The sequence below is a fragment of the Dendrobates tinctorius genome, unplaced genomic scaffold (assembly GCF_039654945.1).
Source record: "Dendrobates tinctorius isolate UK_male_01 unplaced genomic scaffold, ASM3965494v1 ptg000043l, whole genome shotgun sequence".
Lineage (NCBI taxonomy): Eukaryota > Metazoa > Chordata > Amphibia > Anura > Dendrobatidae > Dendrobates > Dendrobates tinctorius.
This window is the reverse complement of record NW_027361711.1, coordinates 65,179-299,338: the sequence shown is the minus strand read 5'-3', so window position 1 is coordinate 299,338 and position 234,160 is coordinate 65,179. Positions and strand designations below refer to the sequence as shown.

Sequence of the window (234,160 nt, the reverse complement as noted above, 5' to 3'; positions counted from 1 at the left end):
GTTGGTGAACACGGGCCGGAAGAGTTCCAGGGTGGCCATCAACTGCAACGGCTGGGACACGGTGAGCGAACCACTTATCTCCATGTCCTCAATGGACCCATTGGCCTTGGCCTGGGCCAGCATGTCCAGGAGGGGATCTTCCTCCCCATCCTCTGGCAGATTGCAGACCGGTAGGACGCAAGCTTCACGTTCGTAGTGCGCCTTCAGCATGTTGACGTGAAAGGCCTTGCGCCTACCCCGAGCATGGTCAAGCGTGACCACGTAGGTGACCGGGTTGAGCGGTTGGTGGACGACGTACGGGCCTTCCCAGGCTGCCTGAAGCTTATCCGTTGGCATGGGGACCAGCACCCACACCTTTTGACCCACCTGGTAGGTCCGCTCCCGGGCGTTCTGGTCGTACCAGCGCTTCTGGTCAGCCTGAGCCTGCGTCATGTTGTCATGCACCAACTGCATCAAGGTCTGCATCTTGTCACGGAACCGCATGACATAATCCACGATGGACACTTCTGTGGGGTTTGGCTCATCTTCCCAGGATTCTCTTATCAACCCAAGGGGTCCCCGGACTCGCCTGCCATACAGGAGCTCGAAGGGGGAGAACCCGGTCGAGGCCTGTGGAACTTCTCTGTAAGCGAACAGCAGGTGTGGGAGGTACCGCTCCCAGTCGCGCCCTTGGGTCTCAACCAGTATGCGGAGCATCTGTTTGAGGGTACCGTTGAAGCGTTCACACAAACCATTAGTCTGTGGGTGATACGGACTCGATACCAGGTACGTCACCTGCATTTTCTCACAGAGAGCCTCCATTAGGCGAGACATGAATTGGGGCCCTTGATCGGTAAGCATCTCCCTGGGAAATCCTACCCTTGAAAGATGGTCACCAGTGCGTCAGCCACCTTATCTGCCCTGGTTGAAGACAGAGCTACTGCCTCTGGGTACCGGGTAGCGTAGTCTACCACGGTGAGAATGTATCGCTTTCCGGAGCTGCTGGGGACGGACAGCGGTCCTACAATGTCTACCGCGATTCTCTGGAAAGGCTCCTCTATCACCGGCAAAGGAATAAGGGGAGCCTTAAGAGCAGGCCCCGCCTTACCCACTTTTTGACAGGTGGCGCAGGAGCGGCAGTAGTGTGTTACATCTGTCCCCATCTTGGGCCAATAGAAGTGTTGAGACAGCCGTGCCTTTGTTTTGCTGATCCCCAAGTGTCCAGCGAGTGGAATCTCATGGGCAATCTGCAACAACTCAGTTCTGAACTGATAGGGGATGACCAGCTGTCTTTCCCTCAACCACTCCTTTTTAGGATCTCCGGGTACTGTCTCCCGGTACAACCTTCCTCGTTCCCAGAACACCTTCTCCTTATCAGACTCGGAGGTGGGCGTCTTGGCGAGACCTCTCAATTTCTCCAGGCTGGCATCTGAGTGCAGAGCAGCCTGGAACTCCATGCTGGAGGCTGCCAGAAGTGACGTCAGGGTCCCCTCTTTACTGGGACCCTCTGGAACCGGCTCTGGGTTCACCTCTGGTTCAGTCTCTCCTGTAGCAGCAGAGGGTCCAGAAGACAGTGCGTTACCTGCGATCTGGGCATTCTGACTGCGTGTGACAGCTGCTATGTATGCTGCCTCCCTGGGGATTTCTACAGACCCACCAGCCGATGCTGCCCTGGGCTCTACCTCCCCATCCACCCCCAACACTTCAGGAGCAGTGCTACTTATAGGCCAGTTACCTTCCTCGGTGGCACTGGTCAGCTGCATGGCATTACCTTCCTCATGGTCCCCATGCGCCTCCCCATTTCCTTGAGCACCGTTGCTTGCTCCTGCCAGGGGTTCCTCAGCCGTCTCACTCCGCAGAGTGACGGGGCTGAGCACCTCAGTACCTGTGGACACATCTACCGTTTCAAAGAAAGGGTTAACGGGTTCAGTCGGCACAGATACATCAACATCATCATCATCATCATCCTTTCTAGGAAAAGAATGGTTATCAGTTTGCTTTGGTACATTCACATCAGCATCATACCTGGGGAAAGAATGGTTGTTAGTTGCATCATTACTCATCAAGGCATTAGCAGGTAACACATTCAGTTTCCCATCATCATCATCATCATCATCATCAGGGTTAACGTTACCCTTATTATCAGTTTGGGGAAGGGTGTCAGGGACGTAGTATGCAACCATCCGCCCCAAGTCAGTCCCCAATAAAACATCAGTGGGCAAATTTTCAGACACTCCCACCTCCCTCAACCCGCTCCCAGCACCCCAGTCAAGAAAAACCCGGGCCACTGGCAAGGGACAACGGGTGCCTCCAATCCCGGTGACAGTCAGGGTTTTCCCCTCAACAAACTCTTCAGGGGCCGCCAGTCCAGGACGGATGAGGGTTTGTTCAGCCCCGGTGTCCTTGAGGCCTGTAGCAAGCCCCACCTGAACAGGTTGAACGTTGTCGTCAGCCCTCTCAACCACACCTCCCACCAAAAGAACAGAGGCGTTGGGCCCGGGGGCCTTGGCTGGGGGGTTCTTCGGCCTTTTCGGACAGGCGTAAAAGAAGTGACCAGGCCGCTGGCAGTGGTGACACAGGCGACTGTCAGTAGCCGGCCTGTTGTTGGCAACAGGGACAGGGCCTCCGGAGGGACGGCTAGCTGGGGCACTGGGGTTGGTTGCAGGCTTACCCCCTTTCCAGCTGGTGGCGACTGGCCTCCGCGTCTCGGGCTTCCGGTTGGCCTCGTAGTTGTCGGCGATCTGCGCCGCTTTGTCCGCGTTCGTTGGTTCGCGGTCCAGGATGAACTGTCGGACCTCAGCTGGGCAGAGATGCAGGAACTGGTCTTTGATCATCAGGTCCCGTAGCTGCTCAAAGGATTCAGCGGACAGTCCATGGATCCACTGGTCAAAGTGGGTCCTGAGTCCTTGCACCACATCACTGTAGCTATCATGTGGGCCACATTGGAGGTGTCGGAACTTCTTTCGGTATACCTCAGGTGTCAGCCGATATTTGGCGATCAGCGCCTCCTTTATGGCACGATAGTCATCATCATGCGCTTGCGGAAGAGAAGCAAACGCCTCCAGAGCTTTGCCTTTTAGCCCTGGGGTCAAGTACCTGGCCCATTGGTCTTCGGGCAGTCGGTACTGTCTGCAGGCTTTCTCAAAGGCTCGCAGAAACGTGTCCAAGTCCCCGTCCTTTTCCATCACGGGAAAATGCTCTGTCCGGGGTTTAGGAGTCTGGACGCTGCTGGGCTCACTGGTTCGGGCTGTGGGGGCATTCCACCCCCGCTGGAGCATCTCCAGCTCATGGGCCCTCTGAGCTTCTGCATGGCGCTCAGCTCTCTCAGCCTGGGCTTGACGCTCACGTTCGGCTCTCTCAGCCTGGGCTTGACGCTCGGCCTGGGCCTCCTGCCGATATTGCCGGATCAGTGTCAGACAACCCTCACTGTCTTCGGCAGGGAATTCGTCCAAGGCCATTTGCAGATAGGGGTCCACCCCGTATGGTTGAATGTGGGGCCAGCGCTCATGAGTGGAGCCTCTGCTGCAGCCCCATTGTTACTTGAGCCCGCTTCTGCGTTCGCTGGGCTCTGGTCGTTTTCCCGTTGCACCAGAGCCGCGATCATTTGGGCTTTGTTTTTGTTCGTGGTGTCGATCCGCCACACCCCGCAGAGGGCAATAAGAGATGCCTTGTTATGCTGCTTATACCACTCTGCTCCCATCGTAGCCATGGTTGCCAAATAAAAGACAGAAAAGAAAAACGGAGAAAAAGGGAGGGAATACTTGCAAGTACACACTAATGTCTCAGGACTAGTAACCACTGAGTCTGTTCTCCAAAACCTATGATGCAGGATTCCCGCAGGAACCGTGCAGGTCTTTAGTGAGAGGAATGATTGCTCAAACCAAATCACTAATGCTCTAGGATTATCCCACCGCTGCCACCAATATGTGACGAACGGCCCGAGCCGCCGTTCGTCCAAATACGGAGGCGACTAACGGGGGTCCCGCTGCCACCAAAACGCGACGGACAGCGGACCCTGTGTCACCACTATGTCACAGTCCCACCACTGACACGGGTGTATCAGCGGACGGAGGGACGAGACACAATGCCGGCACACGGCTATCACAGGCACAGTTGGGGCTTATCTTAGTTATCCCACCACTGGCACCATGTGACAAAAATATCCAGCAAGCTACTCTCGCTCTACAATTTGCCGCAGGGGGAGTTTAATTTGGATGCCCCGCCACTGCTATCAATCTTCCAAGTACTGCGGGGATTTATGTATATCCCACTTTCTCAGTTCCACTTTGGAACTCGCAGCTCTCCGGCGCCCCCCTTACCCTCAGGTCAGTCAGGGAACTGCACCTAGGATAATTAGTCGCCAGACGGACTGCCTGTTGTGAACCGGCAATTGGGCTTCTGGAGTAAGGGAATTATCAATGCTGTGGCCGCAGCCCCTTATTCAGCAATATAAGACCCTTCTGTACTGCCAGCAAGCCGCAATAGCCGTGCACAACGTGCTGCCACCAGTCACGGTTACTTAATTCACAGTGTTAAATTAAGAGGGTCCGTGGCAAACCCCTTGAATTAGTAGCGATTATCTATCAAAGGCGTATAGTTCGATTCTTAGAGCATAGAGACAGAACTAAATAATTTTATCATTTATTCCCCGAAAAAGTAGGGCAGTGGTTACAGATAAAAGTTGCTATAAAATTGAGACATTAATTATGTACAGTACAGATATAAAATAAAGGGATTAAAAACAGAGGTACACTCACGGTTGTTCATGACTCGTTAGGCAAACCCATGCGGCGGAGAAAGAAGGCGGAGCCACACATCTCCACTCATCTGGAGTTCTTGTCAGCACGAGGATTGGAGCTCTTCTGAGCTGGTTTTGCCAAGGGAAGGCCTTATAGGCTTTGCTTTGTGACATCACGGAGAGATGCATTCTGGGTTGGTCCCACCTCTCTCATAGCTAATCTAAGTTTTGTAGCCAAAACATAACTTGGATAACTTTATGGGAGAAGCTGGTATGGACTCATCAGTGGTATCATGTTTCCCAGCGTAATGAGCCCATCAAGAAAACATCAAACATCTATGCGATATGACCGTCCATTTGGGCGCAAATCATATCTCAGGTTCTCGACATGTTAGGACTTCGGAAGTGACACTGTAGCGGAGCTGGGACCGCTCGGATCACAGAGATATGGTTATTATATCTCTATGTTATAGGGCTTTCGCAGGGCAGGCTCTTAAATGTTTACTTCTAACTCCTGATTTCAAACAAAGAGTTTTTTTTCCCGCACTTTTTTTCTCTTTCAGCTGAGAGAAGAGGAGCCAAATGGTGTGACAGGAAGTGTCCTGCTAATTAACATTCCTGCTCTGCCAGAGGAAGTGGCAGGGTTGAAAAAACCTGGGGGGAAGGAATTCCTACTATTGACAGTTTACAACAATGTCCTAGGATGGAGGATTTCTAGCACAGTCCAACAGAAAACATTTTTCAGACATTGTATATCACAGCGCTGCCTAGGGGGTGCTATCAAGGGGCGAGTGAATGAGCGCAGGGAGTGCAGGCAGAAGGCACGCAGTGTACAAGGACCTGAGACTAATGTAGTGAGCACAGGACCTGGCACTAAGCAATCACGAGACCAGGGGGTGGAGTCACCGAAAGTGAGTGCAGGGAAGGACACTGAGCAGGCACAGCACATTGCAAAGACAGTAAAAGTGGTCAAGGAGAGCCGAAAGTCAAAAGCCAGACGAACGCGCAGTACTTAGGGACAAGGCAAAAAGTAAACGGGGACCAGCCAAGAGGGTTGGATAACCAGGAGAGACAGGGGAGTACAAAAGCAGGATACAGAGGCAGAAGTCAGGGGACAAACCGAACCATATACAGCAAGGCACACAAGCACAGAGGCACACGTTTAAGGACGAGTCACCAACCACTAACCGAGTATACGGAAGTATCACCCACACTAAATGCAGGTACTGCCAACATTAAATAGTTGCCCCAAAACCAAAGAGAGGCGGACAGAATTAATCCTGACCTGACCAGGATGGAGGCGGAACCATCCTGTCCAGAGTTATTACAATAGCACTCCATCACCTGGGCTTTCTCGCGCCACAGCATCTGCAGGCTCCGTCTCCCATTCTCCCTCACCCAGGGCTTGCAGTGGCCAGGACTCTGTGTCTGATTTTGAGATGCCCCTTGACCTAGACTCATAGGATTATCAGGCAACGGTGGACAGTCTCATTGATGGCGTCAACAAGACTTTAACCCCTTTACTCCCAAGGGTGGTTTGCATGGTAATGCCCGGGCCAATTTTTACAATTCTGACCACTGTCCCTTTATGAGGTAATAACTCTGGAACGCTTCCATGGATCCCGGTGATTCTGACATTGTTTTCTCGTGACACATTGTACTTCATGTTAGTGGTAAAATTTAATTCATATAACTTGCGTTTATTTGTGAAAAAAATGGAAATTTGGCAAAAATTTTGAAAATTTCGCAATTTTTCAACTTTGAATTTTTATGCCCTTAAATCACAGAGATATGGCACACAAAAAAGTTAATAAGTAACATTTCCCACATGTTTACTTTACATCAGCACAATTTGGGAACCAAATTTTTTTTTGGTTAGGAAGTTATAAGGGTTAAAAAGTTGACCAGCGATTTCTCATTTTTACAATACCATTTTATTTTTAGGGACCACATCACATTTGAAGTCACTTTGAGGGGTCTATATGATAGAAAATACCCAAAAGTGACACCATGCTAAAAACTGCACCCCTCAAGGTGCTCAAAACCACATTCAAGAAGTTTATTAACCCTTCAGGTGCTTCACCGGAATTTTTTGAATGCTTTAAAAAAATGAACATTTAACTTTGTTTCACAAAAAATATTACTTCAGGTCCAATTTTTTTATTTTACCAAAAGTAGCAGGAGATATTGGACTGCAAAAGTTATTGTGCAATTTGCCCTGAGTATGCTGATATCTGATATGTGGGGAGGGACCACTGTTTCGGCGCATGGCAGAGCTCGGAAGGGAACGAGCGCCGTTTGACTTTTTCAACGCAAAATTGACTGGAATTGAGATCGGACGCCATGTCACGTTTGGAGAGCCCCTGATGTGCCTAAACAGTGGAAACGCCCCACAAGTGACCCCATTTTGGAAACTAGACCCCCCAAGGAACTTATCTAGATATGTGGTGAGAACTTTGAAACCCCAAGGGCTTCACAGAAGTTTATAACGTAGAGCCGTACAATTAAAAAATCATATTTTTTCCAAAAAAATGATCTTTTCACCCCCAATTTTTATTTTCCCAAGGGAAATGGGACACCAAAAGTTATTGTGCAATTTGTCCTGAGTACACTGATACTCCATATGTGGGGGTAAACCACTATTTGGGTGCATGGCAGAGCTTGGAAGGAAAGCAGCGCCATTTGACTTTTTTGGCTGGAGTTGAGATCAGACGCCATGTTGCGTTTGGAGAGCACCTGATGTGCCCAAACAGTGGAAACCCGACAATTCTTACTCCAACCCTAACCCCAAACACATCCCTAACCCTAATCTCAGCCCTAGACCTAACCCTTACCCTATCCCTAACCCTAATGGAAAACTGGAAATAAATACATTTTTTTTAATTTTATTATTTTTCCCTAACTAAGGGGGTGATAAAGGGTGGTTTGATTTACTATTAATGCCGGGTTTTTATGTTTGGCAGCTGTCATACGCTAAAAGACGCTTTTTATTGTAAAAATAGTTTTTGCATCACCACATTTTGAGAGCTATAATTTTTCCATATTTTGGTCCACAGAGTCATGTGAGGTCTTATTTTTTGCGGGACGAGTTGACGTTTTTATTGGTACTATTTTCGGGCACGTGACATTTTTTGATCGCTTTTTATTCTGATTTTGGGACGCAGAATGAACAAAAATCAGCATTTCATGAATTTCTTTTGGGGGGGGGGCATTTACACCATTCTGCGTGTGGTAAAATTGATAAAGCGGTTTTATTCTTCGGGTCAGTACGATTACAGCGATACCTCATTTATGTCGTTTTTTATGTTTTGGCGCTTTTATACAATAAAACCAATTTTATACAAAAATAATTATTTTTGCATCACTTTATTCTGCGAGCTATAACTTTTTTGCTGATGATGCTGTGTGGCGGCTCGTTTTTTGCGGGACAAGATGATGTTTTCAGCGGTACCATGCTTATTCGTATCCGTCTTTTTGATCGCGCGTTATTACACTTTTTGTTCGGTGGTATGATAAAGCAATGTTTTTTGCTTTGTTTTGTTTTTTTGAAGGGGTTCACTAAAGGGGTTACCTAGTGGGACAGTTATATAGGGCGGGTCATTATGGATGCGCAATACTAAATGTGTGTACTTTTATTGTTTTTTTTATTTAGAAAAAAAAGAATTTATTAGGGAATTTTTTTTTTAATTTATTTTGGGATTTTTTAAAAATTATTTTTACAAGTGTTTTTTTTTTCTTTATTTTATTGACCCGGTGGGACATCACTGTCTTGTGTCAGTGAGGAAGAATATTTGTTGCACGCATCCCTAGACTCCGCTAATTGTGCTGTTTGCAGCCTCAAACGCCATCACCATCCAACGGGCACTGTCTTCTTGACTAGGGGGCTGTCTTCCGTCATCACACTGCCCAGGGGTGCTTGTCGCCTCGGGAGTCACTTCTTCCAATCAATGTCCTGGAAATACGGGTGATACGGTTGACCCTGTGGCGGTTCCATCACCTTCTGGCAGGTCGTCCCATCCGAATACAGTTGGACAGTGCCATGGCTGTGGCGTATATCAACCATCAGAGGGGCACCCGCAGCAGGGCGGGAATGCGGGATGTGGAACACATACACGACTGGGCCGAGATGACCTACTCAGTCATCTCAGCAGTTCACATTCCGGGCGTGGAAATCTGGGCGGCAGACTTCCTCAGCCATCAGGGTCTCGCCTCGGGAAAGTGGTCACTTCATCCGGATGTCTTCTAACAGATTTGTCATCGCTGTGGGACTCCGGACGCGGACCTAATGACATCAAGGCTAAATGCCCGGGATCCAGAGGCCATTGGGGCGGATGCACTGGTCCTTCCATGGCGTGATTTTCGTCTGCCTTACGTGTTGCCCCCACTTGTTACTTCCAAGGGTAATCAGGAAGATCAAGATGGAAGGGATCCCGGTTATTCTAGTTGCTCCGGACTGGCCTCGCCGGGCATGGTACGTGGAGTTGGTGTAGCTTGTCATCGACGTTCCCTGGCGACTACCAGATCGACCAGATTTACTCTCTCAGGGCCCGATTTGCCACCAGAAGTCAGGGGCCCTGTGTTTAACGGCCTGGCTGTTAAATCCCGGGTCCTAACCCAAGCTGGCTTCTCCCAAGAAGTGGTTTCCACTATGATTAGTGCTCGGAAACCTACATCGGTGCACATTTTTCACCACATCTGGAAAGCGTTTTTCGCATGGTGCAGGGAACACGGTCGTTCTCCTCTTGTCTTCGTCATCCCAACTATTTTGGAATTCCTTCAGACTGGTCTGGACTCAGGCCTAGCGCTTAGTTCCCTCAAAGGTCAGATCTCTGCCTTATCAGTTTTGTTCTAGCACCGGATTGCTTCTAAGCCACAGGTGAAGACTTTCATGCAGGGGTCTCCCACGTGGTACCCCCCTATAGAAGGCTATTGGATGCCTGGGGCCTTAACTTAGTCCAGGGTATTCTACAGAAGGCTCCGTTAGAGCCACTGCAGGACGTCTCTCTGTCTCACTTTTCATGGAAGGTCGCCTTTCTGGTTGCGGTGACATCAATCAGGCGGGTATTGGAGCTAGCCGCTCTTTCCTGTCGAGCTCATTTTCTAATTTTTCAGCAGGACAAGGTGGTACTCTCGCCGTCCCCATCCTTCTTGCCCAAGGTGGAATGAGGACATTGTCCTGCCCTCGTTTTGCCCGGCACCAATACACCGTTTTGAGAGGGCTCTCCACACTATGGATCTATAGAGGGCTCTTAGAAGGTATATCTCCCGGACTACTTCCTTCCTCAACACAAATGCCTTATTCATTCTTTCTGAAGGTCACAGGAAGGGATTGGCCGCTTCAAAGTCCACAATAGCCAGGTGGATACACTCAGCTATTCAGGAGTCTTACTGTGTCAGAGGCAAGCAGTGGGTATAAAGGCACACTCCACTTGGTCGGTGGGTACCTCCTGGGCCATCCGGCACCAGGTGTCGGCGGAAGGTTTGCAAGGCTGCGACCTGGTCCAGTCTGCACACCTTCTTGAAGCACTACAACATTCACACTCAGGCCTCTGCAGATGCAGGCCTGGGAACAAGGATCTTGCAGGCGGCAGTAGCGCATCGCTAGGCAACTGGCGCATGAGGTTTGTTCTGTTATGTTTTTTCCCCACCCAGGGACTGCTTTAGGAACGTCCCATGGTCCTGTGTCCCCCAATGAGGTGAAGGAGAAACAGGGATTTTTGTGTACTCACCGTCAAATCCTTTTCTCCGAGCCACTCATTGGGGGACCTGTTGGCCTGACGGCTTGAGTATGTTCTTTGGTTTGACATTGCATACCCTCATATGATGTTCATGATCTCCTACTGCTTTGTCACTGAACTGGTTCATCTGGAGCCAGTGTGTGGATGTACACTGCAGAGGAGGAGCTAATCTTTTTGAATCTACTTAGTGTCAGCCCCTAGTGGCAACAGCATAACACCCCATCGTCCTGTGTCCCCCAATGAGTGGCTTGGAGAAAAGGATTTTACGGTGAGTACACAAAAATCCCTGTTTGTGGACCTCTCGGTTCACACAAAAACGTCAACAGCCCCATAGATTGTAATGTTTTTATGCTCTATTCATGGTTAGAACACGTACTTGACTTATGGACGTGTGAATAAGGCCTTATTCTGAAATTTATTGCTGGTTCTCAAAGTTCTATTTTAATCCACTGGGCAGCACGGTGACTCAGTGGTTAGCGCTGCGGCCTTGCAACGCTGGAGTCCTGGGTTCGAATCCCACCAAGGACAACATCTGCAAGGAGTTTGTATGTTCTCCCCGTGTTTGCGTGGGTTTCCTCCGGGCACTCCGGTTTCCTCCCACACTCCAAAGACATAGTGATAGGGAATTTAGATTGTGAGCCCCATCAGGGACAGTGACGAAAATATGTGCAAACTGTAAAGCGCTGCGGAATATGTTAGCGCTATATAAAAATAAAGATTATTATTAATCCACATTTAGGCATCAGTTTATAAACAAGCAGAAAAGTTCTAACCAGATGGGATTAATTCTCGGATTTATGTGTTGGAACCAATCATTTTGTTTTGCTTAAAGGGGTGATGCAGAATTAGAAAAACATTACCTATCCATTGGATGACTTATATCGTAGCTTTGCTCATCTGCAGTAACCTATGCAGAGGAGTGTAGATGTTTGTTCATGTAACAAATGTAGCATTTTTGCTTCAGACAACTGATGGTTATTACTTGTTAACAGTTCAAAATTAATGTAGTTTCACCCAAAACAATTCCTAAAAGAAAGACTTCAGATGTAGGAAAGCACTTATTTATTCTTTGTTCAGTGCCCATACAATGTAATGCTGGTTTCAGTTGATGCTTGTGGATTATAGCTGTGCTTTCAGGAAGTTTGCTTCCTCTTTGTAAACCTTGGAGTGAACATTTGCATTATTCTCGCTCTTCTCCCTGCAGAAGATCTGCTTCTACTTTCACAAAGATTGCCAGAAAGCAGATGCCAACAAGTATGTAGTATCTGCCGTCAGAGAGGCAACGTGCTGACCACAAGACCATGCACTGGGAGGGAAAAGGGGCCAGAAAACGGAGTCCAGAGGGCACACAACTATCCTTGGCCACCTGTTCAACATCTGGCCAACTAATATAAAAGGTAGGAAAACTAAAGATATGTCAAGTGGCGACTATCAAATGTTGATGAGATGTCAGTCCAGTTTAATGACCAGACTGAATAAACATTGTGGTATCAAGATATGGCATGACCTTAGATATTTGCTACAAGTGGCAGCGGCACTAGGAGTGCTACGCCGCTGGGTAAGTGGTCAGCCGGTTATAGTCCATGGCCGTTCTTGCAGCAATTCAGAAAATTCAAGCACGAGATGAAATAGCGTCGAACTTTTTTTTCCACCATTGGCACTTCTTTCTAGCAATATGCGGGGTCAGATCGGTTGGACTTTTGTAAATTGCACATCAATTGGTATATTCTAGGATTAAGCCATCAAATTGTTCCCCCAGCTGGAACAAAAACTTAATAAATTCATGGGAATTACCGTACCTTGAAAAGCATTCAGTGTTTTATAACAGATCAATAGTCATACATTTTCTGTTCCTTCATACATGTTAAAATTAGTTGCTGTCCCTTCCTCCACTGTGGGGCCAAATTTAAATTCAATATGGTTTCCATTTAGGTCATCCATCGGGAACCGTATTGTAGTAATGGACGCATTGACAGTAAATTTAAGTGTAACATGACAGCAGGTTTTTGACATGGAATCTGACAGCAGCATAATATAGGGTCAGAGAGCCTGATTCCAGCAGTCACTTACTGGACTTCTTGGTGTAATTTGGATAAAATCCCCGTTTTCACTTTTGTAGATGTAGCAGTGGTCAAAATGCTGAGCTGTGTTTAACCGTGCCCTAATCACTGATTGGCACCTTGCTGACCATGTACAATCAGTGAGTTGGTGAGGTTACACAGATTAGCTGGGCTGACTTGCACGTGAGACCTAGTACGGCACTGATAATCCCCTGCTGATAAAACACTGATTGTAATAAAAGTGCAGCACAAAGCCTAATAAGTGACACGTCCCTGGAATCAGGATATCTGCCTTTACATTATGCTACTCTCCGATTACATAGCAAAAACCAGCTGTCAGATTCCTTTTAATGATTTTGTAGCAAATGGATGACCCTCTTGCATATGTCTACAGATTAGCAAGTCCTTTATGAGACATGAAAAACAGCTGATCCATCTTTTGGTATGTATAAGAAATTTGGCAGGTAAATCTACAAATTGTAGGAACCTGCTCGCACAATGATGTAAGCCATGTAAATCCAGCAAGTGAAGTGTAAAATCCCTTAAAGCATAGGATCTACTGAGTAGGCTTGGAGTGTAACTCCTGACTCCTATTCCTGTTGTAACCTGTAGGACACATTGCGGCACATAGACCGCAACATGTTTGTCTAATATGGCACGATCGAAATGTCTGTAAAGAAACCCTACTACTGAATTAGCAGCCATTCACTTCCCCTCTATGACTGAAGGATTGCATATATCGTGTTTATGTGAAAAGTCTTGGCGCCGCATGAAGTGACGGTATAGGCACATGGTTTCCATTGTTCTCCCGTTTCAAATATACAGTTCTTGATATGGTGAAGATGGAAAATAAGTCCGGGATGATTTTACTGTGGCCTTACAAAATCTGTTAATACTCCACGGTGACGGCTTTTGTTCTGAGGTATTCATGAAGAGCTTCCTCCCCTGCAGTAAAGAAGTACAGGTTTTGATCAGCCATTGTGATTTTTTATCAAACTGCTGAAAATCTGAACTTTTACAAGTTTAAAAAGAGCTTCCAGAAAGGCTTGAAAATCCACAATGAACAACACTTAAAATTCATGTATTTACCATTTCAATCCCAGAGCAACCTTTTAACTTTAAAGAGGTATTCTTAGCTAAACCGCAATCCCATTTTTTGAGAAAGGAGCACAGACCCGCAAAGTTGTAAGTTTGTAAGTGGAAAGTTTGTTAGTATTTCCATTGACTGGTAAGAGAATGTTAGCCACCTATCCAGTGACATCAGGACCACACATTCTGACAATAGATGCAGGGCACATTGGTGGGACCTACCTCTACTATACCAAATCCTGTGGATATACTATAAACGTACGAGATAGGAGCACCCTTTCAAGGATATCTGTGACCAGATTTCACAGTACAAACCAAATACATTAATAAACAGATCTTTTAGACCTCACGAGACTTGTGTACTCGCTGTGAAAATCCTAGTCAGACTGACCATGTAATTCTTTTTCAGTCTTCACAGCTTAATGTGAAACTACAACCCCAATTCCAAAAAAGTTGGGACGCTGTATAAAATGCAAAGAATACGGTGATTTGGAAATCTCCTTATAGATATATAATAGATATATTTTATTAAGTCCAGAACATAGATCAAAGATCAGAAGGTGAGAAATAGACATTTGTACGTTTCAGTTGAAAAAATGAATTAATTTGAAAATTGAAGGCAGCAACACATTTGAAAAAAAGTCAAGTCTACCAATGTGTATTATCCCCTCTTCTTTTTCCAACATTTGAGAAGTTAGGCTACTTTTACACTTGCCGTGTTTTTGCGGCCCCAATAGATTTCTATGGGGTTGCAAAAACGGGCTGCAAAAAATCGTAGGAGCGCCGTATGGCCGTGAGGGCCGTATTTACGGCCGTGAAAAAATATCAAGCTTGCTCGATATTTTTCACGCCTTACGGACACGGGGCCGCAAAAACAACGGAAGCTTGCCCAGTATGTTGATTTTGCGGTACACCGTGAAGACCATTTTATACCAACTTCCTTTTACTTTTTTTCCTACGACTTTTCATAAGCTATTCCAAACCAGAAAAACGGTGATCTGAGAAGATTTTTGCGGCCCGTTTTTGCGGAATACCGTGAAAATTACGGCAATACGGCCCGCAAAAAAGACCCGCAAAAACAGGCCGCAAAAAACACGGCAAGTGTAAAAGTAGCCTAAGGGGACCAATTTTTGGACTTTTCGGAGAGGAATGTTGACCCATTCTTATCTGATATAGGATTCTAGCTGCTCACAGTCCTAGGTCTTAGACAAATTTTTAATTTCATAACTCGCCAAATGTTTTCTATTGGTGAAAGGTCTGGACTGCAGGCGGCCAGTTCATCACCTCTTCTTCTGTGAAGCCATGCTGATGTAATGGATGCAGTATGTGGTTTACCATTGTCTTGCTGAAATATGCAAGAATTTAATGAAACTGACGTTGTCTGGATGGGAACATATGTTCTAAAACCTGCTCACCATTAATAGTGCCTTTCAAAATGTGTAAGCTGCCTATGCCATAGGCACGAATGCAACCCCGTACTGTCAGCAATGCAGGCTTTGGAACTGGGCGCTCACAACAAGCTAGGTGGTCCTTATTCCCTGAAGTTCACTGGACACGGCATCTATGGTTTCCAGAGAAGATGGCAGCGTTTCTGGATTGCGTTCATATGTGACCTCCTCTTTACAATATAGAGCTTTTAACTTGCATTTGTGGATTGCACTGCAAACTGTGTTCACCGACCATGATTTCTGGAAGTATTCTTGAGCCCATACAGTGCTTTGCATGATCGAATCATGACTGTTTTATTGCACCAAGCATCCAATATTGATCGTTGGCTTTCTTCCTTGCGCACATAGACTTCTCCAGAATCTCTAAAGCGTTTGATGATATGTGCTGCAGATGATGGGATATTCCGAGTCGTAATTTTATGTTGAGGAACATTGTTCTGAAATTGATCCACAATTTTTAGAGGCAGTTCACCGATTGGTGAAGCTCTGACCATCTTTTGCTTCTGAGAGCCTCTGCCTCTGTAATATCCTCTTTTTATACACAGCCATGTGAGTTTATCAGTACCGCTTACTGTTCAAGCCTTTTGTTATCCCTATGCCAAGTTTGTTTTTGATGTGTTGCTGCCATCAATTTCTAAACGAGTTCATATTTTTTCAAATGAAATGGAAAAATGTCTCATTTTCAATTTCTGATCTGAATTTAAGTTCTGTTGTGAAGAAAATGTCTGCAAGAGATTTCCCAATCACTGTATTTTTATTTTCTTTACATTTTACATAGCGTCCCAACTTTTTTAGAATTGTGTCTCATGACATGCTCATTTAAATATAAGGTTTATACAAGAACATTTAGAATTGAGAGTCCTCAGTGGTTGATACCTTTTAATAGCTACATGAAAAGATGGTAACACATTGCAAGCTTTCGAGAAAGGAAGTACACTGGCCTCATCAGGTCTAAACGATTTATTTAGTCATATTTGCAGTCTGTATTGTGAAATTGGGAGATTCTAGCTCCATTCTATGTTATAATATAGACTAGTGTAAATCCCTGCCGACATCACTGTATGGCTTCCCATCTCCCACCAGGCTGATACACCGACTTACTCACCACTGCTTGCCATGCAGTGAGTTCTGCTCTCTGCTTGCTTCATGCTGTAAACCACGTGTCCTCTGCATGCTATGTGCATACTTTCTGGCTGTATGCTTAGTGCGGTGGCACCTGCACTTCCTGATTCTTAAAGAGACAGTGTGCGCATTCTTAATGTGTCTCCAGCCTATTGCCAAAAGAGGCCCCCAGGCAAGCTTGAGCAACATTCTCACTCAGTATGTGGTCATTGGCTGAGTTGCCAGGTCTTGTCCTATTTTTGTTCTTGTCTCTGCCACCCTGGGGGCTATATCTGAACTAGTACCTGTGTTTCACCTTGTCTGAACCTATTCCTATTCCTGAACCTGTTTGCATTCTAGTCTGGAGTCTTCCCTACTCTGCTGTGTCTTTGTTCCTACTCCATAAACTCGCATTATCTGAACCAGCACCTAACTCCATCCTGTTGTCTTGGCAAAACGTTAGTGCCCTTGGTGTACACTTGTTACTTTATTGTAAGTACTTGTGTGAATCTGGTCCTGTCAGCTCCCATTCCGCATTTGCAGCTCTGCTCAGCTCCCGTTTCACATCTGTGGATCTGCTCCCGTTCCACATGTGTGGCTCTGCTCCCGTTCTCCTGATTTGCATGTGCGTCCCTGCTTCTGTTCTTTCTCCCATTCCGCATCTGCGGCTCTGCTACCATTCTCCCGTTCTACATCTGCGGCTCCTTGTTTGTCCAGTCTAAACTGAGTCCTCTCTGTTCCTGTGTTCATCTCATACATGCCTGTGTCCCATCTGTTCCTGTGTTCGTCTCATACCTGCCTGTGTCCCATCTGTTTCTGTGTTCGTCTCATACCTGCCTGTGTCCCATCTGTTTCTGTGTTCGTCTCATACCTACCTGTGTCCCATCTGTTTCTGTGTTCGTCTCATACCTGCCTGTGTCCCATCTGTTTCTGTGTTCGTCTCATACCTGCCTGTGTCCCATCTGTTTCTGTGTTCGTCTCATACCTGCCTGTGTCCCATCTGTTTCTGCGTTCGTCTCATACCTGCCTGTGTCCCATCTGTTTCTGTGTTCGTCTCATACCTGCCTGTGTCCCATCTGTTTCTGTGTTCGTCTCATACCTGCCTGTGTCCCATCTGTTTCTGTGTTCATCTCATACCTGCCTGTGTCCCATCTGTTTCTGTGTTCGTCTCATACCTGCCTGTGTCCCATCTGTTTCTGTGTTCGTCTCATACCTGCCTGTGTCCCATCTGTTTCTGTGTTCGTCTCATACCTGCCTGTGTCCCATCTGTTTCTGTGTTCGTCTCATACCTGTCTGTGTCCCATCTGTTCCTGTGTTCATCTCATACCTGCCTGTGTCCCATCTGTTTCTGTGTTCGTCTCATACCTGCCTTTGTCCCAGTCCTTCCTGAATCTGTCTCCAGTCTAAACTGGATCCTATCTGTCCCCACATCCCACTCGTACCTGCCTGTGTCCCAGTCCTTCCTGAAACTGTTCCTGCTCGTCCAGTCTGAACTGGTTCCTGCCTGTTCCCATATCCGACTCTTACCTGTCTCTCCAGTCTGAACTGTGCCCGCCCGCCTGCCTGCCAGAGTGTCAGCCATGCCCGCCCGTTCATCACCCGCCAGTACTTGCCAGGTTATATATCAGCTATCTACAGTACTCGCCTGCACCTGTCTTAAGTGTTTAGTCCCCCTGTGGGATCAGCTGCTACTGCTAGACGCCGCCCTGGAGTGGTACCTAAGTAGCTACCTGCCGCACAAGCCTGACCTCACCACTAGAGGCTCCAGTGAACACCAAGGTAGCAGCTTAGTCACGTCCCTTCCAGCATAAGTCTGGTTTGTGGCACAGTGGGGCCGCAATCCTCGCTCGTGCCATCCAGTCTGGACACAAGCGTTACAACTGATATGTAAAGTGAGTAATGCAATACAATTACAAGATACTTATCTGATAGATTTCTATATATAAACAAGCAAAGATTTGAGTAACGTATATGACTAATAAGGAATTTCATATGTTACTGCCATGGAGCAATCATTATAGTTACAACCAATTGCAGGGGTTCTGTATATCATGGTGATCATCATAGTGCTGTCTTAAATATTAATAATAGTCTGAGAGGGGCCATTCAACAATTGAAATAACATTATGACCCTAGGATACAGGCAGCTGGGGACATAAAAAGAATTTCAATGGTAGATGTATTAGGAAGCCTTGTCTTGCAAAACTTCAAGCTCCAGACAACCCCCATGTTATATGGAGGAGTTGTCACTTCTGTTATCAGATTTGCTAAATGCCACAAGCCAACACATGGTGCCACATTAAAATCAGCCCACGTGCAGAAAACATCACTGTACATATATCCATATTGCTGTCGCAATATCAAATGATCTTTTAGTTCATTAAATATTTACCCAAGTCCTTGCCAAATCCAGACTGCTTAAATCCTCCGAATGGTGCCGCAACGTCAGTTTTGTTGTACGTGTTGATAAAAACAGTTCCTGCTTCCAGCTTCTCACTCACATACATGGCCTTACTAATGTCTCTTGTGAAAACTCCGGATGCTAGCCCATATTCCGTGTTATTGGCTCGTGCCAGTACTCCGTCAATGTCACTGTATGAGACAAAAATAAAACCGGCCAAATCAAAGCTGTCTGCATCTAAGGCCCGTTTAGCAGTCAGAGCTAGATTAAAGGATGTGGATAGCAATTTTTTTTTTTTACTTAGTTGCATTTATACATTTACTTAATCGCATTTAAAAATAATTCTTGCAATTGGGTTTTAGAATAAAAATTTGCGTCATCTATAGTCTCAGGACTGCACTGCCTATTGGTGACTGCAGAAGGAGTTATCTATGCATCTGGTCCATCCATAGACTTGTTCTGGCTGAGAGTTTGTAACTGTTTTATCTGTCTTTTCTGAAGTGCTTTCAGCTAATTCAAGGTCACACCAAGGGTCTGTGATCATAAATCAACACAAAAGCTCTTCAGTACAAGACAGATGAAAAAGTTGCAAATGCCAAGTCAGAAGAAGTTCATTGATGGAGTTTTTGGTTAACACATTCTGCAGCCAGTAATAGAGAGTTCAAACAGAAACTATAGAGGGCAATTTTTTGAATGAAATTTAATTGGAAAAAATTATTTTCAACCCAACACAAAAAATAAACAAATGTCGCCAAAGTTATCCATATCTATTAAGGGTAAGTATGTAACAGTCTCGATGCTGCAAAAAATGTGCCAGCATGTGGTTGACAGCTGATTTTGTGTAAGTGCTCCAGAAATATAGACCATGCAAGAGTAAAGTTTATGGTGAGGTCGGGTAGATAACATTTATGTGTTTGGCCAGCTCTAACTAGCTTTGTGCAATTTCCTTTTTAAGGTGATCATTAACTCTGTATCCCACAATAATACTTTCCAATATATTTGGAAAATGATTTTATGTCAACCAAAAAGAGGACATACCCATCTTTAAATTTGGAGATGACCATTACTGGTCCAAAGGATTCTTCTTCTGCTATGTACATATAGTCTTCCACATTTGTGAATACAGTGGGTTCCATGAAGAAACCTAAAATGTTTGAGAATCAAGGCGTTTATGATCCAGTTAAAACCAGTATCCCATTTTCGTATGCTCTATTTTCTAAATGATTCAGTCACCAATTGAAATTACGCACCGTAATTACAATTTTCCCAATTCAACCGTTCATCAAACACAATAAGAGAGTTGATTTGCTCATTTTTTTTTTCCAAATTGAAAACTAAACATACCAATTCCCTAATGTATCCTAGAAACCATGTTTTTCACCTGGCTGAGGCACTTGTCTGGCTCCATAAACCAAAGTTGCTCCTTCCTTGACTCCAGTTTTGCAGTATTCCAGCAGTTTGTCTAAGTGTGCTTTGTGGTTCTGAGGTCCATGGTCGGTAGACCTGTCCAGAGGGTCTCCTATCTTCATCTTCTTAATTTCTTCCACCTGCAGGATGGACAAAATGTTTTGTAATACATTTTATTCAATATTGAAAAGCAAGCACCGGGAAACTGGAGAAGACCTCGCCACAAGGGAATGTAGTCTATTTTAATATCTACCCAGAATAATGTTTTTCTACTTTACCAAATGAAAAACTCAAACCCAAGAATCTGCTGAGTTGTAATAGCTTTACTTAAAATAGGTTAGGTATTTGCACACACAGTACTGTAAGACTGTTTTCTTGGTGCTGACAACTTTTGCAAAGTAAGAATGCTTTGAAAAATAAAAGTATTCATAGTTTATTTTTATAAAGATGTCACAATGCAAAGCGAATAATAATGAACAAAAGAAAATGATTGTAAATTATTCACAGATCTTCTATGGATGTAGGCCTGTACAAATCCTTCTGTGTCTTCATGTAATTCGAGACAGGCTCTATGATGTTGAGATCAGAGCTCTGTGGGACCATATCATCACTTCCAGGACTCCTTGTTTATTCTATGATAGGACAAAAACCAAAACACACAGGGAATGCCATGAAGGCTATATGCACACCTGCGAAATATCCGCGGCAATTCCGCAACTTCCTGCTGTGGGAAATACGCTACAATTCCGTATGCGTAATTCCCATGAAAAACTAGCGTTTTGCAAGCATAATTAGCTTGCAGAATACTAGTGTTGGAAAACTGATTGACAGGTTGATCACACTTGTCAAACAGTGTTTGACAATTGTGACCAACTTTTTATTATTGAGGCTGCCTATGCAGCGTCAGTAGTAAAAAGATATAATGTTAAAAATAATTTTTTAAAAAATCGTGATATTCTCACCTTCCGGCGTCCCATGCAGCATCACCAGGCCTCAGCGATGCTCCCGGCAAGTCCCGTTCCCAGCGATGCCTTGCGACAATGACCCCAGATGACGTACCATCACACGAGACCGCTACGTCATCAGAGGTCATTGTCACAAGGCATCACTGGGAACGGGACTTGCCGGGAGCATCGCTGAGGCCTGGGGACACTGCGTGGGACGCCGGAAGGTGAGAATATCACGATTTTTTATTTTAATTCTCTTTTTTACAGGGATATGGTACCCAGGGCCTGGAGGACAGTCTCCTCTCCTCCAGACCCTGGGTACCATCTGCACATTTTCTGCTTACTTTGCGCATGGTGGGCATAGCCACATGCGGAAAGTAAGAGGAACAATGCATTCCTATGTGTGCGGAATTCCCATGATTCCGCAAAAAGAATGAGCATGCTGCGTATTTTTCCGCAATGCGACTTTACCGCGGAAAAATATGCAACATTAGCACAGCATGTGCGGAATGCCATTGAATTCAATGGGTTACTTATTTTAGGCGTTTTCGCAGCAAAAACGCATACAATCCGCGGGAATTCCGCACGTGTGCACATAGCCTAAGGATTATCTTCAGCGTAAAGGAAAAAAAAGGAGTCCAGAAAGTGATGATATGGCCCCACAGAACCCTGATCTCAACATCATTGAGTCTGTGTCGGTTTACATTATGGGTGGAGAACCTTTTTTCTACCAAGGACCATTTGGATATTTCTACCATCCTTCAGGGGCTGTACAAAATTATCATCTTAAAAATTACCCTGTTATATTTGGTCAAACATTTAATTAACTCAACCCTAACCTGATGGCTGGGGCTACTTCTTTGGTTCAGCTGTAATGTTATGTGGTATGGACGATGTTGCTACTCATAACTGCTTTTCCAGGTTTCCGTCAGTGTGAAGCACAGGAGACTCTTCCTATGATAAGTTTTGTAAAGAATTTGCAGCAGCGAGTCATACCGAACACAGATGTATGTTACACTGTATGTCTAGTTACAGTGGGAAATCCATCACTGCTCACATTATATTTATAGAACTCAAACAGTGAGAGCTTTGCAGCATACATCACACAGGAGACACAGACTGCTGTAAATAAATCACATATGGATGTAGCCAGGCCCTGTGCCTTTGATAGTCTAACATCCCCTGGTGTGCTAGGCAATTGGTAATTTATCCCAAATCAGTTCCCACAATCCCTCTCACCTGATCCCCTACTCAGTCCTATATATTCAGATGCCTTCTAGGGGGGCACTAGTGTGCCACACTATCTACCTGTCTCTTTTGGGTATGTCTGCTGAGTAAGCCATTCTTATTACTTGGACCTAGCTTTTCTTAACCTATCTTATTTCTTCACCATGTTTGCATATGCCCTCACAGTGTTTGCTCCTTTAATCCTCACTCTCCTTCGCTATCCCCAAACCCCAGCAGCCTCTAACCAAATACCGTAATCATCTCCCCTTCCCTCTTTCCTCCCAACCTGACCTCCTCTGCTGAACTGCTCCTCAACCTCAAATCTGTCCGAATGAAACATAAAACAAGCTGCTCACTCTCCTTCTCCCATCTGCTCTCCCTTTCTCTGCTTCTCCTCACTGCTGGCGACATATCTCCCAATCCTGGACCCCCACAACTCTCACCCCCCACTACTTCCCCTTGCTACCGATCCCTATCTAATAAGAACTACCATAATCTTTCCAACTTAAAACCTGTGCCATTGACACCCGCCCCCTGCTCCCTCTCTCGGAGGCACTTCGGAATGCCTGCTCCATATGCAATAAGATCCATGTGATTCATGACCTCTTTCTCTCTCACAATTTTGCCTTCCTCGGCCTCACAGAAACATGGCTGACACCCTCTGACACCGCCTCCCCTGCTGCGCTGTGTTACGGCGGCCTCCACTTTACCCACACTCCTCGCCCTGGCAACAGACACGGTGGAGGAGTGGGTCTTCTCCTTTCTTCCAACTGCACCTTCAACCCAATCCCACCTCTTCCCTCCCTAATCCTCCCCTCTTTTGAAATCCACTCTGTCCACATCTACTCTCCCTCCAACCTCCAAGTGGCCGTCATATACCGACCTCCAGGCCCGACCACTGCCTTCATTGACCAATTCTCTACCTGGCATCTTCATTTTCTTTCAACTCCCCACTATCATCATGGGTGACTTCAACATCCCCACTGATACCCTACAGTCAGCAGCCTCCAAACTCCTGTCCCTTACTTCATCCTTTGGACTTACTCAGTGGTCCTCCTCAGCCACCCACACAGATGGACACACATTAGACCTGGTCTTCACCCGTCTCTGCTCTCTTTCTAACTTCACAAACTCCCCTCCAGGGCTGTGGAGTCGGTAAGCCACAGTTGCGACTCCGACTCCTGGATTTTATAAGGCTCCGACTCCGGCTCCGACTCCGGCTCCTTCAGAAATGGCCAATTCATAACAACAAATTTACTGTTGTAAAATATTAAACATCGTGCTTATTCAGTTTCTCACCATCATATAAGTAATCAGACCACTTAGAGCAAAAACTACATTTATTAGAATACAATTAGAATATAGCAAATAACTTTTATAAACTTTTCTAAACTGTAAGTAAATATGCAATAAACACTTTTATGCAGTTAATAAGAAGAAATCTATAAATTTGTCCTCAGAAAAAGTATTGCCTCTGTCAGATCCTCCTTCATGGATGCCCTCAAATCTGATCTAATTATTTTGAGAGCAGAGAAAAACCTCTCTACACTAACTTGTGTTGGTGGCAAAGCAGTAACCACTCGGGCAACATCTCTGACAATGTCAGGATACAGAGGAATCGCTTGTTGCACTGTTATTTTTGATCAACGGTCAAATTTCTCAATTTCTTTTAGTGCACATGAAAAATTCTGCTGAAATGTACTGGCTGTGTTCCTTGATGGGGATGACTCTTCTTCTATGCGGGAACGCTTTGCACGGTCCTTGTGATCCAAATATTTTTCGAAATTAAATCAGTTGATGATGAGGGTGAAGATGTGGCAGGACGACCAAATTCTTCTTGTTCCTCCTGACTGTTCTGCAACCCTTTCATCCTTACTACTATTTCAAACAGAGCTTCTTTTCCTTTACTTAGCTGTTGATCATCTAGAAGAATCCGATGCATTGGGTCTACATAAACAGCTGCCAAAAGAATGTTATTTTGTAATAGTAGCTCCTCTCTCCGTTTCATTGATGTAGCAATGCCACTTGCAATTAACCCGCCTTTTTGGGACAGGCAAAACATCAGGTTCTTCCACTCCTTTAAGAAAATACCTAGAGTTAAGTCCTCTGCTTGTAATTTTTTAGTCACTGTAAATGGGTGCTCTAGCAATTTTTCCAGCTCAGTCACCTGATTCCACTGACTTTCATTTAGCGTCAGTTGAGGGTTAGCCATGTCTACAAGAAAGGTTTTCAGTTCAACCAAGCGCTGAATCATTAAGTAAGTACTGCCCCATCGTGTGGCTTGATCAATAATTGCCCCTTTTCCAGCACGTCTCTTCAAAATCGAGTCAACTTTAGGGGTTCTGGCAACAGTAGCCAATTTTCTCACCTTGCCAATCAGTGCAGCAGCATGTCCTTCTTGCAGACTGTCTCTTATAGCCAGCTGTAGCGTATGCACAACACAGCGCATGTGATGAATGAAAGAACATATTGACACAGTTTCAACAAGATCATCTAAACTATCATGTTGCTGTTCATCTGAAGCAACTGCTCCTCAGTTACAATACGGTGTTCCTCTATTTCAAACATTTCTGTGTCTGTGGACCCAGAATGTTCTTCTAGCTGCTGGTCACCATCATTACTCTCATTCATTAGCTTAATAATACTTATCATATTTGAAGCATTGTCAGTTACGACAGAAAGAACTTGCTCTTTTTTAAGTTCATAGTCTTGCAGAACCTTTTCCACCAAGACCTGGAGAAACTCACTGGTGTGATGAGCTTTGGTGTCTTTTACTGCCAATGTCTTGGTAACTATTTCATTTTTGTCACAAACAAATCGGACATTGATGGCAAAATAGTTCACTCTGTGACGTGTGCAGGCATCCATTTTAAGAAACAGAAAGCGTCCCTTGAGAGTTTTTTTAAGTTCTTCCTTTTGTTTAAAAGCTTCTTCGATTACTAATTTTCTAATACTCTCTCTCTCCAGAGAAACACCAAGCTTGCGGGCCATTTCCCCATTCAGACACATAAAAGCTGGTCGTGAAAATAATGAAATAGGCACACTATCCTTTACAACAAGCTCTATGATCTGTTTTTTAAATGTATCTACTGTCATTGTCACAGTAACTTTGTCACTGACAAAATATCTTGCAACTGATGGCTGCAAAGTTCTCTGCTCCTTTGTTTGGCTGGAAGAGCTGGGCACTGGTTCATTGGTTTGGATGCAGTCTTTCTCATCCACTGCTTTCAGTAATTCTGGATGAAAGCGCTGTAAATGTCTCTTTAGATTAGAAGCTCTGGTAGGAGCATTTTTATCTTTGCCTGAATATGCACTCATCTTGGCTTCACAGCATTTGTTTTCGTCTGGATCATTTGTCATACACTGACAGACATAATGTTTTCTATCTTGAGTGATGGTGAAATGTTCAAATACAGCTGATTTAATGTGATGCTTCTTTGACATTCTCAGGTTTTTAATTCTGCATTCACAATCCAAATGACAATTGTTTTTCCTAAAAACAATTGTACAAAATTATTGCCAGGTCGTACAACTGATATAGTGGTCAGGAATACTGTTATTATTCCTCATGTACTCACAGTTAACTGATGCAAAGTTTGTTGAAAGGATAATACTTCTTACAGTCTTCCTCTTCTGAGTAGCAGGCAGCTGTGAGATGCTTGGAAGACGCACACCTAGTATGATCTAGTCTAGAGGAGGAGCTTTACTACTAAGAATTTGCAACACATTTTCACTTTCAGTTTCATACATTGTAAGTAGGGGGGTTGGGGCAGCATGAGGTTAACCAAGTATAAGATTAGATAAGGGCAGTGGAGAACAGTGACACACAAGAAGTAAGAAATGTCTCTATCTCCAGCAGAACTGCTTATCACTGTTGTTCATAGTTTGATAGAACATATATATTTGAGTAACATTTATAAAATTCATATGAAAGTTCAATTATGAAATATTAATACATTTTTTTTAAAGCTGGAGTCGGTACATTTCTACCGACTCCAACCAAAGCTAACTCCGACTCCGACTCCAACTCCGACTCCACAGCCCTGCTCCCCTCTCCCTCTATCTGACCATCATCTACTCACTTTCTCATCCCTGTCCTCCTCACCTGGCACCCATGTCCAGCAACACGCACAACCCCGCAGAAACCTTGCACACCTGGATACCCACGCGCTCTCTGACTCTATTCTACCACTGGCATCCATATTCTCACTCCATGACACAGACGGTGCGACTGCTTTCTACAATGCCACTCTCGCATCAGCTATTGACACGGTTGCCCCTCTCGTTCATGGCAGAATGCGACGTATCAACAGACAACCCTGGCACAATAACACCACTAAAAAGCTCCGGCAAGTGTCCAGGATTGCAGAGCGGCGCTGGAAGAAAACAAATTCGCAAGATGACTTCACCACATTCAAACAGGCAACACTTGATTTCAAATCTGTCCTCATCTCTGCTAAACAGGCCTACTTCACAACCCTTGTATCTTCCCTAACTTACAACCCAAAAGAGTTATTCAAAACTTTTAACTCCCTCCTCCGCCCACTACTGCCTCCTCCTACCTCCCTCATCTCTGCTGAGGACTTTGCCACACACTTCAAAAACAAGATTGACCAAACAAGGCAAGTCTTCATCACTCAACCACCACAACCCCTTTGTATACCAGACCAATGCCCAAACCCCATAACCTCACTCTCCAACATTACTGAAGGGGAGCCTAATCGCCTCTTCTCCAAGTCGCACCTCACAACCTGTGCACTTGACCCCATCCCATCCCACCTGCTCCCCAACCTCACCACCATACTTATCCCATCCCTAACCCTCCTCTTCAACCTATCAGTAACTTCCGGTACCTTCCCTTCTGCTTTCAATTATGCCACAATCACGCCTATTCTTAAAAAGCCAACCCTCGACCCAGCCGCTATGTCCAGCTATCGCCCAATATCATTGCTTCCATTCGCTTCCAAACTCCTGGAACAGCACGTCCACGCTGAACTTTCCTCCCACCTATCATCTAACTTGCTCTTTGACAATCTACAATCTGGTTTCCGCCTCCATCACTCCACTGACACAGCCCTGACCAAAATTACTAATGACCTACTTACAGCCAAATCAAATGGACAATGCTCTATACTCCTGCTTCTAGACCTGTCCTCTGCATTTGTCACAGTTGACCACTGCCTCCTACTACAGATCCTCTCCTCCTTCGGCATCAAAGGCCTTGCCCTATCCTGGATCTCCTCATACCTTTCCAACCGCACATTCAGCGTCTCCCACTCCCACATCACCTCCTCATCCCACCATCTCTCTCTTGGAGTCCCCCAAGGCTCTGTTTTAGGACCCCTACTCTTCTCAATCTATACACTTGGGCTGGGGCAACTCATAAAGTCCCACGGATTCCACTACCACCTTTATGCTGATGACACTCAGATCTACCTCTCTGGCCCAGACGCCACCTCTCTGCTGTCCAGAATCCCAGAGTGTCTATCAGCCATATCCTTCTTCTCCTCTCGCTTCCTCAAACTCAATGTAGATATATCTGAACTCATCATCTTTCCTCCATCTCACAGATCTTCCTTACCCGACCTACAGTAGCTATAACAATTAATGACATCACACTTTCCCCAGTACCAGAAGTCCGCTGCCTCGGAGTAACCTTTGACTCTGCTCGCACATCCTTCAAACCGCACATCCAAGCTCTTTCTACCTCCTGTCGCCTCCAGCTCAAAAATATTTCCAGAATCCGTCCTTTCCTCAACCCTCAATCTACTAAAATGCTTGTGCATGCCCTCATCATCTCCCGCCTCGACTACTGCAACATCCTTTTCTGTGGGCTCCCTGCTAACACCCTCGCACCTCTCCAGTCCATCCTTAACTCTGCCGCCTGACTAATTCATCTCTCTCCTCGCTACTCCTCTGCTTCTCCCCTCTGCATATCTCTTCACTGGCTCCCATTCCCTCAGCGTATCCAGTTCAAATTACTAATACTGACCTACAAGGCCATCTATAACCTGTCTCCCCCATATGTCTCTGAACTAATCTCCCGATACCTTCTCTCACGTAATCTCCGGTCCTCCCAAGACCTCCTTCTCTCCTCCACACTTATTCGCTCCTCACCCAACCGCCTCCAAGACTTCTCCCAAATAGTCCCTATTCTCTGGAATTCTTTGCCCCAACAAGTCCGACTATCAACCTCACTTGGATCCTTCAGACGGAACCTGAAAACCCACCTCTTCAAGAAAGCCTACAGCCTGCAATGACCCCGCTACCTCCTCACCACTAACGGAGATATCATCTCAACCAACACCAGAACTGCTGCAACCCACCAACCTACTGTCTCCTTCCCCACCATCCTGTAGCATGTAAGCCCGAAAGGGCAGGGTCCTCTCTCCCCTCTGTATCAGTCTGTCATTGTTAGTTTGTTTACTGTAAGTGATATCTGTAATTTGTATGTAACCCCTTCTCATGTACAGCACCATGGAATCAATGGTCCTATATAAATAAATAATAATAATAATAATAATAGTAATAATAACATAGTATATACACTGAGAATGCTGTATATAGAACATATAAGAGACAGCGAGGCTGCCATATAGACATTACATAGGATACACAGAGACTTCTGTATGTACATCACATAGGAGACACCAATGCTGCTGTTGCTGCATATACATCACACATGAGACGCTGGGGCATACACATGACAGGAGACACCAGGCGTTTATGGCCCGCGGACCGGTTCTTTACTCCTGGTTTACATGAAGAGATAGAAGGATTTGCACAAGTCTACATCCACAGAAGATCAGCGTTTTCCCCTCTATGTACTAGGTATACTACCTTGGGTGCCATTATCTTGGACACGATTCCTGTTGATAGTTGGTATTGCATAGATTCTGTATATTCCCATATCTGCACCTCCACATTATGTGTATAACATAGGGTTTCTTTATTTTGATATGTGGTTTCCTATTACATGTTCTTTTTCCATTTAACCTACCTCATCACCTAATCTTTAGATATTGTAGTGACATTGTTATATGATGTTTATCATTTTTTGAACATTGGTTAAAGAATTTATCATTGGAAATTTGGTCTCTGTATCTTATTGATGTCAGTTTGTTTCCCTTGCAGAGCTGCAGTGATATCTGTATATAACTAATACTGCCATTATGTGTGGTTCACATTACATATAAGGTACATTGATTTGGCTGTATTTGTGGATACTCAATCCAAATCATATTTCTATTATGACAGTCTGCAGACTCTTGCCTATGTCCATACATGCTTATTATTTATTTTTTGATTGGTCTCTTCTTTTCCAGGGTCATAGTGTTGCTATTATATCCAGATCTATTCCATTAGGGGCATACGAACATTGTGGGATTTACTGTTGTTATTATGTCATCCATGAGGAGGTCGTTTTGAAGGCAGTTGTTGATTTTACAGGTTTTTAAAAATTGTCCACATTACCCAATAAACTTTTGCATAATTGTTGATAATCTATGTGTGCTCATCAACATGTGGTGTCTTTTTCTTGTTGCACATGGCTTAGTGTTTTCCACAGGATGTAGCACCCTTTATATAGATATTAGGGTTTTCTCATTACTGGTGCAGCCCTCCTCTTTCTCTTTGGAGCTTTGCAGTATACATAACATGAGACAGAGACTGCTCTATATACATCATATAGGACACACAGAGACAGCTGTATATACATCATATAGGAGCCACCAATGCTGCTGTTGCTGTATATACATCACACAGGAAAAACAGGCGCTGCAGTCCAGACATCACATAGGATACACAGAGACTGCTATATATACACATCACACAGGAGACACCGGGGCTGGGGCATACACATGACAGGAGACAATGGGCATCTGCGAACGGGAAGTTTTCCATCCCTGGTTTAAATGAAGAGATAGAAGGATTTGCACAAATCTACATCCACAGAAGATCAGTGGTTAGTTCCCCAAGATGTTTGGAACAACATGCCTGCCCAGTTACTTTTAAAACTGTATGCTTGCAACTTTTAAGGCAATGAGTGGTCACACCAAATATTGATTTTATTTAGATTTCTCTTTAGTTCACTCACCTTGTCATTTGTTAAATAATAAAATATTAATTACTTTCCCTTCTAGTTGTTAAAGCATTCTTATTTTCCAGCATTTCTTCTATATCATGTTTCCCACACACTCTTGTATAGTACCTCGTGCATATGCACAAATAGTACGGATCTGATAATAAAGACGGTAATGAAACTGGATCTGCAATTTTATATACAGATTATAGGCTACCAGTATCCTCTTTTTAGGATACCTAATAAAGAATCTTTACATGCATATTACAATATTCATGTGCAATTTTAGTTTGTTACAGTTTATTAATTTAGAAGTTTAGGCAAGTCTGTTATCTAGTTTGATTTCTTTTGTGTAGTTTCCAAATTCGAGGTTGTTTTAATATTATTTGGTGCTATTCAAAATGTTTCCAGTGAATGTCAATTGTTGCTGCTCATGTTCATTCAAGTGTTCTGTATACTGACTGCTAACTACTTATGTCATCCACTTAGAAGTACGCGCACCACCTAAATACCATTCAAAATCACATCTAAACTTTATAATAGGCATTTTAAAAATGATGATCAAGGGAAGATGCACACGAACTGCTCAGATACCATTATAGTGTACACTTACCACTCTTCTAACAAATTCATCATGTATTGATTCTTCAACAAAAAGCCTACCGGCTGCAATGCAGTTTTCACCTTTGTTGAAGTATACCGCTCCCATACCCTGTAAAAAAAAGAGAATATAATCAATGGGTATTGTGGACCTATGGATACTAAAACAGTCAATCTCTTCTTCTGTCTTTTCCATAAAATGTTCTACAGAAAAAAAAATATACATTAAAGGGGTATTCCCATTGCATACATTTAAGGCACATCTGCAGGATGTTTAATAGCACTGGGACTCGTCAAAAGGACCTGCATCTGTCTCAAAAAGAGGGCCCTGTTGGGCATTGTCAGTAAAGCGGCGGTTGGAATTTCTCATAGAAATGCCCCTTAAAAGTTTACATTATTCAGATAACTTTTCACAAAAGGAAGCATTGTGTTTACATGACTTGTATTATTCCTCACAAATAATGCCCACTTTAGTGCTGACCGCCAATAGGAGGATGATGCGCCATGAAACAACAGAATCACCTTGTGGTAACCTTAACTTCTAACAAAGACCAGGTGCCACACAATGGTACATCTCAAAAATACAAATTTTATTAAATATACACAATTTATACACAGATTAAAAGAAGGTGCCAGACCAATCCCAAGAAAACCCATAAATTATGGAAGTATAACACTGAAATATTTCGCAAAAGGCATTCCTATATAGCACATTATGGGAAAAGTAGATTGTGTATACAGGGGGAGCATTAACCATTGTTAAATCGTAAACTGCCTTCAGGCATATGTGATTAAAGGGCTATCAACACGTTACCCCAGCGGCAATCCCTCTCATCCAACACTGATAATCCTATATAGTGCGATACATATTATTCCATCAAGCAGGAATGTAAACGGGGAAGGCAGCCACTAGTGAAATAAGGGACCGCCCACAGGCATGTCAATAAGGACTGTACACCCACTACCCCAGTGCACACTCACTAACACTGCCCCTAGCTTCACAATGTAACGCTAGGATACATGGATGTTTGCCATAATAACATACCGCAAAATAGGTGGTGCTCCCCAGGCATCTCCTATGCCCCGACGCACGTTTCGCACTGCTTCATCATGAAGCAGTGCGAAACACGCGTCGGGGCATAAGAGACGCCTGGGGAGCACCTCCTATTTTGCGGTATGTTATTATGGCAAACATCCATGTATCCTAGTGTTACATTGTGAAGCTAGGGGCACTGTTAGGGAGTGTGCACTGGGGTAGTGGGTTTACAGTCTTTATTGACATGCCTATGGGCGGTTCTTTATTTCACTAGTGGCTGCCTTCCCCGTTTACATTCCTGCTTGATGGGATAATGTGTATTACACTATATAGAATTAGCAGTGTTGGGTGAGAGGGAGTGCCGCTGGGGTAACGTGTTGTTAGCCCTTTAATCACATATGCCTGAAGGCAGTTTACGATTTAGCAGTGGTTAATGCTCCCCCTGTATACACAGTCTACTTTTTCCCATAATGTGCTATATAGGAATGCCTTTTGCAAAATATTTCAGTGTTGTACTTCCATAATTTATGGGTCTTCTTGGGATTGGTCTGGCACCTTCTTTTAATCTGTGTATAAATTGTGTATATTTAATAAAATTTGTATTTTTGAGATGTACCATTGTGTGGCACCTGGTCTTTGTTAGAAGTTAAGGTTACCATAAGGTGATTCTCATGACTTGTATTATACATTTTTCACCATTTTTCCTTTCATGTTTCATCGCTAGTTTTCATTTGTTTTTGAGCTACATGATGGAGACATTGGCCCCAAATCATCAAGACAAATCTTAAGTCAGAGTCTGCAATATGATTTCTGGTGAAGGAATGCCACAGCTCATCATCAATTAGATAAGCTGCAGCATCATCCTCCAGCTTTGCCCGTTTTGGTGGAGCTGGGCAAACCTAGCAAGAAAATGGTAAGTCATACAATTTTAACGCAACTCCTCGTTTCGCAAAATTTTTTCACATTTTCAATGCTCTTTTTTCTTTTAAACTAACTTTATTTGTTGAGATAAAATAGACAAAGTATAATCATCCAATCTCCTTGACATGCACCAATGCAACCAGCACAATAGTCCATATCATCATAACTGTCAATTCCATCCCATCATTTTCTTTTTTTTTGTTGTTGTCACAACAATTATTTTAACATATTCAACTTTTAACTCAACATGCAAAAAAAAAAAAAAAACACAACTACAAAACACTGTGCATAACTCCATACATGAATAGATGTAAATGTGTGAATCCAATAGACTTTAAGTAATCCTGTTGTCCCCTTATGTTGCTCCATATTACACCAGGAAGTATATCAAAATACTTTCATCATAGAATGCTACAGTTGGAAGGGACCTCCAGGATCATCTTGTCCAATTCCCTGCTTAACCCCTTCACTACCAAGGGTGGTTTGCACGTTAACTACCGGGCCAATTTTTACAATTCTGACCACTGTCCCTTTATGAGGTCATAACTCTGAAACGCTTCCGTGGATCCCGGTGATTCTGACATTGTTTTCTCGTGACATATTGTACTTCATATTAGTGGTAAAATTTCATTCATATAACTTGCGTTTATTTATGAGAAAAACGGAAATTTGGCGAAAATTTTGAAAATTCCGCAATTTTCCAACTTTGAATTTTTATGCCCTTAAATCACAGAGATATGGCACACAAAAAAGTTAATAAGTAACATTTGCCACATGTTTACTTTACATCAGCACAATTTTGGAACCAAAATTTTTATTTGTTAGCAAGATATAAGGGTTAAAAGTTGACCAGCGATCTCTCATTTTTGCAACACCATTTTATTTTTACGGACCAAATCACATTTGAAGCCACTTTGAGGGGTCTATATGATAGAAAATACCCAAAAGTGACACCATTCTAAAAACTGCACCCCTTAAGGTGCTTAAAACCACAATCAAGGAGTTTATTAACCCTTCAGGTGCGTCACAGGAATTTTTTGAATATTTAAAAAAAATAAACATTTAACTTTTTTTCACAAAAAAAATTACTTCAGGTTCAATTTTTTTTATTTTACCAAGTGTAACAGGAGAAATTGGACTGCAAAAATTATTGTGCAATTTGTCCTGAGCACGCTGATACCTGATATGTGGGGGGGAACCACTGTTTCGGCGCATGGCAGAGCTCAGAAGGGAAGGAGCGCCGTTTGACTTTTTCAATGCAAAATTGGCTGGAATTCTGATCGGACGCCATGTCGCGTTTGGAGAGCCCCTGATGTACCTAAACAGTGGAAACCCCCCACAAGTGACCCCATTTTTGAAACTAGACCCCCTAAGGAACTTATCTAGATATGTGGTGAGAACTTTGAACCCACAATGGCTTCACAGAAGTTTATAATGCACAGCGGTACAATTAAAAAAAATCATATTTTTTCCACAAAATGATCTTTTCACCCCCAATTTTTATTTTCCCAAGGGTAACAGGACCCTAAAAGTTATTGTGCAATTTGTCCTGAGTACACTGATACCCCATATGTGGGTGTAAATGACTATTTGGGCACATGGCAGAGCTCGGAAGGCAAGCAGCGCCATTTTACTTTTTTGGCTGGAATTGAGATCAGACACCATGTCGCGTTTGGAAAGCCCCTGATGTACCAAAACAGTGGAAACCCCCCACAAATGACCCCATTTTGGAAACTAGACCCCCCAAGGAACTTATCTAGATGTGTGGTGAGAACTTTGAACCCCCAAGTGCTTCACAGAAGTTTATAACGCCCAGGCGTGAAAATAACAAAAAAATTTTTTTCCACAAAAATGATATTTTTGCCCCAAAATTTTTATTTTCCTAAGGGCAACAGGAGAAATAGGACCCCAAAAGTTGTTTTGCAAATTGTCCTGATTAGGCTGATACCCCATATGAGGGGGTAAAACACTGTTTGGGTGCATGGCAGGGCTTGGAAGGGAAGGAGCACCATTTGACTTTTTCAACGCAGAATTGGCTGGAATTGAGATCAGATGCCATGTTGCGTTTGGAGAGCACCTGATGTGCACAAATAGTGGAAACCCCCAATTCTAGCCCTAGCCCTAACCCTAGCCCTAGCCCTAACCCTAGCCCTAGCCCTAACCCTAGCCCTAACCCTAACCCTAGCCCTAACCCTAACCCTAGCCCTAACCCTAATGGGAAAATGGAAATAAATACATTTTTTTAATTTTATTATTTTTCCCTAACTAAGGGGGTGATAACGGGGGGTTTGATTTACTATTTATGGCGGTTTTTATGTTTGACAGCTGTCGAACGCTAAAAGACGCTTTTTATTGTAAAAATAGTTTTTGCATCACCACATATTGAGAGCTATAATTTTTCCATATTTTGACCCACCGAGTCATGTGAGATCTTATTTTTTGCGGGACGAGTTGACGCTTTTATTGGTATCATGTTCGGGCATGTGACATTTTTTGATCGCTTTTTATTTCGTTTTTTTGGGACGCAGAATTTACAAAAAACAGCGTTTCATGAATTTCTTTTGGGTGGTGCGTTTACGCCGTTCCGGGTGCGGTAAAATTTATAAGGCGTTTTTATTCTTCGGGTCAGTACGGTTACAGCGATACCTCATTTAGGTCGTTTTTTTATGTTTTGGCGCTTTTATGCAATGAAAACAATTTTATATAAAAAATAATTATTTTTGCATGCTGTATGGTGGCTCATTTTTTGCGGGACAAGATGACGTTTTCAGCGGTACCATGGATATTTATATGCGTCTTTTTGATCGCGCGTTATTGCACTTTTTGTTCGGCGGTATGATAATAAATCATTATTTTTTGCTTTGTTTTTTATTTTTATTTTTTAAGGGGTTCGCTTAAGGGGTTAACTATTGGGACAGTTTTATAGGGCAGGTCGTTACGGACGCGGCGATACCAAATATGTGTACTTTTATTGTTTTTTTTTATTTCCAAAAAATGGATTTATTGGGGAATATTTTTTTTTTTTTTTTTTAATTTATTTGGCGATTTTTTTTAAATTATTTTTACACTTTTTTTTATTTTTTTTTTTACTTTATTACAATGTCCCATGGGGGACATCACTGTCCGGTGACAGATCGCTGATCTGTCACATCACAGATCACTGTGACAGATCAGCGATCTGTCACAGGCACTGCACAGGCTTCCTCATGCCTGCGCTTTGCAGGCACTGAGGAAGCCAGCTTCCTGCAGGCCCCCGGAGGTCCCCGTCGCCATATTGGATCCGGGGACCTGCAGGAAAGGAGTCCCCCGCAGCAGCGCTGCACATTGCGCTGCCGTGGGGGGCTCAGGGAAGCACGGAGGGAGCCCCCTCCCTGCCGATGCTTCCCTTTAACCCCCGGTACACCGCGATCGTGTTTGATCGCGGTGTGCAAGGGGTTAACGTGTCAGGGGCGGTCCGTGACCGCCCCTGACACATTGTGCTGGGTGTCAGCTATGATAATTAGCTGACACTCGGCCGCGATCAGCGGCGCTCACCACGTGGGCGCCGCTGATCGCGATGACGTAATATTCCGTCCATGGTAATTAGGTCCATGGTCACATGGACGGAATATTACGTCAATTGTAGGTAAGGGGTTAATGAAGGATTCACTACACCATCCGAGACAGATGTCTGTCCAGCCTTTGTTTGAAGACTTCTATTGAAGGAGAACTCACCACTTTTCGTGGCAGCCTGTTCCACTCACTCATTGATCATCTTTACAGTCAAAAAATTTTTTTCTAATATATCATCTATATCTTCCCCTTTTCAGTTTCATTCCATTGCTTCTCGTGTTTCTATGTGCATATGATAATAAGGATGATCCCTCTACACTGTGGCATCCCTTCAGATATTTTTAGACAGCTATTAAGTCTCTTTTTAGCCTTCTTTTTTGAAAGCTAAAGATTCCTAGACCCTTTAACCGTTCCTCATAGTGCATACTTTGCAGTCCACTAACCATCCTGGTAGCTCGTCTCTGAACTTGCTCCAGTTTTTCAATGTCTTTTTTTAATATGTGGTGCCCAGAACTGGACACAGTATTGTAGATGAAGTCTGACCAAGAAAAAGTAGGGGGTAGAATTACTTCACGTGATCCAGACTCTATTCTTCTCTTAATACATCCCAGACATTTTTTGCTGCTACATCACACTGTTGACTCGTGACATTTGTGATTTTTTCATATACCCAAATCTTTTTCACACATGCCGTTGCTTATTTCTATTCCTCCCATTGTGTAGATATCATTTTCCTTTTTCCTGTCCAGATATAGAATTTTGCATTTCTCCCAGTTAAATACCATGTTATTGGTCGCTACCCATTGTTCAAGCTTATCTAGATCCTTCTGAATCCTTCTCTGTCTTCCCTAGTGTTAGCTATCCCTCCTAGCTTTGCATCATCTGGAAATTTGATTAGTTTGCCTTCAGTTCCCTTATCTAGATCATTTAAAAAATGTTGAACAACACTGGTGCCAGGAAAGAGCCTTGTGGGACCCCACTTGAAACACTCTTCCAATTGGATGTGCAACTGTAACGCATGTGGTTTGTTGAAAGGCTTACCCTGAAGGTGCGCAACTAAGCAGCAATGTGGTATTCACTGGAGCCTCTCATGGTGAGGTGAAGCTTGTGCGGCAGGTAGCTGCCAAGTGCCACTCTAGGGCAGTGTCCAGAGCAGCTGACCCCAAGGATCAGAGACGCTGGTTCAGATTGTGTGTTTTAGACAGAATAGGACGGCCACTGGGACAGATTCAGACTGTGCAGTTTCAGGATAGCAGACAGATCAGCCACTGGTACAGGTTTAGACTGTGCAGCTTCTGGGTAGCAGACAGGTCAGCAACGCAAGAGAGATACAGGTTAAACAAAGCAGGGACATTTTTTGATCGCTTTTTATTTCGTTTTTTGGGACGCAGAATTTACAAAAACCAGCGTTTCATGAATTTCTTTTGGGTGGTGCGTTTACGCCGTTCCGGGTGCGGTAAAATTTATAAGGCGGTTTTATTCTTCGGGTCAGTACGGTTACAGCGATACCTCATTTAGGTCGTTTTTTTATGTTTTGGCGCTTTTATGCAATGAAAACAATTTTATATAAAAAATAATTATTTTTGCATCACTTTATTCTGCGAGCTATAACTTTTTTATTTTTTCGTTGATGATGCTGTATGGACAGAATAAATAATAATAGACAGAATAGGACGGCCACTGGGACAGATTCAGACTGTGCAGTTTCAGGATAGCAGACAGATCAGCCACTGGTACAGGTTTAGACTGTGCAGCTTCTGGGTAGCAGACAGGTCAGCAACGCAAGAGAGATACAGGTTAAACAAAGCAGGGACAGCTTAGGCAAAGCAGACAAGGGGACCTAACAGCAGTCAGGCAAGTTTAAACTAACTTTTCACAAATGTTTCTCAGGTACCTCCCAGCAGGTGGAGGTGCCTTAAGTAGTAAGTGTCTCCCAGCTATTGCCTAGGGACGCTTTATGAGAATGCAAACTGTCTTTTTAAAAGACAAGAAGCACACACGAGCGCGCACACCCTAAGCGTGCTGCCAGGAGACTTGCCAGACATGCACAGACCCTGGGGAGCGTGAGTGCAGGCAGGAGAGCAATAAGTAAGTCGGCATCCTTGCAGCGGGGAGGGGACAACCATTTATTACCACTCATTGAGCACAATCGCTGAGCCAGCCATGAATCCACCTAACGTAGCCTTGTCAATCCCATACTTTGCAATTTTTTCAATAAGGATAGTATGAAATACTTCAGATAATTGAGGTGTCTCTTTCTTCTTTCAAAATGTTGCCATAATTTTAGCCTAAAAGCTTTGATGAATCGAGACCTGAGAGTTACAATGTCTCCTATACAATGCACACAGAGACATGAGTGATTCCTCCATTGCTCTTTGCAGCACATGTTCAGAAGCAGCAGCAGAGACAACTGTCATGAAGTGACTGGCCCAGTCCGGAAGTCTTGGGCATAGACCGCGCTGGAAAATACCGGCGCGTGCGCAGTAGCGATTATATGCTTCACCCACAGTTGGGCAAAGTATACTGCGCAGGCGCGGGCCGTTACAATGCGCAAGCGCGGAAGCCAACGTTATCTGTGCTATTCACAGATGAAGATTGCGCGCAGCAAACCGAGGAGGGGGGGAGCACGACTGAGCCACGCCCATCCGACCGGACCGCGGCGATTTGCATACCTCCCCAACAACATAAAAAAGGTATTTATGCCTCAAAGGTGCGGGGTCGGGGGAGTCAAAAGCCCTAATAGAATCCTTATGGGATGCGCAATTGGGTGATAACTTTACATGTTATCACGAAATATGGGTGACAGATTCCCTTTAATAACCCAGCCATTTTTTGCAATTCTGACCAGTGTCCCTTTATAACTCTGGAACGCTTCAACGGATCCTAGCGATTCTGAGACTGTTTTTTCGTGACATATTGGGCTTCATGTTAGTGGTAAATTTAGGTCGAAATTTTGCAATTTTCAAATTTTGAATTTCTATTCTGTTAAGTTATGTGACACAAATTCATCAATAAATAACATTTCCCACATGTCTACTTTACATCAGCACAATTTTGGAAACAAAATTTTTTTTGTTAGGAAGTTATCAGGGTTAAAAGTTGACCAGCGATTTCTCATTTTTACAACAAAATTTACAAAACCATTTTTTTTTAGGGACCACATCACATTTGAAGTCACTTTGAGGGGTCTATATGGCAGAAAATACCCAAAAGTGACACCATTCTAAAAACTGTACCCCTCAAGGTGCTCAAAACCATATTCAAGAAGATTACTAACCCTTCAGGTGCTTCACAGGAACTAAAGAAACGTGGAAGGAAAAAATGGACATTTTAATTTTTCCAACAAAAATTATCTTTTAGCATCAATTTTTTCATTTTCACATGGGCAACAGGATAAAATGGATCCCAAAATTTGTTGGGCAATTTCTCCTAAGTACACTGATACCTCATATTTGGTCATAAACCACTGTTTGGGCGCACGGCAGGGCTCAGAAGGGAAGGATCGCCATTTGACTTTTTGAATGGAAAATATGCTGGAATATTTAGCGGTTGCCATGTCGCGTTTGGAGAGCCCCTGTGTGCCTAAACATTGGAGCTCCCCCACAAGTGACCCCATTTTCGAAACTAGACCCCCCCCAAGGAACTTATCTAGATGCATAGTGAGCATTTTGAACCCCCAGGTGCTTCACAAATTGATCCTTAAAAAAAAAGTACTTTTTTTTCAGAAAAATTTTCTTTTAGCCTCAGTTTTTCATTTTCACATGGGCAACAGGATAAAATGGATACTAAAATTTGTTGGGCAATTTCTCCTGAGTACAACGATACCTCATATGTGGTCATAAACCACTGTTTGGATGCACGGCAGGACCCGGAAGGGAAGGAGCACCATTTGACTTTAATGGAAAATTAGCTCCAATCGTTAGCGGACACCATGTCGCGTTTGGAGAGCCCCTATGTGCCTAAACAGTGAAAACCCCTCACAAGTGACCCCATTTTGGAAACTAGACCCCTTAAGGAACTTATCTTGATGTGTGATGAGCACTTTGAACCCCCAAGTGCTTCACAGAAGTTTATAACGCAGAGCAGTGAAAATAAAAAATTGTTTTTTTTCCTCAAGAATGATTTTTTAGCCCGCTATTTTTTATTTTCACAAGATTAACAGGAGAAATTGGACGACAAAAGTTGTTGTGCAATTTGTCTTGAGTACACTGATTTGGAGGGAACCACTGTTTGGGCACATGGGAGAGCTCGGAAGAGAAGGAGCGCTATTTTGGGATGCAGACTTTGATGGAATGTTCTGCGGGCGTCATGTTGCGTTTGCAGAGCCCCTGATGTGCCCCTGATGTGCCTAAACAGGAGAAACCCCACAGGTGACCCCATTTTGGATACTACACCCCCCAAGGAGCTTATTTAGAGGTGTAGTGAGCACTTTGAACCCCGAAGTGCTTCACAGAAGCTTATAAATGCAGAGTGAAAATAAAAAATTATTTTTTAGCCTGCTATTTTTTATTTTCCCAAGGGTAGCAGGAGAAATAGGACCCCAAAAGTTGTTGTCCAGTTTGTCCTTAGTACGCTGGTACCCCATATGTGGGGGGGGGAAACCACTGTTTGGGCGCATGGCAGGGCTCAGAAGGGAAGGAGCGCCATTTGACTTTTTGAATGGAGAATTAGCTCCAATCGTTAGCAGACACCATGTCGTGTTTGGAGAGCACCTGTGTGCCTAAACTTTGGAGCTCCCCCACAAATGACCCCATTTTGGAAACTAGACCCCCCAAGGAACTTATCTAGATGTGTGATGAGCACTTTGAACCCCCAAGTGCTTCACATAAGTTTATAACGCAGAGCCGTGAAATAAAAAAATCATTTTTTTCCTCAAAAAAATTATTTTAGCTCTCAATTTTTTATTTTCACAAGGGTAACAGGATAAATTGGACCCCAAAAGTTGTTGTCCAGTTTGTCCTGAGTACGCTTGTACTGCACATGTGGGGGGGACCACTGTTTGGGCACATGTTGGGGCTCGGAACGGAAGTAGTGACGTTTTGAAATGCCGACTTTGATGGAATGGTCTGAGGGCGTCATGTTACGTATGGAAGGGAGGGAGCACCATTTGACTTTTTGAACGCAAAATTGGCTGGAATCAATGGTGGTCGCGTTTGGAGACCCCCTGATGTGCCTAAACAGTGAAAACCCCTCAATTCTAACTCCAACCCTAACCCCAACACACCTTAACCACAACCCTAACCCCAACACATCCCTAACCCTAATCTCAACCCTAACTATAACCCTAACCCCAACACACCCCCTAACCCTAACCACAAGCCTAACCCTAATCCCATCCCTAACCCCAACACACCCCTAACCCTAATCTAACCCTATTTCCAACCCTAACCCTATTTCCAACCCTAACCCTAATTCTAACCCTAATTCTAACCTTAACCCTAATTCTAACCCTAACAGAAAAATAAAAAAAATTTTTTCGTTATTTTATTATTTGTCCCTACCTATGGGGGTGATAAGGGGGGATGAGTTGCTATATTGCTATATTTTTTTTTTTTATTTTGATCGCTGTCAGAATTTATCACAGTGATCAAAATGAATGAATGGAATCTGTCGCTTGGCAGATTCGACGGGCGCACTTCGCATGCACCCGCCATTTTGGAAGATGGCGGCGCCCATGAAACGGAACGGCGAAACACTGGGAGCCACAACGGGACTCAGAAGATACCAGGGGGGGAGGGGGGGAATCGGAAGGTGGGGGGAGCGGAGGGAAGGGGAGGGGGAGCAGATGATGACGGTGGCGGCAGATAGCCGCCGTCAGTCGGTGGCAGGGGCCAATCGCCCCCGTCAGTCGATGGGGGGAGTTGGATTGGTGTCTCCAGCCATGCCTATTTCAGCATCAGCCATGGCTGGATTGTAATGTTTCATCAAATTTCATTGATGAAATATTACTATCACTCTGATTGGCTGTTTCACTGTCAATAGCGAATCAGAGAGATCATAGCCACGGGAGGGGGGGGGGCGAAGCCAACCCCCGGGGTAAAGCACAAAGAGTCTTGTGTCTGCGGGTCAGGTGACCTTTCAGTGACCCTGTTCACCTGACCTACATGAGGGCGATTTATGCCTTGACGCCTTCGTAGGCATCATGAGTCGTATTGGCACGAGTTTTCATGACGCCTACGTAGGCGTCATGAGTCGGGAAGGGGTTAAATGCTTAGTATCAGTGGAAAAGGATTGGGGCTAAGCAGGAGTACCAGGCACAGGCATTTGTACAGAACAGCAGCTATGACTATAGGATTTCAGGGATCATGACCTCCCCCAAGAAACCTCACTTTATCGCACAGTGTGATTTGGTACCATTACTGTATCTAGCATAGATAATGTTTCATGTACGTCTGTTTGTGAATAATTTACTACTGTGAGGGTCACACCGCTATGTGAAGATGCATTGGCACAACTGTGCATAAGCTGTCTTTGTATAACTGACCCAAAGCTATATCTTAACATTTAACTCTATGGTCCTCTAATTTATTTTAGCTGCTTAAATATTAAATTAATGGGTGAATATGCTCACCATTCTCACAGCTTTGTCAAGATCACAGTCATTGAAGATGATCAGAGGAGATTTACCACCAAGTTCCAGAGACACCTTTTTCAGATTGCTGAGAGCACAACTATAAAACAGAGAAGAACAAACGTACAGCAATACAGAAAGGGATAATGGTAAAAATACAGTTCATATATATGAAAGAAAGCTTCCTATAAACTATAGAAGGCTGAATATAAACATACCTTTTCATGATCTGCTTTCCTATTGGGGTGGATCCAGTAAAACCCAGCTTACGTACATCTGGATGTTCAGATAACCTCTGTCCCACTAGACCACCTACAGAAGCCAATAAAAATGACGGAGAATACCATGGTAAAGGCTTCACAGTTTACATGCACTTATTCCAGTAATATGGTAGAAGTAAAGCATTCACTCTATGGCTGGATCGCACTTATGTGTTAGCGGCTGTATGGTGGCACAAGTACTTGTCACTGGGACGCCATTGTATGATGTTACACAGTAGTGAGCACAGACAGAAGAGGGTCCCTGTGCAAGAACAATATATAGTGTATTTGTGGTCCAACAGCTCGTTATTATGCACAACTGCACCTTCTTTAGAGGTAGAAGTGGGCCACATTACCTCTTGGGACCTTTGCGGCTGCCTAGGCTGTACCACTGGCATGTCTACCCCTGATCATGTGCAGCACCATATTTCACAGATTAATTATTATTTGTTTATATTATTATTTTTTCATTGAGAATGGTATCTCTATAGGTAAAAAAAAACACCCTATAAAGCAAAATAGATAATTAGACCCCGTTGTTCACGCTGGTCTTGATGAGTGGGAGTGTTGGAATCAGACGCTCCTGATTCATTAAGAGGCACACACATATTAATGAATCAGAGGCGTTTGACAAGTGATGTGCACTGTGCCTTAACTATTACTCCAGTCTGAGACTGGAATAAGATTTCTGGAGTTGAGAACACCACAGCTGGTGATGATTGAGATGAGCTGCACATCACGTCCCTGAAGCACCCTCATTCTCTTCCAGCTCTAACCATTTTGCTGGAGCTGAGAGAAACTGGCGTGAAAACTCCAACATTTGCTAAATTTTTACACAATTCCACAGTGCACAAAAAATGTTTTGACTTTTCAAATCAATTTATAGCAGAATGCTAGCAAAATCACTTTGATGAATTGGGGCCAAAGTATTTTATGCATGTGGGTTTATATACAAAGCGTCTACTGAAATTGTGTTGTCACGTAAAATAAAAAAATAAAATATAAAATCAAATTGAAGATTTTACAGATTAAGATTCACTAACTATCCCAGTAGAGTCATGATGTTTGTAAATCATTACAACTAATTTAGTATAAATTACCTGATCCAGGCAGGATATTGATGACACCCTTGGGTATACCGGCTTTGACTGCAAGTTCTGCAAATTTTAATGCCGTTAGTGGAGTCACCTGAAATAAGTAAGAATTATTATAATATCCCAGCAATATCAAACAGCACACACATACAGACTAGTAATGGTGTCAGACTCCTATAATATATTGATAAAGTACCTGTGCAGGTTTCAAAACTAGAGTATTCCCTGCAGCCAGACATGCTGCACTTTTCCAGGCAAGCATCATCAATGGATAATTCCATGGGATAACTATGGCACAGACACTGTGGGCAGAACAAACAGTTCACATAAAGTCAGGTAATTCAATTGCTGGATATATTATGGGTATTGGGTTAAATTTGAGAAAAATATAAGTTTCTAATGAAGCATAGACAATTTGATCATTTTCTTCAAACTGACAATCAATGCCACTAGTGAGGTTAAAAGGGAACTGTACTTTCAACAAAGGTTACATAAATCTATAATACATGCAAATATCAAAGTACGTAAGATATCTTATCATGGAAATATGCTTTTTTCCCACTTATGAGCCACATCATCCCATGCCTCTGCCTCCTGGACTTATCATCTACTCTGAAAAATGGCTCAACTTCTGGTCAAAGAAAGACGGCCTGACAGCACAGTGAGGTGTCAGGTTATACCTCCTATTATAATCTATGGAGAGGGAAGAGAGGCACAGTTTGGAGCGTAATGAGAAAACAAGCAAAGGTAATGCTAATCTGCAAAAGATTAAAAACGCAACTTTCGGCGACCGCTCATCAGCCCAGCACTCGCGCTGCCCTCGTGAGAACTGGCCGCTGTGAACTGAAGGTAACCTTCCTGAAATCATCTCAGTTCACAGTGGCCGGGTCTCACGCTGCATTCCACGAAACCTGGTAGAGGCTGCTGCTCCAGTCTATGAAGCTGCATTCTCTGAATGGACTGGATGAAGCAGACTAGGATCATCGTGGGACCTCCATTTGTATTACGGCGGACATTGTGGATTATTATATATTTTTTTTAATAAATGGGGGAAAGAGGGAAATTGTTGGAGAGTTTTTTCCAATAAAGATTTATTTCATGTGTTTACTTCTCTTTTTAATTACTGGGTTAGTAATGGGAGTGTCTGATAGATGCCTCTACATTACTAACCTGTGGGTTTTATGTAAGCAGACATTACACAGCTGACATCAATCCCACAATGCCATTACCCTGATTGCCACCACACCAGGGCAATCGGGAAGAGCCAAGGCTAAGTACCAGAATTGGCGAATCTAATGTATGTGCCATTTCTGGGGCAGCTGAGGGCTTGTCTTATTAGGCTGGGACAAGGCCAATATCCATGGCCCTTCTCGGCCTATTAATATCAGTCAACAACTGTCTGCTTTGCCTTAGCTGGTTATTAAAAAATAGGAGAGACCCCACTTCATTTTTTTAGGGTTCCCCTGTTTTTAATAATCAGCTATGGCAAAGCAGACACTGGGGGACTGATATTAATAGACTGAGAAGGTCCATGGATATTGGACTCTCCCAGCATAATTAGACCAGCACACAGTTGTCCGCTTTCCCTTAGCTGATTCTCAGGCTGGGAAGATCCATGGGTATTTGGCCCTCCCCAGCCTAAAAATAGCAGCCTGCAGCCACCCAAGAAAATGTGCATTCATTAGATGCACCAATTCTGGCACTTTGCCGGGGTCCTGCCCGTTGCCCTGGTGCATTATCAAATGGGGTAATAATTTGGTGTTCATGTCAGTTATGAAATGTTCGCTGACATCAAGCCCAGAGGTTAGTAATGGGGCGGCGTCTATCAAACACCCCAAATAATAACCTGGCAAGTGAATAGTTAAAAAAAGACACAGGAAAAAAAAGATTTATTTGAAGAAAGACTCTCCCACACTCCCTTGTTTACCCATTTATTAATTAAAAATAAATCCAGGAAGTTCCAATGGTAATCAAAGAGTGTACCTAATTCTATGGCACCTTGCTCTGAGAATGTTTATAGTTCTCCCCTGTTCAGCGGCAGGCATGGAAATTCTCATGCCTGCCTCTGACTGCGATTAAGCCTCTTGAGCCTCATTCTGAAAATGTTATTGCCCCATTTGCTAACGCACTAGGCCAAGATGGAAGAGCCAGGCAAAGTTCCAGAATGGATGTGCCTTTTCTGCGGCAGCTGCGGGCTGCCATTTTTAGCCTGGGGAGGGTCATTCCCAGCCTGAAAATACCAGCCCCAGCGGTCAACTTTACATTGGCTGGTTATCAAAAATAGGGGGGGATCACACACAGGTTTTTTTCAATTATTTATTTCAATCATTTAAAAAACAGAATTGGGTCGCCTCTATTTTTGATAACCAGCCAAGGTAAAGCAGACAGATGAGGGCTGCAGCTCGCAGCTGACTGCTTTACCTGTGTTTCCTATCAAAAATAGGAGGGAAGAGACATCTTTTAATATTTTATATTCTGTTTTTCACATGCTGCGTCGGTCAATCATAGCCATGCTAATACTTGGCATGGCTGTGGTTGGGCCTGAAGTGCCCACACTGGAAAGATTGTTGATTGGCTGCACTGAAGTCTTTCAACCAGTTTTTTACGGGCTGCCAAACCCGAACCGTAACATGGACTTCCGTGAGAAGTCCATGTTGCGAGTCTGTCAACGGCAGTAGGTGTCCGGTACGGATCCAGAACTTTGGCATTTGGCTTTGACAATCACTATTAGTGATTTCTTCCAAAGTCAAGGCATAATTACCCAGAAAAGCTACCACAGCAATCAATAACACGTCATCCCATCTGGACTGCTCTTAGTGAGACCATCATTTGTATTGGAACAATACTATGATTCAAAACACATCCAGGCTATGTGACGGCTATGTAACCAAGAAGGGGGGGCGAGTACTGTGTCAGATGATATGGCCTCCACAATTACCCAAGCTCAACCTGATGGGGATGGTTTCAGATGAGTTGGACAACACAAATATTCAGCACCTCTGGGAACTTATGCAAGACTGTTAGAAAGCCATTCCGTGCGATGATCTGACGAAACTGCTATAGAGCCAAGAGTATTTAAGGCTATAATGAGAGTTAAAGGGGAGAACTTTGATGAAAGTAAGGTTTTACACATAATCTGGTTTGTTTCACACATTTTCTTTACTACTTGTTTCCACGTGTGTTCCTTTGTGGTTTTACTGTTTTCAGTCTGAATGTATAATGTGCACATTCCAATAAAAACAAGGAAAAGCACTGCATGAACAGGTGTGTCCAACCTTCTCACTGCTACTGTATGTCTTACATAACAAAAATAGATTAAGGAAATTCAGCTACACAACAAACGCAGGAGGATGCAATGGTTTAGGAAGAGAAGCAAAGACAAAATATTACTTGGCCCTTATCATAATCCTGCTGCACTGACTTGGGGACAACCTGCATGTCCATCAATCTGGATGCAGCCATCAACAGCCCTTTCTCCTTTTTGACTGGTCTCTTTTGGATGTACAATAAATATCTTGGGAGCAGAAGACTTTTTAATTTTCTTATTCTTTATAGTAACTCATGTACTTACCCTAATGGCTCTTTCTTGGTAAATGTTAAGTTACGATTTGGACGAGCTTGATTTATTGGAATAGTAGAGCCCTACAAAATAAATGTTATGGCGTTTAATACACACAAAAATATTGTGGCTGTGTTCACACGTCGCGGTTTTTTTTGCGTTTTTTAACACGCAATTTTGCTGCAAAAACACAAAGAAAAACAGCATCCCATGCAATCCTACGGGATTCTGCAATGCTGTGCTAATGCTGCGGATTTTCCCGCGGCGGAAACGCATCACGGAAAAATATGCAGCATGCTCATTTTGCGGAATCGCGGGGATCCCGCACCATAGGATTGCATTGTTCCGCTTACTTCCCGCATGTGGCTGTGCCCACCATGCGAAAAGTAAGCAGAAAATTTTCGGATGGTACCCACGGTCCGGAGGAGAGGAGACTGTCCTCCAGGCTGTGGGTACTATATCCCTGTAAAAAATAGAATAAAAAATAAAAAATGGTGTTATATTCACCTTCCGGCGTCCCACGCAGCCTTCCCAGGCCTAAGCGATGCTTCCGTTCCCAGTAATGCCTTGCGAGACCTTTGATGACGTGAGGTTTTGCGATAAAGTAGCGGTCCCTATTCCTCGCGAGACCGCGACGTCATCAAAGGTCTCGCAAGGCATTACTGGGAACGGAAGCATCTGAGGCCCGGGAAGGCTGCGCGGGACGCCGGAAGGTGAATATAACCCGATTTTTTATTTTTTTAATTATTTTTAACATTAGATCTTTTTACTACTGATGCCGCATAGGCAGCCTCAATAGTAAAAAGTTGGTCACACTCGTCAAACACTACGCTTGACGAGTGTGACCAACCTGTCAATCAGTTCTCCAAGCGATGCTACAGATCTCTTGGAGAACGCTAGCATTCTGCAAGCTAATTACGCTTGCAAATCGCTAGTTTTTCCCCGGGAAAATCGCGGGAATTTAAAATGCGATTTTCCCGCGGAATGGAATTCCGGAATTCTAGCGGTAACTTCCGCAAGAGTTCCGCTACGTGTGCACATAGCCTAAATGTAACTTTAGCAACCATTGCTAGGCAGCCACTGTGAATGCACATCAAACTTTGGAGTATTCGGTTTGAAACAAAGATGGCTTAAGGGCAATGTAACTACCATTTACTGTAAATGGTTAGATCTGTTTAAAAGCCCACCACATTAGATGGTTGGACGGTCATGCCAAATTATTGGGTCCAGACAAATTTGATCTACTATTTATAAAGGCTTCACAAATCTCCCTTGACAGATGATGTTGGGGAGGGAGATTGGGCAGTTTGATATCAAACACATAATACATTTATCATTCAGGTATACAGGTCACCACCAGAGATGTCTGCCGGCTCACTCTGCTCTCCCCTGAAAGAGCACAAGAATACTTCCCCAAGCGATGTATACCAAATGTATTTTGGAGGTCTGGAATGTTAGCTGTTGTTCAAATGACAGCTGTCTGTGGAGTATAGGATTTATTTTTGCCTAGGTCAGTAACCAGAAAGGTGTGTTCACACGTTGCTTTTTTGCAGCTTTTTTTTCCTGCACCCAAAATCTGATCTCTTGGCAGTAAAAAAAAAAAAGTACAGGCAAACGTAGGTTTTGCTGTAATTTTCTTTTTCTGCGTTTTTTAGTATACCAAAGTTCAGCTTTGCTTCCACCTTGCAACAATGAACAATACAAGGTGTTAGGCCACCATTGCAAGACATATGTGAAACCATAAAACATTTTTTATGTAAAAACAGCAGGGAGAAGTTGAATTGGTAGGGCATTCTTTACTTAACACAGGGGTAGGGATTCAGTTGGTAAGGCATTGTTCACTTTCACACATTAGTAGGGCATCGTTTGCTTTCTCGCTTTGGTAGGTTATTGAGTTGGTAGGTCATAGTTTACTTTTAGAATTAAATGCCTGGAAAGGAAGTTATTCTGTGCTCTCTGTAGTCTTGACAAAGCAGAAGTAGAGTAAAAATGTGGGTTTATTGTCTACACGTTTCAGAGTTCATCAACGACTTCCTCAGGAAAATCATACATAAAACGAGATAAACACAGATACATGGTATAAATTATTTAAAATAATCCGGAGAGCGCAGAATAACTTCCAATCTCAGCGTCTAATTCTGACATATCCACAGGAAGCTACAGCATCTGTATTCCGAGCTTTTTAGGTGCTGTGTCACTCACAACCCTATTAGGTGAGCATTTCTGTTACTTCTTTACTAATCACTTATGTTGGATAAGAACCTATTACACGCTTACATTTCTTTATAGTATACTTTTACACATTGGTAGGGCCAGTAGCGTAGATACCGGGGACAAAGGAGGCTGTCTCCCCGGGTGAGGTCACATTAAGGGGCCCACCACAAGCCCCGGCCGCTTCTGTCATGAGGCAGCAAAATGCCTGCTCCCTATCTGACAGAGGCTGCACACTGGTAGGAAAATAGCACCGTAGCAAAGTCTCAGTGCAGTGTACTGTGCAGAGGAGCTGACCTGATAAGTTTCTGACATGCTCAGCTGTCAGTGCTACATGTAGTCAGCTTCACTCCATGCTGCTCTAGTTCACGCATGCTGGACCTCCCCTGGTTCCTAGTGCCCACCCTAGATTTCTTTGTTAGAGGAAGCGTGGTGGTACTCTAACATACCTCTTTGGAGTAGATATATAGACAATATGTTTCTACTATGGACTGGTTCTATTGATGAATTTTAATTATTTATAGCATGTCTTAATGACAATGAAATTGGGATGAAGTTCACATCTGAGATACATAGGGAGGAGATCTCCTGCCTAGACCTCACAATAAGAAGTAATGGGTACCTTACCACCAAAACATACCAAAAACAGTCTCTTCAGTTGGGACAGTCATCACTCAGGTCATCTCAAAAATGGAATCCCTAAAGGTCAGTTCCTGCGACTTAAGAGGAACTGCTCTAACACTAGGGACTTTTTTGCACAAGCCTGCGATCTTAGAAATAGATTCAGTAAGAGGGGCTACCCTGATGTTGTTCTGGATGAAGCTTGGCAAAACGCTGCCAGCCAAAACAGATAGGAACTGCTCCACCCAAGAATGGACAAAGAGGTGACACACACCTAAAATCATTGGCACCTTTGACAATTGAGCTAATGAGGTATACAGCATCATAGGAGACATTGGGGAGTTTTGAAAACAGACTCAGAACTCAGGGAGTACATACCATTTAACCCGAAAATTACTTACAGAAGGGGTCGGTTGATCCGCGATCATCTAGTCCACAGTCTGTATTAGAAACCGACCCAGTCTGGTACTTGGCTAGATTTTAAATTCTGTGCGACATACAGATGTGGAGACTGCAAATTTTGCACATGGGTGAGACCAAGTAAAACCTTTTCTGATACATCTGACGGTAGATCATATTTTATCAGGGATTTTGCGAACTGCAAAAGCAAGGGGGTTATTTATATGGCCACCTGCCAATTCCCATGTAACTACGTCAGGAAGACTAAGAGGGAACTTAGGAGACATATAGGTGAACACCTGGGGGATGTTAGACACAACAGACATACTACCTCGTTAGGGAACATCACCATAACAACCCCAGGTGTCTATCATTCTGTGTGGTGGAAGTTGTCCGTAAGCATACATGTAGTCGGGACTGGAACAGGCTACTGTTACAAAAAGAGTGTCAGAGGATACACAGATTGCATACCCTTGTACTGCATGGCCTTAATGAGCAGCAAAATTATTGTTGCTTTATTTGACTCCTTTGACCACTACCAGAAGCCGTAGTCAATAAGCTGTGATAAAGAACGCAAGTGAGCGTTCAAAACGTGTCTTGATCCCCTGCCTTGTCTATGCAACCATGTTTATTTTAGGTCCATTAAAAACTTACAAAAATTAAGAAATAACTATTTTACCAGACGCTGGAACAACATGCCTTTAGTTTTTCCATTTAGTACATTATCTGGTGTGGATCCACCTGGTTCCGTGCAAGCTGGACTTCAAGTACTAGGTGAGCTGGCTTTCTCTTTACTATATCAGGTTAATAACACCTGGACATTAACTGCTAGCTGCACTGTATGGATTTGTCCCTATCATACATGACTATATATGGTTATTTACACCGATAGATTAGAAACCTATATAATATGTTAATAATATTCTATGTATTGGGTACAACTTTTACTTACAACACCCATACATTGTTTCAGCTTCTATTGTTTCAGCATTACTAAGCAGTATATGTCTCACCTATTAAAAGTATGTTTCTCTCTGAAATGCCGCAGCTTTACAGAGACAAACATACCTGGCTGAGATCGTACAGCCGGGGTCTGATACATGCTGGACATGGTTGGGGCAGCATTTATCACCTGTCAGGCTCCCTTTAAAGGGGTTGTCCAGGCTTGGGATAAAAGTCTGAAGTCAATCTATGTGACTGCCGACTGCCAAATCATGACAGCATGTAGTGGCCTGCTGTCATGAGCCTGATCCCATGTGCCGCATAGCCATTCACTATTATATCCCACATCATCGTGTCAGCCAGCGCTACTGGACTACTACCCCTAATATCCCATACCGTCTCGTCAGCCAAAGTCACCGGACTACTAATATCCCACATCATCCCGTCAGCCATAGCCACCGGACTACTACCCCTAATATCCCACATCATCCCGTCACAGCCGCCAGACTACTACCCCTAATATCCCACATCATCCCATCAGCCATAGCCACCGGACAACTACCCCTAATATCCCACATCATCCCGTCACAGCCGCTGGACTACTACCCCTAATATCTATCATGATCTCAGTGCGGGTTTGACTTGCACAGGTGGGGTTAATGTCTGGAACCAGTGCTGATGACTGGCATTTCTGGGGTTAAAGGTTTGATCCCAGTGCAGGCTTACCTGCACACCTGGGGCTGTGATTGTGGCCTCTCCCTGGTTCTGGGAGAGGCTTCTTATAGCCTCAGGACGCTCCCATCCCCGTCAGTTATACTTTCGCCCTTGGCATTGTGTGGTGACCCCTGAGTGTGTTAGTGCTGCGTTCTGGTTGCATGATTCTCTGTGTACGACTCGGTCTGTTCTCTGGATATTGCTTTGGATTCTGCTTGGTACCTTCTATGTCTGTTTGGTTTTGACTTCTGCTTGGCCCTGACTATCCGTCCCGTCTCATCCCTGGTACTTTACTGATATCTCTGTGTATGACCTCCGTTTTGCCTGACTCTGAGTATTTCTGTATAGTGTCCTGCCATCTCTGAAAGCAGGACGCTAAGCCCCGCCCCCTTGCAGTCACATGACCGAAGGTCCTGTGACTGCTTGCTAAACTTCAGCGTCCACAGGTCCTGTGTATCTGTACTTTCCGGCTGTACCTGACCCCGGGCCCCCCTACAGTGCGGGTGAGCACTTGCTCAACGGAGGCTGCACGCCGGCACTGACAGAATCCTGACAATATCCCACATCATCCCGTCAGCCAGAGCCACGGGACTACTACCCCTAATATCCCACATCGTTATATATATAAAGCTGAGTGTAGCGCCCCGCCCACTCCGCATAGCCACATTCACTATAATATCCCACATTATCCCGTCAGCCAGAGCTACCGGACTACTATCCCTAATATCCCACATCATCCCGTCAAAGCCAGTAAAAGTAGAATAGTGAAATTTCAAAGAAACATGGTTCACTAAGATCCCAGGTCAACTTGTAATTTGTCCAGCTGAGTTGCTCATGAATGTACAGCACCTGTATGCAGTATAATATCATATTTAATGGGTTGTTATGGGAAAAGCATTACATGTTGTATGGGTATATTCAGGTGAATTATGGGGAAAGTAGCACTTTAAAAAACTCACAGCATCAGAGCACAGTAACACATCAATAATGCATAAAAGTGTCTGTGAGAAAATATTAAATCCACATGACATTTAATATGTGCACTTTCCTACATTCATGTGTGTCACTTAATGATACCACATGGGGGGATTAATTTCTGTCAAGTACTCACTGCTCCTTTCTGGGGGACAGACGATGGCTGGAGCTTATGTTCCTGGGGATGCTAGATTTTTCCCACCATGTCAGTGTCTGCTGAGGTGTTGTCAAGTGGGAAAACTTGCGCATAGCAACCAATCACAGCTCAGCTACTGTTAACCAGCTCTGGTGAAATGAGAGATGCTTAGTGATTGGTTGCAAGGAAAACTGTTGGTCATAGCCTTCAATCACTGCTTAGCTTCTTTTGAACAGCTCTGGTGAAATAAAAGATGCTTCGTGATTGGTTGATGATATACAAACACACACACATTGATTTTTATATATAGAGATAATAGATTGGAAACCTACTCTGGAGCACTGTATACTAATTATTAAATGTTAAGCGAACACTTGAGGAGCATTACTGTTTACAGGAGCACCAGAAGCATAGCTAACAGATGACAGAGGGTACAGTGTATAGTGGAGCTGTGGGTCCCTCATACTGTATAGGGGAGCAATATACTGTGTATAGGGGAGCTGTGGGTCCCTCATACTGTATATGGAAGCTGTGGGAGCAATATACTGTACATAGTGGAGTTGTGGGAGCAATATAATTTGTATAGTGGAGCTGTGGGTCCCTTATACTGTATAGGGGAGTAATATACTGTGTATAGTGGAGCTGTGGGTTCCTTATACTGTATAGGGAAGCTGTGGAAGCAATATACTGTGCATAGTGGAGCTGTGGAAGCAATATACTGTGTATAGTGGAGCTGTGGGTCCCTTATACTGTATAGGAAAGCTGTGGGGGCAATATACTGTGTGCAGTGGAGCTGTGGGTTCCTCATACTGTATAGGGAAGCTGTGGGAGCAACATATTGTGCATAGTGGAATTGTGGGTCCCTCATACTGTATAGGGGAGCTGTACATTCAGAACTCAGGGGACTTTATTAATGTTAAATGGGCACTTAAGAAGCATTATTGTTATAGAGGAACGCAGAGTACAGTGGCCGTCAAAGATGCACATGAGACATTATCACTCTCTAGCGGCAAAATGTGGACACTGTTTTCTAGGGCACATGAACAGGACATTAATATTTTCTAGGTGTAATTTTACCATCTAGAGGGCACAAAGAAGGCAATATTACTTTGCAAGGGGCAAAATAGTGGCTTTACTATGTGGGACAGTAAGAGGAGTACCGTTGTGTTTTTGTGTTAAACAGCAGGTGCAGTAATAGGGACACCTACAGCAACAGCGGCTCAGCATTGGGATATCAGCAGGATTGTGAGATTGTGCAGGTTGGGAATTAATGGGGCCGAGTTCTGGCTGGAAGAAGTCGTCATGGAGGTCTTTGCCAGATGGAAAAGATGGGAAAAGTGAATGACTCCACCAGAAAGAACGTCAGCTGTAGATCACTATCTATAACTGTACTGTGATCTCTTATATGTTTTGCAGCACTAGTATCTACCACTATATCGGCACCATATGGTGCTGTTTTTTTTATAGAAGTTTATTTTCAGTAATACCATGGTCATTGGCTGAGGTACCCCTATACCTACAATTAGGGTGCTCTAGTATATTTTGTAACCAGGGTAACCTGACTAGGGGGCCCACTCAGATGTTTCTTTCCCCACCCCTGAGCTAAACCCCTAACTATACCTCTGGTATGGTTTAAACTTGGGAAAATCACAAAAATAACTGGGTTTCTCATCCTGCTGTACCTGTGTATTTTTCATCAAAAACACTGCAAAAATTGATTAGCAGCCATTTTGCACTTTCTCTTTGCTTTCTATGGGTGAAAATATGCAGCAAAAACGCTGAAAGAAGCAACATGCTGCATTTTTTTAAAAAAGTAACATTTTTCCAATTCAATCAGAAGAAAAAAACAATTGTGTGCATGAGTTTTTTTTTAAATCTCATAGCTTTTGCTGGTACTGCAAAAATCAGCTTTTAATATGCATAAAAAAGCACCAAAAATGCAACGTGTGAACATAGCCTAAGAAAAGGCATTCATTTTGTTTCAAAATCATCACAGAAGGGGATTCTTTACTCTTAGAGCAGAACGACTTACAAACTCTCTTTTACACAATATTAAGATGGCTGATTCATTGGACGAGATAAAGAATGACCTGAATGCCTTTTGTGAAAAAGAATAATTTAACACATATATAGATAATGGATCTTCACGTTGTACAATAAATCAACTATTAAACCTACAAAAGTAAGTAATAAGCAAACTCTTGACGATAGGCTTGACTAAAGGGGCCTTTACACATAGCGATATTGCTAGCGATATCGCTAAAGCGTCACCGATTTTGTGACGCAGCAGCGATATCGCTATGTGTGATACTTACCTCCGACCGGCTCCCCCGCTGTCTGCCGCTGATCGCGCAAGATCGTGCAGCTTCATTTCTCGTCGGGCGCTTCCTGCTGGGCTTCCTGCTGGCGCCGACGAGCGACGCGTGGATGCGGGCGGGAGGACGTCAGGATCGCCGCATCTGAAAGGTAAGTAATGACCGCTGCTGCGTCGCTACATCGCTGTGAGATCTGCCTGTGTGACAGCTTACTAGTGACCATTTAGCGATGCACCAGCGATCCTGACCCGGTCGTATCATTGTCGGGATCACTGGTGCATCGCAAAATGTAAAGGGGCCTTTACAGTGCCCACATAAGAGATATGCAACTTTCATATTGTGTTACATGGATAGCGGATTAAAAAGCTTATCTACTACGAGGACAACCCTTTCTCACTTTGAATGTTTGCCCCTATTAAAATAAAAACACCTATACTCACCTCTGGTTCTGGCGCCATTCCAGCAGTGTCAGCACTCGCGTTCCTGGTCTCACATGCGGCTGATTTGTCATATGAGCTCTGCGCCCAATCTCCTCCTTGAGCCCCATCTCCCACTTCCTCTTATAATAATAATAATACATTTTATTTCTATAGCGCCGACATATTCCGCAGCATTTTACATTTCAGAGGGGACTTGTACAGACAATAGCATAACAGCATAACAATAATCACATAGATCATAACAGATACCAAGAGGAATGAGGGCCCTGCTCGCAAGCTTACAATCTATGAGGAAAAAGTAGACATGAAAGGTATGTTTCTCTTATGTATATGTCTGAAGGCAGAAGCAATGATGGCAGCGCTAATTGGGCACAGGGCTGACGAGACAAAACAATCTCTCGTGAGCATCAGGAACGCGAGTGCCAACACTGCTGGAATGGCACCAAAACCGAAGGGGAGTATAGGCAATTTTAATTTAATGGGGGGGGCAAACTTTCAGAGTGAGAAATCGCTGCCCTAGTTGTGGACAACTCCTTTAAGTATTTCTATGTTCCTTTTTGATGTATATGGTTTGGAAAATAGAAAATCTAATGATGTGGTTTCTCAATAAAAATTGTCTGATTTAAAAAAAATAAGCAAACTCTTACCTGAATTTTGTCGCACCATCCAGCAAAGTACCTGAAGGTCTGCACAGACATCCCGACATGGGTCTTCAGAGCCAGTGTGTACACTGCTCCCGAATCTAAAGCTTCAATGGTGGCTAATTCTTCTTGATGCTCTTCCATAAGATCTGCAAGTCTAATATTCCAATAAAATGTGCAGTTACTAAGAACCGTAGTCAGAAAATGACATATGCATCTGGAACGTAGGCGTTTCTAACATAAGCACATCTTCTGCACATCTGGACTGAGACCAGTGTGGGCAGATCATGAGACAAAAAAAAAAAGATTTTTATTTATACAATTTTCTCTATCTGATTACCAAAAAAATGTGGAGACTAATGTGTCTGCAAATTAAATGGGTAGGGAAGACTGCTGTGGCTTCTGGAAAAGACAGGAGAGTGCGGGACAAAATTTTGACGTGTAGAGACAGTGGATACTAACTCCTTTAGAGGACAAAAACCTCAAGCAATATATAAGGCCTGGCTCGCATCTCTAGTTGAGCTACAGACCAATCTTTACACTGTGTTACACTCACATCCTGACTGGTGGGCATGAGCCAGGGGGTTGTGGCCCCACTGTGCATCAAACCAGACCACCCTGGAAGGGGCGTGACTAGGACAGCTACCTTAGTCTTCACTGAAGCCTCCGATGGTGAGGTCAGGCTTGAGCGGCAAGTAGCTGCAAGGTGTCACTCCAGGGTGGTGTCTGTCTGTGGCTGCTGATTCCACTTGGGGAGACGGAACACTAGGACAGGTATGGGTGGTAGGCATGACAGGCAGATGAGCACGGCTGAGACACAGGCAGGCGGGCACGGCTGAGACACTGGCAGGCGGGCACGGCTGAGACACGGGCAGGGACTAACTCGAAAGGCACAGGGACACAGGCAGGAAGGAGTGGTGTATGGAATAGGTAGAGACTTGTTCACACAGGAGGTGCAGGAACTGGTACGGGAAGGATGGAAATATAGATGGGTATGAAGGAACAGGTTTTGACCTGTTCACACTGGAGAAGAACCGCAAGGCTGCGGAGAGGAGCTACCGTTAGCAGCAAGAGATTCTGCAGTAGCAGAAGCAGAACAAAGCAGAACCGCAGGAGTGCGGAGCACAGACAGAGCCGCAAGAGTGTGGAGCACAGGCAGAGCCGCAAGAGTGCGGAGCACAGGCAGAGCCGCAAGAGTGCGGAGCACAGGCAGAGCCACAAGAGTGTGGAGCACAGGCAGAGCAGCAAGAATATGGAGCACAGGCAGAGCCGCAAGAGTACGGAGCAAGCAGAGCCGCAAGAGTGCGGAGCACAGGCAGACGAAGAGGACACAAGGATAGACACAGCAGGGAAAGGAGCCTCAGACAAGGAGACTGACAGACAGAGGTAGGACAGAGTTCAGACAAGGAAATGGTGCGAGACAAGGTACTGGAACAAAGACACAGATCCGGATAAACTGCCTCCTGGAGGGCAGAGCAGACAGGTGCGAGACAAAGCAAGGAACAAGGACACAGAGGCCAGGATATTCTGCCTCCTGGAGGGCGGCAAGACAGGCACATACACAGGACTTGGAATCAAGCCTCCAGAGAAGGCGAAACACAGGACAGGACCTGGCAACTCAGCAGCAAGACACTAACTGAGTTAAGACATTGCACAGGCAGCTTCCACCGGGTGCAGCTGCCCTAAATACTAGAGGCCTCTTGGTGATTGGCCGGGAGCACATTAGGCAGGCACACACTGATTCCATAAGAACCAGAGAGTGCCGGCGCCGCCCCCCCTATGCTCACAGCCAGGAAGCATGCAGAGAGCAGGCAGGAAGCAAGAGGCACACAGCATGGAGCAGGCAGAAGACAGAACCCACAGCATGGCCTGGAGTAGTGGGTAAATTGGTGTGTAAGGCAGGTGGGGGATGGGAGGTCATGCAGTGATGCCAGCAGGGTTGTTACACACTGTGCATTTTGGAGCTGCTCCTAGACTATGATTTGTCCATCCATGTACTAATAAATAGCGATATACAGAACCAAAGGTTGTGCCGCAAACACTCACCTGTACAGTAATCTCCCCCTATCTCGAGCATTCATCTTCCCCCATTCCCCATTCTCAAAGGCTTCTTTTGCTGCTGCTACAGCCTTGTCTACATCTGCCACAGAGCAATAAGAGACTTTACATAACACCTAGAATCAAAGAGAAATGTACATAGATTCATAAATCAAGTGTACCCACATCTGCACACAGTGTGGATTTAGCTTTATTTTTTTTTAATAATATATGAATTCTATAAATAAGAACACAAGCATACTTACTGATCCATCTGTCGGATTAATAGTGTCATATGTTTTCCCACTGTCAGAATCCGCAAACTGCCCATTAATAAAACACTGGTATGGCATTTTCACAGTCATATTGTTCACATTTAATGTAGACTGTAGATAAACAGGAACAAACAGACAAGACAAGGCAATTTATTAATTGTCATGATCAGGGAGGTGTGACCTTTGACCGCCCACGGCTATCACAGGGGGGCTTATCTAAGTTATCCCACCACTGGCACCATGTGATAAAACAGCAAGCTAGTCATGCCCTAACACTTTACCGCAGGGGGGTTATTTTAGTTATCCCACCACTGCCACAATATATTACAAGCTGTCAGGATTTATGGATATCCCACTTTGGAACTTGCAGATCTCCGGCTCCCCCCTTATCCTCAGGTCTGTCAGGGAACTACACTTAGGATAATTAGTCGCCGGACGGGCCGCTTGTTGTGCAATGGCTGTTAGGCCCGCTTGCAGTGAGGGAGTTATAAATACTTTGGCCGCAGCCACCCAATCAGCTTATAAAACCCCCTCAGTCACTGCCAGCGCTACCCACCTAGCCAGAACACACTTTGCTGCCACCAGCTTCAGATTTCTCTGATTAATATTTAAAATTAATAGAGGGGTTCGAAGCAAACCCAATTCAGTAGTGTAATTAGCTTATAGGCACGTGAATTCGTATAGTTTATTCCCAAAAGATGGGCAGTGTTTACAGAAGATAAAAAGGTTTTACGAAATGAGACAATAATAGGGGCTGGCTTGTGACGGTCCTCCCCTCTGCTCTTACAGTTACAATCTGGCTGAAAAACTTATAACCATAACTCACAGAGGGTACCTCGTATAGAAACGCACATAGTATCATCTTTTCCAGCCTGTCGCTGGCATTCATCCAAAACCAAACTCGAACTAGCTATTCCACACCGTTCAGGAGAAATCCATTTCTCTGGTTCTGTTGGTGCTGGGTCCGTAAAAAACATGGGCTAGGAAGCCGAGTCAGCGCCCGTTGCAGAAATGTACTTTTTATATTTATGTCACTGATTGGGTCCGAGATACAGCCTTGTTAATATTTCCCACACTTATATCCACGCACATGGGCTCAAACAAAGGAAAAATTCTCTCCTGGCTTAATTAACATTCCTGGCAGTGGGGGGGACAGGAAAGAGCTGCTGTAGTGTTACAGTGAGCATGTGTGAAGCTGCAGTGAGGAGAGAACAGAAGGCTGCAATGTGTGACAAGGGGGGAAGAGGGGGGTCGCTTGGCTTTGTGCTGCTGTGAATCATTCCAGAGAGTGTAGAGAATGGAAGATTCTGGAATGTTCCGGAAAAGTCATACATGATATTTTTACATTACCGCTACATTAATATACACCTAGGTGTTAAAGAGATAGATTTACTTGTGTAGTAGAGCAAAATGATTTTATTTAATTTAAAGGTATTCTTATCGCCAAGATCCTATCCCAATATGTAGTAGGTGTAATAATATTAGTATATACCTCCAATTAGAAATGTGGTATAGTTCTTCTGATTCACTATGTGGCTTACCCCATGTACAGGGCATTGAGGTATCCATGGGTACGACCACTAACAACTAACTGTCACTATATGAGTGATCGTAACCATGGATACCTAAGCTAGCCCGTCATTTGGGTTTTTATATATTAAATTATTACGACTGCATTGTGTGAAAAAGCGATCAAGCGAAACAACACCCGTCAGGTGTAAGGGGAACACTTCAAATCCCTATAGTGGACTGCATTGCAATACTTGGTTCACACATTCACCTTGTATAAACACACAGCCTAACTGCTAGGATCCTCTCACCTTACCCCTTTTTTTTTACCTCCCCTCCATTATCAGCAGGTTTTAAATTGGTTTTGCAGCAGCCTTCCCTTCCTCTTTTGTAGGTCATATCCCCTGTCTTTTTTAATGGTTTAACTTTGTGAATCAATAAAAATATTGTGCATACCACCGGACTTTGTAGTTCAGCTGTTTTTAGAAGTGCCTAACCTCAATGTAGGTTATTTGGACTCACGATTAAGATGTTAGGGACGCCTGGTTACATCTAATATAGAAACCATTCATATGTCCTGTAAACACTCATATGGCCCTTTTTACATTTCCATTCTACAGTTGAATTACTTACATAATCTATAACAATTTCTTCTTTATCTTCTCCCCGGAATTTCCTTACTACCATCTGTATAAAGTCTTGGAATGTGGTGGCCATGTAGACATCTTCATTCTGTATCTCTAAGCCAGAACATTTCTGTTTGATCTCTTCCACTAATCTACATAAAAGAAAATGCATCACTTTAATATTACAATGATCGATATATTGCCACTCATCTGTCCCTCCCACTCTCTGGCAGCCATTATGGAATCATTGTTTTATTGCTATGTTTTGTAAACAATTACTGCCGTATGTTTGTTACATTGTAGTTTATTGATTTTAAGAGAATCTCCAAAAATAAAGGCAACATAGAAGTTGACAGACTGATAGCTTACAAGCAGATATAAAACATATCCCAAATTAGCAATCTTAAAGGGGTATTCTAAGGAGAAAAATCCCCATTTTGTCAAAAACTGCAATTCATGAGCTTTTACTACTACTGACAGCATGGATGCTGCTCCCAAGTGCTCTCTCTCACTTTTGGGACACTTAGTCACACATAATGGGGGCATGGCTTACTCCTTTTACCTTAGGAGGTTGGCCTGGGGTCTGGCTTCTATATTTGTATATTTGATATCCCTCATTCCTCTCTCTATGTTTTTGTGACTCATATGTCACATAAAAGCTGTAAGAAGCACAGAACAAGTATGTGTATTGTTATGACTAATTTTACACTCTCATCCAGACCTTGTGTGGCACCTCATGGCTCCCTCCCTGCTTACCCTGTGCGTCCTACATGCTCTTTGACATGTCACATACAATCTATGAGTGAGCGTTGGAGATTTACCAGGGTAAGCAGAGAGGGAGCCATGAGGTGCCTCATAAGATCAATAAAGAAGCAGGGAAAGAGCATAGAAAGAGTCTTAACCGCACACACTCTCGATTTGTGCTTCTTTGTAGCTCTATTTTGATATATGAGGCACAATGCAAGACACCAGAGAAAGGGAGAAGAAACATCATACAGTATATGCACAGAGATCATGCATGGTCAGGAGGGGAGCAATTTTTGGTGTGATCACACATATCTTTCAGAACAGCATCAATTCTTCTATGAGCTCTTGCACACAGTCAGTGATTTTGTAGTCTCATAATCTGATGTATGAGAAACCAATTCTACTAATCAGGTGATAATGATCATCAGTTTCATACGTAGGTTGAAACATTGTCATTAATTTAATCAGTAACAGCTGTGTAGGAGGCTTAAATCTGGGAGAAGAACAGCCAAACTCTGCTACAAAGAAGTGGTTTGGAATAGTTTCACGTCACAGATCATACACCGTGGCAAGACTGAGCAAAACAGTAAGGCTGAGTTCACACGTGGCGTTTTTTTCGCGTTTCCGCGGCGGTTTTAACCGCGCGATTTTGCCACGAAAACGCGAAAAATAAGCATCCCATGCATTCCTATGGGATTCCGCAATGCTGTGCTAATGCTGCAGTTTTTACCGCGGCGGAATCGCTTCGCGGTAAAAAACGCAGCATGCTCATTAATTTGCGGAATCGCGGCGATCTCGCACCCATAGGAATGCATTGTTCCGCTTACTTCCCGCATGTGGCTGTGCACACCATGCGGAAAGTAAGCAGAACATCTGCAGATGGTACCCACGGTCCGGAGGAGAGGAGACTGTCCTCCGGGCTTTGGGTACCATATCCCTGTAAAAAATAGAATTTAAAAATAAAAAATATTGTTATTCTCACCTTCCGACGTCCCGCGCAGTCTTCCCGCTTCTCTTCACGCTCCCGTTCCCAGTAATCCTTTGCGAAAATGCCCGCGATGGCATCCGTTCTCGCGGGATCGTGAAGTCTCGCGGTCATTCGCGCGACGTCATCGCAAATTACCGCGAGACATCGCGATCCCGCGAGAACTGGCGTCATCGCGGGCATTTTCGCAAAGGATTACTGGGAACGGCTGCGCGGGACGTCGGAGGGTAAGAATAACACCATTTTTTATTTTTTTTTTTACATTCTATCTTTTACTACTGATGCTGCATAGGCAGCCTCAATAGTAAAAAGTTGGTCACACTTGTCAAACACTATGTTTGACGAGTGTGACCAACCTGTCAATCAGTTCTCCAAGCGATGCTACAGATCGCTTGGAAAACGCTAGCATTCTGCAAGCTAATTACACTTGCAAAATGCTAGTTTTTCCGCGGGAAAATCGCGGGAATTTAAAATGTGATTTTCCCGCGGACTGGAATTCCGGAATTCTCGCGGTAATTTCCGCAAGAGTTCCGGTACGTGTGCACTTAGCCTAAGACACAAGGTAGTTATAAGGCAACATCATGGCCGCTCCTAGGCACAGATTTTAAAGCAGACTGGGGATTCAAAATGTGCAGTTTAAGCTCTTTTGAAGAAGGACCAAGAATTGGCAAAGTTGATGACTGAAGGTGCGGTGGTCGGGCAGGAACACCATTCAGCAGATGAAAGACACATCATGCTTACTTTCATTTGAAATGGGAAGATGTTCAGCAGTGCCATCAGCTCAGAACTGACAGCAATCATTGAAGACAAACTAAATCCATCTACTGTTTGGATTAATCTGGCCAGAAGTCATCTTGATATAAGAATTTTAGCTGATAAATAATACCTTTGACATGGAAAAAAGCCACCCAACTCAACTATGCACAAAACATGAGAACTGGGGATGCAGAAAAATGGACTGATGAGCCAAAATATAAAATATTTGGCTTTAACATAAGGCAGTTTATTTTCTGAAGGACCTAAGTACAATATTGACTGTCTGCAGGAAATAGTGAAAAATAGAGGTTCTTTGTAAGGTTGGGTCTACATTTCAGTAAATGGAATTGGGGATATAGTCAGGATTAATGGTGTCTTCAATACTGAGAAATACAGGCAGGTACTTATCCGTGATGCAATACCATTAGGGAGGCATCTGGCCAAAAAAGGCTCCATATTTATTCTGCAGCAGGACAAAGACCCAAAACATACAGAGAATGTCAAGAAGAAATATTTTCAGCATAAAGAAAAACAAGGAGTCCAAGAAGTGATGTTATGACCCCTACAGAGCCTTGATCTCAGAATTAATGAGCATGTGTGGGATTACATGAAGAAAAAGAAGGATTTGTTCAGGTCTACATCCACAGAAGATCCAGAACTACCACAAAAGACATCAAGCTGTCATTGATGTTAGAGGGGGCAATACACGGTATTAAGAAATGGGGTATGTGAACTTTTGATCAGGGTCATTTGGATGTTTTGGGTTGTCATTATGATTTATCATTCATATTCTCTGAAAAAAGGCCAAGAAAGCAAAAATTCTTGAGCACAACTGTACACGTGATAACTTGTCCATATATATATAGTTGGTATTGATTTCCCTGATGATAGATCATAAAGTACAGATTTCAGATATTTTACATACTTGTGCAAGGATGTAGTTGTGGTTAATATATTGCATAAAACCCCTTTGTAGAGTTTGGGAAGCAACAAAGTATTTTGACAGACAACTACCGTAAATTGAGATTAGTTATAACTGGTACCAGCAGTCGTATCAGTAGTTTTCAGTAGTCAATGTAGTAGTGTATTAGAATATGGGTAGAATATGGGTATGCACATGTAGATTAGATACCATCCTTCCTACACGTAAACTTTGCATGTACCCTGTTAGTTTTAATATAACATCAGAATATTTTTTCATTTATTAAATAATACTATCCTTATTTCAAGCACAATCAATTACATACAATATTTTCTTCTTAATTTCTAGAAGAATCTTGATTGTGATATAGGGAACAGGATAAGAGCCAGTCAGGCATCATTTATCTCCTTGTTTCCTCGACAGCAAATAATTAAGGAGCGTTAAGCTATCCGGATGGTGGGCTAAATCAATGATATCTGCTGACAGTTAATCATTTTCTATGTAATGCCTAAAATATCAAAGTAAGACATCTGACGTACTGTATTTTTTACATCACTAACCTGACTACATCCATCGAGGCAGCTCCAGATTTAAAAAAGTCTGTGGTATCTTCAATTGTAGCAGTATTGCTTAGAATCCCCTTCCAAATATCCTAAGTAAATAAATGATACATCTTAGGTGTTAATAATGGATACAGCACTCAATAAGAGATGTAGATTCACAAGCTCAGACCTTCTTTCATCATTTATTTCAAGATGAATTCCTTTATCAATCATTTACAGATTCAATTTATATTCCTGCATTAAAAGTTCCATTATTGCTTACCCTGATATGGGACTCCATGACCTTTTCCTCATCTGTTAATTCCAAAATGGAAACATCGCCCATTGAAAAGTAATTAGATGCAGGAATCATTTTTCCATCTTCAAATTGAAGATTTCTCACTATTAACTGTGACACATAAAATAAATTGAAATGATTATACAGTGATCACCTAAAAGAGATCAATAACCACCTTTAGCACATAGGACCACACCAGTCTCCGCAAGATTATAAAGATCCTTGTGGTGACCTCTAGCAGGCTCAGCCCGTATGTTGCTCATTGGAGAGAATGAAAGAGAATCTGTTGTCTCTTATTTTAGCAAATACTTGTATTCTTCATAAAGTAACAATTCTGGAACATCTTTTCTTAGAACTCTATATTGTGTTGTTTCTTTGCTATTCCCTCCGGAAACTTATGCATACATTAATGACAAGGCGTATCTAGTTGGGGTATGTGTGCTCATAAGCTCTTCCACCATGCAGTCAGTACTGACAGTATGGACTCTGCAGGACTTCTCCTTTAACAAAGAAAATGGTAACATCTAGTTGCCATTTTATTCATTTTTTTCTAAGGGGAATAACAGAGGAACACCACAACATGGAGAAAAATAGCAGCATATGAAACAAGATGCTACAGAATTGTAATTTCTTGGTGTATGCAAGTCTTTTCTTTAAAAAAAAAAGAAAGTCAGGAGACGTGACAGATTCTCTTTAAGGGTGTGCTCTCAATTTTGAAAATTATCTCCTAACCAAAGTATAGTGAATAACTTTCCGATCGTTGGAAAGTTGCCTGATCGCCATTGCCCTCACCGATCCCAAACCCCTGCTGAAAGGATTGGAGGTCGATCATGTGCGTTACCATTCCATTCATTCTCAAAGAAACACTGAAGATTAGCCAAGCGCTGCGTATGGCAATCTCCGTTGCTCCCATTAAGAATGAAAGGAGTGTCAGTATGCATGATCATCCTCCAATCCATTTGTCAATGCTCTTCAGAACCCCAGTTTTCGGGATCGATGGGGGGTCTTAGGGATGGACCACCAGTGAGGAGAAAATTATCACCTATCCTGTGGATAGGGGATAACTTTTAAACTTGCAAACAGCTGTTAAAAGGGAATCGGTCACCAGGTTTTTCCCATGTAATGTAGGGTAGTACCTGTATGCCCTCCTATACAGTATTGTAGAATGCTGTATACATGTCCCCAATGTGCTCTGCATAACACAAAAAGAGATTTATTATACTCCCCTACGGCGCAGTCCTAAGGTCGTCGATGGTCCTGATCCAATTCCTCCTCTCTCATTCACTGTCCTCCTTCATGCTTTGTTTGGATGGCGTGTTCTACATCATCCACACAGCATCCTCCCTCCAGTACAAAATACTGTAATGCACATGTGTAGAGAAAAATCAAAGAGCACCAGCGCTTGCGCACAAGAGCACTTGTTTCTGCCAGGGAGAAGTACACATGTGCAGGAGCGCGATGAAGGACACTGTGGATGACATAGGATGCGTCATCCACATGACGCAGGAAGGAAGACTGAGATCACAAGAAGAGAGGAGGTTCAAAAACAGAGACCCATAGGTTGGACCGCCCCATAGGTGAGTACAATAAAAGCCCTTCTTGTGTTATGTAGAGCGCATTGGAGACATATATACAACATACTAGAATGCTATACTGTATATGCGGGCTTACAGGAGCTAGCCCTACTTTATATTGGAAAAACCTGGTGACAAGTTCCCATTACGTCTCCTAATGTAATACAATTTAGTGCAGTAACATGAAACAGTAGACAATTTTGTAACTTACTGTCCATATTAATTATTCATTATTATCATCAATATCCCCACTTGCAATCAGTGGATATAAAAATCTACATAAAACCTAACCAGAGGACCAAATGAATAAGGATAAAGGGTAACTTTTTTTTTCTGGATGTTCCTTTTAATTTCCACGCCTCATATAAATTTACCTACTTTTATCTTACTGTATATTACTCATATCTGAATGGACCACTCTCATAGGGGCACTGTGACTTGTACCCAGACCAGAATACACTTGACAGCCAGAGTTTGGAGACCACTGCTCTACCATAGAATATACATTTTATCATGACTATTCCAATTTCACAATAAACATTTTTAAGTATATTATAATTTAACCCCTCACCTGCAGCCGGCTATAATAACTCACCATTTTCCCATCTTTGCCAAATAGAACTAGCCCATTTTTTGTTACAAACCCTGGCTTTGAAGCTCCTTCAATATGCAGCGGTTCACCGGTGGGCACTGCACCCTCCAGTAAAGAAGATCCATATAGTGTTACTATCTGGTGAAACATTTTGAAAAACAATTGCAATTTAGGTGAATTTGATACTAAATAATAATATAATAATGGCAGAGACTTTTTTTTACATTACATACATGATCATCAATGACTGTCCACGCTCCAGGTACTTTATCATGTCCTCGGATCCAATTATGGATTGCCTCAGCAGAGTTGTCCCAACAGATCTAGCCAATTTAGTGAATTAGAAAGTATTACAAATACAAAAGTCTTTATAAATGGTTATTTTAGTAGTTGAATGTATTAAGATGCTTGGTGTCCAATGGTAAGCCCCAAAGTGTCTGAGTTGTCAAATTAAATGGTTCTTAAAAGGAGCAAGGGCAAATGTGTTCTCAAATGGACGCTGTTGGGATTTTATGGGCATTTTTGAGTTGAGTGTCGGTGAGATTTAAATGTCGCTTTAAAGGAGATTTAAATATTGGATGGTTAGTCTAAAGGTCATACGTTGGTGTTTACGAGCAACTATGTACATTGAATAGGCATTAGATCAGGAGGGGGTCTCTTCTTCAATGGACTGTTCAATTCCAGTGGACGACCTTTGGTTGGATATAAACCATATTACGTCTGTAATAGTCATATCTATTAGACTAAACTCAGATGTCATCTGACTCCAAAACTAGCATGCCATAGACAATATAGCACCGCTGGTTACCTTAGCATTTTCCTTCTTTTGAATGCCTTCATAAGTAGCTCCATCTTCCGGCTGATCTATACGAGGTGCTCTCCCATCAGCAATTAATTGTACAGCTTCCACCTAACCAGCCAAAAGAAACATTTTTCACATCTCAGATGCCTTAGTTGAAGTCTTATTAAAGTTAGTCTGTTTCTTACATATCTGGTAGCACTCTCTAATGCACGGCTAATGGAGTTATTCTTCCTGGCAGTGTGGATAATTTGCAATAAACATAATGTGCATAACAATAGTAAGTAGCATATTTTGCATACATTAAGATGCCAAGGGCAAGGGTTAAAGGGGGCATTGTGCAGTGCCCCTGTTGTCTAGGGCATATGACAAGCCAAATACATTGATGGACAGGTGTACTCACTCAGGAGACAGAATGCCATCTCTTAGTGGTAACCCAACTTCTTGTCGTTTTACTCATGCTAGAGATTAAGGGCTTGCTCACACTTAGCATTTTTGCTGCGTTTTTTTGTTTTGTTTTTCATGAAGAACAAATGCAGCGTTTTATAGTATCAGCAACCAAAGTTAGATTTCTAAAATCTCATTCACACAGTGCTTTTTTCCCCATGCGTTTTTGAGCTGCTGTGAGTTTTTTTTTGAACAGCAGCATGTTAATTATTTCAGTGTTTGTTTTTTTTTGCTTTTTTTATTCATTCAACTGAATGCATAAAAAACACATGTAAAATGTTGAATGTTTTTACTCCCAACACTCGGTTCTGCTCTGCCCTCAACAAGGCCGATAAAGTACACCTGCGCAGGAGCCGAGGGAGAAGCAAGGAGGAGGACATCATCATATGAAGATGGGAGGCGCCGGACCGGACCGCGACACCCACCGCACCCAACTCCGCTCCCCGGTGAGTATAATCTAACGTGTTTTTCTTATCTTTCAGGTTTCATCGGGGGCTTATCTACAGCATTACAGAATGCTGTAGATAAGCCCCTGATGGCGGTGGCTGCAGCTTATAGGGCTAAAATAGGGTGACAGATTCACTTTAAGAAAAGCAACAAAGTTTGAGTCAATAAATAATGCAGCATAAATAATAGCGATTAGAACTTTTGGAACTTACCATGGATTTTACTCCTTCTGGAAATAGGAAACGGTTATATAGAGAATCGACAGTATCACTGGGCTCTACATCACAAACCCTCTGGAGCAGAATTGGTCCTGTATCCAGACCATCATCAGCCCAGAAAATAGAAAAGCCCGCCTTTTCATCTCCATGAATCAGGGTCCTGTGAATTATATTACAATAGAGTGAAATATTATCTCCTGTGGAAAGATTGCTAAACTATCCTCTATGGTGATTTTCTCCTGCTTTTGACGAAAAAAACATGCAGGCGCACAGATGAAAAATATTGGTAAGTGAATCCACATTAGTTATAAGTAAAGGGACATAAAATAAAAGCATAGCATGTCAAAGATATAATTACTGGAATTAGATAAATCTGATTTATTAGAAGATTGCTTGTTTGGTATAGTTTGTAGGTTTTTCACTTTGTTTTTCAGAGTTTTTGACTATTCTAAAGTTTATCAAAAGGGGACTCACCAGTTAATAGCTGAGGCTCCTCTGTGACGAGGTAAGATTGAAGGGTGATAGATGATGGATCCATGTTTGGGATTATCAATGACATCCATAGGTATAAATTGGGAGCAGAAAGGTAGAACATTGAGCTCAGCTCCAACAGATTTATAGGCCTCTACTACTTCAGGAATCGATTTCCCCTTTAACCTCCATCGCGGGAACTTAAATACTGGTGTGCCATCCATTTCTGCCGCCACAGCTAGAACAGAGATGACATACTTAACAGTCAATCATTACGGCCAAGTGTCAGGTACAAACAAGAACAATTACTGAATTAGAATACACATGGGCATAAAACACGGTAAAATTACTTGTCATATTAAAAAAGTTATAGCAGATGTCATAAAAGATTAGCATTGTAGTTTTTCACTTTCTCTGGTAGGCGTTAGGCATTAGGTAGCATTCACACAATGCAGTTTTTGCATGCGCAGTTTTTATTGCTTTGCACAGGTTGCACAGCACCAAAACAAACTCATAACTTATAACCATAAATCCTTGGCCTTCTCCAGGCGCTAACTAAACAGAACAGACCCTGGCTACTTAAACACGGCTGAGATAGCCCCAGCTCGGTCAAACTAAACAGCTATTGTCCATAGCAACAACTGATACTTGCGGTTCTCTGCACATGTTCTGTACAGATGCTTCTCAGAGAGGGATTCTGGCCCCTCTTTAGCTCCGAGACACATCCAATCTGGTGCCCATGATTTGTGCATTCACAAGCTAACATATTTGCATCTGCCACATCCAGCAGACTGACTGACTCCTCAGTCACTCCATTCAGAAGGAGAACCCAACACATCTCTCTCTCAGCTACAGCTCACATCTTGGCTGGTCAGCCTTCTTGAACCTACTTCATTATTCTTAGAAAAACCTTGTAGGTGAATCTACTCAAGACCTTGCAGAGCTGGGATTTAACCCTGTCCTTCCCAGCTATGCTATATACCCCCCTTCCACCTCTGCCCAAAGCTGAGGGCTAGGCAACACCTGCCAACTCACAGTGCCAACAGGGGGTCACTCTACCAAAACTGACTATTGTATCGCAGCTTCTGGGAAACACCATTCACACAAGGCTCTGCTATCTACAGCTTACAGAGCCCTGCTATCTACAGACTACATGCAATGCTCTGCCACCTACACATTACATCACGCACACAGGCATTGCCATTTGCACATTACCAAACTCATTTCACACAGTCTTACACACTACACACAGTTCTACGCACTGCACAGACGCCGGTCTGCACTTAGTACACTACATTCTCCTATCGCCCCTGTACAGCGAGAGAAAATTCACCCTTCACATCAAGCATGCATCACCACACATCTTATGACCTTGTCACCTCACATCATGTGTACTTCATCTCACATCATGTGACCTTGTCACCACAGCCAACTCCTGGGGGAATACCAGGTTACTGAGGCACTACCACTTCAGCCCGATGGCCCATAGCATTTAACAAGTTTTTGACCATTCCAACTTCGTGGGGCACGGAACCCAAATCTGTGTATACGTTTACCTAGGCCGTGGGATAGTTTTTGGCAACACTACCGATATACCTTACTCCCACCTGAGGAACTAGCACACATGGAATTTTGACCCTTTCCAGGTTCACCAAACACCCTGAGTCCAGAAGTCCCATCACTTGGCCACCGTTCAGTCACCTGGCACACCAGAGGTCCCTCTCCAGGCAGGGTAGGCAAAGTATTAGTTGTGCCGGCCAATCATGCAGTCCACCAGCTGCTGGCATTGCGGACCCCAGTTCTCCCAGCTCTCAGTGCTCCCCTGAACTGCACTATCAATTCCATGACACCGCAGCAATTTCACCTTCTAGCCAGACAGCAATGCGTTGCTTTTAGACCACATCCGCAAAGTTACAGCCACCTTTATCCAGGACATACAATTCTTACACTGCAATCACCAATGCTCTCTGAGATTTCATGCCCACAATCTCCACTAACTGTAGGGGTTCACTCTCTGTTAGGTAGTTAGGTAGCTTTCACACAGGCAATGCAGTTTTGGTCTGAACAAGTGCAGTTTTTAATGGCTTCTCTTCAGCTCCAAGACACATCCAGTCTGGTGCGCCCATTGTCTGTGCATTTGTAAAGGGATGGACTGGACCACGGGTACCTGCATGCCGGGTCAGGAACTGAAGAGGCTGCATCCCCTGTTCCCAGGGGACAGGTTTGAGGAGGCGGACCTTCCCCTGCAGCCTGAGGGAAGACACCTTCCTGTTGACAGAGAGGTGGGAGGAGACTGAGGAAAAGGGCGCGCAGCAGCCGGCAGATAAGAGAGCAAATTGCGCGAAACAGGAGAGTTTGGCGCCAGAGCAGAGCAGTGTGCAGGAGCGCGGTGAGCGGCGCGCTCGGCTGCCCCTTCCCCCACCGGGTACCGGCATTGCGGCAGGGTCTGACCGTTTAGAGCAGGACCGCTGCCAGGAGAGAAGCCAGAACCCGGGTGCAGAACAGTGCAGAGATGCAGGACAGACCGGTGCCGGTCATGCTGCAGCTGGAGAGAGAGAAGTGCTTTGTCTGGGAGGTATCAGTGCCCCGCAGACCAGTGACTGTCATTTCCCGCCGCCAGCAGCCAGGGACAGAGAGCGAGAGGGACGAACAGCGTGTGTCGGTGACTTCCAGTAGGCGAGACGCAGGTGTCATGATCCAGGTTGGATTATGACAGGTTTTTGTATAAGTAACCTTTTTTTTCTTTGAGCTGTTTTGCTCAGGGTTGGTTTTGCCCCCGGTGGTCATTAGAGTTATTTCACTATGGTGTCTTTTTTCTACTTTAATTTTGCCCCCGGTGGCCGTTAGGGTCATTGCACACTGGTTCCTTTAGTTTAGTTGCACATGATTATAGCAGGTGTGATTGCTCTGGCTCTGATATAAAAGAGTGCCAGGTGTTGCAATCAGTGTTGGTGATAGTATTCATTTCCAACCATCCCTGGTGGAGAAAGGAGCTGGAGTGAGTTCCTTGCAGCACAGTCAGAGCCCTGGTCTGGAAGGAGTCAGAGGGGATTTCCTTGCAACTCTGACAGAGCTTGGTGGCAGATATTTAGGAGGAAAGCTGCATTCTGGTGGTGGACTCTGTTGCTGGGAGCAAGAGCAATCGGAGCAAAGCTAAGTGGTGTTTCCCTGTGTGTGCCTTTCCTTTATGTGTGTTTCAGTGCAGTGGTGGGATTAGTTTCTGCACCGGCCATTTCACTAGAAAGGGGTAGGTGCAGGGCAAGCTAGGGTTTAAAGGTATCCTGAGCAGCGCCCGGTGCGGAACCGGCCTAGGGATCGGTAGGAGTGTAGAGACACTGACTCAGGGGAGTGCAGGAGGTCTCCATTTTCCTGTTCCCTATCGCAGGGCCCACCATTGTTATTGTGTCCCTGGTGTTTCCCCTTATTATTTAAATTCGCCCTGCTGGATGTGGTGTATCCGGTTTTACGTGTATTTCTGAAATTCGCTTGCTGGAGGCGGTGTATCTGGCTACACGTTTTATTATTTAAATTCGCCCTGCTGGAGGCGGTGTATCCAGGGTCGCGTGTGTTATAAATTCACCCTGCTGGAGGCGGTGTGTCCAATCACACGTCGATCGTGAAATTATCACCAACCATAACATTTTTTCTGCTGAGACATGGACCCAATACAGGCCTTTGCCCAAATGCTGCAGATCCTTACTGATGAGATAAGGGGGCTGCGCGGTGAGTTGGTGCAGCAGCTGCAGCTGTTGGTGGGCTTTGGGGGTCTGGTTCAGGCACAGGCTCAGCCAGAACCCAAGATATGCCTCCCTGACAGGTTTTCTGGAGGGAGAGATGAATTCTTGGTATTTCAGCAAGCCTGCAAATTATATTTCAGGCTGCATCCTCGTTCATCAGGGAATGAAGAGCAACGGGTGGGAATCATTATGTCCCTTCTTAAGGGGGATCCCCAATCCTGGGCCTTCTCTCTGCCGGACGATTCGCCATCATTAGAGTCCGTGGACGAGTTTTTTATGGCTTTGGCGCTAGTGTATGGGGATCCTGATGGTGTCGCCCTGGCGGAATCTCTACTCTGTAGTTGTAAGCAGGGAGCCCGGGTTGCTGAGGAGTACTGCTCAGAGTTTAGGAGGTGGGCCACTGACACTCACTGGAATGACCCTGCCCTTAGGAGTCAATTTGTGCAGGGTCTGTCTCCAAAGTTGCAGGATACTCTGGTGCAGTACGCCGCCCCCAGGTCGCTGGAGGCCGCCATGTCCCTTGCCATCCGGGTGGATAGACGCCTCAGGGAGAGACATACACAAAATGTGCCCCCCGTTGTCCTCGCCAGGGAGGAGGACCCACCAGTGCGGACGGAGGAACCCAGACAGCCCGGTAGTGTTGGTACAAAAAAGGGGGTGTCTGCGGCTCATCGTGGTGGGGGGTATGCTTTTCCTGTGGGAAGCTGGGCCATTTCATGAAAGCCTGCCCAGTGCGTGCCAAGTCTCCAGACGATCTTATGCAAGTAGGAGGAGCTAGTTTGTGTTTAGGCCTGCCTACGGTTCAGGGAGTGGTGTTGGCATGTTTTTACTGTGGGCAGACTGGTCATGTCCTTAAGGCTTGGCCTGAGGTGTAGGATGCAAGCCCAACCTATAAGCGTCCAGGCCATAAACTCTGTTCCACTGAGCCAGGGGAGCTTGACCCAAGTCGTAGAAAATATCCATCTACGTATAGGACATCATGAGGAGTCCTTGTCATGCTACGTCTTGGAGGGAATGCCAGTACCTATTGTTTTAGGCCTCCCTTGCCTGAAAAAACACAACCCGGTAATAGATTGGCGGGCGAGGGAAGTGGTCTGCTGGGGGCAGTCATGTGAGGGCTGCTGCCTAGGGACTACTGTCTCTACCGTCTCTCTTCAACAGACCCCTTGCTCTCCAGTGAGAGCAGCAGATGTGCTGCAGGAGAGTAGGGGCAAGTCTCAACCCTTGCCATTAGCCAACCCTGGGAGGCGCAGACCTCGTGGTGGAAGGGGTTGGAGGGTGGTGTACCCCATGGGGAATTGCGGGGGTGTGAGTGTGGTGACACAGGGGGATGCCTCTGTTGTCAATCCCTGAGTTTACCAATTTGTGACAAACAAATGAGTGGCAAGAAACGCTCAGGTCCGGACCTGTGTGTGAACGAGCATGTATGGGTGGCCACCAAAAAACATCCAGTGGAAATGTGTTGGAGTCTTTCCAACTCGAGTACCCCCAAACATACACATACACAATTCGTTCCTCAGGTCGGCACTTCGGAGATGTGTGGTGCCTCCAGAACATACATTGCCAATATCAGCGGTGCTCATCAACCTGACGTGCAGGGGTGAACTCTAGATCTGGGCGTCCCCTCTGTAGGTAGTTCCCTGATAAAGAGTGGTCTTGAGGGTCCAGAGGCCCCTCATTAAGGGAGGGTACTGTCATGATCCAGGTTGGATTATGACAGGTTTTTATATAAGTAAACTTTTTTTTTCTTTGAGCTGTTTTGCTCAGGGTTGTTTAGCCCCGGGTTGCCATTAGAGTTATTTCACTGTGGTGTCTTTTTTCTAGTTTTGCCCCTGGTGGCCATTCGGGTCATTGCACACTGGTTCCTTTAGTTTAGTTGCACATGATTATAGCAGGTGTGATTGCTCTGGCTCTGATATAAAAGAGTGCCAGGTGTTGCAATCAGTGTTGGTGATAGTATTCATTTCCAACCATCCCTGGTGGAGAAAGGAGCTGGAGTGAGATCCTTGCAGCACAGTCAGAGCCCTGGTCTGGAAGGAGTCAGAGGGGATTTCCTTGCAACTCTGACAGAGCTTGGTGGCAGATATTTAGGAGGAAAGCTGCATTCTGGTGGTGGACTCTGTTGCTGGGAGCAAGAGAAATCAGAGCAAAGCTAAGTGGTGTTTCCCTGTGTGTGCCTTTCCTTTGTGTGTGTTTCAGTGCAGTGGTGGGATTAGTTTCTGCACCGGCCATTTCACTAGAAAGGGGTAGGTGCAGGGCGAGCTAGGGTTTAAAGATATCCTGAGCGGCGCCCGGTGCGCAACCGGCCAAGAGATCGGTAGGACTGTAGAGACACTGACTCAGGGGAGTGCAGGAGGTCTCCATTTCCCCGTTCCCTATCGCAGGGCCCACCATTGTTATTGTGTCCCTGGTGTTTCCCCTTATTATTTAAATTCGCCCTGCTGGAGACTGTATCCGGTTTTACATGTATTTCTGAAATTCGCCTGCTGGAGGCGGTGTATCCGGCTGCACGTTTTATTATTTAAATTCGCCCTGCTGGAGGGGGTGTATCCAGGGTCGCGTGTTATAAATTCGCCCTGCTGGAGACGGTGTGTCCAGTCACACGTCGATCGTGACAGCAGGGCAATCCGTGTCCGTGAGTACTACACACGTGCCCCATACTAGTGACCAAATACAGGACAGAGGCTTGCATCCTGACTGTGCCGTTAAACAACTCCTGAGCCACGTGGGGCCCGTATCAGATCATGACCCCTTTCACAGTCATCCACTTTGGGCTCGCTTGACCGAGATTGTGAGGAGCGTTGTGCAGGAGTCCCGTTGAGCGTAGAGAAAGTGCTGTAGCCCTTACTGTTGCTTTGCCACTACAGAATATGAACTAGAGGCAGTGGAAGGTATCGTAGACCAACCGCTGTCACCAGAAGACGGGGTATTATTATTTGGCAGGCCCCTTTAATTAAGGACACCGCGTCGGCCGTTGCCATTGAGTTCGCAGCAGGAGCTGCAGCTATAAGACTTCCTAATATGTTTGCACCAAACTGTCGTTATCTGAACCATTGTACTTCACTTTGCCAGTTATATCTTTTAACTCTTTACCTCCCTGCGTGGAGTATTTCCCCTGTAAATAAACCTGTTAACCCTCTGTTGCCTGCGTACCGTCACTGCATCCCGCGTTCCTGCTTGTTACCCTTTAGACATTCACAAGCTAACATATTTGCCTATGCTACATCCAGCAGACTGACTGACTCCTCAGTCTCTCCATTCACAGAGAACCTGGCATGTCTCTCCCTCAGCTACAGTGGCATGCAAAAGTTTGGCCACCCCTGGTCAAAGTTACTGTTATTGTGAACAGTTAAGCAAGTTAAAGATTAAATGATCTCTAATAGGCCTAAAGTTAAAGATAACATATTTCCTTTGAAGAAAGAAAAATAACAAAAAGGAAAAGGGGCAGATGCTAATGTTTGGGCCCCCTTGGAGATTTTTGCGCTCAGATAAACCTTGACAAAGTTTTCAGGGCTTAATTAGCCTGTTATGGTTATGGCTTGTTCATTATCATCATTAGGAAAGGTCAGGTGATACAAATTTCCAAGCTTTGTAAAAACCCAGCCTCCTCTAACTGTGTGCCAAAAAAACAGCAGCCATTGGGTTCTTCTAAGCAGCTGCTTAGCACTCTGAAAATAAAAATGGTGGAGGCTCACAAAGCAGGAGAAGGCTATAACAAGATAGCAAAGAGTTTTAATTTTGTCCTTTTCTCAGTTGGAAATGTAATTAAGAAATGGCAGTTAACAGGAACAGTGGCGGTCAAGATAAGGTCCGGGAGACCAAGCAAAACTTCAGTGAGAACTGCTGGTAGGATTGCTAAAGAGGCAAATCAGAACCCCCGCTTGACTGCAAAAGATCTTCAGAATGATTTAGCAGATTCTGGAGTTGTGCTACCTTGTTTTACAGTTCAGAGACACCTGCACAAATTTGGTCTTCGTGGAGGAGTCGTGAGAAGTAAACCTCTCCTGCATCCTCATCATAAAATTCAGAGTCAGAAGTATGCAAAATAACATCTAAACAAGAATGATGCATTTTGGAAACAACTCCTGTGGATCAATGAAGTTAAAATAAAACTCTTTGGCCACAATGATCACAGGTATTTGTGGAGAAAAAAGGGCACATAAGTTCAGGAAAAGAACATCTCAGCAACCATTAAGCAAGGAGGTGGATCAATCATGCTTTGCGGTTGTGTTGGAAACATTTCAAGGGTAGAAGGAAGAATGAATTCAATGAAATTTCAATAATTTCTTGATGCAAACATAACACCATCTGTAAAAAAGCTGAAGTTGAAAAGAGGATGGCTTCTACAAATGGATAATGATCCTAAACACAAGCTAAAATCCACAATAGTCTACCTCAAAAGGTGCAAGCTGAAAGTTTTACAGTGGCCCTCACAGTCTCCAGATCGGAACATCATTGAAAATCTGTAGCTAAACCTCAAAATATCAGTGCATGCAAGACGGCCCAGGTATCTCACAGAACTGAAAGAATTCTCCAAGGAAGAATTGATGAAAATACCTCAAACAAGAATAGGAAGACTCTTGGCTGGCTACAAAAAGTGTTTACAAGCTGTGATATTTGCAAAATGGGGGCTACTAGGTACTAGGCATGTACGGTGCCCAAACTTTTGCATTGGCCCATTTTCCTTTTTGAAAATGAAAGATGAAAATATACATATTTGTTGCACTAAAATACAAGAGAAATGTGGAAATGTGTCATTTTTAGCCCTATTAGAGATCATTTCATCAACTGGCTTAACTGTTCACAATAATAGTAATTTTGACCAGGCTGCCCAAACTTTTACATGCCACTCTACAGCTCACAACTTGGTTGGTCAGTTTCCTTGACTCTACTTCCGTTTCTTAGAGAAACCATGCAGATGTATGCAGTCAAGACGATGCAGAGCTGGGATTTAACCCTGTCCTTCTCAGCTATGCTACAACAGAAATTATTCAAGTAAGCCACAGATGAATGATTTGGCACAAATGAACCAGTTTTCCCACTTTTTTTGTCAGATTAAAAGGGGTATTCCAATCACATTACTTAATTGCGTCTTAGCAATATAAAAAGTAATTTAATGCTACTTAGTAAGAGGCAATGATCCTTTAATACATCCAAGACCCATGACAGATAGGGGTTTCTGACACCTGACTACTGAGGATGGAAGATTTTTTTTCTCACAGAATAACGAATGTGTCTCTGTAGAAAACATACACAGCACAGCGTCAGCACACTGTGATTAATGAATCCAATATTCCTGTAAACATTGAAAATGTAACGTGCTTAGAGTTTTTTTATTAAAGAATGTAAAAGCCATGAGGCCACGTCAAGATATTAATTGCGATTATGTCTGGTATTCTTTTCCCTCCCCGTTCACATGAGGCTGTTTTGGCACATATAGAGGTAGAACATTTAATGATAAGGACCATCCACATTTAGGAGCACTCTGACACGGTTGAATGGCTTTTGCGTTGTTTAATCAAAAAACGCTAATAAGTAACTTACGTTTTTAACAGTTACAGGAATATTGGAGTTCATGCATTTATTAGTCACAGTGTGCTGAGATATCAAGTATGTTAGGTGGATTCATAACTGGCTTAGTGATCGGACCCAAAGAGTGGTCGTAAATGGCTGCACATCCAGTTGGAAGAATGTCTCAAGTGGGGTACCACAGGGCTCTGTCCTGGGCCCTGTATTGTTCAATATCTTTATCAACGATTTAGATGAAGGAATTGAGGGTAAACTGATTAAATTTGCTGATGACACAAAGCTAGGAGGGATAGCTAATACTAGAGAAGAGAGAGAGAGGATTCAAAAAGATATAAATAAACTGGAGCAGTGGGCAGCAACTAACAGAATGGTTTTTAACAGGGAAAAATGCAAAGTACTACATCTGGGCAATAAAAATGAAAAAAGCATATACAGAATGAGAGGGATAGGCCTAAGCAACAGCACATGTGAAAAAGACTTGGGTATACTAATAGATCACAGACTGAATATGAGTCAACAGTGTGATGCAGCAGCAAAAAATGCAAATGCAATTCTAGGATGTATTAACAGAAGCATACAGTCTAGATCACGTGAAGTCATTATTTCCCTCTACTCCTCTTTGGTCAGACCTCATCTGGAATACTGTGTCCAGTTTTGGGCGCCACATTTTAAAAAAGACATCAACAAACTGGAGCAAGTTCAGAAAAGAGCGACCAGAATGGTGACCGGTCTGCAAACCCTGTCTTATGAGGAAAGGTTGCAGGATTTGGGAATGTCTAGCTTGCAGAAGAGAAGACTGAGAGGAGACTTAATAGCTGTCTACAAATATCTCAACGGCTGTCACATTGTAGAAGGATCATCTTTATTCTCATTTGCACAAGGAAAGACTAGAAGCAATGGGATGAAACTGAATGGGAGGAGACACAGATTAGATATTAGAAAAAACTTTTTGACAGTTAGAGTGATCAATGAGTGGAACAAGCTGCCACGAGAAGTGGTGAGTTCTCCTTCAATGGAAGTCTTCAAACAGAGGCTGGACAGACATCTGACTGGGATGATTTAGCGAATCCTGCTTTGAGCAGGGGGTTGGACCAGATGGCCCAGGAGGTCCCTTCCTACTCTACGATTCTATGATTCTATGTACAGTGGGGGAAAAAAGTATTTAGTCAGCCACCAATTGTGCAAGTTCTCCCACTTAAAAAGATGAGAGAGGCCTGTAATTGACATCATAGGTAGACCACAACTATGAGAGTCAAAATGAGAAAACAAATCCAGAAAATCACCTTCTCTGATTTGTCAAGATTTATTTAGCAAATTATGGTAGAAAATAAGTATTTGGTCACCTAAAAACATGCAAGATTTCTGGCTCGCACAGACATGTAACTTCTTTAAGAGTCTCCTCTGTCCTCCACTCATTAACTGTAGTAATGGCACCTGTTTGAACTTGTTATCAGTATAAAAGACACCTGTCCACAACCTCAGTCACACTCCAAACTCCACTATGGTGAAGACCAAAGAGCTGTCGAAGGATACCAGAAACAAAATTGAAAAATCCGCAGTTGATGCGGTTTTGATGTGGATTTTCATGCGGCTTTCTCTGCAGATTTTTCTGCAGATTTGCAAGCTAAATAAAGATATATTATTTAACAAAAAAAAAAGAATTGTGATGTAATTTCCTTGTCCAACCTCTTCTTTTACATTATCCATTGACGACCATAATATCATTACATACCATGTTCAAATATAATGTTTACACACACAAAACAAATATAAGTGAATATAATATATATACCGTATTTTTCGCTTTATAAGACGCTCCGGATTATAAGACGCACCCCAAATTTTGAGGAGAAAAATAGGAAAAAAACTTTATTTTTAATAAAATGGTGGTGCATCTTATAATCCATGCGTCTTATTGCTTTCCAGGGGTGGTGATGGAGGAGGCCGGAGTGGAACATTGCTGCTGGGATGAGGGGGTGTTTTGATGTGCAGCGTGCCGCTGCCGGTGTCTGTTACTGCCGCCGCCCTCTGTCCCCTGATGCTTGCCACCACCGCCACGCTCTGTCCCCCGGTGCCTGCTTGCCACCACCGCCGCACTCTGTCCCCCAGTGCTTGCCACCACCGCCACGCTGTCCCCCGGTGCCTGCTTGCCACCACCGCCGCGCTCTCCCCCGGTTCTTACCGCCACCACCGCGCTCTGTCCCCCCGGTGTTTGCCGCCATCGCCGCGCTCTGTCCCGTTCTGAGGGTACTTGCCGCGGCACTCTGTGCCCTGATGCTGCCGCTGCGCTGTCCGCCACCGCCGCGCTCCTGTCCGCCACCGCCGCGCTCCTGTCCCCCGGTGGTTTCTTCCGCCCCACCGCCGCCGCCGCGCTCTGTCCCGTTCAGCGTGGGGGGGTCTCTGTCGCTCCATGCCTGCTTTCTTCCTGGAAAACGGCCGCCGCGCATGCGCAGACGGACATCTCGGCACTGAAATCTCGGGAGATGAGATTTCAGCGCTGAAATCTCATCTCCCGAGATTTCAGTGCCGAGATGTCCGTCTGCGCATGCGCGGCGGCCATTTTCCAGGAAGAAAGCAGGCATGGAGCGACAGAGACCCCCCCCACGCTGAACGGGACAGAGCGCGGCGGCGGCGGCGGTGGGGCGGAAGAAACCACCGGGGGACAGGAGCGCGGCGGTGGCGGACAGCGCAGCGGCAGCATCAGGGCACAGAGTGCCGCGGCAAGTACCCTCAGTGGCAGCGCAAATGTATATCCTCTTTGTAGGACGCACCCCCTTTTTCCCCTCAATTTTGGGGGAAAAAAAGTGCGTCTTACAAAGCGGAAAATACGGTACATATATATACTGTATATACACACATACATAAAATAATGTGACAAAAGGGTCATGCTAAATCAAGGTGTTTCCACTAATTAGCATCACAGGTGTCTACAATCTTGGAATCAGTGATTAGGCCTGTATAGAGGGCTACAGATACTCACTGTGCTGTTTGGTGACATGGTGTGTATCACACTCAACATGGACAAGAGGAAGCGAAGGAAAGAGTTGTCTCAGGAGATTAGAAAGAAAATTATAGACAAACATGTTAAAGGTAAAAGTTATAAGACCATCTCCAAGCAGCTCGATGTTTCTGTGACTACAGTTGCACATATTATTCAGAAATTTAAGCTCCATGGGACCGTAGCCAACCTCTCTGGATGTGGCCGCGGGAGGAAAATGGATGGCAAATCCAAAAGACGGATAATACGAATGGTAACAAAAGAGCCCAGAAAAACTTCTAAACAGATTAAAGGTGAACTTCAAGCTCAAGGAACATCAGTGTCAGATTGCATCATCCGTTGTTGTATGAGCCAAAATGGACTTCATGGGAGACGACCAAGGAAGACACCATTGTTGAAAAAAAATCACAAAAAAGCCAGAATGAAATTTGCCAAACTACATGTTGACAAGCCACAAAGCTTCTGGGAGAAAGTCCTATGGACAGGTGAGACAAAGATGGAACATCAGCTCTACGTTCACAGATATAAAAATGAAGCATATCAAGAAAGGAACACTGTCTCTACTGTGAAACATGGAGGAGGCTCTGTTATGTTCTGGGGCTGCTTTGCTGCATCTGGCACAGGGCGTCTAGAATCTGTGCAGGGTACAATGAAATCTCAAGACTATCAAGGGATTCTAGAGAAAAATGTGCTGCCCAGTGTCAGAAAGCTTGGTCTCAGTCGCAGGTCATGGGTCTGGCAACAGGATAATGACCCAAAACACACATCTAAAAACACCCAAGAATGGCTAAGAGGAAAACATTGGACTATACTGAAGTGGCCTTCTGTGAGCCCTGACCTAAATCCTATTGAGCATCTTTGGAAAGAGCTGAAACATGCCTTCTGGAAAAGGCAGCCTTCAAACACAAGACAACTGGAGCAGTTTGCTCTTGAGAAGTGGGTCAAAATAAGGTGCAGAAGTCTTATTGACAGTTACAGGAATCGTTTGATTGCAGTGATTGCCTCAAAAGGTTTTGCAACAAAATATTAAGTTAAGGGTACCATCATTTCTGTCCAGGCCTATTTCTTGAGTTTTATTTTTTTTTTTAATTCTGTGGAAGCATGGTTGAAAAGCAATGTCTGACTTCCATTTGTTCATTTCCATAGATTTTTGATTTATTATTACTTTTGTCAGATTCAAGTTATTTCTGTCACCATTTTGGGTTTTTCTGTCACTAAACGAGGGGTACCAACAATTTTGACCACGTGTGTATCTTCTTTGCTTGGGGTTAAATTTCAACTTTTCTTCAGGCCTTTACTTCTGAAGATTCCAAAGTCATAAATACTTGCTTAAATCATCACTAAATTGAATAGATACAGTATATAGGTAAATACTGTGCTGTGCAAATTAATTGGGACAAAGCATTTTTTTAAGTAAAATCATAAGTTGGTTACCAGTCAGTGATTCAAACCAGTTTTAACTGCTTTGAACAGGTGTGAGTGCCTGTTCAAAGCAGTTAAAACTGGTTTGAATCACTGACTAACTGCTTTGAACAGGCACTCACACCTGTTCAAAGCAGTTAAAACTGGTTTGAATCACTGACTAGTAACCAACTTACGATTTTACTTAAAAAAAATGCTTTGTCCCAATTAATTTGCACAGCACTTCATGTGAGTGATAGATAGAGCTTCCTTTAACAAAGAATGTGGTTGGTGGAGGCTCCCAAGGTACCGGTGGCCCCAGGTTACTTGACTCTTATTCCCTACCTAAATTTCTGCTTTGGCAACAAATTAGGTAACTGACAGCTAAGAACAGCTATCTGATACTGATAATACTGACCACTAAATTTTATAATAGCTTTTTACTCTTTTCTCGTATGAGTTTTTACATTTTTATGACTTAGGAAGGGTTTACTAAAAGAAAAGCTTGTGGTCATTGATAAATAGGTCAGAAATTGAATTCTATAGAGTGATTCCACAATGTGATTACACAAGTGCCCAAGCATCTCTAAAAACAAGACTTACCAAGAGGATCTGCCTTCCCATCCTTGTCTGGGACAGTGAAGACTCCCACTACTTTATGCCCTTCTTTACGTAGATTACTGTACACTTCCTGGCCAAAGACGCTCTGACCAATAAGAGCTAATCGTAGTTTGTTCTGGTAGTATACCTGTAACACACAATAGCAATTGCAAGCAATTGTTTCTATAATAAACAACAATTAATATACAAGAGACAAAGAAGAATGATTCAAGACTATATGAAAATAAATGCATATACTCTACATTGGAGTAAGCCTGAGGAAGACCTAGCACCAAGGTTGAAACAAATTGCTCTGTGCTAAATAAACCATTCTCATTATTACCACTATATATTACACCACTTTGATGATATGAAGCATAGTGTCAGCCACAGTGATCTTCTTAGCTCCCCCTACAGACAAGACTAAGGGCTCCGTCACACATAGCGACTCACCAGCGATCCCGACAACTATATGAACGTGTCAGGATTGCTGGTGTGTCACTACATGATCACTGGTGAGCTGCCAAACAGGCAGATCACAGCAACGATCAGGACAGCGACACGCGGGTAACAAGTGACGCACGTCGCTTAGTTACCCGCAGTGTACGTTAAGATACCAGCGCGCTGGTGCAGGGAGCTGGTAACCAAGGTACACTTTGGGTTTCTAGCGCCGGGCGGCGCTTAGAAACCCAATGTGTACCTTAGTTACCAGCTCCCTGCACCAGTGCGCTGGTAACTAAGGTACACATCGGGTTTCTAAGCGCCGCACAGCGCTTAGAAACCTGATGTTTACCTTGGTAACCAGCTCCAGCTCGCTGATCGCTGGTCTCCCGCCTGCCACACGCAGCGATGCGCGATGGCCAGCGGGAGACCAGCGATCAAAAAAATGTCCAGGCCATTCGAGGACGATCAGCGATACCCGGCAGGGGGGGCCGGTCGCTGATAAGTGTCACACACAGCGATCTTGCTGGTGAGATCGCTGTTGCGTCATAAAACTTGTGACTCAGCAGTCGCTATGTGTGACGGGGGCTTTAGTGTTCTTATCCTTCTGGATCTATTGTCTATATTTCAACTCTACTGTGGATGTCCCAGTATTTTGGAAGAGGCAACAGTTTATGGAGAAGCTATATCCATAAACAGAAGAAAAAGAAAACAATGTAATGACCCAAAAAAGTAGAACATGTAACACAGTGATGGACAAACTACTGTAGTTGCATCCAGAATAACCAGAAGCAACCTTAGTCTTTATAGGTGGGCACGCACTGCAGTCAAAGGTGAAGGATATGATCAGTACTAACACTGCTGTAGGAAAGGGACTCAGAAGATTCTGATTTATGGATTTAGGCATGGATATTTTTTCCTATAGTGCACTAATGACTTATTGCTTTGTCTCAAGCGTTGACACACACTCTTCCACAAACCTTGAAGGAGAAATCTGCTTTATTGTACAGAGGTACAATGCATAGAAATGCACAATTATATATCATCAATGGAAAACTGCATGACACCCACAGTATATGATACTTATAAAGATACAGTGCCTTGCAAAAGTATTCGGCCTCCTGGAACTTTTCAACCCTTTTCCCACATATCATGGTTTATACATAAAGGTACCAAATGTACATTTTTGGTAAAGAATCAATAACAAGTGGAACACAATTGTTAAGTTGAACGAAATTTATTGGTTATTTTACATGTTTGAGGAAATTCAAAAACTGAAAAGTGGGGCGTGCAATATTATTCGGCCCCTTTAACTTAATACTTTGTTGCGCCACCTTTTGCTGCGATTACAGCTGCAAGTCGTGTGGGGTATGTCTCTATCAGTTTTGTACCTCGAGAGACTGAAATTCTTGCCCATTCTTCCTTGGCAAACAGCTCGAGCTCAGTGAGAGTTGATGGAGATCATTTGTTTTTTTTTGTTTTTTTGAATCAGATCTTTTTTATTAAACATTCAGGAATCATTACAGAAAGAATGACATCTTATATAGCTAGTAAGAATTACATTGAAAGCAGATATTATTTAAAGGGTAAAATTCTTCCTGTGTAAGAATAAATAAAAAGAAGAAAATCTCAAAACACAGTTATTTGTATAAATTGAGCCTGCAAACAACATGGCTCCACAAATAAACAAAAATCAAAATTATACAGTAGTGCCTCAGATCAGTGGGAAAACCATCCCCGCCAGCCGCGCCACTCCACATCATATTTCGCCCCCCGCGGATATCAGGTCCGACCCCTCCAGCTCCCTCCCACCGCGCCACTCAAAATCCGCCTCGTCACAAAGGATACTACACTTTATTTTTTGCTCCCCAAGCACCCCATCACCGCAAGCACAACAGCAACTGGTCCAACATCGCATCCCGTACCAGTGCGCCCGAGGGGAGACCCGGTGACTCCATCCATGGCTGCCAAATTTTGTAAAACTTTCTCAATGCTTTTCTTTTTAAATAAGCCCCCCTTTCCAATCTAATGACATTATTTAGTTTATTTTTAAGTTCTGACAATGTTGGTGGCATAGGATCCAACCAATGATATGCCAGTATTTTTCTTGCCTGATACAGGATACGTGCTACTCCCAGGGCCACTGCAGAGTCCGGGTCAACCCCCTCCTCCCACAAATTCAACAAACATAAACGGGGTGATGGTTGAATTGTAATATGGTATACCTGGGCTATGAGTCCCAGGGTCTGCCTCCAGAAATCTCCAATGTGCCCGCACTCCCACATAACATGCATCAAGTGAGCATCATCCTGCCCACACCTAACACATTGTGTATTGGGCCTAAGTCCCATTTTAAATAATAAGCTGGGTGTTTTATATACCCTGTGAATGAGATATATTTGCGAAAGCCTTTGGCATTCAGAAACCGCCATTTTAGGGACCTGTTCTAGAATGTCGGACCATTGGTCCTCCGTCAGGGGGCCAACGTCCCGTTCCCATTTATTCTTAACAGCAGTCAGTGGATATGTCTCCAGATGGGCAGGCAATAATCTTTTGTATAATTCAGAGATAAGTCCCCTAGAAGACTCAGATGTAAGTAGCATATGTAGTGTTTGATTATGTGTCACTATCACCGGATTTGTCCTTCTGTTTTTCCAATGCATGTCTTAGCTGTAAGTACTGATAAAAGAAGGCATGTGGGAGGTGAAATTCTGTTCTCAATTGTTCAAAACTCTTAAGAGTATTATTTTGCAATATTTGTGACACCAGATAAATCCCTTTATCTTCCGAACCCCACTAGTTTTTTAATCTCTTGCAAATCCGGATTCCGCCACAATGGCCAGAACTCCGTAGGTCCATTTATCTTCAAAAGAGATTTACCTCTATCCCACACCTTGAAAATCATAGCCAACGTGGGGTATCGTGCCCCATTTATCTGCCGTCGTCCCACCTCCAACCGGCACCCTGGATATTTCCATACCGATCCTTCTCTCACAATATCACCACCATTATCATACGCTCCATCTCTACCCCAACCCCTAAGATGTTGCATCTGGGAGGCTATATAGTATATGTATGGGTTTGGCACCACCAATCCTCCCTCCTCCTTCCCTCGCTGCAGCATCTCCAAGCGAATCCTAGCCTGTTTTTTCTTCCAAATTAGTTCCCGGAATAATGTATGTATTTTTGCAAAAAATTCCCTACAGATCCACAACGGAGAATTATGTATCAAATATAATAATTGTGGCATCATTACCATTTTGATTAGGTTAGATCTACCAATATTCGACAACGGCAGGCGACACCAAGTATGTACTTTTGCTCTAAATCGCTGCAACAGGGGTTCCAGATTTAGAGCCTGAAAATCCTTCGGGGCTGGACTAACAATTACACCCAGATACTTAAACTTCCGAACTATAGGGACCGGTATCTGCAAATCTGAGAAATCCGCCGGGAGAGGGTCTATCGGCATTAAAGCCGATTTGGACCAGTTAATCCGAAGGCCAGACCTCAGCCCAAATTCTCGAATGACCTCCATTGCCGGCAAAATCGAGGAATGTACCCTGTCTAAATATAAAAGTAAATCATCCGCGTACAATGATATCCTCAACTCCACAGTTCCACACCTGAATCCCATTATTTCTCTGGACTTCCGAATTGCAACTGCCAATGGCTCCACTGCAGTAGCAAATAGCAAGGGCGAGAGCGGGCACCCCTGTCTAGTACCTCTCCCAAGAGGAAAAGACTCAGAGACCCTGCCATTAGCCCTAACCTTCGCCACCGGCGAGCCATACAGCAGCCTCACCCAATTTATAAATCTGTGTCCAAAATCCATTTTCCGAAGGACCGCCCACAAAAAACCCCACTCCAGACTATCGAACGCCTTAGCGGCGTCTAAGGACAAAATTGCTCTCCCCCCCCCCCCCAGCTCCCCCGAACCATGTTGAATCCCCAAGTATAGTTTCCTAAGGTTCATAGATGTGGCCCTGCCTGGGATAAATCCCGTTTGATCATTCTGTATAATAGACGAGATAACTCGGGACATCCTATTGGCGAGTACCTTGGCCAATAATTTAACATCTGTTGGTAGTAGGGAGATCGGGCGATATGAATCCGGAATCTCTGGATCTTTTCCGGGCTTTAATATTAAAACTATCAAAGCTTCCCTCATAGACGGCGGGAGGACCCTCTGCCTTTCAGCCTCTTCAAATACCTTAAGTAGTTTAGGTAACAGTAAGGGTGCATAGGTTTTGTAAAACTCGCCAGGCAGGCCATCCATTCCTGGAGCCTTTTCATTTTGCATCTGCCCGAGCGCCTCCTCCAACTCCTCCAACAGGATGTCCCGATCCAACAAATCCCTATCGTTATCAGCCAGTGCAGGGAGAGAGAGAGCATCCAAATACTGCTCAATCTCAGTCTCCGTGAGACCGCAATCTGATGTGTATAGTCGCATATAATACCTCCTTATCTCACTCACTATGTCCACACTGTCCATTACAGGATCACCCGAGTCCGTTTTAAGCCTATTGATATATGAAGATCCGTCCTGTGCTCTAATGACCGTGGCTAATAAGTGTCCTACTCCCTCCCCTTCTATAAAATATTTTTGTTTAAGGAAATAACGTTTATTTGCTGCCGCCGACATGAGGTTTTCCTTGAGTGACTTTTGTGCCTTCTCTAGAGTTTTTTTAGTTTCCTCTGTCGGGTTGAGCACCACCGCAGCCTCCGCAACAGATACCTCCTGGATCAGGCCCCGGGTGTAGCGTCTATTTTGGCTTTTCCGTGTGCATATTTCTCTAATATATAAGCCCCTGACATAGGCCTTCATGGAATCCCAGACTATGTGTGATGTTGCAGAGTACTCATTAAGTTGAAAATATTCTAGAATGGTATCATGCAGAGATCCCCCTATAAGCTGGATCCAGAAGGGATTAAGTTTCCAGATAGGCCTAGACAGGGTGAGGGGGTGTCCCCATGAAAGTGTGACATGCAGCGGCGAGTGATCAGATACACTTCTAGGCAGGTAGGCCACCTTTTGTACATATGGGGTCATGAGTGTATTCCCAATGGCCAGGTCTATCCGCGACATAGTGTGGTGGGAGCTAGAGTAGCAGGAAAACTGTCTGGCTGTGGGGTTCTGGGCACGCCAAAGGTCCACCATACCCAGCTCCATCAACGTTTTAGCAAATGAGGTTGAGGCTGCATCTTCTGATATGTTTCCCGAATGCAACTTATCCAAATAGGGATGCAAATATGTATTAAAATCCCCTATTAGAAGAGTCGGCGCAGGGGGAAAGGAGTCTAAAATAGACAAGATTCTTTTTACTGGTTCGACTAGGGCGGGGGGATGTATATTGCAACCAAAATAAATTGTATACCGTATAACGTGCAAAGCAAACATACAAATCTGCCCCCAGGGTCAACCACTGATTTAGTACATGAGAAGGGGATAGACCTGTGCACCAGCACACTGACGCCCCGTGCATGGGTCGAATACGTGGAATGATATTCATGTGCAACCCATCCCTTCCTCAGCCAATGAATATTATCTTTCACCATGTGGGTCTCAGACATACACAGGATAGCCGGGAGAAACTTCTGTATATTAGTAAATATAGCACATCTCTTATTTGCATCCCCGAGCCCCGTACCATTCCACGCTACAATATTAAGTGATATCGCCATAAGAGCAGACTAAAAAATGAGAAATCGGAGCATACTCCACTCCCGAGGGAAAGAGGCAATCTCCACCATCCCCCAATGCAATGAATTGGGTGACACGGCCGACGCACGCCACATCCCACAGATCAATTATGAAATACAACAATAAACGAAAAAAACAAAGGAGGGAGAGGAAGCACTGCACACCAGTGTACAGCGCCCCTGCCCTCAAAAACAAGTGTAACTTGCACATTTCTCTCAAATAGAGAGAATCAGGGCTAGAAAACTCGCCCAGAGTCCATGCAGGGAGAAGGGTCCACAGCTTGTCACTGTAACGAATGTCCACAGCCATCCGGTCAGCTCCCGCCCTGGATCCGAAATGGAATGAACAGTAGTAATTATACCAGCATAGCGTCCCAGACAAAAAGAAATAACAACACCTGGCGGCAAAAAAAAAAAAAAGGGGGGAACTTCAAGTATTCTTCCTCCTCATGGACCTCTCATTAATATCCAGCCAGGACAGCGCCGCCCCAGCCGTATCAAAAAAGTGCGTTTCTCCATTCACATCAATCCGCAGTCTAGCAGGGTACATCATGGAATATGTCACCTGTAAGTCACGTAGGCGTTTTTTAATCTCAATAAATTGCGCCCTTTTATGCTGCACCTCCAGGGAAAAATCAGGGAAAATGGAGACTTTCCTCCCATTAATAGCAAGTTCCTCAATATCTCTGGATCTGTGCAGGATAGCATCTCTATCTTTAAAGTGTAGGAGCTTGAGCAAGATGGGACGTGGGGATGCTCCCGGCGGGGGGGCACGCATAGGGACCCTATGTGCTCTCTCAATAGTAAAGAATGGGGACAAAACATCTTTGCCAAAGGTGTCCATTAGCCATTTTTCAAAAAAGCTCAGTGAGTCAGTCCCCTCCGCCCTCTCCGGAACCCCCACCAGTCGCAGATTACTTCTACGGGAGCGGTTCTCTAAATCATCCACCTTGTTCAGCAGTATTGTAATATTTTGCGTGGCTTTTCCCAGCTCCCGTGTTATTGGTGGCAATTTATCCTCCGTCGCACCAACACGTTCCTCCAGTTCCCCCACCCTGGCAGTCACTCCCCGCAGCTCTTGTTTAATACAGGCCATGTCCTTGGTGACAGTCTCCATTTGATTACTTAGAATGGCCAGTGTGGTATTGCAGGAGTTAATTGCTGCAAGGATTTCTCCCAGTGTGGGCTCAGCAGGTACAGACTCTGGCTGCTCCCCATCCCCCCCTCCTTCCCCCTCCAGCACAAGCCCCGACATCTGCATGTGCCGGGTTGAAGAGGGGCCCAGTCTACTCACTGCTCCCTCCCTGGAGATACGATCCTCCAGCTCCATGCTGCAGCCAGCGCCCGCCTCAGTCTGTGCACCGGGTGATCGAGCAGCAGCAGGAGGCACCCTTGCATATCGCTCCAGCCTGCCAGCCGCCCCCACCGCTCCACTACCGGTCGTCTTGTTTGCCGGCACCATCTTGGATGCAGCAGAGACGCGCCCCGGCGTCTCCTTATCTTTTTTACCGACGCGGTTCGTCATGACACGAGGATCCTCCGCTTTCCAGACGCCCAGGGAGATATTGCAGCCCTCCAGGTCAGTGGGACTCGCCAGCAGTGCCGGTATTCAGGATATATCGTCGGATCCAGGCAGGAGCTCTCTTACTCCACGTCCTCCCTACATGAGGTCCAGGCCACGCCCCCGATGGAGATCATTTGTGAACAGCAGTTTTCAGCGCTTTCCACAGATTCTCAATTGGATTCGGGTCTGGACATTGACTTGGCCATTCTAACACATGGATACGTTTATTTGTGAACCATTCCATTGTAGATTTTGGTTTGTCTGGGATCATTGTTTTGTTGGAAGACAAATCTCCGTCCCAGTCTCAGGTCGTTTGCAGACTCCAACAGGTTTTCTTCAAGAATGGTCCTGTATTTGGCTCCATCCATCTTCCCATCAATTTTAACCATCTTTCCTGTTCCTGCTGAAGAAAAGCAGCCCCAAACCATGATGCTGCCTGTTAGGCGTCTGGTTTCTACGTCTGCTCTGCAGGAATCCAGAGCCTCACATTCTGCGGTCTCCTGCTGTCTATCTACTGCAGAGAAGATTACTTTGCAGCAGACAGCTCCAGAGACTAAGTTCCTCTGTGCTTCTACTGGGCATGCTCATGAGGCGATCTCCCATTGGAGATCGGGAGACATGTGCCCATGTCCTGCTCTAGATCTCATTGGTCCATCTCGGAGATCTGGAAGGTCCCGCATGGCTATAAAAAGCGCGCTTGACCGTTCGGCCATGCTCTAGTATAGACTTTTCAAGCTACATGTGTGAATGGTGACGGATGTATGACTCTGGTGACTGACTCATTTGAAACCCCTTCCCTCTGATATTACGCATGTGGATAGGGAATTAGTGCAGCAGTCAGCGCCAGTCAGTGGCAAGCCTTAGGCCACTGTGCACACCGCACATCTACTCTAGCGCCCGACATTGCGCCTGCTTCCTAGCTTTGTCGACTAGCGGCCGAGCCCTACGCCACGCTGCAGTTGCAGCCCTCCATGGCGTCCGCAGTAGCGACGCCACACACACGGTAGGTCTAGACGGACGCAGCTCCTCTGCCTTGGGTCTTGCTCCTGTGACCAGATACCATGTGTGCATTTCCCTGTGGTCTGTGACACTAACAGGCTCAGCGTTTTCGTATGTTTATGTTGCGGCGCCTGTGTGTGTGAACAGAGCCCACTTTGCGCACTTTGGGTGAAGTCTAACCCGTGCGCATTATATCGCCATATTGCTCGTCTGTCATTACCTAGCAGCGGTGTAACACCTACTGCACGGTGGACCTCGAGCGGCGAACGCACTTTATTCTTTATTTTTATTTAGTGCGTTCTGCCATTCCTAACACTGCCACCACCATGTTTGACAGTGGGGATGGCGTTTTCAGGGTGATGAGCTGCGTTGCCTTTACGCTAAACATATCGTTTGACATTGTTGCCAAAAAGTTCGATTTTGGCTTCATCTGACCAGAGCACCTTCTTCCACATGTTTGGTGTGTCTCCCAGGTGGCTTGTTGCAAACTTTAAACAACAGTTTTTATCGATATCTTTGAGAAATGGCTTACTTCTTGCCACTCTTCCATAAAGGCCAAATATGTGCAGTGTACGACTGATTGTTGTCCTATGGACAGACTGTCCCACCTCAGCTGTAGATCCCTGCAGTTCATCCAGAGTGATCATGGGCCTCTTGGCTGCATCTCTGATCAGTCTTCTCCTTGTTTGAGATGAAAGTTTAGAGGGACGGCCGGGTCTTGGTAGATTTGCAGTGGTATGATACTCCTTCCATTTCAGTGCTCCTTGGAATGTTTAAAGTTTTGGAAATCATTTTGTATCCAAATATGGCTTTAAACTTTTCCAACAGTATCACACACCTGCCTGTTGTGTTCCTTGGTCTTCATGATGCTCTCTGTGCTTCATACAGATCCCTGAGAGTATCACAGAGCAGGTGCATTTATACGGAGACTTGATTACACACAGGTGGATTATATTTATCATCATTAGTCATAGGATCATTCAGAGATCCACAATGAACTTCTGGAGTGAGTTTGCTGCACTGAAAGTAAAGGGGCCAAATAATATTGCACGCCCCACTTTTCAGCTTTTGAATTTCTTCAGCAGGAACAGGAAAGATGGTTAAAATTGATGGGAAGATGGATGGAGCCAAATACAGGACCATTCTTGAAGAAAACCTGTTGGAGGCTGCAAAAGACCTGAGACTGGGATGGAGATTTGTCTTCCAACAAGACAATGATCCCAAACGTAAACCAAAATCTACAATGGAATGGTTCACAAATAAATGTATCCAGGTGTTAGAATGGCCAAGTCAATGTCCAGACCCGAATCCAATTGAGAATCTGTGGAAAGGGCTGAAAACTGCTGTTCACAAACGATCTCCATCAACTCTCACTGAGCGCGAGCTGTTTGCCAAGGAAGAATGGGCAAGAATTTCAGTCTCTCGAGGTACAAAACTGATAGAGACATACCCCAAGCGACTTGCAGCTGTAATCGCAGCAAAAGGTGGCGCAACAAAGTATTAAGTTAAAGGGGCCGAATAATATTGCACGCCACACTTTTCAGTTTTTGAATTTCCTCAAACGTGTAAAATAACCAATAAATTTTGTTCAGCTTCACAATTGTGTTCCACTTGTTATTGATTCTTCACCAAAAATGTACATTTGGTATCTTTTATGTTTGAAGCATGATATGTGGGAAAAGGTTGAAAAGTTCCAGGGGGCCGAATACTTTCGCAATGCACTGTAAATAGATCATTTTTAAACTTAGGGCACATGCGTGTATTACAATACAGCAAGAATATAGTGTTTATTCAGAGGCGAAAAAAAGTGGTTTAATACCGTGTTAGCCAGTTGAAAAAATAATGCTCTCAAAGTAAAAAACAAGATAATCTGGTAATTATACCTTTTAATGGTAAACAAAATAAATGATGTTACAAAGCAAGATTTCGGGACTTCTTAGGTCCCTTGCTACCATGCCTGAGGAAGGGACCTAAGAAGTCTCGAAAGCTTGCTTTGCAACATCATTTTTTTTATTTTTGTTAGTCATTAAAAGGTATCAGAATTACCAGATTATCTTGTTTTTTTACTTTGAGAGCATCCAGATGCGAAACATACATCAACTGAGATCTGTATTGCTCTATATTTTCAGTTCTGATTTGCTCCACAAGCATTCTGAAGGATGCTTTTACAGTTGTGAGGCAGTGACTGGAGTCATATGTGAGGGTCGCTGTGTGTCCCCCAGGATGCACTCAGAAGCGTATTAGATCCGCTGGAGTGCCTTGTGGTCACAGCAGTGTGCCTGTGACTCACAGGGCGGGTTAAAAGTAAGTTTGAACCTGGTCTAGTTATTTTGACCAAGGAGATTGTTCAGGAAAACCTGATATGGGCTTCTATGTTTGAAACGGACTGCAGGAAGGTAGTGGTGTCCAGTCCGTTTCCTCCAGCCCAGATCTTATACGTGGCCTATGGCCACAGATTGGAGGAAGGAAAAAAAAAAACCTGCAGGAAGAGTTTTGGGTGTGTCAGTTTTGGTCTTGATAGCAGATAGAGCAGGTGATCTGCAGAGCACTCCCTGTGTGAGGCAACACATGCCAAGCGGAGCCAAAAGGTTTGGCACTCCCTGCATACATGGCAGAGCGGTCGCTCACGGCAACTAGCCCGGACTGTCTTTTTGCTTCCCGGCTGTGATCTTTGTGAGTTTTGTTGGACATTAAAACATGTTTTGTTTTGAACTTGCTTGGGTCACTGCCTCATCACTGCACAGCGTGGACACCGCTACACTACACAGTATAAAATACTGTACATTGGTATGTATGGATCACAGTGATCCAATATTATTTTGCAGGTATTCATTTCTGATTTTTGGAAATGCTAGTATTTTTTCCAATCTTTCTGCAATATGATTACATACCTATGTAACAAAGTCATATCAACATTTTACTATGTCACAAAATGTTATCACATCTTATACCAACTTGAAATGCCAAGTTTCAAAAACCAGTCTTCTGCTATGCCAACATCCAGCACAAAGAGCAAACCCCAGCTGTATCGAGCACCAGTTTTCTGCTATGCGAACCTCCAGCACAAAGAGAAATCCTAGCTCTATAGATCTCCAGTCTTCTGCTGTGCCAACTCCAGCTCTATACAGCACCAGCCTTCTGCTATGCCAACCTCCAGCTCTGTAGAGCACCAGTCTTCTGCTATTCCACCCTCCAGCACAAAGAGCAACCTCCAGCTCTATAGAGCACCAGTCTTCTGCTATGCCAACCTCCAGCTCTATAGAGCACCAGTCTTCTGCTATGCCAACCTCCAGCACAAAGCGCAACATCCATCTCTATAGAGCTAGTCTTCTGCTATGCCAACCTCCAGCTCCAATAGAGCACCGGTCTTCTGCCATGCCAACCTCCAGCACAAAGAGCAACCTCCATCTCTATAGAGCAACAGTCTTCTGCCATGCCAACCTCTAGCACAAAGAGCAACCTACAGCTCTATAGAGCACTAGTCTTCTCATATGCCAACCTTCAGCACAAAGAGCAACCTCCAGCTCTATAAAGCACCAGTCTTCTTCTATACCATCCTCCAGCACAAAGAGCAACCTCTAGCTCTATGGAGCACCAGTCTTCTGCTATGCCAACTCCAGGACAAAGACCAACCTCCAGCTCTATAGAGGACTAGCCTTCTGATATGCCAACTTCCAGTACAAAGAGCAACCTCCAGCTCTATAGAGCACCAGTCTTCCTCTATACCAACCTCCAGCACAAAGAGCAACCTTCAGCTCTATAGAGCACCAGTCTTCTGCTATGCCAATTCCAGCACAAAAAGCAACCTCCTGCTCTATAGAGCAAGCAGTCACTATGTGCTAGATAGATAAAAACCTGCCTATCATAACAATATACAGCATACAGTCTCCATCCCAGTCTAGAAAAACCTTTTAGAAAGAAAGCTGCAGGTAGTCACAAGGTTGCTCTTATTTACATTAGTTACTGGGAGTGGCTGTTTTACTAGCACGATATGATAGGGTACACCTGGACATCAGGATATACCAGCAGTTTTAATTCCCATTGGCAGCAAATGTTATAAAGCATAGTTACACCTAAAAATAACAGGAAATAGAGGTTGCTGTGTCATTAAATTGTACAAATCACCCATTTCAGGAAGCACCAAAGTGATAACAACAAGCAAAGTATAATAAACAGAGCATTAAACTGTCATGGGACACAATAGAGGAAATACAAATAAACATACAGTATTTTGCATCCATTGTGTATATTACATATCTGTATATACATATGTATGTAAATGTATTCTATATATATATATAATATATAGTGGTGTAATGACCACTGTGTCCACTAGGGGGCACTGTGCGGATGTCCTACGTGAAAGGATGAATGGCAGAACCATGAAGGACCGTTATGTATCTCAAGGTGGGTGGCCTTGAGATGGAGACTGATGCATGTATTGACCAGCAGTGATACTGCTGAGTGTTATGATTGAGTCACCGTAGGAGGCAGACACAAAAATAGAAGCTACGTCCAGAAAACCAGAGAAGTTGGCAACTATCAGATTGCAGACCCCTGAACCTATCAACACAACTAGCAGTAGCCGTGGGGGGTTCCTACGATGCCCTAGACCCCTCGATCACAGCCGGAGCGCTAAATAGCCTAAAGACAGAAAAGGAAATCTAAACTGCCCCAGAGCAGACCCCAAAGTAAAAGGCAGCCCCCAACATATAATGACGGTGAAGCAAGATGAAAAAACACTCACACAGATAGAAAGATAGGCTGAGCAAACGATGGGGCCCAAGCTAACTAAACAGAAAAGGAAAGGAAGGTTGCTGTCTGCAATCTGCCAAAACCCTATCAAAGACATAAGCCAACAGCTGATATAGAAAAAGACCCTGAAGCAGCTAGGCTTCAAAAACTAAATCAGCACTCAGGTATTTTCAGAAGACAGAGCTAAAGGAATTCAGCTCACCCCAGCAGGGAATGGCAGAAATCCAGAAAAACAAAGCAAAACAAAGTCAAGGCACCAATGCAAAAAGCCGAGCAGAAAACTTAGCTTTAGAACAGCAGGAATTCAGACTGGTCTCCAAGGATCCCACAGAGAAATCACCCGCAGGGCAGAAGGGCGTCGGCAGCCTTATATCCAGTCAGTAACTCCACTCAGCCAGTCATCATCATCAAACTCAGGTGTTTGATAATCAGGCTCACTACCTTTCTCTACCAGAAGAGGGAGTTCCTCGGGCCTCAGTAGTGAAGGGGAAAATGAACTCACAACAGTACCTCCCCCTTGAGGAGGGGTCACCGAACCCTCAACCACGCCACCAGGGCGATCAAGGTGAGCCCGATGAAAGGCACGCAGCAATCTTTTGGCATGAATATCAGAGGCAGAGACCCAGGAATTATCCTCCTGACCATAACCCTTCCACTTAACCAAATACTGGAGTCTCCGTCTAGCCAGACGGGAATCCAGTACTTTCTCTACCTCATATTCCATGTTACCTTCAACCAATACGGGGTCTGGAGATGGCACCCCTGGAACAATAGGTTCAACAAACCTCTTCAACAAAGATTTATGGAACACATTATGGATTTTAAATGTGACAGGAAGAGCCAAAAGAAAAGAGACCGGATTAATAATCTCCAAAATCTTGTAAGGTCCAATGAATCTAGGCTTAAACTTAGGAGAAGCCACCTTCATAGCAATATTTTTTGATGATAACCACACCATATCACCAACCTTAAACTGGGGACCAATGGTCCTATGTCGGTTGGAAAACCGCTGGGCCTTTTCCTGGGAGAGAGAGAACTTATCCACCACTTGGTCCCAGATCTGGTGCATTCTCTCCACCACAGTGTCAACACCTGGGCAGGCAGAGGGCTCCACCTGCCCTGAAGAAAATCGAGGATGAAACCCAAAGTTACAAAAAAAGGTGACATCAAGGTGGCAGAACTAGCTCTATTATTTAAAGCAGATTCGGCCAAGGGCAAAAATGAAACCCAATCATCCTGATCAGCAGAAATAAAACATCTCAAATATGACTCCAAGGTCTGGTTTGTTCTCTCTGTCTGCCCATTGGTCTGAGGGTGAAAAGCAGAGGAGAAGGACAACTGAATTCCCAGCTTGGAACAGAAAGTTCTCCAAAATCTAGACACAAACTGGACTCCTCTGTCAGATACAATGTTCTCAGGAATCCCGTGCAAGCGAACCACCTGTTGTTAAAACAGGGGCACCAACTCAGAGGAAGACGGCAACTTAGGGAGTGGTACAAGATGAACCATCTTAGAGAACCTATCACAAATCACCCAAATAACAGTCATCCTTTGAGAGACAGGCATATCAGAGATGAAATTCATTGAAATATGGGTCCATGGCCTCTTGGGGACAGGCAAAGGCATCAACAACCCACTAGAGCGAGAACACGATTTAGACCGGGAGCACGTCCCACAGGACTGCACAAAATTCCTGACATCACGAGACAAGGAGGGCCACCAAAAAGACCGACTCGCCAGATCTCTAGTACCAAAAATACCTGGATGACCAGCCAAAGCAGAGCAATGAACTTCAGACATCACTCTCTTCTTCCACTGGTCAAGAACATACAACTTTCCACTGGGACAACGCTCAGGTTTGTCCTCCTGGAACTCTTCCAGAGCACGTCTCAAATCGGGCGAGATGGCAGAACCACCCCTTCGCCTAAGATGGTAGCAGGCTTGGTCACCACAGGAGAATCAGCAAAGAAGCTCCTAGAGAGGGCGTCTGCCATGACATTCTTAGTTCCAGGAAGAAAAGAAACCACAAAATCAAAATGTGCAAAAAAACAAGGCCCACCTAGCCTGTCTAGGGTTCAAGCGCTTAGCCGACTCTAGGTAAATCAAATTCTTGTGGTCAGTGAGGACCACGACTTGATGCTTACCTCCCTCCAACCAATGTCTCCACTCCTCAAATGCCCATTTCATGGCCAACAGTTCCCGATTCCCCACATCTTAGTTACGTTCAGATGGAGAGAACTTTCGGGAAAAGAAAGCACAGGGATTCATTTTAGATGTTACAGGATCCTTTTGGGACAAAACAGCTCCTGCCCCAATCTCAGAAGCATCCACCTCTACCTGGAATGGAAGTGAGACATCAGGTTGCCGCAAAACCGGGGCGGAGGTGAAACTTCGCTTCAGCTCCTGAAAGGAAGAAACAGCCTCCGGAGACCAATTTAACACATCAGCACCCTTCTTAGTCAAATCAGTCAATCGCTTGGCAATACTAGAAAATTTTGCTATAAATTTCCGATAAAAATTAGCAAAACCCAAAAACTTCTGGAGGGCCTTCAAAGAAGTGGGCTGAACCCAATCGTAAATGGCCTGTACCTTGGCCGGGTCCATTTCAATAGTTGATGGGGACAAAATAAATCCCAAAAAAGAAATCCTCTGTACTCCAAAAAGGCATTTAGATCCTTTGACATACAGGGAATTCTCCCTCAAGATCCGGAACACAGTCCGAATATGTTCCACATGAGAATCCCAATCCTTGGAGAAGATCAAAATATCATCCAGATAGATAATCAAAAATTTATCGACAAAATCTCGGAAAATATCGTTCATGAAGCACTGGAAGACAGAAGGGGCATTAGTGAGCCCAAAAGGCATCACAAGGTACTCAAAATGTCCCTCCGGAGTATTAAACGCCGTCTTCCATTCATCCCCATGCTTAATGCGAATAAGATTATACGCCCCCCTGAGGTCAAGCTTGGTAAACCAGCAAGCACCTTTAACTCTGGAGAATAGATCAGAAATCAGGGGTAACGGATACTGATATTTAACAGTAATTTTGTTGAGGACACGATAATCAATACAAGGTCTTAATGATCCATCCTTTTTGGCTACAAAAAAAAAAACGGCACCTAAGGGTGACGAGGATGGTCTAATATGACCCTTCTCCAACGCCTCCTTAATATAGGATCGCATAGCCTCGTGCTCGGGTACAGATAAATTGAAGAGCCGACCCTTGGGAAATTTACACCCCGGGCTCAGTTCAATTGCACAGTCATAACTCCTATGAGGAGGCAGAGACGCAGACTCATTCTCACTAAATACATCATAAAAGTCCGCCAAATAATCAGGAACATCATGCGACTGAGGAGAGGTGGAAAACACCGAAGCCTCACTAAAGGCACACCGACAACCCCAACTCACCACAGACACAGATTTCCAATCCAAAACTGGATTATGAATTTGTAACCAGGGAAACCCCAGAACAATAGTATCATGCAGATTATGCAACACCAAAAATCTGCAATTTTCTTGATGGTCTGGGGCGACCCGCATTACCACCTGGGTCCAAAACTGAGGTTTATTTTTAGCCAAAGGAGTAGCATCAATCCCCCTCAAAGGGATAGGCGTCTGCAGAGGTGTCATCGGAAATCCACAACGTTTAGCAAAATCCAAGTCCATTAGGTTTAGGGCTGCTCCCGAATCCACAAAAGCCTTGGCGGAAAATGTGGACAGGGAGCAGATCAGAGTAATAGCCAGAAGAAACTTGGGTTGAACACCACCAACAGAAAACGTGTGTAAAGCGTTTCTCTCGTTTAGGACAGACAGAAATAATATGCGAGGCATCTCCACAGAAAAAACACAACTTATTACGCCTTCTGAACTCCTGACGCTGCTCTCTGGGAAAAAACGCTATCACATTGCATAGGTTCAGACATTTGTTCAACAGGTGGCAACACCTCTCGTGCAGCTTTGCGTTCGCGCAAACGCCGATCAACCTGAATGGCTAATGACATAGAATCGTCAAGACCAGAGGGAACAGGAAATCCCACCATAGTATCTTTTACGGCTTCTGACAACCCCTTCCGAAAGAGAGCAGCCAAGGCATTATCATTCCAGGTAGTAAGTACTGCCCACTTTCGGAATTTTTGACAGTACAATTCTGCAGAATCACGATCCTGGTTCAATGCCAGCAGGGTCTTTTCAGCCTGATCAATGGCATTAGGTTCGTCATACAACAACCCCAAGGCCTGAAAAAATGCGTTCACATTAGTCAGAATAGGATCATCTGGTTTAAAAGAAAACGCCCAATCCTGGGGATCGCCACGCAGCAAAGAGATGACAATTTTAACCTGCTGCGCGGAGCTCCCTGACGAGTTAGGCTTCAAGGCAAAAAATAATTTATAGAAGGAAAGTTCTGCTCCAGCTGCTATTAAAATCTTCTTTAATGAAAAACCATTAAAACATACAATGGTGAAGACTCTCCATATAACCTCACCACAACAGAGATGACAGGCTATGCGTTTTGACCAGACGGTCTTTGTCAAAGCCATGTTTGAAATTTGCCTTAGATTAGACATATATATGTAGCTTAACGAATAAAACATCATATAAAAATCACATGATCACATGAGCCAATCCAATTGGACACATGTAATTAAATACAAAAGCGACATAAAAAAAAAAAAAACAAAGTTTTTTTTCCTCTTTTGAGAAAAAAAAAAAAAAAAAAGGGGAAATTCAACAATAGTGCAACAATAGATCATGTCTTTTATTGAGACCGTTTGGATGTCTAGTATTTAAATGGTATATCCAAAATGCTTCCCGAGTAAGGAGGCATCGCCTGATGTCTCCCCCACGGGATGACAGGTTTACTTTTTCTATTCCCTGAACTTTAAGGTGAGATGTATTGCGGGCGTGGCAATCAATAAAATGTTTGGAAACTGCTGAGACATTCCGTATAAAATTATTTGTATTGCTAATATCATTTAAATGTTCCCTTATTCTTATTTTTAGCTGCCTCGAGGTGCAACCAACATAGGATAAATCACATTGTTCACAATTAATTTTATACACTATGTTGCTAGAATTGCAATTGATATAATTTTTTATTTTAAAACATGAAGTATGATCATTATTAGTGAATTCTTGAGAAATTTGGGCATATTTGCATATTTTACAAATGTTAGCACCACATTTGTAAAAGCCCTTCACCGTTAACCAGTTTTCTTTAGGCTTGTGATGTGTTAGTGAAAACATGCTGGGGGATAGTATACTCCCTAAAGACGGTGCTTTTCTTGACACCACATTAATTCCTGATGATAAAATTTTAACCAGTTCATTATCCTGGTGCAGAATGGGTAGAAACTTGTGAACAATATTTTTTATAGATGTGAATTGCGGGCTATACTGGAAACATATATAGGGTTTTTTTCCCATAGTTATTGCCTTTTTTTTCCCTTCTGTACTTGATGCCAGCAAGTCATTTCGATCTTTGGTTTGCACTATTTTTTGTGCTCTAGTTAGGGTCCATTTTGGATAATTGCGATTTGTCAATTTATTGGTAACATGTGCAAATTCCTCTTGCAAGGATTCCTCTGAGCTGCAATTACGTTTAACTCTGGTGTATTCACCAACAGGGACTGACCTGATTGTATGTTTTGAATGACTGCTCCTTGCATGTAGCACCGTGTTCCCACTGTATGGTTTATGGTGCGTTTTGGTATGAATGACCGCACCATCTGTGCCACTCAAACACAAATCCAGAAATGCAATATTGTTAGAACTGTAGTTATACGTGAATTTGATATTATAGTTATTAGAATTAATATATTTTATGAAATCTGGTATGGCAGAAATATCTCCACCCCAAATGATGAGGGTATCATCGATATATCTACCATACCAGATTAATTGCTTTGAAAAAGGATTGGCAGTGGAATATATATATTCCATTTCCCAGAATGACATTACAAGATTTGCAAGGGAGGGTGAGAATTTGGCTCCCATTGCAACTACTCTAAGTTGCAAAAAAAATTCTCCATTGAACTTGAAGAAATTATGTAACATAAGAAATGCAACTACTTGTAGAATGTAATTTTGCAGCTCAGATGAAAAATTGCTGTATTTGACAAAATGGAATTGTAATGCTCGTATGGCTATATCATGGAAAATGCACGTGTATAATGAAATAACATCACAAGTTAGCCAACTATATTTGGATGACCAAGTTTTTTTGGAGAATGCCCCCAAAACCTGTTTGGAGTCCCTGATGTATCCCGGGGTGCGCTGCACTAAAGGTTGTAACAGCGAATCTACCCACTGACATAAATGCTCATTATTTGAGCCAATGCCCGATACTATTGGGCGCAAAGGTGGAATACCCTCAGATTTATGGATTTTGGGGACCCCATGTATTATTGGCAAAATGGGATTTTTTACCTCCAAGTATTCTGCTTGACTAGCTGTTAAAATCCCCAAACTGGAACCTTCCTTTATTAGAGCACTACTTATTTCCTTAAATCTTATTGACGGGTTATGCGGTAGTTTTTTATAGATGGTACTGTCTGATAATAATTCCATCATTTTTTGATAATAATCAGTGGCATTCAATACCACTACCACTCCTCCCTTGTCTGACATTTTAATGACTAAATCAGCATTATTTTTCAAATCCTGCAGGATTTTGTGCTGATAATTTGAAAAAAATTTTTTTGTTGTTTGATTTATCTTTGGATTTCATTTGATCATATAAATGGAGCAAATCCCTCTCTACCATATCCTGAAATTGTTCCATGCAACTAGATCTCGTTTGCACTGGGTAAAAATACGGATTTTTTGTCTCAAAAGCATGTGTCTGTTCACATTGATCATTGCTGGAAAGGGAATGTTCATCTAGATCCTGCAGAGTAACCAGTGCTAACTGTTCCTCAAAATTCATGTCCACAAACTCATTGTTAGCATCTGAGGGGTAACTAGATAGAGGGACACAATCTGAATTATCAATGTCAAAAAAATGTCTTTTAACTGTCAAATTGCGAATAAATTTATTAACGTCCATAATGGTGGAAAACAGATCAAAATCTCGATCAGGGACAAAATTGAGACCCAATGATAATATTTGGGTTTGTTCTTTGGTTAGAATAATTGAAGATAAATTGAGGACATTATTGCAGCTTTTAATTGGTGCCAATATTTTTTTCTCCGAGTTGTAATTCCTTGTGTTCCTCCGGTGTTTTCTGCCTCCACGCCTCTGACGTTTTTTGAATAATGAAGATTACGTCTGGACGCACCTGGAGTGATCTCATTAGATGAAACATCAGATATGCTTGAAAAATTGTCAGAAGAATCCAACTCTGATGAAGACATGATCTATTGTTGCACTATTGTTGAATTTCCCCTTTTTTTTTTTTTTTTCTTCTCAAAAGAGGAAAAAAAACTTTGTTTTTTTTTATGTCGCTTTTGTATTTAATTACATGTGTCCAATTGGATTGGCTCATGTGATCATGTGATTTTTATATGATGTTTTATTCGTTAAGCTACATATATATGTCTAATCTAAGGCACATTTCAAACATGGCTTTGACAAAGACCGTCTGGTCGAAACGCGTAGCCTGTCATCTCTGTTGTGGTGAGGTTATATGGAGAGTCTTCACCATTGTATGTTTTAATGGTTTTTCATTAAAGAAGATTTTAATAGCAGCTGGAGCAGAACTTTCCTTCTATGGTCTATGACGTTGGTCCGCACGGAGCTCCGAGTTTCTGCGCTTGATCTCTGGTGAGCTGGCTATTTCTTTCTATTTCTATTTAAAAAATAATTTACAATTATTTTTGAAATTCAAAAATTTAGACCGATCCCCAAAAAATACATCAGGTGTAGGAATCTTTGGTTCAGCAGCACGTGAATGAGCAAGGCAGGCGGAAATTCCCCGCACTTCCGCAGCGAGCTGCTCCACACGATCAGACAATTGCTTTATCTCCATTGAGAGAAAAAAAAATTCCCCCTACGGCCTCAGAGATATAGAGGAAAAAATATACACACTTTTTTTTTTTTTTTTTTTTTTTACAATTCTTTCCTGCTATTGAGTACCCTAGGATCTGCGGTATGGCGGGTGATTCAGTTATGATTGAGTCACTGTAGGAGGCAGACACAAAAATAGAAGCTACGTCCAGAAAACCAGAGAAGTTGGCAACTATCAGATTGCAGACCCCTGAACCTATCAACACAACTAGCAGTAGCCGTGGGGGGTTCCTACGATGCCCTAGACCCCTCGATCACAGCCGGAGCGCTAAATAGCCTAAAGACAGAAAAGGAAATCTAAACTGCCCCAGAGCAGACCCCAAAGAAAAAGGCAGCCCCCAACATATAATGATGGTGAAGCAAGATGAAAAAACACTCACACAGATAGAAAGATAGGCTGAGCAAACGATGGGGCCCAAGCTAACTAAACAGAAAAGGAAAGGAAGGCTGCTGTCTGCAATCTGCCAAAACCCTATCAAAGACATAAGCCAACAGCTGATATGGAAAAAGACCCTGAAGCAGCTAGGCTTCAAAAACTAAATCAGCACTCAGGTATTTTCAGAAGACAGAGCTAAAGGAATTCAGCTCACCCCAGCAGGGAATGGCAGAAATCCAGAAAAACAAAGCAAAACAAAGTCAAGGCACCAATGCAAAAAGCCGAGCAGAAAACTTAGCTTTAGAACAGCAGGAATTCAGACTGGTCTCCAAGGATCCCACAGAGAAATCACCCGCAGGGCAGAAGGGCGTCGGCAGCCTTATATCCAGTCAGTAACTCCACTCAGCCAGTCATCATCATCAAACTCAGGTGTTTGATAATCAGGCTCACTACCTTTCTCTACCAGAAGAGGGAGTTCCTCGGGCCTCAGTAGTGAAGGGGAAAATGAACTCACAACAGCTGAGGTGTCGTTTCTACGTGTAATGGAGAAGTCTCCAGGTAACTAGAGAGATGGGCGGGCCTGGTTGCCTACAAACCCACCCAGGGGGTGTGTTTAAAGCACTGTTGTAAAGAGTATGAAAATGCCTGAAGGACCTGTGATGAGGTCAGAGTCATGTGACCCAGTGGGCGTGGCTATGAACGATATAATGTGGCCAGGGTGAGTCACAAGGGGTGAATGCTTGGACCCGGTTGGTCCAGTGTGGAAGGTCCCGCTGAGATGGAGCTTCCTGCCTGACAGCACGTGTGAAGTGGCTGTGAGTAATGGCGACGTGTGCCTGTTAGTTCCCTGGAGGGAATGGATGCATTCAGCATGGAGGAACAGCCGTGAGAGAACCCTGACGGGTGAGATAACTTTGAGGCTGAAGAGCCTGAGTACTGGACATTGAGTAACCTGTGTGACCACAGGCTTAATAGAGGGAAGCTCTGTAATGGATGCTATGCTGGTGATATGAACTTTACGTTATTGGTCACGGTTTATGCTGCACAATAAACCGCATGGAGTTATGGTTTTATGGAAAACCCATGCCGGATCTGCTTTTTTGTGGCTGCTGAGCGAGTATCCCCTACTTAGATGACAGCGCTACCTCACTATATATATATATATATATATATATATATATATATAATTTTCTTGTTTATTGTTATGATTTGGAAGAATATCCAGTTTTACTATTTCACTTATGGCATCATAAGACTTCATGTCACTTCTAGTTATATCTGTGGACAATAACTTTAGTTTAAAAACATATTCTTTACTGCTCACACCCAAACCAGAAATTGTTGCAATGGTAATGACACAACAATGAGGAAGATTTAAGGTAATTGTGCCAGAACACTGGTTCACTTGTTGCCAAAAATTGTCATATATGCCTTACACCATAGTAATTAAATGGATAAAAAAAAAATTCTGCCTCACTCGGACAAGAGGGGTGGGTGTTATGAATGAGTTACCGTAGGAGGCAAAAGCAGAAATACAAGCTAAGTCCAGAAAACCAGAGAAGTTGGCAACTATCAGATTGCAGACCCCTGAACCTATCAACACAACTAGCAGTAGCCGTGGGGGGTTCCTACGATGCCTTAGACCCCTCGATCACAGCCGGAGAAATACCGTATTTTTCGCTTTATAAGACGCACCTGATTATAAGACGCACCCCCAAATGTGGTGAAGGAATAGAGAATTTTTTAATAAATGGGGTCCGTCTTATAATGCCAGTGTCCGTCTTGCAAATCATATAGGGTATATGTCCCTCATAGCCCCCCCATCCTAAAATTAGCCCCCTTAATCTGGATATGGCCACCTTATATTGAATATAGCCCCCTTGTGCTGGCACACGGCCCCCCTGTGGCTGACACACGGCCCCCTGTGGCTGGCACACTGGCCCCCTGTGGCTGGCACACTGGCCCCCTGTGGCTGACACACTGGCCCCCTGTGGCTGACACACTGGCCCCCTGTGGCTGACACACTGGCCCCCTGTGGCTGACACACGGCCCCTTGTGGCTGACACACGGCCCCCTGTGTTAGATATCGCCTCCATGCTGCTGCTTTTAGTAAAATAAACTCTTTCCTTACCTTCTCAGCGCTGTCCCTCCTCGTGTCTCCCTCAGTGTGGTTGAGCTCCTCCTCCACTTCCTGGTTCTCAGTGCCGGTCATGTGATCAGCACAGCAGAGTGATATCTTCTCTGCGTGCCTGATGACAGCGGCAGCCGAGACACTGGGAGATCAGCGCTGGAGGAGGTAAGGAAAGAGTTTTTTATTTTACTATGGGCAGCAGCATGGGGGAGATATCTAACACAGGGGATCATGTGCGATCAAAGGAGGGCGCAGGCAGCTATAATATGCGCCGCTCCCCCAGCCAGTCACCGTGGTGCGGTTTCAGCACCATGGTGATGGACAGCGGCAGTGCATATTATATGAGCGGGAGCAGGAGATCAAAGGCTCCCTCCGGCAGCTTTTACCAGCTCACAGCACCGCTCCAAAGCTGCCCCCACCTCCCCTGGACCCTGCAGTATATATATATATATACACCCCCCCCCGTATATTCGGATTATAAGACGCACCCCCTACTTTCCCCCAAAATTTGGGGGAACAAAAGTGCGTCTTATAAAGCGAAAAATACGGTACATAGGCCTAAAGAAAGAAAGGGGAAATCTAAACTGCCCCAGAGCAGACCCCAAAGCAATAGGCAGCCCCCAACATATAATGACGGTGAAGCAAGATGAAAATACTAACACAGACAGACTGAGCAAAGACGGGGCCCCAAAACTACCTAGATAGGAAAGGACAGGAAGGCTGCTGTCTGCAATCTGCCAAAACCCTATCAAAGACATAAGCCAACCAGCTGATATGAAAAAGGCCCTGAAGCAGCTAGGCTTCAAAAACTGAATCAGCACTCAGGTATTTTCAGAAGACAGAGCTAAAAGAATTCAGCACACCCCAGCAGGGAATGGCAGAAATCCAGAAAAACAAAGCAAAAACAAAGTCAAAGCACAAAAGCAAAAGGCCGAGCAGCAAACTTAGCTTTGGAGGAGCAGGAATTCAGACTGGTCTCCAAGGATCCCACAGAGAAATCACCCGCAGGGCAGAAGGGCGTCGGCAGCATTATATCCAGTCCGTAACTCCACTCAGCCAGTCACAATCATCAGCCTCAGGTGTTTGACAATCAGGCTCACTACCTTTCTTTACCAGAAGAGGGAGTTCCTCGGGCCTCAGTAATGAAGGGGAAAATGAACTCACAACAGGTGGGGGTTTAGGTGCCAAATTTTGGTGCAAGTTAGGCAATTATATACTGTAGTAAAAAATGTAAGACAAGTGTCTTGGAGTGCATCAAATGTAATTATCCAGTATGAGTTATAAATTTGTCAATTTTTCGGATTGCGCAGTCTAGGTTTACACTGTCCATATATTACAAGGGATAAGCACATCTGTCTAATGTGCAGTGGCCTAGTATAGAGGGAAACAAAATTCAGTCCCCCACTGTCAATTGGTCCAAGAGGGCCAGTGCTGGGGAATCTCTGAACTAAGCAGATTCGGCAAGTTGTTTGGAGCAGTGCATGGCTCAGGGAATGCCTGGCCTGGAAGCAGAATGAGTAACGCTGCTTTATCATCTTAGTCGCAGCCCACAGTTTCGATGTAGAGCTCAGTAGTCGAGATGAGTTTGTCACCGGCTGCTGCACTCTGCACAGGCAGTCACTGAGATGGCAAAGCTCTCAGTATAATGAGATGAGCCGGTCTCTTCCTGAGTGACAGGTTCCTCCCTATTTGCAAAAACAACTCTCAATTAATCCAGGTATGGTAGGGAGAAAATGAAAGGCGTCCTCCTAGAGATTCTTCTCCACTTGCAAAAAGTGAAAGTGGTAATTCATGTATTGAATATTCACATATACCGTAGCACACAGAATGTGGTTGAGCGTGGTCTCCCCTTGCTCACCTTATTTTTTAGACTATGGGCCTGATTCATTAAGGCTGGTATTTTGCAAGCCAGTCTTAAAGGCGTTTTCCCACGAAGAAAGTTAATTTTAATCAACATTTCAATCAATAGATCTTTGAAAAATATTACATTCCACAATTGAATGTGTTAATGTGCCACCAACCATTCTCTCCGGTGTCTAAGGGTATGGGCATATGTTGCGGATTGCTGTGCGGATTTTTCCACGCAGAATCTGCTATTTTTGGCAGAATCCGCAGGTTAAAATCCGCACGTTTTTCCTGCGGATTTATTGTGGATTTGGGATGCATTTTTACACCTGCGGATTCCTATAATGGAATGGGTGTAAAAACGGTGCGGAATCCGCACAAAGAATTGACATGCTGCGGAAAATAAACCTCTGTGTTTCTGAGCTGATTTTTCCGCAGCATGTGCTCAGCGTTTTTTTTTTCCATAAGATAACATTGTACTGTATTCTCTTGCGGATCTGCAGAGCCAAATCTGCTGCAGATCCGCACAGCAATCCGCAACGTGTGCACATACCCTAACGCTGGTCTCCTCCTACGAGTGGTGCCATCCCAATTACAACTAGCTGGCTCACTCTATGCTATGTGCGTGAGCCTGAAGTCTCTTCTTCAGTGTAAACCTATAGATCCTCATTCTGAGGTCCCATTGTAAATGTCACTTCTGGGTCACACAGAGCGCAGCGTGTCCTTGAGTCTGTGTGCCCACGTAGCGTTTTTTAAGCGTTTCCGCGGCAATTTTAAATGCGCGATTCTGCCGCGGAAACGCTTAAAAAAGGCATTCCATACATTCCTAATGGAAAACGCACATGTAGGGCCAATGGTGCGATTTTTACCGCTGCGGAATCGCTAAGGCCTCTTTCACACTTCCGTTTTTGACAATCAGTCACGATCCGCCAATTTTTAAAAAAAACGGATCCGCCATTTTTCTTTGCGGATCCGTTTTTTTCCCCATTGACTTTCATTATTGGCGGATCGTGACTGATTGCCGTCCGTTTCATCCGTTTTTTTGAGGATCCGCCACGATGTTAGTGTCCGTCAACATCCTCAAAGATTTCCAAATGGAGCTTGCAACGTTTTTTTGGCCGGCGGATCCTCCAGACACTGAATTAACCCCAAAGGAAGTGACATCAGGCCATCCCATGAGCATCCCATAATCCAGGAAGACGAGAAAAAAAATCCCATAATTCCTGTCTTCCTGGATCATGGCTGCCAGCATGGAATGATACCGCAGGACGGACCTGGAAGTGGGCCTCCTCATCAGTGTGGTGTCGGTGTGTGTGTCTCGGTGTGTGTGTCGGGGTGTGTGGTGTATATGTGGTGTGTGTGCGGCATCTGTGTGCTGTGTGGCATAGGCCGATAGGACTACTACTCCCATCGGCCTATGTCTGTTCTCCCCTATTGTAGTGGCAGCAGGCTCAGCATGATGGGAGCAGTATTTCCCATCGAGCTGTTCCTGCTGTTAAAAAAAAACAACACTTTTTTTTTTGGTCCCCCTCCCGTTCGTCCATAAAATAACCCCCCCTATATTTCTAAATAAATTAATAATATTAATTAGGGCCCCTTAATTCAATTTTTTTTTTTTCAAACATTTCATTTTTTTTCAAAAATTATAAAATTTGTCCAATAATTTTTTACATTGGTGGCCAGTGGTTACCTGTGGAAAAAAAAAAAATTATAATTACCTGTCCCCGACGTCGCCACCTAAAAAAAAAAAATAAAATAAAAAACCTACTCACCTACACAGCTAATTCCCCGAAGACCATGTTCCACCTAAAAAAAAATAAAATAACAAACCACAAAAATACCTACCCTCCGCAGAATCCCCCAAAAAACGAGTGTCCCACGAAGATCTGCAGTTTAGAGCAGCCACATAACATGTGGCCGCTTTAAACCACCAACGCGGCTACAATGAACTATGCTGTAAAGCGCCCCGGTTCATTGCATATCGACTTCACCCGAAGGCAGCTCGCGCTGCTCTGGTGAACTCGGGCGGTGCGGTCTGCGCATGCGCGGACTCCCAGGCTGACCTGAGGTGAACTCAGGAGCGTGGGAATTTTTCCCACGCCAATTAGTTCATCTCAGCCAGGGCGCCTGCGCAGAGCAGAATTACGTCTTTTTTTTGGGGATTGTCTAAAAAAATAAAAATTTGTTCAAAAACTTGTTGCCATTATTTCTTTAAAAATTTATTTAATTAAGGTGTTTTTTTTTTAACTCCCCACCCCCCCAAAAAAAAAAAAAAAAAAAAAATATATATATATATATATATGTGTGTGTATGTATATTTTTTTGTGAGGGTGGGTTTAAAATTGGGGTATATATATACCCCATTTTTAACCCCCCCCAAAAAATATACATATATATATATATATATATATATACCCCAGTTTTAACTCCCCCTCCCCCCAAAAAAAATACATAAATATATATATATATATGTATATATTTTTTTGTGAAGGGGGAGTTAACACTGGGGTATATACACTCACTGGCCACTTTATTAGGTACACCATGCTAGTAACGGGTTGGACCCCCTTTTGCCTTCAGAACTGCCTCAATTCTTCGTGGCAGAGATTCAACAAGGTGCTGGAAGCATTCCTCAGAGATTTTGGACCATATTGACATGATGGCATCACACAGTTGGCGCAGATTTGTCGGCTGCACATCCCTGATGCGAATCTCCCGTTCCACCACATCCCAAAGACGCTCTATTGGATTGAGATCTGGTGACTGAGGAGGCCATTTGAGTACAGTAAACTCATTGTCATGTTCAAGAAACCAATCTGAGATGATTCGAGCTTTATGACATGGCGCATTATCCTGCTGAAAGTAGCCATCAGATGTTGGGTACATTGTGGTCATAAAGGGATGGACATGGTCAGCAACAATACTCAGGTAGGCTGTGGCGTTGCAACGATGCTCAATTGGTACCAAGGGGCCCAAAGAGTGCCCAGAAAAAATTCCCCACACCATGACACCACCACCACCAGCCTGAACCGTTGATACAAGGCAGGATGGATCCATGCTTTCATGTTGTTTACGCCAAATTCTGACCCTACCATCCGAATGTCGCAGCAGAAATCGAGACTCATCAGACCAGGCAACGTTTTTCCAATCTTCTACTGTCCAATTTCGATGAGCTTGTGCAAATTGTAGCCTCAGTTTCCTGTTCTTAGCTGAGAGGAGTGGTACCCAGTGTGGTCTTCTGCTGCTGTAGCCCATCTGCCTCAAAGTTCGACGCACTGTGCGTTCAGAGATGCTCTTCTGCCTACCTTGGTTGTAACGGGTGGCAATTTGAGTCACTGTTGCCTTTCTATCAGCTCGAACCAGTCTGCCCATTCTCCTCTGACCTCTGGCATCAACATGGCATTTCCGGCCACAGAACTGCCGCTCACTGGATTTTTTTTCTTTTTCGGACCATTCTCTGTAAACCCTAGAGATGGTTGTGCGTGAAAATCCCAGTAGATCAGCAGTTTCTGAAATACTCAGACCAGCCCTTCTGGCACCAACAATCATGCCACGTTCAAAGGCACTCAAATCACCTTTCTTCCCCATACTGATGCTCGGTTTGAACTGCAGGAGATTGTCTTGACCATGTCTACATGCCTAAATGCACTGAGTTGCCGCCATGTGATTGGCTGATTAGAAATTAAGTCTTAACACACAGTTGGACAGGTGTACCTAATAAAGTGGCCAGTGAGTGTATATATATAAAAACGACCCATTTGCGTTTATTTCTGCCATGTACTCTGGTTCCTGATCCTTGTGGGTCGTTTTTTAACCTTATTGAAGAAATAAAGAAAAGCATCATTTTACTCCAATCCTGGTTTGCTGAGTTCTTGCTGGATTTCCTTTTTGTTCTCCTATTGAAGGAATTACTCCTAATCCAGTCCATGCAGGAACTTGATTACCAGGTGGGAAAGAACCATGAGTCTCATTGCTGCAGCTGGACACTGACATACATACTCTCATATATATATATATATATATATATATATATATATATATATACCACAGTTTTAACCCCCTCCCCCAAAAAATATATTTATATATATATAAATATATATATATATATATACCCCAGTTTTAGCCCCCCCACATATATACGTTATATATATATTTATACACATACGTATATACACCATTTTTAACCCCCCCTCCCAAAATTAAAAAAAAATTATATATATTTGTTTTTGGGAGGGGGGAATGGGGTATATGTGTGTGTGTATATATATATATATATATATATATATATATATATATAATTTTTTATTTTTTTTTATTTTGGGGAGGGGGTGTTACAAATGGGGGGTATATATATATACCCCATTTTAACCCCCCTACCAAAAAAAAAATTACCCTACACCAAATCCCAACTCTATGCAAATCATTAACCGTAATCCCATCCCGAATCCTAATTTGAATTAACGATAATAATTTAAAATTATGGTTTGGTTTGGGATTAGTGTTGGAGTTGGGATTAGGGTTAGGGTTGGGATTAGGGATGGGATTAGGGTTTGGATTAGGTTTAGGGTTGGGATTAAGGTTATGGTTGGGATTAGGGTTAGGGATGGGATTAGGGTTGGGTTTAGGGTTATGGTTGGTATTAGGGTTAGGGATGGGGTTAGGGTTAGGTATGGGATTAGGGGTAGGGTAATCGTAACGGAGAGTAGGCTGAATGAGCCGTGTTGGGGTGGTTGTGTGTGTGTGCACATGTGTACATGGATTCATACATATCTGTATTGGTTTTGAAAGTGTGTTTCCATGTGGATATATATGAATTTATGGATGCAAAATTTGATATTGATATAATATTCATATTGTTGACCTACACAATTATTTCACAAAAATGTCTTAACTTTATTGTATATTGAGAAATATCCAGCCGCTTGGGACCGCTCCTGTGAACAGTACAAGGGCTCTAAGCGGGATGTCTGGCTGGCTATCGTGAAAGAACTTTATCCACAGTGGCCTAATCTGCATTCAGCTGGCCAAAAAATGATTAGTATGTATTTCATAAATTGAATTTGTCCAGGTTTTGTAATGATTTAATTTTAAAAACTCTTTTTTTATTGTTTCATTTCAGTGGAAGATGTAAAGAAACGCTGGAGGTCTGTCACAGACCGCTTCATGAAATCCATGAAACCTCCAAGCGGAAGCTCGCCTCCGAGGAGTAGAGTCCAAGATGCTGACCAGCTACAATTTATTTTAACAAGCAGGAACTTGCAGAGATAAATTTTATATATAAAATTTTTTTTTCATTTTGTTAACATATTAGTCTTAAATTAATATGGTTTTTGTCTTCCTTCTACACAACTGACGGCAACATCAGGGCCGAAACACCACCGGCCCATCAAAACAGCCCGGAGCAGGGTCTGGGAGAGGAGGTGGAGGAACATATCTTCTCATCACCGGATGGTTCGGAGGACAGGCCATCAGCCTCGGCGCCCACAGATATCGTATCTGAAACACCAACAAGTTATGCAGCGGGCACTTCGGTCTCTGGGGTGGAGGTGGCGTCAGAGTCCTGTGTTGCTGCTCCTGCCGCGGGCGCTGCCTGTAGCTCTGCTGGTGGCGTGTCAAGGCCCACTAGGATGGGGGCTACTTCTGCCTGTGCCGTGGCATCGAGAAGGGCGGCACACAAAAAGGCCCCAAATACTGAGACTTCGACTAGTGCATTAGAAAACCTCACTAGTCGAACCCTCAGTATGCTCGACACTTCGTCGAAGCAAGATGAGCTGGACAAATTCGGCTCATTTTTAGCCGGCCACCTAAAATCCATGTCACGGGACTGGCAGAATCTTTTCATATCAGCAGTCAATTTACTGTTAATGACTGTTGACGTCCCATCCGCAATTCCCCCATAATATTTCCCCCAACTCCTCAATGTCTTCCCAAGACTTATATCCCAACTATGGATATGATCCAGACTATCATAGTTTCTGATAAATTTTCTTGTCTCACCACCAACCAGTCTGGACGTCCCACCCCCCCACCCCCCACTCTGTCCTGTTCACAGGGTGCTATTTGTTTGTAATTTCATGGGGGGGGGTTTATACAACATTAATTAATGTTTAGTAAAACAAATTTTCTAAAGAAACTCTGTGTGTATTTTAATTTCTTTAAAAAAAAAAAGGCATACATTAAACACCCATGACTAGGGAGGATGATGTAAAAGGAACTGACCCAGGATGGGAGGGGGGCATTATTACAGGAAGAAGACATTGAATGGGGATATTTTAACAAAAAGGGTTCAGAAGATGTGACATTTTATCACAATGGGGGTCATTAGACCAGGAAGGTGCCCAAGATGGGGGACATTATAACTGGAAGGGGCTTAGGATGAGAGACATTGTTACATAAAGGGGCCAGGATGGTGGACATTATTACATTAGGGTGTCATGATGTTGACACTACCTACTGTATGCGTTAATAGGATCTAGAGTGCTACTAGGGCCCCAACATGGAGTTTTACCAAATAATGGAGGCCAGATTTTATTTTGAAAACAAAGTTAATTTTTATTAACTTTTTTTGGTTTTTCACATTTTTATAGAACAACGGACCTTGCTTGCTTGTAGTTAGTCTTCAGATCTTCTCTGCTGTCCTGGCTGCTCTACACCGGCACAGGAGTATTGCCAGTGCACGGCACCTTCAGGACTCATGAAGTAGTCAGTGAAGGTCTCTCGCACACGCACACCCGAGTAGGATACCCTTCCTTGACCAAAATTTTCAACAGCATTTAATTCCAACTGCTGTGACTCCTCATCTACGTCAGTGCCATATTCTCGAGCGTAGTTGTGGAGTACCCAGCATACCTTAATTACTGTGTCAGCGGTCTGCGTATCCAACTGGATGGCTGTGTGAAAGATCCGCCACTGGCTACACATATCTGCGTGCACGACTCGGCCGATAATTAAAAACCCTCCACCGGTCATACAGTGCCCTTCGTGGGTATGGGCGCAGCAGGTTGGTCTTTAAGGGAAACGCCTCATCCAATACCATCACAAAGGGCACTGGATGTGTGGAACCCGGCAAAGGTCTTGGGGCTGGGAACGTTCTGCCATCTCGAAGAATTGGCTGGCAGTAGTATGGGGGCACTCGCTGGCAGCATTATGGGGGCACTAGCTTGCAGCAGTATGGCGGCACTGGCTGGCAGCAGTATGGGGGCACTAGCTTGCAGCAGTATGGGGGCAGTGGCTGGCAGCAGTATGGGCGCACGAGCTTCCAGCAGTATGGCGGCAGTGGCTGGCATCAGTTTGGGGGTAGTGGCTGGCAGCAGTATGGGGGCACTAGCTTGCAGCAGTATGGCGGCACTGGCTGGCAGCAGTATGGCGTCACTGGCTGGCAGCAGTATGGGCGCACTAGCTTGCAGCAGTATGGCGGCAGTGGCTGGTATCAGTATGGGGGCAGTGGCTGGCAGCAGTATAGGGGCAGTAGCTTGCAGCAGTATGGCGGCACTGGCTGGCAGCAGTATGGGGGCACTAGCTTGCAGAAGTATGGGGGCAGTGGCTGGGAGCAGTATGGGTGCACTACCTGGCAGCAGTATGGCGGCAGTGGCTGGCATCAGTATGGGGGGAGTGGCTGGCAGCAGTATGGGGCACTAACTTGCATCAGTATGGGGGGAGTGGCTGGCAGCAGTATGGGGGCAGTGGCTGGCAGCAGTATGGGGGCACTAGCTTGCAGCAGTATAGCGGCACTGGCTGGCAGCAGTATGGGGGCACTGGCTGGCAGCAGTATGGGGGCACTAGCTTGCAGCAGTATAGCGGCACTGGCTGGCAGCAGTATGGGGGCACTGGCTGGCAGCAGTATGGGGGCACTGGCTGTCAGCAGTATGGGGCAGTGGCTGGCAGCAGTATGGCAGCACTGGCTGGCAGCAGTATGGGCGCACTAGCTTGCAGCAGTATGGTGGCAGTGGCTGGCATCAGTATGGGGGCAGTGGCTGGCATCAGTATGGGGGCAGTGACTTGTAGCAGTATGGGGGCACTGGCTGGCAGCAGTATGGGGGCACTAGCTTGCAGCAGTATAGCGGCACTGGCTGGCAGCAGTATGGGGGCACTGGCTGGCAGCAGTATGGGGGCAATAGCTTGCAGCAGTATAGCAGCACTGGCTGGCAGCAGTATGGGGGCACTGGCTGGCAGCAGTATGGGGGCACTGGCTGGCAGCAGTATGGGGGCAATAGCTTGCAGCAGTATAGCGGCACTGGCTGGCAGCAGTATGGGGGTACTGGCTGGCAGCAGTATGGGGGCACTAGCTTGCAGCAGTATGGGGCAGTGGCTGGCAGCAGTATGGCAGCAAGGGCTGGCAGCAGTATGGGTGCACTACCTGGCAGCAGTATGGCGGCAGTGGCTGGCATCAGTATGGGGGGAGTGGCTGGCAGCAGTATGGGGCACTAACTTGCATCAGTATGGGGGGAGTGGCTGGCAGCAGTATGGGGGCAGTGGCTGGCAGCAGTATGGGGGCACTAGCTTGCAGCAGTATAGCGGCACTGGCTGGCAGCAGTATGGGGGCACTGGCTGGCAGCAGTATGGGGGCACTAGCTTGCAGCAGTATAGCGGCACTGGCTGGCAGCAGTATGGGGGCACTGGCTGTCAGCAGTATGGGGCAGTGGCTGGCAGCAGTATGGCAGCAGTATGGCAGCACTGGCTGGCAGCAGTATGGGCGCACTAGCTTGCAGCAGTATGGTGGCAGTGGCTGGCATCAGTATGGGGGCAGTGGCTGGCATCAGTATGGGGGCAGTGACTTGCAGCAGTATGGGGGCACTGGCTGGCAGCAGTATGGGGGCACTAGCTTGCAGCAGTATAGCGGCACTGGCTGGCAGCAGTATGGGGGCAATGGCTGGCAGCAGTATGGGGGCAATAGCTTGCAGCAGTATAGCAGCACTGGCTGGCAGCAGTATGGGGGCACTGGCTGGCAGCAGTATGGGGGCACTGGCTGGCAGCAGTATGGGGGCAATAGCTTGCAGCAGTATAGCGGCACTGGCTGGCAGCAGTATGGGGGTACTGGCTGGCAGCAGTATGGGGGCACTAGCTTGCAGCAGTATGGGGCAGTGGCTGGCAGCAGTATGGCAGCAAGGGCTGGCAGCAGTATGGGCGCACTAGCTTGCAGCAGTATGGCGGCAGTGGCTGGCATCAGTATGGGGGCAGTGGCTGGCATCAGTATGGGGGCAGTGACTTGCAGCAGTATGGCAGCACTGGCTGGCAGCAGTATGGGCGCACTAGCTTGCAGCAGTATGGGGCAGTGGCTGGCAGCAGTATGGCAGCACTGGCTGGCAGCAGTATGGGCGCACTAGTTGCAGCAGTATGGCGGCAGTGGCTGGCATCAGTATGGGGGCAGTGGCTGGCAGCAGTATGGCAGCACTGGCTGGCAGCAGTATGGGCGCACTAGCTTGCAGCAGTATGGCGGCAGTGGCTGGCATCAGTATGGGGGCAGTGGCTGGCATCAGTATGGGGGCAGTGGCTGGCAGCAGTATGGCGGCAGTGGCTGGCATCAGTATGGGGGCAGTAGCAGATTCAGTAATAAAGTCAGCAGCAAAATCTGCAAGTTTTCTTCGCTGCTTCTGCACATGAGGCATTTTGAAAACAGCCAGAAAACAAAATGGAGAAAAGGGGATGGAAAAGGAAATGATTTCATAATAGCCTTTTTTTTATTTATTTTTTTTAAAAACAACTTTATTTGGGCTTAAAAAAACACATGCAAAAACGCATGAAAAATGCGTCAAAATCGCGTCAAAAACCGCATGCGTTTTTCCTGGCAAAGGTATGCGTTTCTGCTCAGGAAAAAACTGCTTGAAAAACGCAACGTGGGCACATAGCCTGAGAGTCTGCTGAGCAGTGATGTCACTTTGAAGAGAAGAACAGCGCTGGATCCTGGAGAGAGCGGTGGTGGGTGAGTATAGCAATACACTCACACTACATTACATGCATGTATACACATTTAACGTTACACTACAATTGTTGAATTGGTCGTGTGAGCTTTGCCCGCATATTCAGGGTTGGATAGCCTCACCAGAGTACCAGGGGATCCCTCTGTAGGATCAGGCACGCATGACGTCACACCTATCAATTAATTATTCACCTATTAAACAGGAGAAGCAATGGGGATACCAAAAGGTAGGCGAAAGTTCGCTTTGGCTTTAGTCCGGTGGCCATGGACTAATGATGATTTAGCGAATCCTGCTTTGAGCAGGGGGTTGGACGAGATCGCCCAGGAGGTCCCTTCCAACTCTACCATTCTATGATTCTATGACTACTAGAGTTGAGCGATACAGTCCGATACTTCAAAGTATCGTATCGGATGGTATCGGCCGATCTTTAAAAAAAGTATCGGTATCGCCGATTCCGATACCGGAAGTCCCATTCAAGTCTATGGGACTTCCGGTATCGGAATAAGAAAAACCCTTTCCTGCCCTTGTACAGCCTCTCTGGGGTCTGTACGGGCCTTTCGGGGGGCTGTGCCGGCCTGCCAGGGGGTCTGTGCAGGCTCCGGTGGTCTGTGCCGGCCTGCCGGGGGGCTGTGCCGGCCTGCCGGTGGTCTGTGCAGGCTCCGGTGGGCTGTGCCGGCCTGCCGGGGGGGCTGTGCCGGCCTGCCGGGGGGCTGTGCAGGCTCCGGTGGTCTGTGCCGGCCTGCCGGTGGTCTGTGCAGACTCCGGTGGGCTGTGCCGGCCTGCCGGGGGGCTGTGCAGGCTCCGGGGGGCTGTGCCGGCCTGCCGGGGGGCTGTGCCGGCCTGCCGGGGGGCTGTGCAGGCTCCGGGGGTCTGTGCAGGCATCGTCCGATGGGACTACAAGTCCCATCGGGCGATGCCTGCTACCATGACAGTGATTGACACATTAGCCAATGATGGGACAGTAGTAGTCCCATCATCCGGCTAATGTGTTAAATGTAAAAAAAAAAAAAAAAAAAATTACATGCTACATACATACAACATGCATACTACATACTACATACATGCTACATTCATACTACATAAATACTACATGCAACATACATACTACATGTATACTACATGCATGCTACATACATACTGCATGCTACATACATACCACATATATACTACATACATACTACATGCATGCTACATACATACAACATGCATACTACATACTACATACATGCTACATTCATACTACATAAATACTACATGCAACATACATACTACATGTATACTACATGCATGCTACATACATACTGCATGCTACATACATACCACATATATACTACATACATACTACATGCATGCTACATACATACAACATGCATACTACATACATGCTACATTCATACTACATAAATACTACATGCAACATACATACTACATATATACTACATGCATGCTACATACATACTACATGCTACATACATACTACATATATACTACATACATACTACATACATACTACATGCATGCTACATGCATGCTACATACATACCACATACATAACACATATATACTACATGCATGCTACATACATACTACATGCTACATACATACCATATACATACTACATGCATGCTACATACATACTACATGCATGCTACATACATACTACATGCTACATACATACTACATACATACTACATGCATGCTACATACATACTACATGCATGCTACATACTACATGCTACATACATACTACATATATACTATGTACTATGTAATTTCCCACGCAGCAATGGCATAAAGTGAGACTAGGGACTTTTTTTTTTTTAAGTGGCGGAGGAATACAGTGCGGAAGGATACCTACCTTCCGTCATTGGATTCCTGCAGCCCGTAGAGAACGGCAGCAACAGCTGATGCTGCAGTTCTCTACCCAAGATCGTCGTGGGACACACTCGTGGACTGCTTCGGATCGTGGGTGAGTATTTTTGTGGTTTGTTATGTTAATATTTATTCCGTAGACGACAATGGCTTCGGGGAACAATGTGACAAGTATTGGTAAGTATGTTACTCTATGTTATATGTACTGTATGTCTATGTATGTATTGTATGAATGTATTGTATGTAGTATGTATGTAGTATATATGTGGTATGTATGTAGCATGTAGTATGTATGTAGTATGTATGTAGCATGCATGTAGCATGCAGTATGTATGTAGCATGCATGTAGTATATATGTAGTATGTATGTAGCATGTAGTATGTACACTCACTAGCCACTTTATTAGGTACACCATGCTAGTAACGGGTTGGACCCCCTTTTGCCTTCAGAACTGCCTCAATTCTTCGTGGCAGAGATTCAACAAGGTGCTGGAAGCATTCCTCAGAGATTTTGGACCATATTGACATGATGGCATCACACAGTTGGCGCAGATTTGTCGGCTGCACATCCCTGATGCGAATCTCCCGTTCCACCACATCCCAAAGATGCTCTATTGGATTGAGATCTGGTGACTGAGGAGGCCATTTGAGTACAGTGAACTCATTGTCATGTTCAAGAAACCAATCTGAGATGATTCGAGCTTTATGACATGGCGCATTATCCTGCTGAAAGTAGCCATCAGATGTTGGGTACATTGTGGTCATAAAGGGATGGACATGGTCAGCAACAATACTCAGGTAGGCTGTGGCATTGCAACGATGCTCAATTGGTACCAAGGGGCCCAAAGAGTGCCAAGAAAAAATTCCCCACACCATGACACCACCACCACCAGCCTGAACCGTTGATACAAGGCAGGATGGATCCATGCTTTCATGTTGTTTACGCCAAATTCTGACCCTACCATCCGAATGTCGCAGCAGAAATCGAGACTCATCAGACCAGGCAACGTTTTTCCAATCTTCTACTGTCCAATTTCGATGAGCTTGTGCAAATTGTAGCCTCAGTTTCCTGTTCTTAGCTGAGAGGAGTGGTACCCGGTGTGGTCTTCTGCTGCTGTAGCCCATCTGCCTCAAAGTTCGACGCACTGTGCGTTCAGAGATGCTCTTCTGCCTACCTTGGTTGTAACGGGTGGCAATTTGAGTCACTGTTGCCTTTCTATCATCTCGAACCAGTCTGCCCATTCTCCTCTGACCTCTGGCATCAACAAGGCATTTCCGGCCACAGAACTGCCGCTCACTGGATTTTTTTTCTTTTTCGGACCATTCTCTGTAAACCCTAGAGATGGTTGTGCGTGAAAATCCCAGTAGATCAGCAGTTTCTGAAATACTCAGACCAGCCCTTCTGGCACCAACAATCATGCCACGTTCAAAGGCACTCAAATCACCTTTCTTCCCCATACTGATGCTCGGTTTGAACTGCAGGAGATTGTCTTGACCATGTCTACATGCCTAAATGCACTGAGTTGCCGCCATGTGATTGGCTGATTAGAAATTAAGTCTTAACACACAGTTGGACAGGTGTACCTAATAAAGTGGCCAGTGAGTGTATGTAGCATGTATGTAGTATGTATGTGGTATGTATGTAGCATGTAGTATGTATGTAGCATGCATGTAGTATATATGTAGTATGTATGTAGCATGTAGTATGTATGTAGTATGTATGTGGCATGTAGTATGTATGTAGCATGCATGTAGTATGTATGTAGCATGCATGTAGTATGTATGTAGCATGCATGTAGTATGTAGCATGTATGTAGTATGTATGTGGTATGTATGTAGCATGTAGTATGTATGTAGCATGCATGTAGTATATATGTAGTATGTAGTATGTATGTAGTATGTATGTGGTATGTATGTAGCATGCATGTAGCATGCATGTAGTATGTATGTAGCATGCATGTAGTATGTATGTAGCATGCATGTAGTATGTATGTAGTATGTATGTAGTATGTATGTAGCATGCAGTATGTATGTAGCATGTATGTAGTATGTATGTAGTATATATGTAGTATGTATGTAGTATATATGTAGTATGTATGTAGCATGTAGTATGTATGTAGCATGTAGTATGTATGTAGCATGTAGTATGTATGTAGCATGCATGTAGTATGTATGTAGCATGTATGTAGTATGTATGTAGTATGTATGTAGTATGTATGTAGCATGTAGTATGTATGTAGTATTTTTTTTTTTTTTTTTTTTTAACATTTAACACATTAGCCGGATGATGGGACTACTACTGTCCCATCATTGGCTAATGTGTCAATCACTGTCATGGTAGCAGGCATCGCCCGATGGGACTTGTAGTCCCATCGGACGATGCTTGCACAGACCCCCGGACATCAGCACAGCCCCCCGGCAGGCCGGCACAGCCCCCCGGCAGGCCGGTACAGACCCCCACAGGGTGCACAGCCCCCCGGCAGGCCGGCACAGCCCCCCGGCAGGCCGGTACAGACCCCCACAGGGTGCACAGACCACCGGCAGGCCGGCACAGCCCCCCGGCAGGCCGGTACAGACCCCCACAGGGTGCACAGACCACCGGCAGGCCGGCACAGCCCCCCGGCAGGCCGGTACAGACCCCGGGCAGTCCACACAGCCCCCCGGCAGGCCGGCACAGCCCCCCGGCAGGTCGGCAGAGACCCCCGGAAGGCCCGAAATGACGGTGCATCATGATGCGCACACACCGCGCATCATGATGACGTCAGGCCGTCAATCAACTTTGAACTTCCGATTCCGATGCCGAATTCCGATATTGAAAAAATATCGGAAGTCGGTATCGGAATTCCGATACAGCAAGTATCGGCCGATACCCGATACTTGCGGTATCGGAATGCTCAACACTAATGACTACCAATGAGGCCGATGGCCAGGGTCTTGCAAATATTTTTTAAATTCTTCTATTTCACCTTATTTATGATTTTTACAATAGTAATGGGATGGACCAGAATATTAGATATATCAGGCAATGAGCTAAATAAAAAAAAAAGAACTTATACTTACCTGGTAAATCCTTTTACTCAGATTTTTGTTTGCTGACCTGCAATGATAACTGGGCAACAAAGTATACATGAATGCTGCAGCCAATCACTGCACTTATACCATACATGCAGGCATCACAGCGGAGGTCAGTGATTGGCTACTTACCATATGATAACTACAATGTCAGAAAATAAACCCAAGCTCATTTTCCTTTCTATTCAGCATATAGTTTAGCTAGATCTGACATTATAGAGAGCCAAAGAAACATTTCCTCATGTGCCTTACACTTCTTTATGTCCCCACATAACATTTGACATTAGTAAAATTCTATGGACATCAGTGAGGCGGATAACTCAATTTTTTAACTACCTTTTCGATGAAAACATAACAGAGTAACACTGCTGTAAATGGAGCAGCCAGCTCTTTGAGCTTGTGAATGAGAAACATTGTACTGTATATTTCTAGATTGCATTCATATGCGGCGCCCCTGAGGCTCAGATCGTCTGCAGCGTCGGCTTAACACCTCCCTTGCCGAACACCACAGGTGGCGTCACGAACTATTCACCATTAACTACATATGCCGTCATTGACTTGGGCGCCCAGGGCCACGGTCAGGGTCACCGCTGCTGTGACACATCCCCCTGACACCGGCCCGGTACTGAGTACCCCGCTGCCCTGGGAGGGCGACCCAAATACATACAACAACATGCATTGCTGTCTGCAAACAACATATGCAGCAGTCACATCAGAGAGGCGGGCCCCTCCAATGCCGGGGGCTGGTCATTGTATTATGTGGGCCATGCTAGTATATATGTATGTATGTGCCGATAGGTGAATAGATAGATAGATAGATAGATAGATAGATAGATAGATAGATAGATATGGGATAATTAGATAGATGATTGATAGACAGATACAGGACAGATCTATATCCATGTTTGTTTGTCCATATACTAAATGGATCTCTTTCTATATGTCTATGTGCATGTATGTGAAGCTAGATAGAAGCAGGACAGATCTATCTATATATGTATAGACATATCTCCATGTATGTATTTGTCCCTAGAAATGGATGATCTATATGTCTGTGCATATCTAGCTATATGACTAGCTGTATGTCATGGCATGTAGTCCTAGCTTAGATCCATTCTAGTAGACCCTCAGAGTGTTTCAATCATTGCCACATGGCAGATGGGATTCCATACACTCCAGTGAGTGCCAGCTGGAGAATCATGCCAGTTCAGTGCCAGGTTACTCACTGTTGCGGTGGAGAACTTCCTGAAGAACTGATTGGCAGTCCACAGCATTTTTAGAAGTGGTCACCCAATGCCACCTAGACAGCAGCAGCTGAGAAGAAGCAGTCACCAAGCACAGCCCTGAGCCCTGGCTGACTGGAGACCTTGCAGACAACAAGAGCCAAATCCAGCAATGAAGCACCGCCCTCTTTCCTGTCCATCATAACAGCTGACGTGGAACCCAGCTTACCGCAGCTATGCTTCTGCTTGTCGTCAGGCCACGCCCCTCTGTCATTCAGGGCACGCCTACCTGTCATGCAGGTCACGCCCACAGCCGAGAGCTCGAGCTGCTTGGCCGATGCTGTGGAGTTTCTGATGCAACCTCTATGGAGGCGTGTACGGTGCTTGCTATGGGCAGACTCGGTATCACGTACCGGCCCGGGGGTCGCTGCAGCTCGCACTACAGTGTACATTTACACTGCTTGATGTGCCGTGTGCTGCCAGTTATTACCGGACTTAAAGGGTTGTAGGTTATGCAGGTCCTGGGTGCAAAATGTGCAGTACAGTCCCAGAAGTGGGAGGATATTAGCAATGTATGACTAGTGCCCTGATATAAGACTGAGTTCACACTTGCGATGTGAATTATTTTCTAGTTCAGCAGAAAAATAAAAAACTGGTTGTTCTGTTGTAAGGCGCTGAGATGTAGTACGCAGGGATTGCAGAGCAGTATGGTATACCTATACTAGTTATTCTTTTAACAGTAAAGGGTTAAAGTAATCTCGCAGGGAGTTAAGTGGCAAAGAGTTATTGGAACAACAAGAGTTAAATGAAATAAGCAAAATGAGGGCGACAGTCTGAGTTTCAAGCAAAACTTATTGTAGCTCCTGGTGAGGTCTGAAGTTCATAGTCCGACCAGGGTAGTAGACTACTAGTGTTTGGCGCAGGGGATGTAGCAGTGCCAGGCGGACGGACGCAGGAAGGAATGGAGGACACCAGGGCATGTAGTTCCAAAGCTTTACTCACAGTCTGTAGTGCCCGCTTCTGTGCCGTGTCCTCCGGGTCAGGGACTCAGTCAACCTCCAGGCAAGATGGAAAGCTCCCTTCCACACTCCGCCAACTTATGTGCCTTTTCTGAACGTCTCCTCTATAGCGCCTTTAAGTGTGAAGATCTCCTAGTACTGAGTTACACTGGAGTTCCTCCTGACAGATGTTCCCAAGAACTCTACTTGCATGGCACACAGCTGTAGCCTGCTTCGGGGACTCTCTACTCCTAAGTCCCGGCTCGCTATCCGTTTTGCTGTTGTGCCCTCAAGTCTTAGATCTTAGATGGGAGTAGTGCATTTACAGCCCACTACTCCACTGGTGTCTGCGGCAGAACCATTAGTGTCCATACAACCTCGGGGACCGGGCCCCGGCCTTGCGCTTAGAACTTCTAGGCAGGGTTCTTCCTCTAACCCACGTCCTCTGTGTTCCCTTTCACTCCTACGTTCCGTACTTGTCGTTCTCTCCTATGGAAGCTCAGGCTTCAGTTCAATGTCTTTCTCCTTTCCTGTGCCAGCTGGCTCAGATCACTGAGGCAGCTGCAGCACTCCTTCCTCCATCCCTCTTCCTGGGATCCCCACTCCTCTCCGAGTGGCTTTCTCTCTCCATGACTGACCTACTGACTGACCTGTAATCCTAAACCATCCTGCTCTTTTATGTGTTCTCAACTCCACCCACCTCCCAGCACGTTTAGTGTTCCAAGCAGGGAACCACCAAAGGTGCTCTGCCTCTCTCTAGGCAAGGAACCGCAATGTGGTTTTGCTGAACTACTCTATTGTGTGGGGTGCGAGTGTTGGAGCGTGGTCAGGAGCCTCCAACTTACCTGGATGGTGGGGCACAATACCTTAGGAGAAGGTGCAGTACCTCTGTGGCGACTGAGCCTCAGGGGCGCCACATACCCCCCCGTTAAACACAGCACGTCCGCGGGCTGCAAGGTAAACAAAGTTGACAACACAGGAACATACAAATTTTTGCAATGCTGAATAAACATTTCTTATACTAAACTTCCCAATGTGAGAGGCACTCATTCTTGAACGTTGCAAACAATTCTTAATTACTATCTAAAATCCTAAGTCAAAAGTGCAATTTTCCATACAATACTCAATTCAAAGTGCTATTATCTGTTACTCACTACCACTTCAGTATTCTTCATCAACGCATTTCTCTTTTTTTCTTTAGTGCACATTTTCTACCTTCTCTTAACTCTGAATGACAACAGTGGTGCATCATCTACATTTTCAATTCTTTATTCAAATCTCTCTATCCAAATCTCTTATCTCTTTATCAAAATATTCTTAATTCTATATAAAAGCCATTTACTCTCATAAGACACATCATTATCAAATACTTCACATTAAAACTTTTCAACAATTCTTGAAAGTGCTGGACACCATTCCCAGCCTTCATCTCTTGCAGTGTCCTTTGATTGGAGTCATGCTCCAAATGAGGTAGACATTATCTTCGCAAAGTGTCCTATGTAAAACCAAGAGAGGGCACCTAAACAGGTGCAATCTATTTACAAACACAGTTCTGGACCATTCAGCGTTCATGATCGCCTTAGTTCAGTGGGAAGGCTGCCAACAAAACAGGGCAACACTGGAAAAACCCTCCTAGGTAACGAGAGTTAGTTGTAGGTTACTAGTGATGGTCCCCTCCTGGGGTTCTGGAAGCTGGTGATTGGGAACTGCTACCAGATGTGATACTTTGGTTGTCTTCATCCTGTTGCTGGTTGCTTGCTAGCTCCGGTGTTCTGGTGCGTGGCCTAGCACCGAGGGATGCTGCAGCTTGTTGGTGCTGATAGGCGACTACATGGGGACTCGGCAGCCAAGGGATCCCGAGGTCACTATCCCACAGCGACCTAGACTCCTCCAATCCCTGAAGATGCCGAATCGTGCGCGCCTGTTCCAGCCGTACCCTTCTCAGTAGGGACCTCTTCCACCTCCCCATTTCTGACAGTCTAGTGCCCCCAGCTGACTCTTCCAATTTCCCCATTTCATGTTCCCGCAAGCCAGCCTCTGACAACGTGAATTCGGGGGGCAACCCATTAGGAGGGCCGTGTTATATACCTGGTGCCTCCCGGCGGTGCGGTCTCTGCTCCGGTGCCGGTAGAAGCGGGCCGGTGGCAGCGGGTGGTGGCTCCGGGTCCGCGGGGGCCTCTGGTGGGACCTGCGCAGCCACGTCAGGTCCAGGCGGGAGCTCTTCTTCCTCTGCTCCGGCTTCCGGGGCCTCATACAGGTCTTCCTGTGGCGGCAGCAAGGGGGCTTCGGATGCTGCCGGTGTGATGGCGCGGCAGGCTCCACGGATTCTGCCTGGGGAAGCTCCAGTGCAGCAGCGGCGGTTACCGCCGGTGTAGGCCCCTCCCGGGCGTGCTGCCAGCTCAGCCTCCACAAGGCCTCCTGCTGCAGTTGCAAGCTGCGCGTCAGCTGGGCAATTTCGTCCTCCAGCTGCTGGCGGTTCACGTCAGCTACTGGGTCGGAGCCTTCAGCCATGGCGCCAGGGAGATCCCCTTCCCCGTGCTCCGCAGGCCTCCTCCCGTCTCTCTCCAAGATGGAGTTCTGACGTTCTTCTCCCTCCTCTCTCGGCCCCTTTCCCGCCACTGGCTTCTGCCCCTCCTTCTTGGGGCAGCGTCTTCTTCCAGCGCCTCCATACCAAGCCAGTATACGAACCCCTCGGGGGGTGGGCCATGTTGCTGTCACATAGTATATCAGGCAGGGGAGGCCCAAGACTGATCGCGGTCTTTTCCTAGGACCTCCCATCTCATCACGCCCTTCTTCTCCACGCCAACGGCCATTTTTAATGTTCATTTCACAGTCTATTAAATTGGGTCTTCTGCACATTCTCAAAAGTTTTAAGTCCAACAAATCCTAGGCACACATAACCCGATGGCATCGGGTCTCGTCATCCTGTTCGTGACGCCAAGTTGGGTCGCCCTCCCAGGGCGGTGGGGTACTCGGTACCGGGCCGGTATCAGTGGGACGTGTCACAGCAGTGGTGACCCGGACCGTGGCCCTGGGCGCCCAATTAATGGGGGATGTTGTGAATGGTGGAATGTAGTTAGATGAATAGTTCGTGACGCCACCTGTGGTGTTCGGCAAGGGAGGTGTTAAGCCGACGCTGCAGACAGATCCTCTGGGACAGATGGTATGGTGCAGCAACGATGTTATACCCCTCCCAGGGCAGTGTAGATGTGGAGATACTTAGATGGTGTAGTGTTTGGCGCAGGGGATGTAGCAGTGCCAGGCGCACGGACGCAGGAAGGAATGGAGGACACCAGGGCATGTAGTTCCAAAGCTTTACTCACAGTCTGTAGTGCCCGCTTCTGTGCCATCTCCTCCGGGTCAGGGACTCAGTCAACCTCCAGGCAAGATGGAATGCTTCCTTCCACACTCCGCCAACTTATGTGCCTTTTCTGAACGTCTCCTCTATAGCGCCATTAAGTGTGAAGATCTCCTAGTACTGAGTTACACTGGAGTTCCTCCTGACAGATGTTCCCAAGAACTCTACTTACACGGCAGACAGCTGTAGCCTGCTTTGGGGACTCTCTACTCCTAAGTCCCGGCTCTCTATCTGTATTGCTGTTGTGCCCTCAAGTCTTAGATGGGAGTAGTGCATTTACAGCCCACTACTCCAACGATGTCTGCTGCAGAACCAATAGTGTCCATACAACCTCGGGGACCGGGCCCCGGCCTTGCGCTTAGAACTTCTAGGCAGGGTTCTTCCTCTAACCCACGTCCTCTATGTTCCCTTTCACTCCTATGTTCCGTACTTGTCTTTCTCTCCTATGGAAGCTCAGGCTTCAGTTCAATGTCTTTCTCCTTCTTTCCTTTCCCGTGCCAGCTGGCTCAGATCACTGAGGCAGCTGCAGCACTCCTTCCTCCATCCCTCTTCCTGGGATCCCCACTCCTCTCCGAGTGGCTTCCTCTCTCCATGACTGACCTACTGACTGACCTGTAATCCTAAACCATCCCGCTCTTTTATGTGTTCTCAACTCCACCCACCTCCCAGCACGTTTAGTGTTCCAAGCAGGGAACCACCAAAGGTCCTTAGCCTCTCTCTAGGCGAGGAACCGCAATGTGGTTTTGCTGAACTACTCTATTGTGTGGGGTGCGAGTGTTGGAGCGTGGTCAGGAGCCTCCAACTTACCTGGATGGTGGGGCACCACACCTTAGGAGAAGGTGCAGTACCTCTGTGGCAACTGAGCCTCAGGGGTGCCACACTAGCCAGCAATGGAAACCGCACTTAGAATCATAGAATCATAGAATGGTAGCGTTGGAAGGGACCTCCTGGGCAATCTGGTCCAACTCCCTGCTCAAAGCAGGATTCGCTAAATTGTCCCAGACAGATGTCTGTCCAGCCTCTGCTTGAAGACTTCCATGGAAGTAGAACTCACCACCTCTCGTGGCAGCCTGTTCCACTCATTGATCACTCTGTCAAAAAGTTTTTTCTAATATCTAATCTGTGTCTCCTCCCATTCAGTTTCATCCCATTGCTTCTAGTCTTTCCTTGTGCAAATGAGAATAAAGATGATTCTTCTACAATGTGACAGCCCTTGAGATATTTGTAGACAGCTTTTAAGTCTCCTCTCAGTCTTCTCTTCTGCAAGCTAAACATTCCCAAATCCTGCAACCACTTCAATGTCCTGTAGCCGGCCCACACTTCCCTGCACGCGCGCGATCTTATGCTTAGCCGGGCGCATGGTGCTTCCCACTCTCACTGTCCCGCTGCAGCGCCCAGGAGATCTCGGCCACAGTACATCGCAGTGCTGCTGCTCAGAGCGGAGAACATGTTTCTCCCTGCCCTGCACTCTCCCTGACGGCGGGAAACTGCCGGCTGCTTTGCGCGCTTTCTGCTCTCTCCTCCCTCTTAACACACCCCCTCCTTCCCGGTCATGGGGTTTGTCCAGTCCCCTATTCCTTCCCCTTGGACAACATGGGACGCAACCTTGACAGTTCCTCCTTACACTGTCACACTGTGAGAATGGCTGACTTACGAGGGGCGTTCATTAAAAATTTCGCCTGACCCACTTCCTGTGGACTGAGAGCAATGAAACTTGGCTCAGATATTAGTCCTTCTCTACATAGGTGCCACCTAGAGACAGACATTTCTCCCATCTCTTTAAGTAACTGTAAACACCTTGATTGTAGAAGTCGAGAGGTTGCTCCAAAAGCCATGTTGTGACTTTGGAAATCAGAGTCTCATCATCTGGAAAATGCTTGGTCTTCAAAAACAACTTAATTGTTGGAAAGAGGTGGAAGTCCAATGGTGCGAGGTCAGGTGAATAAGGGGGATGCGGTAGAATTTCAAAGCTACAGGAGCATGCTTCCATTTGGGCAACATGTGAGTTTTGAACTGGTGCATTGTCTTGCAGAAGGTGGACATCTTTGGTGAGCATGCCACATCTCTTGGTTTTGATGGCCTCCCACAATTGCTGCAGCAATGAAGCAAAGTTTGCTCCAGTGAACATGGTACCCTTTTCTAGGAAATCCATCAATACTACTCCGTGCTTGTCCCAAAATACTGTGAGCATGACCTTACCTGCCGAGGGTTGAGCACATGACGACTTTGGAAGCAGTGAGTCATGATACTTCCATTGCATCGACTGTACTTTAGTCTTAGGGCTCATCCTCACTTGAAAGAGACTTGTACGATTCTCATGCGAGCCTCTCGCATGAAAACCTGGCACTGCTGCCGGCACTCGGACTGGAGTGTGCGGCTACATGCATTTCTATGTAGCCGCACCCTCCAGTCGCAGTGCCGGCGGCAGTGCCATGTTTTCATGCGAGAGACTCGCATGAGAATCGTGCGAGTCTCTCGCAAGTGAGTATGAGCCCTTAAGATCATAGTAATGGACCCAACTTTCATCCTGTGTGATCAGTCTGTTGAAAAAGTCCTCCTGGTTTCCATGGCATATCGTCAATTGAGCCTGAGAGCATTCAACTCGTTCCTGCTTCTGGAACGGTGTGAGCAGCCGGCGAGCCCAGCGAGTGGATACCTTATGCGTGTGAAGATGGTCTTGGATGATTTTTTCCATGGACCCCAAACTAATCTTGACATTTTGGGCTAGGTGGTCGAATGGTTACGCAGCGATTTTCCAAAATGGTGACCTTCACTTGCTGGATGGTGTGTTCTTCAATTGCAGCGTGGGGTCACCCTGGAATTGGAGCTGTTTGCACCAAAGTCCGACCACATTTGAATTGACAATGCCAGTTCTTGACTACATCATATGATGGGGAATCATCACAATAAACCTCTTTTATCTCATCGAGTGTATTCTTTGGTGTGCGACATTTCAAGTAAAGGAACTTGATGACTGCTCAGTATTCCACTGGGTCCATTATCAAACCTCACACCACTTCAGCACTTGTAAAATTAAGACCGTCATCATCAGTTCTGAGTTGCAAATTGGCACGTAACCTGTAGAGACTTGTATCATTACACAAGTGCAGTTTTAGCGTCCTGTGATAAATAGAAGTGGGTCATTGGAAATCTTTAATAAACTTCCCTCGTATGTTAGGCTCCAGGCTCCGACTGGCTAGTGGGCCCTCAGCTCTCTAGATGAGCAGTAGATTCACTTCTTACAAAGCTTTGTTGCAGTCATTGTACAGACTACCAATTGTATTTTTATAGCTTTGAAGTATAGGCAAATTTGCAACTGAGGGTAATACACCATATTTTCATGTCACTAAACATTGGCCCCCCCAGAGTCAAAGATACTGGTGGGCCCATGGCATCTTAGTCCAATTCTGGAAGGTTTCTATGTTCAGGAAAAAAACTGATAAGAAAATGTGAGAAAATAAGAAAAGAAGGAGTTTTAGGGCATCAGGCATGGCCACGTGTTACAAAGGTTCCCACAGCTAAATTCCTAGCCGTTCAGCCTTAAATGAATAAAGGGGAGGGATGCCAGCCTTCCATCCCCCAATGTACCTGGATAGCCAAAATGAAAGGCAGCCCCAGACCTCCAGTGCATCGGCTTGCACAAATCTGTGATAAAGCATTACTTGACGGCCATCTTGCGGCCTACATGATTGCAAAAGTCTGCCTAAGGGCTCGCTCACACTGGCATGTAATATAGAGGAGTGTAATGCGAGAAAACATTGCATTGCACCCTGACCAATGTTATTATATGATTCAGTGCTGATCTGCGAGTTTTTCTTCAACTATAATTGGACTGAGTAAAAAATAGCACCATGCTGCGATTGCGAGAATCCGATCAAGCTCACCAATCCAAGTAAATGGGTGCGAGAAAAAACGGATGACATATGGACCATGCTTGTGCTGCCTGGTTTTAACGAACGCATTTCAAAGGAAAAGCGACATTTCATCTGCTGTGTACAGTAAATTCACAGCCAAAACCCTCAGACTAGAGAGATAGAATAGATATATAGAACAGATATATACAGTAGATATAGTTATATAAAATAGAACACCGTATTTTTCAGATTATGAAACACACTTTTTTTCCTCCAAATACGGGGTTGCATCTTATAATTCGAAGTGAGCTTACCGGGGTAGGGCGTCAGCGGACCCGGGTCACAGGAGGTAAGGTTGCTGCTTAAGGAAGCCGATGGCGGCAGGAGTGTGGTGATGCTGAGGTGCCTGGGGGCGCTCATTAGATGACGGTGCTGGTGAGAGAGTCCCCTTTCCCCTTCAGTGCCTTGAGGTGGGTTTTTGGAAAATGGTCGCTGGAGGCTGTGCATGCGCAGATTGAGATCTCGGGAGACTTTACTTTGATGGTTCTATGTTAGGGTGTACAGCAGATAATATGATTTATTTTATTGCTGTTATTGATGGTATGTTCTGTCACCCCCCTTTTCAGGGTAGAATCTGGTAACAGCCCTTTAATTGGCAAATCAGTAAGTATTGAGAGTCAGAAGATGGATATAAACCCGACATTCCTGTCATTGATATGTAAAGCAGATGACCAGATGCAGAGCACAGATGGGCACAAGTCGAGAAGAGGCAATGAACTACCGTATTTATTTCCTCCAATATGGCGGAAACGTACAAAAGTTAGGGAAACAGTTAAGCAATACGAAACAGTGTAAAGTAAAGTAAAAGTAAATTATACAACACGGATTATACAGTATAATAAATTCTTTTAATTTCCTATTTTGCATCTGTGTTCTCTAAAAAAACAATTGTAAAAACAACTGATCTCCACGGTGCCATAGAAGGAGTAAAAGAATCCACACTATCTATAAACAGAGACATGGTGACGGAACACTTAGATAATTTAAATTAATTTAAATCTCCTGGTACAGATGAATTACATCCTAGGGTATCTTTGAAAAAATCCTGGAAAACAGGAGAAGGGCAAATGTTGTCCCTGTCTTCAAAAAAGGAAAGAAGAGTTACTTCTATACCAGGAAAGATATCTGAACAAATTATTAAACAACATGTATGTAAGTACTTGGATAAAAATACAGTAATTAACCAAAGCCAGTATGGGTTTTTTTCAAACAAGTTATGCCAGACTAATCTAATTTCTGTCACGCCACCTCTGCATACTCACCCGGCCTCCGCTCCCTCGCCGCAGCCCCCCGCCGCCTGACAGCCATGGCGGTTCCTTCTGACAGGCTCGCGGCCGACGGGGTCTCTGCATGCAATGCGCATGCGCCATAGGCCGCGCCTCCCTCCTGTTACTTGTGCTCCGGCAATGCTCTGACCCGGAAACACCTACGGACCAATGGCAGACCTGGCAGGGCCATATCAGGCCGTTCCCCCCTGAGGGAGGCGCCTGATCAGTGTGTTTGCTAGCACACTGGGCCCTGCTCCTCGTGTGCTCTCTGCAGTCTCGCAGTCCGGTCATCAGTGATTCCTGCAGTAGCCTCGCAGTCCTGCCTTCCATGGTCCCTGCAGTAGCCCCGCAGTCCGGTGCTCCATGGGTCCAGCTATCTATACTCCAGTCCTGCCTCCGGTGTTCCTGCTCCATCCTGCTATCCACACTCCAATCTTTCAGTCCTACTCCAGTCCTGCCTCCGGTGTTCCTGCTCCATCCTGCTATCCACACTCCAGTCCTACAGTCCTACTCCAGTCCTGCCTCCCGTGTTCCTGCTCCGTCCTGTTGTCTATGCTCCAGTCCAGCAGTTCTACTCCAATCCAGTCTCCAGTGATCCCGCTCTGTTGTCTACGCTTCAGTCCCACACTCCTACTCCAGTCCGTCCTGAGCCGCCCCTCTCGGTACCGGCTATCGTGGTACCCGAACCCCTGGGCCTGCTCCTAACGATCCCTGTATAGGGGTCGGCTCCACCTGGAAGCTCGCCCAGGGCCCCTCGGTGCCACGGTCCAGAGGGTCCACTCCTGGAGATTTGTCTCCTGACCAGCCGTGGTAACAATTTCCTTCTATGATCGTATCTCTGACTGGGTGGATCAGGGAAATGTGGTAGATTTAGGATATCTCGACTTCAGCAAAGCATTTGATAAAGTATTTCATACTATCCTTATTGAAAAAATGATGAAGTATGGGATATACAAGGCTACGGTTAGGTGGATTCATAACGGGCTCAGTGATTGTACTCAAAGAGTGGTAATAAAGGTTGCACATCCAATTGGAAAAGTGTTTAACCCCTTCCTGACATCTGACGTACTATCCCGACCACGGGACCCGGGCCCCTATGACCGGAGATGGAATAGTATGTCATCGCGATCAGCAGCGCTCCCGGGGGGGGCGCCGCTGATCGCAGCCGGGTGTCATCTGATTATCACAGCTGACACCCGGCACTATGTGTCAGGGGTGGTCACGAACCACCCCCGGCACGTTAACCCCTGGCACACTGCGATCAAACATGATCGCAGTGTACCTTGGGATTAGGGAAGCATCGGCTTCCCTGAGACCCCCGGAGCACCGCGATGTGCTGCGCTGCTCTGGGGGCCTCCTCCCTGCAGATCCCCAGATCCAATATGGCAGCGGGGGCCTTCGGGGGCCTACAGGGAGGCGTCTTCCTCAGTGTCTGCAGAGCACAGGCATGAGGAAGCCTTTTGCAGCGCCTGTCAGATCACTGATCTGACACAGCGCTGTGTGACATGTCAGATAAGTGATCTGACACATGACAGTGATGTCCCCCCTGGGACAATGTAATAAAGTAAAAAAAAAAGTGTGAAAATGATTTATAAAAAATCGCTAAATAAAAAAAAAAAAAGTATTCCCTAATAAATTCATTTTTTGGAAATAAAAAAACAACAAAAGTACACAAATTTAGTATCGCCGAGTCCGTAAAGACCCGCCCTATAAAACTGTCCCATTAGTTAACCCCTTTAGCTAACCCCTTAAAAAATAAAAATCAAAGCAAAAAACAATGTTTTATTATCATACCACCGAACAAAAAGTGCAATAACGCGCGATCAAAAGGACGAATATAAATAACCATGGTACCGCTGTAAACGTCATCTTGTCCCGCAAAAAACGAGCTGCCATACAGTATCATCAGTGAAAAAATAAAAAAGTTATAGCTCGCAGAATAAAGCGATGCAAAAACAATTATTTTTTATATAAAATTCTTTTCATTGCATAAAAGCGGCAAAACATAAAAAAATGACATAAATGAGGTATCGCTGTAATCGTACTGAACAAAAGAATAAAACTGCTTTATCAATTTTACCACACGCGGAACGGTGTAAATGCACCCCCCCCCAAAAGAAATTCATGAAATGCTGGTTTTTGTTCATTCTGCGTCTCAAAAATCAGAATGAAAAGCGATCAAAAAATGTCACGTGCCCGAAAATGGCACCAATAGAAACGTCAACTCATCCCGCAAAAAATAAGACCTCACATGACTCGTTGGGTCAAAATAAGGAAAAATTATAGCTCTCAAAATGTGATGATGCAAAAACTATTTTTACAATAAAAAGCGTCTTTTAGCGTGTGAGAGCTGCCAAACATAAAAACCGCCATAAATAGTAAATCAAACCCCCCGTTATCACCCCCTTAGTTAGGGAAAAATAATAAAATTAAAACAAATGTATTTATTTCCATTTTCCCATTAGGGTTAGGGCTAGGGTTAGGGCTAGGGTTAGGGCTGAGATTAGGGTTAGGGGTGTGTTGGGGTTAGGGTTGGAGTTAGAATTGGGGGTTTCCACTGTTTAGGCACATAAGGTGCTCTCCAAGCGCAACATGGCGTCTGATCTCAATTCCAGCCATTTCTGCGTTGAAAAAGTCAAACGGCGCTCCTTCCCTTCCAAGCTCTGTCATGCGCCCAAACAGTGTATTACCCCCACATATGGGGTATCAGCCTACTCAGGACAAATTGCAAACCAACTTTTGAGGTCCAATTTCTCCTGTTACCATTAGGAAAATAAAAAACAGGGGGCAAAATTATCATTTTTGTGGAACAAAAAAATGATTTTTTTATTTTCACGCACGAGCGTTATAAGCTTCAGTGAAGCACTTGGGGGTTCAAAGTGCTCACCACACATCTAGATAAGTTCCTTGGGGGGGCTAGTTTCCAAAATGGGGTCACTTGTGGGGAGTTTCAACAGTTTAGCCACATCATGTTAGGCGTCTGGTTTCTGCGTCTGTTCTGCAGGAATCCAGAGCCTCAGGTCCCGCACAGCTATAAAAAGCGCGCATGACCGTTCGGCCATGCGCTAGTATAGACTTTTAAAGCTAAATGTGTGAATGGTGATGGATGTATGACTCTGGTGACTCATTTGAAACCCCTTCCCTCTGATATTACGCATGTGGATAGGGAATTAGTGCAGCAGTCAGCGCCAGTCAGTGGCAAGCCTTAGGCCACTGTGCACACCGCACCTCTACTCTAGCGTCCGACATTGCACCTGCTTCCTAGCCTTGTCGACTAGCGGCCGTGCCCTACGCCGCTGTGCAGTTGCAGCCCTCCTTGGCGTCCACAGTAGCGACACCGCACACACGGTAGGTCTAGATGGACGCAGCTCCTCTGCCTTGGGTCTTGCTCCTGTGACCAGATACCGTGTGTGCATTTCCCTGTGGTCTGTGACACTAACAGGCTCAGCGTTTTCGTATGTTTATGTTGCGGTGCCTCTGTGTGTGAGCAGAGCCCGCTTTGCGCACTTCGGGTGAAGTCTAACCCGTGTGCATTATACCGCCATATTGCTCGTCTGTCATTACCTAGCAGCGCTGTAACACCTACTGCACGGTGGACCCTGAGCGGCGAACGCACTTTATTATTTATTTTTATTTAGTGCGTTCCGCCTTTCCTAACATTATACTAGTGCCAGGGTCTGGCTAGTAAAGGCAGATCTGCAGCAACTCCTTCAGTGCATTCGCCAGCTAGAGGGCCGGTTGGCTACTCTTGAGAGTGTTATCGCAGCGGCGAAGTCTTCGGAGGCTGCTGTACAGGTGATCGCAGAGGCGGTTTCACGTATGTCCACATCCTCCCCTGCACCGACAGTTTCCCGCCTCCCGTTGCCAGATAAATTTTCTGGCAATTGCGCCTCCTGTAGGGGATTCGTGAGCCAGTGCTCTATCCAGCTGGAGTTACTGGCTGCGCGATTCCCTACAGAACGGACTAAGGTGGAGTTTATTATTTCCCTTCTGTCGGGCAGGGCGTTGGAGTGGGCCATGCCACTGTGGGAGCGTGGTGACCCTGAGGTTCGGACCGCTGCTCAGTTCTTAACATCTATCAAGCAGGTTTTCCTGGGACCACGGGTCACGCACGATACCTCTCTTCAGCTCCTTGCATTAACTCAGGGATCCCTCTCGGTCAGTCAGTATGCAGTTCGTTTTCGGACACTGGCTTCCGAGCTGGAGTGGTCTGATAGAGCCCTCATTCCTGTGTTTTGGAGAGGTTTAGCTGAGTATGTTAAGGATGCTCTATCCACCAGAGAGGTTCCTGCAAGTCTGGAGGAGCTGATTGCCATTGCCACCCGCATTGATCTCCGTTTCTCGGAGCGCAGGCTGGAGCATGCTCAATCAAGACGGAGGGTTACTCCGGCTCCCAACCTCTTTGAACCTCTGGAATCACCCAAGCCAGTGTGTTCACTCCCAGAGCCCATGGAGGTGTCTCGCGCCAGTCTCGAGGCGCGTCCGGCACTAAGCTCCACTTGTGGCTACCACTGTTGGCACTCTGTTCCCCAGGATAACGGGGCCCCGCAATGGCCAAACTCTGTGCCGCCGGGCAAGACCTTTGTCCCCCCTCGCCTTCGGCCGAAGGTTCTCGCATGGGCACACACGTCCAGGGCAGGTGGTCACTGTGGCTACATGCAGACCACAAAACTCCTGGCAGGGTTGTATTGGTGGCTGCACAGGGCTCGGGACATTAAAAAATATATTCGGGCATGCGCCTCATGTGCTCGGGATAGCCTCCTTAAGCAGAGAGTGGAAACGTCCGCCGACACACCGCGGTGTTCCACTTCAACCTATGCTCCGGGAGGTTTTGCCGCTCCCGTTGTCTCCCACGTGTCCCTTCTTAAACCTGGCACTCTTGCTGCCTCTGATACCTTCCACGTGTCCCGTTTTCCATGTCATCTACCTGGACATCAGACTTGCCTTCGGACGAGTCTGAGACCTATGCCTCTGATGGGCACAAAGTGGCGGATTGGAAAGCTCAGAGAGAAGGGGGCCCTTGGAGGGGGGGTAATGTTAGGCGTCTGGTTTCTGCGTCTGCTCTGCAGGAATCCAGAGCCTCACATCCTGCGGTCTCCTGCTGTCTATCTACTGCAGAGAAGATTACTTTTCAGCAGACCGCTCCAGAGACTAAGTTCCTCTGTGCTCCTACTGGGCATGCTCACGAGGCGATCTCCCATTGGAAATCGGGATTCATGTGCCCAGGTCCTGCTCCAGATCTCATTGGTCCATCTCGGAGATCTGGAAGGTCCCTCATGGCTATAAAAAGCGCGCATGACCATTCGGCCATGCGCTAGTATAGACTCTTCAAGCTAAATGTGTGAATGGTGACTGACTCATTTGAAACCCCTTCCCTCTGATATTTCGCATGTGGATAGGGAATTAGTGCAGCAGTCAGCGCCAGTCAGTGGCAAACCTTAGGCCACTGTGCACACCGCACCTCTGCTCTAGCGTTCGACATTGCGCCTGCTTCCTAGCCTTGTCGACTAGCGGCCGTGCCCTACGTCGCGCTGCAGTTGCAGCCCTCCTTGGCATCCGCAGTAGCGACGCCGCACACACGGTAGGTCTAGACGGACGCAGCTCCTATGCCTTGGGTCCTGCTCCTGTGACCAGATACCGTGTGTGCATTTCCCTGTGGTCTGTGACACTAACAGGCTCAGCGTTTTCATATGTTTATGTTGTGGCGCCTCTGTGTGTGAACAGAGCCCGCTTTGCGCACTTCGGGTGAAGTCTAACCCGTGTGCATTATACCGCCATATTGCTCGTCTGTCATTACCTAGCAGCGGTGTAACACCTACTGCACGGTGGACCCCGAGCGTCGAAAGCACTTTATTATTTATTTTTATTTAGTGCGTTCCGCCGTTCCTAACACATCAGAGGCTCTCCAAATGTGTCATGACACCCGCAGACCATTCCATCAAAATCTGCATTCCAAAACGTCACTACTTCCCTTCCAAGCCCCGTGTGTCCATACAGTAGTTTGCTCCCACATATGGAGTATCAATATACTCAGGACAAACTGGACAACAACTTTTGGGGTCCAATTTCTCCTGTTACCCTTGGGAAAATAAAAAAATTGGGGACTAAAACATGTTTGTGGAATAAATACGATTTTTTTATTTTCACGCCAGGGCGTTATAAACTTCTGTGAAGCACTGGGGGGTTGAAAGTGCTCACCACACATCTAGATAAGTTCCTTGGGGGGTCTAGTTTCCAAAATGGGGTCACTTGTGGGGGGTTTCCACAGTTTAGCCACATCAGAGGCTCTTCAAACGCGACATGACACCTGCAGACCATTCCATCAAAATCTGCATTCCAAAACGTCGCTACTTCCCTTTCAAGCCCCGACATGTGCCCATACAGTAGTTTTCTCCCACATATGGGGTATCAATATACTCAGGACAAATTGGACAACAACTTTTGCGGTCCAATTTCTCCTGTTACCCTTGGGAAAATAAAAAAATTGGGGACTAAATGATCATGTTTGTGGAAAAAATATGATTTTGTTCTTTTCACGCCCGGGCGTTATAAACTTCTGTGAAGCCCTGGGAGGTTCAAAGTTCTCACCACACATCTAGATAAGTTCCTTGGGGGGGGTCTAGTTTCCAAAATGGTGTCATTTGTGGGGGGTTTCCACTGTTTAGGCACATCAGGGGCTTTCCAAACGCGGCATGGTGTCCGATTCCAATTCCAGCCAAAAAAGTCAAATGGCGCTGCTTCCCTTCCAAGCTCTGCCATGCGCCCATATAGTTGTTTACCCCCACATATGGGGTATCAGCATACTCAGGACAAATTGCACAATAACTTTTGGGGTCCTGTTACCCTTGGGAAAATAAAAATTGGGGGTGAAAAGATCATTTTTGTGGAAAAAATGTGATTTTTTAAATTTTATGGCTGTACGTTATAAACTTCTGTGAAGCCCTTGGGGTTCAACGTTCTCACCACACATCTAGATAAGTTCCTTGGGGGGGTCTAGTTTCCAAAATGGTGTCATTTGTGAGGGGTTTCCACTGTTTTGGAACATCAGGGGCATTCCAAAAAAAACATGGCGTCCAATCTCAATTCCAGCCAAAAAAGTCAAATGATGCTGCTTCCCTTCCGAACTCTGCCATGAGCCCAAATAGTCCTTTACCCCCACATATGGGGTATCAGCGTATTTAGGACAAATTGCACAATAATTTTTGGGGTCCTGTTACCCTTGGGAAAATAAAAATTGGGGGTGAAAAGATCATTTTTGTGGAAAAAATGTGATTTTTTAAATTTTATGGCTGTACGTTATAAACTTCTGTGAAGCCCTTGGGGTTCAACGTTCTCACCACACATCTAGATAAGTTCCTTGGGGGGGTCTAGTTTCCAAAATGGTGTCATTTGTGAGGGGTTTCCACTGTTTTGGAACATCAGGGGCATTCCAAAAAAAACATGGCGTCCAATCTCAATTCCAGCCAAAAAAGTCAACTCTGCCATGAGCCCAAATAGTCCTTTACCCCCACATATGGGGTATCAGCGTATTCAGGACAAATTGCACAATAATTTTTGGGGTCCTGTTACCCTTGGGAAAATAAAAATTGGGGGTGAAAAGATCATTTTTGTGGAAAAAATATGATTTTTTAATTGTACGGCTGTCTGTTATAAACTTCTGTGAAACCCTTGGGAAAATAAAAAAATTGGGGACTAAAAGATCATGTTTGTGGAAAAAATAAGATTTTGTTCTTTTCACGCCCAGGCGTTATAAACTTCTGTGAAGCCCTTGGGGGTTCAAAGTTCTCATCACATATTTAGATAAGTTCCTTGGGGGGTATAGTTTCCAAAATGGGGGGTATAGTTTCCAAAATGGAGTCACTTGTGGGGGGTTTCCACTGTTTAGGCACATCAGGGGCTCTCCAAACGTGGCATGGCGTCCGATCTGAATTCCAGCCAATTTTGCATTGAAAAAGTCAAACGGCGCTCCTTCCCTTAATTTCTTGAATGTGGTTTTGAGCACCTTGAGGGGTGCAGTATTTAGAATGGTATCACTTTTGGGTATTTTCCATCATATAGACCCCTCTAAGTGACTTCAAATGTGATATGGTCCGTAAAAATAAAATGGTGTTGCAAAAATTAGAAATCGCTGGTCAGTTTTTAACCCTTATAACTTCTTAACAAAAAAAAATTTTGGTTCCAAAATTGTGCTGATGTAAAGTAAACATGTGGGAAATGTTATTTATTAAGTTTTTTGTGAGCCGTATCTCTGTGATTTAAAGGGAATCTGTCACCCCTTTTTAGAGATATCATATAATGATATCATTCAATTGTGTGTCACATAAGGATTCACTTAGTACTTTTGCTTCCCCCTGACCCCGCACCTTTCATGCATAAATACCTTTTTTATATCGGTTCAGATGTATGTAAACTGCCACGGTCCGGTCCGATAGGCGGGGCTTATTCAACTGCTCTCCCCTCCCTGTCTTGCTCTACACAAGAAGAAATGCGTAAAGCAAGACAGGGAGGGGGGAGCAGGTGAATAAGCCCCGCCCAGCGGACCGGACAGTTCACATACATCTGAACTGATATAAACAAGGTATTTATGCATGAAAGGTGCATTGTCAGGGGGAAGCAAAAGTACTAAGAGAATGCTTATGTGACACACAATTGAATGATATCAATATATGATATCTCAAAAAAGGGGTGACAGATTCCCTTTAAGGGCATAAAAATTCAAAGTTGGAAAATTGTGAAATCTTCAAAATTTTCACCAAATTTCCATTTTTTTCACAAATAAACGCAAGTTATAGCAATGAAATTTTACCACTAACATGAAGTACAATATGTCACAAGAAAACAATGTCAGAATCACCGGGATCCATGGAAGCGTTTCAGAATTATTACCTCATAAAGTGACAGTGGTCAAAATTGTAAAAATTGACCCGGTCATGAACATGCAAACTACCCTTGGGGGTAAAGGGGTTAAAGTGGGGTACCACAAGCAGGGCTGCCACTAGGAATTTCGGGGCCCCATGCTGGCAAAAGTTTCAGGGCCCCCTTGAGACTCCGCCCAGGCTCTACCCCAGCCCCGCCTCCGCCCCTCGAACTTTCCACAGTCCCACAGCCCACTCATAGAAAAACTCCAGATCTGCAACACTTCCTCACCAATCACACATTAACAGTTCCCATCACCAGATTACATATATAGCCATCAGCTTTTGTTTTGGACAAAAGATTTTTTAAGCCATCAGCACAACAAGGTAGACTCTTTTAGCCAAGCTCTACTCTACTCTAAGCTATTTAAACATTTACTAAAATACTAGCTGAAGAGCCCGGCGCTGCCCGTGCATAGTAACTAACTGTGGTTAGTTATAGCAAATTATAATTATCCTCCATCCCATAGTCCTGTGCCCATATACCCATCATACATATCCACGATCCCATAGGCCCATGCCCATATACTCATCATACATACCCTCCATCCCATTGTCGAGTGCCCATATACCCATCACACATCCTCCATCCCATAGTTCCATGCCCATATACCCATCATACATATTCGCCATCCCATAGTTGAGTGCAGATATACCCATCACACATCCTTCATCTCATAGTCCCATGCCCATATACCCATCATACATATCCTCCATCCCATAGTCCCGTGCCCATATACCCATCATACATATCCGCCATCCCATAATCCCGTGCCCATATACCCATCATACATATCCTCCATCCCATAGGCCTGTGCCCATATACCCATCATACATATCCTCCATCCCATAGTCCAGTGCCCATATACCCATCACACATCCTCCATCCCATAGTCAACCATTATGACATCATAATGAGCGGCAGGGCTTGCAACCTATGATGACATCAGCGTCGCCATGGCAACCATAATGACATCATAATGAGGGGCGGGGTTTGATACACACACACTTTTTCCCCATTATGTAGATAGGGGCAAACTTGTTTGGTGAGTTGGAAAGCGCGGGGTTAAAATTTCGCCTCACAACATAGCCTAGGACACTCTCGGGGTCCAGACGTGTGACTGTGCCAAATTTTGTTGCTGTAGCTGCGACGGTGCGGATGCGAATCCCGGACATACATACATACATGCATACATACACACACTTGAGCTTTATATATTAGATGCAAAACAATTTAAGTATATTTTTATTCTTTTCTCAATTTTTAAAATGACCAATAATATCACAAGGGACAAATACCATCGCACCAGTCCAGACCACATATTACCAACACATGGTGACCAATAATACCTCATACAAGGAACAAATACCACCACACCATGACTAGGCCACATATTACCACCACATAGTAACCAAATAGCACATACAAGAAACAAATACCAAATGCCATGGCCAGACAACATATTACCACCACATAGTGACTGAGTGCTACAATACTGATCATTAATAAAAATAAAACAACAATACTAATATCACCATAAGTGCCATTATACACAGGAGATCTGTACTTAATATGCAGTGTCCTGGTACAGGTATTACAGTGACACAGGAGCTCTGTGTATAATGTCACAGGGGTGTTTCTGTGTGACTTGGTGACATTGCTTTATTATGGGTAAGGGAATTCCCTTTGTTTATTTATATGACCGCTATTGTTAATGCTGCTTGAAGGACTATACTAGGATTTTTCCTTTTTTACACAGTGAGTCTCTATTTGCATTTCTTTTAACTTGTATTTACTTTAATGCTTAAGAGATGGTATTTATTGGTGCTAACAATATGGCCAAGTATGGGAAGTCCTGGCCCCTAGTTATTTACATAAGTCTCCATGTCACAACTACGGCTGCATCACTATCTGCCTTTTATACGTGTAACTTTTTGTAATTGCATGTTTTGTCTTTTGAGAAACCTTTTTGTACTTAATAAAGTGAATTTTTTGCATAGGTGACAAAATGTTTTATTATTATTTTTTCTGAAAATAATTTTCTTTCTTTGGGAGGGAATAAAAACTCTCATTTTTCCTTGATAATTTGCTATACACAGGAGCTCTGTAGACTGTGAGCCCTCATGGGCAGGGTCCTCTCTCCTTCTGTACTTGTGTGTCCCTTGTCTTGCACATGTTTATTTTCCTTGTCTATATTTCCCTTTTCACATGTAAAGCGCCATGGAATAAATGGCGCTATATAAATGTATAATAATAATAATAATAATAATAATAATAATAATAATAATAATATAGTGTCAGTGTAAAGGTAATACAGTGATCACTGGTGACATTGTACACAGGACCTCTGTATATAGTGTCAGTGTACAGGGAATACAGTGGTCACCAGTGACATTGTACACAGGACCTCTGTATATAGTATGCAGTGTATAGTGTCAGTGTACAGGAAATACACTGACTCATCAGTGACATCTGTAGGTGAGGTCATTCATCTTCGCTTTTCATCTTCATCCAGCACAGACTGCCATCACTTCTTCCAGCCAGGGCTCGTCTCTGCAGGAAATAACACAGTTATCTAGAGCACTGCTTGCAGAACACATTACTTAATTTTTTCACAACTTCTACACTACACCAGATGAAGACAAAAAAGTGACATAGTGTCACTTGGCACAGTAACAGGACCGCCCCCTCCATTTAAAACAGTATCCTCAAAAAATAAAATAAATATATCACTGCAGTAAAAATATCCCTTAATTAGCCCCTATGATAATAATATCCCCCATCCTGGCCCCATGTGTCTCATTCCTGGCTCCAGCCATATGTTCTCCCATCCTGGCCCCATATGTTCTCCCATTCTGCCCCCATATGATGTCAGATCCTGCCCCATGTGCCCCATGATCCTGCCCCATCTGCCTCCATTGTATCTATCCTGCCCCATTATCCTGCACCATGTATCTTTATTCTTCCCCATCTGTCTCCATCCTGCCCCATATTCTTGCCCCATCTGTCTCCATCCTGCCCAGTATTTTCAACCTGACCCCTTTGTTTCCAACTGCCTCTTGTGTTTCCATCCTGCCCCCTGCTTTGCATTCTGCCCCCTGTGTTTACATCCTGCCCCTGTGTTTCCATCCTGCCCCCTGTGTTTCCATCCTGCCCCCTGTCTCCATCCTGCCCCCGTGTCTCCATCCTGCCCCCGTGTCTCCATTCTGGCCCCTTGTCTCCATTCTCATTCTGACCCCATGTCTCCATCTTGCCCCGTGTCTCTATCTTGCCCCCGTGTCTCCAATCCTGGCCCCCGTGTCTCCATTCTGCTCCGGGCTTGCAACTTTCAATAAAAATAAAAAAAAACACTTTCTCCTTACTTGGCCGCGCTCCAGCACCGACGTTCCACCCCAGGCATTTCAAGTGCATACTCGCCGGCGAATGACAATGATGTCATACGCCAGCGACGTGCGCGCTGACGTCAGCTGCCAGACTCCAATTGGTTGACGGCTTTTAACTATTCAGATAAACCTAGTGATTTGGGCTATAATTACCTCCTTTAAAATAATGAACAAATCTTTATTACACACAATGTCAATTAATTAAAACATAGGGATTGTAAAATAGTACATGATTGGACAACCCATGGTACATTTAGGTAAGAAGTGGTAACAGTAATATCAACATACTTTTTATTGCATTATTATTCTTAAAAAGTCGTCTTAAATATATAAATGTGGAATTTCACTGGAATTTCACATATTTCCCAAAGTGGAATCAAAATGAAATGATCTAATCACACCACAAATAGTTTTAAAGAAAGAAGAGGATGTATTTATAAATCTTTATTACTAAGCTTAAAAAAAAAACGCTCAAGGCTGCATGTGGTTGATACCTTTTAATGGCTAACTGAAAAGATGGTAACACATTGCAAGCTTTCGAGACTACTCAGGTCTCTTCATCAGGCATAGACTAATACAAAATCTGAAGAGTCACATATTTATGCACAATACAGCACAGAAAAAATGCAATAGATGAGACAAGTGACGTGACGCAGAAATGATTATGGGAGAGGGAGAAACATAAATATTGGACCAGTTCTTAGATAAGGAGTCTGGATGTTTTATTGTCCTCTGATTGGGGTCTCCTAGTGAGTTGTGATGCCCCCACAGGGTCTTAGGAGCAAATTCCTTAATTGATGTAAAAAGACATAAATCCATGCGACACATTCATTCCAGCATTGAGAGTGTCAAAGGTCGTCATAAATTTATACTCACAGACTCTTCTCTCTTTCTGAGATGTGAAGTTACCTTTCAATACCAGTAATTTCATATCCATGGTGTTGTGGTCCATCATACAAAAATGTTTTGCCACAAGTAGATCCATTCTTTTTTCTCTTATTGTGTGACGATGAGCATTCATCCTTGTTCTAAGCTTTTGTCTCCCCCACATACAGACCCCCAGTTGGACATTTAGTACAAATAATTAAGCACACCACATTAGATGTAATGCAGCTGAAAGTATCTGGGATCTTGTAGTCCTGATGTGAATTGGGGATCTTTATCATGTCCGTGGTCATTATATATGGACAGGTTTTACATTTTTTCTGGTTGCAAGGAAAGGTTCCTGCAGCTGTTGTTACATGCTTCCCAAAATCCACAAATCTGGAAATCCAGGAAGACCAATTATTTCATGTGTGGGCACCCTCACTGAGCAGGTATCTTAATGGGTAGAGGGTATTCTTAAACCACTGGTGAAGGATACACCTAGCTACATTCAGGACACAACTGACCTATTGAATAAACTAGGAGCAATAGGTCCTCTACCAGAAGGAACCATCCTGGCCACCATGGATGTGGAATCTTTGTACTCTAATATCCCACACCAAGATGGATTAAATGCCTGCAAATTCTTCATGGAAAACACAGGGACTGATGCTTATGCTGTGGTGAAACTTATAAAATTCATCCTCACCCACAATTACTTTGAATTTGACAACAAGATCTATTTACAGGAGATTGGCACAGCTATGGGAAGTAAAATGGCTCCACAGTATGCAAATCTTTTCATGGCCAAGCTTGAAAGCGACTTTTTGTCCTCATGCCCCCTTAGGCCCCTGGCCTACTACCGCTTCATTGATGATATTTTAATCATCTGGACGGAATCTGAGCAACAGCTAAAGACTTTCCACGAACAGTTTAATCAATTTCATCTCACCATCAATTTAACACTCAACTACTCCAGCACTGAGATTAACTTTTTGGACACCATCATTAAGCTAAAGAAAAATGAAATAGAGACATCCCTGTATCAGAAGCCAATCGACCGTCCAACATACCTTAAATGGGACAGTGTTATGATTGAGTCACTGTAGGAGGCAGACACAAAAATAGAAGCTATGTCCAGAAAACCAGAGAAGTTGGCAACTATCAGATTGCAGACCCCTGAACCTATCAACACAACTAGCAGTAGCTGTGGGGGGTTCCTACGATGCCCTAGACCCCTCGATCACAGCCGGAGAGCAAAATAGCCTAAAGACAGAAAAGGAAATCTAAACTGCCCCAGAGCAGACCCCAAAGTAAAAGGCAGCCCCCAACATATAATGACGGTGAAGCAAGATGAAAAAACACTTACACAGATAGAAAGATAGGCTGAGCAAACAATGGGGCCCAAGCTAACTAAACAGAACAGGAAAGGAAGGTTGCTGTCTGCAATCTGCCAAAACCCTATCAAAGACATAAGCCAACAAGCTGATATGGAAAAAGACCCTGAAGCAGCTAGGCTTCAAAAACTAAATCAGCACTCAGGTATTTTCAGAAGACAGAGCTAAAGGAATTCAGAACACCCCAGCAGGGAATGGCAGAAATCCAGAAAAACAAAGCAAAACAAAGTCAAAGCACAAATGCAAAAAGCCGAGCAGAAAACTTAGCTTTAGAAGAGCAGGAATTCAGACTGGTCTCCAAGGATCCCACAGAGAAATCACCCGCAGGGCAGAAGGGCGTCAGCAGCCTTATATCCAGTCAGTAACTCCACTCAGCCAGTCATCATCATCAGACTCAGGTGTTTGATAATCAGGCTCACTACCTTTCTTTACCAGAAGAGGGAGTTCCTCAGGCCTCAGTAGTGAAGGGGAAAATGAACTCACAACAGTACCTCCCCCTTGAGGAGGGGTCACCAAACCCTCAACCACGCCACCAGGGCAATCAGGGTGAGCCCGATGAAAGGCACGCACCAATCTTTTGGCATGAATATCAGAGGCAGAGACCCAGGAATTATTCTCCTGACCATAACCCTTCCACTTAACCAAATACTGGAGTCTCCCTCTATCCAGACGGGAATCCAGTACTTTCTCTACCTCATATTCCATGTTACCTTCAACCAATACAGGGTCTGGAGGTGCCACCCCCGGAACAACAGGTTCAACAAACCTCTTCAACAAAGATTTATGGAACACATTATGGATTTTAAATGTGACAGGAAGAGCCAAATGAAAAGAGACCGGATTAATAATCTCCAAAATCTTGTAAGGTCCAATAAATCTAGGCTTAAACTTAGGAGAAGCCACCTTCATAGCAATATTTTTTGATGATAACCTCACCATATCACCAACCTTAAACTGGGGACCAATGGTCCTATGTCGGTTGGAAAACCGCTGGGCCTTTTCCTGGGAGAGAGATAACTTATCCACCACTTGGTCCCAGATCTGGTGCATTCTCTCCACCACAGTGTCAACACCTGGGCAGGCAGAGGGCTCCACCTGCCCTGAAGAAAATCGAGGATGAAACCCAAAGTTACAAAAAAAAGGTGACATCAAAGTGGCAGAACTAGCTCTATTATTTAAAGCAAATTTGGCCAAGGGCAAAAATGAAACCCAATCATCCTGATCAGCAGAAATAAAACATCTCAAATATGACTCCAAGGTCTGGTTTGTTCTCTCTGTCTGCCCATTGGTCTGAGGGTGAAAAGCAGAGGACAAGGACAACTGAATTCCCAGCTTGGAACAGAAAGTTCTCCAAAATCTAGACACAAACTGGACGCCTCTGTCAGATACAATGTTCTCAGGAATCCCGTGCAAGCGAACCACCTGTTGTTAAAACAGGGGCACCAACTCAGAGGAAGACGGCAACTTAGGGAGTGGTACAAGATGAACCATCTTAGAGAACCTATCACAAATCACCCAAATAACAGTCATCCTTTGAGAGACAGGCATATCAGAGATGAAATCCATTGAAATATGGGTCCATGGCCTCTTGGGGACAGGCAAAGGCATCAACAACCCACTAGAGCGAGAACACGATTTAGACCGGGAGCACGTCCCACAGGACTGCACAAAATTCCTGACATCACGAGACAAGGAGGGCCACCAAAAAGACCGACTCACCAGATCTCTAGTACCAAAAATACCTGGATGACCAGCCAAAGCAGAGCAATGAACTTCAGACATCACTCTCTTCTTCCACTGGTCAGGAACATACAACTTTCCACTGGGACAACGCTCAGGTTTGTCCTCCTGGAACTCTTCCAGAGCACGTCTCAAATCGGGCGAGATGGCAGAAAGAACTACCCCTTCGCCTAGGATGGTAGCAGGCTTGGTCACCACAGGAGAATCAGCAAAGAAGCTCCTAGAGAGGGCGTCTGCCTTGACATTCTTAGTTCCAGGAAGAAAAGAAACCACAAAATCAAAACGTGTAAAAAACAAGGCCCACCTAGCCTGTCTAGGGTTCAAGCGCTTAGCCGACTCTAGGTAAATCAAATTCTTGTGGTCAGTGAGGACCACGACTTGATGCTTAGCTCCCTCCAACCAATGTCTCCACTCCTCAAATGCCCATTCCATGGCCAACAGTTCCCGATTCCCCACATCATAGTTACGTTCAGATGGAGAGAACTTTCGGGAAAAGAAAGCACAGGGATTCATTTTAGATGTTACAGGATCCTTTTGGCACAAAACAGCTCCTGCACCAATCTCAGAAGCATCCACCTCTACCTGGAACGGAAGTGAGACATCAGGTTGCCGCAAAACCGGGGCGGAGGTGAATCTTCGCTTCAGCTCCTGAAAGGAAGAAACAGCCTCCGGAGACCAATTTAACACATCAGCACCCTTCTTAGTCAAATCAGTCAATGGCTTGGCAATACTAGAAAATTTTGCTATAAATTTCCGATAAAAATTAGCAAAACCCTAAAACTTCTGGAGGGCCTTCAAAGAAGTGGTCTGAACCCAATCGTAAATGGCCTGTACCTTGGCCGGGTCCATTTCAATAGTTGACGGGGACAAAATAAATCCCAAAAAAGAAATCCTCTGTACTCCAAAAAGGCATTTAGATCCTTTGACATACAGGGAATTCTCCCTCAAGATCCGGAACACAGTCCGAATATGTTCCACATGAGAATCCCAATCCTTGGAGAAGATCAAAATATCATCCAGATAGATAATCAAAAATTTATTGACAAAATCTCGGAAAATATCGTTCATGAAGCACTGGAAGACAGAAGGGGCATTAGTGAGCCCAAAAGGCATCACCAGGTACTCAAAATGTCCCTCCGGAGTATTAAACGCCGTCTTCCATTCATCCCCATGCTTAATGCGAATAAGATTATACGCCCCCTGAGGTCAAGCTTGGTAAACCAGCAAGCACCTTTAACTCTGGAGAATAGATCAGAAATCAGGGGTAACGGATACTGATATTTAACAGTAATTTTGTTGAGGGCACGATAATCAATACAAGGTCTTAATGATCCATCCTTTTTGGCTACAAAAAAAACCCGGCACCTAAGGGTGACGAGGATGGTCTAATATGACCCTTCTCCAACGCCTCCTTAATATAGGATCGCATAGCCTCGTGCTCGGGTACAGATAAATTGAAGAGCCGACCCTTGGGAAATTTACACCCCGGGCTCAGTTCAATTGCACAGTCATAACTCCTATGAGGAGGCAGAGACGCAGACTCATTCTCACTAAATACATCATAAAAGTCCGCCAAATAATCAGGAACATCATGCGACTGAGGAGAGGTGGAAAACACCGGAGCCTCACTAAAGGCACACCGACAACCCCAACTCACCACAGACACAGATTTCCAATCCAAAACTGGATTATGAATTTGTAACCAGGGAAACCCCAGAACAATAGTATCATGCAGATTATGCAACACCAAAAATCTGCAATTTTCTTGATGGTCTGGGGCGACCCGCATTACCACCTGGGTCCAAAACTGAGGTTTATTTTTAGCCAAAGGAGTAGCATCAATCCCCCTCAAAGGGATAGGCGTCTGCAGAGGTGTCATCGGAAATCCACAACGTTTAGCAAAATCCAAGTCCATTAGGTTTAGGGCTGCTTCCGAATCCACAAAAGCCTTGGCGGAAAATGTGGACAGGGAGCTGATCAGAGTAATAGCCAGAAGAAACTTAGGTTGAACACCACCAACAGAAAACGTGTGTGCAAAGCGTTTCTCTCGTTTAGGACAGACAGAAATAATATGCGAGGCATCTCCACGGAAAAAACACAACTTATTACGCCTCCTGAACTCCTGACGCTGCTCTCTGGAAAAAACTCTATCACATTGCATAGGTTCAGACATTTGTTCAACAGGTGGTAACACCTCTCGTGCAGCTTTGCGTTCGCGCAAACGCCGATCAACCTGAATGGCTAATGACATAGAATCGTCAAGACCAGAGGGAACAGGAAATCTCACCATAGTATCTTTTACGGCTTCTGACAACCCCTTCTGAAAGAGAGCAGCCAAGGCATTATCATTCAAGGTAGTAAGTACTGCCCACTTTCGGAATTTTTGACAGTACAATTCTGCAGAATCACGACCCTGGTTCAATGCCAGCAGGGTCTTTTCAGCCTGATCAATGGCATTAGGTTCATCATACAACAACCCCAAGGCCTGAAAAAATGCGTTCACATTAGTCAGAATAGGATCATCTGGTTTCAAAGAAAACGCCCAATCCTGGGGATCGCCACGCAGCAAAGAGATGACAATTTTAACCTGCTGCGCGGAGCTCCCTGACGAGTTAGGCTTCAAGGCAAAAAATAATTTACAATTATTTTTGAAATTCAAAAATTTAGACCGATCCCCAAAAAATACATCAGGTGTAGGAATCTTTGGTTCAGCAGCATGTGAATGAGCAAGGTAGGCGGAAATTCCCCGCACTTCCGCAGCGAGCTGCTCCACATGATCAGACAATTGCTTTATCTCCATTGAGAGAAAAAAAAAATTCCCCCTGCGGCCTCAGAGATATAGAGGAAAAAAAATACACACTTTTTTTTTTTTTTTTTACAATTCTTTCCTGCTATTGAGTACCCTAGGATCTGCGGTATGGCGGGTGAATCTGTTATGATTGAGTCACCGTAGGAGGCAGACACAAAAATAGAAGCTACGTCCAGAAAACCAGAGAAGTTGGCAACTATCAGATTGCAGACCCCTGAACCTATCAACACAACTAGCAGTAGCCGTGGGGGGTTCTTACGATGCCCTAGACCCCTCGATCACAGCCGGAGAGCTAAATAGCCTAAAGACAGAAAAGAAAATCTAAACTGCCCCAGAGCAGACCCCAAAGTAAAAGGCAGCCCCCAACATATAATGACGGTGAAGCAAGATGAAAAAACACTTACACAGATAGAAAGATAGGCTGAGCAAACGATGGGGCCCAAGCTAACTAAACAGAACAGGAAAGGAAGGTTGCTGTCTGCAATCTGCCAAAACCCTATCAAAGACATAAGCCAACAAGCTGATATGGAAAAAGACCCTGAAGCAGCTAGGCTTCAAAAACTAAATCAGCACTCAGGTATTTTCAGAAGACAGAGCTAAAGGAATTCAGAACACCCCAGCAGGGAATGGCAGAAATCCAGAAAAACAAAGCAAAACAAAGTCAAAGCACAAATGCAAAAAGCCGAGCAGAAAACTTAGCTTTAGAAGAGCAGGAATTCAGACTGGTCTCCAAGGATCCCACAGAGAAATCACCCGCAGGGCAGAAGGGCGTCAGCAGCCTTATATCCAGTCAGTAACTCCACTCAGCCAGTCATCATCATCAGACTCAGGTGTTTGATAATCAGGCTCACTACCTTTCTTTACCAGAAGAGGGAGTTCCTCGGGCCTCAGTAGTGAAGGGGAAAATGAACTCACAACAGGACAGTTTCCATCCAAAACACATAAAGAACTCTATTATCTATAGCCAAGCCATCAGATACAATCGTATATGTTCCAACCCCATGGATAGAGACAAACACCTTGGTCGCCTCAAAAAGACCTTTTTGAATCAGGGCTACCATCCAAGAACAATTGAAAACCAAATTACAAGAGCCACCAGATTGTCAAGGAATCACCTGCTACATTACAAAGCTAAAGAAGAAAATAACCGGGTGCCTCTAGTAGTCACCTACAACCCAAATCTGGAAGTGCTAAGGGGAGCTGCATGGAAATTACAACCTTTACTACAAAAAGATGCCCGATTACAATCCATTTTTCCAGACCCCCACTACTGTGCTTTAGGCAGCCCCCAAATCTAAGAAGCATCATTGTCAGAAGCTCCCTGTCCTCTCCAACAGCTGCAGGAACCTTTCCTTGCAACCAGAAAAAATGTAAAACCTGTCCATTTATAATGACCACGGACAAGATAAAGATCCCCAATTCACATCAGGACTACAAGATCCCAGATACTTTCAGCTGCATTACATCTAATGTGGTGTACTTAATTATTTGTACTAAATGTCCAACTGGGGGACTGTATGTGGGGGAGACAGGACAAAAGCTTAGAACAAGGATGAATGCTCATCGTCACACAATAAGAGAAAAAAGAATGGATCTACCTGTGGCAAAACATTTTTGTATGATGGACCACAACACCATGGATATGAAATTACTGGTATTGAAAGGTAACTTCACATCTCAGAGAGAGAGAAGAGTCTGTGAGTATAAATTTATGGCGACCTTTGACACTCTCAATGCTGGAATGACTGTGTCGCATGGATTTATGTCTTTTTACATCAATTAAGGAATTTGCTCCTAAGACCCTGTGGGGGCATCACAACACACTAGGAGACCCCAATCAGAGGACAATAAAACTTCCGGACTCCTTATCTATGAACTGGTCCAATATTTATGTTCTCCCTCTCCCATAATCATTTCTGCTTCACGTCACTTGTCTCATCTATTGCATTTTTTTCTGTGCTGTATTGTGCATAAATATGTGACTCTTCAGATTTTGTATTAGTCTATGCCTGATGAAGAGACCTGAGTAGTCTCGAAAGTTTGCAATGTGTTACCATCTTTTCAGTTAGCCATTAAAAGGTATCAACCACTGAGGACTCTCAATTCTGAATATTTTTCTATGTACTGGCTAACACGGTACAAAAATATACATCTTTCCTGTATCAAGGCTGCATATAATTTATTATTACTATTACAATGCCATCTAGTGGAAAAGGAAGGAATGGTATCCTCTCAACAATTTTCAGATCAATTCATACATACTATCTAATTCCTCACAAAAGTTCCTTTTTATATGTGCATTGAGGAGAATGTCAAGCACTATTTATTAATTATGCTACAAAAATCAATAATGTGCATACATAAAAGGGCTAATTCAAAGTGCAAAGTTGTGCAAAAAGTGCTAATAGTGCTAGGCAGCCCTCATATCCAAAACACATATAGGCTTTTAAGGCGACATACCACCAATTCAGTACCGATGGACCACATGTAGGAAACCTCCTAACGCACGTTTCGCCTTCTTGCTTCTTCAGAAGGGGTGTACTGTAACCTCTGCTATTCATCTTTTATACCCCTCTATTACCTCCAGTGCTGCCGCCATCATGAAGATAGATGTCTCCATCCTCCATGTTGGCATGTGACGTCACATTCCGCACATACCACTGCTGCACGTGTCAGAGCAGGGGGCGGGGCAATCGCTATAGCGACACGTCATTGGGAGGGAGGAAACATCATGATATGCATGGAAGCGCACTGTACTGCACTCTGGTGGTCTAATTCATGTAGCGCACCCTCCATCATGTTATCTCCAAGATCCTATCGTTTTATTTTGATTTTATAAGACTTAATATGCCCATACTAAAGGTGGCAAAATGATTTTAACAGATACGGTAGGGACAAAAAGTATTTAGTCAGCCACCAATTGTGTCAGTTCTCGCACTTAAAAAGATGAGAGAGGCCTGTAATTGACATCATAGGTGTTAGGGTTGCGGATCGCACTAAATATAAAATATGAGAAAGTGCGATCGCAACCCGGGGTCCACCGTGCAGAGGTGGTATGCTGCTGCTAGGTAATGGCAGGACGCTATATGGCGGTATAAAGGAAGGACACACGCGGGTTAATGTCACCCAGTGTGAACAGGGCGAACTCTGTTACCTCACAGAGCCGAACTACCACAGAACATAAATGCCCGTGCCTGTTTAGCTCACAGAGCTCGGCATCGGTGCGCACAGAATGCGATCACAGAACTCTGCCCCAAGGACACGGGGTCAGAGTCCCTCTAGACCTTCTGAGCGTGCGGCGTCGCACCTGCGGACGCCACTATAGATGCTGACTATGGTGGAGTGTTGAGCACGTGCACCGTGGCGTGCAGAGCCACCGGTGGACACTGATGCCAGTCTCAGACTCTGCCTCTACCTACACCTAAGCCTGGGCACTTAACAGGCTAGGCTGCACAACACATGCATGCCAAGGGTAGGGGTTTCTTAATGAGTCATTCACCAGAGACATTCATACATGCATACAACACTCACTCCTCATAGTCTGGTAATGCAGTCTATACTAGCGCATGGCCGAGCAGCCATGCAAACCTTTTATAGCAGAGTCCTTCCGGGACCTTCCTGACCTTCCTGATGGTCCAATCCGGGCTGGAGAAGGACCTGAACATGTGACCTCCGATCTCCAATGAGAGATCGTCTCAAGGGCATGCTCAGTGGACCGAAAGGAAGACTTAGTCCCTGGAGTAGCTCGCTGCTGACCAGCATGCATTGCTACAGCTGGACCAGAGGTGGCAGCAGCAGCAACAACCAAACCCACAGAGCTGGTCTGAGCAGAGCGCCGGGATCGACGAGTCTGCTGAGCAGGCTCCTCTGCGGCTGGAGAGGAATGGGAGACTGCCGAATGCAAGGCTTGGGATTCCTGCTGTGCAGCGACAGGAACCCGACGCCTAACAATAGGCAAACCACAACTATGAGTCAAAATGAGAAAATAAATCCAGAAAATCACCTTGTCTGATTTGGCAAGATTTATTTAGCAAGTTATGGTGGAAAATAAGTATTTGGTTACCTAAAACATGCAAGATTTCTGGCTCTCACAGACCTGTAACTTCTTCTTTAAGAGGCTCCTCTGTCCTCCACTCATTACCTGTAGTAATGGCACCTGTTTGAAATTGTTATCAGTATAAAAGACACCTGTCCACAACCTCAAACAGTCACATTCCAAACTTCACTATGGTGAAGACCAAAGAGCTGTTGAAGGACACCAGAAACAAAATTGTAGCCCTGCACCAGGCTGGGAAGACTGAATCTGCAATAGACAAGCAGCTTGGTGTGATGAAATCAACTGTGGGAGCAAAAATAAGAAAATGGAAGACATACAAGACCATTGATAATCTCCCTCGACCTGGGACTCCACGCAAGATCTCACCCCGTGGGGTCAAAATGATCACATTGACGGTAAGCAAAAATCCCAGAACCACACGAGGGGACCTAGTGAATGACCTGCATAGACCTGGGACCACCGTAACAAAGGCTACAATCAGTAACACACTACGCCACCAGAGACTCAGATCCTGCAATGCCAGACGTGTCTCCCTGCTTAAGCCAGTACATGTCCGGGCCTGTCTGAAGTTTGCTAGAGAGCATTTGGATTATCCAGAAGTGTATTGAGAGAATGTCATATGGCCTGATGAAACCAAAGCAGAACTGTTTGGTAGAAACAAAACTCATCGTGTTTGGAGGAGACAGAATGCTGAGTGGCATACAAAGAACACCATACTTACTGTGAAACATGGGGGTGACAACATCATGCTTTGGGGCTGTTTCTCTGCAAAGGGACCGGGACGACTGATCCGTGTACATGAAAGAATGAATGAGGCCATGTATTGTGAGATTTTGAGTGCAAACCTCCTTTCATCAGCAAGGGCATTTAAGATGAAACATGGATGGGTCTTTCAGCATGATAATGATCTCAAGCACACCACCAGGTCAACAAAGAGTGGCTTTGTAAGAAGCATATGAAGGTCCTGGAGTGGCCTAACCAGTCTCCAGATCTCAACCCCATATAAAACCTTTGGAGGGATTTGAAAGTCCGTGTTGCCCAGTGACAGGCCCAAAACATCACTGCTCTAGAGGAGATCAGCATGGAGGAATGGGCAAACATACCACCAACAGTGTGTGCCAACCTTGTGAAGACTTACAGAAAACGTTTTATCTCTGTCATTGCCAACAAAGGATATATAACAAAATATTGAGATGAACTTTTAGTAATGACCAAATACTTATTTTCCACCATAATTTGCAAAATAAATCTTGCCAAATCAGACAAGGTGATTTTCTGGATTTCATAGAATCATAGAATCATAGAATTGTAGAGTTGGAAGGGACCTCCTGGGCCATCTGGTCCAACCCCCTGCTCAAAGCAGGATTCGCTAAATCATCCCAGTCAGATGTCTGTCCAGCCTCTGTTTGAAGACTTCCATTGAAGGAGAACTCACCACTTCTCGTGGCAGCCTGTTCCACTCATTGATCACTCTAACTGTCAAAAAGTTTTTTCTAATATCTAATCTGTGTCTCCTCCCATTCAGTTTCATACCATTGCTTCTAGTCTTTCCTTGTGCAAATGAGAATAAAGTTGATCCTTCTACAATGTGACAGCCCTTTAGATATTTGTAGACAGCTATTAAGTCTCCTCTCAGTCTTCTCTTTTGCAAACTAAACATTCCCAAATCCTGCAACCTTTCCTCATAAGACAGGGTTTGCAGACCGGTCACCATTCTGGTCGCTCTTTTCTGAACTTGCTCCAGTTTGTTGATGTCTTTTTTAAAATGTGGTGCCCAAAATTGGACACAATATTCCAGATGAGGTCTGACCAAAGAGGAGTAGAGGGAAATAATGACTTCACGTGATCTAGACTGTATGCTTCTGTTAATACATCCTAGAATTGCATTTGCCTTTTTTGCTGCTGCATCACACTGTTGACTCATATTCAGTCTGTGATCTATTAGTATACCCAAGTCTTTTTCACATGTGCTGTCACTTAGCCCTATTCCTCCCATTCTATATATGCTTTTTCCATTTTTATTGCCCAGATGTAGTACTTTGCATTTCTCCCTGTTAAAAACCATTCTGTTAGTTGCTGCCCACTTCTCCAGTTTATTTAAATCTTTTTGAATCCTCTCTCTCTCTTCTCTAGTATTAGCTATCCCTCCTAGCTTTGTGTCATCAGCAAATTTAATCAGTTTACCCTCAATTCCTTCATCTAAATCGTTGATAAAGATGTTGAACAATACAGGGCCCAGGACAGAGCCCTGTGGTACCCCACTTGAGACATTCTTCCAACTGGATGTGCAGCCATTTACGACCACTCTTTGGGTCCGATCACTAAGCCAGTTATGAATCCACCTAACAGTTGCCTTGTCCATTCCATACTTAATCATTTTTTCAATAAGGATTGTATGAGAGACTTTGTCAAATGCTTTGCTGAAGTCAAGATATACTATATCTACAGCATTTCCTTGATCCACCCAATCAGTGATACCGTCATAGAAGGAAATTAAGTTAGTCTGACATGACTTATTAGTTACAAACCCATGCTGACTCTGTTTAATCACTTCATTCTTATCCAGGTATTGACATACATGTTGTTTAATAATTTGTTCAAAGATCTTTCCTGGTATAGAAGTCAGACTCACCGGCCTATAGTTACCTGGGTCCACCTTCTTCCCCTTTTTGAAGATAGGAACAACATTTGCTCTTCTCCAGTCTTCTGGCACTTCTCCTGTTCTCCAAGAATTTTCAAAGATTATAGAGAGGGGTTCAAAAATTTCTTCTGCTATCTCCTTCAGTACTCTGGGGTGTAATTCATCTGGACCTGGAGACTTGAATTCATTTAGGCTAGCTAAGTGTTTCCTCACTATCTTTCTGTTTATAGATATCCTGGATTCTTCTATTCCCTTAATAGGACAGTGAATAACAGTTGATGTTACATTTCCTTTCTGAGAGAAAACAGATGCAAAATAGGAATTTAAAAGTTCAGCCTTCTCAACATCCTGTCTTACCATTTCATCATTTTCATCCTGTAAAAATCCTATAGCATCTTTGACTTTTCTTTTACTTTTGACATATCCCCAAAATCCTTTATTATTGCTTTTGACATCTCTTGCAAGCCTCAATTCATTTTCAGCTTTAGCTAATCTGATTTGTGCCCTGCAAGTTCTGCAGACAGCATTATATTCTTCTTTAGATATGCCTCCCTCTTTCCATTTTATAAAGATTTTTTTCTTCCTTTTTAGCATGTGCTTAAGTTCTGTGTTCATCCATCCTGGTTTCCTTAACTGCTTCCTATTCTTCCCTCTTTTCGGAATTGTTAACAACTGTGCTTTGAGAATTTCATTTTTCAAGATTTCCCATCCTTCCTGGACATTTTTGTCTTTAAGGATATCCAGCCATTGGATCCCTCCAATTCTCTTTCTGAATCCCTTAAAATCTGCCTTTCTGAAATCTAACCTTGACGTCTGAGTCTTCACAGGTCTTCCGCCTCTAGTTATCCAAAATTCTAAAATAGTATGGTCGCTACCTCCTAGGGTCCCAGCCACTTTTACCTCCTCAACCATTTCCTCCCTGTTTATAAGGATTAGATCCAAGGTAGCAGTTCCCCTTGTTTTCTCCCTTACCTTTTGGAAGATAAAGTTGTCAGCAAGAGAGGATAAGAATTTCCTTGACCTGTTAGTTTTGCCTGAGAGAGATTCCCAACAAATGTCTGGATAGTTGAAATCTCCCATGACAACTATGTCATATTTTTTGGAGAACTTGGCCATTTGATGCATAAAGAGTTCATCCATATCTTCAGCTTGCACAGGCGGCCTGTAGTAAATGCCTACAATGGTGTCCTTTCCATTGTTCTGTCCTTGTATTCTTACCCAAACAGTTTCCACAGAACTCCCAGTCTCTGAAGCTTCAATCTCTGTGCAGATATACGCGTTTCTAACATACAATGCGACACCCCCTCCTCGTTTATCAAGTCTGTTTCTTGCAAATAAGTTGTATCCTTCTAGTCTTGTATTCCAATCATGTGTATTGTCCCACCAAGTTTCAGTGATTCCAATGACATCATATTTCTTTTCCTGTGTTAGTAGTTCCAATTCTCCTTGTTTGTTGCCCATGCTTTGTGCATTAGTATAGAAACATTTTAGTTTGTGATTGGTTTCTCTTTCTCCAATATTTTTATTAATTAGATTCTTTCGTCTTTGTTCTTCCTTTCCACTTCTAATAGCAGAGTTCTCAATAGCATTTGTCAGGTGTATGGCTTTTTCTGGTCTTTTGCTTCCCTTCCCATGTTGTTCTAGTTTAAAGCTCTCCTTACAAGTGTAGCAAGGCGACTTCCAAATACATGCTTTCCAGTCTTCGTAAGGTGCACCCCATCTCTAGCAAGTAGTCCATCGTATAAGTAGTTCACTCCGTGATCCAGAAATCCAAATCGTTGCTGACGGCACCATCGACGTAGCCAGTTGTTCACCTGCAGAATCTTATTCCACCTCCTTGTTCCATGGCCATCCACTGGGAGGATGGAAGAGAAGACCACCTGCGCTCCCAGTTCTTTCACTTTCTTGCCTAAGTCTTCAAAGTCTCTGCAGATGGTTTCCAGGTCGTTTCTTGCAGTGTCATTTGTCCCCACATGTAGTAGCAGGAATGGGTAGTCATCTGTAGGTCTGAAGAGTCCTGATATCCTGTCAGACACATCTTTAATTTTTGCACCTGGAAGACAACACATTTCTCTTGAAGTTATATCCGGTCTGCAGATAGCGGCCTCTGTTCCTCTCAACAGGGAATCCCCCATGACCACCACTCTCCGTTTCTTCTTCACAACATTTTTCTTTCTCCATCCAGGAGGACTCTGAAGGCGTACAAGGTTGCTGCTTGTTGGCAAAGTCTTATCCTGATGTATTTCTTCATTGTTTTCCTGCGTGAGAGCCTGGTACTGGTTTCTGAGCAGTATGGGTGCTGACTGCCTCCTGATCCTCCTGCTTCTCTGGGTCACATGTCTCCATTCCTCTGTTTCTTCAGGTGCACTTCGAATTTCTTCTCTTTCTGTAACATGAAGAGATAATTCTGCTCTGTCCAAGAACTCTTCACCTTCCTTAATGATCTTCAACGTAGCTAACCTCTCTTCGAGATTTTGCAACTTTTCCTCCAACAGGGACACAAGCTTGCATTTGTGGCATGTGAAGTTTGGCTTTTCCACTGGTAAGTCTGTGAACATGTAGCAAGAAATGCAGCTCACCAAATGGCTCCTGGCCTCTTCCATCTTGAGATTTCTTAAAAACGATGAAGGATGAGCCCAAATTCTTTTCGGTTTTTCCGATTTCCTCTTTTCAGCAACGGCCAAAACCCAGTGATCGTTGAGCTCGCGGAGACTCTTCACTTATCCCAGAAGGCACTGGGAATATGCAAATGATCTCCTCAAGACTCTTCCCCTGGTTTTCCGATTTCCTCTTTTCAGCTGCAACGGCCAAAACCCAGTGATCGTTGAGCTCGCGGAGACTCTTCACTTATCCCAGAAGGCACTGGGAATATGCAAATGATCTCCTCAAGACTCTTCCCCTGGTTTTCCGATTTCCTCTTTTCAGCTGCAACGGCCAAAACCCAGTGATCGTTGAGCTCGCGGAGACTCTTCACTTATCCCAGAAGGCACTGGGAATATGCAAATGATCTCCTCAAGACTCTTCCCCTGGTTTTCCGATTTCCTCTTTTCAGCTGCAACGGCCAAAACCCAGTGATCGTTGAGCTCGCGGAGACTCTTCACTTATCCCAGAAGGCACTGGGAATATGCAAATGATCTCCTCAAGACTCTTCCCCTGGTTTTCCGATTTCCTCTTTTCAGCTGCAACGGCCAAAACCCAGTGATCGTTGAGCTCGCGGAGACTCTTCACTTATCCCAGAAGGCACTGGGAATATGCAAATGATCTCCTCAAGACTCTTCCCCTGGTTTTCCGATTTCCTCTTTTCAGCTGCAACGGCCAAAACCCAGTGATCGTTGAGCTCGCGGAGACTCTTCACTTATCCCAGAAGGCACTGGGAATATGCAAATGATCTCCTCAAGACTCTTCCCCTGGTTTTCCGATTTCCTCTTTTCAGCTGCAACGGCCAAAACCCAGTGATCGTTGAGCTCGCGGAGACTCTTCACTTATCCCAGAAGGCACTGGGAATATGCAAATGATCTCCTCAAGACTCTTCTTCTTTTCTCATTTTGACTCTCATAGTTGTGGTCTACCTATTATGTCAATTACAGGCCTCTATCATCTTTTTAAGTGGGAGAACTTGCAGAATTGGTGGCTGACTAAATACTTTTTTTACCCACTTTATATCAGGTTTCTTCCACCCAAAGATACTCATTAATATAAACATAAAGCACTACCACACAATGAGGACGAGAGCAGAAAGTAGAAATTCTCCCAAAACAACTCAAAAATATTGAGTCAAATGGACAACTCCAGACTGATGAACACACAAAAAGATGGAGCAAAAATGTCCTAAACGACATAATAGGAGTATACAGTAAAATCCAAAATTCATTTATTGAAAAGTCACATACAAAATCACATGAAAAATATATACATGCTGTATACAATGTATATAAATCAAGAGGTAAAATGGAGGCGACATGAAGGTATGCTGGGGTCGGAGAGGAGGACAAAATTCATCCCAGGAAAGGAAGTAAATAATGAAAAATGCATAAATGGCACAATGGCTTTTAAGAGTCAAAAAGCTTATGTTATACCAATATGGTGTAAAGCAGACAAACCCCAGATTATAGTCATAAATACATGCTCACTCATAAGTTACAAGGGGAGCTTCCCCACCTCGCCCAGCGAAAAAGCTGGACCGCGAAACGCACATCAAGGGCCGTTTGGCGAGGTGGGGAAGCTCCCCTTGTAACTTATGGGTAAGGATGTATTTATGATAATCTGGGGTTTACTTGCTTAACACCATATTGGTATAACATAAGCTTTTTGACTCTTAAAAGCTATTGTGCCATTTATGCATTTTTCATTACATGCTGGATCATGACTGATATAATGCACAAAGTAACCTTTTTTTTTCCCTAAGCTGTGCTTAAGGTGTTTTTGCCCCCGGTGGCCATTAGGATTATTGCACTGTGTGTGTTTTGTTCTAAGTTTTCCCCCCGGTGGTGGTGAGCGTCATTGCACTTTGGTTACTTTAGTTTTGTGCACGTAATTATAAAACAGGTATGACTGCTCTATAAAAGAGTATCAGGTGTGTTAATCACTGTTGGTGATAGTTCCTCATTTGCAAGCAAGTCTGGGTGAAGGAGGGAGCTGAACGAGAGTCCCGGGCAGCCCAGTCAGAGTGTTGGAGTAGCAGCTATGGTGTCTGCAAGGAGGGCTGGCATGGCTTGGTGGAGTGTCACCTATGGTGTCTGCAAGGAGGGCTGGCATTGCTTGGTGGAGTGGCGGCTATGGTGTAGAGCTGCACTCAGGATGCTGGACTCGGTTGCTGGAAAGCTGGACTCAAAATGTTGGACTCTTTGGCAGAAAAGCTGGACTCATTTGCTGGACTCTGTTTCTGGACAGCTGCACACAGGTGGTGGACTGTTGTGAGTTCATTCTCTGGTTCACCAGTTATGAGTTCTCCTTCCAGACTCCCTCTGGTGGTAACGGGAGGTAGTGAGGCTGATTTGATCGGTGGAGATCTGCCACCTGAGAATGAGGATGACGATTGGATCGCAGGAGTTTCAGATTGGATTTAAGACAGCCGACGCCCTATTCAGTTGCTGGTGATTCCTTCTGCTTGTCAGGTCTTGGTTCGTGACGAGGCGTCTAGGTTCATCGTAGGCACGCTCTATGGCTGCTGCTAGTTGTGTGGTAGGATCAGGGATCTGCAATCTGCATAGTTACCAACCTCTCTGGTTTTTCTGGGCTTAGCATGTTTAGGTTTTTTCCTCCTCAGTGATCCATTCATAACAGAATCACCAGCCTTACTGCAGATTCTAGGGTACTCAAAAGCAGGAAAAAGTTGTTTAAAAAAAAAAAAAGTGTCAGAACTTTTTTTTTTTAAATATATGTTTTTTCCTCTTTTTTCTCTGGGACCATAGGAGGATTTTTTTTTTCTTTTTCCTAATGGAGATTAAGCAATTGTCTAATCGTGTGGAGCAGCTGTCTGCTGAAGTGCAGGGAATTTCCACCTACCTCATTCAGTCACATGCTGCTGAACCTAAGATCCCTACTCCTGATGTGTTTTCTGGGGACCGGTCTAAATTTCTGAATTTTAAGAATAATTGTAAATTATTTCTGGCCTTGAAGCTTAACTCATTGGGGAGCTCTGTGCAGCAGGTTAAAATTGTCAGCTCCTTGCTGCGCGGCGATCCCCAGGATTGGGCTTTTTCTCTGACACCTGAAAATCCTATTCTAACTAATGTGGATGCATTTTTTCAAGCCTTGGGGTTGTTGTATGATGAACCTAATGCTGTTGATCAAGCTGAAAGAACCCTGTTGGCATTAAACCAGGGTCAGGATTCTGCAGAGTTATACTGTCAAAAATTCCGAAAGTGGGAGGTCCTTACTACATGGAATGATAGTGCATTGGCAGCTCTCTTTCGGAAGGGTTTATCAGAGACTGTAAAAGATGTTATGGTGGGATTTCCTGTTCCCTCTGGTCTGGATGATTCTATATCATTAGCCATTCAAGTTGATCGGCGTTTACGTGAACGTAAAACTACACGGGAGGCGCTGCCACCTTTTGAACAAGCATCTGAACCTATGGAATGTGATGGGGTTTTGACTAGGGCGCAACGTCAGGAGTTTAGATGGCGTAATAAGCTGTGTTTTTTCTGTGGAGATGCCTCTCATACTATTTCTGTCTGCCCTAAATGAGAGAAACGTTTTTTCACGACGCCTCTGCAGACGCCTATTCCTTTGAGGGGAATTGATGCTACTCCTTTGGCGGAGAATAAACCTCAGTTTTGGACCCAGGTGACAATGCGAGTTGCCCCAGACCACCAAGAAAATTGTAAATTTTTGGTGCTGCATAATTTGCATGATACTATTGTTCTGGGTTTTCCTTGGTTGCAAACTAATAATCTAGTTTTGGATTGGAAATCTGGGTCTGTGGTGAGTTGGGGTTGTCAGTGTGTTCTTAGGGACGCTCCTGTTTTCTCCACCTCTCCTCAGTCTCATGATATTCCTGATTATCTAGCCGATTTTTCTGATGTATTTAGCGAGAGCAAGTCTGCGTCTTTGCCTCCTCATAGGAGTTATGACTGTGCAATTGAGTTGATGCCTGGGTGTAAATTTCCCAAGGGTCGGCTTTTCAACTTATCAGTACCCGAACATGATGCTATGCGACCCTATATTAAGGAGTCATTGGAGAAGGGTCACATTAGACCATCCTAGTCACCTTTAGGTGCTGATTTTTTTTTTGTGGCCAAGAAAGATGGTTCATTAGGACCGTGTATTTATTATCGTTCCCTTAACAAGATGACGGTTAAATATCAGTACCCGTTACCTCTGATGTCTGATTTATTCTCCAGAGTTAAGAGTGCCTGCTGGTTTACTAAGCTTGACCTCAGGGGGGCGTATAATCTTATTCGCATCAAGCACGGGGATGAATGGAAGAGTGTGTTTAATACTTCGGAGGGACATTTTGAGTACCTGGTGATACCTTTTGGGCTCACTAATGCCCCTTCTGTCTTCCAGTCCTTTATGAATGATAATTTCTGTGACTTTGTCGATAAGTTTTTGATCATCTACCTGGATGATATTTTGATCTTTTCTAGTGATTGAGATTCTCATGTGGAACACGTCCGGACTCTGTTCCGGATTTTGAGGGAGAATTCCCTGTTTGTTAAGGGATCGAAATGTCTCTTTGGTGTACAGAGGATTTCATTTTTGGGATTTATCTTATCTCCATCGACTATTGAAATGGACCCGGCCAAGGTACAGGCCATTTATTATTGGGTTCAGCCTACTTCTTTGAAGGCCCTCCAGAAGTTTTTAGGTTTTGCTAATTTTTATCGTAAATTTATAGGTAATTTTTCTGGTATTGTCAAACCACTGACTGATCTGACCAAGAAGGGCGCTGATGTGCTGAATTGGTCTCCTGAGGCTATCTCAGCATTTCAGGAGCTTAAGCAGAGATTTACTTCAGCTCCAGTTTTACGGCAACCTGATGTCTCACTTCCATTTCAGGTGGAGGTAGATGCTTCTGAGATTGGTGCAGGAGCTGGTTTGTCCCAAAAAGACCCTGTGACTTCTAAGATGAATCCCTGTGCCTTCTTTTCTCGAGAGTTCTCCCCATCTGAATGCAACTATGACGTGGGGAATCGGGAATTGTTGGCCATGAAGTTGGCATTTGAGGAGTGGAGACATTGGTTGGAGGGAGCTAGACATCAAGTTGTGGTCCTCACCGATCACAAGAATTTGATTTATATGGAGTTGGCCAAACGCTTGAATCCTAGACAGGCTAGATGGGCCTTGTTTTTCACGCGTTTTAATTTTGTGGTCTCTTTTCTTCCGGGCACTAAGAATGTTAAGGCAGACGCCCTTTCTAGTAGTTTCATTGCCGATTCTCTTAGTGTGACCGAGCCTACTACCATCCTAGGTGAGGGGGTAGTTCTTTCTGCCATTTCACCCGATTTGAGACACGCCCTGGAGGAATTTCAGGAGGATTAACCTGAGCATTACCCTATGGGAGAACTGTATGTTCCTGACCAGTGGAGAAAGAGAGTGATGTCTGAAATTCATTGCTCCGCATTGGCTGGTCATCCAGGTATTTTTGGTACCAGAGATTTGGTGAGTCGGTCGTTTTGGTGGCCTGCCTTATCTCGTGATGTCAGGAATTTTGTACAGTCCTGTGGGACTTGTTCTCGGTCTAAACCCTGTTCTCGTTCTAGTGGGTTGCTGATGCCCTTGCCGGTGCCCAAGAGGCCATGGACCCATATCTCAATGGATTTTATTTCTGATCTTCCTGTCTCTCAGAGAATGACTGTTATCTGGGTGATTTGTGATTGATTTTCGAAGATGGTCCATCTTGTACCTCTCCCAAAGTTGCCATCTTCCGCTGAGTTGGTGCCCTTGTTTTTACAACAGGTGGTTCGGTTACATGGGATTCCTGAGAACATTGTGTCCGACAGAGGAGTCCAGTTTGTTTTCAGATTCTGGAAAGCCTTTTGTTCCAATCTGGGAATTCAGTTATCCTTCTCCTCCGCGTTTCATCCCCAGACCAATGGACAGACTGAGAGAACAAACCAGACCTTGGAGTCTTATTTGAGATGTTTTTTATCTGCTGATCAGAATGATTGGGTCTCATTTTTGTTCTTGGCCGAATTCGCACTGAACAATAGAGCTAGTTCTGCCACTTTGATGTCATCCTTTTTCTGTAATTTTGGGTTTCATCCTCGATTCTCTTCAGGGCAAGTGGAATCTTCGTCCTGCCCAGGTGTGGACACTGTGGTTAAGAGAATGCAGCAGATATGGGACCAATTGGTGGATAAGTTGTCACTCTCTCAGGAAAAGGCCCAGCGATTTTCCAACCGGCATAGGACCATTGGTCCCCGATTTAAAGTGGGTGATATGGTTTGGTTGTCGTCTAAGAATATTCCTATGAAGGTTGCATCTCCTAAATTTAAGCCAAGATTTATTGGTCCTTATAAGATTTTGGAAATTCTTAATCCTGTTTCGTTTCCATTGGCTCTTCCAGTTACATTCAAGATCCTTAACGTATTTCACAAATCTCTGTTGAAGAGGTTTGTTGAGCCAGTGGTTCCTATGGCAGCACCTCTTGACCCTGTGTTGGTTGAAGGCAATGTGGAATATGAGGTAGAGAAAATATTGGATTCTCGTTTGGTTAGACGGAGACTCCAGTATTTGGTCAAATGGAAGGGTTATGGTCAGGAGGATAATTCTTGGGTCTCTGCCTCCGATATTCATGCCAATAGATTGGTTCGTGCTTTTCACCGGGCCCATCCTGATCGACCTGGTGGCATGGATGAGGGTTTGGTGACCCCTCCTCAAGGGGGGGGTACTGTTGTGAGTTCATTCTCTGGTTCACTAGTTGTGGTGAGTTCTTCTTCCAGACTCCCTCTGGTGGTAAAGGGAGGTAGTGAGGCTGGTTTGATCGGTGGAGATCTGCCACCTGAGAATGAGGATGACGATTGGATCTCAGGAGTCTCAGATTGGATTTAAGACAGCCGACGCCCTATTCAGTTGCTGGTGATTCCTTCTGCTTGTCAGGTCTTGGTTCTCAGCTCTGTTCCAGTCAGCTCAAGCTAAGTTTCTCTGTTAATGTTCACACTTGATTTTGTTGTTCTATTCAGTTTTTTGTGTGGTCAGCAAGCCCCAGCTTGGGCTGTGCTGAATTTCCACTCTTATTTATCTGTGTTTGCCAATTTGCTTTTTGTCCCTTATTAGATTGGCCTCTTTTTGCTCTGTCTCAGAATATTTCAGAGTGCTGACATAGTGGGAGAAGTCTAGTGACTTCAGGGTTAATTTTGTTATCAGAAGTGTTGGACATTATTTTGTAGGGTTTTGGGCAGATTGCAGACAGTGTCTGTCCTTTCCTTTCCTTTCCTTTCTAGTTAGTTTGGGCCCCATCATTTGCACAGCCTATTTTCCTACCTGTGTTTGTGTTTTCATCTTGTTTCACCGTCAATACATGTGTGGGGGCTGTCTATTCCTTTGGGGTCTGCTCTGGGGCAGTTAGTTTTCCCTTTTCTTGCTTTAGGCTTATTTAGTCCTCCGGCCATGACGAGGCGTCTAGGTTCATCGTAGGCACGCTCCACGGCTGCTGCTAGTTGTGTGGTAGGATCAGGGATCTGCAATCTGCATAGTTACCAACCTCTCTGGTTTTTCTGGGCTTAGCATGTTTAGGTTTTTCCTCCTCGGTGACCCATTCATAACAGTGGACTCTGTTTGCTCCAAGGCTGCACTATGGTGCTGAGAAGAGTCCAGAACAACTCAGTCAGAGTCCTGGAGTGGCAGCTATGGTGTCAGCGAGCAGTTCGTGTAAAGCATGGTGGAGTGGCAGCTATTGGTGCCAGTGAAGATTTCTTGCAAAGCTTGGTGGAGTGGCAGCTATGGTGTAGAGCTGCACTCAGTTGCTGGACTCTTTTGCTGGAAGCTGCGCTCAGGTGCTGGACTCCATTGCTGGACAGTGCACCCAGATGTTGGACACGGTGGAAGGAAAAGATGCACGCAGGTGGTGGGCTCTGTTGCTGGGAGCGTAAGCAACAGAGCAAAGCTAAGTGGTGTTCCCTGTTTGTCACTTTTCCTTATGTGTGTTTAGTGCAGTGGTGGGATTAGTTTCCGCACTGACCAATTCCCTAGTGAGGGTTTATGTGCAGGGCGAGTCAGGGTTTTTAGGTTCCTGATTGGCGCCCGCTGCGGAACCGGCCTAGGGAACGTTAGGAGTGTAGAGACACTGACTCAAAGGAGTGCAGGAGGTCTCCACGTCCCCGTTCCCTATCGCAGGGCCACCATTGTTATTGTTACACAGGTTTTCCCTATTTCCTTTGTCTTATTGTATTAGTTTCCGGCCTGCGGGCCGCGTCACATAGGACAATCACACGTGCCGCGTCCTGTTTTATTAGTTACCGGCCTGCTGGCCGTGTCACTCAGGACGGGGCACGTGACATATACTTGCTTTCCTGGAATGTATTTTGCCCTCCTCCCTGACCCCAGCATACCTTCATGTCGCCTCCGTTTTACCTCTTGATTTATATACATTGTATACAGCATGTACTGTATATATTTTTCATGTGTTGTATGTGACTTTTCAATAAATGAATTTTGGATTATATACTCCTGTTATGTCATTTGGGACATTATTGCTCCGTCTTTTTGTGTGTTCTTCCACCCATAGGGCTAGGAAATGGTAATTAGAAAACAAAAATAGCATAAAAAATCATGGTTTTCAACAGACAATTTATCCTTCTTTAAAAATATTAAATGGACATAGCCAATGGCACAATTATGTAAAATAGTGAGGAGCAAAAAATGTAATACCCAGTAATGATGAAAAGTTATATAAATACTAGATGGTGGCCCGATTCTAACGCATCGGGTATTCTAGAATACATATGTAGTTTATTTATGAAGTTTTAATAATAATGCAATAATGCACCCCCCAATTCTGATATGCATGGTCCTCTCACCTCCCCCAATCCTGATATGCATGGTACCCCTCCCCCCTATCCAGGTATGCATGGTCCCCTCACCCCCCAATCCTGATATGCATGGTCCCCTCACCCCCAATCCTGATATGCATGGTCCCCTCACCCCCCAATCCTGATATGCATGGTCCCCTCACCCCCCAATCCTGATTTCATGGTACCCCTCACCCCCCAATCCTGGTAAGCATGGTCCCCTCACCCTCCAATCCTGGAATGCATGGTCCTCTCACCCCCCAATCCTGTTATGCATGGTCCTCTCACCCCCCTTTCCTGGTATGTATGGTCCCCCTCACCCCCCTTTCCTGGTATGCATGGTCCCCTCACCCCCCAATCCTGATATGCATGGTCCACTCACCTCCCAATCCTGATATGCATGGTCTTCTCACCCCCCAATCCTGATATGCATGGTACCCCTCACCCCCCAATCCTGGTAAACATGGTCCCCTAACCCTCCAATCCTGAAATGCTTGGTCCTCTCACCCCCAACTCCTGGTATGCATGGTCCTCTCACCCCTCTTTCCTGGTAAGCATGGTCCCCTCACCCCCCTTTCCTGGTATGCATGGTCACCCTCACCGCCCTTTCCTGGTATGCATGGTCCCGTCACCCCCCCTTTCTTGGTATGCATGGTCCCCTCACCTCCCTTTCCTGGTATGTATGGTCCCCCTCACCCCCCTTTCCTGGTATGCATGGTCCCTTCACCCCCCTTTCCTGGTATGCATGGTCCCCTCACCCCCTATCCTGGTATGCATGGTCCCGTCACCTCCCTTTCCTGGTATGCATGGTCCCCTCACCCCCCTTTCCTGGGATGCGTGGTCACCCTCACCCCCCTTTCCTGGTATGCATGGTCCCCTCACCCCCCTTTGCTGGTATGTATGGTCACCCTCACCGTCCTTTCCTGGTATGCATGGTCTCTGTTAAAATAAAAAATAGTTATATACTCACCTTCCGAAGGCCCGCGATCTCCGCTCCACGCGCCTGGCCGGTCCCAGTAATGCTTTGCGCGAAACACCGCTGATGACTTCGCGCTCTCGCGAGAGTGACGTCATCTCCGGCCCTTCGCGCAAAGCATTACTGGGACCGGAAGGTGCCGGGCGCGTGGAGCAGAGATCGCGGGCTGTCGGAAGGAGAGTATATAACTATTTTTTATTTTAATTCTATTTTTTTTACATATTTCCACGCACCCGGCCTCGCGGTCCCAGTAATGCTTTGCGCCTTAGACCGCTGATGACTTTGCGCTCTTACAAGAGTGACTTCATCTCCAGTCCTTTGCGCTAAGCATTACTGGGACTGCGATGCAGGGCACGTGGAAAGGAGATAGGAGGTCGTTGGAAGGTGTGAATAACCTTTTTTAATTTTAATTCTATTTTTTACAGATTAAGCGCTGTGCCCGATTGAGCGCTGCGCCCGACTGCGCCTGCCGCTGATTGGTCGTGGCCTGGCGCAGTCGGCCACGGCCTCCTTACTTCGCCTACATTCATACATCCGTGTGAAAATCTCCATTTGCTGTCAGAATTTTTTTATCAGACGGCACACTGACTCATAGAGCTTCAAAGATACAGCACTGGCAAAAGTTAAGAGATCACTTTCAAATGTTCAGTTTGTCTGATTATTCTCTTTATAGGTATATTTTTGAGTAAAAAGTAAATTGTTCTTTTTCTCTATAAACTTCTGACATGTCTCCGAATTTCCAAGCAATAAATTTTGTATTTTTTTTCTGACAAAGAAAAATGGTCAAAATTAGAAAAAAACTCAGTGTTTTCAGACCTCAAATAATGCAAAGAAAACATGTTCCTAATCATTTAGAGACAATAATACTAATGTTTTAACTCAGGAAGAGTTCAGAAATCAATATTTTGTGGAATAACCATGATTTTTATTCACAGCTTTCATGTGTCTTGGCATGCTTTCCACCAGTCTTTCACACTGCTTCTGGCGCAAAAAATTTAAGCAGCTCTTCTTTGTTTGATGGCTTGTGGCTATCCATCATCCTCTTGATTACATTCCAGAGGTTTTCAATGGGGTTCAGGTCTGAAGAATGGGCTGCCCATGACAGGGTTTTGATGTGGTGGTCTCTTAATTTTTTCCAGAGTTGTATATAGGTATCTATTCTATCTATTCTTTTCTAACCTGTCAGTGTGATTTTACTGTACACTGCATATGAATTACTGGCTTTTCTTCTATATATCTGTCTATGTAATGTAAATACATACAGTATATACGTGTGTGTGTGTCACTGACATGTATATATCTACTGTCAGTGTGATTTTTCTGTAGTCGAATATTGCTGGCTTTTTTAAAGGACACTGGTGTGTAAAAATCGGACAGCACTGTTGTGCAATTTTCTTCTCACACCCATTGACTTGCATTGGGGAGTCTCGTCCGAGATACGCAGCAGTTCGTAGCATGCTGCGATTTTTTTTCTCAGTCTGATTTCAGCCGTGAAAAAAATCGCAGATGAGATGTCACCCACTGAGTAACATTGGTCCAAGTGCAATCCGATTTTTTCGCGGATTGCACTTGTCCGTATTTTTCGCAAATGGGTATGAGCCCAAAGAGAAATGTCTGCAGGACAACTTAGCGGCTTATGAGTTCTGTGACCACTGTGCACTATTTGACCTTAGTCACGGGCCAAGCAAAGACGTCTCTCAGTAAAAGATGGGTTTATCTTTCATGTACCACCGATCCACATAGAGCAGTGGCCCAGAAATGGACATTGTAGCCTGAAGAACAAGTGCCACCTTTTGGTCACATTGTCATTTTAAGACCTGGAAAGCTCCTATAAGGGGTTGCCGTGACTAGTGATAAATCCCCGTAATGATCCAGGGTTCAAAGCACACCATTGTGTATATGGAATCATGCAACGTCGGAAACTGAAGTAATCTAATGTGTTGTAGAACCATATTATATACTGCTCAAAAAATAAAGGGAACACTAAACAATACATTGTATTGTTTAGTGTTCCCTTTATTTTTTTGAGCAGTATATATTTCACAGGTAATAAAACTTGGCCATATAAGGCTGTGTGCACACGCTGCGGATTCTGCTGCCGATCAGCAGCGGATTTGGCCCTGCGGATCCACAGCAGTTTCTGCTGCGGTGTACAGTACAGTACCATAATTCCCTATGGGAAATGGAAACCGCAGTGTAGACGCTGTGGAATTTTCGGCGTGGATTTTGCTGCGGTTTCAAATCCGCAGAAAGAATTGCATGTGCGGATTTATCTGCGGATTTTGCAAAATCCGCGCGGATGAATCCGCATCAGATTCCGCAGCGTGTGCACACAGCCTAACTCTATGGGTGGGATCTGGTTGCTATCAGATGGGTTTAATTATATTGGCCCCCTTGCAATGCGGATATGATTCCATAATTGGGTGGGTGAAAGGAAGCCGTGCGCTTACAACCCTGTCATTTGCTGCTTCGTCCTCTGATGCAGGTTGTGCAATGGTATCATTCATTAGGAGCCAGGACAAGCCAGACCTGTCTAGCAATAAGGCATCTCGTGAACTGGGCAGGTGAGTATCATTTACCTGGGCACACATGTGTAGCTAGACTATTTTTTCTACGACCAAAGCTCCGTGTTTTTGCCCTAACATTGTTTTTAAATACCCACTGACATTCTGCATCTTTTCACTTAGCAGTGTAAATTACTAGTTTAGATTCAGTGCAGGTGCCACAGTACAGGAGGCCATTATAGGTAGCAAATTGGCACCGATTCATCAAGAGCGGCATTTTTCATGCCAGTCTTGATGAGGAACCATGCTGGTTAGCGACTCTGGAGTATCTGAAAAGTGTTGTGCACCTCCATGCGTGCTTTACCACCAATCTTACTCCAGTTGGGGACTGCAATAAGATTTGTGGCATAAGGAATGTCGCAACTCATCTTGAATTTGACAAGTAGGGGTTGTCACGACCCCCTCCACCCACTTTGTAAGAAAATTTTAGCACGGCCTTGAGCTGTGTCCGCTTTTTCAGAGCTTTTTACATAAAAGCTTTGATGAGTTGGGCCGTGTTTAGCACTATTTTCAGGCTGCAGTGTATGTGACCACTGAAAATAATACTGTCACTATGTAGCAGTAACATATTCAGGTGGCACAGTGTTTGGCACTATGAGGAATTTATCATCTGGGCAGTAGAGTAGATTTGGCTGGGCTGATGATCGGCTCATGAGAGTTCCTAGGAATGCTCATTCATGATTATCGGCACATGAAAACATGTCACCAATCATCCAACAAATGGTCACGGTGCAGAGGGTGAAAAGATATGGAGTGTGCGGCCTGAACAATCTTATAAAGGACCCTTCCTGCCGCATAGTTTGTCAGCTTGTGAATGGGCCAATAAATGAAATAGATGACAAGTCTTTGTACAGCTTTATTGATGAAAAATAGAACTTTTACGAGTTTTGGAAAATGCCCACACAAGCCCAATTTTATTTTTGTAATCACTTAAAGTGGTTGTCCACTACTAGGACAATCCCCTTCTCAATCTGAATGTTTGCCCCGTTAAAATAAAAGCATCTATACTCACTTCTGTTGCTAGCGCCAAGAAGGGGTAATAGTGGACAACCCCTTCAAATAAAAAAAGTCTGCAAATTTGGTATCACAGTTAGGCTTCTTTTCCACTTCCTGGGTTTTTTGCGGCCTGTTTTTGCGGGCCGTATTGCCATGATTTTTGCGGTCTCCCGCAAAAACGGGCCGCAGAAAACCTTCTTCTGTTTTTCCCTGTTTCAACAAATTGGTGGGAAAAATGGAAAAATACAGCGATCGGCAAATTTGGTGTACCGCAAAAACAAGCTACCATTGTCTTTGCGGTACCATTGAAATGTATTGCGGCAGTGTCCGTAAGCCATGAAAAATATCGAGCAAGCTCGATATTTTTTCACGGCCATACGGCACACGGCGCTCCAATGAATTTTTGCGGGACGTTTTTGCAGCTCCGTAGAAATCTATTGGGACCGCAAAAACGGCCCGCAAAAACATGGCAAGTGTAAAAGAAGCCTAATTGTTCTGACCTGGAGAATCTGACTCCCAGGTTATTTACAACGAAAGTTGAAAATATGAAAAAAAAAATGTTCGCGTTGGAATTTTTTCTGAATGATGTAATTCAAAACTACACCTCGTCTTGTCACAACAAGCCCCCATATATCGATGTGGGTGAAAAATATGAAAAAGGGGAGGAAAACCTGCAAATGTAAAAATGAAAAACAGCACAGGCACCCCCCAATCATGGAAGACGTCCCTGATGTAACCTGTGTGTGCCCGGCAGTCACTGTAGCTGCGCTAGTCAGGCCGGGAACTGATCTGAAAGTAGCAGTGCATGTTCGCTGCCGGCTATTGAAGGCAGGTAAATCCCCATGTGTTCACTGAACCGTTCGGAATCACCGCTTCCAATACATTCTAGGGTAGGTGCACATGATCCGGCTTTCCTGTGGTTTGGACGGTGTACTTGTGCAGCGTCCTGCTGTTACAGCATAGTGGATGGGATTTCAAGAAATCCTATGTCCACTATGCGTGCACAGACACCCCTAGAGACGGACATGGGGGGGCGTCTTTCCAGACCGCAGCATGTCTATTTATCTTGTGGAGACGTGAGCCTCGGGAAGATAAATTTCACCCGTACAATGTATTGAACGGCGGTGATTCCGTACGGTTCAATGACCACAGAGAATTCACCTGGGTTCAATAGACGGCAGCACTGTGGTCGTAGTGAACATGTGCTGTGTCCAAAATGCTGCCGATTCCTGACCTACCCTTAGGGCATGTTCACACTGAGCGTCTTTATTTCTGCAGTAAAACCTGATTTCTTGGCAGGAAAGAAGCTGCGGCAAAAATGCAGGTTTAGGTGCATTTTTCGGTCTAACTTGTGTCTCTTTGTGCATGCTAATAAAGTTGAGTTGCTGTCCATGACTTTTCTGCAGCAAAAACGCTGCAAATAATGATACCTGCGTTTTTACTGCGTTTCTTCAACACCCATTCAAGCCAATGGGTGAAAAACTGAAAAAACACTGAAAGAAGTGACATGCTCTTGGTCCAAAAAAAGCAGCAAAGAGCAAAATCCTGATGACAAGAGAAAAAACAACAATGTGTGTGCATGAGAATTCTGATATCTCATAAGCTTTCCTGGTACTGTAAAAAACAGCTGAAAATTAGCATAAGTGTATGTTCACACTGGGTGTTTTTACTGCTATTTTATGCTAATTTTCAGCAGCTTTTTACAGTACCAGTAAAGCCTATGAGATTTCAGAAATTTCATGCACGCACATTGTTTTTTGTGTCATCAGGATTTTGTGCTTTGCTGTGTTTTTAGGACATGGAGCATGTCACTTCTTTCAGTGTTTTTCACTCATTGGCTTGAACAGGTGTCGAAAAAACTCATCAAAAATGCAGGTATCATTCATTATTTGCAGCCTTCTTGCTGCGGAAAAGTCATGGACAGCAACTCAACTTTATTAGGATGCACAAAGAGTCACAAGTTAGACCAAAAAACGCACCAAAAACTGCTACAAAGAAACGCACCTAAACCTGTGTTTTTGCCGCAGCTTCTTTCCTGCCAAGAAATCAGGTTTTGCTGCAGAAAAAAACGCATCATTAAGGCTATGTGCACACGTAGCGGAACTCTCGCGAGAATTCCGGAATTCCATTCCACGGGAAAATCGCATTCTAAATTCCAGCGATTTTCCCGCGGAAAAACTAGCGTTTTCCAAGCGATCTGTAGCATCGCTTGGAGAACTGATTGACAGGTTGGTCACACTCGTCAGGGTGTTTGACGAGTGTGACCAACTTTTTACTATTGAGGCTGCCTATGCGGCATCAGTAGTAAAAAGATTTAATGCTAAAAATAATTAAAAAAATAAAAAATGGTGTTATATTCACCTTCCGGCGTCCCGCGCTGCCTTCCCGAGCCTCCGCGATGCTTCTGTTCCCAGTAATGCCTTGCGGCAAGAACCTGTGATGACGTTGTGGTCTCGCGATAATGTAGCGGTCTCGCGAGGAATAGGGACCGCTACATTATCGCGAGACCGCGACGTCATCAAAGGTCTCGCCAGGCATTACTGGGAACGGAAGCATCGCTGAGGCCTGGGAAGGCAGCGCGGGACGCCGGAAGGTGAATATAACCGATTTTTTATTCTATTTTTTAGAGGGATATGGTACCCACAGCCCGGAGGACAGTCTCCTCTCCTCCACACCGTGGGTACCATCCACACATGTTCTGCTTACTTTTCGTATGGTGTGCACAGCCACATGCGGAACAATGCATTCCTATGGGTGTGGGATCGCCGCGATTCCACAAATTAATGAGCATGCTGCGGATTTTTCAACTATGCGATTCCGCTGCGGGAAAATCCGCAGCATTAGCACAGTATTGAGGAATCCCATCGGATTGCACGGGATGCTGTTTTTTGCGTTTTCGCTGCAAAATCGCACGTTAAAAAACCGTGACGTGTGAACACAGCCACGCCCGGTGTGAACATATTGATGTACTTTCTCTAGCGCCTCCACAAGGGATATTGACATCCGGACGCTGCATTAGGCAGGGTGGCCCCGCAGCAGCTCCGGCCGGTGAGCAGCACATACAGCGCAGCTCCTCGCCTCACAGCCGGTGTTAGGCTGAGTGCACACGTACTTTTTGGCCCTGCGGATTTTTCCGCGCAGAATGGAAGAAATCCGCAGGTCAAATGACCTGCATTTTTCCTGCAGATTTCTTCCATTTTTCTTGCGGTTTTTGTGCGGTTTTCCATCGCAGTTTTCCCCCTGCGGATTTGGAGACAGGGGAGATGGAAAACCGCACAAAAGAAGTGACATGCTGCGGATTTTGTATCGTGCGGAAAAGTCTGCAGCGTCTGCACAGCGGTTTTTTTTTACATTCATTTTAAAGCTACTGTACATCACAATGCGGACATGCAACGTTTCTGCGCGGTAAAATCCGCTGCGGAACCGCTGCAAATCTGCATCGTGTGCACATGGCCTAAGGCTGTGTGCACACGCTGCGGATTTTGCTGCGGTTCCGCAGTTTTGGCCGCTGCGGACCCGCAGCAGTTTTTGCTGCGGTGTACAGTACCATGATTCCCTATGGGAATCAAAAACCGCAATGCAGATGGTGCGGAATTTTCCGCGCGGATTATCTGCGGTTTTCAATCCGCAGAAAGAATTGACATGTCAATTCTTTCTGCGGATTCTCCTGCGGTTTGCCATCTCCTCCATTGAGGAGATGAAAAACGGCAGGGCAAAACCGCAGAGCAATCCGCAGGTCAAACCTACATTGTCACCTGCGGATTTTACAAAATCCGCGCGGATGAATCCGCACCTAATCTGCAGCGTGTGCACACAGCCTTACAGGCGGCTCCACTTATAGACGCGGGGGGAGACGGCGGAAGCATCCTGCTGTCCAGGGGTCCTACGGGCACCAGTAGCGGAGCTAGGGGGATGTCATCACTACATCACTCAGGTTTTGTTTTCAGCACACGTCACGATGTTGTTTTTTTCCGGCGTGAAAGCCCCAGATTAGCAAATGGTCTAGCCCAGACTCCTCCCCCTTACTGTCGTCAGAGGCGGAAGTCGTACAGCCGGAAGTAGCCTGTGAGGAGGCAGTGCGAGCGAGACACGTGTGACTGAGTGTACCTAGCCAGCATGAAGGTAAAGGTGAAGAAGGAGAAGCGGGAGGAAGAGGAGGCCGAGGTGGCTGCAGAGGTGCCGGAGCGGACGTACGAGGAGCAGCTGCACAGCCTGAACCCTATCGCTCAGCCGTTAGCGGGGAGGAAGCTCACTAAGAGACTGTACAAGTGCATCAAGAAAGGCGAGTGTGCGTCCTCCAGTGCCCGGAGCATCCGGCCAGCAGCGCCCATTGCAGCAGTGTTGTGACCAATCATTGTAGGCCTTCAGACCCCCACCAATCAGCAATACATAGCAGCCCCTGATAGGATAATTTTTTTTTTAATGATGCCCTTTAAAGCGCATATAGCCAATTCTGTCTCTATTCACACAACACGTGGTCATGGTAGTAACTGCATAGTGTCGGCACAGCTTTGACAGTGAGAAGTAAAACCTCATAAGGCTGGGGCACACTGCGTTAAGGCAGTCCGATTAACGGATTGCGTTACACCTCGGTGTAACGCAATCCGTTAACGCTGCCATTCACTTCCATTAGGAGTGCATCGCTATAAATCGGCATGTGCTAGCGATGTGCCGTCATTCTGCACGGACCCTCGGACGCGGGCTGCAGCGTCCGGGTGTCCGTCACTGCTAGCGCAGATGAAGTATCGCGTTATGTGAGTAGCATTAATGCTATGCGTTGAATGGACTGCATTAACGCTATGTGAACCTGGCCTAAGGCTCTGTGCTAGTGATGGGATTTCCGCACTCTATGGAGACACAAATCATTGGTTTTATCAACCCTTTTATTTTGGATGCATTAGAAAAATTCTATGAATGGTTTGTTTGTTTTTTGCTACCATTTCAGAGCCCATCTTTGACAAATTTAGTTAGGGAGAGATCATTCCTCTAACATTGAATTAAGTTGTCATTGCTGTGATCCTGTTGGTGAATTTTATCAGTTTATTTCCATAAAGTGTGAATAGAACTTCTATTTTATAGCATATGTTTACTTATCTTTGCTACTTTTTCCTTTATAGCTACCAAACACAGGAATATCCGGAGAGGAGTGAAGGAAGTTCAGAAGTTCCTAAATAAAGGAGAAAAGGGGTAAGTGCATGTGTATACTTTTGAATGTGGATACTGTGGATCATGACAGGAGGCTTGTAGTTGCCCTCTGCTGGTGTCTTCACAGATCTTGAGTGGAGGACTTATGTGCCTGCATATGAACTGTATACACTACAGCTGTGTGGTTAATGACCTTTTCAACTCTTAGGCTATGTGCACACGCTGCGGATTCTGCTGCGGTTTCGCAGTGTTCTTGGCCCTGCAGAACTGCAGCAGTTCCGCAGACATGGTACAGTACCATGTTACCCTATGGATTTTAAAAACCGCTGTGCTCACGCTGCGTTTTTTTCCGCGGTTTATAAACCGCAGCATGTCAATTGTTTCTGCGGATTCACACCTTTAACATAGTAGAAGTGTGAAACCGCAGGTCACTTTACCTGCGGTTCCGCGCGGAAAAACCCGCAGGTGAATCCGCAGCGTGTGCACATAGCCTTAAGTAGTCACAAACTCAAAACCTCCACACGCTCAGTGTAGTCACAGCCAGGTCCCCTCCAGCCCCTCGAAGGTGCCCATTTCAGTGCTTTGGCTATGATCTATTTTCTGGAACTGATGCTACATGGAGTACGTAGTTAAACGTTAGTATCTGCCAATATATAGTTTAATGCATTGGAGACCAGTTAGAAGCACCTGGCTACTAAATGTTTGAAGGAAAACCATGCTTGATACACGTAGTAACTAGTAAAATGACCCATGTGACAACGTTTGTCTTCCTTTAGTCTGTGTAGATGAGCTAAATGCATTACTAAAAAAAAAAAAAGTAAAGACAACCCTCACACTTCATGCTAGATATCATTGAAATATTTCAGTTGAAAATCTTTATTCATTACATAGTGGAATGCATTGAGAACAATAAAACATTATAGTGATTAATGTAAATCAAAATGAATATCCAATGGAGGTCTGGTTTTGGAATGATAAAGTGGAACATCAAATTACAGGCTGGTCCAACTTCAGTGGAAATGCCTCAAGACAAGGAAATGATGCTCAGTACTGTGTGTGACCTTCATGTGACTGTATGACCTTCCTACAACGCCTGGGCATGCTCCTGATAAGACGGGGGATGTTCTCTTGAAAGCATCAGTTAACTCCTGGACAGTCTGTGGTGCAACATGGCTTTTGTGAATGGAACGAGACATGATGTGCTCGATTGGATTCAGATCTGGGGAATGGGCAAGCCAGTCCATAGCATCAATGCCGTCATTATGCATGAACTTCAGACACTTAAGCCACATGAGGCCTAGCATCAGTAGGAACACAGGACCCACTGCACCTGCATATGGTCTCACATGGGTCTGAGGATCTCATCCTGGTACCTAATGGCAGTCAGGGTACCTCTGGTTAGCACATGGAGGGCTGTGCGGCCCTCCAAAGAAATGCCTCCCCACACCATTACTGACTCACTGCCAAACTGGTCATGCTGGAGGTTAAAGGGTTTGATGGGCTTTTCACATAATCTCAGTGCATATCTGGGCTGCAGAATGCTGACAATAAGTAATTTACCTTCTGTCACCAGTTTGCAGCGTTTCCAAGATATGATCTCTTGCTTCTATGAAAAACATCTGAGGGGGATGTGTTCTGGCATTGAAATGAGAACTGGTCGTTTCCTCCTACTCTACTAAAAACCTGCCCTCTATAGCAACAACCCCACCCTCCATAGCAACAGGCCCTCCCCGACCACATGAACAAGCCTATCCCTCCTCACACAGTAACAAATCCTCCCCCTCTAGCAGCCTCAGTGCATAGAGCAGGACCACCCAGCTGCTCCTCCACCAGACACAAGCTGAACACTGATCTATGGAAAGTGAAACTAGTGAGGAGGAAACAACCAGTTCTCATTTCAATGCCAGAACACCCCCCCCGGACGTTTTTCATAGAAGCAAGAGATCATATCTTGGAAACTGTGCAGACTAGCCACAGAAGGTAAATTATTTATTGTCAGCATGCTGCAGCCCAGATATGCACTGAGATTATGTGAAAAGCCTGGACAACCCCTTTAATATAGACAGCAGAATGTTCTCCACACCTCCTCCAGACTCTGTCACGTGATCAGTGTGAACCTGCTCTCATTTGTGAAGAGCACAGGATGCCAATATCAAATCTGCCAATCTTGGGGGTTTTCTGGCAAATGCCATTCGCCGTGCATAATGATGGGCTGTAAGCACAATACCCACTTGTGGACATCAGGCACTCACTCCATCCTCATGGAGTCTGTTTCTGACAGTTTGAGCAGACACATGGATGTTAGTGGCCAGCTAGAGTTCATTTTGCAGGTGTCTGGCAATGCTTCTTCTGTTCCTCCTTGCACAAATGAGGTAGCGGTCCTGCTGCTGGGCTGTTGCCTGCTTACGGCCCCCTACACATCTGCTGTACTTTACTGTGTCAACTTGCATTGATGTGCAATCCTGGATGAGCTGCACTACCTGAGCAACTTCTGAGGGTTGTAGACACTGCCTCATGCTACTATACTGTACCTCTAGGGGTGAGGGCAATGACAAAATGCAAAAGTGACCAAAACCGTCTAAAAGGATGAGAAATGGTCTGTGGTCACCTGCTGCAGAACCTCTCCTTTATGGTGGCTGTCTTGCTAATTGCCTATCATTTCTACCTGTTGTCTGTTCCATTTGCACAACAGCAGGAGAAATTGATTCACAATCTGTGTTGCTTCATAACTGCACAGGTTGATTTCACAGACGTGTGATTGACATGGAGTTACATTGTGATGTTTTAAGTGTTCCCTTTATTTTTTTTTTTTGAGCAGTGTACTTAATTGTAAGGCTTTACAGTATGCAGTGTATGAATAGTGTTTTTTTCTCTCCTGTAGCATTGTTGTGCTTGCTGGTGACACACTTCCTATTGAAGTTTATTGCCATGTTCCTGTCATGTGTGAAGAGCGCAGCATACCATATGCATATGTCCCTTCCAAATCTGTGAGTATAATACATGTACAGTTTAAATCACTGTAACGTTTTTTACAATGCAGTGTGCAACGAGAGACTTAATAAAGGGGCCCCCAGGTCTGCCATCTCTTATAGTTTTCAGGGATGTCACACTGAGACACTCAAGTATTGCATTGTTCTATACCAGATGATTGCATTTGAGTTCCTTACTGGGTCTAAAAAAAAAAAAAAAAAATAGCACTAAAGGGTATATTTTAACATATTTTTTTGGACACGGTATTTCCTTTTATTTTCTTTTCTATTTGTGTTGAAAAAAATACAAAAAAAATGTTGATCATGAACATGACCCAAACGATAACAATGCATCATTAACCAATAAAAGCTACAGCCTGCATAAAGGAGCAAGCAAACATATAGCTCTGTCAACAGACGGAGCCCCCTACATCAAAAAGGATCGTCAACTACAGGGGGCATGCTGAACCCCACAGTGTGCCTAGACTGTAGTTGGCAGCCACATGTTTGGCATTAATGTTGCTAGAGAGCACACTTAAGATTTTACAAGGTTTTTATCTTCAGAAGCACAAACTGAACACAATTTATTGGGCATGGCAATGACTTATTTACAGTTTTCACTCTGGAATTTACACTGTGTGCTTATTTTTGGGAAATGTCCATGGAATTAAAATTGACACCACACACCTGTAGATGAATACCCGGGGGGGGTGTTTTCAAAATTGAGGTGACTTTAGGGGAGTTTTAGCTGTACTGGCATTTGGAGGTTCTGAAATAGTCTGCAAATTATTCTAGCAAAATCTGCCTTCAAAGTCAAATAGTGTTTCTTCTCTCTCAATCTTTGTGTGGCCAAACAGTACTGTAAGGCCACATATTGGGCATTGCCATGTTCATGAGAAATTAACAAATTATGGGGTCATTTTCACATTTTCCCTCTTCGTCTGTTTATTGATTTTACATTTTTTATCAGCCTAAATTAAACTTACCACTAACATAAAGTATAGTTTGTCATGGAAAAATAAATCTTATAGAACCACTGAGCTATATAAATGCATTCCAGAGTTATTACCCCAAAGTAACACAGGCCAGATTTGCACCACTTTAGCCTGATTAAACCCTTCATGACCCAGCCTATTTTGACCTTAATGTCCTGGCCATTTATTGCCATTCTGACCAGTGTCCCTTTTGAGGTAATAACTCAGGAACGCTTCAACGGATCCTAGCGATTCTGAGAATGTTCTTTCGTGACATATTGGGCTTCATGTTAATGGTAAATATAGGTCGATAATTTTTGCGACTATTTGTGAAAAAAATTGGAAATTTGGCAAATTCTGAAAATGTCGCAATTTTCAAATTTTGAATTTTTATTCTGTTAAACCAGAGAGTTATGTGACACAAAATAGTTACTAAATAACATTTCCCACATGTCTACTTTACATCAGCACAATTTTGGAAACAAAATTTTTTTTTTTTGTTAGGAAGTTATAAGGGTTAAAAGTTGACCAGCGACTTCTCATTGTAACAATTTACAAAACCATTTTTATTAAGGACCGCATCACATTTGAAGTTACTTTGAGGGGTCTATATGGCAGAAAATACCCAAAAGTGACACCTTTCTAAAAACTGCACCCCTCAAGCTACTCAAAACTACATTCAAGAAAATTATTAACCCTTCAGGTGCTTCACAGGAACAAAAGCAACATGAAAGGAAAAAATGGACATTTTAATTTTTCTAACAAATTTTTTTTAGCCTCAATTTTTTTTTTTTTCATTTTCACATGGGCAACAGGATAAAACGGATCCTTAAATATGTTGGGCAATTTCTCCTGAGTACACAGATGCCTCATATGTGGTCATAAACCACTGTTTGAGCGCACGCAGGGCTCGGAAGGGAAGAAGCGCCATTTGACTTTTTGAATGGAAAATTGGCTCCAATCGTTAGCTGACACCATGTCGCGTATGGAAAGTATGTAGTGTATGTCAGGTTGGTGTGTGGTGTAGTATACACCACACACAACAAACTGATGTACACTATATTACACCTCACACCAACTTGACGTACACTACGCCACAGACACCAACCTGACACACTACGTCAGGTTGGTGTGTGGCGTGGTGTACGTCAGGTTGGTGTGTGTGTGTGGCGTGGTGTACGTCAGGTTGGTGTGTGTGTGTGTGGCGTGGTGTACGTCAGGTTGGTGTGTGTGTGTGTGCGTGTGTGGCGTGGTGTACGTCAGGTTGGTGTGTGTGTGTGTGTGTGCGCGCGTGTGTGGCGTGGTGTACGTCAGGTTGGTGTGTGTGTGGCGTGGTGTACGTCAGGTTGGTGTGTGTGTGTGTGTGGCGTGGTGTACGTCAGGTTGGTGTGTGTGTGTGGGGCGTGGTGTACGTCAGGCTGGTGTGTGTGTGTGTGTGTGTGTGGTGTACAACACACACACATCAACCTGACACACTACGTCACACACACCAACCTGACACACTACGTCAGGTTGGTGTGTGTGGTGTTGTGTATGTTAGGCTTGTGTGGGTGAGTTCTTTAGGGGAATGTCAGGATGTGTTTTGTCCCCGGACGTGTGATGAATACTAAAGCATTCATTCAAACACAGTGCAGGTTTGTCAGGACACGTTTCACATTGGAAACGAGTTTCCATTCTTATCCCCCTTTTATAGCCTACGCAGCACCTTTTTTTTTTTTTTTTTTTTTTTTCCCCCCTCTCCCCTTAGTGGGAGCATGTTGCCCTGGTACCATACGGGAAATTTGAGTTCCAGGGGTGGTGGGACCTGCTCCTTCCTCATCTCCAAACATCAGGGCCTTTATCACCGACTCCTGGAACTGAAGGAAGGTGTTGGTCTGGCCTGCACATCGTGATAGCATGTATGTGTTATACAGTGCCATTTGTACGATGTGCACAGCCAGTTTTTTATACCACGGTATGAAAGTAGCGGTATGCGGTAGCTCTGGCAGAGAGGGATTGAAATAATGCGATGCTTGTATAAAACTTATCGTACAGATGGTAACCTTTATCAAGCAGTGAGTGGACCAAATCCCACACTATTTTCCCACTCACCCCCGAGCAGGTAGACATTCTGGGGGCTGGATCCTGGTGTCCTTCCCTTGGTTAACTCTAAAGCGGAGTGTACCCTGAGGTACTCTCACACAGCTTAGAGTTTTATCCTGTACCACGCCCTTTTGCTGGGCAGGTACTGACGGAACTGAAGCCTCCCTTTGAAGTGAATGAGGGATTCAGCCACACAAATTTCCCTTTGGGGAATGTACACTTCAGCAAACTTGTTGCTGAAGTGTTCCATGACCGGCCGAATTTTGAACAGTTTATCAAAATTCGGGTCATTGCAGGGAAGGCTGTCAGTATTGTCCCTAACGTGGAGAAACTTATGAATCGCCTCAAAATGTTTGCGAATCATAACCATGCCAAATACTGGAGTTTGAAATAAAATATCAGTACTCCAGTATTGGCGAATTTCTGGTTTGTGATATTTCACCAAGATTCATTGGTGAAATATTACAATCGTTCTGATTGGCTGTTTCACTTTCAAGAGCCAATCAGAGCGATCGTAGCCACCCCCCTGGGGTTAACTAAAGGTCCTGCTATACCTGCGGGTCGGGTGACATTTTGGTGACCCCGGTCACCCGACCCGCAGGAACACTATTTATACCATGACACCTACATAGGCGTCATAGGTCGTAATGGCACGAATTTTCATGACGCCTACGTAGGCGTCATGGGTCGGGAAGGGGTTAAGAAGGTGAAAATGTGCTTCGGCAGGAAGGGGTTGAATAGTTATAAATTTTACAGCATAGAGATGCAAACACAGACTGCCTCAATGCCTAAATTAGGTGTGGCCTTTTATAGGACATTGCGGTTTCAGTTCATCTATTAAAGGGGTTGTCCGGTCAATACCGTTAAGTCTGCAGTCACACTATGACTACAGACTTATCATTCCCCCAGCACACGCACTGTGCGCTGCAGGTATTCATACAAGTATATGGAGAGCAAGGCCGTGCCCGCTGGCCAGGAGCAGGTATAACTCGTACATATTTTCCGGTCCCAGGTCTGAAACCTGCGAATCCCAGCAGCGCACACTGTGTGCTGGGGGGATTTATAAGTCTGCAGTTAGTTACTGGACTTATCACCTGTGACTGGGCAACCTTTTTAAGTAGCCAAGCGATGATGGGTGGCTTTTATTTTGTTTTTCTTCATAAAAATGTACTGTAGAAAATGTAAGAAGAATATGGTTGTTTGGGATTGCTATGCGTTTATTCAATTTGTTTAGTTAATGCCCTGACCGAACAATTGCAGCAAACATAAACTGTCAACAGGAATGTAATACTAATGGTGTTTCTTTCCCTTAGGCCCTAGGTGCTGCTGCTGGCTCCAAGCGCCCAACCTGTGTAATATTAATTAAATTTAACGACGACTATGAAGATGCATTTAATGACTGTTTAGAGGAGGTACAAGCACTTCCTTTACCCTTCTGAGGTGTTTGCATTACATACATTGAAACCACAGCATTGTCCTTTTGGAGAGAAGACCACCCTGATCTAGACCAGTTTTTTTCCCCCTCTGGATTTTCAGCTCAACTGCATCCTTTGCATATTGAAGTTTTTATATCACTGCAAATTTAATTGTCGTGTCAGAGGTTTCACTATAATTTGGACTTCTGTTTGTTTGAAAGACATGCAGGTGTTTGTATTTTTTACTGTATAATTTTCTACCGTAATTCAGCTCTCTAACATATTTTTGAAAGTATCACATTTTATTAGTTCTTGATTGGATCCTCTGTGTATATACAAGGTGATTTTTAATCTGTCTGCAAATTTCAATATAACATTTTGTTTAAAAAAACAAATCTTTTGTATTCATTGGGCAGTCTAGAACTGTTTAATTTTCTACACATAGATAATGTAACTAAAATGTATTTTCTGCTTACTAATATTTGTTACATGTACATCAAAGCAAATCTGTCAGTTTTAGGGTATGTTTCCACGGTCCGTAACGGCTGCGCTTTGGACGCAGCTCCGTCCAAAGTTCTGCCCCCTTTTGTGTACGCTCAGTGATTCCCTATGTGTTCCTTGAACCATGCGGAATCGCTGCATCCTATACATAGACGGTGATATTTATCTTGCGGAGACGGAGTGTCTCCACAAGATAAATAAGACATGCTGCGGTCTATAAAGACGTGCGCCGCATGTGCGTATATGCAGGTCTGCCGCCTGCATATTTCTACGCATAGTGGAGACGGGATTTCATAAATTCCCCTCCACTATGCTGTAACATCTGGCCGCTGTGGCTGTACGCAGCGTCCAATCCGCAGCAAATCCTGAATGTGGAAACAAACCCTTAAAAATATCTGTAGAACTAGTAATATTTTCATGTATATCTGTTTTTTTTTTTTTGTTTTTTTTTTTCCCTCCCAAGTTCGAATTCCAGTATGTATCATCATATTTAACATCTTCCTTTTGTTGTGTACCAATTTTTAAGTCCCATGTATGATGCTGGCTCAGGAGCTGAACTTGCATCATACCCAATGGAGTAGATGCTAGCTTTGTTATACAGCCCACATCTCCATCTAAGGGTCATTCCATGGTAACTTGCGTTACATTCACAAGCCAAAAACTGAGTTAATAATAGCTACGGACTGTTCTTTGAAGGCAGGCACAAAAATGAGTGAATGTATATTGTACAGTAAACTATTCTCAATAGATTTCAACACAGTTTGATTTTTCAAGAATACAAATTAAATACAAAATACAGTGTTATTACTTGTTAACTTGCATTACAAAGCTGATGGTAACTTAGGTTACAATACCATTACTTCATATGAGAAGTGAACTTATTGTAACGTAAGTTACTAACTGTGTTGTAATGTAAGTTACCATGGAATGACCCCTAACAGCAGTGAGTGGATGATGGTCAGTCCCTGGGACTGTTATGCCGGTGCTTTTGTGAAGACCAGCCTATGGCTGGGCTTCATAGGTGACTATTATTTTCCCTATATACTGCAATACTATGTGTTGAAGTATACTAGTTCAAGTCCCCCCCCCCCTCAAATTACATAATATGAAAGAATGATATATTGTATCCAGAAAGTCCCATCATGAGAAGCTTCAGAGAACACCGGTTCTGTACATATCCAATGCAAAGCAGTGCACGAGACAATAGAAGTCAGTACATCCCATGAAAATTGTGTTGAGTAGATGGGACTCTGTATTAAGAATTATTTATAGAGGTGACTTCCAGCATTAAGAATGAGAGAAGCCCCAATAAACATTTGTCATAAAAATGAAAATTGCAGTAAAAATAAAAAAATAAATAAAAAAATATATTAACCCTTGTCAGAGTCCCAAAAAACAAATATAAACCAATAATCAACTCAAATAAATACTATATTAAAAATCTATAGTCAGAACTATATGATTAAAACTAAAAATTATTTTGTATAAATACACAGTCAGAGAAATTACCCATTAAAACCTGAAAAAGGAGAGGCTGGCGTGGACGCGCTTGCCAGAGAGCCCGCCCCGCACTTGCTTATGATTTACCGTATTTTTCGGACTATAAGACGCACCGGACCATAAGACGCACCCCAATTTTCAGTAGGAAAATAGGGAGAAAAAAAAAATGTGTCAAATGGGGGTCCGTCTTACAGTCCGAATTCAGCTTACCTGGGAAGGGATCCGGCACAGGTGAAGTAGTCACAGGGGTCATTCAGTGGTCCAGGCTCGTGCGGTGGCGGCTCTGTGCTGGGGCAGGTTGGTTGTGCCGGGGCTGGTGGGCTCTGCGGTGGTGGCAGCTGTGCTGGGGCATGGGCAGCTGTGCTGGGGCAGGTGGGCTCTGCAGTGGTGGCAGCTGTGCTGGGGCAGCAGTGATGGGGCAGGTGGGCTCTGCGGTGGTGGCAGCAGGGCTGTGGCAGGTGGGCTCTGCGGTGCGGTGGTGGCAGTCTGCTGTGCTCCGGTGCAGGGGCCGCAGCCCGGAGGCCCCCCGCAGTTCCCTTGCTGGCCGCCGCCATGTTGCGGTGGCCTCCGGGAGCATGGACGCCGGAAAGATGGCCGCCGGTCCGGGGACGGCGCATGCGCAGCTTCAGATCTCGGGGGACGAGATTCAAATCTCGGCAACGAGATCTTGTCCGCCGAGATCTCGGGAAGAGAGCTGAAGCTGCGCATGCGCCGTCCCCGGACCGGCGGCCATCTTTCCGGCGTCCAAGCTCCCGGAGGCCACCGCAACATGGCGGAGGCCAGCAAGGGAACTGCGGGGGGCCTCCGGGCTGCGAAGAAAAGCAGGCGGAGCCGCGGCCCCTGCACCGGAGCACAGCCCGCTGCCATCACCGCACCGCAGAGCCCCGCCCGCTGCCTCCAGGTTAGACCGTGTATTGCGACCATAAGACGCACCCCCCACTTTCCCCAAAAATTTTGGGGGAACAAAGTGCGTCTTATGGTCGGAAAAATACGGTAGTCACACTGCGGGGCGGGATCTCTGGCAGCGCGTCCACACAGGCGCGATAGCCAGGCCATGAAGTGATTGAGAGAACGAGCAGCGCTAAATGCGCATGCCCAAGAAAATATATTACAGCGCAGGTGCCAGCATTTGAATTGAACACAGAGGAGGCGGAGCAAAGACTTAAGGAGGAAATGAATGATTGATGCAAGGCATCGGTGTCAGAGGGGGGAAAGACCTGCTCCCCTGTCAAAATTCTGGTATGTCTGACTAATTTTAAAAACGCTTATTTCGGCGGTGGAAGGGACTTGACAGAATGCAGCATTAGTGCTGTACAAGGTGGCTCGTTTACTTAAAAATGCCTGGAGGGTGGGGGGGGTGACAGTTTCCCTTTTAAAGTGCTTGCACAAGATAAATCAATCACAGTAATGGTAAGAATCATAACCAAATGTGTTAAAAAAAGAAAAAAAAACATGCAAATTTCCTTCAGTGAAACTGACTAGACTGTGGTAATAACATATAAAGCAGTAAAACAAGAGACCCCTAACCAGAGATTGAAGGTGAAGTGCAATGTGCATTAGCACCAGCACTCTCCATCATTAAAGTATCCGCTTTAGTTGCTCAACAGCTACAGCACCTGCAAAAAAAAAAAAAAATAACACTACATTTGAGTTTGTTTTGCTGCTGTCATCAGGTGGTGAACAAAAGTCTGGCCCAATCTAGCCCTTGTTCATTTTGATAAGTCAGCCTGTCGGGCACATCAGCATTTTCAGCTGACAGGCAATCGGTTTTGCGGCACTAAAAACCTGCTCTGACTAAAGGCCATGACCTCCAAGGCGAACAGAGACCGTTCTATCGATGTATCTTGCTGGGATACTCAATAGTTGTAGAACACAGAGGAATCACGGAGGAAGCTGGTATGGTCAGCAAGGTTCTCCGTCAGCATCTTCCAAAAATGTTTCCCTCCTTGTCGGAGTACCCCCCTCTTCCCTGCATCTGGGCCTGGGTGATGGGAGGGTCTGAGAAAACTGCCCCAGACCCTTGAGTGTTCTACTACCACTGTTGCAGCTGGTGTGTGTCTCCCTAGTCTCTACTCCTTGGTTGTCCAAGGAACTGTGACCTCTGTCGTCAGTGTTACAAGATGGGAATTTTTTTTTAAATCTTCAACTAGGGCCTTCTAGTACTACAACATTTTACTAGGCCTCTCTGCCTCGGGAAGGAGAAATGTAAAGTTTCATTGTAGCATGGGTCTAGAAGGGTGACCAACCAGTAATTAGTGTTTGCTGAAATGCTTACAATGCAAGGGTCACAGGAAAGGCAGCGGAACATAAACTCAACCATGTGTGCCAGACTGCCAACAGCCAAGACTTCCCTGTCCCAACCAAAAGGTTGTCGTCTTCTGTCATCAGGCCATCCATGGTGAACAGAAGGGATGAATGTGGTGTGGATACTACCATCTGTAGCGCAGGCAACCAGCTCCTGTTCCTCCTCCACCTTATCACCCAATCCGTGTTGAGAAGATGAGATGAGGCTGGGCGGTGCATCATCACCCAGTATAGTTTCTTGCTTCATTTTAATTTGCTCTGCCTGCAAATCCTTCTCTTTAATTGTGAGCTGTGAGCATTTCAGTCGAAAGAGAAGCGGGATGGTGAAGCTGATTATGGCTTCATTGCAGCTTACCATTTTGGTCAAGTCTTCAACGTTTTGGAGAATTGCACAGATGTCTGACAGCCATGCCCACTCATCAGTTATTTGACGAGGCTGTCCGAAATACCGACGGGCATGGTGTAGCTGGTATTCAACTAGTGCCCTCTGCTGCTCACAGAGCCTTGTCAACATATGTAACATTAAGTTCCAAAACTTGGTGACATCACACAGCAGTTGGTGAACTGGAAGTTGCAAATGCTGCTGCAGCACAGCCTGGGCAGCAGCAGCTGTGTGGGCACACACATGGTGTACTTTCACAAGTATCTCAGGCAGATCTGGATAGGCTTCGAAAAAATGCTGAAACACTAAGTTGAGCATGTGCGCCAGGCATGGTACGTATGCGACGTTGCCAAGCTTCACAGATGCCAACCATGACAGGTTGTAGGTTCAGGGGCGAGAGCCACAGATCAGTTTGGTCTGCTAGAACTTTCAACAACTCCGCAACAGTGTACGGTTTGTCACCTAAGCAGATTAGCTTCAGGAGAGCTTGATGCCACTTGTACGAGGCAGTCCTGCAGTACTTCCAATTTGACTAATGTGGACGTTTCTGAGGTGGAGGGTGACGAGGAGGAGTTGCAGGAACTGCTATAGAAAGTCGGTTCAACCCTAATTGAACCAAGGCCTGCAATCCTTGGTGTAGGTAGCACGTGTTCCGTCCCAGGGAACGGATATGGCCGCTTACTAAAGACTATAGGACAAATGGATGTAGAGCGGAGTCCACACCACTTTGAGAAAGAGACTTTTTCCAGCACAGAGCACTGGTTGGGTCGATTATTCTTGTGCTTTATTAGATACTAGCTGAAGAGCCCGGCGCTGCCCGGGCATAGTAACTAACTGGTTAGTTATAGCAAATTATAATTATCCTCCATCCCATAGTCCCTTGCCCATATACCCATCATACATATTCGCCATCCCATAGTCGAGTGGTCATATACCCATCACACATCCTTCATCTCATAGTCCCATGCCCATCTACACATCATACATATCCTCCATCCCATAGTCCCGTGCCCATATACCCATCATACATACCCACCATCCCATAGTCCCCTGCCCATATACCCGTCATACATATCCTCCATCCCATAGTCCAGTGCCCATATACCCATCACACATCCTCCATCCCATAGTCCCGTGCCCATATACCCATCATATATATCCTCCATCCCATAGTCCAGTGCCCATATACCCATCACACATCCTCCATCCCATAGTCCCATGCCCATATACCCATCATACATATTCTCTCACTCTCGGGGTCCAGACGTGTGACTGTGCCAAATTTTGTGGCTGTAGCTGCGACGGTGCGGATGGCAATCCCGGACATATATACACACACACACACACACTTGAGCTTTATATATTAGATTTTCTTGCTGTGTTTTATTAGTGATTTGCTTGCTCATCAGTTCATCCTCAGGAATTAATGTTTCCATCCATTGAGAGTAAGCAGAGGAATATGAGCAAGCTAGATGTTATGTATACCTAAGGCCAGACGGTAGATTGCTAAAGGTAAATGTAAGGGGCCCGTCACACATAGCGAGATCGCTGATTTTGTGACGCATCAGCGATCTCGCAGTGGGTAGCACGCATCAACGACCGGCCCCTCTGCCGGGTATCGCTGATTGTGCAGGAATGTCATGGGCTATTTTTTGATCGTTGGTCCCCCGCAGGCCAGCACGCATCGCTGCGTGTGGCAGCGGGAGAGCAATGATCAGCGAGCTCCCAGCGCTGTAAGCAGACGCTGGGAGCTGGTATCCAAGGTAAATATCGGGTAACTAAGCGCCGCGCACTTAGTTACCTGCTATTTACCTTGGATACCAGCGTCCTCGCTGTTCCTGATCGCTGGTGTGTCTGCCTGTTTGGCAGCTCACCAGCGCTCATGTAGCGATGCACCAGCGGTCCTGACCAGGTCGTATCGTTGGTGCATCGTTTGGTGTGACGGGACCCTAAACAATCATCCTATCAATCCATTGTTCTACCAGCCCTAGGCACATTGTGTGGATGGAGATAGTAGACCCAGGGAAGCCGTCACCACAGGGGGTCTCAGATACAGCCCCATGTGATGGAATATGCTTTATTCTGTGAGCTAAAGAAAATTGTTTAAGGGGGAGGGAGAAAAGGCACATGGGTTGCATCAGGCAGTTGTTGGAGGAACATCGATGGAAGAGGATCCAAGCTGGAATGGATGATCTAAGGAGTTTTGGAGATTGATTGTTGGCTGGAGGGGTATCCGTGAGCTACGGTCGTGATATCCATGGTCTGGAGGAACATAGGCTGTGACTGCACACTATACGGGCTGGGTCAACCAAAAGTTGGGAGACAGTAATGCCTGGTATGGGGCCAGTGGAACTACTGATCTCAGATTGGTAACTTGTGGACTGAGGACATTGTATGTTGGCCATCTACCTGGATTTGTTGTACATCCATGGATGTATGGAATAAAAAATAGTTGCATCGTTAACCTGCCTAGTTGATTTTTATAACCCACAACCTCAGATCTTCACAGTCCTCCTGACTTGCTGACGTAACAACACCACTTACTGGCAATTGTGTATCCGCATCATCCAACTCTTGCGACAGTAATTGCATTTTTCCACCATCAATTTCTTGTTAGCGTGGCTGCTCAAATATTTGGGCATCGCTACATGCGATCTCATGTTCAGCTTGAAATGGGAGAGAGTCTATAAATGTAAATGTGAACAGCTCTTTGGTGTCTTCAAGTGTCTGATCACTTATTTCCAGGCATTCGGCATGGTGTGAGGAAGTAGGATCAGGGTGAGGATAATGTGGTCCAGAACCATGGCTACCGAGACTGAACCATGTGGAATACAGGGTGGTGCTGGCAAAGTGACTGAAAGCATTGTCTACTTTCCATCCAACAACATTTTCACACTGGTCTGGCTTGAAGAGTGGTGTTCCGCTCCCCCCTACAAAGAGGGACAGGAAGCTAGATCAATATTATGTGTGTATTTGTTGGGCTCCTGTGGCAGGCACAGTTTCGCCTCAGCCTCTGTGTTCACCATTAGCATCACGTCCACTTCCCCATCCCTTACCACGCGCCTTGCCCATTTTAAATTATGCACGATATATCCCTGTTGAGAAAACATTGCATACAGTATTACAATGCCAGCAACATTTGCCCACTTCAGATGGACGTATAAGTCTTCAGTATCATTCTAGCAATGCGATTTTTTTTAACAAACAATTTTATTTTTTGTGGCGGATTTGAGGTCCATCTATAGCACGAAAAATGCGATATTGCAATGCCAGGAAACTTTGCTCAATTCAGATGGACATAAAAGATTGTAGTATTAATATAGCAATGCAACTTTTTTAACAAACAATTTTTTTCTTTTTTTGTGTTTTGAGGTAGCATGATAAATGCCGCATAAAATGTCACAGTTGGACGTATAAGACAGCAAAATCAATGTTACGTCAATATATTTGCTATTTGTAACCCGTGAATTTTTTTGTGTGTTTTGAGGCCCAACTGTAGCCTGATAAATGTCGTATAAAATTTCACTGCTGAAAAAAATTGCAGTATTACAATGCCAGGAAAATTTGCCCAATTCGGATGAACATATAAGACTGCAGCATCAATATAGCAATGCTATTTCTAACCAATTTTTTTTTGGTGTTTTGAGGCCCAACTGTAGCACTATAAATGCCTTATAGAATTTCACTACTCAAAAAAATTGCAGTATTACTATTGCAGGAAAATTTGCACACCTCAGATGGATGAATAAGACTGCAGTATCAATATAGCAATGCTATTGAGATCCAACCAATATAATAAAAGATATCCAAACAAAAAACATATTTAAGAAGTAAACAAGTAGAATAATTACTGAAGATAGCCAAATAGGTGACCAGTAATAAAGGGCATTCAAATATATATATATATATATATATATATATATACAGTGCCTACAAGTAGTATTCAACCCCCTGCAGATTTAGCAGGTTTACACATTCGGAATTAACTTGGCATTGTGACATTTGGACTGTAGATCAGCCTGGAAGTGTGAAATGCACTGCAGCAAAAAAGAATGTTATTTCTTTTATTATTTTTTTTTTAAATTGTGAAAAGTTTATTCAGAGGGTCATTTATTATTCAACCCCTCAAACCACAAGAATTCTGTTTGGTTCCCCTAAAGTAATAAGAAGTATTTCAGGCACAAAGATCAATGAGCTTCACATGTTTGGATTAATTATCTCTTTTTCCAGCCTTTTCTGACTAATTAAGACCCTTCCCAAACTTGTGAACAGCACTCATACTTGGTCAACATGGGAAAGACAAAGGAGCATTCCAAGGCCATCAGAGACAAGATCGTGGAGGGTCACAAGGCTGGCAAGGGGTACAAAACCCTTTCCAAGGAGTTGGGCCTACCTGTCTCCACTGTTGGGAGCATCATCCGGAAGTGGAAGGCTTATGGAACTACTGTTAGCCTTCCACGGCCTGGACAGCCTTTGAAAGTTTCCACCCGTGCCGAGGCCAGGCTTGTCCGAAGAGTCAAGGCTAACCCAAGGACAACAAGGAAGGAGCTCCGGGAAGATCTCATGGCAGTGGGGACATTGGTTTCAGTCAATACCATAAGTAACGTACTCCACCGCAATGGTCTCCGTTCCAGACGAGCCCGTAAGGTACCTTTACTTTCAAAGCGTCATGTCAAGGCTCATCTACAGTTTGCTCATGATCACTTGGAGGACTCTGAGACAGACTGGTTCAAGGTTCTCTGGTCTGATGAGACCAAGATCGAGATCTTTGGTGCCAACAACACACGTGACATTTGGAGACTGGATGGCACTGCATACGACCCCAAGAATACCATCCCTACAGTCAAGCATGGTGGTGGCAGCATCATGCTGTGGGGCTGTTTCTCAGCCAAGGGGCCTGGCCATCTTGTCCGCATCCATGGGAAGATGGATAGCACGGTCTACCTGGAGATTTTGGCCAAGAACCTCCGCACCTCCATCATGGATCTTAAGATGGGTCGTCATTTCATCTTCCAACAAGACAACGACCCAAAGCACACAGCCAAGAAAACCAAGGCCTGGTTCCAGAGGGAAAAAATCAAGGTGTTGCAGTGGCCTTGTCAGTCTCCTGACCTTAACCCAATTGAAAACTTGTGGAAGGAGCTCAAGATTAAAGTCCACATGAGACACCCAAAGAACCTAGATAACTTGGAGAAGATCTGCATGGAGGAGTGGGCCAAGATAACTCCAGAGACCTGTGCCGGCCTGATCAGGTCTTATAAAAGACGATTATTAGCTGTAATTGCAAACAAGGGTTATTCCACAAAATATTAAACCTAGGGGTTGAATAATAATTGACCCACACTTTTATGTTGAAAATTTATTAAAATTTAACTGAGCAACATAACTTGTTGGTTTGTAAGATTTATGCATCTGTTAATAAATCCTGCTTTTGTTTGAAGTTTGCAGACTCTAACTTATTTGCATCTTATCAAACCTGCTAAATCTGCAGGGGGTTGAATACTACTTGTATGCACTGTATATATATATATATATATATATATATATATATGAACCCTATAACCGACTTGGAGTAAAAAAAAAAAAGCCAAAAGACTATACATATAAAAAATATAACAAAATTTATTTCACATAAAAATACATACAGACATAATAATGCAAATGTAAAGAATGAAGAGTACAACAGAAAGAAGGTGATGGCACAGGATGTCGCAAAAATACATAAGAGTATAGGGCATGGGTATGTCAGAATAACCTAATATCCCTATAAGCAAAGTATGCTGAAAGTCTAGTATCCCAAATATAAATCAAGAGATGACAAATGGCATCATATAATAGTGACACCATTCAGTGGTCTCGAAGTATTAGGCATACTCGGAATATATAGAACGGTAAAGAGGTATATATAAAGTATAATTTATATTAAGCCAGTACAGAGCAATATATATGAAAATAAAAATAAGCCATATGAATGAAAATGATAGATAGGGGATCAAGTCATCTTACCCATAATAACCCTTGTGAGAGAGCACCGCTAAAGAGCAGCCCCTACACGCGTTTCGCGTGGGCTTCCTGGGGGGACTATAATAACCTGTGTGTAAGATCCACTGTATATAGAGACTTAATGCTGCGTAAATACAGACCAGCTATGTGTGGAGCCTGGCGCAGTAGTGGCGCAGGCGTGTCGATAACCCAGACCGTATGCGACATTGCTTCCGGCACTCGCCACAACGCTGCGGGTGTGAGTGAAAACCCCCCGTGACATCACTGACCAGCAGATGTCATTGCCGAGCGCCGTCGGCAACATCAATGAATGTGGGACTCACCGCGCATGCGTCCACACCGTACTAAATGTTTGTAAAGGGCACAACGAGCAGATGTAAGTATAATAGAAATAGGAATATGCCAGGAGATATGTAATCATGTCCCAAGTTCTCATAAAGTGCATATATTAAGAGTAACATATATCGAATAAATAGAAGACTGCTGCAGTGTGAATACAGATCAGAAAAGTGCATAATACAAATGACAAGTGAATCATAATTGGAGATAACACAAAACCCCTTAAAGTTACACAGATGTAATACTAGCAAAAAGAATGGTCACCTAAATAAATGTGGATATATGAATGAGGAGTCACACCACAATATAAACCCATGGCCCACATTATTATGGATGATATTATTGCATTTTGTGATTATTTCATGTATATCAAATACACAGTATATAAATATAAACTGTGTTCCAAATTAGTATGCAAAAAGAGTTTAGGAGTGATAAGGTTAGAATTTTTTTGTTTGTCATTTAAACTCATTAATGGTGATGTGTGTCAGGGCTCTTTATATCACTGAAAGCAATTGCAGATACCTGTGCAAATTAGTTTGGCAGGTGTGTCCAAATAAAGGCAAGACTACTTAAAAAGGCTGTTCCACATTATTAAGCAGCCTTCATTTTTTGCCAAAATGGGAAAGAAAAAGGATGTGTCGGCTGCTGAGAAGCAACAAATTGTGGAGTATTTAGGTCAAGGCATGACTTCAATCCACATTGCCAAGACACTTCATCGTGATCATCGCACAATCAAGAAGTATGTAGCTGATTCCCAGCACACACGTGTGCGTGCTGATAAGGAAAACTTGAGGACTCTTTCCAACAGGCAATTGCGTCAGGTTAAAAGAGCAGCTGCAAAAATGCCTTGTCATAGCAGCAGACAAGTTTTTGAAGCTGCTGGTGCCTCCAACGTCCCCCTAACAACAAGATGCAGGGTCCTTCAGAGGTTTGTAGCTGTAAGCCATCCTGTTGACCACCTCTATCCACTGCACACAAGCAGAAACGGCTCCAGTGGGCCAAACGATACATGAAGACTGACTTCCAAACTGTTTTGTTCACCGATGAGTGCCGTGCAACGCTCGATGGTCCAGATGGATGGAGTGGAGGATGGCTGGTTGATGGACACCCCATGAAAACACGGCTAAGGCGCCAACAAGGAGGAGGTGGCGTAATGTTTTGGGCTGGAATCATGGGGAGAGAGATTGTCGGCCCCTTTAGGATCCCTGAAGGGGTAAAGATGAACTCCATAATCTATGTGGAGTTTCTAAAACAGCACTTCCGGCCATGGTTCAAGAGGAAGAACCGTGCTTTCCGCAGCAAGATCATTTTCATGCATGATAATGCACCGTCTCATGCTGCAAATAACATCTGCATCTCTGGCTGCTATGGGCATAAAAGAGGACAAACTTATGGTGTGGCCACCATCTTCCCCTGACCTCAACCCCATTGAGAACCTCTGGAGCATCATCAAAAGGAGTGTCTATGATGGCGGGAGGCAGTTCACATCTAAGCAACAGCTCTGGGAGGGTATTCTGTCCACATGCAAAACAAATGAAGCACAAACCATCCAAAAACTGACAAATTCAATGGACGAGAGAGTTCAGAAGCTTCTTTCGAACAAGGGTTCCTATGTGCAAATGTAACATCACCTAGAATAAAGTTTTGACTTGAAAACTGTTTGATTTCATTTTGTAATAAGCTGATAATGCTTATAATTTCACAATTGACCATTTTTTTGTTCAAAATAAAAATAAAAAGGTTGAAAACTCTGCTGTGAATAATAATTTGGAACATGCATTTTGAGTGTTTATTATTTTTAAAAATATACTGTTTTCATAGGCAGTTTGTTCAAAAACATTGCAATTATACTAGAATAGTAGATGACTGGAAAATAACAATGACTGCAATTCATGTAGGTAATTTAGAGAAAATATGAGGAAATATTTTTTGCATAATAATTTGGAACACAGTGTAAGCCCTCGCAAAGGACAAAAAAGAAAAGAACATAGACATGAATCCGTTATCAATAGTCATATAAAATGCAGCAAAAATATGGGCACAAAAAAACACATTATTATATAGTAACATAGACATAGGTCCATCAAGAGCATATGAGCCCCAGTATAGTCCAAATTGACTTTCCAGACGAATATTTTCAAATATGTTCGAAAGAGAAAGATGGTTCCATAATAATTCTTGTCTAATTCCAAAAAGATCTGTGTACACGACTTCATAATGATTTTTTGTGTTCACCAGAAGAAAAATAACACTGGCAAAAAATATATAAAAAAATAAAGGAAAAAAGGGAAGAATAAAAAACACACTGATTAAAATCCAAGTCCAGTGTCACTGTCACGGAAACTCAATAAGCATAAGGTCAAAAAATTACCAAAAGAAAAAAAATGTAAAATTGACTTGCTCGTTTAATTCCGCTGGTGTCATAGTACCAAGTGTGGTGATCCAGCGGCACTCAAGCAGGGCAAGTTTCCGTCTTAAATCTCCCCGAATGCCACCCCGTATTCTATCCCCCTAACTCTTAGGTCTTTAGGATTAGAGTGATGGTGCAGCCTAAAGTGTCGGGGGATTGTCTTGAGGAGTGTGATATCTCTCACATCCCGTGCAGCCAAAATGACCCTCACGTGTTCACAGACGCAAATACGCTATGCACGCAAGGTCAGACCAACATGTTGCATAATATACAACAAACTCTGTACTGCATGAAATGTAATTTGTGATCTTATATTCTCTCTTGTGGTCCAAGGAATAAAATGATGTGAGACGGATCAAGTTCTTACATGCCAGACAATCCCCACAGGGGTAAAAACCTCACTTTTGCTTTCCTGCTCCAAAAAATCCTTTGGTTTGCTTATATGATGGCTCCTGACATGAATATCCCTAAGATTTTTACTCCTTTGGGCTGTCATTTGAGGGTAGGTAGGCAAATGTTTGGAAAGTGTGAATTCCATAAACTATACAAGCCAGTAATGAGTCAAGATTTTGCACATCGTTTCCCATTGTTCGTTATTTGTAGAGATAACATATGCCAGTATCGTCCCGTTTTTCCATTTTGGAAATAGTAAGCATATTATTCCGCTTACTATTTTTAGCACACAGATATCGCTTTTTAATACATCTCCCATTATACCCCCTGTCCACAAACCTCTCCCCCGAGATCTTTGACCTGCATCTCGAACGTGTGATCAGAGGAACAAATCCTGTCACAAAGAAGTTGTCCAATGGGCACTGAACCAATGTTGGATATTATATGGGCTGAGGAGGCATGTAGAAGGCATTTACTGACGTCTCTTTATGGAAGAGGTCAGTATGGACATATCTGTCATCATAAACAGTAAGCTAGATGTCCAAAAAGGAAATTTCCCTAGGGTGATATGTATACGTGAGCCTGATGTTGGACCTGTTGCGATTCAGTGATGACAAACTCAAGTAGGTCCGAAATGGAACCTTGCCAAATAAAGAAGACATCATTGATATATCGATACTGTCTAAGGATTTGGGGAGCGGAATGTGTGCCCCCTGAAAGACAGCTCTCTCCCAGTATCCTAGGAAGAGATTAGCATACAAGGGTGCACATGCCGCTCCCATGGTGGTCCCCTTCGCTGCAAGTAAAATCGATCCTTGAAAGAAAAAAAATTATGAGTCAACACGAATCGCATCAGGTCCAACACCTGGTCACAAACCTCTACATCAATATTCCGCAACTGGAGAAAGAACTGAACAGCCTCCAAACTATCGTCATGATGAATGCAAGTATACAGATTCAACATCTGCAGTGACAAGTAAAATGTCTTGTTCAAGATGCAGGCCATCAAGATGCCTCAGGACGTCCATAGTGTCCCTGACATAGGAGGGCAGAGTTTCCAACTGTGGTTTTAAATAATAATGTATTGACAGATTGGATCACTTAGCCTGTCAATGCCAGAGACAATCGGACGCCCTGGAGGATTGAGAGCTTCCTTATGGAACTTGGGGAGAAGGTAGAAAGTGGGAACTGTGGGAGACTTAACAACCAGCCCATCAAAGGTCTTTGTACTAATCACTCCATTGTTTAAGCTCCTTTCCATCTAACAGCTCATCTGTGAATACAGCCTCCTCCAAGCCCTCACACTGCTCGCCTTTCTCAGCCAGTCTGCCGGCAACTTCAATGTCTCCTGTCTCTGACGAACGTGGCATGCTGCTCTACTTTGGAATGAAGAAGAGCATACAGCATGTCACATGACCAGCATACTATGTCAGGACCATGATGCACTTTGCCTACTGTTGCGGTTTAAAGGTACAGCACAGTTTTCCGACCGCTGGATGCATTAACAACACTGTGTTATGTATCTGGCATGCAGCGGCCCTGAACTATTGCGCCTGAGGCCCGACGAGCAGAAGCAAGAGAGAGGGGCTCTCGGCTGCCAGCGCGTCTTGGCCCCTCTTTTTGCTACTGCTCTCCGGGCCTCATACAGTAGTAAGGGCAGTAGTGCCCTGATGGCAGCCCTGTCTGTATGTAGCATTTACAGTGGCTGGCAAAAGTATTCACCCCCTGACTTCGTACCTATCTTGATACATTAAAACTGGTGTTTAAATATTTTATAATCATATAATTTGTGTGTGATGCATCAGCACTAAATAGTCTAAGTTAGTGAAGTGAGAAAAATAGACAAATTACATTTATGGGAACAAATAAATAAAAATTGGCACGTGCATATGTATTCAACCCTTTGCGATGAAGCCCCTAAAAATTTCTGGTTCAAGCAACTACCTTCATAAATCACATGCTTAGTAAAAGGAAGTCTACCTGTATGTAATTTAAGTGTCACATGTTCTGTCAGTATACACACACATTTTGTGAACGGCCACAGAGGCTCCAACATCATTAAGTAAGCGGCACAATTAACCAAACACCACCATGAAGACCAAGGAGATTTTCAAACAAGTCAGGGACACAGTTGTTGAGAAGTAGAAGTCAGGGTTGGGTTATGAAAAAATAACCCAATGTCCGATGATCCCCCAGAGCACCATCAAATCCTTTATCATCAAATGGAAAGAACATCGTATCACAGCAAACCTGCCAAGAGAGTGCCACCCACCAAAACTCTCAGTACGGGCAATGAAATTTTTAATCAGAGATGCAGCACAGAGACCAAAGGTAACCCTGAAGGAGCTGCAGAGTTCTCAAGTAGAGACTGGAGTATCTGCCCATACAACCACAATAAGCCGTACACTCCATAGAGGAGTTCTTTACAGAATAGTTGGCAGAAAAAAAGCCTTCACTTTACGCACAAAAATTGTAAGGCTTGTTTTGCGTTTGACAAAAGACATGAAGGAGAATGCCTAAATGTATGGAGGAAGGTGCTGTGACCAGATGAAACTGAACAAGACCAAGACCAAAACTGACCAAGACCAAAAAAAAACAAGACCAAAACTGAACAAGACCAAGGTAAACGCTATGTGTAGCAGCAAACTCACATGGATCATCACCTCAAGAACACCATCCTCACAGTGAAACATGGTGGCCCCATCATGCTGTGGAGATGTTTTTCAGCAGCAGGGACAGGGAAAATGGTCCAAGTCGAGGGGGAATATGGCTTGTGTGAAATACAGGGATATTCTTGAGCAAAACCTGTTTCAGTCTCTCAGTGATTTGAGACTGGGACTGAGGTTCACCTTCCAAAACCAAAAAGACAATGACCAAAAGCATACTGCTAAAGCAACACTCGAGTGGTTTAGGAGGAAAAGTGTAACTGTTTTGAAGTGGCCCAGTCAAAGCACAGACCTTAGTCCAATTGAGAATCTGTGGTCAGAATTGAAGATGGCTGTTCACCAGAAGAAACCATATAACTTGATGGAGTTGTAGTAGTTTTATCATGAGGAGTGGGCAAAATCCCAGTGGCAAAATGTGGAAAGCTCATAGAGACTTATCCAAAGTGAAGTGCATCAGAAATTGCCACAGGCACACACTCTTCAAAGTACTGACTTTAGGGGGTGAATAGTTATGCACATTGAAGTTTTCAGTTTTTTGTCCTATTAGTTGTTTGCTTCACAACAAAAGGAAAACCAAATGTTCACAATTGTAGGCATGTTGTTTAAATGAATTGATGAAAGCCCCAAAAAAAGAATGTGAAATTCCAAGTTGTGAAGTAGCAAAACAGGGGAAAAATATCAAGGGGGTGAATACTTTGCAAAGCATTACATTTAGAAATCTCTGCTGCCCAAACAAGAGTTCATAGGAGTAAACATGTTGGCAATCGCCTAAGAAATTTGCAAAATACTGCTCATTTATAGGGTGACTGAATTGTTTATGAAGGAGTAACATTCATTGTTCTAAATGGCACATCACCCTGCATTATAAACTGCAGATTTGCTGCTGATAACATGATACCTTATAGGGACACACTGACCTACTAGCGATTGTTCTGTGCCCATCATTCTTCGTTAAATTGTGTACATCATTTAATCAGAGCTTGTAAATGCAGCCCAAATGTTTGAGTGTGATGGTGCAATGTGTTAGCATTTAGGACTCATTTTGTCTAAAACCGGCCTGGTGCGTATCGCATATATAGGCACTTCTTACAAAATTAGAATATCATCAAAAAGTTAATTTATTTATTTCAGTTCTTCAATACAAAAAGTGAAACTCATATTCTTGAGTGCATTTACTGAATATACATTTCAGTAGGCCAACATTTCTGATTTTAAAATCATTTTTCAAGCTGGAGTTGTAAAGTATTCTAATTTACTGAGATAATGACTTTTGGGTTTTCATTGGCTGTAAGCCATAATCATCAACATTAACAGGAATAAACACGTGAAATAGATCACTCTGTAATGACTCTATATAATATACAGTATGAGTTTCACTTTTTGTATTGAAGAACTGAAATAAATTAAGTTTTTGATGATTAGGGATGAGCGAGTAGTGAAGTAATTGGACTCGCTGTAGTTGTTACGAGTACCTCCTAATACTCAGGTACTCGTAACGAGTCCAATGTAAGTCTATGAGAAATGCGATTAATGGGCTGTGTGTGTGTGCTGGGCTGGGAGGGGACTGTGAGAAAACTGTGCCGGGCTGTGCGGGACTTTGTTGGGCTGTGCGGGCCCGTGCGAAGACTGTGCTGGCCTGTGCGAAGACTGTGCCAGGCTGTGCGGGACTGTGCTGGCCTTTGCGAAGACTGTGCCAGGCTGTGCGGGACTGTGCTGGCCTGTGCGAAGACTGTGCTGGGCTTTGCAGGTACTGTGCGGGGATTATGCCGTGCTGTGTGGGACTGTGCTGGGCTTTGTAGGTACTGTGCAGGGACTATGCTGGGCTGTGTGCGACTGTGCTGGGCTGTGCAGAGACTGTGCTGGCCTGTGCGAAGACTGTGCCAGGCTGTGTGGGACTGTGCTGGCCTGTGCGAAGACTGTGCTGGCCTGTGCGAAGACTGTGCCAGGCTGTGCGGGACTGTGCTGGTCTGTGCAAAGACTGTGCCGTGCTGTGTGGGACTGTGCTGGGCTTTTTGTAGGTACTGTGCAGGGACTATGCTGGGCTGTGTGGGACTGTGCTGGCCTGTGCAGGTACTGTGCGGGGACTGTGCTGGCCTGTGCGGAATATTGCGAGGCGAGTAGTGAAATACTCGCCAGGATTCGAGTACCGCATTACTCACCGAGTACCGAATCCTAACGAGTATACTCGCTTATCCCTATTGATATTCTAATTTTGTGAGAACCACCTGTATGTTGTCACTTGACCTCACGCTGTCACGATTTAGCAGTCTGCAGTCACAGTGTGAATACAGACTTGTTCCAAAACTATCGCTCTTCTACCCATCAACTAGCCAGGCACTAGGTTCAAGCCTACTTGATAACCTGTCAGAAAAGACTAATGTAAATAACTTCAGGTCTACGTAAAAAGTTCCTTTTTAATTTAATAAAACAGACTGTCACTTTAACGACATGTCTAGCATAAAGAGAGAGCTCTGCATTAAGGCATATTTTAATTGCAGTCTTACACGTACAGATCAAAGCCAGTTGCAACCTTTGATCTTGTATCATGGATTTAAATATCATGTAGGATAAAACATCTAACATCTAACCTAAAAAAGGGAAACCATAGTTCAGATCTGACAATCAATAATAATTTTGGGCATGTGATGAAATAGTTCCGGTGTTTTTTTTAGTAGCATTCAGATATAGCTAAGCTTGGTTTCTGCTCATCTTGCCAAGTTTTGTAGACACCCACTGATCTACTGTCTCAGATCTTCATCTCTGTGCAGCTGCTGGTGACAAGTGGGTACTTGCCCTAGCAATCCACGTAACTCACATGGTGAAATGAAATGAAACTAGACAACTTGTTGTTTTAATGAGAGCATTACAAATGAGTAAATTCTACAACTCATAAAAGGACAAAAGTTCAGCGAATCAGGAGAACATGTCACATTATGCATTGTGATCCTTGTCCATTCTCGCCCGTTTAACTTGTAAGTGCCGGAAAAGGAATTATATTTTTATCTAGGTTTCCTTTTAAAGATTTTTTCCATTAATGAAAAAATAACCAATATCTACACTACTGCCAGTGCTTACTTTTCACACATGCATTGGACTCCTTTGTAGGGATCATCAATAAGTTCAGTGGAAGGCTTTAAATACAAATAAAATTAGGTGCCCCCAAACAGCTCCTTGATATTCCATAGATAGCATGTCCTGGGATTATTCATTTTCCACTGACTACCAAACTTTCTATTCATATCACAGTTCCCTATTGCTCCTTTTCCAGCTCATTCAGAACAACAAAAAGACAGACAGAATTATACCTCAGACTAAGTCTGGTCCAGTTTTCTAGTTTCACTAATATGCAATCAGTATGCCATGCCATATCTGCTTTTCACAGAAGTGTGGCATTTCATTTTTACATCATTATTTTAAACCCCTCACTCCCAAAGTCTGTTTCCACTGTAATAAGCAGGTGTGGGTGTTAGGAGTCAGATTTCTGCCTCTCCTTTGCTGAAATCTAGATCCTCACATTCTGCAGCCTCCTGCTCTTCATCTGCTGTAGAGGAGACTGCAGAGGAGATTGCCTTTCGGCAACTCTCTCCAGAGGCTAAGTCCTCTACCCCTGCATCTGAGCATGTTCATGGGACGAACTCCCATTGGAGTTCGGGAGTCAGGTGTTCAGGTCCTGTGTCGGATCCCATTGGCTCCTCTTGGAGACCTGGAGATTTCCGGAAGGTCCCATTCGCTATAAAAATGTTCCGCCATGCACTAGTATAGTCATACTTGCTGCTGTGTGTATGTGGATGGATGCATGGACTGGTGAATGACTCATTTGAAACCCCCTTCGTTTGATATTATGGCTGTGTGAGGGAATGAGTTATAGCCAGTAGTCAGCGCCAGCGTGCCATTGCTCCACTATTGCACCTGCTAGCGTCTAACATCGCGCTTGCGTTACTGCGGTGTAGCAGCTATTATTTGCGTCTGCAGTTGCAGCGCAGTTTGCCACGAGAGTATGGTAGGTCCTGGTGGAGTGAGTGCAGTTTTTTTAACTACTCCGGTGACCATATGCCGCTCGTGCACCGCTGAGTTCCTGTGTTCTGAACAGGCTCAGCGTTGTTATATTTGCTTTATTGGCTCTGTGCGTTTAACAGAGATTCCTTTGTGCACCTGGGTGCTATCTAAACCCTGTGCACATTACCGCCAGATTGCTCTGCGTCACTTAGCTGCGGTTTCTCTATCTACCGCACGGTGGACCCCGAGTGGCGAAGGCACTTCATTTCTATTTTTTATTTAGTGCCACTCCTAACAGCGGGGATGCAGTAACACAAATGCTGCAGAAAAGAGTTTAATGATATTTAAACTCTTAACAGTAAAGGATCGCCTTGCAGGGAGATAACAGGCAAAAAGGAAATGCAACAGTTAAACGTTATAACGAGTGGTTAAGTAGACAGTCTTTTTTTAACAGTTTCACTTATTGTGGCTGCACAGCTCGTCACTTGCTTGAGGTCCTGAGGGTAGTGGAACGCCGGCAACGGTCGACGTGGCGTCTTCAGGTGTTCCCGCCCTATACACAATCCTACTTGCAGTGGGTGGTCTCTGGTTTTGCCCGCTGAGCCCCTAGCCCATAAAACTGTGGAGCAAAAGGATAAAGCTCTCTGCAAGGTTCAACTCGGCACGTGTCTCTCTGAGCAGCCGCCATCACCTGAATGGCAGCTCTGCTCGACGCGTCACCCTGCACGCCTGCTGATATCAGTAAATCTCTCACGCAACTGCCCCGTCTCTGCACGCTGCGGCCTAATATACTCCTCACTGCGGCTGCGATCCACACCTGCTCAGCGTTTTTGCGGGAAGAAGGCTTCAGTTGCTGCGAGACCCATTTTATCTCACACTGACTGGCCGCACCCCCTTCACCCTGGTTACTGGTTCGCTCCGGCTGCAATCTTGTTTCCCAGGAACAGGAGGTTCGGCCTCAACAGTTCCGGACCCGACGCTTCAGCAGCCCAGTGCTCCCTTCTACACCACCTTCATGACCAGGCCAAATTTTACAATTCTTACCAGTGCCACTTTATGTGGTAATAACTATGGAACGCTTCAACGTGTCCCACTGATGCCGAGATTGTTTCATGACATATTGTACTCATGATAGGGGTAAAATTTGTTTTGATATGACTTGCGTTTATTTGTGAATAAATCAGTAATTTGCTAACATTTTTGAAAATTTTGCAATTTTAACATTTTTAATTTTATGCCCTTAAACTAGAGTTATGTCACAAAAAATAGTTAATAAATAACATTTCCCACATGTCTAGTTTACATCAGCACAATTTTTTAAACACTTTTTTTTGTTAGGAAGTTAGAAGTGTTAAAAGTTGACCAGCAATTTCTAATTTTTCTAACAAAATTTACAAAACCTTTTTTTTTTTTTTTTTTTCTTTAGGGACCACATCACATTTGAAGTGACTTTGAGAGGTCAAAATGACAGAAAATACCCAAAATGTACACCATTCTAAAAACTGCACCCCCCTTGGTGCTCAAAACCACATTCAGAAAGTTTATTAACCCTTCAAGTGCTTCCCAGGAACTGAAGCAATTTGGAAAAAAAAACTGAACACTTACTTTTTTTTTTTTTTTCACAAAAATTTTAACTTTAGGCCCCGATATGAATACTTTTCTGCTCAATGATGATAAAAGTATTATTGGGGTGATACCTTTATTGGCTGACCAGAAAATACATGTTTGTAAGATTTCAGAGCACAGAGGCTTCTTCAGGCTGGATTACAAATGAATTAATAAGAAAAAGGCACAATATTTAAGAGATATTACAGAATGACATTTGTTAATGAGGTGGGAGAGGTGATGCCTCCTAAAGATAAGCCAAGGAAATCATTTAGTCATTTTGTTACAAATGGAGAGGAAGTGGAAATGTTCTTCTTAGTTATTCCAGATAACTAAAACGAGTCGTGAAAATGAAATTTTTCCCACAAAAATGTTATTTTAACCCTAATTTTTTATTTTCACAAGGGTAACAGCAGAAATTGCACCATACAATTTGTTGTGCAATTTCTCCTGAGTACGCAGACACTACATATGTGGTCGAAAACTACTTTTGAGTCACAGTGTAAAGCTCAGACGGGAAGAAGCTCCATATTGAAGTGCAGATTTTGGCTGGAAAGGTTTGAGGGTGCCAGGTCACATTGGCAGAGCCCCTGAGGTGCCAGAATAGCAGAACAACCCCCCATTAGTGACATCATTTTACAAACTACACCTCTCAATGAATTCATCTAGAGGTGAAGTAAGTAATCATGGTAATACCACATGTGCCTCACAGAAATTTATACCATTGGGCGAGGCAGAAGGGCGTCGGCTGCCTTATATCCAGTCAGAGATCCCCGTCGCCCAGTCATCCTCTCCTAGCTCAGGTGCTTGGTAATCAGCCTCACTACCTTCCTTCACCAGAAGAGGGAGTTCATCAGACCTCAATGGTGAAGGGGAAAATGAACTCATAACAGTACCTCCCCCTTGAGGAGGGGTCACCGAACCCTCATCCACGCCACCAGGGCGATCAGGGTGAGCCCGATGAAAGGCACGCACCAATCTTTTGGCATGAATATCAGATGCAGAGACCCAGGAATTATCCTCCTGACCATAACCCTTCCACTTAACCAAATACTGGTTAAGTGAAAATGAAACCCAATCATCCTGATCAGCGGAAATAAAACATCTCAAATACGACTCCAAGGTCTGGTTTGTTCTCTCCGTCTGCCCATTGGTCTGAGGGTGAAACGCAGGGGAAAAGGACAACTGAATTCCCAGCTTGGAACAGAACGTCCGCCAAAATCTAGACACAAACTGAACTCCTCTGTCATATACAATGTTCTCAGGAATCCCGTGCAAGCAAACCACCTGTTGCAAAAACAGGGGCACCAACTCAGAAGAAGATGGCAACTTAGGGAGTGGTACAAGATGAACCATCTTAGAGAACCTATCACAAATCACCCAAATAACAGTCATTCTCTGAGAGACAGGCATATCAGAGATGAAATCCATTGAAATATGGGTCCATGGCCCCCTGGGGACCGGCAAAGGCATCAACAACCCACTAGAGCGAGAACAAGGTTTAGACCGGGAGCAAGTCCCACAGGACTGCACAAAATTCCTGACATCACGAGACAAGGTGGGCCACCAAAAAGACCGACTCACCTGATCTCTAGTACCAAAAATACCTGGATGACCAGCCAATGCAGAGCAATGAACTTCAGACATCACTCTCTTCTTCCACTGGTCAGGAACATACAACTTTCCCCTTGGACAACGCTCAGGTTTGTCCTCCTGGAACTCTTCCAGAGCACGTCTCAAATCGGGCGAGATGGCAGAAAGAACTACCCCTTCGCTTAAGATGGTAGCAGGCTTGGTCACCACAGGAGAAGAAGCTCCTAGAAAGAGCGTCAGCCTTGACATTCTTAGTGCCAGGAAGAAAAGAGACCACAAAATCAAAACGTGTAAAAAACAAGGCCCATCTAGCCTGTCTAGGGTTCAAGTGTTTGGCCGACTCCAGGTAAATAAAATTCTTGTGGTCAGTGAGGACCACGACTTGATGTTTAGCTCCCTCCAACCAATGTCTCCACTCCTCAAATGCCCATTTCGTGGCCAAAAGTTCCCGATTCCCCACATCATAGTTACGTTCAGATGGGGAGAACTTTTGGGAAAAGAAAGCACAGGGATTCATTTTAGATGTTACAGGATCCTTTTGGGACAAAACAGCTCCTGCACCAATCTCAGAAGCGTCCACCTCTACCATAAACGGGAGTGAGACATCAGGTTGCCGCAAAACCGGGGCAGAAGTGAATCTTCGCTTCAGCTCCTGAAAGGAAGAAACAGCCTCCAGAGACCAATTCAACACATCAGCACCCTTCTTAGTCAGATCAGTCAATGGCTTGGCAATACTAGAAAATTTTGCTATAAATTTCCGATAAAAATTAGCAAAACCCAAAAACTTCTGAAGGGCCTTCAAAGAAGTGGGCTGAACCCAATCATAAATGGCCTGTACCTTGGCCGGATCCATTTCAATAGTTGATGGAGACAAAATAAATCCCAAAAATGAAATCCTCTGTACCCCAAAAAGACATTTAGATCCTTTGACATACAGGGAATTCTCCCTTAAGATCCGGAACACCGTCCGAACATGTTCCACATGAGAATCCCAATCCTTGGAGAAGATCAAAATATCATCCAGATAGATAATCAAAAACTTATCCACAAAGTCTCGGAAAATGTCGTTCATGAAGCACTGGAAGACAGAAGGGGCATTAGTGAGCCCAAAAGGCATCACCAGGTACTCAAAATGTCCCTCTGGAGTATTAAACGCCGTCTTCCATTCATCCCCATGCTTAATGCGGATAAGATTATACGCCCCCCTGAGGTCAAGCTTGGTTAACCAGCAAGCACCTTTAACTCTGGAGAATAGATCCGAAATCAGGGGTAACGGATACTGATATTTAACCCCTTTCTGCCATCTGACGTACTATCCCGTCCATGGGACCTGGGCCCCTATGCCCATGGACGGGATAGTACGTCGGCGCGATCAGCGGCGCCCACGTGGTGAGCGCCGCTGATCGCGGCCGGGTGTCAGCTGATTATCACAGCTGGCACCCGGCACAATGTGTCAGGGGCGGTCACGGACCGCCCCCGACACGTTAACCCCTTGGACACCGCGATCAAACATGATCGCGGTGTACCGGGGGTTAAAGGGAAGCATCGGCAGGGAGGGGGCTCCCTCCGTGCTTCCCTGAGCCCCCCACAGCAGCGCAATGTGCAGCGCTGCTGTGGGGGGCTCCTTTCCTGCAGGCCCCCGAATCCAAGATGGCGACGGGGGCCTTCGGGGGCCTGAGGAAGCTGGCTTCCTCAGTGCCTGCAAAGCGCAGGCATGAGGAAGCCTTCTGCAGTGCCTGTGTCAGATCGCTGATCTGTCACAGTGATCTGTGATGTGACAGATCAGCGATCTGTCACAGGACAGTGATGTCCCACCTGGGACTATTTAATAAAGTAAAAAAAAAAAAAAAGTGTTAAAATAATTAAAAAAAAAAAATCGCCAAATAAATTAGAAAAAAAAAAAAAATATTCCCCCAATAAATCCATTTTTTGGAAATAATAATAAAAAAAAACAATAAAAGTACACATATTAGGTATCGCCGCGTCTGTAATGACCCGCCCTATAAAACTGTCCCATTAGTTAACCCCTTTAGCGAACCCCTTAAAAAATAAAAATAAAAAACGAAGCAAAAAATAATGATTTATTATCATACCGCCAAACAAAAAGTGTAATAACGCGCGATCAAAAAGACGCATATAAATATCCATGGTACCGCTGAAAACGTCATCTTGTCCCGCAAAAAACGAGCTGCCACACAGCATCATCAGCGAAAAAATAAAAAAGTTATAGCTCGCAGAATAAAGCGATGCAAAAATAATTATTTTTTATATAAAATAGTTTTCATTGCATAAAACCGACAAAAACATAAAAAAACGACCTAAATGAGGTATCGCTGTAACCGTACTGACCCGAAGAATAAAACCACCTTATCAATTTTACCGCACGCGGAACGGTGTAAACGCACCCCCCCAAAAGAAATTCATGAAACACTGGTTTTTGTTCATTCTGCGTTCCAAAAATAGGAATAAAAAGCGATCAAAAAATGTCACGTGCCCGAAAATGGTACCAATAAAAACGTCAACTCATCCCGCAAAAAATAAGACCTCACATGACTCGGTGGGTCAAAATACAGAAAAATTATAGCTCTCAATATGTGGTGATGCAAAAACTATTTTTACAATAAAAAGCGTCTTTTAGCGTGCGACAGCTGCCAAATATAAAAACTGCCATAAATAGTAAATCAAACCCCCCGATATCACCCCCTTAGTTAGGGAAAAATAATAAAATTTTAAAAAAAGTATTTATCTCCATTTTCCCATTAGGGCTAGGGTTAGGGCTAGGGCTAGGGTTAGGGCTAGGGTTAGGGCTCAGATTAGGGTTAGGGGTGTGTTGGGGTTAGGGTTGGAGTTATAATTGTGGGGTTTCCACTGTTTGGGCACATCAGGGGCTCTCCAAATGCAACATGGCGTCTGATCTCAATTCCAGCCAATTCTGAGTTGAAAAAGTCAAATGGTGCTCCTTCCCTTCCAAGCTCTGCCATGCGCCCAAACAGTGTTTTACCCCCACATGTAGGGTATCAGCCTACTCAGGACAAATTGCAAAACAATTTTTGGGGTCCAATTTCTCCTGTTACCCTTAGGAAAATAAAAAATTGGGGGCAAAAATATCATTTTTGTGGAAAAAATACAAATTTTTTATTTTCACGCCCGGGCGTTATAAACTTCTGTGAAGCACTGGGGGGTTCAAAGTGCTCACCACACATCTAGATAAGTTCCTTGGGGGGGTCTAGTTTACAAAATGGTGTCATTTGTGGGGGGTTTCCACTGTTTAGGTACATTAGGGGCTCTCCAAAGGCAACATAACACCCGCAGACCATTCCATCAAAGTCTGCATTCCAAAACGTCACTACTTCCCTTCCGAGCCCCGACGTGTGTCCATAAAGTAGTTTTCTCCCACATATGGGGTATCAGCATACTCAGGACAAATTGGACAACAACTTTTGGGGTCCAATTTCTCCTGGTACCCTTGGGAAAATAAAAAAATGGTGACTAAAAGATCACGTTTGTGGAAAAAATACGAATTTTTTATTTTCACGCCCGGGCATTATAAACTTCTGTGAAGCACTGGGGGGGTCAAAGTGCTCACCACACATCTAGATAAGTTCCTTAGGGGGGTCTAGTTTCCAAAATGGTGTCATTTGTGCTGGGTTTCCACTGTTTTGGTACATCAGGAGTTTTCCAAACGCGACATGGTGTCCGATCTCAATTCCAGCCAAAAACGTCAAATGGCGCTGCTTCCCTTCCGAGCTCTGCCATGCGCCCAAATAGTGGTTTACCCCCACATGTGGGGTATCGGCGTACTCAGGACAAATTGCACAATAACTTTTAGGGTCCTGTTACCCTTGGAAAAATAAGAATTGAGGGTGAAAAGATCATTTTTGTGGAAAAAATATGATTTTTTAATTGTATGGCTTTATGTTATAAACTTCTGTGAAGCCCATGGGGGTTCAAAGTTCTCACCAAACATCTAGATAAGTTCCTTAGGGGGTCTAGTTTCCAAAATGGTGTCATTTGTGGGGGGTTTCCACTGTTTTGGTACATCAGGGGTTTTCCAAACACGACATGGTGTCCGATCTCAATTCCAGCCAAAAACGTCAAATGGCGCTGCTTCCCTTCCGAGCTCTGCCATGCGCCCAAATTGTGGTTTACCCCCACATGTGGAGTATCAGCGTACTCAGGACAAATTGCACAATAACTTTTAGGGTCCTGTTACCCTTGGAAAAATAAGAATTGAGGGTGAAAAGATCATTTTTGTGGAAAAAATATGATTTTTTAATTGTATGGCTTTATGTTATAAACTTCTGTGAAGCCCATGGGGGTTCAAAGTTCTCACCACACATCTAGATAAGTTCCTTAGGGGGTCTAGTTTCCAAAATGGTGTCATTTGTGGGGGGTTTCCACTGTTTTGGTACATCAGGGGTTTTCCAAACGCGACATGGTGTCCGATCTCAATTCCAGCCAAAAACGTCAAATGGCGCTGCTTCCCTTCCGAGCTCTGCCATGCGCCCAAATAGTGGTTTACCCCCACATGTGGGGTATCAGCATACTCAGGACAAATTGCACAATAACTTTTAGGGTCCTGTTATCCTTGGGAAAATAAAAATTGGGGTGAAAAGATCATTTTTGTGGAAAAAATATGATTTTTTAATTGTACCGCTGTACTTTATAAACTTCTGTGAAGCCCTTGTGGGTTCAAAGTTCTCACCACATATCTAGATAAGTTCCTTGGGGGGTCTAGTTTCCAAAATCGGGTCACTTGTAGGGGGTTTCCACTGTTTAGGTACATCAGGGACTCTCCAAACGTGACATGGCGTCCAATCTGAATTCCAGCCAATTTTGCATTGAAAAAGTCAAACGGCGCTCCTTCCATTCTGAGCTCTGCCAGGCACCGAAACAGTGATTCCCCCCCACATATCAGGTATCTGCGTACTCAGGACAAATTGCACAATAACTTTTGCAGTCCAATTTCTCCTGTTACCCTTGGTAAAATAAAAAAAATTGAACCTGAAGTATTTTTTTTATGAAAAAAAGTTAGATGTTCATTTTTTTTTAAATATTCAAAAATATTCCTGTGACGCACCAAAAGCCTTGGCAGAAAATGTGGACAGGGAGCAGATCAGAGTAATTGCCAGAAGAAACTTAGGTTGAACACCACCCACAGAAAACGTGTGTGCAAAACGTTTCTCTCGTTTAGGACAGACAGAAATAATATGCGAGGCATCTCCACACAAAAAAACACAGCTTATTACGCTTTCTGAACTCCTGACGTTGCTCCCTGGACAAAACTATCACATTGCATAGATTCAGACACTTGTTCAACAGGTGGCAACACCTCTCGTGCAGTCCTGCGTTCAAGTAAACGCCGATCAACCTGAATGGCTAATGACATAGAATCGTCCAGACCAGAGGGAACAGGAAATCCCACCATAGTATCTTTTACGGCTTCTGACAAACCCTTCCGAAAGAGAGCTGCCAAGGCATTATCATTCCAGGCAGTAAGGACCGCCCACTTTCGGAATTTTTGACAGTACAATTCTGCAGAATCTCGACCCTGGCTCAATGCCAACAGGGTCTTTTCAGCCTGATCAATAGCATTAGGTTCGTCATACAACAACCCCAAGGCTTGAAAAAATGCATTCACATTAGTCAGACTAGGATCATCAGGTTTCAAAGAAAACACCCAATCCTGGGGATCGCCGCGCAGCAAAGAGATGACAATTTTAACCTGCTGCGCGGAGCTCCCTGACGAGTTAGGCTTCAAGGCAAAAAATCTACAATTATTTTTGAAATTCAAAAATTTAGACCGATCCCCAAAAAACACATCAGGAGTAGGGATCTTTGGTTCAGCAGCATGTGAATGAGCAAGGTAGGCGGAAATTCCCCACACTTCCGCAGCGAGCTGCTCCACACGATCAGACAATTGCTTTATCTCCATTGAGAGAAAAAAAAATTCCCCCTACGGCCTCAGAGATATAGAGGAAAAAATATATACACTTTTTTTTTTAATTCTTTCCTGCTAATGAGTACCCTAGGATCTGCGGTATGGCTGGTGATTCTGTTCTGAATGAGTCACTGTAGGAGGCAAAAACAGAAATGCTAGCTAAGTCCAGAAAACCAGAGAAGTTGGCAGCTATCGGATTGCAGACCCCTGAACCTATCAACAATAACTAGCAGTAGCCGTGGGGGGTTCCTACGATGCCCTAGACCCCTCGATCACAGCCGGAGAACTGCCTAGCCTAAAGACAGAAAGGGAAATCTAAACTGCCCCAGAGCAGACCCCAAAGCAATAGGCAGCCCCCAACATATGACAGTGAAGCAAGAAGAAAAAACACTAACACAGATAGAAAGATAGACTGAGTAAATGATGGGGCCCAAGCTATCTAGATAGGACAGGATAGGAAAGCTGCTGTCTGCAATCCACGAAAAACCCTATCAAAATAAGAGCCAACAGACTGACAAGGAAAAAGGCCCTGAAGACGCTAGGCTTCAAAAAGACTATGTCAGTACTCAGGTATTTTCTGAAGACAGAGCAAACCGACAAAAAGGAATTCAGCTCACCCCAGCAGGGAATGGCAGAATCCAGAAAAGCAAGGCAAACTAAAACCAAAACACAAATGCAAAAAGGCAAAGCAGAAAACTTAGCTTTTGAGGAGCAGGAATCAGACTGGTCTCCTAGAATTCCACAGAGAAATCACCAGCGAGGCAGAAGGGCATCGGCTGCCTTATATCCAGTCAGAGATCCCCGTCGCCCAGTCATCCTCTCCCAGCTCAGGTGCTTGGTAATCAGCCTCACTACCTTCCTTCACCAGAAGAGGGAGTTCATCAGACCTCAATGGTGAAGGGGAAAATGAACTCATAACAGAGCGCCATAATTTAGTGCAGATTTCACTGTTATGGTTTGCAAGTGCCATGACCCACTGGGAGAGCGCCTGAAGTCCCAGAACAGCAGAACCTCCTCATATGTGACCCCATTTTACAAAGTACACCTCTCAATTAATTCATCTAGGGGTGCAGTGATCATATTGAAACCACCTGTGTGTCGTAGAATTTTATACCATTGAGCAGTAAAGAAAGAAAATTTACGTTTCTACCACAAAAATTTAGTTTTAACCCAAGATTTTACATTTGCACATGGGAAATGGGTAAAAATGGCACCAAAATCTGTCTCACAATTTCTGCTGAACGTGGCAATACCCCATATGTGGCTGTACAGTACTGCTTAGCAACATGGCAAGACTTGGGAGAGATGGAACGCTATTTGCCTCCTTTAGCGCAGATTTTCCTAGAATAGTTTTCAGACTCCATATACAGAGTCCCTAAGTGCTAGAAGAGCAGAATACCACCCTCAAGTTACCCCATTTTGGAAATTATACCCCTTTGGGAATTTATCTACAAGTGTAGTGACAATTTTGACTCCAGGGTCATTTTCCAGAAACAAGCAGCAGTGGATGTTGCTGAATGAAACTTGCAAACTGCCATTGGAGTGCCAGAACATTGTTGTCCCCAGTACATTATGACAAGCTTGTACATCTGGAGACATGCACCCATAAATTAGGCAGGCTCTCATGGCTACAGAAATGCCAAATTTTGTGGTTTAGACACAGTGTGTGGCACAGAGGCTGAAGGGGCATTTGGATGTGCAGAATTTGCTGAATTTCTTTGTAAGGTGAGGAGCCATAGTGCTTTTCCAGAGCCTTGGTACTACCAGTAACATGGAAGCCACCCCCTATATTTCCATTAACAGATGACGAATCCAAGTGAGGACTTTTTTGTGGATTAAGTTGAAGCTTTTATTGGGAAAATTTTACAGAATGTTTGGGATCACAGTTATCTGGTGCTCTAACCTGAGCACTTGCCTTGGGGTTTCCATCGAAATCTCCGAACGACCAGATTCTAGTGAATGAATCCTTTGAGGGTTTCAGCTGAAAAAGGCAGCAAAGTTAATCTGGACTCGGTCTGGCGTCTGTTCAGCAGTGTCTTTTTCAGAGGTGCACAAAACTGTGGCCGACGGCACTTTTATGCACGCCTAAAAAGACAGACACTGCCAGCTCATACTCCAGACGGGGTCCACAGTGCCTCCATCTGCCTCATAGGGAATCTTCTGGCGAGGGTTCAGTCTGAATCATGTATTTCAGAGATTTACATGGAAACCACAATGTAAGCGCTCAGCATAGAGCGCAGGCTAAATGTGATGCAAGCCTTACTGTGATCTTTCGGAGGCTGAATGAACAAAACAGCAGGTCAAGAATTTGTTTTATTCTTATGCCATTCCTCGTGCGATACAAGTGATTCTTCAGGTCTGTGCGAGTACAGATTTATATTTTCTTATGTTTGGTTGTTATCAAACACCAAGACACACTTTTTTTGCAAAAACTAGTTTTTAAATTGCCATATTTTGAGATATAATTTTTCCATGTTTCTTCTAACGGAGTCATGTGAAGTAGAGTTGAGCGAAACGGGTCGGTCAAATTCAAAAGTCGCCGATTTACGCTAAAGTCAGGTTTCGACGAGCGAAACCTGACCATAGCGTGAGGTCGGCCATGCGGTCGCCGACCCGAGCGCCAAAGTCGGATTTCCCAGAATGCTTGCATGTGACTTTTTTTAGCCACTGAGCAAGGACGTACACTGTGGGCAACTAGATGACATGTGCAGCGTCCGGGGAGAGAGAGAGTTTTCGCGCACTTTAAAAAAAGCTGTCCGGCATGTAGGTGTGTTTACTGTCCTCCACTCCCTGCCGACTTTGCTTCCCCATTGACTTGCATTGGGTTTCGTGTTTCAGTCGGACCTTCGACTTTTCACGATAATCGGCCGATTTCGTTCGACTCGACTTTTGAGAAAGTCGGGTTTCATGAAACCCAACTCGACCCTTAAAAAGGCAAAGTCGCTCATCTCTAATGTGAAGGCTTGTTTTTTTTGCGGGTAGAGCTGACATTATTATTGGTACCATGACATTTTCTGATCGCTTTCTATTCCAATTTTTTGGGCTGTATAATGAACAAAAACCAGTAATTCAGAAACTGCTTTTTTTTCCTTAAGCCCTTCCGCGTGTGGCAAATTTGATAAGGCAGCTTTTTTTTTCGATTACAGCGATACATTTATATAATTTTTTTTAATATTGTGGCATTTTTACACATAACACTTTTCTAAAAATAAAATGTTTTGCATCGCTTTATTCTGAGTGCTGTAACTTTTAATTTTTCCGCTGATGGAGCCATGTGGCGGCTTCTGCAATGCCATTTTTATTTATAGTCATCTTTTTGATTGTGTTTTATTCTGATTTTTTTGGGAAACCTGAAAAAAAAGCAGTTTGCCTTATTTTGTTTACGGTGTTCACTGAAGGGGTTCACTAGTGGGACACTTATCGGTTGGGTCGTTCCAGTCGCAGCGAAACCAAATGCGTACTTGTTTTATTTTTTCTTTCACAAATTTTTATGGGTACAATGTACATACAAAAAAGGTTTTTTAAATTATTTTGTGATTTTTTTCACTTTTTTTTTTTTTTTTTTACTTAGTCCCTCTATGGGACTTTCAGCACTCTGATAGTAGTTAGATTTTTATGCTTTGTAACAGTCAGTGCTGCACTGACACAGTTAGATCATGCAATGTGCACGATCCAACCAACTTGCTAGAGCCTGCTTACCTGGATGTCATCATGACGACATCGGGTCACCATTGTAACAACTGGCCCTTCACTAGGATGCCGCGGGCAAGCTGATCGGAGGGCCGAGGGAGCCCCTCCCTTCTAAATGCTGCGACCGATCGAGATCGCAGAATTTAGAGGTTTTCCAAAAAATGCTATATGGATGGTAATCTGGATGTGATGTTTTTGTGTGAGATATATCTATATATATATATATTTTTCCTCCTCACACAGATCATAAGTTCCTACTAGGGATAAGCGGACCTGTGGATGCTAGTGTCCTTCGGGTTGGGAAAGCTTTAGAAAAAAAAAGTTCTTTTCGGGTACCAGACGGGTACCCGAAACCCCATTCAAGACAGTGGGGAACCCGAACAGCTAGTGGTTCGCATGTGATACTCTGTATGACAGTGTGGGAAACAGCGGATCTGATCAGCGGTAACCTTACTGACGTCCTCGTCGATGACAGCCACTGTGTATTTCAGACGATTTCAGAGGATAGTGTGTGAACTAGCGGCTGTGATGTCAGTAATGTTACTGCTGGTCAAAGCCACTCATACAGTGGCTCTGACAAGCGGAAAGTGGTAACCTTACTGATGTCAATCACCAGTCACAGACGCTGCGAGATCGAGCAATTCCGTAGGCTGGAATTTTGAATGGGGCTCATCATGGAATGATGGCAATTGGTGTAACTTTTTTTAGGTTGATGTCAGCAGCTGGCTGATACCAAGCCTGGGGGTTAGTAATGGAGCGGTGTCAGTCAGACACCCCCAGTAACTAATCCAGTAGCAAAAAGAAAAACACACAAAGAAAAGTCTTTTATTTGTTAAACACACTCCCTGACAATTACCTCTTTCACCAATTTATTAAAGATAAAACTCCCATACTGGTCGCTGTAGTCCAAAGTATCAGTTGTAGTCCACAGCAAGGTCCCATGAGTGGGAAAATCCAGAAATCCCATGTATGGAGCTCCGCTCAGAGAACAAAGCTTCATGTTCATAGGCACTAACTGCAGACGACACTGCTGCGAGATCCGGCAGTACGCAATCTGTCAGTGTCTGTGACTGGTGGTGACATCAGTAAGGTTAGCACTCACTGCTGCTCAGAGCTGCTGTGTGACAGCGAGGAAAACAGCGGCTTTGACTGGCGGTAACCTTACTGACCTCACCGCTGGTCACAAACGCTAGTTTCCACTCTGTCCTGTGTGACAGCGTAGGAACCTGCAGTGCTGTGACCTGCAACGTGAAGCAAGGTGGATTATCAAAACCAATGCACAAGGAGCTTTGGGGTTAAATGATAGATTAGATTATTCTTTGTTCCTAGAATATTGCTTTAATATATTTGTTGATAACTTACAATCAGTAAATTGGATGTATTTTTTGCATTGTTTTTTTAAAAATTTTTTTTGCTTTCATTGCTGTTTTTAATTCGAATATGTAAATGTTGTATGGTAATGTTTTGATTACAAGCCTTATAAAATGATAGGACTTTGTAATTGATGCATCTGGACCTGTTGAAGCGTGTGTAACGCGAAACAGCTGTTGTGTTTTTCCCTGCATGTTGCTCACGTACCTAGCGCTCATGCTGACCTTGTCCAACTAATTTAATAAAGGACTATGGTTTTTTAACGGATTCCACGAATGCTTCATTTTTCTTCATTTTTTGGCTTTGTAACTTCAATAATGTTACCGCCAGTCACAGCAGCTATGTGAGAGTGTGGGAAGCAGCAGCTCTGACCAGCGGAAACCTTACTGATGTGATGGTAATGTTTGGCATGGCTGTGATGGGGCTGGAAGCGCCTGAACACTTATTCATTGGCTGCGCTGCAGCCTTTCAACAAGCTTTATTCAGGTGCCTAACCCGAACAATTTAGAAGTCCGTGTTCGCTACCGCTTTACTATTTGGGATCCCTCATCCATAGCTCCCGCTTTTCATGCGTGCAATAAGCGGACAAATCTGACTGAGCCTTTAGGTTCAACCATGTTCAAACCATACAGGAAAAAAAAAAGGAGATTCCCAGGCATTGGCAAAGAGTGAAGACAAGGGTTCATGTTCTCTGTATCTTTATTCATACAACTCATTTCAAAGTCGACTTTGACATGTATGTATGAATAAAGAGCCAGAGAACATAGACCCTTGCCTTCACTTTGTGGCACTACCCAGGAATCACCATTCTTTTTCCTGTTTGGTTTTAATACGTTTCTTTCCACCCGTGTGTGGATGAGCGATTGGAGCCGGAGCCCTTCTTTCTTACAAGTATGGAGTTTTCCTAGGTCACAACACAAGTAGGAGAGCATATACAATCCCTGGCTCGATGTGGCTTATATTGGGAGGTAACAAATTTGGAGCGCTTTTCTAGGTTCAACCATGAGAGGAAACTTTAAGTTTTCTCTTGTGATCCTCTAAAAATAACAGCCGCTCACCCTCAAATCAAAAAAGTACATTTATAAGTGGTTCTCAGACTCTAAATTAAATATCTGCTCTGAAATAGTAATGTGCTCCGGAGTGAATTGATGCACAGTGCATCTCTACCAAGCACGGATACACACTATATAACTTAAGGTCCCGTCACACACAATCTCGCTAGCGAGATCGCTGTGTGTGACGGGGATCAGCGACTGGCCCCCCTGCCAGTTATCGCTGATCGTGCTCGATCGGCCTGGGCCATTTTTCGATCGCTGGTCTCCCGCTGGCCAGCATGCATCGCATTACACAGGGAAAACTATCAGTTTCTCAGAAAATTAGTCCTATCTTCAGCACACAGTTTGCTAAAGGTACATTTAAATACATGAAAACAATAAGTGTAGCGATAAGCTTATCTTAAAGGAATTGGACACGTTCAGAGGAAATTTTTGGTTCCCTTAAAGTTAACAGGACATCAGAAAATCACCTATTAATCTAGCCCCATGCTCCTGGAGGCAATTACATGATACAGTTGTGGCCAAAAGTATTGACACCCCTGCAATTTTGTCAGATAAGGCTGGGGTCACACTAACCGACGCAAATTACGGTCCGTAGTTTACAGGCGTAATGCGGATGAATGACCCCTAAATAGTGCTCCATATGTCATCCGTAAGCAAGGTGTGGTCGCGTATTTTGCGCATGTCAGCATCCGTACGGTGAGATTTTCTCGCAGGCTTGCAAAATGGACATATAATGGAGCCCTATGACAGGTTTTGTAGCACAAATGAAAGAATAGATATAGACACATAGAATACACACACACACATATATATATATATATATATATATATATATATATACACACACACACACATATATATTTATATTTCACAGAGTTCTTCATAGCAGAATAGCCGCTAATTCAATTGCCAGCTTTTGTGAAATCATTCCCCAAGCCGACATGAAATGACACATGGTTTACATACAAAACATGAAATGAAATGGTTTACTGTATGTCTTTCATTAGTAATTAGATGAGGGTTGATGTGTGAAATTTGGGAGGTGTAGGTGTTAATTTAAGGGGTTCATTCGTTGTTAACCCCCTTCACCCCCAAGGGTGGTTTGCACGTTCATGACCGGGCCAATTTTTACAATTCTGACCACTGTACCTTTATGAGGTCATAACTCTGGAACGCTTCCATGGATCCCGGTGATTTGGACATTGTTTTCTCGTGACATATTGTACTTCATGATAGTGATAAAATTTCATTCAAATAACTTGTGTTTATTTGTGAGAAAAACGGAAATTTGGCGAAAATTTTGAAAATTTCGCAATTTTCCAACTTTGAATTTTTATGCCCTTAAATCACAGAAATACGGCACACAAAAAACTTGATAACTAACATTTCCCACATGTTTACTTTACATCAGCATAATTTTGGAACCAAATCTTTTTTTGTTAGGAAGTTATAAGGTTTAAAAGTTGACCAGCGATTTCTCATTTTTACAACACCATTTTATTTTTACGAACCACATCACATTTGAAGCCACTTTGAGGGGTCTATATGATAGAAAATACCCAGAAGTGACACCATTCGAAAAACTGCACCCCTTAAGGTGCTCAAAACCACATTCAAGAAGTTTATTAACCCTTTAGGTGTGTCACAGCAATTTTTTGAATATTTAAAAAAAAAAAGAACATCTAACTTTTTTTTCACAAAAAAAATACTTCAGGTTCAATTTTTTTTATTTTACCAAGGGTAACAGGAGAAATTAGACTGCAAAAGTTATTGTGCAATTTGCCTTGAGTACGCTGATACCTGATATGTGGGGGGGAACGACTGTTTCGGCGCATGGCAGAGCTCAGAATGGAAGGAGCGCCGTTTGACTTTTTCAAAGCAAAATTGGCTGGAATTCAGATCGGACACCATGTCACATTTGGAGAGTCCCTGATGTACCTAAACAGTGGAAACCCCCTACAAGTGACCCCATTTTGGAAACTAGACCCCCCAAGGAACTTATCTAGATATGTGGTGAGAACTTTGAACCCACAAGGGCTTTACAGAAGTTTATAACGTACAGCGGTACAATTAAAAAAATCATATTTTTTCCACAAAAATGATCTTTTCACCCCAATTTTTATTTTCCCAAGGGTAACAGGACCCTAAAAGTTATTGTGCAATTTGTCCTGAGTACGCCGATACCCCACATGTGGGGGTAAACCACTATTTGGGCGCATGGCAGAGCTCGGAAGGGAAGCAGCGCCATTTGACGTTTTTGGCTGGAATTGAGATCGGACATCATGTCGTGATTGGAAAACCCCTGATGTACCAAAACAGTGGAAACCCCCCACAAATGACACCATTTTGGAAACTAGACCCCCTAAGGAACTTATCGATGTGTGGTGAGCACTTTGAACCCCCCAGTGCTTCACAGAAGTTTATAACGCCCGGGCGTGAAAATAAAAAATTCGTATTTTTTCCACAAACATGATCTTTTAGTCACCATTTTTTTTATTTTCCCAAGGGTACCAGGAGAAATTGGACCCCAAAAGTTGTTGCCCAATTTGTCCTGAGTACGCTGATACCCCATATGTGGGAGAAAACTACTGTATGGGCACACGTCGGGGCTCGGAAGGGAAGTAGTGACGTTTTGGAATGCAGACTTTGATGGAATGGTCTGTGGGTGTCATGTTGCCTTGGGAGAGCCCCTAATGTACCTAAACAGTGGAAACGCCCCACAAATGACCCCATTTTGAAAACTAGACCCCCTAAGGAACTTATCTAGATGTGAGGTGAGCACTTTGAACCCCCAAGGGCTTCACAGAAGTTTATAATGCCAGGGCATGTAAATAAAAAAATCGTATTTTTTCCACAAACATGATCAATTAGTCCCCAATTTTTTTATTTTCCCAAGGGTAACAGGAGAAATTGAACCCCAAAAGTTGTTGTCCAATTTGTCCTGAGTACGCTGATACCCCATATGTGGGAGAAAACTACTGTATGGGCACACGTCGGGGCTCGGAAGGGAAGTAGTGACGTTTTGGAATGCAGACTTTGATGGAATGGTCTGCGGGTGTCATATGCATTTGGAGAGCCCCTGATGTACCTAAACTATTGAAACTCCACACAAATGACCCCATTTTGGACACTAGACCCCCCACGGAAATTATCTAGATGTGTGGTGAGCACTTTGAACCCCCAAGTGCTTCACAGAAGTTTATAACGCTCGGACGTGAAAATAAAAAAATCATTTTTTTCCACAAAAATGATATTTTTGCCCCCAATTTTTTATTTTCCTAAGGGTAACAGGAGAAATTGGACCCCAAAAATTGTTTTGCAATTTGTCCTGAGTAGGCTGATTTACATGTGGGGGTAAAACACTGTTTGGGCGCATGGCAGAGCTTGGAAGGGAAGGAGCACCATTTGACTTTTTCAACTCAGAATTGGCTGGAATTGAGATCAGACGCCATGTTGCATTTGGAGAGCCCCTGATGTGCCCAAACAGTGGAAACCCCCAATTCTCACTCCAACCCGAACCCCAACACATCCCTAACCCTAATCTCAGCCCTAACCCTAACGGGAAAATGGAAATACATACTTTTTTTATTTTATTTTTCCCTAACTAAGGGGGTGATAACGGGGGGTTTGATTTACTATTTATGGCGGTTTTTATGTTTGGCAGCTGTCACGCTAAAAGGCGCTTTTTATTGTAAAAATAGTTTTTGCATCACCACATATTGAGAGCTATAATTTTTCCGTATTTTGACCCACCGAGGCATGTGAGGTCTTATTTTTTGCGGGATGAGTTGACTTTTTTTATTGGTACCAATTTCGGGCACGTGACATTTTTTGATCGCTTTTTATTCCGATTTTTGGGACGCAGAATGAACAAAAACCAGCGTTTCATGAATTTCTTTTGGGGGGGGGTGCGTTTACACCGTTCCGCGTGCGGTAAAATTGATAAAGCGGTTTTATTCTTCGGGTCAGTACGGTTACAGCGATACCTCATTTAGGTCTTTTTTTATGTTTTGTCGGTTTTATGCAATGAAGACTATTTTGTATAAAAAATAATTATTTTTGCATCGCTTTATTCTGCGAGCTATAACTTTATTTTTTCGCTGATGATGCTGTATGGTGGCTCGTTTTTTGCGGGACAAGATGACATTTTCAGCGGTACCATGCTTTGCAGGCACTGAGGAAGCCAGCTTCCTGCAGGCCCCCGTCGCCATCTTGAATTCGGGGGCCTGCAGGAAAGGAGCCCCCCACAGCAGCGCTGCACATTGCGCTGCCGTGGGGGGCTCAGGGAAGCACGGAGGGAGCCCCCTCCCTCCCGATGCTTCCCTTTAACCCCCGGTACACCGCGATCATGTTTGATCGCGGTGTGCAAGGGGTTAACGTGTCGGGGGCGGTCCGTGACCGCCCCTGACACATTGTGCCGGGAGTCAGCTGAGATAATCAGCTGACACCCGGCCGCGATCAGCGGCGCTCACCACGTGGGCGCCGCTGATCGCGCTAGACATACTATCCCGTCCATGGGCATAGGGGCCCGGGTCCCATGGACGGGATAGTACGTCGGATGTCAGGAAGGGGTTAAAAAATGGGTGGGCTCCCGCGGTAATTTGTCAATGCGGGAGCCCACATTTTTTAACAACGAACTAACCCCTTAAATTAACACCTACACCTCCCAAATTTTACACATCAACCCTCATCTAATTACTAATGAAAGACATACAAAACAAAACATGAAATGAAAAGGTTTACTGTATGTAAACCATGTGTCATTTCATGTCGGCTTGGGGAATGATTTCACAAAAGCCGGCAATTGAATTAGCGGCTGTTCTGCCATGAAGAACTCTGTGAAAAAAAAATATATATATATATATGTGTGTATCAATGACATGTGTGTGTGTATATATATATATATATATATATATATATATATTTATTATGTGTGTCTATAGCTATTCTTTCATTTGTGTTATTAAACCTGTCAGTGTGATTTTACTGTATCGCGCACTGAATTGCCGGCTTTTGTAAAGGACAGTGGGTGCGTATTTCTCGCAAGTCACACATCTGGTCCGTGTGTAATGCGTATTTTTAGCGCACCCATAGACTTGCATTGGCATACTACGGGCGTAGTACACTGACAATCGCAGCATGCTGCGATTGGCACGGACCGTAGAATACAGACAAGAAATATACGGCTGATGGGAGCTGCCCCATAGAGAATCATTGGTCCGTGTGTAATGCGTGCTTTTAATGCCTCTCACTCGTCCGTATTCCTCGCCAGTGTGACCCCGGCCTAATACTCAGTTTCTTCCTGAAAATGATTGCAAACACAAATTCTTTGGTATTATCTTCATTTAATTTGTCTTAAATGAAAAAACACAAAAGAGAATGAAGCAAAAAGCAAAACATTGATCATTTCACACAAAACTCCAAATATGGGCCAGACAAAAGTATTGGCACCCTCAGCCTAATACTTGGTTGCACAACCTTTAGCCAAAATAACTGCGACCAACCGCTTCCGGTAACCATCAAGATGTTTCTTACAATGCTCTGCTGGAATTTTAGACCATTCTTCTTTGGCAAACTGCTCCAGGTCCCTGATATTAGAAGGGTGCCTTCTCCAAACTGCCATTTTTAGATCTCTCCACAGGTGTTCTATGGGATTCAGGTCTGGACTCATTGCTGGCCACCTTAGAAGTCTCCAGTGCTTTCTCTCAAACCATTTTCTAGTGCTTTTTGAAATGTGTTTTGGGTCATTGTCCTGCTGGAAGACCCATGACCTCTGAGAGAGACCCAGCTTTCTCACACTGGGCCCTACATTATGCTGCAAAATTTGTTGGTAGTCTTCAGACTTCATAATGCCATGCACACGGTCAAGCAGTCCAGTGCCAGAGGCAGCAAAGCAACCCCAAAACATCAGGGAACCTCCGCCATGTTTGACTGTAGGGACCGTGTTCTTTTCTTTGAATGCCTCCTTTTTTCTCCTGTAAACTCTATGTTGATGCCTTTGCCCAAAAAGCTCTACTTTTGTCTCATCTGACCAGAGAACATTCTTCCAAAACGTTTTAGGCTTTTTCAGGTAAGTTTTGGCAAGCTCCAGCCTGGCTTTTTTTTATGTCTCAGGGTAAGAAGTGGGGTCTTCCTGGGTCTCCTACCATACAGTCCCTTTTCATTCAGATGCCGATGGATAGTATGGGTTGACACTGTTGTACCCTCGGACTGCAGGGCAGCTTGAACTTGTTTGGATGTTAATCGAGGTTCTTTATCCAACATCCGCACAATCTTGTGTTGAAATCTCTTGTCAATTTTTCTTTTCCGTCCACATCTAGGGAGGTTAGCCACAGTGCCATGGGCTTTAAACTTCTTGATGACACTGCGCACGGTAGACACAGGAACATTCAGGTCTTTGGAGATGGACTTGTAGCCTTGAGATTGCTCATGCTTCCTCACAATGTGGTTTCTCAAGTCCTCAGACAGTTCTTTGGTCTTCTTTCTTTTCTCCATGCTCAATGTGGTACACACAAGGACACAGAACAGAGGTTGAGTCAACTTTAATCCATGTCAACTGGCTGCAAGTGTGATTTAGTTATTGCCAACACCTGTTGGGTGCCACAGGTAAGTTACAGGTGCTGTTAATTACACAAATTAGAGAAGCATCACATGATTTTTCTAACAGTGCCAATACTTTTGTCCACCCTCTTTTTTATGTTTGGTGTGGAATTATATCCAATTTGGCTTTAGGACAATTCTTTTTGTGTTTTTTCATTTAAGACAAATTAAATGAAGATAATAATACCAAAGAATTTGTGTTTGCAATCATTTTCAGGAAGAAACTGAGTATTATCTGACAAAATTGCAGGGGTGTCAATACTTTTGGCCACAACTGTAACATACATTATAAATTTTGCCTTCATGAGTGTTGTAAAACTGTTAAGCATAGTCATCGGGGAAGTACTGTATCCTGGCCATGTCACAGTCATCTTTTGAAGAAAAAAACAAAAAAAAACGATGGCCCAAGTTTGGTGAAATCAGTGCAGACATCTTGGAGAACCAATGCGTAAACTTCCAGGATCTAGGCTCTGTTATGATGACAGACAGATGTTTTGTGAACCTAGATCAAGCAAGTGAATGCACTGGATTTCCAGGGTCGCAAGACTGGAGAAATCAGAAGGAACGGGATTTTTTTTCCCAAAAGATGACTGTCTGTACAGTCCTACTGACTCAGGGCAGCGATTTTAGGCTAGTTTCACACTAGCGTTACCGGGTGCAGTGCACGGCCGCCGCTAAGATCCGCCCCCAGCGGCGCCCCCTCTGGTCAGCTCCTCCTTTGATTGCATGACGCTGCATGCTATCAGCGTACCCTATATTTAGCGTTGGGTACGCTGGTCGTGCGCTGGCACACTTTTGCCGGCGCATCCGCCCTTTTGGCGCTGCGCCGACGTGCGCCAAACGCACTGTGCTGCATTTTTGTGCGCTCGGTGCAGCGCCAAAAGGGCGGATGTGCCGGCAAAAGTGTGCCAGCGCACGACCAGCGTACCCAACGCTAAATATAGGGTACGCTGATCGCATGCAGCGTCATGCGATCAGAGGAGGAGCTAACCGGAGGGGTCACGGCCGTAGCTTAGCGGCGGCCGTGCGCTGTGCCCAGTAACGCTAGTGTGAAACTAGCCTTACAAACACGGAGGTAAGTTTTTAAGTTATGACTGTCACAGAACCAGAAATCATAGTTTTGCAACAAACCCCATTGTAATTATCATGTAATTGCTTACAGAACCATGGAGTTAGGTTAATAGCGGATTTTCTGATGTCAGGCTCCCTTTAAATGCATATAGTTTTGATTGAACACAATTTTTGCAGTTGGGTTGCATTACG

General features: G+C 44.4%; 2 protein-coding genes across 4 annotated transcripts; one reads left to right on the top strand and one right to left on the bottom strand.

The window, feature by feature from the left end:
• Positions 1 to 10,786: 10,786 nt before the first annotated feature.
• ALDH1L2 (aldehyde dehydrogenase 1 family member L2) lies at positions 10,787 to 126,800 on the bottom strand. Of its 2 annotated transcripts, XM_073575128.1 has the most exons (23): positions 126,624 to 126,799; positions 84,716 to 84,860; positions 70,451 to 70,685; positions 69,971 to 70,136; positions 68,874 to 68,975; positions 68,299 to 68,388; positions 68,069 to 68,203; positions 65,885 to 66,010; positions 65,620 to 65,711; positions 61,657 to 61,801; positions 59,506 to 59,625; positions 59,249 to 59,376; positions 57,209 to 57,359; positions 47,821 to 47,891; positions 44,446 to 44,551; positions 44,256 to 44,343; positions 43,114 to 43,207; positions 42,896 to 42,995; positions 30,829 to 30,927; positions 19,936 to 20,101; positions 19,593 to 19,698; positions 18,546 to 18,745; positions 10,787 to 13,460 (listed from the first exon to the last, which is right to left on the bottom strand). In XM_073575128.1, the coding sequence occupies exons 1-23, from the start codon at positions 126,669 to 126,671 to the stop codon at positions 13,405 to 13,407; spliced, it is 2,769 nt and encodes a 922-aa protein (XP_073431229.1). In that variant the 5' UTR covers positions 126,672 to 126,799; the 3' UTR covers positions 10,787 to 13,404. The 2 variants fall into 2 exon arrangements, with proteins under 2 accessions (XP_073431229.1, XP_073431230.1); XM_073575129.1 differs by lacking the exons at positions 10,787 to 13,460; positions 19,593 to 19,698 and having other exon boundaries at positions 18,552 to 18,745; positions 126,624 to 126,800.
• Positions 126,801 to 176,861: 50,061 nt separating this feature from the next.
• NHP2 (NHP2 ribonucleoprotein) lies at positions 176,862 to 190,937 on the top strand. 2 transcript variants are annotated; one of them, XM_073575127.1, is made up of 4 exons: positions 176,862 to 176,961; positions 183,075 to 183,144; positions 185,984 to 186,089; positions 190,441 to 190,937. In XM_073575127.1, exons 1-4 carry the CDS (start codon positions 176,877 to 176,879, stop codon positions 190,564 to 190,566), a joined length of 387 nt encoding a protein of 128 aa, XP_073431228.1. In that variant the 5' UTR covers positions 176,862 to 176,876; the 3' UTR covers positions 190,567 to 190,937. The 2 variants fall into 2 exon arrangements, with proteins under 2 accessions (XP_073431228.1, XP_073431227.1); XM_073575126.1 differs by lacking the exon at positions 176,862 to 176,961 and adding an exon at positions 181,951 to 182,239.
• Positions 190,938 to 234,160: the final 43,223 nt, after the last annotated feature.

Bases quoted from the DNA above. Each gene is read 5' to 3' on its own strand.
- ALDH1L2 (XM_073575128.1), bottom strand. From the start codon at position 126,671: ATGCTGTGGACTGCCAATCAGTTCTTCAGGAAGTTCTCCACCGCAACA. The intron at 59,377-59,505 runs GTAAGTATGCTT...CTTTGATTCTAG, and splicing joins TTAATCCGACAGATGGATCA to GTGTTATGTAAAGTCTCTTA. The intron at 43,208-44,255 runs GTAATTTATACT...TGGCTTCTGTAG, and splicing joins CAATATCCTGCCTGGATCAG to GTGGTCTAGTGGGACAGAGG.
- NHP2 (XM_073575126.1), top strand. From the start codon at position 182,074: ATGAAGGTAAAGGTGAAGAAGGAGAAGCGGGAGGAAGAGGAGGCCGAG. The intron at 182,240-183,074 runs GCGAGTGTGCGT...TTTCCTTTATAG, and splicing joins GTACAAGTGCATCAAGAAAG to CTACCAAACACAGGAATATC. The intron at 183,145-185,983 runs GTAAGTGCATGT...TCTCTCCTGTAG, and splicing joins CTAAATAAAGGAGAAAAGGG to CATTGTTGTGCTTGCTGGTG.